At 38.2% G+C, this 230457-nt stretch overlaps 2 protein-coding genes across 3 annotated transcripts; both read right to left on the reverse strand.

Moving 5' to 3' along the window:
* Positions 1-13618: 13618 nt before the first annotated feature.
* Positions 13619-131317, reverse strand: NDUFS4 (NADH:ubiquinone oxidoreductase subunit S4). The gene is made up of 5 exons (XM_082836812.1): positions 131216-131317; positions 86670-86748; positions 54209-54381; positions 43146-43219; positions 13619-13833 (listed from the first exon to the last, which is right to left on the reverse strand). The coding sequence occupies exons 1-5, from the start codon at positions 131311-131313 to the stop codon at positions 13730-13732; spliced, it is 528 nt and encodes a 175-aa protein (XP_082692938.1). The 5' UTR covers positions 131314-131317; the 3' UTR covers positions 13619-13729.
* Positions 131318-188575: 57258 nt separating this feature from the next.
* On the reverse strand, positions 188576-195111 carry FST (follistatin). 2 transcript variants are annotated; one of them, XM_082837012.1, is made up of 6 exons: positions 194684-195111; positions 192575-192766; positions 191931-192149; positions 191387-191611; positions 190456-190686; positions 188576-189992 (listed from the first exon to the last, which is right to left on the reverse strand). In XM_082837012.1, coding segments are annotated over exons 1-6 (954 nt in total). In that variant the 5' UTR covers positions 194769-195111; the 3' UTR covers positions 188576-189990. The 2 variants fall into 2 exon arrangements, with proteins under 2 accessions (XP_082693138.1, XP_082693137.1); XM_082837011.1 differs by having other exon boundaries at positions 188584-189712.
* Between the last annotated feature and the right edge of the window lie 35346 nt (positions 195112-230457).

The raw sequence follows: 230457 nt of genomic DNA on the forward strand, positions 1-230457 counted from the left end.
AATCTTGACTATGATGGTTGCAAACTGCTGATCTTCCAACTCCAGCAGCGTTCTCTCCAAATTTACCACTCAGCACTTGGCATTCTACTATAAGCAAGAGCCCTTCCTTCTCCTCCATTATTTATCTATATTTATCATCAGTATGGATTCATGAGTTACTATTCTTTTTCCTAATGGTTTATACTTTATTACTGTACTTAGTAATTTTTCTGTTCAGTTTGTCCAGTTTTGATCAGTGGGGGGTCCCTTCAAGCTGGATTCTGTATTTTGGGCATCATTTGGTTGTAATGTTTTCTCACTTTCTGAGATAGCAAGATGTTCTAGATTCATCTTGTACTTACCCTGTCCCAGTGCTGGACTCAGTCATTTTTCTGAGAAGCCCTAGTATATTTCATTAAGAAATGTTATTACAGACCAAAATCTTGATGCTAAGTGTAAATATTCACACATATATGTATACATACATATACATGCACGAACATACATATTTTAGAAATCATGTTTGCATCGATATCTCCTATTCATCCCACAAAGTTATGTCTTCCCTTTCCTCATTCTATATTTGTATGTCCTTTCTTCAGTGAAAACAACATAAGTATATTTGTTCATGTGCTCACTATTCTAATACATCCAAATTTGTTTCAAAATTTCATTGCCCATACCACTATGTAAAACAACCATAGCAAAAAAAGATCTGTTTGTTTGCAATTTGTTCCCACCATTCCACCCCATCCAAGAATGTGGGTATATATCATCAAATACTATGTTCAAAGTAACTTAGATAAGTTCTTTCTTTTTTTCCCTTTTAGTATAGTTATGGTATCCATTTACCCCTTGTAGGTAAAGTACTTCATTGTTTTCCAGTTTTCTCTCCTTTTTGTACAAAAGGATGTGTGTGTATGTGTATACATGTATATGGAAATATATATATACACATACATATATGTTATTAATCACAGCCTTAATTATAAAAGATATTATTTTGTACTTATTGTTTCAGTAAACAATATCTCCTAGAAATCACTCCATATCAGTTCATACAAATCTTCTTCACTCTCCTTAAAAGCTGTATTATACCCAATTGTGTGAATGTTCCATATGTCATTCATTCAATTTCCTATACCTAGATATTTATATAGTTTCTAATAATTATGTAGTTTCTAATATTTTAAAATTACAAATAAGGCTGGGATTAATAACCTTGGGCATATATATTTTTATATTTGTTGCAGCATATCTTCAAGGTAAATTTTCAGAAATGTGATTACTGGGTCCATGAATACTTATATAGTTTGTTAGAATTGCTGAATTCCTCCCCATAGGGGTTGTTCCATTTAACATTCCCTTCAGCAGTGTAAGAGTGCCTGTTTCTCCACAGCCTCAACAAAGTAAATTAGCAAGCTTTGGCTTTTGCCTATCAGATGGGTGAAACAAACTATCACAGGGTGCTTTTTATTAGCATTTCCCCTTATTATGCTTGAAATTACATTTTTACATATGTTTCAGGGTCATTTTTGTCTCTGTGAATTGTCTGTTCATGACTTTTGCACATCTTTCCATAGGATTTTTAGTCCTTTTCCCCTTCGATTCTTAAAAGTCCTTAGTATAGTTGGGAGTAGCTGTTAACTGTGATATGTTTGCAAATATCTTCTCCCAATTTATTTGTCTTAAACACTGCTTATGGTTTCTTATCATCCCAAAGATTTGTATTTTTTATATAGTCAAATTTATCAAACATTTCTTGTATTGCATCTGGATTTTGAGTTATAATTAATAAGAATTGAATCATAGCTAAAAACCTTCTTTCTACTGAAGAGAGAAAAAAGAGAAATTCACCCATGTTTTCTTCTAGAACTATTACCTCCCTCCCTCCCTCCCTCCCTCCCTTCCTTCCAGATCTCTGATCCATTTGGAGTTCATTCTTATGTACGGCTTGAGGAATGAATAGTTTTCTTTTCTTCAGTTGTCCCAATACCATTTATTAAAAACATCATCTTTGTCCCAACTGATATGAGATATCACCTTTATCATACACTAAACTTCTATATGTAGTTGATCTATTTCTGGACTTTTTATTCTATCCCATTGTCATGTTGATTCATGTTCAGTACCAAATTGTTTTAATACAGACTTCTTCATATATTTAAATATCTAGAAGGGGTAGACCCCACTCAGAGTTTTGTTTTATTTTATTTTCAGTGTTCCCCTAGCTATTCTTTTGTGTTTGTATTTACATACAAACATTAGGATGAAATTACCTAGATCCATATACAAATTTATTGGAATTTATACTGGGATTACATTAAATGTATAAATTAAGTAAAACGGACATCTTCATGACGTTGAGATGTCCTATCATAGAACAAAGGATATCTTCTCATTTGTTTAAGTGTATTTTTCTGTCTTTCAGGAATGTTTTATAAATTGTAGAAAACAAACTTATGGTTACCAAAGGGGAATGGGGGGAGGGATAAATTGGGAGATTGAGACTGACATATACACACTATTATACGTGAAATAGATAACTAATAAGAACCTACTGTACAGCACAGGAAACTCTACTCAATACTCTGTAATGACCTATATGGGAAATAAGTCTAAAAAAGAGTGGATATATGTATATGTGTAACTGACTCGCTTTGCTGCACAGCAGAAACTAACACAACATTGTAAATCAACTATACTCCAATAAAAATTAACTTTAAAAAATTGTTCATAGTAGTCTCTTATGACCCTTTGCATTTCTGTGGCATCAGTTGTAACATCTCATTTTATTTCTAATTTTATTATTTGAGTCCCCTCTTTTTGTTGGTGAGTCTAGCTAAAGGTTTGTCAATCTTCTTTATCTTTTCAAACACCAGCTGTTAGTTTTGTTGTTCTTTTCTATTGTGCTTTTGGTCTCTATTTCATTCATTTCCATTCTGATCTTTGTTATTTCTCTTCATTCTACTAACTATGGGATTCATTTTTTTTCTTCTTCTAGTTCCTTGAGGTATAAAGTTAGGTTGGCTTTTTTGAGATTCCTTCTTGTTTGTTTGTTTGTTTGTTTGTTTTGCGGTACGCGGGCCTCTCACCGTTGCGGCCTCTCCCGTTGTGGAGCACAGGCTCAGCGGCCATGGCTCACGGGCCCAGCCGCTCTGCAGCATGTGGGATCTTCCTGGACCAGGGCATGAACCTGTGTCCCCTGCATCAGCAGGCGGACTCTCAACCACTGCACCACCAGGGAAGCCCTCCTTCTTGTTTCTTGATGTAGACATTTATCACTATGAACTTCCTTCTTAGAGCTGCTTTTGCTGCATCCCATAAGTTTTGGTATATTTCCATTTTCACTTGTCTTAAGGTATTTTTAAATTTCTCACTTGATTTCATTTTGACCCATTTGTTTTTAGTAGAATGTTGTTTAATCTCTACGTATTTGTGAATTTTCTAGTTTTCTTGTAATTAATTTCTATTTTCATACCATTGTGTTCAGAAAAGGTATCTGATATCTTCTTAAATTTATTAAAACTTGTTTTATGGCCTAACATATGACCTATCCCAAAGAGCATTCCATGTGCACTTGAGATGAATATATATTCTGTTGCCTTTTCATGAAATGTTAAATCCATCTGGTCTAACGTGTTGTTTAAGGCCAACATGTTTTTTCATGGATTTTTCTCTCTGGATGATCTATCCATTGATGTCAGTGGGGTATTAAAGTCCCCTACTATTATTGTGTTGCTGTCTGTTTTTTCCTTTACATCTGTTAATACTTGCTTTATGTATTTAGGTGCTCCTATGTTGGGTGTGCAAATATTTACAAATGTTATATCCTGTTGTTGAATTGACCCCTTTATCATTATGAAATGCCCTTGTCTCTTATTACAGTGTTCATTTTAAAGTCTATTTTGTCTAATATAAGTATAGCAATTTCAGCTTTCTTTTGGTTTCCATTTGCATGGAGTATCTTTTTCTATCCCTTCATATTCAGTCTGTGTGTGTCCTTATCTCTGAAGTGAGTCTCCAGTAGGAAACCTATATACGGGTCTTGTTCTTTTTCTTTTTTCAAATACAAGCCCATTTATTTAAAGCTAGGTTAACTCTTGTTTGTTTTGGGTTTTTTTTTTTTTTTTACATTCAGCCACTGTGTATTTATTTATTTATTTATTTATTTATTTATTTTTGGCTGTGTTGGGTCTTTGTTGCTGCAGGCGGGCTTTCTCTAGTTGAGGTGAGCGGGGGCTACTCTTCATTGTGGTGACTTCGCTTGTTGCGGAGCATGGGCTCCAGAGTGCAGGCTCAGTAGTTGTGGTGCATGGGCTTAGTTGCTCCGCGGCATGTGGGACCTTCCCGGACCAGGGCTCGAACCTGTGTCCCCTGTGCTGGCAGGTGGATTCTTAACTGCTGCACCAGCAGGGAAGCCCCAGCCACTGTCTTTTGATTGGAGAGTTTATTCCATTCACATTGAAAGTAATTATTGACAGGTATGAACTTAATTGCCATTTTATTTATTTTCTCGCTGTTTTGTATTTACTTTGTTCTTTTCTGTTGCCTCTTCCTTTATGGTTTAATCACTTTCTTAAGTGGCATGCTTAGATTACTTTCTCTTTTTGTGCATCTCCTATGGGTTTTTGCTTTGTGGTTACCATAGGATCTATATATAATAACTTGTAACAGTCTATTTTAAGTTGATAACAACTTAAGTTTGATTACATTCTAAATCTGTACATTTTTACTATTCCTCTCTCATTTTATATATTTGTGATGTCACATTTTACATCTTTTTATCTTTTGTAGTCCTTAATTATTGTAGTTATAGTTATTTTTACTACTTTTGTCTTTTAACTTTCATACTAGCTTCATAAGTGATTAATCCACCTCCTTTACTATACATTTACCTTTACCAGTGGGATTTAAACTTATATATCTTTTCCTGTTACTAATTAGCACCCTTTATTTCAGCTTAAAGAAGTCCTTTTATCATTTCTTTTAAGGCCGATTTAGTAGTGATAAACTCCCTTAGCTTTTTCTTGTCTAGAAAACTCTTTAACCCTCTTTCAATTCTGAATGACAACTTTGTTGAGTAGAGTATTCTTGGTTGGAAATTTTTGTTTGTTTTCCTCTCAGCACTATGAATATATCATGCCACTCCCTTCTCGCTTGCAAAGTTTCTGCTGAAAAACCTGCTTCTAATCTTATGGGGGTTCCCTTGTATGTAATGCATTGTTATTCTCTTGCTGCTTTCTCTTTGTCTTTAACTTTTGACATTTTAATTTTAATGTCTCTCTGGGTTCATCTTATTTGTAACTCTCCAGGCTTCCTGGATCTGGATGTCTGTTTTCTTCCCCACGTTAGGGCGATTTTTAGCCATTATTTTTTCAAATAAGCTTTCTGCCTTTTTCTCTCAATTTTCTCCTTCTAGGACCCGTATAATGTAAATACTATTTTGCTTGATGTTGTCCTATAAGTCCCTTAAGCTGTCTTTACTTTTTAAAATTCTTTTTCTCTTTTTGCTGCATTGATTGGGTGAATTCCTCTACCCTGGCTTGGAGGTCATTGATCCTTTCTTTTTGTTTCATGTAGTCTGCTGTTGAACCCCTCTACTGTAATTTTCAGTTCAGTTATTGTATTTTCATATTGGTGACTTCTATTGGCACTTGTTAATATTATCTATTTCTTTGTAGAAGTTCTCACTGTGTTCATCTGTTCTCCCAAGTTTGCTCTTTATCTTTATGGCCGTTATTTTGAACTCTTTATCTGGTAAATCACTTATCTCTGTTTCATTAAGGACTTTTTCAAAGGTTTAATTTTGTTCTTTTGCTTGCAACATATCCTCCGTTGCTTCATTTTCTATGTTGGTTTCTTTGCATTAAATAAAATAGCCACCTCTCCTAGTCTTGAAGGAAGTGGCCTTGTGTAGGAGATTAATCTCATTGTTTAACCTTGCCTTAGCTCTTTGTTGTCTGTCAAACCTTTGTGGTTGTCCAAGTAGCCTATTTTATTTTGAATGGCTCCCAGTAGTTGACATGTGCCAAGACTTATTTTTTTATACGATTTACATTTTGGCATTTGGATATTGTTGTTTTCTTCTTTGGAATTCTCTCCATATATTTCTTTGAGTGGTATAACCTAAAGCAAAATGCAATGTGTATTTGATCCTTTGGAAATTTAACTGAAGCAATTCTTCACTTACCTCAATTTATCCTTTGTTTAATACACAGTGAAATTGCATTAGGTACTCCCCAGGGTTCTTCCACACTGTTACATACTTAATTCCTATTCATCTTATGGTTCTCTATGATCCTTCATCTCCTTCTCATTGTTAGCAATTTTCTTCTTTCTAATGTAAAGATCAATCATCCCGTCTTGCAAATTTATAATTTATATTTCCCAAGTGCACTGCACTGTGTCCTCTTAGGTGAATTGCCACCTTTAAAAGACTAAAGCATGCTTTAATTGTGGTATATATTACTTTAGACTCACATGGAAATCCCTTTGTAAAAATCATATGATTGTTACATGTGCAAAATATTTCCTCCATTTTAAGAACTGTAAATCTATATTGATCCCCAAAACTTGGCCTCTGTACACCGATGCCAAATTGAATCTCGGAGACAGAGTTTTGGGTGAAGTAGAAAAGAATAGCTTTATTGCTTTGCAAGGCAAAGGTGAACACCATGGGCTTGTGCCTCAAAAACTGTGTGTCCCAACCTGAGAGGATTTGGTGAGGAGTTTTACAGCAGTGGTTCAAGGGCAGGGCTGCTGATAAGGATCAAGCCGTGTATGTTCATAATGAAAAATGTCAGCAGATATTACATTGTAATCTACTGTTGGTGATTTTCTCTAGATATGGATATTCATTAAAGAGTAAATTTGAGTTAGATATTAACAACAAAATTAACTATGCTTTATCACTCTGTACTCACAAGCATTGTTTCTATTTCTTACCCATAAAACCATTCATTAGTTCAAGTATTCACAAGTCTGCTAAGTTCTGTTTATTCTCCATTTTAAGTACAACTTTAAAAGAAACTGTTCATTATATTTTTAAAATTTATTAATTTATTTATTTTTGGCTGCATTGTGTCTTTGTTGCTGTGCACGGGCTTTCTCTAGCTGTGGCGAGTGGGGGCTACTCTTCGTTGCAGCGTGAGCGCTTCTCATTGCGGTGGCTTCTCTTGTTGCAGAGCACAGGCTCTAGGCATGCGGGCTTCAGTAGTTGTGGCACGCAGACTCAGTAGTTGTGGCTCATGGGCACCAGAGTGCAGGCTCAGTAGTTGTGGCACACAGGCTTAGTTGCTCTGTGGCCTGTGGGGTCTTCCCGGACCAGGGATTGAACCCATGTCCCCTGCAATGGCAGGCAGATTCTTAACCACTGCGCCACCAGGGAAGTCTGTCTGTTCATTATTTTATCTAAGTTCTATTTATATCTGTAGGCATCCTGCTTTATCTTTCTCACATTATGATTAAAGTTTAAAAAAATTACTTAGAGATCCTAGCAGGCACACATAAATTTAGCCATATGCCTGGCCACAAATAATATTTAATGAATGATGTGAATTTTCATGAAGCAGAGTGCCCAACATTTATTAAGTATATACTAGGTGTTTATTTATTCAGTCACACTTGATAAGGACACTAAGGTATTAGAGAGGTCAAGTACAAGTGGCACATCTGACACTTGATCTAAGGGTTGTCGTACTAAAGAATACTGTGCTTTAGTTTCTCTTCCAAAGGGGATATTAAATCCAATAAGTTTAATTATTTACTTACTTATTTTAAACTTTTCTTGGCTCAAGCAGGCCTAACTTCATCATAGGTCATAATGGGCATGTGATTGTTCTAGGGAACCATTCAAAAGGAGAGACAGTTATGAAACCTCATTGTAATTAAAAGACTGATTTTTGTCAACTTGTATAAGTGACTCCCTCTTCCACAACTTTAAATTATATCTACTATTATCTCTGAAGGCCCTTCTAAACTAATCTTTCTTGTAAATACCAATAACTGTGTACTGCTAAACAAACTTGACAGATTGACAGTTTAAAGAGGGAGGTGGCTCTGGGATATTTTTCATGGCTTTATTATCCCATGTTTTGGATTATCTGGGTGAGTCCTAAATGTAATCACTAGTGTCCTTATAAGAGAAAGGCAGAGGGAAATTTGACCTGAGGGGAAGAAGGTAATACGTAATGCAAGATGTTACTGGCCGGACTTCCCTGGTGGTCCAGTGGTTAAGACGACGCACTTCCAATGCTGGGGGTGTGGGTTTGATTCCTGGTCGGGGAACCAAGATCTCACATGCTGCACGGCGCGACCAAAAAGAAAAAAAAATGTTACTGGTTTTGAAAATGAAGAAGGGGCTGCAAGTCAAGCAAGGCAAGGAATGTAGCTCTGGAATCTGGAAAAGGCAAGGAAATGGATTCTCTCCTAGATCCTCTGGAAGGAGTGCCCTGACCACACCTTAATTATGGCCCAGGGAAACTGATTTTGATCTTCTGATCTCAAAAATTGTAGAATTAATGTGTGTTGTTTTAAGTCAACAAATTTGTGATAATTTGTCACAGAAACCATAAGAAACTAATACAAAGACTAAACAACCTTTTATTTACTACTAGAACCACAGTTTCTTAATGAAATTGCATCTAATTTTATTCAATTTCCATTTCTGATATTCTAGTAATTTTGGTGCTAAGCACATAGCAACGTCTAAGGAGGTATGTAGCTGTTGAGCTTAGAGACAGTTCTTTTCATTTAAAAAATCCTTTGTTGGCCTCCTCAATTCCTTATTTATCACCTCTTCCTTTTTGTTTACTGAAAATACCTTCCCTAAGGAATTGTCTGTGACCCTCCTCTCTGTTCTTCATAATTTTATACTCACTACTCTATTCGTTGCCAGAGCTATCATTGTTACAGTCCAGCCAATGCTCTTGGCCCATCTGCTAAGCTCCAGACCCACATTTCCAATGGTGGGCTGTGAATCTTTGATAGCTGTCTTTTATAGCTCATTGGCATCCTGCATTCACTGTAACTAGAACTGAATTCATCTTCCCACACATAGATTTATAAACAGAAAACCAAATAATACCAGAAATGAATGTTTCATCAAATAAGGCATGTTAAGAATTTTGTTTTGCTTTGTTTTACACAATAATGGAAAACTAGAGAAGTATCTAATTTTTTGGTTTTTGCAGATGTCAATTTTGAGTAGTATTTCTTCCAATATGTCTTCACTTTGCCTTGTTCCACATGGACCATCCTAGTCATGGTGCAAATGCTGCAGGAATGGAAAATCTGACTTTTAGATTATATTATATATATTATATTATATTATGAATTTTAACACATTGATCTTCTCAGTCATCAAAAACTTTATATATAGTTGTTTTTCTGTTTAACCATTATAAGCCATATCAAATGCTCATGGACCATGCATGTTGTAAGTGCTGCTCTGACATCACACTGAGGTTTGTCTTTATGTTTAAATCAACTTTTATTGAGGTATAATTTACATTCACTAAGATCTACCAAATTTAAGTATAGAACTGATATGGAGTATGTCCTAAGGTATACTAAGAAAGAAACACAGCAGGGTACAAAAGAGTACATACAGTATGCTTCCTTTTGTGTAAGAAAGGAGAAATATGAATATGTACATTTGCTTAATTTCCAAAATGAAACACAGCTAAGATAAATCAGAAAGTAATAAAATTGGCTACCACAGAGGGTAGGTAAGAATGGGACTCCTTCAACTTTTTAGTACAATTTTGATTTTTGAACCAGGTTAAAATTTTACATGTTTAAAAAATAAATCAATAAGAAAGAAAAAATGCTATACATGAATACAAAGGAACAAATGAACCTAACTGTATATGAAAATAGATAATGTAAAGAGTTAATTCAAGGAACTTGGGAAACAGTGCCCTGACTCTATCTCTTCTTTTTTCTGAATAAGAATTGTGAAGAAATCTTGAACTTTACCTTGTAGTTTGTTACTGGTGGTATTAGTGATTTCAAAACCATTTTGTGTGTATTGTAGGATAGAGTAAGAGTAATACACTGATGTTAGGAACCAGGATTCTCACTGTGAGAGAAGGGTGATAAAATATTCAATGGGGGTGAGGGAGAGTAGAGGAGGAGGGAGATGCAGAGAAAGAACTCTGAGCTACTGGACTGGAATTGGAGGTTATCAAGATATAAAATATGAGCATGTGTGTAAACTCTGCCCACTTTCATGGGTCTATATAGTACCCTAAATTTTTTTTTATTGAAGTATAATTTATAAATTTGTGTTAATTTTTGCTGTACAGCAAAGTGACTCAGTTACAGGATACTGAATATAGTTCCCTGTGCCATTCAGTAGGACCTTGTTGTTTATCCATTCTATATATACTAGTTTGCATCTACTAATCCCAAACTCCCAATCCTTCCCTCCCCCACCCCCCCTCCCCCTTGGCAACCAAAAGTCTGTTCTCTAGTTCTGTGAATCTCTTTCTGTTTCATAGATATGTTCATTTGTGTCATATTTTAGATTCCACATGTAAGTGATATATGGTATTTGTCTTTCTTTCTGACTTAATTTGCATAGTATGATAATCTCTAGGTCCATCCATGTTGCTACAAATGGCATTACTTCATTCTTCTTTTTATGGCTGAGTAATATTCCATTGTATTTATATACCATATCTTCTTTATCCATTCATCTGTTGATGGACATTTAGGTTGTTTCATGTCTTGTCTATTGTAAATAGTGCTGCTATGAACATAGGGGTGAGAGCCTAACCTTGATTTCTAAATATTACTTTCCGCTAAAAGGAAACAGGGCTCCTTGGAGAAATGACTGATTCCAGGTCTGAGGGGGGAATGTACAAAGTAAACCTAAAATATATTGTTCCAGAAATCAAGGAAGTGTTAAAAAAGGGGGTAAAGATATGCCAAAAGGGACAGAGGAGCCAGCCTGAGGGAGCTCCCAAAGGTGAAATCTGGGACATTAAATATAATGAGAATAATGAATACTAAATAAAAAAGAATCCATAAATCAACAACAGTAATTAATAACAACAGCAAACCAGTGGGGCTAGCTAGTAGATGGAGAATTGACAGAACTAGAAAATTACCATTTGCAGTCTCTGGTGTAATACCTGATTCAGGTAAGGACAGTCCAAAAATGCTTACACAGTTTGGTAAAGTTTTCTTGGGAAACAGGATTTATGCAACCTCAAAGTATCAAACCATAGATTATGTACTAATTAAGAGATAAAAGTACTTTGTGATGGAGACTCTGGCGTGTACCACCTTAACCAAGTGATTACACTAACATCACCAATAATTGGACAGTGATTTTATGTGCCTCCAGGACTGATTCTTTGAGAAAAACAAAAAATTACTAATTATTGGTGATATTAAGTTTGATCACTTGGTTGAGGTGATACGTGCCAGATTTCTCCATCATAAAGTACTTTTATCTCTTTTAGTTAGTACATAATGTATGGGTTGACACTTTGAGATTGCATAAATCTGCTTCCCAACAAAATTTCACCATTGTTTTAGCATTCCTTGGATTATTACCAGGAATGTTTAACTTTAATCTCATCATGACGAAACAATGAGAGAAAGCTAAATTATGGAACATTTTCTGAGGACTAGCCTGAATTCTTTGAAAACACCCCATGTCATGGAAGAAACAAAAAAGCAGGTGAACTGTTCAAGATCAAGGAGACTAAATTTAATATATAATTATTGATTGGATCCTGGACTGAAATAAATCAGTGTAAAGAACAATATTGGGGCAACCTGGCAGAGCCTGAATATGGACAATTGTTAAACTATCAACGGTCAAATTTTTAAAAATTGTGACAATATTGTGGTAATATAGAATAATGTCTTTTTTCTAAAGAGATATTTCCCTAAGTATTTAGAGATGATATTATGCCTGCACCTTACTTTTAAATGAAGATTGTGGGGAGGAAGGGAGGGAGAATACATGTGACAAAATATTAACTAGTAAATTTAAGTGAAGGGTATATGAGTGTTAATTTTTAACCTTTTTTTTTATAATAAAAATTTGTGGAAAATCCCACTGAAAAGGAAAAAAATTTTTAAATATAATCAGTGATCTTTAGATTAGGAGAAAATCTATTACAGTATAATATATTATTATGATCACATACCATTGTTGGCAGGCTTTGGTCACAAAATCATCATCATGAGCTTCCTACAATAAATAATGACATCTCCTGGACTTATTCTTGTTAAATTGACAACTGGAGAGACACTGGAGCTTCTCATTAGGTTCCCAGAGTTGCCATATATTCCAGCATTCAGTTTCCTCAACCTAGATCTACCCCTAACCAGGATCCAAAGCACAGGCGTAATCATGTCTACATCTATGGGTAATCAATCAATTAAATCACAATTTGAAAATCTATTTTTTTCTAATTTTGTGATTTAATCTTCATTACCCATGTAGGTTTAATATTTATCTTCCAAAAAACCCACTTTAATTAACTGTTCCTCAGTTTTCGAGAATATATGGGAGATTATTTTAACAATATTTAAGATAAAACAAGATTGTTTTATAAAATTAAAAAAAATCTGAGTTCTAAAATTTAAAAAATCCATTTAAAATTAACTCTTGAGTGGTCAGTATAATTCTTAGATGAGTGTAAATAACATCAACTTTTGAACAGCTATTGAATAGAGTCCCAGTAAATATCCACTAACAGTTTCAAAGACGTATCAACTGAAAACTAGAAGAGAATGAGACAGACCAGGTTTGGTTTGTATTCAGAATCACTGAAACAATCAAACTAATCATTGTTTATTGTGCTTTCCCACGAGTGAGGCTTTGCTGAAGACATTGAGAAAGAAATTTCAATACTTACAGTTTTAGTCATTTGCAGTCTGGCTAGGGAGGTAAGAGTTATATGTTTTTAAATATAAAAAGCAAAAAACTGGGAAAATCAAAACGTTGAAAACCAGAGGTTTAAATTGTGTATTACATGCCACAATATAAAAAATGTCTTGAGAAAACACGATATGGTCAGTGTGTGTTTGGTAACTCATACTGTATGACCTAAATGATTAGCACATAACAAAAGCATATATTTATATTTTCTAAAAATAACAGTGAATACTAATCATCTCTAACAAACAAAGAACTGGTTTTTATTTTCTGAGTCTTTTAATTCACAAGAATATAAAATCTTTACCTGGACCTCACAATCATGAAGTGTTGATTTGTGGGCAGCATTTAGTATGGAACACAATTCATTCAGGCTCAAAGAAACTTAGAGAATATTTCTAATTAAAGAAGAGGATTTCAACAATAAGGAGATTTGGGTTTAGGTTTATCAGATTGCAAGGTAATCATGAATTTCTTTACCTATGATAAAAGGAAAATTTCTAAGACAGCATTTTGATAATGATGGCTGGTAGTTTATAAATATTATTAACTTGAAGAATGGTCATAAAAAGCAAGTATAAAACTTCAATATTGCAGATTTCAAGTACTCCTTTTAATAGATTAAGTGCCGAAATTTCCTAGAGGTATGATCACCTGAAAATGTCTCTCTATAAAGGAAATTATAACAAGTGTAATTTTAGACATCAAAAAACATTTAAAATGACACCACAAAAATGTAGTTTAAAGGTCAAATTTATTAGGAGATTGAGGTGTAATATACACGGACTATAAATACTGAACAGCTGACTTTATTCACAGACAAGCAGAGATATAATCCGTGCCAACCTATTTTGTGGATACTCTTGTTCTTTTGTTCCAAGAAAAGTTTGCGCCGTAAGACTTGGACTTGGGTTTCGGAACCCTTCTCTCTTCAACATCATAGCTCCATCCTAGAAAACAAAAACAAAAATAAACACACAAGAACAGAATTAAAGAGGACACCTGAAGAACACAGCGAGCAGAGGCTAACTTTCATAAATTTAATGTTCATTTATCACGAGTATGTGTCAACACATTTGAAATATAAATATTTAGTAATGCGTCCCCTTGTAATCCTGTGTGACGAGAGGGTCTAACGTATTGCCTGAAGATGATTTACCATATCTTAAAGGTGTAAGCCATGATTTAATTTCTCCTTGCTGAATATTACTTGTTCAAATATCCATTAGTTATGTATTATGTAAAAATTTCCATTCCTCTTTGTGGTTTAATATGTGATTTCTTTAGCTGTAATGAGCAATACTGAACAATATAACCCATCTCACTGCTTTCGAAGAGCTGGTGCCTTTATAACAGTTTGGAGCTCACTTGAAGTGATACAGAGAAACATGTACAGAACTAACTATATAAATCAGAGTTAGAGGAGACCATAAGAGATTACTTGGTTGAGCTCCCTGGAGTTTGACAGGCAGATTAAACTCAAAAAGTTTTTCAACGTTTGTTTCAAGGGCTGTCTACATTAGACTCCCATTGAAGTATCTGATAACAGTGCAAATTCTTAGGCCTGACCAGAGATCCACTGGATCAGAATCTCTTGTGGGGACCTGGGAATCTGTACTTAATTGATCCCAGGAGATTTTTATGCATAGAAATTTGAGTACCACTGGTCTAAACTGCCTATTCCCTTCTGAGAGTTTATACCTTCTCTCCAAAGCCCTTCTCAGTGTTTTACAATTTTGAAAACTGGATTTATATATGTCTATACCTTCTGCTTTAAGTATAGTTCAGTTCTTCTAAGACATGGAGAAAAACCAAATAAACACACTCCTCCTTGAAAATATAATTGTCATACTTTTATTCCCTAGTCCAAGCAACCTATCTATATAACTCACTTTTCTTCATTAGATCCATTTTCCGTCTCTGTAATTTGTCATTCTTCTCTTCTAGAACTTTCTTCAAATAACTCATCTTGAAACATTTGATTCATGGCTGAATCATGCAGTCATATATAAAATTTCCAAACTGAATACTGTAGCCTAATTAAGTAAGCTTCTTGATCTTGTGAGTTGTTATGAATTCTAGTGCCTCTAGGTGAGTATAGTATTTGCTACCACAAAGCTTACGTTGCAACAAGCCTTTTAGAATTCGATTTTGCCGTAAAAGTGAAGCCTATGAAACTCAAATCATCAAAGTATACTGCTAGTATGCCTATTTCAGTGCCCAAAAAGGGGAAATAATTAATAACTCCACTGCTAGAACACTATCTTCAAAGAAAGCCCATTTGCTATAAGGAAATGGAGGAGGAATGCAAATGAAACAAATGGTTTAAAATACATCTTACTTTCACAGAACCCCAAATACTGGTATATTAACAAGTGGTTGTTTGAATTTCAAAAAATTTACTAAAGAGCATAAGAACAGTACCTACTTTATAGGTTGTCATGAGGTTTAAACAAGCTAATTCATGTAAAGTCCTGGCATTTATTAACTTCTATGAGAAAGGTATTTTTCTAAAACCTTTATATGAATTAATATTCTTTTATATAACTGAGGAAACTGAGGCACAGAATGGTTAGGTAACTAGCACAAGGTCACTCAGCTAGGAAAGGGCAGAAGCAGTATTTGAACACAGTCTGATTCTGGAGCCTGTGCCTTAACCATACTCTATTGGTTCTTGTGGTTTATAGTAAGAACTTGATAAACGTAAAGGTATTATTTCTCCCTCAAGTTTGATTTGCAACTTCCTAGCAACTTATCTTCTATATGAAGTATTAATGTGAATAAAATCTGTCATATTGGAACCCATTAATTTTGAACTTATGATGCTTTGAATCTAGTTAGGCATAATTTGGCCTAGTTATTAACTATAGGAAGGGGTTTTGGTAAGCAAATTAATACTGTGAACTAAGTATAATTTTAACATTATAAACTTCTCAAGCATTTCCTACATTAATCAGCAAGTGGTGCTGATAATTATAAAATACTCAATTCAGTAAAGCAGGTATAACAATAATATTTACTGAGCATTTGTTATACATTTAACAAAGATTATCAATTGCCTTCTCTGTGTCAGGAACTGTTTAGACACCAGAGGTAAAGCAGTAAACAAAAAATTTCCAAACTTCTTCAAGTCAGTAGGGGAGGAGAAGTTAATAAGTAAATGCATAGTATATTACGTGCTAATATAGTAAAACGTACAATTAAAAATATATATTATATACTAATGAGTACTAAAGAGAAAACATTTTAGAGAGGGCAGATAGGGGCACCTTCCGTCCCTGAGAAGATCACATTTGAGCAAAGACATAAAGGACATCAGAGAGTTAGTCATGTGGATGTCTGGAAAGAGAGCTTGAAGGCAAAAAGAACGCAAGTACAAAGGCCTCCATTCAGGAATGCGCCTGGTATTCTGTGTTCTAGGTCCTGCACTGAGTTTTAAAATTGAGTTCATAGGTTGCCTGGCTTATGAGGTAGGCATTATAAATACCCTGATTTTATATCTAATTATGAGGAAAAATAGAGAACATAAACAAGCAGCCTAAAGCCACATGGCTAATAAGTGGCAAAGCCTGGATTTTAATTCAGGTTAAGTCTGTGCACCTAACCACCTCATAATAAAATGGCATTTCCCTGTAACTGCAATTTTTATCTATTTCACCCATCTCCTTTCAACCTGTGTGATTTCCTAACTTTTTTTTCTGTTTATTTTTGTGAATGAGTTGAAAAGACGGTTTTAAGAATCCCTGGAAAGTAAGGCTATGTCCTCCATATGTCCCCCCATAGTTGCGAAGAAAGGAAATCGTTTCTAGTGTGGATTCTATGTCTGGTTATTGTAATGATTACTGGTAAGTTACCCAAGACTCTGTGATCTTTTTCTTGCCAAATGATGGGTGAGACGACTTACGTTCCCTCCCCCTCTGCCTTCCTACACACATTCTCCAGCCCAATAAAGACACTAAGAGGAACTGAAGAAGAAATGAGAAAGCACTCAGAAATATTTAGTAATTGGTACTATACACACACACACATACTTGATAATCACTCTCAATTACAGTTAATCCTTCAACCACGAGGGAGGAAAAGGATTTTTTTTTACTGCCTCAGAATGCAGACATGGCTCTATTATCTGTTCTGTCCATGGAGTCTGAAAACGCTGTCAGGGTCACTGCAATGTGAGAAGACTGGGGTTTTGTACACATAAAAGAACAACTGGTTTGGGTTTTCTCCTGGTAACTAAGGAGTGAGCTGACTCTTGGGAATTGTGAGCCAGATTATAGTTGCTGTTGATAGTGATAACAACAATAAATAGAAGTATCATTATAGGGATTGGAATGTGGATGGGCAAAGCACCCTGTGAAACAAACAGAAACACCCATGGAAGAAACCTGCGTTTGCTAACGGCATCCGTCTCTATGCTATTACTTTCCACTTTATCACAGCCACCAGTGATTTTTCTACGGAAAACTCTGTTCCCAAAGCGACACAAGCAACTGTGTTTCTCTGATTAAGTAAAAGCAAAGAAGGGTATGAGGAAGTCTAATGACAATTCACAATAGACTGAAACTCAAGTCAGAGTCTACGTAAAATCTCCCTTTGGATTTTTCAGCAGTTTTCTACTATGTAGGACTGATGTTACAATGAAAATTTGCCCTTTTCTGGAACCCTGTTAAGAATCTGACCACATTTCCAAGCATCCCTCTACAAAGTGTTTATATCCAGTGCCTGGATGAACAAATTTACTGGTCCCACTAAAAACTTCATACCACAATCTTTTAAAATTATTTTTGTAATATTGTAGCAGTATAAAGGCTACTGGGGCAAGCTGTAGCTTAAACTAAAAAGACAAGATAACTACAAGAGTAAAAGCACTTGAAAGGACATTGAACATTTGTACTTAATGAGTATGTTACATGAATTGTACTCATCTTTTCTACTTCCTATTTGAAACTTGTTCTTAGAAGGATAGAAGATAATATAACCTGTGGGAAATAAAACATAGACCTTTAAGAATGGAATCTTATTTGTGAAATGTTTAAATTTCCACAGGAATTGCTTTTTCAACCTGAAAATTTTTTTTAAAGAAATAACTCAAACGAGTTTTTGAATGAGATTATGAAAGTGAAAACGCTTGCACTCTCTGAAGAATGCTTGTATAAAATCAAGGTGTAGTCTATGACAATGGTTTCATGTGTTGTTCTGTTGTTCTGGTTGTTCTGAAAACCAGCCCTTGCTCCTCCCAGCTGTGCAACAGAAGAAGATCAAAGCAACTGAGTCTAAGGCAGCTGCCCAGGGATGGGGTAAAGCTCCTAGGGCTGCCGTCACTTCCCACTGAGGAGAGCAGCCATATGGCATGGATTAACCACAAATCCAACCAACAGCACCCAAATGATGAGAAGCTGACTCCCTTTGCTGTTTCACACACTGGAATGCTTTCACAAAGATATTTGAACTTTAAGCCCTAGTATCAGAGAAATACCTCTGGCAAATGCTCCAGTAAACTTAAAATGTGATCTGTGATATCCCATGCTCAATTTCTTCTTCAGAAATATGCCCATTTATTTTGTTGACCTCCAGATTGTGGCTGGTATATTCTACGTCCTATGATATGAATGTCTGGTGGAACCTTTTCAAATACTACCAAAAAACAAAAACAGAAAAGCCTCTGAACAAAAGGAGACCCCAATAATTTATGAATTCCATGTATGAGACAAAAGAAAATCCCATTCATTTAAATTTACAGAACCGTTTTATTTATGGTTCAGTAATGCAGAAATACAGAGAAACATTCATCAGTGATTTTACTGCTTGTGAAATATGTTACCTCTAGTAACCTTGGTTCAAGTCCTGTTAAAGGTCTTTCTCCTCCAATAACCTAATCGCAAACTCTGATATTTGGAAGCGAACGGTTTAATGATTTTTCCTACTGTCCATTTGTGTACAAAGTAAGAACGATCACATAATTTGGCACAAACTGACATATCTGGCAGTCACTGCTAACAGAGGCATGGGATCAGAATAGCAAAGACTTTGAGAGGTATGTTGATACTTAGGAAGTTTCAAGATTCCCCACCAGGCCATGGACCCATACTATGCGCCTAGGTAAAAGCAAAGCATAAACTTAAAATATAATTTCAGGAAGGAAGGGGAGAAGGAAGAAAAGTAGCTTTACAGGCACTCAAAAGTACCTTGGGACTTCGCTGGTGGTCCAGTGGTTAAGCCTCTGCGCTTCCACTGCAGGGAGCGCCGGTTTGATCCCTAGTCGGGGAAATAAATAAGATCCTGCATGCCGCGTGATGTGGCCAAAAAAAGTACCCCTATTTGAAATTCTCACGTATCTAATATTTTGGGGGAGAGGAAGAGGTTCAGAATAATTTAAAAATATCTTAGATCTTCTTTTAGAAAATATTATAGAGGAGAAATGTATTTTGGATACACTGGCAAAGCAGTTCTTTCCATGAAAATTATGTAAGATGGATTAGCAACACCCTACACCTGCCACAGCTGCAAAGACCAAAAAAAAACCTTTGATACGATAGTTAATGCTCCCTTAAATTTTATCTGTTCAAATAATATATTTGCTATACAGTATTATTATTTTGGAGCCACATTATTCAGAAGTTGCCACAAAACAAACTGGTTTGTGTTCCAAAAGTACATTTGAAAATCAGTCATTAGAAATTTACAAGACATTTTTCTAGAGAACGAAACTATACAACAAAGATAGATTTTCAAAAATCACTTAGGGGCTTCCCTGGTGGCACAGTGGTTGAGAGTCCGCCTGCCGATGCAGGGGACGGGTTCGTGCCCCGGTCCAGGAAGATCCCACATGCCGCGGAGCGGCTGGGCCCGTGAGCCATGGCCGCTGAGCCTGCGCGTCCGGAGCCTGCACTCCGCAACGGGAGAGGCCACAGCAGTAAGAGTCCCGCGTACGGCAAAAAAAAAAAAAAGAAAAGAAAATCACTCAGATTTTGACATAATTGGTCTGGGTGTGGTCTGTGTGTAGGGATCTCCAGAATCCTGTAGATTTCCAGAATCCTATATAACCCAAAATATACTAGAACCTCACTAAGCCCCCATGTATAACACTATCTCTATGAGAAAAATTATTTCAGACTTCCAACAGGGAATCTAAGGAATTCACGTCTGTCTGTCTGTCTTTCTCCTTAGCAGCCAAACGGAACATTTCCCTAGCCACAAGACAGTCAGTAGTACTGGGACTGGGGATTGGGAAGAAAGAATTATGTAGAAAAAAAAATTGGTGCTTCAGTAGAGACGACGCAGTGCTTATAGAACAACAGATCATAGCTGTTAATCTTCTTTGAGTTACTTTGCAATTCCAAACGTTGTATGTACAAATAATCTTCATTATTCGCAGATTCTGTATTTTCAAATTCGCCTACTCACTAAAATTCATTTGTAAACCCAAAATGCATACTTGTGATGCTTCCATGGTCATTCATGACATGCACAGAGCAATGAAAATTTTGAGTCATCCAACACACATGCTCCAGCTGAGATCAAACGAGGTAATGCTCTGCCTTCTTGTTTCAGCTCTCACACTGTAAACAAGTATCCTTTTTGTAGTCTATTCACAGCCACGTTTTTTGCATTTTTGCACTTCTTGTTGGTAATTTCACTGTTTAAAATGACCCCCAAGGGTAGTGGTTTAGTGCTGTTTAGTGTTTCTAAGTGCAAGAAGGCTGTGATGTGCCAAGTTGTGTTAGATAAGCGTCATTCAGGCATAATGCTGTTGGCCATGAGTTCAATGTTCATGAATCAACAAAATACATTAAATAAGGTACTTTTAAACAGAAACACACATAAAAACAAGATGGTGTATTGACTGGCTGACAAAATTTTGTGATCAGAGTCTCACAGGAAATCATTTGCCCTAGGAGCAATATTTCAGTATTCACTAATTTAGCGTTTGTGGTGACTTTATAAAACAATACTACCGGGCTTCCCTGGTGGCACAGTGGTTGAGAGTCCGCCTGCCGATGCAGGGGACACGGGTTCGTGCCCCGGTCCAGGAAGATCCCACATGCCGCGGAGCGGCTGGGCCCGTGAGCCATGGCCGCTGAGCCTGCGCGTCCGGAGCCTGTGCTCCTCAACGGGAGAGGCCACAACAGTGAGAGGCCCGCACACCGCAAAAAACAAACAAACGAAAAAAACATAAGTACCATGAATAATGAGAATCAACTGTACTTGATAGATATATAAATTCTGTCCTGCCTGGTGACTCCCTAGGCCTTGGAAAAACCAGTTTTGTTTCTATTTGCAATTCATCTCATTCTTCCACTCTATATAAATTTGTGCTGTACTGACTTTTCCTTTGAACTGGTTATAACGCCTGCCTGGCTCCCTTATTTCATGAGTAAAATAAATTCTTCAACAAATGTTTACTTATATCGATATTAAATCATAATCTCATCTTTTTCAGGATATTCTTTTAACAATTTTGGAGGTACTACTGAGATGCCCAATAGGTTCACCAACCAAAACCAAGTAAATTTCTTCACCAGAAGTTGTGTACCTTATTTTAAGCTCAGGCATATCTTTTTTTGGCTTCTGAAAGTAAGAGAACTTTGCTGATTCTCGTTTTTCAAATTTCAATGTTGTTCTCTACTAATCTGGGGAACTGATTTAAAGGTCTGATCATTTAATGATTCCCTTAAAATGGATTAATGGGGACTTCCCTGGTGGCTCTGTGGTTAAGAATCTGCCTGCCAATGCAGGGGACACGGGTTTGATCCCTGGTCTAGGAAGATCCCACATGCCGTGGAGCAACTAAGCCTGTGCACCGCAACTACTGAGCCTTTGTGCTGCAACTACTGAAGCCCACGTGCCTAGAGCCCATGCTCTGCAACAAGAGAAGCCACCACAATGAGAAGCCCACGCACCACAACGAAGAGTAGCCCCCACTCACTGCAACTAGAGAAAGCCCACACACAGCAACAAAGACCCAACGCAGCCAACAATAAATTTTAAAAAATTATAATAACATTTTTAAAAATTAATTTAAAACAACCAAAATGGATTAATGCCTTTAGAAATCCATTCTCAGATGAGAAAAGACAGAAAATCTGGTTTGTTAGTCCTTCCTATTTGAGATCAAATAAATGAAGAAGTTGTAATCACTGAGTAGAGAACAGCTCTTTAGTGTCGACCAGTGAATATTAAAATTCTATGTTTACTATTAACCCATGGCTGAAATTTCAGAATTGAAATTATAAGTTCTTTGTGTGACTATGTGTCTGTCTATATAACCTATTAATTCAGAAATGCCTTTACTTCTCATTATGTGTGTGGCTAGTGTTTTTCTACCTCCAGATGGAATTAATGAATTAGATTATAAAATATCATTAAGGGGCTCTGTTCTGACTGGGTATAGAGAAAATACATGCTTGTATAAGTGGAATATTCCTAAAATGAGGGAACTGAATTTCTAATACCTTGAATGTGCTAGGTTTAAAAAGTATTCTTATAGGACCTAACAAACATTTAAGAATTTAAATTCAGGTAATATAGGTAAATTTTGGCAAATGGCAAATTGAATTGTTTAATAAACAGCTATGTTTTCTCTAATATATCAGTGTTAAATATAACACAAGCATAGATTTTTATTCTACCTGAATACAGTCTTTCTAAACTTATACAAGTTTTCTGATCAAATAAGCTAACATTACTTCTTTTCAATGTTTTACAATCCTGCAAAATGTAAATTTGTGTTTATCTACAATGATTAGTTATTCTAACAATTTTATTTCAACACTAATTACGTTTTGCAATATGTCATCTTTAAAATTAATTTCCAGGATCTTTAGGTAACCTAAAACCTTAAATGATATTAATGAATATTTATTAGATACCTAGATAATTTCTACAATAAAATACTGAACAATTGATTACTAAGCAAAAATTTAATTTTATGTACTTCTGCTTCTTTTATATGCTACAGGGAGGCTGTATCTTTGGTTTGTTAATGGACACGTTCATTTTTGCCACCTGGATAAGTTGGACTGCAAGGAATGCACACGAAGATGGCTTACTAGGAGGATGTGGAATTTGCGTCTCCTCACAACTAGGGCACCTGCCAGGCACCGGTGGGTGAACACGGTCACCTAAGGGGACGGGAGGAACCCCCAACGACTGGGTAGGACGTGGGGAGTGAAGGGTTGGGAGAAGTGGAGGGGGGATGGGACTGGCACCCCTGAGGGGTGGCTTTGGGAGGGGAAGGGATCCCAGCCTGAAGGGGGAAACTGGTGAACCGTTAGGAGGGCAGAGGATCAAAAGGGAGCGTGGCCAGATTTCCCCTGCCCACCTGGATCCCCAGGAACCTGTTGAGATCCTGGGCCAAATTCTCTGCCCACCTAGGCCCCCTCCAGCTGCCTGGGTCCTGAGGGAATGGGAGGGAGGTAAGGGGGTACAAAAGTAAAGGCCGGACCTCTGGGACCGGCACCCCTGAGTGATGGCTGGGGGAGAGAAGGAGTTCCTACACCCAGTGAGACCCACCCACAGTTAGAGGTCCAGTGGCAACGGGGGAGACCCTGGGGGAGATGGTGGGGGAGGGGTGCGAAGTAATGGAAGGGAACACAGCCAGGGCTTTCCCTGGCGGGGTGCGAAGTAATGGAAGGGAACACAGCCAGGGCTTTCCCTGGCCACGTAGGCATCAGGAAGCCTGTTGGGCTCCTGGGCCTAATCCTCTGCCCTCAGAGCCTCCCTCCTGCTGCACAGAGCCCAAGCACACCCCTACACCCCCACCCAGGGCCCTACCTCTACACTCGGACAACCCTTCCAATGCGCTGGGCGTAAACCCCAGCCACACACCCTCACCCAGGGCCTTACCTCCTAACTCCAGAACTCCACAATCCAGAGGCCCTTCCTTCCCACTTACTGCCTCTCCCCTTCCTAGCAGGTCCTAAGCAGAGGCCCTGCCCCATGCTTAAAAATCGCCCCACCTAGGCCATGCCCCCAGGGCCCTTCCCAGCTATGTGGGTACTGAGCCTAGGCCCTGTCCCACCCTAAACCCTGCCCCTGCCTAAGTTCCACCCCCGCCTAAGCTCCGCCCTCATAGCCAAGGATTTTTTCTTTTCTTTTCTTTTTTCTCTATTAGATTGGAGGTCTGTTATACCTTGTTGATTCATTGTTGTTCATTCTTCTATATCTTTATTTTTCCTAATCTTTTATTTTTCTAATTTTATTTTATTCTTTATACTTTATTAATGATCTCTCCTTTTGGCTTGTTCCCCACACCCCCCACCCCCCCCCCGCTTTTTTGTGGTTTTCTTTTTTTCTGCTCTGGATTTATTTTACCTTGTGGCAGTTGTTTCAATTATAGTTTTATTTTTCCTAATATATTTTTTATCTTTCTAATTTTATTTTCTTTTTTATTCTTTGATATTGTACTGCTCCTTGTTTCCCTCCCTCCCTCCCTCCTTCCTTCCTGTTTCTTTTATTTTGCCACGAAGCTTGCGGGATCTTGGCTCCCAGGCCGGACGTAGGGCTTGAGCGCCTTTGGTGGGAGCTCCGAGTCGAAACCACTGGACTAACAGAGAACCTCAGACCCCAGGGAATATCAGTCAGAGTGAGGCCTCCTGGAGGTCCTCATCTCAGCACTAAGAACCAGCTCTATCTAACTAACTACCTGCAAACTCCAGTGCTGGATGTCTCAGGCCAAACAACCAGTAAGAGAAGAATACAGCACCACCAATCAAAACGAACAAAAAAATTGAAATGACAAAAAAATATGTTACAGACGAATGAGCAAGGTAAAAACCTCCAAGACCAAATAATAAATGAAGACGAAATAGGCAACCTACTTGAAAAAGAATTCAGATTAATGACAGTAAAGATGATCCAAAATCTCAGAAACAGAATGGAGAAAATACAAGAAATATTTAACAAGGATCTGAAAGAACTAAAGAGCAAACAAACAGTTGATGAACAACACAATTACAGAAATTAAGAATACTCTAGAAGGAATCAATAACAGAATAAGTGAGTCAGAAGAACGGATAAGTGAGCTGATAGATAAAATGTTGGAAATAACTGCCAGGGAGCAGAATAAAGGAAAAAGAAAGAATGAAAATAATTGAACACAATCTCAGAGACCTCTGAGACAGCAGTAAACAGCACCAACATTTGAATTGCAGGGTTCCCAGAAGAAGAAGAAGAGAAAAAGAAAGGGACTGACAAAATATTTGAAGAGATTATAGTTGAAAACTTCCCTAATATGGGAAAGGAAATAGCCAATCAAGTCCAGGAAGTGCAGACAGTCCCATACAGTATAAAACCAAGGAGAAACACACCAAGACACATATTAATCAAACTATCAAAAATTAAATAAAGAAAAATATTAAAAGCAGTAAGGGAAAAACAACAAATGACATACAAGAGACTCCCCATAAGGTTAACAACTGATTTTTCAGCAGAAACTCTGCAAGCCAGAAGGGAGTCGCAGGACATATTTAAACTGATGAAAGGGAAAAACCTACAACCAAGAATACTCTACGCAGCAAAGGTCTCATTCAGATTCGATGGAGAAATTAAAACCTTTACAGATAAGTAAAAGTTAAGAGAATTCAGCACCACCAAACCAGCTTTACAACAAATGCTAAAGGAACTTCTCTAGGCAGGAAACACAAAAGAAAGAAAAGACCTACAATAAAAAACGCAAAACGATTAAGAAAATGGTAATAGGAACATACATATGGATAATTACCTTAAATGTAAATGGATTAAATGCTCCAACCAAAAGACATAGACTGGCTGAATGGATACAAAACAAGACCGTATATATGCTGTCTACAAGAGACCCACTTCAGACCTAGGAACACATACAGACTGAAAGTGAGGGGATGGAAAAAGATATTGCATGCACATGGAAATCAAAAGAAAGCTAGAGTAGCAATTCTCATATCAGACAAAATAGACTTTAAAGACTATTACAAGAGGCTAAGAAGGACACTACATAATGATCAAGGGATCAATCCCAAAAGAAGATATAACAAATGTAAATATTTATGCACCTAACATAGGAGCACCTCAATACATAAGGCAAATGCTAACAGCCGTAAAAGGGGAAATAGACAGTAACACAATATTACGGGACTGCAACACCCTGCTTTCACCAATGGACAGATAATCCAAAATGAAAATAAATAAGGAAACACAAGCTTTAAATGACACATTAAACAAGATGGACTTAACTGATATTTATACGACATTCCATACAAAAACAACAGAATACACTTTCTTCTCAAGTGCTCATGGAACATTCTCCAGGATAGATCATAGCTTCGGTCACAAATCAAGCCTTGGTAAATTTAAGAAACTTGAAATCAAGTATCTTTTCTGACTACAACACTATGAGACTTGATATCGAATACAAGATAAACACTGTAAAAAATACAAACACATGGAGGCTAAACAACACACTACTAAATAACCAAGTGATCACTGAGGAAATCAAAGAGGAAATCAAAATATACCTAGAAACAAATGACAATGAAAATACGATAACCCAAAACTTATCGGATGCAGCAATGGCAGTTATAACAGGGAAGTTTATAGCAATATAATCCTACATCAAGAAACAAGAAACATCTCAAATAAACAACCTAACCTTACCTAAATAAATTAGAGAAAGAAGAACAGAAAACCCCCAAAGTTAGCAGAAGGAAAAGAAATCATAAAGATCAGATCAGAAATAAATGAAAAAGAAATGAAGGAAATGATAGCAAAGATCAATAAAACTAAAAGTTGGTCCTTTGAGAAGATAAAAAAAATTGATAAACCATTAGCCAGACTCATCAAGAAAAAAAGGGAAAGACTCAAATCAACAGAATTAGAAATGAAAAAGGAGAAGTAACAACTGACACTGCAGAAGTACAAAAGATCATGAGAGATTACTACAAGCAACTCTATGCCAATAAAATGGACAACCTGGAAGAAATGGACAAATTCTTAGAAATGTACAACCTACGAAGACTGAATCAGAAAGAAATAGAAAATATAAACAGACCAATCACAAGCACTGAAATGGAAACTGTGATTAAAAATCTTCCAACAAACAAAAGCCCAGGACCAGATGGCTTCACAGGCGAATTCTATCAAACATTTAGAGAAGAGCTAACACCTATCCTTCTCAAACTCTTCCAAAATATAGCAGAGGGAGGAACACTCCCAAACTCATCCTACGAGGCCACCATCACCCTCATACCAAAACCAGACAAGGATGTCACAAAGAAAGAAAACTACAGGCCAATATCACTGATCAACATAGATGCAAAAATGCTCAACAAAATACTAGCAAACAGAATCCAACAGCACATTGAAAGGATCATACACCATGATCAAGTGGGGTTTATTCCAGGAATGCAAGGATTCTTGAATACATGCAAATCAATCAACGTGATACACCATATTAACAAATTGAAGGAGAAAAACCATATGATCATCTCAATAGATGCAGAGAAAGCTTTCGACAAAATTCAACACCAATTTACGATTAAAACCCTGCAGAAAGTAGGCACAGTGGGAACTTTCCTCAACATAATAAAGGCCATATATGACAAACCCACAGCCAACATCGTCCTCAATGGTGAAAAACTGAAACCATTTCCACTAAGATCAGGAACAAGACAAGGTTGCCACTCTCACCACTCTTATTCAACATAGTTTTGGAAGTTTTAGCCACAGCAATCAGAGAAGAAAAGGAAATAAAAGGAATCCAAATCGGAAAAGAAGAAGTAAAGCTGTCACTGTTTGCAGATGACATGATACTATACATAGAGAATCCTAAAGATGCTCCCAGAAAACTACTAGAGATAATCAATGAATTTGGTAAAGTAGCAGGATACAAAATTAATGCACAGAAATCTCTGGCATTCCTATACACTAATGATGAAAAATCTGAAAGTGAAATCAAGAAAACACTCCCATTTACCATTGCAACAAACAGAATAAAATATCTAGGAATAAACCTACCTAAGGAGACAAAAGGCCTGTATGCAGAAAATTATAAGACACTGATGAAAGAAATTAAAGATGATACAAATAGATGGAGAGATATACCATGTTCGTGGATTGGAAAAGTGAACACTGTGAAAATGACTCTACTACCCAAGGCAATCTACAGATTCAGTGAAATCCCTATCAAAATACCACTGGCATTTTTTACAGAACTAGAACAAAAAATTTCACAATTTGTATGGAAACACAAAAGACCCCGAAGAGCCAAAGCAATCTTGAGAACGAAAAACGGAGCTGGAGGAAACAGGCTCCCTGACTTCGGACTATACTACAAAGCTACAGCAAACAAGACAGTATGGTACTGGCACAAAAACAGAAAGATAGATCAATGGAACACAATAGTAAGCCCAGAGATAAACCCACGCACATATGGTCACCTTGTCTTTGATAAAGGAGGCAGGAATGTAGAGTGGAGAAAGGACAGCCTCTTCAATAAGTGGTGCTGGGAAAACTGGACAGCTACATGAAAAAGTATGAGATTACATCACTACCTAACACCATACACAAAAATAAGCTCAAAATGGATTAAAGACCTAAATGTAAGGCCAGAAACTATCAAACTCTTAGAGGAAAACATAGGCAGAACACTCTATGACATAAATCACAGCAAGTTTCTATTTGACCCACCTCCTAGAGAAATGGAACTAAAAACAAAAATAAACAAATGGGACCTAATGAAACTTCAAAGCTTTTGCACAGCAAAGGAAACCGTAAACAAGACCAAAGGACAACCTGCACAATGGGAGAAGATATTTGCAAATGAAGCAACTGACAAAGCATTAATCTCCAAAATTTACAAGCAGCTCATGCCGCTCAATAACAAAAAAACAAACAACCCAATCCAAAAATGGGCCGAAGAAGACCTAAATAGACGTTTCTCCAAAGAAGATATACAGACTGCCAACAAACACATGAAAGAATGCTCAACATCATTAATCATTAGAGAAATGCAAATCAAAACTACAATGAGGTATCACCTCACACCAATCAGAATGGCCATCGTCAAAAAATCTACAAACAAGAAATGCTGGAGAGGGTGTGGAGAAAAGGGAACACTCTTGCACTGCTGGTGGGAATGTGAATTGGTACAGCCACTATGGAGAACAGTATGGAGGTTCCTTAAAAAACTACAAATAGAACTACCATATGACCCAGCAGTCCCACTACTGGGCATATACCCTGAGAAAACCGTAATTCAAAAAGAGTCATGTACCAAAATGTGCATTGCAGCTCTACTTACAATAGCCTGGAGATGGAAACAACCTAAGTGTCCATCATAGGATGAATGGATAAATAAGATGTGGCACATATATACAATGGAATATTAGCCATAAAAAGAAATGAAATTGAGCTATTTGTAATGAGGTGGATGGACCTAGAGTCTGTCATACAGAGTGAAGTAAGTCAGAAAGAGAAAGACAAATACCATATGCTAAAACATATATATGGAATTCAAGAAAGAAAAAAAAGAATGTCATGAGGAACCTAGGGGTAAGACCGGAATGGGGATGCAGACCTACTAGAGAATGGACTTGGGGATGTGGGGAGGGGGAGGGGGAGGGGTAAGCTGTGACGGGGCAAGAGAGTGGCATGACATGTATACACTACCAAAGGTAAAATGGATAGCTGGTGGGAGGCAGACGCATAGCACAGGGAGATAAGCTCGGTGCTTTGTGAACACCTAGAGGGGTGGGATTGGGGAGGGTGGGATGGGGAGGGTGGGAGGGAGGGAGACCCAGGAGGGAGCAGATATGGGAACATGTGTATATGTATGACTGATTCACTTTGTTATAAAGCAGAAGCTAACACATCATTGTAAAGCAATTATACTCCAATAAAGATGTAAAAAAAAAAACCAGAATTGATAAACTATTGGCCAGATTCATCAAGGAAAAAAGGGAGAAGACTCAAATCAACAGAATTACAAATGAAAAAGGAGAAGTAACAACTGACACTGCAGAAATACAAAGGATCATTAGAGATTACTATAAGCAACTATATGCCAAGAAAATGGACAATGTGGAAGAAATGGACAAATTCTTAGAAGAGCGCAACCTTCTGAGACTATATGCCAAGAAAATGGACAATCTGGAAGAAATGGACAAATTCTTAGAAAAGCACAAACTTCCGAGACAGAACCAGGAAGAAATAGAAAATATAAACAGACCAATCATAAGCACTGAAATTGAAACTGTGATTAAAAATCTTCCAACAAACAAAAGCCCAGGACCAGATGGCTTCACAGGCGAATTCTATCAAACATTTAGAGAAGAGCTAACACCTACCCTTCTCAAACTCTTCCAAAATATAGCAGAGGGAGGAACACTCCCCAACTCATCCTACGAAGCCACCATCATCCTGATACCAAAACCAGACAAGGATGTCACAAAGAGAGAAAACTACAGGCCAATATCACTGATGAACATAGATGCAAAAAATGCTCAACAAAATACTTAGCAAACAGAATCCAACAGCACATTAAAAGGATCATACACCATGATCAAGTGGGGTTTATTCCAGGAATGCAAGGATTCTTCAATATATGCAAATCAATGTGATACACCATATTAACAAATTGAGTATAAAAACCATATGATCATCTCCATGGATGGAGAAAAAGCTTTTGACAAAATTCAACACCCATTTATGATAAAACTCTTCTGAAAGTAGGCATACAGGGAACCTATATTGACATAATAAAGGTCATATATGATAAACCTACAGCCAACATCATTCTCAATGGTGAAAAACTGAAACCATTCCCACTAAGATCAGGAACAAGACAAGGTTGCCCACTCTCACCGCTATTATTCAACATAGTTTTGGAAGTATTAGCCACAGCAATCAGAGAAGAAAAAGAAACAAAAAGAATCTAAGTCGGAAAAGAAAAAGTAAAACTGTCACTGTTTGCAGATGATATGATACTATAGATAGAGAATCCTAAAGATGCTACCAGAAAACTACTAGAGCTAATCAGTGAATTTCGTAAAGTAGCAGGATACAAAATTAATCCACAGAAATCTCTTGCATTCCTATACACTAATGATGAGAAATTAAGGAAACACTACCATTTACCATTACAACAAAAAGAATAAAATACCTAGGAATAAACCTACCTAAGGAGACAAAACACCTGTATGCAGAAAACTATATGGTATTGATGAAAAAAATTAAAGATGATACAGATAGAGAGATATACTATATCTTGTATTGGAGGAATTAATATTGTGAAAATATACTACCTAAAGCAATCTACAGATTCAGTGCAATCCCTATCAAACTACCAATGGCATCTTTCACAGAACTAGAACTAAAAATTTCACAATTTGTATGGAAACACAGCCGACCCCGAATAGCCAAAACAATCTTAAGAAAGAAAAATTGAGCTGGAGGAATCAGGCTTCCGGACTTCAGACTATACTATAAAGCTACAGTAATCAAGACAGTATGGTACTGGCACAAAAACAGAAATACAGATCAATGGAACAGGATAGAAAGCCCAGAGACAAACCCACGCGCATATGGGCACCTTATCTCTGATAAAGGAGGCAAGAATATACAATGGAGAAAAGACAGCCTCTTCAATAAGTGGTGCTGGGAAAACTGGACAGCTACATGTAAAAGAATGAAGTTAGAATACTTGTAACACCATACACAAAAATAAACTCAAAAGGGATTAAAGACCTAAATGTAAGGCCAGACACTCTTAGAGAAAAAACACAGGCAGAACACTCATGACATAAATCACAGCAATATCCTTTTTCACCCACCTCCTAGAGAAATGGAAATAAAAACAAAAATAAACAACTGGGACCTAATGAAACTTAAAAGCTTTTGCACAGCAAAGGAAACCATAAACAAGATGAAAAGACAACCCTCAGAATGGGAGAAAATATTTCAAATGAAGCAACTGACAAAGGATTGATCTCCAAAATATACAAGCAGCTCATGTAGCTCAATATCAACAAAACAAACAACCCAATCCAAAAATGGGCAGAAGACCTAAATAGACATTTTCCCAAAGATATACAGCTTGTTACAAACACATGAAAAGATGCTCAACATCACTAATCATTAGAGAAATGCAAATCAAAACTACAATGAGGTATCACCCCACACCAGTCAGAATGGCCATCAAAAAATTTACAAACAATAAATGCTGGAGAGGGTGTGGAGAAAAGGGAACCCTCTTGCACTGTTGGAGGGAATTTAACTTGATACAGCCACTATGGAGAACAGTATGGAAGTTCCTTAAAAAACTAAAAACAGAACTACCATATGACCCAGCAATCCCACTACTGGGCATATACCTTGAGAATACCATAATTGCAAAAGAGTCATGTACCACAATGTTCACTGCAGCACTATTTACAATAGCCAGGATATGGAAGCAACCTAAGTGTCCATCGACAGATGCATAGATAAAGAAGATGTGGCACATATATAAATGGAATATTACTCAGCCATAAAAAGAAATGAAATTGAGTTATTTGTGGTGAGGTGGATGGACCTAGAGTCTGTCATACAGAGTGAAGTAAGTCAGAAAGAGAAAAACAAATACCGTATGCTAACACATATATATGGAGTCTTAAAAAAAAAATGGTTCTGATTAACCTAGGGGCAGGACAGGAATAAAGATACAGACATAGAGAATGGACTTGAGGACACGGGGAGGGGGAAGGGTAAGCTGGGACAAAGTGAGAGAGTGGCATGGACATATATACACTACCAAACGTAAAACAGATAGCTAGTGGGAAGCAGCCGCATAGCACAGGGAGATCAGCTCGGTGCTTTGTGACCACCTAGAGGGGTGGGATCGGGAGGGTGGGAGAGAGATGCAAGAAGGAGGGGATATGGGGATATATGTATGCATATAGCTGATTCACTTTGTTATACAGCAGAAATTAACACAACACTGTAAAGCAATTATACTCCAAAAAAGATGTTAATAAAAAATGCACACAGTTGTAGAAAGTTGTGTTACGTGTATTAATGACCTTTGCTTGTCTACTAAAATGCTGGTGTTTAAGAGTTTTCAACTTATGTCTATTTTCTCTATGAAATCAAAGTAACTTTCATAGAATTAATATACAGAAATGAAACTCCACTGGGAGTGACGGTGGCAAAGGGTATAACTTTGTATGCAAGGTTATGAGATGTGTTTTTGTTTACCAAGGGGAAAAGAGAATAGTTAGGTCCTAAAGTAAAATGGCTGTTCCAGAATGAGAAAGAGAATTATGAAGGACAAAACCTGAATGGGTACAGAAAGTTACGTAAGATTTGGAAAAAGTAAATTTTATTTGCCTTAGATTACAGTATGTCTGGAAAATAAGTCTGAAAAGCTATGATATGTGTTAAAATCCTTGCAAAGTCTGCTCCATTTTGATGGGCTTGTTTCATTAGTTTACTGTTTATTGCTTTCACCTACAAAATGAAGGGTTATTCTTTTTGTCTAATCTGCCTAGATTGCAAAGATTCTGTGGCTTAACAGAATAACTTTATATGCTTTATGTTGACTTTAAGTACTTGATGACTTATGTAAGAGCTCAGGTTCTTCACAGTTATGCTAACCTCTATGTTTATAAGTTTAATTGTCACTTTGACATGAGCAGTCAAATACTGTTTCTCAGGCACATGTGATTCTATTTCCTAAATGTTCAAATCTATTGAAAATGTTTTATTTTTGCCTCCCAGAAATCAAATCCTAAATGTAAAATATTCAGCGTATCTTTGCATCTAAAACTATCTTTGTGATCTTCCACAGGCCCTCCGGGGAATCTCAAAGATGTGTGCTTCCAACTTTGTAAAACGAGAAGTGCTAGAAACAATTAGATTTATTTGATATGTTACTATTGATGAGCTACATTGGAAGAGCTGTCAAGTCAGAAGAGATGCTTAAGCATCCTGAGGTTAAATCTGTATGGCTAAAATGTTATTAATGTAAGTATTTCACAAATTGTATGCTATATGCTAAGTATAGAGATTTGTCAATACCCTCACTGTCTATGATAGGTTTTATCTATCTGATCTCTGGTGCTGCTTTGCCTGATATCAGAAAATGGTATAGGTTATCAGTCACAATTTCAGTTAATTTTAAAAACATTAACTTGGTTGCATCTTTACTTCTTTAGTTTAGATCTTTTATCTTCTAGGCCACTATATGTCAATAGGAATCCATACCGCATATCTATGGAGTTTTATTAATATACAGATGTTTAGGACCTACCCTAGACTTATTGGATATTTTTACTTGATATATTTTTTGACATATTCTTACTATATGTTTGGTATAGTCATGGTATATTATGTCTCAGGATTACTTTGTCTTAAGATTTTTTTCTCTGCAAAGAGTATGTTCATCTATTTTCATAAATTAGATGAACAGTCACTGTCTTCTTTGAAAACAGGCTTACCTAATTGTGTACAGATATTTTGCCTGTAACACTTTTTGGAATGCCTTTAAATTGCATTATTCTTGTTATTAACTCCTATCATTTATTTCACTTTTGAAATTTATCTGTAATGTTAACTACATCCATTTTAAGTCTTTAATCATTTATGAAAAGATTGTTAAATTTTACTCTACTGCTTCCCTGACAGTTCTTGCAAATAGCTACAGGCAGAGAGCTTTATCTTCAACAATGAAAGGCTGTCTCAAAGCCCTGTGAAGAATATGTATAGGCTTCCGATGGCATCACTTAAATAATTATAAGACCGTATCAGTGGACTCAGTCAAAATTTCCAGAACTCTAGTTAAGAAGCAAATACATTTATGATCCAGTGAAACAAGAATTAGTTATACAGGACTGAAAAAATTGATGAGAGATAATTCTATGGTTTGGGGGAGAATATTTTTGATATTGTTTTAACGTTCTATTTTCTGGACGTATAGGAAGTTCTTTCCCTCTCCTCTTGAGGTATCTATAACTCATTACAATTTAACAGAAACAATGGTTATGCAACCAAGGCCTTACCTGGAATGACATATTTGAGAATGATGCTCATTTACTCAGGTATGACCAGACATTTGTAAGGAACTGAAGTTGACTTTATGGAGGCAATGCTTCCAAAGTCCTTCCATGGCACTGTTAGACCTGCGCGGTCTCCTAGGAGTTTCGACTCGCCCAGGAAACAACAAGAGTCGGAAGTCGATGCAAAACGCAAGAGGTTTATTGAAGGCCGGTGCACCGGGATTCCTTGGTCCTCACGCAGGAGGTCGAAGAAGGAACCCTTTTGGGCGCGAATATGTCAGTTTTATAGGTTCCCACTTCCCCGTATGTAAATTATAGATTTGGTTGTGTTCTCCTGCTGATTGGTCCCGGCTTAGGCTCGGACCAGAGAGGGAACTTGTCCCCAGCTGCCTGATTGGTCTTTGACAGACACCTTTCTTACATTTTGTTATCTCCCTCCTTCTCCCCAGCTGCCTGATTGGTCTTTGACAGACACCTTTTTTACATTTTGTTATCTCCCTCCTTCTCGGAAGGGGGCCGGACATCCTGGAAATTCACCCATTGTCTAAGAAGCCCCTATTGTCTGGAGAGTTCTTAATCATTAGCTGGAACAATGTCCCTCGAGTCCCACAGCACTAGGGCTTACAAAGTTCCCTAAGGTATTAAGGAACCTTAGGATATTTGGGGGACCCTGAGAAGGGAGGAATTCACCCAATTTAACAGGTACTGCAGGAGAAATCTGGTGGCAAGTTATTGGCTTGGCTTCTTAGTCTTAAAACGGTTTGAAAAACCCAATTTGAGATTCCTTATGAAATTTTCAGCAGAGCAAACTAAGAAAGCTTATGTGGTAAAGAGGAGTAGAATATGCCATTCCAAAATATGCCTCTTTGGCAATAAGGATTATCTTGAGCTGGTTATTTTTAAGAAACAGTAAACACAGGAAATCTCTGAAAACAGAGAAATTGCCCTTTTCTGAGGGACATTTACATTTATAAGGGAAATTTCCATTTGTAAGGTGTCTCCTTCTCTGTAGCAGGAGGAGAAAGGATGACTAAAACTCTAGAAACTTACCAATGGAGGAGGCTTGAACTTAAATCTGCATAACAACCATACCCTTGTTTATGATACTTTGCCTGATAACCTCCCATAACTCACTCCCCACCCAAAATATCTCCGGTCTTTAACTGAAGACCGTATTTAAGGACTAAGAATTAAATTGACATGAGATAGATGAACAGGAGAAAATCAAACAAAAGTTTCATAACATATATACATGGGAGAGACCCAGCAGAAGTAAGTAATTAAAAACTGCCAAAGCCCTCACCTTAAATACCATCCTCAGCTAAAGACAAAAGAGAACACTGAGGATAGGGAAAGTCAATTCTGTGAGATCACCAGGAAGAAAACAGTAAACAGGGGTGAGATTGTTATGCAGATTTAAGTCATTGCCTTCTCCACTTATAAGAGTTTCCGGAGATAAGGTCATCCCCCTCTTTCAGGTACATCAGGGAGATACCCTTACAAATCGATATTTCCCTTATAAATGTAAATGCTTATTACAAAAGGGTAACTCCTACTTTCCTCCAAGTATGCAGTTTCTTTGAAAATAATCAGCTTAAAATAATATGCCAAAGAAACGTATTTTGGGGTGGCAAATTCTGCTCCCCTACAGAGTAAAATAAATCCTTTAACAAGCATTTTATATCTATATGAGAGTCATAATTCTTACTTTTGTTTTGAAAGTCTTTTCTTGTTCGTTTTATTTTTTTGAAAGTTGTTTTTTTAATAACAGATATATGGATGTGAGGTTGAGACCCTCATTACAAGGTTTAAATTAGGCGGAAATCCAGACCTCGCTGATGGTGTCCACTTCTGGGGTAATTCTACGTTCTGGGCTGCAACTCCAATTATCTCTTTATTTTCCTGAATCCAGGGCCTAACCTGTCTGCTTCCTTAGTTGCTTCCACCTTCTATTACTTCAGAGGTGGGTTTTCCTTCCCAAGAGACCACTACAGCAGTTTCAATGCTTATTCTCTGTCTTCCTATTTCTGAAGGAAACCCTCCTCTATTTTGAGAATTTCAAAGAGTTTTTACAGCTAACAGCAATGAGAAAAACACAGGGGGTAAAATGACATACCAGAGGAAACTCACAAAGTTTCACATCAGCTCAAATGGGGGTGGGGGGAGCCATTCTGGCCCATTAGCATGTAAATGGTAGTAGATGCTAGCTTGCTATGGAAATTTTCCACAGCTTCTACCTCCTCTCCCAAGGATGCTTCCTTCTCCTCCCCCACCCTTTGACTCCAACATGAAACAAGAAAAGACAAAAGCCACATGGGTGAGAAAGGTGGGTATTTTCTGTACACAAAGAACTAAAATAAGGCTTCATCTACATTTCAGAGGAAACCTCAGATAACCTTTCTTTGTAAAAAGAAAAGAGTTTGAAGAGTTCCTCTGGAATATATGCTGCTTTCAAAGTGGGACCTTTAGGATGAGGAGGATGAGGCTCTGGAGTTAAAACCCAAAGACATAGGGGCATTTGTAATTTACTTTGTGTATGTTGGGGGAGGGAGAAGTAAGAGGTGGGAAGCAGGGGGGAAAAGAAGCCATGGGAAAGCATTCAGTCTTTTCTTCTATCCCAATCCCCAGTTCACAGAACCAGCCTTCCACAGGAGTGAGGAATGGTGAGAAGGGAGACCTAGGCAAACAAGAGGAGCAGAGAGGTAGTTGCTGGAATTATCAATAGCAGGAAGAAGAAAACTTTTAGTCTTAGAGCTGAGGGCATTCTTAGGTAAAAAGATGGACTTACACAATGCCTTATTTGATTAAGAAATTGAAAATAGGTGATTAACATGGGTTTTATGATGTAATATAGGTCTCTTTTAGCTATTTTATTTCACTATTATTATATGTAATGTAAGAGTTTACACTTATCCTTGATTGATATTGGGTAAGAGTGTCTGAAGAACAGAACGGCATTTCTTTTTAAAAAATTTTTATTTTTTGGTCAAGCAGCGCAACTTGTGGGATCTTAGTTCCTCAACCAGGGACTGAACCCAGGCCCTTGGCAGTGAAAGTGCTGAGTTCTAACCACTGGACTACCAGGGAATTCCCCACATTTCTTAAGTAATAAAATGTGAACTTTTAAAAATTGGGTAAGTTTTCCTGTTTTTTTTAATATTCACCTAGAATATGTGTATAATGAATGTCTTGTATAGCTTGAAGTATTCTAGATTAGTGCTGTCCAATAGAAAGAGAATGTGAACCATACGTATGATTTTAAATTATCTAGGAGCAACATTTAAAAAAATGACTAAAAAGAAACAGGTAAGCCTTTAATCATTTTTTTTCCTAGCCCAATACATATGTGAAATATTATCATTTTAATATGTAATCAATATAAAAATTAGATATTTAATGCTTTTTTATACTAAGTCGCTGAAATCCAATGTATATTTTACACTTAACAGCACACCTCAATTCCAACTAAACACATTTCAAGTGCTACACAGCCACGTGTGCCTACCATACTGGACAGTGCACATCTAGATGACTGATTTTTTAAGATCTACCAGCAGCATAGTATCAGAAGAAACACTGGACTTGGAACCTAGAAACTTGGGCCCTATCAACTGGGAGCTATGTGATGGATACTGGTCTTGTTTTATTAACTTCTCTAGGTCTCAGTATCCTTTAAAAAGAAAAGTTTAGAACAAATAGCATACAGCTTGGAAATAACTCTAAAGTTATGAAATAATCATCTTAAGTACACTGGAATATACTTTAGGGTACTAACTCTTAAACTAAGAATAAGCTGCAAATTAACTTCACAGAAAAACGTTTACTGGTTGCATTTTACAAACACACTAAAATATAAGAAATTGCTAATCATTCTACTATAATTTTGTTTCTTCAGGTTTCTACTTAGAGGGAATTAACAGTTCTTCTAAAAGATACAACAAGTAGCCAAATTAATTTAAAGTGATTTAAGGAAAAGTTTAAAACATGATCTGGAGAATAATTTATAACATCACTAAATATAATGTTGAATTTACCAATTTTTATTGAGCATATTAAAAGATGAAGACGAATGAGACTGGGTGTTTTCCCTGGTAGGTGCTTATAATTCAGTAAGCAGGGTAAAGTATTACAGTTTGAGTAAGAGGACTATGCCTTATTAACTAATGATCCCCAGAACCTAGCCACCACTGCTGGCATATGACAGGGTACTCAACATATGTATGACTGAATGCAATACAAAAGAAGTAAAATACAATACCATACTGTAAGAGCTGTAAGAAAGGAACAAATCATTGTGGAAGTTAAAAGGAAGAGAGGGCACATCTATTTGGAGGTGGGAGATGGAGGTGGGAAAGGGAAATAAGAAAAGGGATCAAGAAGGAGATAACATTTAAAATGTATTTTGAAGACTAGGTTGGAGCTCACAGGCAGGAAAAAAGAAGAGAAAGGGAACAGAATGAGGAAGAGGTTATAGAAGGAAGAAACTAAAGCAGGCTTGGGGATAAGGGCAGGAAGAAGAGCTGAGGCATAGTAATATAAAGTTAGGTTAGTACTTGAGTGATAATTCAAGTTCTTCACAATATAAGCACTAACTTATCAATTGAGAAAAGTGTATCTATTAAGCACAGGCCTTTTGAAGTGTCTGAATAAAGAATATTTTGGATTTATAAAAATGTCAGGGAAGAAAGGGTCTCAGTATTGAGGGAATACATATAATTGTTTACATGAGGGGTCAGGCAATATTTTCTGTAAGTGGCCAAGTAGAAAATATTTTTAGACTTTGGGAGCCATAAGGTCTCTATTACAACTATTTAATTCTACTATTATAGCTGAAAAGAGGTCATAGACACTACATGAATGAACATACCTGTGTTCAAATAAAACTTACCCCCTTATAAGTATGTGGCCTTGTTAATGTTGTAATATCTCTAAACCCTCAACTTCCTTGAACTGTAAAATGAGAATAACTGTTCTTGCTTCATAGAGTTGTAGTGAGAATTTAAATTAGAATGAAAAGCACTTAGCATAGTGACTAGCTCATGACTTGGTGTTTATGAATGTTAGCTTTATGTTATGATGATACCCATTAACTGAGTCTGATATATAGGCATTAAAAATGTTTTCTAGAAAGCAACGGAATCTGTAAATCTTGTTCTTCATTGTACTGATTCTCTACAGTACAATCTTTTGTGTCAAGGGAAATGATGGTCATGACTTTTTTAGAAAACCATTTAAAAGTAAGGGAAATGAGAAAACGAAGGAGGAGATGAAAGGTAGATTGTTTATTTTCAGGACCGTTCCCTTCGTGTACAAATTATCTTTTTTTGTGTGGTAGTTTTACCCTAACCTCCTATTTCTAGACACTACTGAAAGGCAAACTAATGCTCATAACTGGATTGCCAGATTTTACTATCAACACAGAATCATCTATATCAACAAAAACAAATGTTTCCTTCTAGAGCATATGATGAATAAGGCACTGGGTTAGACAGTAAAGAAATAAAGATATATATGAGCTGGTTCATGGGCTTGACATCCTTAAGTCTATAGTTTTTTATCATTACTCAATCCAACTTATTTTAAAGACGAAGAAACATGTTTATCAATGGCTATAGTGAAACATGACTGGCTCAAGCTCTCCTGTGGGGCAATTACAGAATGAGAATCCTAGTTTCTAGCCTCTTAATCCAATAGTCTTTCATGTTAGTGCTTCTGAACCATTTCTTTTTATAGCCTTAACCTACCAGAACACTGGTTCACGTAACCTTCAATAGCACTAGCTTACAACAAAATGATGTTTGGTGTGGAGGGGAAGCGGGCATCCGTTTGTATGCCCCCCACCACTATGCACCTACCCAAGAGAGCAAAATCAGAATAGATGGCATGCTGGGCAATTTGGAAAAGATCCTCCACCCCATGATTCTGTACCATTTCAATGGTGTTTGTTTAGACTTGCTGCCACGACAGCTGCAGAAACAGGACTTATCTATTTAAAGACATAATGCTAAATGTTAAATAAATGAGGAATGAGGAATAATCATTGAGGACTTCCCCAGGAGATGAAAGTGGCTTCAAATTCTTGAGTAGAGGAAAACATTTTAGAAAGTCAATAATTTCACCACATAGCAAGTGTCCATTATATAGGTTTTGTGTTATGTTGCTTTGTTTCCAGTATGTACCTAACTCTTGCTACATTGTAGGTTAGAATTCCTGATCCACTGTTTTTCTGTTTTTGTTTTTTTAATTTTATCTTGGCCGTGCCACATGGCTTGTGGGATCTCAGTTCCCCAACCAGAGACTGAACCCGAGCCACAGCAGTGAAAGTGCCAAATCCTACCACTCAACCACCAGGGAACTCGCCTGGTCCACTGGTAGCTTACAGTTTTATAAGGTAATATCCTCTAAACTTTTTCAAGTTTTACTGTCTATTGACTTTGATAATGGTCCTCAATTTTCATTCTGGTGTTGGGGGTAGAAATCAGAATGGAAAGGCACTTGATTTTAACAGCAGCAGTGGTTAGTTCACACCTGCAAATCACATGGCAACTATAGTCAGGCAGTCCTTGTGCCCACTCAGAGACTAGTCAGCAATAAGAGTTTAATTAGATTTCCTGTCATTAAACTCACAGTACGGACATTTTTGAAGTGTCAGACATGAAATACGGTAGGCTGCAAAGATGAAAAACATTAATAGAACTGTTGCTGATAAGCTATATTACAGTTTAACTTAAAAAAGAGCAATGTAAATGTTAAATCATAATAATATTTTAAAGACTATAACCACTTTGAGAACAAATATGTAATTCAGAAATTTGGAAATTGCCAAGAAAGTATTAATAAGGAATTATACTTAAATCTTTTTTTTTTAATTTCAAAAGTCTACTACTAAGTAAATAAACTGATATACTATTACATACTTACTTAACTATGTTCTAAGCACTTTAATTAACCCATTCAATCCTCACAACAATTTCCATTGTACTTCCATTTCCTCCTGTACAGAGTCAAACAGCGATCCGACATGGATTCAAACCCAGGCAGTTTGGCTTTAGACTCTTAATCATAAGGTATATAATATGAACTTAGGATGAAAAGAAAATATTTCAGATAATAATAACCTTTACAGTGCTTTCACGTTTATATCAAATGTTAGATAATGCTAATAATCTTTTACACTTATATATTGCCTTATAGTAATAACATACTTAAATGGACAGTATGTCATTCAAATAGATAGCTAAATTAGATACAAATTCGATTTGACCAACTAGGACAACAGAATGCATTAGATACAAATGCACAGTACTGCATTAAAATCCGAGAGAAACAGCAGAAATAACAGATGGAGAGGGAGGTAAGGAACAGGACTAATAGTTACCAAACGTGTATTATGTATCAAGTACTGGATAAGTACACCTTAAGATAAGTACCATTATTTCAACAATGAAGAAACATTAAGTCCATGATGAAATTAATCCAAAATCATGTAGCTTCAAGTGGCATAATAAGGATTAGAATTCAGAATGGTCTGCCTCCAAAGCCTCTTTTCACTACTGTGTTGCATGGCTTAACAGCAGGAAATGAGAAAAAAAGACATTCTGTATTTTTGTTGAAAGCAAGACCAACATAGGCCAATAGTTTTAGGTGGCTACAGTAGTTTTGAGGTATAATATACTCTGAGGCTGTATTAATATAATTGTAGACATGAGATTATGCTTGGTACTAGGCCCAACATATCAATAAAAGTGGCAAATGTAGACATTTAGGCTTACATGAAATTTTAGAGGAAGTATGATAATGATAACTATTTTCAAATAATTGAAAAGCTATTAGGTAAAGTAACAGACATGAGATTTTGGCTCAAAGTAAGAAAATAATAACCAGATGTCAAAACTGGAATAGGTTGCCTTATGAGATGTTTAACTGGAGTTTAAAAACCTAATGTCAATGATTTTGCAGAGGAATTCATAAGCAAGATAGGAATTAGACAAGTAGTTTTATTCCCTGTCTCTACTTCAAATTTAGAGCAGTTTGACTTATATGTTACATGTGCATTTTACTTTTAGATCTTTTTTTTGGAGGGGTATGTTCTCATGTTGTAAAAAACAAAAAAATCTAAAAACCACTGGATTAGATACACTGAGAGATTTCATTCAACTTAATGCCAGTTAGGGATATAGTATCTGATTAAGGTTAAGAACATAAAATCATATCTTGATTTTATTTGTCAAAGCAAAACAAAAACAAACCAAACTTACCATTTTTTTCTGCAAAGGCAATTGCGTCGTCTTTAGTACTGAAAGCTAGAACCATGTTGGACAGTGGATCAGCCCTGTAAGAAACAATTTTTTTCCAGGATTTAACATTAACCTCTGGCTGAAAATTACTTATTTTAAATCATTTCTTTAAAACTGTTAAATGTTTGAATATGTTTTTCTGTGTTAAATTTGATTTTTCTAACATGTATTGTCAAATTAAAAAATTTAAAATTGTAGAGATATTCAGCAATCTTTAATCTCAAATAAAATCATTTATTAAACTTAAAAAAAAACTAGAGGAGAATGAGAATCCTCTTAGGTTTTTCTTTAAACCTTACAAATTCATCAAAATGAGAAGGAACATGGCCAAAATGGTGGACTAGGAAGACCCTGAGCTCACCTCTCTCACAGACACACCAAAATTACAACTGTTTACACAGCAACTATTGAGAAAAACTGGAATCTAGTGGAAAAGATCTTCTATAACTAAAGATATAAAGAAGGAACCACAATGAGACAGGTGGGAGAGGGAGATCCCTACCCACGGTGGGCTACCCACAAAGAGAAGGATAATTACAATTGTAGAGGTTCTGCCCAAGAAGCAATGGGTCTAAGCCCCACATTGGGCTCCCAAGCCCAGGGATCCTGCACTGGGAAGACGAGCCCCCAGAACGTTTGGCTTTAGCCAATGGGCCTTACTTTCAGGAGACCCAGAGGGCTGGGGGAAGTAGAGACTAACTCTTAAAAGGTACACACAAAATCTCACATACTTTGGGACCCAGGGCAGAAGAGTAATTTGAAGGCAGCCTGGGTCAGACTCACCTGCTTATCTTTGAGAGTCTCCAGAAGAGGCAGGAGGCAACTGTAGCCTGGGGACGTAGAAAACTGGCAACAGCCATTTTGGGGAGCTCATTCTACCACAAGGACAGTGGCAAGTGCCATTCTGGAACACTCCCAATAGCTTATTACCACTGGAACCACAAGGCTGTAGGCACCAATCGTGAGGTGCCTCAGGCCAAGCAATTAACAGGGTGGGAACACAGCTCTACCCACCAGCAGGCAGGCTGCCTTAAGAACTTCTGAGCCCACAGTGGCCCCGGGACACAGCCCTCTCCACCAGAGGGCCCTGCAGCCAGAGACCCCAGGACCACAGCAGACCCTCAGCCTGCCATAGAGGACCCAGCCTACCCACCAACAGGCAGTACCAGCCCTGGGACCCCACAGGCCCTGGCTCTGTGGACCATCAGGACAACACCAGCTCTGAGACACCGTGGATCGTGGATCCCTCACAATCCCTCACCTCCCTCAGCTGTCCTGGTACCACCCAGCAGTGGACAACAGCAGTTCAGCAGGAACCCCCAGGATTCTGTAGCCAGAGATCCCAGGACCCAGCTCTGCCTACCAGTGAGCTGGGACTAGCCCCAGAACCCCTTGGCCTTGGCCCCACTCACCATTCGTTTGACACCAGCTCTAGGACCCCTGGACCCTGCAGCAAGAGACCACAGGACTTAGCTTCATGCAACAGTGGGAGGAAATTAGCCCCGGAACCAGGCCCTGTCCACCAGCAGGTGGTCCCAATCCCAGGACCACTGCAGCCCCACAGCCTGCTTTATCCAGGATCCAGCCAACACACCAGGAGGTTGACACCAGAACTGAGACATCTTGGAGTACTAAACCAGCTGACCTGGAGTCCAGCGCTACACACCATGAGGCCAGCACTAGTGTTAGGACACCACAGAACCCACAGCCAGCCATGTCAGGAAATGACCCCACCGACCAGTAGGCTGACACTAGATCCAGGAACCCAGCTCTGCCAACTAGGGAGCCAGCACTAGCCCTGTGACACCCTGGGTTTCTGCAGCCAGCCTCCTCCACACGAGGTAAGGCCTAGCAAACAACTGGACCAGGGGCCAGCCACATCTATCTGACTGCCCACAGTAGTCAACCTGCCACAACAGAAGGACCCATTCAGCCCACACAAGCGGCACCCTTAGCGCATATAGCTTTGGTGACAAGAGGGGAGTGTGCTGCTAGGACACATAGGACATCTACAAAAGGCCACTTCTTGAATGTTGGGAAACAAAACTAACCTGCCAGATACATAGAAACAAAAAGGGCAAATCAGGCAAAATGAGACAAGAAAATCAGTTCCAAACGAGGGAACCAGATAAAACACCAGAAGAACTAAGTGAAGTGGAGATACCTAATAAAGTGTTAAAAGTAATGATTGTAAAGATCAAAAAAATCAGGATAAAAATGGATGACACACTGAGAAGTTTAACAAAAAGAAGATATAAAGAAGAACAAAACAGAGTTGAAGAAAAAGTATACTAGAAGGAATCAACAGATTATGCAGAGGAATGAGTAAGTGAGCTGGAAGTCAGGAGTAGTGGAAGTCACTGAAGCTAAAAAAAAAAAAAGCTAAAAAAAAAAAGAAAAAAAAAAGAAAAGAATAAAAAGAAATGAGGACAGATTAAGAGACCTCCGGGACAACATCAAGCATACGAACATTTGCATTATAGGGGTCCCAGAAGAAGAAAGGAGAAAAAAAGGGGTAGAGAACATATTTGAAAACATAATAGTTGAAATCTCTAACCTGGGAAAAAGAAACAGACATCCAGGTCCAGGAAGCACAGCAAGTCCCAAATAAGATCACCCCAAAGAGGACCAGAGCAAGACACATTGTAATTAAAATGGCAAAAATTAAAGATAGAGAATATTAAAAATTAAGAGGGAAAAGCAACAAGTTACTTACAAGGCTACCAGCTGACTTCTCAGTGGTAACTCTGCAGGCCAGAAGGGAATGGCATAATATATTTTAAATAATACAAGTAAAAAAACCTACAAACAAAAATACTCTACCCAGCAAGGCTTTCATTCAGATTTGGTGGAGAAATCAAAAGTTTTACAGACCAGCAAAAGCTAAGAGATTAGCACCACCAAATCAGCTTTACAGGAAATGTTAAAGGTAGTAAATCAACCATGTAGAAAGCTACTTGGAAGATTAAAAGTCAAAAGTAGTAAAATCATATATGTCCTCATAAGCAGTTAAAAGATACATATAACAAAGATGTAAAATATGATGTCAAAAACTGTATTCTTAGGGGGAAGGGAGTAAAAATACAGGGTTGTTATAATGAGTTTGAAATTAAGAAAGCAACTTAAAATAATCACACACAAACATATAAATTGTTATATATAAACCTAATGGTAACCACAAACCAAAAATCTATAATAATACACAAAAAAGAGAAAGTAATCCAAATATAACACTAAAGATAGTCATCAAATCCCAAGGGAAGAGAACAAACTAAAAAGGAACAAAAACTATGAAACAACCCAAAACAATTAACAAAATGGCAAAAAGTATATACCTATCAATAATTACTTTACATGTAAATGCTCCCTCCAATCAAAAGACACAGAGTAGCTGAATGGATATAAAAACAAGCCTCATATATATGCTGCCTACAGGAGACTCACTTTGGACCTAAAGACACAGTGAAAGTAAGGTGATGGAAAAAGGTACTCTTTGAAAATGGAAATGAAAAGAAAGCTGGGGTAGCAATACTTATATTAAAGCAACAACGACAAAACAGAGTTTAAAACAAAGACTGCAACAAGAGACAGAGAAGGACATTACATAATGATCAAGGCATCAATCCAAGAAGGAAATATAACAATTGTAAATATATATGCACCCAACATAGGAGCACCTAAATACATAAGCAAAATTAACAGACATAAAGGAAGAAATTGACAGTAACACAATAATAGAAGGGGACTTTAACACTCCTTCTATCAATGAACAGATCATCCAGACAGAAAATCAATACGGAAACACTGGCCTTAAATGACAAGACAAACGGCCTTAAAAGTTATACATTTGTATAAATATAAATATATATATACACACACACACACACACACAACAACATTCCAAACACAAGCAACAGAATACAAATTCTTCTCAAGTGCACATGGAACATTCTCCAGAATAGATCACATGCTAGGCCACAAAACAAGTCTCAGTAAACTTCAGAAAACTGAAATCATATCAGTCATCTTTTCCAACCAAAACACTATAAGACTAGAAATTAACTACAAGAAAAAAGCTGCAGGGCTTCCCTAGTGGCGCAGTGGTTGAGAGTCCCCCTGCCGATGCAGGGGACACGGGTTTGTGCCCCGGTCTGGGAAGATCCCACATGCCGCGGAGCGGCTAGGCCTGTGAGCCATGGCCGCTGAGCCTGCGCATCCGGAGCCTGTGCTCCGCAACGGGAGAGGCCACAACAGTGAGAGGCCCGTGTAACACACACACACAAAAAAGCTGCAAAAAACCAAACACATGGAGGTTAAACAATATGCTACTAAACAACAATGATCCAAAATCTACAGGATGCAGCAAAAGCCACTCCAAGAGGTAAGTTTAAGGTGATACAAGCCAAACTCAGGAAACAAGAAAAATCTCAACAACCTCACCTTATACCTAAAGTAACTAGAAAAAGAACAAATAAAACCCAATGTTAGTAGAGGAAAGAAATCATAAAGATGATAGCAGAAATAAATGACAGAAACTAAAAAAAAATACAGAAGATCAACAAAACTAAGAGCTGATTCTTTGAAAAGATAAACAGAACTGATAAACCTTTAGCCAGACTCAGCAAGAAACAAAGAGGGCCCAAATCAACAAAATTAGAAATGAAAAAGGAGAAGTTACAGGCTGCACCAGAGAAACACAAGGAATCATAAGAGATTACTATGAACAACTATATGCCAATAAAATGGACAATCTAGAAGAAACAAATTCCTAGAAATGTACACTCTCCTAAGACTGAACCAGAAAGATATAGAAAATATAAACAGACCAATTACCAGTGATGAAATTGAATCAGTAATTTTAAAACTCCCAACAAAAGGAAGCCCAGGACCAGATGGCTTCATAGTTTAATTCTACCAAACATTTAAAGAAGTTAACACTTACCCTTGTCAAACTATTTCAAAAAATTGCAGAGGGAAGAGCACTTCTGAACTCATTCTACAAGGTCAGCATCTTCCTGATACCAAAACTAGACAAAGATATCACACACAAAAAAGGAAACTACAGGCCAATATCACTGATGAACAGATGTAAAAATCTTCAACAAAATACTGGCAAACCAAATTCAACAACACATTAAAAGGTTCATCTACCATGATCAAATGGGATTTTTCCCAGTGATGCAAGGATGATTTAATATCTGCAAATCAATCAATGTGATACACCACATTAACAAACTGAAGAATAAGAACCATATGATCATCTCAATAGATGCAGAAAAAGCTTCTGATAAAATCCAACATCCATTTATGTTAAAAACTCTCCACAAAGTGGGTTCAGAGGGAACACACCTCAACATAGTAAAGGCCACATATGATAAGCCCAGAGCTAACATTACAGTCAATGGTGAAAAGCTGAAAGTATTCCCTCTAAGATCAGCAACAAGTCAAGGATGCCCCCTCTCACCACCTGTATTCAATATAGTACTGAAACTCCTAGCTATAGCAATCAGACAAGAAGGAATAAAAGGAATTCAAAGTGAAAAAAGAAGTAAAACTTTCACTGTTTTGCAGATGACATGATACCATATACAGAAAATCCTAAAGACATCACCAAAAAACTACAAGAGCTCATTAATGAATTTGGTAAACTTGCAGGATACAAAATTAATATACAGAAATCTGTTGCATTTCTATACACTAATTATCAGAAAGGGAAATTAAGAAAAAAACCCATTTACCATTGCATCAAAAAGAATAAAATACCTAGGTATAAATCTAACAAAAGAGGTTAAAAAACCTGGACTTGAAAAACTGTAAGACTCTGATGAAAGAAACTGAAGACGATACAAACAGATGGAAAGATATACCATGTTTATGGACTGGAAGAATTAATATTGTTAAAATGATCATACTACTCAAGGCAATGTACAGACTCAATGTAATCACTATTAAAATACCAATGGCATTTTCACAAAACTAGAACAGATAATTCTAAAATCTGTATGGAAACACAAAAGATCCTAAATAGCCAAAGCAATCTTGAGAAAGAACAGAGCTGGAGGTATCATGCTCTCTGACTTCAGATTTTTCTACAAAGCTACAGTAATCAAAACAGTATGGTACTGACATAAAAACAGACACATAGATCAATGGAACAGACTACAGAACCCTGAAATAAACCCCATGCACTAATGGCCAATCAATCTATGACAAATGAGGTAAGAGTATACAATGGAGAAAAAACAGTCTTTTCAACAAATGGTGCCAGGAAAACTGGACAGCTACATGTAAAAGAATGGGATTAGAACATTTCCTCACACCATATATAAAAATAAACTCAAAATAGATTAAAGACCTGAATGTAAGACAAGGAGCCATAAAACTAGCAGAAAACATAGGCAGAACACTCTTTGACATAATTCATAGCAATACTCTTTTAGATCTGTCTCCTAGGGCAAAGGAAACAAAAGCAAAAGTAAACCAATGGTACCTAATCAGATTAAAAGCTTTTGCACAGGGCTTCCCTGGTGGCGCAGTGGTTGAGAGTCCGCCTGCCGATGCAGGGGACACGGGTTCGTGCTCCGGTCCGGGAGGATCCCACATGCCGCGGAGCGGCTGGGCCCGTGAGCCATGGCTGCTGAGCCTGCGCGTCCAGAGCCTGTGCTCTGCAACGGGAGAGGCCATGACAGTGAGAGGCCCGCATACCACAAAAAAAAAAAAAAAAAAGCTTTTGCACAGCAAAGAAGTAAAAAAAAAACACTGACAAAATGAAAAGATAACCTACTGAATAGAAGAAAATATTTGCAAATGATATGCCTGATATATCTAAAATAAACAGCTCATACAACTCAATATCAAAAAAACAAACAACCTATCAAAAATATACAGAAGACCTGAATAGATATTTTTCCAAAGACATACATATAGATGGCCAATAGCCACATGAAAAGATGTTAAATATTCCTAATTATTACAGAAATGTAAATCAACACCACAGTGTGATATCACCTCATACCTGTCAGAATGGCTGTCATCAAAAGGCCACAATAACAAACATTAGCAGGGATGTGGAGAAAAGGGAACCCTTGTGCACTGATGGTGGGATTGTAAATTGGTGCAGTCACTATTGAAAACAGTATGGAGGTTCTTTAAAAAAACTAAAAACACAACTACCATATGACCCAGCAATTCCACTTCTGGGCATATATCCAGAAAAAAACAAAAACACTAATATGAAAAGATACATGCACCCCAAAGTCCACAGCAGCATTATTTACAGTTGCCAAGATATGGAAGCAACCTAAATGTCCATCAACAGACGAATGGATAAAGATGATGTGGTATTCATATGCAATGGAATACTACTCAGCCACAAAAAAAGAATGAAATTTTGCTGTTTACAACAACATGGATAGACCCAGAGGGTATTATGCTTAGTGAAATAAATCAGAGAAAGACAAATACATATTTATGTTATCCCTTATATGTGGAATCTAAAAAAATAAAACAAATGAATAAATATAACAAAACAGAAACAGACTCATAGACAACAAACTAGTGGTTCCCAGTGCGGAGAGGGAAGAGGGAGTAAGATAGAGGTAGAGGAGTAAGAGGTACAAGCTACTATGTACTAAATATATAAGCTGCAAGGATATATTGTAGGGACTTCCCTGGTGGTCCAGTGGTTAAGAATCCACCTGCCAATACAGGGGACATGGGTTGGATCCCTGGTCCAGGAAGATCCCACAGGCCGCAGAGCAACTAAGCCTGTGCACCACAACTACTGAGCCTGTGCTCTAGAGCCCACGAGCTGCAACTACTGAGCCCATGCACCACAACTACTGAAGCCCACAAGCTCTAGAGCCCACACGCTGCAACTACTGAGCCTGCATGCTGCAACTACTGAAGCCCACGTGCCTAGAGTCTGTGCTCTGCAGCAAGAGAAGCCACAGCAATGAGAAGCCTGCACACTGCAAGGAAGAATAGCCCCCACTCACCACAACTAGAGAAAGCACCCTCACAGGTACGAAGACCTAGCACCACCATAAATAAATAAATACATACCTACATACACACATACATAATTTTAAAAAAGGATATATTGTAGAGCACTGGAATAGCCAATATTTTATAATAACTTTAAAGGGAGTATAAGCTGTAAAATTTTGAATCACTATGCTGTACACCTGAAACTAACAGAATATTGTACATCAACTATACCTCAATTCAAAAAATTTAGTATCAAGAAAATTGCTGAGTACAACAGTTTCTACTAATATCATTACTGCCTCCCTGCCCCAAATAGATGGCAACAACACCTACTCTTCTTGATGAACCTTCATCATTATGGAGAATACTCTTTAGAATACATCATACTGACAATACTGTTTTCAGCTTTCGGCCACTTTAAAAAAATAATGCTCTAAGATCTGACATCTAATTGAGTTCTTCAAACTAGGATAGTGGTAATGTTTACAAATCTACATAGACTCTTTACAAAATAACCATATAATTTCAGAAATGTCACTTCTATTAGCATGTTTATTAAAAGACTGTTTTGCTACAAATATTTATTTTGAATCTCTAAGCCAAGTATAGCATTCATTCTGTGAAACATCGTTTAGATACATGGAATAAAAAATATAGAAAAGAAGGTTCAGGAAGTAATTTGGAGAGTGTAAAGATATGAGATATACACAGAAGAGAATACATGGGAAATAGCACTCACTGAAGTGAAGATTCACAACTTGTACAAAATGGTTACTATTCTGGGACTCCCGTAAGATCCCTATATGCCAGATCAATCTTCCTAAGTTCAATTCCCAAATTCACTGTCCAACTCAAAAACTTTGAAAAACTGGAACCACAGTGGACTTGATCCAAGTTTATACAATTTTTCCCCTAAAGGTGCTCTCTAGTTCAGACAGCTAGGAGCATCAAGCACTCAAGCAGAAAGCCAGTCTTGTAAGCACAAGAAGTCTGGAGATGGAATTTAGTATATTCCCAGAGAAGCTGGAAATTTAGGAGCAAAAACAGTAAAAAGGAGGAATCTCCAGAACAGAGAACTTTTGAATTGCACATGAATGGACAAGGCTTTAAAACAATAGCTGAGAAGGCTGAGAGAACCCAACAGAGATTTCAGCAGCTGTCCACTTGCTACAGTGGAGACTGAGTTTGGAGTTCCACAGAGTTAGAAGGAGTTAGTAAACACCTTGTGCTTTCCATCAAAACCTCAGAAAGGCCATGCCTTTTTATTTTTCCAGATTATGTTCCAGGATTAAGAAGAGGGGTAAAACTGCAACAGACCTACCCTAATAAAGCATAAAATATATCTTCCACAAGTTCAAGGTTTTCTATCAGTAATTTAACTGTCTGTCATTAACTATATAAGCATAAGGGATGGAGAATTAATAGATTGTTGATATTTCTTAATATAAATTGGTTTATTAACTGATAATTAATGTTTCAGGGATTAATTAGCATATTATTAGTATGAAGTCATACATTCACCAAAAGATATGTACAATAATTTTCATTTTAGTATTATGTATAATAACCCCAAATGAAAACTACCCGATGCCATCAATAGACAGTGCAATGGATGAACCTTGTGTATAGATGAACACATTAAACGATCACGTGACTTATTTAAAAATGAGTAATCTTAACATTTCAACCATTGGGCATAGACGAAGTTATTCCTTATAAATTTCTTTAGTCTCTATGAGTGTGTGATTTACAACAACACTCCATATATTACATGAAACATAAAATCTAAAGATACCAAAACACCTGAAAAACCGTGCCTATGTATCATTCTGCCAAATAAAATATAATTCTATTTAAACTGCAACATGGCAGATATTTTAAACAAAAATTCTCCCAGGTACATCATCAGGAAAAGATGTTAAGTGTCATACTTTTCTAAAATGAGACATAATTTAAACTGATAACTACCTTCAACTGGAGACTGAACAAATATAATGTTCCAGTAGTCTCAGTAAGAAAGATAATATTCTTGAATATCTAGCTATTTTCTCTAGTAGCAGCTTCTTTCATTCAACTAGAGGCAGTCCTGCTCTTTAACATTTGGGCCTTATCCACCATAGAGATTCAGGTCACTGATTTCATTAGTGCCACAGAATTTATGACTACTTTATTCCAATGCCTGTAAACTTATTAATCACAAGTTCTCACTCAGGAACTTACAAGTTTCCCTCAAAATAGTCAATTTCTAAACTTATCTAATCTCTTCTTATAAATAACAAAAAAATACTTTATAAGTTTTATTTTATAAACAAGTAAAAGTGTCACTAAATTATTAACACTATTCATACAGTGTATCTTAAACTAATATATATAGCTTGGGGACCATGCTAAGAGTGCTCACAATGTCAGCCATTTTTATCCAATAAATAGTACTCTGAAAAAGACTGTTTTTATGGTTTATTTTGCTGGGCCACACTTATATGAACATTATATATATGTTATATATATGTAATATATACATCTATATCATTGACCATAGTGATATCTACACAAATTATCTCAAAAGGTATTGTCATAAAGCATCCTGGGGACTTTCCTGGTGGCACAGTGGTTAAGAATCTGCCTGCCAATGCAGCGGACACGGGTTCAAGCCCTAGTCCGGGAAGATCCCACATGCCACGGAGCAACTAAGCCCATGCGCCACAACTACTGAGCCTGTGCTCTAGAGCCCATGAGCCACAACTACTGAGCCCACGTGCTGCAACTACTGAAGCCCATGCACCTAGAGCCCGTGCTCCACAGCAAGAGAAGCCACCCCAATAAGCAGCATGCGCACCACAATGAAGAGTAGACCCCGCTCGCCGCAACTAGAGAAAACCTGCGTGCAGCAACGAGGACCCAACACAGCCAAAAATAATTAAAAAAAAAAAAAAAAGCATTCTGTACACAGAAGAGTCTGAAAATCAGTGTATTTAAAAGGAAAATCTACACAGAAAAACAGAGCTGAGAATATTCAAATAAACCAAAGTACTCACGTTGATGCCCAACCCATCAAAGGATTTTCCCATCTCTCTCTGGTATCAAACTCCATCTTCCATTTCTTCGTGTTGTTTACTCCAGACTGCATGTTATTGCGAGCAGGAACAAAGATCCTGACTTTTCTAGTTTTGATATGCTCTTCTGGAATACCAGTTAAAGCAGTAATATCCTACAGAAAAACAAGCAAACGTGTTTCTAACAGCCCACATACACTCTAATGTGTTTTTGTTGCTTTTTGTATCTTGCAATTCTATTCGTACTTATTTATAAATTTTTTTAAGCTTTCTGACTTAATTCACTACTTTGTTATTTTACCATGTAAACTGCTATTTTGATATTTGGAAAAGATATACTGGGGGAGTGTTAGGGTACAGTGGGGAAGGGTTCATAAAAAAAAAATTAGGTCCCTTCTGTACAACAAAGCACTGGTAATTTCTGAAGATTTTGCTGGTAGAAAAGCCTGTATACAATAGACTGTTACTTCATAAGCAAGTAATTACCTGCTAATTAGTTAGCAGAGAAAGAATGTAAAGGGATATTAAAAATAATGAAATATAAAAAGTGACTAAATTTTAAATAGAAAAATCTATTACCAATGGTTTCTATGTCAAATTGCTTACAACAAGGCATTCCCTTCAGAGGAAGGCCTGACCCTGTTTGTAAACAATTAAAATCAATTAACAACTTTAACTAGCATTTTGATTTATCTCCCTTTGGTGAAACCTATTGAAGAGAAAATGATATCAGATAGATGTCAAATCTATTCTGCAAAGCAGAGCCAAAAAATTTGCACAATTTTTGCAGAAACATGAGATGAAAACAATGGTAACTTTCTTGACTCTTTTTCTTTATTTCTATCCAGTAACAAATGCTCAACTGATGAATGTATACAATTTTGATGCCCTAGATTAGATATATTTATCAACTTATAATAGCAATCAGGACGCAAAATAACAAAGTAATTCAGAATTTAAGTTTCCATTTAGTAATGGTAAAATACTTTATCAACATAAGAACATAGTAGGGTCAACTATATTATTCTTATAAATGAAGCATTTTAAAATCATGGTTCACTTACTAAGGTAAATTTTAACTGGTTAAAAACAACAGGTTTAACCTGGAAATGAGTATACCAAACTTGTGAAAACTAGAAAATATAGCCCATTTTGTCAATTTTAATTTCACTGTAATATGTCCTCTAATGAAGGCTAATGTTTATTTGTGGTTCCACTCTAATCAATGCTTTGGACCAAAGAATTAGTATAAGTAAGTACTTAGTTGCAGTATGTACTGTGAAAAAACTAAATGTATTTCTGACTGGACTAGGCTTTCTACCCACAGATTAAAGAACAAATTCTTTAGTTATTTTAGCTGGCAACTATACCTTTCCACCTGTACCAATAATTAGGTGTGGTTACTTTGTCACAGCCTGTCTGTTTGGAGAAACTATTGAAATGATCCATACAAATATTTACACAAAAAAGTACATCTAGTATATGCCTACATTTTTTAAAAGTTTCTTTGCTTATAGGATAAAATAAAAACAAAACAAGTACAACTGGTACATAATTTTTAAAGACATGAATATAACTTTTAATTAGTAACTTCTAATTGTCAAGTTAAACCTCAAAGAAAAGTAATTTCAGGTATTATTATATTTAATGACTCTCTAAAGCATATTCTTCTACTCAAGAGCTTGAAAGAGACTCAGCTCCTGAAAAGTCCTTAATGTTTATTTCCCCCTTTGAATTCACTACAGTATTTGTAATCTTTCATATTAACTTATTATTTAATACTATATATCTTCATATTAATATGTCCTATTTCTTCAGTTATAGTCGAAGCAAAGTATAAACAAACAATATAAGTGTATTACAAAATTATGGGGTGAGGCATCCTTGTCAAACTCCATAGCAACCCCTCCATTCTGAGCTGAGATCATAAAAACTGGAGCTGTAAGTTAGCTATTCTTTTAATTAAGACTTATAGAAAAGGAAATATATTAATCTCTTAATACCAGTTACCTCAGAAAGATAAGATCATGGGAAACAGACTTACTTTTTCTTAATAAATGTCTATATTATGTGCATATGCCAAAGTAATTTGAAAACCAATAAAGCTTTAATAAAATGGAAAGAGTATCTCTTGATTTGTACTATCAAAGCAAAAAGGGATAGAATGATTTTTTAACGATGGAAAACCTCTTTAAAATCAGTGGCTACAAAATATTGCTGAGCTCCTAGCTGCCAGTGCTTCCATGCCCCCTCAAATTACGGCAATTATTTACTGATATCTTCCCCCAATAAAGCTGGCATTTGAACAAATGAGTTTCCAAATTTTGAAGCCCAAGTTGTTCTGACATAGAATCCCTGTCTTTGCCTGCAGAAGACATGTAAGGTACTGCAGCCGAGTTGAACTGCTGCCAAAGACAGAATAAAAAGGCTTGGCATCTCTCACATACTTGACACCTAAAGGGCACAGAAGCTCTAAAATTCCTAGTCCCTCTAGGCACACTCTCAGTCTAGACAAACTGATTTCTCACACTTTTTAAATGCATCACAACACTCTATTGTTATCATTTCATCCACACAGCTTCAGCTAGTGACAGAAGAACATGTCCTTTAAGCGACATTTCAATGGGCTAAAGCTCCCATTCCAAGATTCCATTAAAACAATGTAATACTTGAAAAGAACTATGAGGCACTATGTTGAACTTTTTACTTGTGTCTTCAATGCTTTGCTTTCCTCAAAGTTGTCACTCACCTACCTGTGACTCAACTTTTGAAAATAAATAAATAAATAATCTGCAAACTACTTAAACTATATTGAACTAATGATATTCTCTAGATTTCTACTTCTCTATTGCAATATGGATCATCTGTGATTATTTAAAAAACCCATTTACAAAAGATAGAAGTGCTCTGAAGATGCCCATGTTGCCTTTTACAGATTTCTCATTTAATTGGTAAAATAGGCAATTTATAAATAATAATTCATAAATTTTCTATGATTACAAAAAAGTTAAATCACATAAGATACAAGAAGCCTTCAAGTTGGCACCTGAAGAACCTCAAGACTCACCAGTTATTATCTATAAATTCTAAAAAAACAAGTAACCCTATAGATAATATATACAGACTTACTGAATTTTAAAACTTAATTTTAAACAGTTGGGTCAAGCCTGAAACCTATATTTATATTATTAAAGAATGTCACTATCTCAATCAAGTTTTGGAAACACAATCTTATGTACAATAAGCTATTTTAAGAAATAGTAACTAATTAGCTCATCATGATTCACAGATTAAAGGGCATTCAAATTTAAAAATTTGCCACTGAGAAGAAGCATATCATAAGTTCCAAAGTTCTACTCTTTCAGTACCATCTCTTCCACAATTTAAATTCTAGAAGAGCTGATAGCTGACCTTCCATTTCACAAGTCTAGTTTAGTTAAATGGAAGAGGAATTTAAAAAATCATTAAGAAAGTATATGCCAGTATATGTAAATGAACTTTATTTTTTCAAACACCAATTTCCATTATAAAATATTAGTTTTCCATACAAAAACTGTATGACTCGGTTATCAACTGTCCCCATTTATCTTGTGTGAATTCAACTTTTTTTTTTTTTTTAAACAAAGGAAGCAGGGAACAAGCAATGGGAAGTTGGTGTCAAAATGCAGAAAAACCTCCCAGCAAGCTTCTTGCAACCACCCAGGATTTAGAGTCTTGCTGGCCGCTCTCTTTTCAATACCAGAATTTCACACATTTCAATGACTATTATGACTTCAAAGAATCAAATTTTCATCATTGTCCGTCATCTGCCAGTTGATTTGTATAAAGGAGTTCTTCTGCATGCATTCCAAACAAAAGCCTCCTTACTTTTGTGGCTATATATCAAGTTTAAAAGTTTTGTTTGTGACAGTTGTGTCTTTGGTAAATTAGGGTAACACTGAAGGAGTGCAGCTGCTCTGCAGGAACCTCCTTTTTGGCACCATTGCACTTAAATAAAAACTGAATAATTAGCTTCTGCCTTTATTAAACCACAAAAATGCCACTGGCCTTAGTAATTACTTCCGGTTGCCCCACCCACTTAACCTTAATACTTTACACTTGTCATAAAGAGAAATTAATGAAAAAGGTTTTCACCACTTTGGATGAATTTTTGATAGATCTCTCAGTACACCCAGAACAGCCAAAATTTTTACCAGGCTTTTTGGTAATAAGTTGACTAAATTGCATGTTATTATGGATCAATGTTGAAAAGTTTTAATAGAGTACATATTGGAACATTAAGTACAAATATTGCTCATAGAAACTTGTTCTATTGCAGGCTATTAGTTACCAATTATGTGTTTAAATTTATTTTAGGGCTAAAACTGATCTAAATTTGATGATTGTGTTTATATTCTACTTCAACCATGAAAGATGTTAAAAGGAAAACAATCCTGGATCTGTAATAAAAACTTCCTTTCAAGTGCCCTACAGAAACTTAACACAAGAAACTCATTAAGTGGTCTCATAAGTAATGAAGGACATTTTACAAAATAAATTTTACAGTTTGAAAATTAACAAAGAGTTGGCAGATAGCATAACCATATGTATTTACTTACCATGGAAGAACTTTAAACATTTCTAAAAAGTTAGTGGCCACATCGATTCAAGATACAATCAAAACTGTAAAAATACATTAGAAGTGTGCCAGCCGAACCAATTTTTGTTTGTTTGTTAAAGCAACATATTGATGTAGGAGTCTAACCAGGTAATGAAACAAGTGTTGAAATATGATATCCATTATATCTTGCATAGCGGGCAAAGTTACCATGAAACCAAAAGTTCAGTTTTAAATGGAATGTTGTTAAGATATTAACAATGGATCAAGCAAATGATGCAGCTAATCATATAAAGAGCAAAAACCTAAGAATTAGAGACATGTGTCTCAATCTCAAACCATTTTCATTACTCCTAGATCCTTCTGAGCAGGATAGGGTAGAGCAACGGCTAAAAGCAAAGGGCTGGGTCAAAACTGGGTTAGAATCGCAACTTACGTTGGGTAAATTAATAGACTTCTCCTAAATCATCATCTATAAGGATCAATTAAACAAAGTAAAATGAGGACTAAATAATGTATGTAAAGTGCTTGGGCAATAAAGAGATGTCCCATGTATATTTAATGTCTACTATGTATTAGACAATGGACACAATGCTCAATAGTATAGACATGATCTCCATTCTCATGAAAAGTACTATTTGACTTTTCAAAAAGGACAGAGTGAACAAGTAACAGGAGGCTGTTGTTAAGATGAAAAAAACTCCCATCTTCTTTGAAGAATATGAGTTAGTAAATAAAATACAACAAAAGGAACAAGGTATAATTTATCTTTGTTCATTTCAATTCAAATGGACAGATTGTACTATGCCAAGTTATCTATGCCAGGGACTGAAGAGAATATAAAAATAAGACTTTAGTCCTGAATTTTAAAAGTTTATAATCTGTGTACCCATAAGGAGGGGGGGATAACTAAGTAATCATTACTGTAAAATACAGTATTAGTTAAGATTCAGATAAATCTCGAAGAACCCAAGCTCCACCGTTTGCAACCTATGTGGTATTGATAAGTTGCTTAAACTCTGTCAGTTTCCTCCTTTAAAAAAATGCACTACAAGGAATTCCCTGGCAGTCCAGTGTTTAGGACTCCACGCTTTCACTGCTGAGGGTGCGGGTTCAATCCCTGGTGGAAAAACTAAGACCTGCAAGCCCTGCAGCTCGGCCAAAAAAAAAAAAAAAAAGCACTACAAAACCTACCTCATAGCAATGTTTGGAAGGATTAAGTCAGGATATGAAGTAAAATGTGATAAATGCCATGGGGGTCAAATAAAAGAAAGACTGCATTTGGTTTTAAAGGTGCAAAAGTATCAGAAAATACTTTTTCTGACTAAAGAGGGAGACAAGATGATTCTTTCAGGATACTTATGATTTTAAGAAGATACAGTTAAAACATTATAAAAAAATTAAATAAAAATTTAAAAAATATGTCCATATGTTTAAAACCTTAGCAACTGCTTTTCTTATGCATATTACCTACCAATAATTATCTATATACATATCCACTGTGTATAGTTATAATAATAATAAAATAATTTTGCATTATTGTTAAGTATCACATCACTTACTCTTTTCTCCATGTAGTTACCCAGTTTTCATATTTCTTGTTTTAATGGCCTCATTGACAATCTATGAAGTTGATATGCCACAATTTCTTAGTCAATTCATTATTAAAAAATCAAATTGTTTTGTTATTATTTCTTTTAAAGTACAGATTACTGCAATGAAAATCTCAGTAGCCTAATTCTTTAAGGTTAGTCACTGAGGGTAATACTAACTGGATCAAAGGTTATAATAATTTCCATGGTTCCTGATGTTATCAAATTGCTTTCCAAAGGGGTAGTAAATTTTTATATTGCCAACCACATGTGGGCCAATTTCCATTTATGCTCTAAAGGCACAGAGAAACAGGTATATATTAATTGGATTGAATTTATTTATTGTGTATTCTTCCATACAAAACTATAAAGGAGATGAGTTTGATCTTTGACTTGTAAAAACATTATCCTCAAAATTGATCCTAATGATATTACTTTATAGGAGCTAATACCAGTAGAAACAGGTGGGAAAAGGTAACACCTAAAATCTAATTAACTGTTCAAAATATAACTCTGGAACATCAGAGAGATGTATAATCTTTTTGTAATGGTGTAAGGATGGTGAATATTTTCATATTCTGAAATACTGTACATAGTTATAGTACATGATTTGACATATGGCATAGCCAAATCAAGTCTACTAAACAACTATTTTAAGACAGAATGCTATAATTTTTTTTTTTTTTTTTTGGCTGTGCCACGTGGCTTGCAGGATCTCAGTTCCCAACTAGGGATTGAACCCGGCCCACGGCAGTGAAAGCCTGGAATCCTAACCACTAAGCAACCAGGGAATGCCCCTGGAATTCTATAATTTAAAAAAGATTATACAGAAATAAACTTTTTCCCCCAAATCAGGAAAAGTCTTCCATTGGAAGCCTTCCTTCATTTTTATAAGGAAACACTTGAAAGAATCTTCATTTTCTACTAACTTTGAAACAACTGAAAGTTACTTAAAAAAAAAAAAGCTTAATAAATAAATGAACAGTCAATACTGCCTCATTGAAAACCAGTATGCTTCACTGAAGCATTCTGAAAGTTATTAAGTTAATAATTTTTTAAACTTAAGAGAAAGATATAACATTAATAATGATCAACTTTTTAATACATAAACCCCTCTCCCCTTTTGCTTTTTAATCCAATGTTCCAGAATTTTTTTGATTTTTAAATCACTAACTCATGTAGCTATATTAGGTCACATAATAGCTTTTTCAGAAGCTGAAATAAAGGAAAAAAAATTTTGGACACAAAACACTTGGAACTTATATAGCATATTATATTTTTAAAAGATCCAATCTGTTATTTCTTAATCAAATAGTCTTCCTTATACCATGGTAATAAATTAAAAAGTTGACCTACACACAACATAAATTAAGAATTATGAGAACAAAAGCCACAACAGCAGAGAACTAAATACGAAATAACTGTTGAATAAACATCAGGGCAAAGGAAAAGAAGGTAAATAAACATCTGGAAATCAAGTTATGGTTTAAGCAATAAATGAAATTAGTTAAATCTGGAAAGGAAGCTGAAAATAATGAATCTAAAGCTGAATGTTTCTAGCTTAATAAAGCAATACTCAAGAGGCAATGCTGTGAAAGTCAAACTAGATTTCAAGGAGACACAAAATGTATAAGACAATCCCTCATTAATTTAGCATAAGAAGAGAAGTTAAGCTATGCAATAGAAGTCTCCTTTCTGACTTAGGAACTGATAGTTGTTCAGTTAACTGAAAATATTAGTGAAAACAGAGGATCATTAAGTAAATACACACATGCACGCATACACAGCCACACTTTAAACACTGTATTATAACTTAAAAAGCATACATGTACATTCTTTCAATACTCTTCTGATATAGGGCCAGTACCTTTCCTTTGAGTGTAAGTCCAGTGCTAAGAATTCCAAGTGTTGTTTCTTCCATAGACTACCAAGAAACTGCATATCTACAATTTATAGTTTTGGTTTTTTAAATGCGAAGTGAGAATAGAAAGACACTTGTGAAACATGAGTCCAAAATCTGTCTAGATTTGCTTTTACATCACAACCTTTAATATAATTGTTTCACCTCCACCTAATTTGACAAAGATCGTGTTAGAAATTCACCTTTATTGTCTTTTCAAAGTATTAAAAAGACTGTCATATAAAGAACTCTTTGTCCCCCATATAGCAACATTCAGACTGTACTATCCAATTAAATTATGTAATTACAATGGCAAGTAAAACTGGCATAGAAAGGTGTGGAAACAAGCACAGCTGAGTCTTGGTAAACATGACTCATTACTGAGAGCTGAAGTCTGGTAGTATACTAAAATGAAACCTAAATTAAGCCATAGTATGTAGTGTGTTAGTAAGGATGTTTTACAGAAAGAACTGAGAGCATCAATAACAGAGCAAATTGTTAAAGGCTGGTTTAAAAAATTAAAGATTCATTAAAGCCATTATTGTAAACGATTGTCACAATGTAGTATATGGATTTCCATTGGGATCCATGATGGAGCAACACATACCAGACTACCACTGTTGCCATGTAAAACTATAAAACTGGGAGAGTTAAGCAACTTTTTTCAGATATTAGACAACTGGATAATACACAGCATCATACTGTCATCCCTGAAAGAAGGAAAATTCATGTTGTAGTCCTACAAATGTCCCAGCTTTATGCCTGGAGGCACATTCTAGACCACGATGGAGCCCAAGCAGAACACCGGAGTCTCACTGATCAGAGAAGGTAGGGATTAGAGTTCAGGGCTACTAACATTTGTGAGGCAGAGTTCTGAAGAGGAACAATTAGGCAAGAAAAATAAATTTAAGGCATCCAAATTGGAAAGGAAGAAGGAAAATTATCTTTGTTCACAGATTTGTAGGATTATACACACAATCACAAAACCTGCTAGAGCTAATGAACAAGTCAGCAAAGTGGCAGATTAAAAAAAAAATCAACACACAACAAATATCAGTTGTGTTTCTACACACTAACAATGAACAATATGAAAATGAAATAAAGAAAATAATTCCAATTTAAAAGATATATGCACCCCTATGTTCATTGCAGCATTATTTACAATAGCCAAGATATAAAAACAACCTAAGCATCTACTGATAGATGAAAGGATAAAGAAGATGTATGTATAAATACAATGGGATATTACTCGGCCCTAAAAAAGAATGAAATCTTGCCATTTGCAACAACATGGATGGACCTAGAGGGTATTATGCTAAGTGAAATAAGACAGAGACAAATATTATATGATTTATGTGTAGAATCTAAAAAACAAAACAGAAACAGACTCATAGATACAGGAAATAAACTGGTGGTTACCAGAGGGAGCAGTGGTTGGAAGGTGGACAAAATAGGTGAAGGGGATTAAGAGTTACAAACTTCCAAATATAAAATAAATAAGTCAGGGGGATGTATTGTACACCATATAGTCAATAATACTACTATAACTGTATGGTAACAGATAGTAACTGGATTTATCGTAGTAAAAAAAAAAAGGGTGGGGGGGAATGTGCCAAGACCATTTCAATGGGGAAAGCGCCAACAAATGGTGCTGGAAAAACTGCATCCCCAAATGCCAAAGAATAAAATTGGATCCTTTACTTTATACCATATACAAAAGTTAGCTCAAAATGGACCAAAGACCTAATGTAAAAGCTTAAAACTATAAAACTCCTAAGTTTTGTTCACCAAAGGACATATATCTGATAAAGGATTAATATCCAAACAATATAAAGAACTCCTACAACTCAACAAGAAAATGTGCAAAGTACTTGAATAGACATTTCTCCAAAGAAGATATGGAAATGGCCAATGAATGCATGAAAAAATGCTCAATATCACTAGTCATTAAGAAAATGCAAATCAAAACCACAATGAGATACCATTTCATACCCATTAGGATGGCTATTATCTAAAACATGGAAAGTAAGTGCCAGTGGGGATGTAGAGAAATTGGAACCCTTGTGTATTGCTGGTGGGAATGTGAAAATGGAACAGCCACTGTGGAAAACAGTATGGTAGTTCTTCAAAATGTTAAACATAGAATTACCATATAATCCAAACAATTCCACTTCCACGTATATACCCCAAAGAACTGAAAGCAGGGACTACAACAGATATTTGTACATCCAGGTATATAGCAGCATTATTCACAACACGCAAAGATGGAAACAACCCAAATGTCCATCAATGGATGAATGGATAAACAAAATATGGCACATATATACAACATAACCTTAATAAGGAATGAAATTCTGACACATGCTACAACATGGATGAACCTTGCAAACATTATGCTAAATAAGCCAGTCACAAAAGGACAAATATTGTACGATTCTGCTTATATCATACATTATTTGGCAAATTCATAGAGACGGAAGGTATAATAAAGGTTACCAGGGACTAGGAGGAGGAGGTAATGGGGAGTTATTATTTAATGGGTTCGGAGTTTCTGTTTGGGGTCATGAAAACGTTCTGGAAATGGATAATGGTGATGGTTGCACAATACTGTGAATGTGCTTAATGCCACTGAATTGTACACTTAAAAGTGGTTAAAATGGTGAATTTTGTGTTAGGTATATTCACTACAATTTTTTTTTTAAGAAAATGGAATGACATCTTTAAAGTGCTAAAATAAAAATCATCAATCTAGAATTCTATATCCAATGAAAAAGTTGTTAGGGACTGTATGTCCATAACATTCAACGTCCCCCTGCCCTTCAATTCATACACCGAACCCTTAACCACAAATATCATGGTATTTGGAGACAAGGCCTTCGGAAGGTAATTACAGTTAGATGGGTCATGATGTGGGGTCCTTATGATGGGATTAGTGCCTTTATAAGAAGAGACACCAGGGCTTCCCTGGTGGCGCAGTGGTGGAGAGTCCGCCTGCCGATGCAGGGGACACGGGTTCGTGCCCCGGTCTGGGAAGATCCCACATGCCGTGGAGCGGCTGGGCCTGTGAGCCATGGCCACTGAGCCTGCGTGTCCGGAGTCTGTGCTCTGCAACAGGAGAGGCCACAACAGTGAGAGGCCCGCGTACCGAAAAAAAAAAAAAAAAAAAAAAAGAAGAGACACCAGGGTGAATCCTCTTTCTCTCTCTTTCCTGCCATGTAAAGATTCAGTGAGAAGGCAGCCATCTCTACAAGCCAGGGAGACATTCCTAACCAGAAACCAACCACGCAGGCACCTGGATGTTGGACATCTAGCCTCCAGAACTATGAGAAAATTAATTTCTGCTGTTTAATCCATTCAGTCTATGGTATTTTGTTATGGTAGCCTGAGCTAAGACGAAGTATTTCAAAAGCAGAGGCAAAATAAAGGCATTTCCAGATAAACAAAAGCTAAGAGTTTTTGTCCCAATAGATCTGCACTACAAACAATGTTAAATGAAGTTCTTCAGGCTGAAGGAAGGAGACACAAGATGGAAATCTGTATCTATAAAGAGGAATGAAGAATACCAGAAATGGTAAATTTTTAAGTAAATATAAAATATTTTTCTTCTTGTTTCTTTAATTTCTTTAAAAGATAACTGATTATCTAAAGCAATATTAATAATTTACTATGAGGTTTATAAAATATGTGGAAGTGAAATCTGTCAACATTAACACAAAGGACTAGAGAGACAGATGGAAGCACTGATTCAAGATTCTTACGTTACATGTAAAGTGATATATTATTAGTTCATGGGAGACTGTACAAAGTTAAGAATGCATGTTGTATTCCCTAAAGCAACCACTTAAAAAAAAAAGAGATACAGCTAAAACATCAACAGAGAATATAAAATGGGTTTCCAAAAATGTACTCAATCCAAAATGAAGATGAGAAAGGTAGGCAAGAGGAGAAAAGAAATCAAATGGGAATTAAAAGGCAGAGACTGTCAAACTAGATGAAATAAAAGCAAGAGCTTTTGTTTTTTACACTGGCAAAAAAGAATAACCATTTATTAAAGTAGATACAGAACACCCGTTTCCTCAGATTTTAATACTGCTTTACATATTGTGTTTGTGAAACAGTCCCTATTATAACATGTTTATAAACCCAAATTTCAACTGATTACAGATTTATTTTTCACTTGTCAAACACATAGTTAATAATCTTCAGAGGAAAATACATCAAAGGAATTTATACGATTATAGAAGTTCTTTTTATACATGTCTCATGGAAGATACATTTATTACTTTTTAGATTCAAACTGGTTGATAAACTTCTTGTGGTTGAGGTCCTTCATTTTATTTTTTGTGATAAGAAAATCCAAAATTATTAATGTTGAATTTCTCATTGTACATTCATCTAAAAACACAGTAAAAAAAAAACTTGTAAAGATTGTAGATTGGTTAATTTAGGTGTTTTATAGTGGCTTATTATCTAATTAACTGACTGCTGGGGATATCTGCTGGAGAAGGAAGAAAAACAATCTGGAGAAAATTCTCGCATTTATTTATATCTGATAAACAAATAAAATGAAAAGAACAAAGAGCTGCAAAGCCACATGATGCTATTTCTGGCCTAGTCCATTAGGTCCTGATGAACATTTAAAGTGTTTTCTTTTTCATAAAGGTAAAAATCTGAAAAGAAAGACACATTGTAGGGACTTCCCTGGTGGCACAGTGGTTACGAATCTGCCTACCAATGCAGGAGACACAGGGTTGAGCCCTGGTCTGGGAAGATCCCACATGCCGCGGAGCAACTAAGCCCATGTGCCACAACTACTGAGCCTGCGCTCTACAGCCCGCGAGGCACAACTACTGAGCCTGCATGCCACAACTACTGAAGCCCGCGTGCCTAGAGACTGTGCTCCACAACAAAGAGAAGCCACCACAATGAGAATCCCACAGACCACAACAAAGAGTAGCCCCCACTCACCGCAACTAGAGATAGCCTGTGCACAGCAACGAAGACCCAATGCAGCCAAAACATAAATTAATTTAAAAAAAAAGAGAAAAAAAAAAAAAAGAGAAACACACATTGTATGTTTTTTCCCAAAATAGATTTTACAAAAATATATACACATAATATATAGAAGCTGAAATTATTCAAAACCAATAAACAAAACACCACAGAAGAGTAAGTGGGCGCAGCATAGAGGTTATAAAAGGTCCCCATAGCAGTTTGGGGGCTTCCCCCTCCTTTACCCATTTCATGATTTTACAATCAGACCTATGCATCATCAAGCCTGAAATAAAGGCACTAGTGACATCAGCTAGTGCAAAGAGTTCAGATATTTAAGTATAAAATACTTCAAATGAGTAGATGAAAATGCAAAATGGCACATTTTTTCAACTCATAAATGTGTGCAAGGTACAAACTTCACTTTATCTTGGATTAAAGACCTAAATGTAACGCCAGAAACTATAAAACTCTTAGAGGAAAACATAGGCAGAACACTCTTTGACATAAATCACAGCAAGATCCTTTTTGACCCACCTCCTAGAGAAATGGAAATAAAAACAAAAATAAACAAATGGGACCTAATGAAACAAAAGCTTTTGCACAGCAAAGGAAAACATAAACAAGAGGAAAAGACAACCCTCACAGTAGGAGAAAATATTTGCAAATGAAACAACTGACAAAGGATTAATCTCCAAAATTTACAAGCAACTCAAGCAGCTCAATATCAAAAAACAAACAACCCAATCCATAAATGGGCAGAAGACCTAAATAGACATTTCTCCAGAGAAGATATACAGATTGCCAACAAACACATGAAAGGATGCTCAACATCACTAATCATCAGAGAAATGCAAATCAAAATTACAATGACGTATCACCTCACACCAGTCAGAATGGCCATCATCAAAAAATCTACAAACAAGAAATGCTGGAGAGGGTGTGGAAAAAAGGGAACCCTCTTGCACTGTTGGTGGTAATGTAAATTGATACAACCACTAGGGAAAACAGTATGGAGGTTCCTTAAGAAACTAAAAATAGAACTACCATATGACCCAGCAATCCCACTACTGGGCATATACCCTGAGAAAACCCTGAGAAAAAACAATAAGAGTCATGTACCACAATGTTCATTGCAGCTCTATTTACAATAGCCAGGACATGGAAGCAACCTAAGTGTCCATTGACAGATGAATGGATAAAGAAGATGTGGCACATATATACAATGGAATATTACTCAGCCATAAAAAGAAATGAAATTGAGTTATATGTAGTGAAGTGGATGGACCTAGAGTCTGTCATACAGAGTGAAGTAAGTCAGAAAGAGAAAAACAAATACCGTATGCTAACACATATATATGGAATCTGAAAAAAAAAAAAAAAGGTTCTGAAGAACCTAGGGGCAGAACAGGAATAAAGACACAGATGTAGAGAACAGACTTGAGGACACGGGGCATGGGAAGGGTAAGCTGGGACGAAGTGAGAGTACCATGGACATATATACACTACCAAGTGTAAAATAGATAGCTAGTGGGAAGCAGCCACATGGCACAGGGAGATCAGCTCAGTGCTTTGTGACCACCTAGAGGGGTGGGATAGGGAGGATGGGAGGGAGATGCAGGAGGGAGGAGATACGGGGATATATATATATATATTTTTTAATTTAGAAAAGAAAAAATAAATTAAAAAAACAAACTTTAAATATAAGCTCACAAATAGGTTAAAAGTAAAAAGGTGGAATAAGATGCACCATGCAAAACTAAGAATAAGAAAATGGAAGCAGCTATATTAATGTCATCAGAGTAGACTTCAGAACAAGGATTAGCACCAGGATAAAGAGGGATGTTACATAAGGATAAAAACATCATTTCAGGGCTTCCCTGGTGGCACAGTGGTTGAGAGTCCGCCTGCCGATGCAGGGGACACGGGTTCGTGCCCCGGTCTGGGAAGATCCCACATGCCGTGGGGCGGCTGGGCCCGTAAGCCATGGCCGCTGAGCCTGCGCATCCGGAGCCTGTGCTCCGCAACGGGAGAGGCCACAACAGTGAGAGGCCCGCATACCGCAAAAACAAACAAACAAACAAAAAACATCATTTCATCAAGAACACATAACAATCTTCAATGTTTATGTACATAATAGGAGAGCTTCAAAATCACTGAAGCAAAAAAGTGATCCAACTAACAGAAGAAACAAATTATATTTTGAGATGTTAACACTTCTCTCTCAGTAACTGACAGAAGACAAAGACAAAAATATCAGTAAGGATAAAGAAAACTTGAACAATGCTATTAACCAACCTAAACTTAACTGAAATTTATAGATCACCAAACCGTAAAACTAAAAAGCTACGCATTCTTTCCAAATGTACATGAAACATTAATCAAAAAAGACCATATTCTGAGCCGTAAAAATAAAAGGTCTAAAAAATTTTCAAAATTGAAATCGTAAAGAGTGAGTTGTTCACTACAAGAAAATTAAATTAGAAATCAAAAATAATGTAGTTCACCAAATAAATGATGAAGATAATACTGTAGATATATTAGTGGATGATCACCTTGCATTGTTCTGGAAGGCTTTGTAACAAGAAAGAATATAGACTGACACATAAGATCTGGAGAATATTTCTCAGATACATTCTTTATATAACAAACCCTGTTACAATGCATTATAAAAAATGGTAATAGCAGTAGTACTAATTGCTATGCAGTGGCCTAATATTTTACATTTATTTATGATATAAATTTATCAACCTGCATGCCCACAAATTGATAGTACGGTGATAGCTAAGTTCATAATGCTGATCCTCAGGATTTATTAAGCTTTGAAGTACTTTCTAATTCAATGGTACATCATTTAAGTACTATGCATTTTTATTGTTTTCTAATTCTTAGATGTATAGTATTTATCTATTGTACAGAACTTGTTAAACCCCATGTGTCAAAGTTTGAAAGGCATCTATAGAACTGGATAATGTATACTAGAAAAAAAAACAGCCCATGAAAACCCATATCTCTAAAATTATATATAGCTCATTAGTAAAAACCTCTCAAGAAGGTTATTAATTATCTTTAGGTATCAAAAATATTTAAACTATTAATACTAAATAAGCCCTTTGATTTAGTAATCCCACTTCAAAGAATCAATCCTAAAATAAAGATGTTATCAAAGATTAGACTTAGGAATAGAGATATTCATTCTAACATTGTGTATAATTGCAAAAAATTGTAAACAAACTGCAGGATAACGAGAAGTTATTAGGTATAGCCATATAATGGGAGAGTATATATCCATTTACAATCATTCTTTTGAATAATTTTAAAGACAAAGATATTCACAACATAATGCAAATAAAGTGAAAAAAACAGGACATCAAACTATAAAGCATAATCTGTGTTTTATATAAGTATGTTGGCTGTTGGCTGTGTTTAAATATTCATATAAAAAAGAAGTAAATTCACCAAGACTATGACATTAAAGGTGATTTTAATTTTTTTATGTTAATATTTCCAAGTTAATGTTTCTACAATGTACATGTTTATTAAAATCAAAAAAAATTTTAATTACATACAGTTTAATGACCAAATATGAAGTTTAATACCATGAATAATGCCTTCAAAAACTTCTTTGGAGTAATACAGTTTAAAATTCGCACCGTTAAAAATAGGTTATAAATGACTAAAGAAGTTTCTCATGGGAATGATAATCATACAGCAATACATCTACACAACTGATCGGCAGAAACTATGTAAAGAAAAATAGTAATATCACAGATTATTTAGTAAAATGCCATAGGCTGTAAGAAAAGGCAAGTTACATGACAAAAATCATTAAATACCAACTCGACATACACTGACATACACAAATGAACACACTTCACTAATATAAGACCACTGTAATTGAGACCAATATTTTGCTCCAAGATCCCCAAAAACTCAATACCTGAATAGCAAATTGACTTAGAACAGTAGTCTTCTCAACTAATTCAGATTCAATTAAGGATAAGGGTTATAATTTCAGTTTGCTTTTCTTTTCAGACTAATAACTCCAAACAGGAAAAAAAAAAGTGTGGGGAGGTACTTTTACTGAATGATGAAATAAACAAGATGTTGTGTTCTCCTATTGTTTAATGTAGGTATTCTCAATTAACTTTCGAAACAACTCTAAGGAGTTCCCTGGTGGTGTGGTGGTTAAGAATCTGCCTGCCAATGCAGGAAACACGGGTTCGAGCCCTGGTCCGGGAAGACACCACATGCCACGCAGCAGCTAAGCCCATGTGCCACAACTACTGAGCCTGTGCTCTAGAGCCTGTGAGCCACAACTACTGAAGCCCGCGTGCCTAGAGCCCATGCTCCACAACAAGAGAAGTCACTGCAATGAGAAGCCTGTGCACCACAACGAAGAGAAACGCCCTCTCATCACAACTAAAGAAAGCCCATGAGCAGCAACGAAGACCCAATGCAGCCAAAAATAAAGAAATTAATTAATTAATTAAAACAAAAAAAATAACTCTAAAAGTGTTTTCACTTTATGAGGACATTCACAGAGGTTAAACAACATGCTCAAGGTCACACGGCTAAAAGAAGGGATTTAAAGATCTAATGCTATATCTGTAAATAAGTCCATGGTCTTTCTAGTAACCCAGGTTTCTCACTAGATTGAAAATTTCAAGTAATATAATGTACAAGTCATGGTATTTCTTCTTACAGTTAGTAAACGTCTTCAAAAGTCCTGTATATTCCCAAAGGGAGAAATAAGACAATGAAAGAAAAATACAGTTAGAGGGTAGAGTCATCTTTGTCTCTCCTCTCTATATCTGATGTAGCTCTTCCATCATTTTGGAAGAAGGAGAGGGAAAAAGAAACAAAGAAAGAAGAAAAAGGGCAAAAGGCACATAAGTGTGGAGAAAGAAGAGCAAGAGAGGAAGAACAACAAGGGGAACAGAAGAGACACATAAGAGTGAAAAAAAGAAAAGAATAATGATAGCCAAAGAACTGGCCAAAGAGTCAAAGCCAGACAGAGACAGAGGTGGAAAGTGCAGAGGAGGAGAAAGAAATAGCCATTGAAAGGCGGGGACAGTACGGGGGTAGGAGGAAACATAAGCAGCCAGAAAGAGAAAGAGAGACAGATGACTATCAGCTACATAGTCAGCAAAAGAGGAACAGAGAGTCACAGAGACAGAGGGAAAAAGCCATACAAACAGTGGGTAATACAAACATATCTGGGGCTTTGTCAGCACCTAATCTGGTGGACAGCAGCTCAGACAATTTCTTATCTTTCTTCACCCTGATGACAAATCTCCACTATTTCCCCGCCCCTTTTGGGGGTGTGGGTGGAGGGGAGTCAGTGTAGGAGGGCCATGGAGAGTGGAAAATTAGAGGAAGAAGATGAATTTATTACTCCAGGTCACAATACGACCTTTATAAAAAAGCAATTTCAAATTCAGAAGATTCTTTAATAGACAAATCAGTGAATTGTTATACCATATGTAAAATCTAAAATGCACAAAAACTGTGGTCCTTTTTAAAAAGTAGTTGTTAAAAATTCAATTGCTTGTAGAAAACTTTGTGAAAACTATCAACATTTCATGAATGTCCAAAAAAGGCATATGAGTAAATAAAAATAGCAACAAACAAATCACTTCCTTTAAGCTTCTTTGAAGTAACCTTTAACTGTAATAGCTAAGTAATTCTCAAGCTTTTTTGAGCAGTAAATCAGATCAAATCACTTTCCTACTTAAAACCCTATAATGGCTTCCCATTAAAATTAGGATAATATTCACACTTGTTACCATGGACCTAAAATCTTACCTAATCCAGATCCTTCCTACCTCTCTGACCTCACTTCCTATCACTCTCCCCATTTCTCACTATGTCACATAGCTTTCCTTCTCTTCTTTGACTACTATCACCAGCTAGTTAACACTTGAAGGCCTTACCCTTTTCCTCTACCTGGTATGCTCTTACGCTGGCTTCTCACACAGCTGGCTCCTCCTCATTCAAATCTTAGTTCATATTTCATATCATCTCAAAGTGTCTTTCCTTGATTGCCCTATAAATAACACTTATTCTACCCAAACCCCCAGGTATTCTCTATCCTGTCACCTTGCTTTTTTTTTCTATAACATTCATCAATCTATGCAAGTATTTTAATCATTCAGAAATAAAGTTGGCATATGCTTACACATGAAAATATTGATATTAGCTCTAAGGGGAATGATGCTGTTCCTTATTTACTGTTATATCCCCAGGGCCTAGGATATGGTACATAGCAGGTGCTCAAATAATTGAATGAACAAATGAAAAAGTACAATATGATTTTATATTATAAATAAAGGATGAGTAAGAAAAAAAAAATCCCTTGAAGGATCTTCACAAACAGCTACAGGTTGTCATAGTTGAAAACTCCCAGCCCTAGAGGAATTTTAGTCTCCAAACACTCTAGGCACATGCCATACCGGCCATGGTATGAATGTTTTATACATTATAAAGCTTACTAAAACAGGAACCTTATTTTAAATTTTTGGATGTCAAATTTCTAACTACTGAATTAGGCTTAAAAATCTTTTTAATTGATAGATTTTAATTATAACAATACATATTCAGTAGTCATTGTAATAGATGCAAATCAGTACACTAATCAGATCCTCAATTCTTGAATTTAAATTAGCATTCTCAGCCCAATGTTTTGGTAATTTGTGTCCTATATGTTGCTTAGAGAAAGCCAAGATCATTTTTTATACCTATTTTATTGGAAGCATTAAAATTTAAAAAGACCCTCATTAACTAACATGCAATAAACTCAAAGCTGAAACAAATAAAATATTAAACATGAAACAGGAACTGAACAAAATGCCTATTCACACATATCTTGAAAAGTATGCCTAATAAAGAGAGAGTTTTGTGGACACATAGTACACTGCAAGCAGTAAAGCTTCCATATCACTACCCTACATTTTAAGCCTCCTCATCTTGTAAAACATGAATGATATTTACAAGCTTTCAAGTGGCCTCCTAAAGAGTAAAATCAGAGCACAGATTAAGTCATATAAGATTAGAAAAGTCTGAAGACAGAAACAGATTCGATGTTTGCTAGTCTCAAATTCCAAGGTCTGCATTTTCCTTTCCTTTGCTCGAATTCTATTCCCAGAGATACATGATATAAAGAGAAAAAATAATTGTCACTACAAGATGTTACTCCTATTTTCTTCATTTCTTCTCACTCCTGCCTTCATTAAGGACTTACTATAAGATGATGGACATGAGGGTTTTAACAAATTTAATGTGGGTATTTGGAATTAATTTTTGAAATTATCTGGCAAGCTGGCCAATGAAAAAAAGCTATAACTCTAAAAACAAAATATTCTTTCTACTACCAAAGAAACAAACAACAAAGTCCCACCTACACTCACAGTATAAAATAAAGCATCATATATCTACATACTCTGATATAAACCTTGATGATTAGTTTATATTCAGTTAAATAAATAAAATTAGACAACCAATTTTTAAGAGCATAATATACAGCTTATGACTTTGAATTCATTTTTTAAAAAAGGTAATGTATTTTCACATATAAATTGTATAATCTCTAAAATATAGCCAAAAAAATCTTAATGTAAAATCCAAACAAGTAAAATATTATCAATTCTACTTTATTGAGGGCCAAAGCTCCTACATAATAACATGCAAGTATTTTAAATTCTTGAAAGCAAGTGTCAAGTACTATACACAATTTCCATACACAGCAGGTAGCAAAGCAAGAAAAGAACTGACACAGTTACTCTCCTTAAAAGAGACATACAATAGAGAACTGTTATACAGCGCTAGCATACTACAGATCTATGCATTAAAGATGTTGTGGCTATTAACAGTTTAAACCTTTACTGTATTTTACTAATTGGTACATAGAACTTTAAAGCTTTTGAAAGATAAAACATTCCAGTCAGTTCAATTCTCCAGCATTGTTCAAGTATTCCAAGTAGGAACAAAGAGGAAAATAAATCTGCTTTAATTGCTGAAGAATCACAGATAATAGAGATGGTTGAATACTGCAGAGGAAAGATCTTTTGTTCCTTAAACAATTTTAATAAAGAAAGATCATTCTCTATTTAAGTTTAAATGGTTCCTGTCTGCATATTAAAACTATTATAACATTCATTTCATCTGTATTTAGTTAGTACAAGTTTTATATAGCTTGACAGTATGCGAAAATAACTTATTTTAATTGGGAGTATATTTTAGAACACAAAGTTCTGTATTTACCAATATAATTTTATTTAAAATAACTGTATATAATAATTGATCTGACTTGTTTTAATCAGTGTTAAATGTAAGAGTTAACTGAAGTTGTTTTAAAACTAATGACATGTCATTAATAAGAGTGCAAATATTTCTATTTAAATGATCGATTAATTCTATTAATTTAATAGAATTCAGTAATTGAAGAGCATGTTTTACCCATAAACATAAAACAAGCTATTTTAATATAAGTTCAAATGCTGAGGTATATTATGTCATGTAACAGGAATATTATATACAATTTAATAATCTTCTAAACATGTAAGCAATCACTTACTATGGGGATTAATGCTACTGGTACATAATACATTTACTGATTAACCTATACCAAAAGTGCAGAAGGAAACACATTTATTTCTAGCTATACTAAGTCTTAACGTTTTTCATTACTTGAATTTTTTATATTTTCCAAAATCAATGCCCTCCCACCCTCCACACACACACACACACACACACACACACACACACCAGTACTTGAAAAAAGGCCAATTAAAGAATGGCCATTTCACTATAAAATTTACACTACCAAAATCATTAGTCATTACTTCTTCCTTAGAATTTTAAGCAATAGTATTGCTACAATCTTAAAAGCTATTCACCAATTTTCTTCAGTAGTTCGTGGGTAACGTAAAACCAACAGAGAGCAGTACACTGTAAAAAACTATTGCTGTTTTTAAAACCTAAAACTATATTGCAAACTAAGATTTATATTTAGTCAACACTTTTCTTTTTAATAGTCTCATCTAAATACAAGAATATAAATAAGCATCTGCAAAGTAAAAAACATGAAAAGACATTATTCCATATTTAGTGCAAGTCTTAAAGAAAAAAAACTTTCATGCTAAACTGCCACCATGGAAGGTTCTCAAAGGCTACTATTCTTTGATGTAAAATGAAATACTACTTAGTGAATAAAACATAAAAAACTCCTGTCTACCCTTCAAAGAGACATATCCTTTGACCCGGTACTCCAGACTAAAGCCTTGAAATTTTTGCACAAGAATGCTGCGTGCGGAAAGTCCAGACAAAACAGACACTTGAGATGCTAGAAGGCTGTATAACCCCAATCGCAGACACTACTCCTTCCAATAATCTAGCAGAGATAGCGCTGCCATACACCAAAAGAAAGTAATCTCACCAAAAGAAAACTGACCCCTTAAAAAAAAAAAAAAAAAGCAAGCAGTCAAAGCAAATATAAGCCTTTAACTTAGGTTTATCTTTTTGTGCAGGTCACCTCTTAATGACCAATTTTTTAATTCAAGTTTCCAGACTTATAAAAAGTTTTCATCTATAAACTTTTAGTATTGTAGGAGGCAAAAATAACATAAAACAAATACTGGTGCTGCAAATATGGATTTATTTTGAAAGACTTGCAAAAATCATTCATTTTTAAAATTTCTTACAGTAATACAAGCAATGAAAAAATTCAAAACTTATTAAAGTGACAATAAATTTATATTAAATAACTTGCTGCTTGCAGACATTCTAAAACAGGAATATTTGTTGGCTGAATGTGTTAATAACATGTGCTTAATCAAGTAGCAATTAATTATTGCACGTATCAACAAGTAACAAACCTTTAACTGCTGTGTTATTGCTATTTGGAAGTAACTGTCAAACAGCCAAACAAAAAATTGGCAATATTCAAAACACTGACTCTATTTATTTTATATGCACACCTAATTTTTAAATAAAGATATTAATACAGACTACTTAAAACATCTAAAATATTAGGATTTTACATTAATAGTGTGTACTATCATGTAATTTTTCAAAAGAAAAAAAAAAGTTTAGAAATCGTAGCCATCATTCACACCCCACGCCACAGATTTGAGATTTACAGATAGCTAAAAAAAATTTTCCTTTCTTACATGCTTGTATGTTGAGATTGCATGTATAACTAAGTGTAACACCTTTATAAGATTCAAAACAGGTGGTGCTTAATAGTTTTTAGATAAAATAACCAAGTACCTAAATGAAAACAAACCACTGAACGTATCAATATAAACACTGAAGGATAGTGCCTGGCACACTTAAGTGCTCAGTAAGTATTTACTGAATAAATAAATGAAGAATGAAGGAAAGATAGCATATAACATAATTTTATGGAAGTAATATACTAATGTCAAACTATTAAGGCTTTTTTCACATTATTTTTATTAATAAACTGAAATCAATTCTTATTTTATCGGGGTAGTTTTTTATTTTTGTATGTTAAAAGATTAACTATAGCAGTTCATAGCTAATATAAGGTAATTGTGAAAAACAGGAATTAGTATTTTTAAAACACTTAATACAAATGATTAAAAAGCAAATCAAAAATGTACCTATGCAGGTCTAAGTTATCCTTTAGTTGCTTTGTGGGGGAGCCTTTACTCACTCTTCAAAGAGTACTGAAAATTTAACTTCTCTCTTTTGTATAATACAAGTGAATATAAAAAGACAATGTGTTCATTGGACTTGTGTATTCATCAAATGTACTGAAAGGAGATTGGGGTGGGGTGGCATAAAGAAAAAAAAGTTACTCTCTTAATAAGCACAAAGGCAAAGACATTCTTCACCCAACCTCCACAGCACAGCAGCTCCTGCCACAAAAAACAAGGGCCTAGCAAACAACCATTCGTTAGCTTTCCTTGTTATCTGTAGAAGTATCACATATTTGAAAATAATAATGGTGCAACCCATGAAAGTTGCATCACGCAAAATTTTTTTTAAACACTGTGCTTCTACATAAATCAACAAGATTATTCTAAGACACTGTCATCACCTCTTTTGATATTTAACATTTTATTAGTTGCAAGAATAAATGAAAAGGATAGTTAGCAATTTATACACGAGAGAAGATATTAAGAATGACTGATTAAAAATTTGCCATGTGCTCTGACATAAAATTCATTATTAGCAGTAATCCAGGTATTACTACAATTTTATTCTCTGAAGATTTGTTTTCTAACAATGTGAACATTAGGTATAGTTCTAAAATGACAGAATAGAATTCTTTACACTAGAAAACGCTAAGCAGACTTTACCCCTCTACATTCTATTCCTAAAAGAAAGGATAGGATGCAAGTTGTCAATATACAACTGATGCGCAGAATAAAACGTTTTTTCTTTGTATGGTATCGACATCCACAAAACATTATAAAAATTCCTTTAATTTGTTATGTTATATATATTAAATTCTGCCTGTCAGATATAACAGTAAAAAAAGAAAGAAAGAAAATTAAAGTTTACTTGGTGACATGCCCCTAGAGCTAATCTAATAACAGTTTAAAATAATAAGCATTATAGGGAGTTCCCTGGTGGTCCAGTGGTTGAGAATCCACCTTTCAACGCAGGGGACACGGATTTGATCCTTGGCTGGGGAACTAAGATCCCACACGCCGCAGGGCAACTAAGCCCACGTGCCGCAACTACTGAGCCGTGAGCCACAACGAAAGATCCTGTGTGCCACAACTAAGACCTGACGCAGCCAGAAATAAATATTTTTTTAAATAATAATAATAAGCAGTATATACTTAAGATTTAAGAAATGAAACATGACGGGACAAATAAAAAAGGGTCTGAGGTTCTAGCTCTCCATGAAATCCACGTAAGAAGAAGTATGAGGACCTAAGTTTTAAGTTGCCTTACTAGACTGCTAAGATTAAAAAAAACAGAGGTGGGGCTTCCCTGCTGGCGCAGTGGTTGAGAGTCCGCCTGCCAATGCAGGGGATGCGGGTTCGTGCCCCAGTCTGGGAAGATCCCACATGCCGCGGAGCGGCTGGGCCCGTGAGCCATGGCCACTGAGCCTGCGTGTCCGGAGCCTGTGCTCCGCAACGGGAGAGGCCACAACAGTGAGAGGCCCGCATACAGCAAAAAAAATAAATAAATAAAAAATAAGAGAACAGAGGTAATAATCCCCACCATATCCTGCACGATACATCTGAAGTATCATGAGAAATCCTGGCAACACTTTAAAAGGGATTCAGTCAAACTGGAAGGTAATCAAGATGATGAATTAACTGAAACTCATGTAAAATGAACCAAAGCCCTGGGGATGTTTAAGCCAGAAAAGAGAAGACTTAGGAAAATGATTCTCAAACATTTTGGTCTCAAGACTCCTTTACACTCTTAAATATTATGGAACCCCAATGAGATTTTGCTTATATGAGATATACCTATAGATATTTATCATACAAGAAATTAAAATGAAGAGAAATTTAAACATAAACTTAGTCTAAAATAATAATAAATCGATTATATACTAATATAAATAACATTATAAAAGTATATTTCAAAAACTAAAAATTTGAGAAGAGTAGCACTTTTGAAATCTCTAATGTCTAGCTTAATAGAAGACAGCTGAATTCTGACTTCTGTTCTTATATTCAAACTGTTGGCTAAGTTGTCTTGCTTACTATATATGAAGAGAACTCATCCCCGCACAGACATGTAATTAGAGGAGGGAGCAATATTTTAATAACCTTAATATTTTCATTCTCTCATTAAATCCATGGTTGGTTCTTGCACTTTAATTGAAAATTTTACCAGGACTTCCCTGGTGGCGCAGTGGTTAAGAATCCGTCTGCCAATGCAGGGGACATGGGTTCGATCCTGGCTCAGGAAGATCCCACATGCCACAGAGTGACTAAGCCTGTGCGCCACAACTACTGAGCTTGCGTTCTAGAGCCTGCAAGCCACAGCTACTGAAGCCCGTGTGCCACAACTGCTAAATTCCGCGAGCCTAGAGCCCGTGCTCCACAACGAGAAGCCACCACAATGAGAAGCCCACACACCGCCACGAAGAGTAGCCCCTGCCTGCCATAACTAGAGAAAGCCCGTGCACAGCAACGAAGACCCTACGCAGCCAAAATAAATAAATAAATTTATTTAACAAAAAAAAAAGAAAAAGAAAGTTTTACCCATTCATGATTTTATAACCATCATATGTTAGTTATGGAAAATACTGGTTCACAGAAGTATGCAGATCTTCCAAATGTTAACATATTTCATTACACAGTATTTTAAAAGTCACATTCATTAATATCACTACCAGTCCCATTAGAACAGTCCTTAAGTACTGGGAAGTTGTCGAGCTCATTCAGATCAGTGGCAGAATCAAGTTCTACAAAAATTCTAATTTTCACTCCAAAGCTTGAAGTTTATCATGGGCAACACTTCCTGTAAGTGACAGGTTTATTTCTGAAAAGATGTCTGCCACGTACTGCATACTGAATAACCATAATGTGTCTGTCATCTGTTATTGTTTTTTCACCTAAAAGGTGTTCCATGAAGAAAAGGACTAGGTTCAGTTTGCAACGGCAACTCAACCATACGAGATTTTCCTTGATACAACTGTACTTCGGTATGCCGAAGAGTTTTACGCATACTTCTGTTTTGCTACATGGAACATAAAAAAGGTGTACATGCAGAATTGAGATTTTTAAAAATTAATAATTTTCACTGCTTCATCAAAGACATTAAGTGAAACTAGATTCTTTTTTAAGAAACCTCAAATGCAGGGAAGTGAAGGATACAATGACAGGTCGCACAGTTAGGGCCACTGCCTTTATTTACACTAAGGTGCTAACAGTTTTGCCACAGTTGCTTTTGTAACATATGTGTCAAAGTCAACACACTGAAAAGGGCAAATAAAGTCTTTGAATAATTATGAAAATAGTTTGACTCTGTGGACCTTCTATAAGGATTTTGCTCCCTCGGCCCCCCACCACTCTTTGAAAACCACTGATTTAGGACCAAAGAGCTGTTTTCAAATATACAGAAAGCTATCATGTAGAAAATGGCATGCCCCATGTATTATTAGGGCAGATCTTTTTTTTTTAATAAATTTATTTATTTATTTTTATTTTATTTTTGGCTGCATCGGGTCTTTGTTGCTGCGTGCAGGCTTTTCTCTGGTTGTGGTAAGCAGGGGCTACTCTTCATTGTGGTGCACAGGCCTCTCACTGCAGTGGCTTCTCGTTGCGGAGCACAGGCTCTAGGCGCGTGGGCTCAGTAGTTGTGGCATGCAGGCTCAGTAGTTGTGGCTCTTGGGCTCTAGAGCGCAGGCTCAGTAGTTGTGGAGCACGGACTTAGTTGCTTGGCGGCATGTGGGATCTTCCCAGGCCAGGGATCGAATCCGTGTACCCCGCATTGGCAGGCAGATTCTTAACCACTGTGCCACCAGAGAAGCCCAAGGGCAGATCTTGAACCAATGGACATTATTTATAAAGAAACAGCTTAGCACCAAATTAAGAAACAACCTTTTCCCTTTAAAAAAACTGATGAACAGTAAAACCCACCCTTTATAGTGTACAGTTCTGTTTTTTCTAACAAATGCATCACAAAAAATACCGGTTTTGACCAAAAAATCAACACAACAATCAAGATATAGAACAGTCCTCCATCACCCCCTAAAATTTTCTAATGCCCATTATAGTTAATTCCTCCTCCCACATCCAATCCTGAAAACCACTCATCAGTTTTTTGTTCCTAGAGTTTTGCCTGTTCTAAAATGTCAAATGAATGAAATCACACAGTATGTACGTAGCCTTGGAGTCTGGCTTCTTATTAGCATAAAGCATGCTAATAAGCATGCTAATAAGAAGCATGTTTGTTCCTAATCAGTGTGCAGAAATCCACTGACAGAGTGTTTCCAGTTACTGGAATTATTAATAAAGCTATTAAAAACATTTACATGCGGGATTTTGTGTAAACATAGATTTCATTTCACTTCGGTAAATATTCAGAAGTGAGACTACCGAATTATATGGTAAGCATATGTTTATAAAAAACTGCCACACTATTTTCCAAAATAGTTGTACCATTTTGCATTCCTATGAGAGTTCTAGTAGCTCTGCATCCTTGCTAGCATTTGGTATGGTCAGTTTTTTTAAGCCATTCAAATAAGTGTGTTGTGGGAGCTCATTGTAGTTTTAATATGCAATTTCATAATCACTAATGATGTTAAGCATCTTTTCATGCGTTTATTTCCCATCTGAGTATCTTCTGGGTAAAGTGTATGCTCATTTTTATTTAAGTTAATATCTTATTATTTAGTTATAAGTGATTTATTTTCAGATACAATTCCTTTATCAGATAACATGTTTGTCAAATATTTTCTCCCAACCTATGGCTTGTCTTTTCATTCTTTTAACAATGTCTTTCAAAGCAATTTGAAAGAAAATTTTATTTGTGAAGAAGTCCAACTTCATAATTTTTTTAAAAATAAATTATGCTGTGGTGTTATAGCTAAAAACTATTTATCCAAACCAAAGTTACAAAGATTTTCTCCTACATTTTCTTCTTCAAGTTTTACAATTTTCAGTTTTATATTTCAGACTATGAGTTTACATCTAGGGCTTTGAGTTAATTCTTAAGTATAGTGCAAGGTATGAATGAAGTTTTTTGTTATTTTTTGGTTTTTTGCATTTGGATATACAATTATTCCATCTTCATTTGTTTTTTTTTTTGATATATTTTTAAAATTTTTATTTATTTATTTTTGGCTGTGTTGGGTCTTCGTTTCTGTGCGAGGGCTTTCTCTAGTTGCGGCGAGCAGGGGCCACTCTTCATCGCGATCCACGGGCCTCTCACTATCGCGTCCTCTCTTGTTGCGGAGCACAGGCTCCAGATGCGCAGACTCAGTAGTTGTGGCTCATAGGCCCAGTTGCTCCACGGCATGTGGGATCTTCCCAGACCAAGGCTCGAACCCGTGTCCCCTGCATTGGCAGGCAGATTCTCAACCACTGCGCCACCAGGGAAGCCCCTTCATTTGTTTTAAAGACTATTTTTTTCTACATAAGAAACACCATTCTAATAATTATGACTGATCAGTAACATAAAGAGCAGCCTCAAAAGAAATGAGAATCAGCTGGAAATTTTTAAAACAGAAGTTTAAGAACCAGTTGTTCAGGCCAATAAAAAAAGGGCAGAACATTAAATTATCCTTCCAACTCTCACTCTATGAAGTCCCGAGAGGAGCATGTCTTAGGGAAGACTTACAGGTCTTCTTCCCTCATGTTCTCAACCCTCACCCTCCAGCAGTTCAGCTTTTATCTAGTTTATTACTAACTGAATTCCCTGAATTATTCTCCTGAATAAAATGTTAAACAATTTTTTAGATGAAAAACAACCTGATGAAGTAATATAACTAGGTAACATCTAAAGTTATCCTTTGGTTTTAAATTCCTAAGATCCATTTTCTAAAACTAGAATAACCACTGAAATTGGTCCCCAACTAAGTTTAGTCCATATGCTTAATCACTGGGCTTTAATAGGCATACCTGTATTAATTTTAAAAATATATTATATAACAGTGTTCAATAGAAATCATAATAGCTAGTTCCCTTACCTTCCAATTAAGATTCAAGCTTCTATCCAATTTCAGATACAAATATAACAGTAGTCTATAACAGTAGTGTTGAGTAATTAATAAAAATGGTATACTAAGTTAACAAATAGGTTTACCTTATATAATAGTGACATTAAAATGCTGTTTCCACATCTCCTTTTAAAACACTCATGAGGATTTACTTCACATTTTGAAATATTTTTATCATTAATGTTGATATATACATTTTTAGAATCATTTTTTGTTCAAAATGCAAGCATAATTAACTCCAATTGCTCAATATTTCTGGAAGTACCCTTCAGCCCCTGGTCTTGTCGTTATGCTACTTATTAAACTCTCCATCCAACAGTGTGTAGGAACAAGAAGACATGAAACCCCTACTGGCTATAACCCCTATGTTACCTATCTGATTACTTAATACTTTCATTTTAATATAAAACTAATTGAATGGCAAAAACTTAGGTTTGAAAATTACCTATGGGTTTCAGTTATCCATATTAAGTATCACTTCAAGAACTATGAATAGGGCTTCCCTGGTGGCGCAGTGGTTGAGGGTCCGCCTGCCGATGCAGGGAACGCGGGTTCGTGCCCCGGTCCAGGGGGATCCCGCGTGCCGCGGAGCAGCTGGGCCCGTGGGACATGGCCGCTGGGCCTGCGCGTCCAGAGCCTGTGCTCCGCAATGGGAGAAGCCACAGCAGTGAGAGGCCCGTGTACCGCAAAAAAAAAAAAAAAAAAAAAGAAGAACTATGAATAATTATACATAAGACTTCAACTGATTTCAACTGGACTATCACACTGACATTTTGACTACTATACTTCAAGGAAGACATAACAAAGCTAGGGAAAATCTAAAAAGGGCAACAAAATTCATTAAAACTATACAACTGATTTTAGGGGATATCATTAAAAACACAAAATTCAAAGCAGTCTGTATACCTCTCTGGTATGCTTCATAGTACCTTTTTAGAGCAATAGATTGCTGGCTGACTTATTCATTTTGCAAACTGAATAGTAAGAAAAGAACTTACAAGTGCTACTAACAAACTCTCTAAAATGTGAAACTTTATTATAGACAGTAAACCTCATAATACTGGAACAAGAAAGTAATCTCTTGGGGCTTAAAAGAGATGGTCATTGGAAAAGGTAAAATAATAGTACCCTCATTAATTACTGAACATGTGGCATGTGTAAATCCTCCTCCTCTCACACACACACACCTGTCTCATTTCTCTTATACTTGACTAAGCAAGTGACATTTGGGTTTTTTGTTTGGTTTTTTGGGGGGGTTTTAGGCTGAGCCACGTGGCATGCAAGATCTTAGTTCCCCAACCAGGGACCGAACCTGGGCCCTCTGCAGTGGAAGCATGGAGTCCTAACCACTGGACCATCAAGGAACTCCCAGCAAGTGACATTTGATTAACACTTGATGAACAGGTAGATGGTACCTGGATGAAGAGCTAGGGAATTGGTAAAAGGCAGCTGGGCATAATTAACTGAAATCTGAATGCCCTGAAGCAGGAAAGAAGAACAGCAAGTTCCAGGCTTGCTGTGGCTGAAGCACAGAGTGTAAAAGGCAGAAGCACAAGATAAACTTAGAAAGATAGGAGTTAAATCACACAAGACCTCAAAGGCCATGATAGGATTTTAATGTTTACTCTCAGGTCAGTAAAAAACACCAAAGGATTTTACACAAAAGGATGACACAACCAGCATTTTAAAAAGACTATTCTGGTTATCTGTGGAAAGTGAATTGGAGGAAGATTAAAGTATCTACTGAGATCAATTAAGAAACAGGGCAGCAATCTAGGTGAAAAATGATGGTAGCCTTGACTAGGATGATGGCAAGGTCAGGAGGCAGATCTAAGAGATAATTTAAAGACAAAACCAAGCAGTCTGAGGCATAACCAGCCTTCCAAATTGTCTGTACTTATCTGTTTATTTATCTATTTATATCTTTAATGGTGCAAACAGAAACTTAAGTGTGACCCATTATTTAAATTATGTTTACAGGTTGAAAATTAAGTGACAAAAGAATGTACAATTAGAAAGAGAGTAGTCAAGAAACATACCCGTATATCTGATCATTGTAAACCAGCTATAAAATGAAAAGCATGTTTATATGATTACACATTTTTACTAGAAGTCTTAGAAACTTTACAAAATTTATGCCATTGTACAATATAGGTATAAATAACAAGTTGCATCTAAAGTAACACCACACACTGAAAAATTCTATAAGTGACGATGACCAAAATTCTATCTGCTGCTGATTAACAGAAGAACCTTACTCATGTATTGTTAGTTGTAATCTCTCATGCATAATGCAGAAATAGGATGTGTGTGTGTACACACACATATATACACACAGTAACAATTACAATAATTGGCTCCAGAAAACCCAATATACTTAATTTTAGATAGTACTGGTAAGTTCTTACAACTTAAACAGGAGTGTAACTGAGAAAATTAAAAATAATATATTCATTACAAAAATAAAAATATTGATTTCTACTTATAAATGCCACAAAAATGGAAGCCTTTTGTAATTTTAATGTTTGTATATATTTGTGTAAAATGCTTAACACAAATTATCTTTTTGTAATGATTATTTCTTCTTAAAATTTATATACACTTTTCCTAGAAGAACCCAGAACACCATCTGAAAAATCTGTTATACAAAAATAACCCTGAAGGCAGAATCCTAGCAGTGTATAGTAGAGAATTCTTACCAATTTTTCATCAACCGTTATGAGTTGCATGTCTCGAGTTTGGTCCTGTGCCAACCTCCATGTGGAAGTGCTCAGCGACCTGCAGTGAAAGACTTTAAGTTAAAAAGTGATCCATGCAATGAGAAAAGAGAGGCAGACAAATCTTACAGAAACCAGCTACTTTAACAGTATCTGTCTTATAAAACAAAAAGAATAGAAAGAAATAGAAGAGGGCACAAAAATCCTTTTTCTCCCCAATTAGTTCTGTCTGCTGAGTTTCTGGCAGACTCTCACTTGACAGTTCACAACAGGCTGTACTTTATGGCAGTCTATAGGCTCTCTGTCATAGAAGGGCCGCCAGTGACAAGAACTGTTCTGCTCTCTATGAATGCACACTGGCTAGTTTGTCATTACAAGGAAGAAAAATGCAAAGCTATATCAACACTTCTGGAATGCTGATTCCTAAATGATGGCATCAGAAAGAAAAAGAAAAATCTCCATCATATTCTTAATGGACTAAAGTAAAAGTTGTAGAATTTAATTACATAATGGTAACAAAAAGTTCCTTCACTCTAATTTCAAAACAAAAGTTTAAATAGGAATGATTTGCATGATCATTTAAACCAATGTTATTAGTTTAATCCTGTGACCCATTCACAGAATTGAATAAAGTCTGAATAGCTGAAATAGAAATATTAAGTCAGAAATAAAATCAGCACAGAATCTAACTCCTTTGTATTAGCATGGTCCCACTCTCACCCCAAGGAAATTATGAAAAGCTAACAGATTTTTTTTATTTCATGTACACACTGTAGTTTATACTAATGAATGCAATAGCCATCGATGATTGTGACAATTTAGCATTTTAGAATTTTCCAAAATATTAAACCATCCTATGTAGATTTCTCTTTAGAAAGTAAGTTAGTATACACAATTGACTTGAGTTTCCAAACCAACTGAATAGAGTATTCAATTCTTTTATTTAATGCAATATAATCAGCAATAATCATGCAAAACTTCATGCCAAATGTTCAACTTTCAACAGCTACATTGTACACAGTTTTATAGAAAATCTACCTACTAATAACATAAAGATAACTCATAATACAAAAGGCTTTGTTTCATGAACATATATTTTTTAAAAATATCAATTATTTCCCCTAATTAATACAATCCATTATCACTATAAATACCTTGCTCAGAAATCTATCCACACAAAATACACCTACATGGATATTATTTTAAATTATTTATACAAACAGTTAAAATATATGTTCTAGTTGTTATAATACTAAAGAAGTATAATTAAGTACCTTTTAAAATCTATTTACTCTGGAAATCACTAAGAGCAATAATATGACAATAAGAACATTTTGAGTATTTATAAATAAATCCATATATTGCAAGAAAAAAGTGAGGCAATGATAAGGGAACTCAGGAAAACTTGAAATATTAGAAGTATTAGTAAATGTAGGGACTTCCCTTGTGGTCCAGTGGGTAAGAATCTGCCTTCCAATGCAGGGGACGCGGCTTCGATCCCTGGTCGGGGAACTAAGATCCCACATACCGCAGGGCAACTAAGCCCACACACCACAACTATAAGCCCACGTGCTCTAGAGCCAGTGGGCCACAACTACTGAGTTCACACACCACAACTAGAGAGCCCACGCACCACAACTACTGAGCCTGCGTGCTCTAGAGCCCCCATGCCACACACAGAGACCACACACCACAACGAAAGATCCCTCATGCCACAACTAAGACCCGACACAGCCGAATAAATAAATATTTTAAAAGGAAAAGAAAATATAGCTATATTTCAAGAAAATGGAAGTACCTAATTCCTCTAATGAATAGAAGTGTTAGATCAAAATAGTGGAAATTAGATTAAAACTCTGTAATCCACGAACTGTGTAATTTAAAATTATACAGTAGGTTTGACTGATTTAAACAATTTTCTTTTAAATTGTATGTTAAAATCTTATTGTACATTAGTTGTAACCCAAAGTAAATTTTTTAAAATGTTAAAGTATATATACTTTAATGGTAGATATATTTTAATAATTTTAGATTGATCTCCAACTAATCACAAGAATGAAGCTGTATGTCATTTTCTGTAAACAGATAACTATTATAAACAAATACACAGATGAAAAATTATGCTTATATTTTTATCAGCCTGTATGTAAAAGGCAACACAATAAAAGACAAAAGATGTTAAGTAAAATAATATTACCAGAAGAGTTAAAAATAAAAATAGGGCTTCCCTGGTGGCGCAGTGGTTGGGAATCTGCCTGCCAATGCAGGGGACACGGGTTCGAGCCCTGGTCTGGGAAGATCCCACATGCTGCGGAGCAGCTGGGCCTGTGAGCCATGGCCACTGAGCCTGCGCGTCCAGAGCCTATGCTCCGCAATGGGAGAGGCCACAACAGTGAGAGGCTCGCGCACCGCCCGTGCGCCGCAACTGGAGAAAGCCCACGCACAGAAACGAAGACCTAACACAGCCAAAAATAAATAAATAAATAAATAATTTTTAAAAATAAAATAAAATAAAAATTTTTTGTAAGAAAAAGATAGGCTAGAATGCAAAGAAATTATAAGTAGAAATTCTTATTTATTATTTGAAACAATATATTCACATATAATTTATTTCAGAAAAATTTGCCTAAGTAAAAAACACATAATGTATATATGTATACGTATATATATGTGCATATGGGTTATATATATTAAGTCATGTGCTAAGTAGCTACTCCTGAAACACAGAGACAGCAATTCTTAAAAAACAAACCTCAGATGTGGAGAAAAATTTTCCTCCAATTCTAGATAGTTAAGGTAGCAACAGAGATCTAGAGTCAATTACAAACACAGCATTTAATTAATTATACCTACAAAATATAATCTACAGTTAATTTTAGATTAAATATGAACTATATAGCAAATATCTTTTTGTTTATTAGCCTGTAAAGAACACCACAACAGTGAAGTGGAAGAAGTAAAGAAAATATTTTTAGTCATATTAGAGTACAAAAACGTTACTAAACAAAATATAAAACCTAGAAAGCATAAAGTAAAAAATGACAGAAGCTACTACAAAAAAACTTCTAAACCAAAATACTATAAATTAAGAATAAGACAGGTAGGGCTTCCCTGGTGGCGCAGTGGTTGAGAGTCCGCCTGCCGATGCAGGGGACACGTGTTCGTGCCCCGGTCCGGGAAGATCCCACATGCCACAGAGCGGCTGGGCCTGTGAGCCATGGCCGCTGAGCCTGCGCATCCGGAGCCTATGCTCCGCAACGGGAGAGGCCACGATAGTGAGAGGCCCACGTACCACACAAAAAAATAATAATAATAATAAGGTAACAAACAAGAAATCTTTACAACACAAAACAGTAAAGGATCAATATCCAAAATAGGTAGGGAATTCTCTGGCGGTCCAGTGGTTAGGATTCAGTGCTTTCACGGCTGGGGTCCCAGGTTTTATCCCACAAGCTGCGCAACAGGGCTAAAAAAAAAAAAGTAAAAGAGCTCCTACAAATCGGTACACAGGAATAATGAGTTTCAAAGGAGGAAGTCAAACAAGAAAAAAACAAACAACCCAATTACAAATGGAAAAAGAATTTGAAGCCACATTTATCTAAAGATCTACAAATAACCAATAAGCACATGAAAAGATGCTCAACATTACTAATCACTAGGGAAATGCAAGTCAAACCTACAATGAGATATCACTTCATACCCATTAGGATGGTTAGGAAAAAATAAGCATTGGTGGAATATGGAGAAATTGGAACCCTTCTGCATTGCTGGTGGGAATGTAAAATGCAGTTGCTGTGGAAAACAGTATGGCAATTCCTAAAAAAACTAAACAGAATTAACATGTGATCCAGCAATTCCACTTATGGGTATATACCCAAAATAACTGAAAGGAGGGACTCAAACAGATAATGTGTAATATTCATAGCAGCATTATTAGCAACAGCCAACAAATATTAATAATCATATTTTATTGGGCCATGTATCATAATACTAGGAAGTTAAGTGTACATACAGAAATGACTAATATGTAATGATTAGTAAATAAATGGTAATTTTATCTTGCTATTTAGTTCCCCTTTTTTTTTTTGGCTGCATTGGGTCTTAGTTGGAGCACACAGGATCTTCATTGAGAGTGCGGGATCTTTTGTCTCCACACACAGGCTCTTCGTTATGGCACACAGGCTTCTCTCTAGTTGTGGTGTGCAGGTTTTCTCTTCTCTAGTTGCAGTGTGCAGGCTCCAGGGCACATGGGCTCTGTAGTTTGCAGCACGTGGGCTCTCTCATTGAGGCGCACGAGCTCAGTAGTTGTGGCGCACGAGCTTAGTTGCCCTGTGGCATGTGGGATCTTAATTCCCAGACCAGGGATCAAACCCATGTCCCCTGCATTGGAAGGTGGATTCTTTACCACTGGACCACCAGGGAAGTCCCTAGTACCCATTTTTCAGAAACTTAAAAATTTTGTTTGCTTCATGAACTTGCCTTGCTATCTACCCATTTGTTTTAACTGGTCTGTTCACATTTCCAAGTTTCTTAAGTGTCAATCTTAATTCTGAGCCCAAAGGGCTGTGACTGTTATTAATCAATTATTATTAGAGTATACAAACAATTTATTCTATTTAGTTTTTTTGTATAAGTTTCCTGTAAGACAATGAGGTATCCTGGAAATGGATATTAAGAGATCTTATTTCTAACTCTGAATTTTACTACTTACTGTTGTATCTATGAGCAAATCACTTAACGTCTCTGCATCTCGATTTCACTTTTGTAAATGTGTAAAATGAGGACTTGTTCCTCTCTTCTTTTTCTACTGAAGAGTCTATGTGATTCTAATAAGTGGAACTGATTATAGTTCTAGTTTGTTTTAATAATTCCCTATGAAAATGCTATGGAATAACTACTCAACTCATAATCTGATTTTCTTTAAAAATCTAAGGAGTTACAACTTTCAAAAGCATATACACATTTGTTTATCCATTAATTTCATGATGAACATTTGGGTTGTTTCTGCTAAAGATATTCACGTGCAGTTTTTGTGAGGACATAAGTTTGCAACTCTTTGGGTAAATACCTAGGAACTCAACTCATGGCTTATATGTTAAGACTATGCTTAGCTTTGTAAAAAACTGCCACACTGTCTCCCAAAGTGGGTGTTCCATTTTGCATTCCCACCAGCAATAAATGAGTCTTCCTGTTCTCTTCATTCTCACAAGTGTTTGGTGTTGTCAGTTTCTTGGATTTTACCTATTTTAATAGGTGTGTAGTGGCATCTCATTGTTGTTTTAATTTTCAATTCCCTAATGACATATGATGTTGAGGCACCTTTTCATATGCTTATTTTCCATTTACATATCTTCTTTGGTGAGGTATCTGTTCAGATCTTTTGCCTATTTTTAAATTGAATTTTTTTCCCTTATTGTTGAATTTTGAATTCTTTGTATATTGTAGATAAAAATTATTTATCAGATGTGTTTTGCAAATATTGTCTCCAACTCTGTGCTTTTCTTTCTCTTAAAGTGTCTTTCAAAGAGCAGAAGCTTTTAATTTTAATGAAGTCCAACTCATCTATATTTTTCTTTCATGGATGGTGTTTTTGATGTTGTATCTAAAAACTCAGCCCCAAACCAAGGTACCTAGATTTTCTCTTATGTTACGTTCTAGAAGTTTGATAGTTTTGCTTCTTACATTTAGATCCATGATCCATTTTGAGTTAATTTTCGTGAAAGGTGTAAGGTCAATGTGTAGATTCTTTTTTTTTTTTGGCATGTGGTTATGTTCCAGTTCCACTTATTAAAAAGATTATCTTTTCTCCACTGGATTGCCTTTGCTCCTTCCTCCAAGATCAGTTACCTATCTTTGACTAGTCTATTTCTGGACTATCAATTCTACCCATTGATTTATTTGCTGATCACTGTGTTGATTATTGCAGCTGTATACTAAATCTTGAAGTCAGTTAGTGTCAGTCCTCTTTGTTATTCTTCTTCACTATTATATTGAATATTTTGAGTCTTTTGCCTTCCAGTATATAATCAGTTTCTTGACATCCACAAAGTAGCTTGCTGGGGTTTTGATTGGAACTGTGCTGAATCTATACATCAAGTCGGGAGGAAATGACATTTTAACAATATTGAATCTTCCTATCCATGTATATTTATTAGGATCTTCTTTGTTTTTTTTCATCAAAGTTTTGTGGTTTTCTACATAGACGTCTTACAAATACTTTTTTAATACTTCAAAATATACTCTTCAAAAAGTCTTAATGGTGAAAAGATAAAAAGAAATCATTTGCAGTAAAAATAGTATCTGAATAAGAATCATATTGCTGACTCCAAGTACTAACACTATTCTCCTCCTGAAGCAAATTAACTTTATCAACTAAGAATAGTAAAACTCCCATATTATTGTAGCAGTTTGAAAACATGGCTCCAAATTCCTTTGACACTCCTCCTTCCCATGAGGGGCTGGAGGTCTATGTTCCCTATTCCTAGAATCTAGTCCTGTGACACCTTGATCAATATAATATGGAAGTGAGGCTATGCATATTTCCAGGCTCAGACCTTAAAAAGCTAACAGTTTCCACTTCTTGTCTCTTAGAACATTGTTTCTTGGGATATTCTCTCTTGGAACCCAGCCACCATGTTGTGAGGAAGTCCAGCCTGCCCCACAAAAACCCATGTGAAGAGGAATCAACAGCCAATACCACTTTGCTAGCCAAGTGGGCGAGCTATTAGACATGATCCTCTAGCCCAAGTTGAGCCATCCCAGCAGACACCACCTGCAGCAGAGATAAGCTTCCCTGCCAAGCCCTGCCCAAATTTCAGATTTCTGGGTAAAACAAATGACTGTTGCTGTTTCAAGCAAATGAATATTGGGGTACTTTGTGTTCAACTATAGATAAACAAAAACATCCTTACAAATAACTGAATATGGTTTTAAAAACATTAAAATTAAACCAGTAACTTCTACGGACCAGAAATGATCTGCTGGACTTATAGACAAAGTAAAATTCCTAATCCTATAAAAATTATTAATGAATCAATGAATCCTCAGCCTTTTGACTAAAACCAATTATGCCTGTTGTCAATTTACCGCAAACTGAATTAACCCAAATTCACATTAAATCAGAAAGTGTTCAGTTCCATACTAAAACATAAGGAAATATTACTAAAAGTTCTAGCAGAAATAATAAGGTAATAATATATCCATATACTTTGTGCCACAATAACTATCTCAGGCTGAAAATATGTTGATATTTGGGTCAGTCACCTTCAAGTTGATGATCTTAAAGCTCTTCAAAATCTTGAATCTATAGAGAAAATTTAAACTGTCTTCATCATACTGTACTCACTAGATGGAAGCAAGAAAGAATGAATTGTTAACAGAAAAAATAAAAATGGGAGGTCAAGGGCTTCCCTGGTGGCACAGCAGTTAAGAATCCACCTGCCAATGCAGGGGACACGAGTTCGAGCCCTAGTCCAGGAAGATCCCACATGCCATTGAGCAGCTAAGGCCATGCGCCACAACTACTGAGCCCACGTTCCACAACTACTGAAGCCCATGCACCTAGAGCCCGTGCTCCACGAGAGAAGCTACTGTAATGAGAAGCCCTCGCACCGCAACGAAGAGTAGCCCCCACCTGCCGCAACTAGAGAAAGCCTGTGTGCAGCAATGAAGACCCAATGCAGCCTAAATAAATAAATAAATAATTTTTTAAAAAGGAAAAAGATGGGAGGTCAGGAGACCATCTTAATATTCTGGGAAAATATGTAGAGTAAAAGGAAAGGCAAAGATCCTATAAATTTGGTTAATGCAGTGGAAATAACAGTGATGACAGTTTATAATCTATTCACAAATTAGTTATTTAATTCTAAATCAGATTTATTGCAATAATTTTTAATCTTTACATAAGTACTTAATATTATCTTAAAATGTTCAACTGGTCAAGTCAGTAAAAATTATAATATCCTGCTTATAGATATTTTCCCTTTCTTCTGAGCCAGGTAGAACTTGTAGCAGGATCTTATAGCTGTTGTGCCTCTGGACACAGCTCAAGCCAAAACCTTAAAGTAATCCTTTGAGAGTCATCCAACAGACTAAGGAGATTTGTGCAAGAGGGATAAGAGTAATTATGCTCACATACCAGACTTTGGAATGGAACTGAAGAGTAATAAGGAGGAGAATGTGGGCAAGGTTTCACAGGGTGGTAACAAAGAAACTGGAGGGCATGATGGAAAATGTAAAGGAGAAAGAAATATACCCAAGTTTATACCAACAGGATATCAAAATAAATATACATGAGCTTAAAACAAAGAGAATAAGAGATATAGGTGTCATGGTGATGATAATTATATTACAAAACACAACAAATATATGTGAAAAGTTCATATTTAGGAAGGTCAAATCATTGAGCTACACTGGCCATTAAAGAATAACTTTACTGGTTTGGAACGCCTTAAAGGAAGGAATTGAGTTGCTGTACTTTGTCATGTCTTATAAATAATTGGAAGCTAATTTACCATAAAGATGTCAGTTTTTAATCTACAAATTAAATATAATAATAATAAACAACCTAGCAGAATTTTTATAAAATTAGATGATCCTTATCAGGAAGAAAAAATTCACAAAAATAACCAAGAAAATTTTGAAAAACAACTACAGGCATATCTCGGAGATATTACAGGTTCAGTTCCAGACTACTGCAATAAAGCAAATATAGCAATAAAGCAAGTCACAAATGTTTTGGTTTCCCAGAGCATATAACAGTTATATTTATACTACACTGTGATCTATTAAGTGTGCAATAGCATTGTATCTTTTTTTAAAAAAGTACATACCTTTATTTTAAAATAACTTTATTGCTAAAAAATGCAACCATCATCTGAGCCTTCAGCAAATCATAATCTTTTTGCAATAGTAAATCAAAGATCACTGATCAGGCTTCCCTGGTGGCACAGTGGTTGAGAGTCCGCCTGCCGATGCAGGGCACAGGGGTTTGTGCCCCAGTCCGGGAATATCCCACATGCCGCGGAGCGGCTGGGCCCGTGAGCCAGGGCTGCTGAGCCTGCGCATCCGGAGCGCAGAGTCATCTCCTGTGCTCCGCAACAGGAGAGGCCACAAAAGTGAGAGATCCGTGTACCGTAAAAAAATAAAATAAAATAAAATAAAATAATAAATTTACTTATTTATTTATTTTTGGCTGCATTAAGTCTTCGTTGCTACATGTGGGATTTCTCTAGTTGCAGTAAGTGGGGGCCACTCTTTGTTGCGGTGCGCGGGCTTCTCATTGCGGTGGCTTCTCTTGTTGCAGAGCACGGGCTCTAGGCAGGCGGGCTTCAGTAGTTGCAGCAGGTGGGCTCAGTAGTTGTGGCTCACTGGCTCTAGAGCACAGGCTCAGTAGTTGTGGCGCACCGGCTTAGTTGCTCCACGGCATGTGGGATCTTCCCGAACCAGGGCTTGAACCCGTATCCCCTGCATTGGCAGGCAGATTCTTAACCACTGCACCACCAGGGAAGCCGTGAAAAACACCTTAAGGAAAGAAAAGACAAGCACAGAGTGGGAGAAAACATTTGCAAAACACATATCTGATAAATAACTTTTATTTACAATATATAAAGAACTCTTAAAATTCCAACAATAAGAAAACCCAATCAAAAGGGAGCAAAAGACCTGAATAGACACCTCACCAAAGAAGATATATAGATAGCAAAAAAGCATATGAAAGTGCCTCAACATTATATGTCATCAGGGAATTGAAAATGAAGACAAAAATGAGATGCCACTACATAGTAATTAGAATAACTAAAATCCAAAAAACTGACACCAAATACTGATAAGCATGTGGAGCAAGAAGACATCTCATTCACGCTGGTAGGAATGCAAAATGGTATGTAGAGCCACTTTAGAAGACAGTTTGGCAGCTTCGTACCAAGCTAAACAGTCTCAACATACAATCCAGCAACTGTGTTACTAGGGTTTACCCAACTGAACTGAAATCATATGTCCACACAAAATCTGCACAGGAATGTTTATCACAGCTTTATTCATAATTGCCCAAAACTGGGAACCACCAAGATGTCATCTTCAATAAGTAAACTGGTGAACTGTGGTAGAACCATACAATGGAATGTAATTTAGTAAGGAAAAGAAATGGTCTGGAGAAAATATTTGCAAACCACTTATGTGACGAGGTATATGCAAAATATATAGAGAACTAGTTAAACTCAACAACAAAACAACAACCAACTCAATTCAAAAATGAACAAAGGACTTAAATAGACATCTCTCCAAAGGAGGTATACAAATGACCAATAAGCACATGAAAAGATCTTCAATATCGCTAATTATGAAGGAAATGTAAATTAAAACCAAGAGATACTACATCTTACTCATTAGGATGGCAAAAGGAGCAAGGGAGGGAGAGAGGAAGAAAGGAGCAAGTATTGGCAAGGATATGGAGAAATTGAAACCAGTTAGAATGTAAAATGGTGGAGGTGTTATGGAAAACAGTATGACAATTCCTCAAAAAATTAAAAATAGAATTACCATATCATCAGGCAATTCTACTTTGGCTATTTAACCAAAATAATTGAAAGCAGGGACTCAACGAGGTTTTTGTTCACCAAATGTTAATAGCAGCATTATTGACGGTAGCCAAAAAGTGAAAAAAATCAACTGTCCACTGGTGGATAAATGGATTAAAAACAATGTGGTATATATGTACAATGAAATTTTATTCAGCCTTGAAAAGCAAGAAAACTCTGACATATGCTACAACAGGGATGAAACTTGAAGAAATGTTAAGTGAAATAAGCCAGTCAGAGAAGGACAAACAGTGCATGATTTCTATTCATACGAAGTACCGAAAGTAGTCAAATTCTTAGACAGAAAGTAGAATGGTGGGTGCCAGGGGCTAGTGACACAGGATAATGGCGAGTTATTGTTTAACCAGTACAGAGTTTCAGTTTTGGAAGATGACAAAAAGTTCCAGGGCTATATGGTGGTGACGGTTTCACAATAGTATGAATGTACTTAATGTCACTAAACTACACTTTAAAATGGTGCAAATGGTAAATTTTGTGTTATGTATATTTTACAATTAATAAAAAAAAGACTATGCCTTGTGAAGAAACTGCTGAACCCTGGTTTACACTACCAATAAAGAGAAACATACAAACAAAAGTTTGTCAAAGCCAAAGATTTATAGTTTTGCCTAGAGAAAGTCTCTCCATGTATGTATGTAGAAGTACTCTCTATGTATCAATCATTCATATCTCTACAAATTTTTAGAAGACTAAATTGAAGCTGTTAAACCCACATGCCACGGAGCGGCTAGGCCCGTGAGCCATGGCCACTGAGCCTGTGCATCAGGAGCCTGTGCTCCGCAACGGGAGAGGCCACAACAGTAAGAGGCCTGCATACCACAAAAAAAAAAAAAAAAAAGGACCAAAAATGTAGTTTTTTGTTTTTTGCGGTACGCGGGCCTCTCACTGTTGTGGCCTCTCCCGTTGCGGAGCACAGGCTCCGGACGCGCAGGCTCAGCGGCCATAGCTCACGGGCCCAGCCGCTCCGCGGCATGTGGGATCTTCCCGGACCGGGGCACGAACCCGTGTCCCCTGCGTCAGCAGGCGGACTCTCAACCACTTCGCCACCAGGGAAGCCCCACAAAGGAATTTTTTGATTGGCATAAATCAAGACTGAAATTTTTTTCCTTGATGAAATGGTGGTACTTGAAATTTATGACTGTCTACAAAAACTGCGTGTGCACCACTGAACAAGGTTTAAAATCTAGCAAGGTCAGTAGCCTAGACTTTTAGAACAACACTCAAGGTCTAAAGCTCTATTTGCACCTAGGATCTCCCACTGTTGCCTGACTTGACCAGTCTTGCCATCAGACTACTGCTATTGTTTATCTTTAGTGAACCAAGATTCTCATCATAAGGCCTGTGAACTATCTCTTCATAGTGAACCCTACTACCTAACCTGACTGGACAGCAGATCATTCCTATCCTAAGAATTTGTAATCGTCTACCTTTAGTCAACCGAGGTATAACCTCATAGAAATACTGAGAAGATTAAATGAGATATATTAGCCCAAAGGTCCTGCACCAGGAAGAGGAGAACAGCTGGCTGTGAAGGCCAAGAGGGCTTGAGTACAAGAGAGCCAGAGGGCTCTAGGAAACAGAGATTTTGCTCTTAAGTGGCGCATATAAAATCTCGCACCATCCAAGTCCCACTGCTGAGGCAGTAGTTTGAATGGAGCCTGGGTCAGACCTACTTATTGATTTTGGAAAGCCTCCCAGAGAGGCTAGGCAACTGAGACTCCCCCTGGGGACACAGAGGCTGGCAGCAGCCATTTTGGGGAGCTCATCCTACCATGAGGACACTGGTGTTGTCAAGTAACACTTTGGAGTCCTCCCACTAGCTGACTAGTGCTGGGGGCTTACTGGCCCACAAGTGGGCCAGTACCAGCTTGAAGTCGCCTTGGGCCTCACAGCCAGCCACCCTAGTCCCTGGCCCTGTCCACCAGCAGGCTGGCACCAACCATGGAAGCCCCCAGTTAGTGGTACAGCCAGCTGTACCAGGACCCGACCCGGCCCACAAGCAGGCCAGCAGCCACCACAAAAGGCAGGGCCTCACAGCCAACCAGGTTGAGAGCTAGCCCTGCTTACCAGTGCACCCCCAGTAGTTGGTCCCACAACAGAAGGGCCCATGCAGTCCACACAGGGGGCAGCGTTAGAGCTTATAGGTCTGGTGACCAGAGTGGAGTGTGCTGCTGGGCCCCATAGGATGTAACCTATACGCATAGTTCTCCAAGCTCAGGAAATGTAATCAACCTATCTAACACATAGAAATAGACACAGAAATTTAGGCAAAATGAGGAGAAAGAGGAATATGTTCCAAACGAAGGAACAAGAACAAAACCCCAGAAGAACAACTAAGTGAGGTAGAGATCAGCAATCTACCTGATAAAGAGTTCAAGGTAATGATCATGAAGATCTCAACAAACTTCTGAGAAGAATGAATGAAGTGAGAAATTTAACAAAAACATAGAAAATATAAAGGAAAACCAAACAGAGCCAAAGAATACAATAACTGAAATTAAAAATAAACTAGAAGGAATCAACAATGATACAGAAGAACAGAGCATGGACCTGGAAGAGAAGTAGAATTAACCCAAGCTGACCAGAAAAAAGAATTTTTAAAAAACGAGGTAGGGGCTTCCCTGGTGGCGCAGTGGTTGGGAGTCCGCCTGCCAATGCAGGGGACACGGGTTCGTGCCCCGGTCCGGGAAGATCCCACATGCCGTGGAGTGGCTGGGCCCGTGAGCCATGGCCGCTGAGCCTGCGCATCCGGAGACTGTGTTCCGCAACGGGAGAGGCCACAGCAGTGAGAGGCCCGCGTACCGCCAAAAAAAAAACAAAAAAAACCAAGATAGTTTAAGAGACCTCAATATCAAGCATACTAACACTCACAGTATAGAGGTCCCAGAACAGGAAGAGAGAAAGGGGCTGAGAATTTATTTGAAAAAATAAAAGCTAAAAATTTCTCTAAACTGGGGAAGGGAAGAGACATACAGGTCCAGGAAGCACAAAAAGTTCTAAACAAGATGAACCCAAAAAGATCCACACCAAGACACATTATAATTAAATGGCAAAAACTAAAAACAGAGAATTTTAAAAGCAGCAAGACAAAAGCAACTAGGTAAGTATAACAGAATTCCCATAAGACTATGAGCTGACTTTTCAGCACAAACTTTGCAGGCTAGAAGGGAGTAGCATGACACATTCAAAATGATGAAAGGAAAAAACCTACAACCAAGAATACTCTACCCAGCAAAGCTGCCATTCAGATATGAAAGAGAGACAAAGACAGACAAGGAAAGCTAAAGGCTTCAGCACCGCCAAACAGGCTTTATAATAAGTGTTAAAGGACGTAAAAGGAGATGGAAAAGGTATTCTATGTAAACAAAAATGAAAAGAAAGCTGGGGTATCAGTACTTGCATCAGACAAAATAGACTTTAAAACAAAGACTGTAACAGACAAAGAAGGACATTGTATTAACAATCAAGGAATCAATGCAACAAGGAAAAAAACAATTGCAAATATATATGCCCCTGAGACAGGTACACATAAATACATAAAGCAAATATTAACATAAAGAAACTGACAGTAATGCAAAAATAGTAGGGGCCTTTAACATGCCACTTACATCAGTGGACATATCATCCAGATAGAAAATCAATAAAGGAACACTGGCCTTAAACAACTTGTGAGACCATATTGACTTAATACAGATATACATATAGAACACTCCATCCAAAAGCAGCAGAATACACATTCTTGTCAAGTGCACATGGAACATTCACCAGGATGGATCACATACTAGGCCACAAAACAAGTCTCAATAAATTTAAGAAGACTTAACTCATATCAAGTATCATTTCTGACCACAATGCTATGAGATTGTGGTCAGAAAACTATAAGAAAAAAACTGCAAAAAAAACAAAAACACATGGATACCAAACAACCAAAGGGTCATGGAAAAACCAAAGATGAAATCAAGGAAGATATGAAAAAGGAAACACAATGATCCAAAATCTATGGGATGCAGTAAAAGCAATTCTAAGAGGGAAATTTATAGCAATACAAGCCTACCTCAGGAAAGAAGAAAAATCTCAAATAAACAATCTAACTTTACACCTAAATGAACTAGAAAAAACAGAAAAAACAAAACTCAAAGTTAGTAGAAGGAAAGATACAATAAAAATCAGGGAAGAAATAAATGAAATAAGACAAAAAAAAAGAAAGCCCAGTAGAAAAGATCAATGAAACTAAGAGCTGGTTCTTTGGAAAGATAAGCAAAATTGATAAGGCTGTAGCCAGACTCATCAAAAAAAAAAAAAAGAGGTGGCACAAATAAAGAAAACCAGAAATTAAAGTTACAACTGACACCAAAGAAATTAAAAAGGATCATAAGAGATTACTATGAACAATTATGCTCCAATAAAATGAATAAACTGGAAGAAATGAATAAATTCCAAGAAACGTACAATCTTACAAGACTGAATGAGAAAAACAGAAAATATGAACAGACCAAATAATAGTGATGGAATTGAATAAGTAAAAGAAAACTCCCAACGAATGAAAGTCCATGACCAGACAGCTTCACAAGTGAATCCTACTAGATATTTAAAGCAAAGTTAACACCCGTCCTTCTCAAACTGTTCCAGTAATTGAAAAGGGAAGAATACACCCAAACTCATTCTATGAGGCAAGCATCACCCCAATATCAAAACCAACAAAGACATCACAAAAAAGGAAACTACAGGCCCAAATCACTGATGAAATAAAAGAAAAAATCCTCAGCAAAATATCAGCAACCACAATTCAATGATACATTAAAAGTATCATACACCATGACCAAGTGGGCTTTATCCCAGGAATGCAAGAATAGTTCAGTATTTGCCAATCAATCAGCGTGATACACCATATTAACAAACTGAAGAAGAAAAATTGCAGAAAAGAGCATTTGACAAAATCAATATTCATTTATGATAAAAATTCTCGGGGCTTCCCTGGTGGCGCAGTGGTTGAGAGTCCACCTGCCGATGCAGGGGACGCGGGTTCATGCCCTAGTCCGGGAAGATCCCACATGCTGCGGAGTGGCTGGGCCCGTGAGCCATGGCCGCTGAGCCTGTGCATCCGAAGCCTGTACTCTGCAACGGGAGAGGTCACAACAGTGAGAGGCCTGCGTACAGGGGGGAAAGAAAATTCTCAACAAAGTGGGTGTAGAGGGAAAATACCTCAACATAATAAAAGCCATATATAACAAACCTACAGCCCACCTCATACTCAACGGTGAAAAGTTGAAAGCATTTCCTCTAAGATCAGGAACAAGAAAAGGATGCCAACTCTCACCACTTTTATTCAACATAGTACTGTAAGTCCTAGCCATATCAATCAGGCAAGAAAAAGAAATAAAAGGAATCCAAATTGGAAAGGAAATGTAAAACTGCCACTGCTTAACGATGACATGATACTATAAATTGAAAATCCTAAAGATGCCACCAAAAAGCTATTAGAACTAATAAATGACTTAGTAAAGATGCAGGACAAAATGTTAATATATAGTAATCTCTTGTGTTTCTATACACTAAAAACAACCAGAAAGAGATATTAAAAATAAAAATTCCATTCACAATTATGGCAAAAAGAATAAAATACCTAGGAATAAATCTAACCAAGTAGGTAAAAGACCAATACTTGAAAAACTATAAGACCGTGATGAAAGAAACTGAAGATGACACAAATAAATGAAAAGATATACTGTGTTCATGGATTGGAAGAATTAATATTGTTACAATGACCATACTACTCATGGCAATCTAATACAGATTCAATGAGACCTCTATCAAAATACCAATGGCATTTTTCACAAAACTAGAACAAATAATTCTAAAATTCATAGGGAAACACAAAAGACCCCAACTGGCCAAAACAATCTTGAGAAAGAACAAAGTTGGAGGCATCATGTTCCCTGATTTCAAACTATATTACAAAGTTACAGTAATCAAACAGTATGGTACTGGCATAAAAACAGATCAGTGGAACAGACTAGAGAGCCCAGAAAGAAACCAACACTTCGGTAAATTATTCTACAAAAAAGGAGGCAAGAATATACAATGGAGGAAAGACAGCCTCTTAAATAAATGATGTTGGGAAAACTGGACAGCCACATGCAAAAGAATCAAACTAGACTACATTCTCACACTGTACACAAAAATAAACTCAAAATGGATTAAAGAGTTAAATGTAATAAGACCAGACAGCATAAAAATCCTAGAAGAAAACATAGGCAGTACGCTGTTTAACACTGGTGTTAGTAATTTTTTTTTTTTTGGATATGTCTCCATAGGCAAGGGAAACAAAAGCAAAACAAAAATAAACAAATGAGATTACATCAAACTAAAAAGCTTTTGCACAGCAAACGATGCTGTCAACAAAATGAGAAGGCAACCTACTGAATGGGAGAAGATATTTGCTTACAAAATATCTGATAAGAGGTTAATATCCAAATATGTACAAAGAACTCATACAACTCAACATCAAACAAACAACCCAATTAAAAGATGGACAGAGGGCCTGAACAGACATTTTTCCAAAGATACACAGATGGTCAAAAGACACATGAATAGATGCTCAGTATCACTAATCATCAGGGAAATGCAAATCAAACCACAATGAGATATCACCTCACAAATTTCAGAATAGCTATTATCAAAAAGATAACAACAAACATTAGGGAGGATGTTGAGAAAAGGCAACACTTGTGCACTATCAGCGGGAATGTAAATTGGTACACTCACCATGGAAAACAGTATGGAAGTTCCCCTTGACAAATTTAAAAACAGAACTATCATATGGTCCAGCAATTCTGCATCTGGGTATTTTTCTGAAGAAAACAAAAACTAATTCAGAAAGATATTTGCACCCCTATGTTCACCATAGCACTATTTACAATAGCCAAGGAAGCAAACTAAGTATCCATCCATAGATGAATGAATAAAGAAGATATAGTGTATATAAACAATGGACTATTACTCAACCATAAACAAGAATGAAATCTTGCCATTTGAGACAATACAGATGAATCTAGCGGATAGTATACTTAGTGAAATAAGTCAGGCAGAGAAGGACAAATACTGTATGATTTCACTTATATGTGGAATCTGAAAAAACAAAACGAACAAACATAACAAAACAGAAACAGATCCACAGATGCAGAGAACAAACCAGTAGTTCTTAGCGGGGAGGGGATGAGGAGGATGAGACAAATAGCTAAGAAATATTTAAGAGGTACAAATGACCAGTTATAAAATAAGTAAGTCATACGGATATAATGTACAGTGTAGGAGGTATAGTCAGTAATACTGTAATAACTTTGTATGGTGACAGATGATAACTAGACTTACTGTACTAATCATTTTGTAATGTATAAAAATACTGAATTACTATGTTGCACAGCTGAAACTAATATAACAAATCAATTATACTTCAACAAAAAAAGAAAATTTTTTCTTAATTTATCCAAATCCAATGAAATAATAGACTACTAGACCCGAACAGAGTACTTAGAACTCTCAATGATTTCCCTAAATAAATTACTTAACTAAATGCTTAAGTCTATGACTTTTACACTAGAAGCATTTTCAGGTCTGTATATGCAATTTCATTTCAATCACAAAACTGATATAGTCAATAAGAAAATGAGATATGGGGGTGGAGTCAAGACGGTGGTGTGGGAAGACACCAAGTTAGCATCTCCCCACAACTAGGGCATCTGCCAGCTGCTGGTGGGGGACCCTGATGCCCAAGGAGATGGAAGGAACCCCCAAGTGAACTGGTAGAACATGCGGGGACAGGGCAGGTAGGAGAAGTGGAAGCCAGACAGGATTGGGGCTCCCGAGGCCAGGGAGATCAGGATGGGTAGCTGGGAGGGGCCCTCCGGGAGGAGCAGGAGAGGAGTGCAAGCATTTGCCCTGCCCATGCAGCCTGGGGAGGCTGCTGAGTTCGCAGGCCGGTCCCCTGCCCTCCAAGGCCCCCCTCACCCCAGCCACATTGGTCCTGGGGGCACAGGAGGGAGGCCGGGCAGCTCAGGAGAGGCAGGTGGGAGGAGCCATCCGGGAGGAGTGGCAGAGGAGTGGAGGGCGTTTGCCCTGCCCACTTGGGCCGGGGAGCCTGCTGACTCCCAGGCTGGTCCCCTGCCCTCCAAGGGTACGCGGCCACATTGGTCCTGGGGACACAGGAAGGAGGTCCCCTCTCCCACTGGCCGCATTGGTCCTGGGGGCATAGAAAAGAGGCTGAGGGGAGTTCAGGAGAGGCAGGTGGGAGGGGCCCTCCAGGACGGAGGAGCAGGAGAGGAGAGGAGGGCATTTGCCCCGACCACTCAAGCACAGGAAACCTGCTGGGCTACAAGATGAGGTCCCTCACCCTCTGAGACCAAGGGTGGGGGGCGTACCTGGGCCCCTTCCGTTCTTTGAGCCTAAGCCCCACCCCTCACAGCCCCCAGGGCCTTTTCCAGCCCTGTGGGTCCTAAGCATAGGCCTCACCGACTGCCCAAACCTTGCCCTTGCTTAGGCCCCGCCCTCCACAGCCAAGGCTTCCCCCCACCTTTTTTTTTTTCGCTTCTACCTCCTCTTTTTTACTACTGTGGTACTGTTGTACCTTCCAGTTGTTGATTCACGTATATTTTTATTTTTATATTCTTTCTAACATATCTGTTAGTTGCCTAGTCTAATTTTATTTTTTACTTTGTTTTTGCGCTCTATTTTTTTTTCCCCACCCCACACACCTTGCGGGATCTTAGTTCACGAGCCAGGGGTTGGCCCGAGGCTCCTGTGGTGGAAGCTCCGTGTCAGAACCACTGGACTAACAGAGAATCTCAGACCCCAGGGAATATTCATCAGAGTGAGGTCTCACAGAGGTCCTCATATCAGCAACGAGACCCAGCTCTACCCAACAGCCTACAAACTCCACTAATGAAATTGAAACCATAATTTAAAATCTTCCAACAAACAGAAGTCCAGGACCAGATGGCTTCACAGGCAAATTCTATGAAACATTTAGAGAAGAGCTAACACCGATCCTGGTCAAAATCTTCCAAAAAATTGCAGAGGGAGAAACACTCCCAAATTCATTCTATTAAGCCACCATCACACTGACATCAAAACATATCACAAAAAAAAGAAAATTATACACCAATATCACTAATGAACATAGATGCAAAAACCCTCAACAAAATACTAGCAAACAGAATCCAACAACATATCAAAAGGATCACACACCATGATCAAGTGGAATTTATCCCAGGTATGCAAGGATTTTTCAATGTACGCAAATCAATCATTGTGATACACCACATTAACAAATTAAGTAATAAAAACCATATGAGCGGGCTTCTCTAGCGGCACAGTGGTTGAGAGTCCGCCTGCCCATTAAGGAGATGCAGGTTCGTGCCCCAGTCTGGGAAGATCCCACATGCCGCAGAGCGGCTAGGCCCTTGAGCCATGGCCGCTGAGCCTGCGTGTCCAGAGCCTGTGCTCCGCAACGGGAGAGGCCACAACAGTGAGAGGCCCGCATACCGCAAAAAAAAAAAAACAAAAAAAAACCAATATGAGCATCTAAACAGATGCATAAAAGGCTTCTGACAAAATTCAACACCCATTTATGATAAAAAACTCTCCAGAAAATGGGCATAGAGGGGACCTACATCAACATAATAAAGGCCATATACAACAAACCCACAGCAAACATCATACTCAATGGAGAAAAACTGAAAGCATTTCCACTAAGATCAGGAAAAAGACAAAGATGTCCACTCTCCCCACTGTTATTCAACATAGCTTTGGAAGTCCTAAGCATGACAAACAGAGGAGAAAAAGAAATAAAAGGAATACAAATTGGAAAAGAAGATGTAAAACTGTCACTGTTTGCAAATGACATGGTACTATACATAGAAAATCCTAAAGATGCCACCAGAAAACTACTAGAACTAACCAATGAATTTGGTAACACTGCAGGATACGAAATTAATGCACAGAAATCTCTGGCGTTCTTACACACCAACAACCAAAAATGAGAAAGAGAAATTAAGGAAACAATCCCATTTACCATCACAACAAAAAGAATAAAATACCTTGGAATAAACCTGCATAAGGAGGTGAAAGACTTATACTCAGAAAACTATAAAACACTGATGAAAGAAATCAAAGATGGGCTTCCCTGGTGGCGTGTGGTTGAGAGTCCACCTGCCGGTGCAGGGGACACGGGTTCGTGCCCCGGTCAGGGAAGATCCCACATGCCACGGAGCGCCTGGGCCCGTGAGCCATAGCCACTGAGCTTGCGCATCCGGAGCCTGTGCTCCACAATGGGAGAGGCCACAACAGTGAGAGGCCTGCATACTGCAAAAAAGAAAAAAAAAAATCAAAGATGACATAGACAGATGGAGATATATACCATGTTATTGGATTGGAAGAATCAATATTGTGAAAATGACTATACTACCCAAAGCAATCTAGAGATTCAGTGTAATCCCTATCAAACTACCAATGGCGTTCTTCACAGAATTAGAAAAATTTTACAATTCATATGGAAACACAAAAGGCCCCAAATACTAAAAAACAATCTTGAGAAAGAAAAATGGAGTTGGAGGAATCAGGCTCCCCGACTTCAAACTATACCACAAAGCTACAGTAATCAAGACAGTATGGTACTGGCACAAAAACAGAAATATAGATCACTGGAACAGGATAGAAAGCCCAGAGATAAACCCACACACATATGATCACCTTATCTTTGAGAAAGGAGGCAAGAATATACAATGGAGAAAAGACACCCTCTTCAATAAGTGGTGCTGGGAAAACTGGACAGCTACATGTAAAAGAATGAAATTAGAACATTCCCTAACACCATACACAGAAATAAACTCAAAATGGATTAAAGACCTAAATGCAAGGCCAGACACTATAAAACTCTTAGAGGAAATCATAGGCAGAACACTCTTTTACATAAGTCACAGCAAGATCCTTTTTTACCCACCTCCTAGAGAAATGGAAATAAAAACAAAAGTAAACAAATGGGACCTAATGAAACTTGAAAGCTTTTGCACAGCAAAGGAAACCATATGTAAGACGAAAAGACAATCCTCAGAATGGGAGAAAATATTTGAAAATGAAGCAACTGACAAAGGATTAATCTCCAAAATTTACAAGCAGCTCATGCAGCTCAATATCAAAAAAACAAACAAGCCAATCCAAAAATGGGCAGAAGACCTGAATAGATATTTCTCCAAAGAAGATAAACAGATTGCCAACAAACACATGAAAAGATGCTCAACATCACTAATCATTAGAGAAATGCAAATCAAAACTACAATGAGGTACCACCTCACACCGGTCAGAATGGCCATCATCAGAAAATCTAGAAACAATAAATGCTGGAAAGGGTGTAGTGAAAAAGGAACCCTCCCTCACTGTTCGTGGGGATGTAAATTGATACAGTCAGTATGGAAAACACTATGGAGGTTCCTTAGAAAGCTAAAAATAGAACTGCCATATTACCCAGCAATCCCACTACTGGGCATTTACCCTAAGAAAACCATAATTCCAAAAGTCATGTACCACAGTGTTCACTGCAGCACTATTTACAATAGCCAGGACATGGAACCAACCTAAATGTCCATCAACAGATAAATGGATAAAGAAGCTGTGGCACATATATACAGTGGAATATTACTCAGCCATAAAAAGAAACGAAATTGGGTTATTTGTAGTGAGGTGGATGGACCTAGAGACTGTCACGCAGAGTGAAGAAAGTCAGAAAGAGAAAAACAAATACTGTATTCTAACGCATATATATGGAATCTAAAAAAAAAAAAGGTACTGATGAACCTAGTTCCAGGGCAGGAATAAAGATGTAGACATACAGAACAGACTTGATGACACAGGGTGGGAAAGGAAAGCTGGGGTGAAGTGAGAGTAGCATCGACATATATACACTACTAAATGTAAAACAGTTAGCTAGTGGGAAGCAGCAGCGTAGCACAGGGAGATCAGCTCAGTGCTTTGCGATGACCTAGAGAGGTGGGATAGGGAGGATGGGAGGGAGGCTCAAGAGGGAGAGGATATGGGGACATATATATGCATATGGCTGATTCACTTTAATATACAACAGAAACTAACACAGTATTGTGAAGCAATTACACTCCAATAAAGACCTATTTAAAAAACAAAACAAATGAGACATGAACGAAATTTCCATAGACTTTTCATAATAACATTCTATCTTTTAAAAATATTCACCTAAAGATTTTTTAAATTGAACAGTGTATTAGTTCCAGATGTACAACATAATGATTTGATATTTACATATACTGTGAAATGATCAGCAGAAATAAGTCGAGTTAACACCGCCACCATAGTTACAAATCCTTTTTCTTACGATAAGAACTTTTAAGTTTTACTCTCTTAGCAACTTTCAAACATGCAATATAGTGTTAACAAAGTCACAATGCCATACCTGGCCCAAGGCTTGCAGGATCTTAGTTCGCCGACCAGGGATCAAACCTGGGCGGGCCCCCAGTAGTGAAAGCACTGAGTCCTAACCATGGGACAGCCAGGGAATTCCCAAAGAGGTTTTAACTTTAAAATATTTTGGGGCTTCCCTGGTGGCGCAGTGCTTGAGAGTCCGCCTGCCGATGCAGGGGACACGGGTTCGTGCCCTGGTCTGGGAAGATCCCACATGCCACGGAGCGGCTAGGCCCGTGAGCCATGGCCACTGAGCCTGCGCGTCTGGAGCCTGTGCTCCGAAACGGGAGAGGCCACAACAGTGAGAGGCCCGCGTACCGCAAAAAAAAAAAAAAAAAAAAAAGGGCAGAAGACCTAAATAGACATTTCTCCAAAGAAGACATACAGATGGCCAACAGGCACAGGAAATGATGCTCAAAATCACTAGTTATTAGAGAAATGCAAAATCAAAACTACAATGTGGTATCATCTCACACCAGTCAGAATGGCCATCATTAAAAAGTCTATAAAATAATAAATGCTGGAGAGGGTGTGAAGAAAAAGGAACCCTCCTACTCCTACACTGTTCGTGGGAATGTAAATTGGTACAGCCATTATGGAAAACAATATGGAGGTTGCTTAAAAAACTGAAAATAGCGTTACCATACGATCCAGCAAGCCCACTCCTGGGCATATATCTGAAGAAAACGCTAATTCCAAAAGATAATGCACCCCAATGTTCGTAACAGTATTATTTACCATAGCCAAGACACGAATCAACCTAAAAGTCCACTGATGAATGGATAAAGAAGATGTGGCGTGCGTGCGCGCACGCGCACACACACACACACACACACACACACACATATACACAATGGAATATTACTCAGCCATAAAAAAGAATGAAATAATGTCATTTGCAGCAACATGGATGGACCCAGAGATTATCATACTGAGTAACTCAGACAGAGAAAGACAAATACCATATGACATCACTTATACGTGGAATCTAAGAAAATGATACAAATGAGCTTATTTAGAAAACAGAAATAAACTCACAGACATAGAAACCAAACTTACGGTTACCAAAGGGGAAAGGGAGGGAGGGATAAATTAGGAATTTGGGATCAACAGATACATACTACTATATATAAAACAGATAAACAACAAGGACCTACTGTATAGCACAGACAACTATATTCATTACCTTGTAATAACATATAATGAAAAAGAATCGATATATATGTATAACTGAATCACTGCTGTACATCTGAAACACTGTAAATAACTATATTTCAATTTTTAAAAAAGGATTAAAAAAAGATAAAGTCTGTAATATGTAATACTATTGTTCAATATAAGGAAGAAGGACACATCATAAAATGAAAAAAAGTCATCATTTTTCCAGTAATCTATAAAATCATTGCCCATGATGCTTACATTTAAAACCCAAATAGTTATTTCATAACGAAAACAAAAATCTAAAATGCTATCCTGCTTAAGGAGATGCTGCTATGAAATATTTTAAATTTTCTATACTATTGCATAATCGAATGAGCCCACAGATGTTTAGTGAGAATCTAAGTTCTGTGTTATACTGTGAAAGCAAAAAGGTGAAGAAAATAGTTCCTTCTCTCAAAGAACTTAAGACTATTGGGAAACACAGACAAGGAAATAGGCAATCATAATGAAGCACAACTATTACTAGAAAGAGGTAAGACATAAGAACAAGGCACTCTAAGACCACACAGAATTGGTATTTAACCTAAGCTTGTGAATTCAAATAGTGCTCCTTAGAGAAAGTGATGGTTAAAGTGCCACCTGAAGGATAAATAGACCTTAAATGGGCAAAGGGTGTTGAGGTGGAGTAAGGGAAGGAAAGGACAGAGGGGAAAGCAGAAGAAACAGTCTAAGCAGACAGAACCGTAATCACATAGGAGAGAGTAAGAGAGCATACAAATGCCAGGAGACAGGGATAGCAAGTAGTTCAGAAACACCAAAATATAATTTGTATATGGCTGGAGATTGGGCCAGAAGGGAACTGAGGAGAGGATGAATGCCAAAAAATGAACAGAAGATGTGAGCAGGGAATATGAAGGCCTCTGTGGCATGTTGAGAAGTTTGGACTTTATCCTCCAGGCAACATGGAGAACAAATTAATACCAATGGCAAGCAGACCAGTTAGGAGGCTGGACGATAGTAACTGCAGTTGCAGTAAGGATGGAATTGAATGAGAGTTAGGAAAATGAATACTAGGATTGAACGACATTGATAGAAGGCCTAAGAGAGGGAGGAGACAAGAATGATACATAGGTTTCTGGCTCAGATAACTGGCTGGGTGTTGGTGACAGTAACTAAGAGGGAGAATGAATGAAGTGGTGGAAGAGATGATCATTATCAAATTGTTTCAGATATGCTGTGATTAAGATGCCTGTGGAAAATCCAAGTGGTTAGTTCTAAAGGTCTAGAATTCAAGAAAAAGATGCAGAGTCATATCTTAGATGGAAAGTAGGTCCTAAAGTCAGTGTGTTAGGCAAAAACTGCAAACAGTAAAAATTATCTTTGGAAATTTGTTAGGAAGCCCTTTCACCTCACAGTGGAGACCCACATACCATCTCTTAATAAGCCAGTCCTCTAGCACTGGGACAAACTGCTGTTTCTTTGGTTGAGTACTAAATGATCACTAAGTAGAACATGAAAGATCCAACTTGAATTTTTAAATGCTTTTAAAACATTTTCTACTCTTATCTTCCATGTATATGGGTTGACTTTCTTCTGTGAACAGTGTATATGATGCCAATGAACTATATACATTTAAGCTTTCATATAAATAGATGGTAACTGAAGTCACATTAGATAATGACATACAGGAAGAGTGTACTAGTTTCCTATTGCTGCTGTAACAAATTACCACAAAGTTGGTGGATTAAAACAACACAAATTTACTCTCTTACAGTTTTGGAGGTCAGAAGTCCAAAATGAGTCTCACAGGGCTAATATCAATGTGTCAGCAAGGCTGGTTCCTTCCGAAGGTGCCAGGGGAGAATCTGTTCCTTGTCTTTTCCAGCTCTTACAGGCTGCCTTACCATGTGGTCAAATCACTCTGGTCTCTGCCTCCATGTGACATTTCCTTCTCCTCTGACTCCTCCTGTGTCTTTCTTATGTGAACCATTTTGATTACATCAGGCCCAATAGGATAAATTCCCATCTCAAGAGCCTCAATTTAATCATACCTAGAAAGTCACTTTTGCATCCAAGGTAATAGTAATATTCACATGTTCTGGGGATTAAGACGTGGACATTTTGGGGACTTCCCTGGTGGCACAATGGTTAAGACTCCACGCTCCCAATGCAGGGGGCCTGGGTTCGATCACTTGTCAGGGAACTAGATCCCACATGCATGCCGCAACTAAGAGTTCGCATGCCACAACTAAGGAGCCCACCTGCCACAACTAAGGAGCCCATGTGCCGCAACTAAGGAGCCAGCAAGCTGCAACTAAGAAGGCCACATGCCGCAACTAAGGACCAAGCAAGCTGCAACTAAGACCCAGTGCAACCTAAATAAATATTAAAAAAAAAAAGACATGGAGATTTTAGGCCAAATGGGTATCATTCAGCCTATCACAGAGAGTATGCAAAGAATAAAGGTATTGGTAGTTCTTCAACTGAATGGTGAGTCCACGTCAATTCATTTTGCCATTATGCTTCCTAACATAAATATATGTTACATACATTCATGTGTATATAAAATATATAATGTAAAACACTTTTATAAAAGTAAAGAACTATAAATCAAACTCTGAGAAACACTAGCAGTTCAAGGAATGGACAAAAGGTGATGGGCATTCAAAGGGAACTGAGGAGGAAAGCCAAAATAGAAGTGAAAGGAAGAATCTTTCAAGAATGAGAAAGTCATCCTTTTGGATTGCAACGGTCATGTAAGATAAGTACTGAGAAGAGTCTATTCATTTAGCAACAGGTTCACTGTCGACCTTGATGAAAGCTATTTCAGTGGAATGGTGGATACAAAAATAGATTACACTGAGCTGAGGAGTGCATGGGAGGTCACGATCTGGAAAAAGCCAGGTGCAGATAAATCTTTTACATACTAGTGAATAAAACACTGTAAATAAACAGACAAAATCTAAGATGCTCTAATAATCCAGGAAGAGGAACTAGAATATAGGTAAGACTTATGAAAGGAGCGGGGAAAAGAGGTAGGGAAGAAAGAAAGGAATAAAAACTAAAAGAAAGAAGCCACAAAAGAAAGAATAATAATGATGATGTTAATGATGATGATAATTTTGTTGTTACAATTTATTAGGCCTTAGCATATGCTGCACACTGCCCCAAGCACTTTATATACTTTATGAAACAGATTATTATGTCCAATTTACAGAACATAAAACAGGCACAAAGTAGACACAGAGCAAGAAATGTCAGAGGTGGCACTCAAATGTCGGTAGTTGACTCTCAAACATGTGCTCCTAACTACTGTATTAACTGATGTGATGGCGCCAATACAGTATTTCAAGTATGAAAAAGCTAAGAATGGCAGAAATAGCCAGAAGCTAATTAGCTAAGAAACTAAGAATTAGCCTGGCAGCATGGCTAATATCGGGAGTTAAAAGAAAATCTCTGGAAAGCAGTTCTTCCCAAAGCTAGAGTCAAGGACACTAAGTAAAGAGATTTTAAGGGAGTTGGCCACATCAACAGTTTGAACTCAAAACCAAAAGATTAAATTGGGGACCAAAATAAAAACTTGAGCCCTAAAGAGGGGCCATTTACAAGCAGTAACTAAGATGTACTTAAACCATGAACTTCAGCAGCAGCAGAATACCAATGTTTTAAGTCTCAACTAAAGGAAAAGAAAACTGAAATTTGTGAAATAACCCCAGATGCACATTGTATCCATACCACTACTAACTATGCACTAACATGGTATGCTGAAACACATTAATAAGATGGACAACAAGGCTACCACCAAGGTAATCAGAGAAGACAGTGGGACCGGAGCAAGAGCCTAAAAGATAGCAGTAAAGGGGTTTCCCTGGTGGCGCAGTGGTTGAGTCCGCCTGCCGATGCAGGGGACGCGGGTTCGTGCCCCGGTCCGGGAGGATCCCGCATGCCGCGGAGCAGCTGGGCCCGTGAGCCATGGCCACTAAGCCTACGGGTCTGGAGCCTGTGCTCCGTGGCGGGAGAGGCCACAGCGCTGAGAGGCCCACGTACCGCAAAAAAAAGAAAAAAGATAGCAGTAGAAAAAAGTTCTCATAACTACCATTAAATCATTTAGACAGTGTCAGTGAAAGGAAAATATATGCTCACCCAGAGAATGAGATCAACTAGGTTACTGGCCACTAGTACCTGTTACATTCTCAAATTCAAAGAAAACTCTGTAGGTTGACCTTTGTCTGCTGGGATGTTACAGTCACTGGTCAACTGGTACACAATACGGGAGTATTATGCCATCATGAATTCTTTAAACATGGAATTGTTCTCTTCCCTAGAGAACTTCTATTATTATTTACAGTTGAATGAGTTGTAAGACCTCAGTGTCCTGATCCTTTGTCATGTCCTTCAGAATATTGGTGAATAAAGCAAATTCTAATAAATATGAGTTATTTACAACCCTAGGAATAGATTAAACTATAATTATCAATAGACCATCTAAAATGAGATCATTCACTTTCATGAAACGAAATAACATACATAAAGCAATTACCACAGTGCCTAAGTGTTCAATAAATTATAGATATTAGAATTCTTAGGACAATCCTTGGTGGTCCAGTGGTTACGACTCTGCACTCCCAATGCAGGGGGCCCAGGTTCGATCCCTGGTCGGGGAACTAAAATCCCACATACTGAAACTAAGTCTGCACACCACAACTACTGAGCCCACAAGCCGCAACCAGAGAAGCCCATGCACCGCAATGAAGACCCAGTATAGCCAAAAATAAATAAATTAATTAAAATGTTAAAAAATAAAAACTTTAAAAAATAAATTAAAAGAATTCTTATTAGCAACTCCCCTCTCCCCAAAAAAGGTTGCAGAGACTCCTGAGTTATAAGGAAGCCTATAACCGATACCTTTGGTGCTCACATTACATTCCTTTGACCCATTTTTCTTTTCAGCCACAGCTACAGAAGCTCAGACTCGGGTCATCATCCAGTATCCCACCTGAAGTGAACTCATTATGCCTGAGGGTCTTCAGGAGCACTAGTATAGCTCAGAGTACAGAAGAGCTAACACCTCCAACCAAAGGGAAATGAGAACCAGTAGAAAAATGTTCAAGCCTTCCAGCTTTCAAATGGATAATACTGAAAGGCATTCTGTATGCTTAGGAGATTCCAGTGGAACTGAGCCTCCTACTGCTTGCTCACTGCAGCAATCTCAATTATCACCCTTTTTCCTTCCTTCCCAGTCTCACTCCAGAGCTCCTCACTTCTAGTTCCTATGTCAACTCTCAAATAAACCACCCATGTCTTGGTCTCATACTCTTCTTTGGGAAATGCCAATCTAAGACAAAGCCCACGCACAAGATCCTAAGAAATGATCACCTATCCTTGGATTGAACACTTTTACCCTAACACATTCATCCTCAAAGCAGATGTTCCAAAGGCATACATCCTATTAAAGTGTAGAATTGCAGTCTTGGAGACTAGAAAAGAACTACAAGCATTTATTGAATGAGTGAGCAAACTTAGCAAGCAAAATCCCAGAGTTAAGAAACAGGTAAGAGATCAGTCTATACAATATATACAAACATTATTTGTTCCCTAAAGATATTGCAATATAAAATATTCCTGGTTCTTGGGACTTCCCTGGTAGCACAGTGGTTAAGAATTCGCCTGCCAATGCAGGGGACACGGGTTCGATCCCTGGTCCGGGAAGATCCCACATGCCACAGAGCAACTAAGCCCACGCGCCACAACTACTGAGCCTGTGCTCTATCTAGAGCCCACACGCCTAGAGCTTGTGCTCTGCAACGAGAAGCCATCTCAATGGGAAGCCCTCGCACAGCAACGAAGAGTAGCCCCCTCTCGCAGCAACTACAGAAAGCCTGCGCACAGCAACGAAGACCCAACGCAGCCAAAAAATAAAAAATAAATGAATAAATAAAATATTCTTGGTTCTTAATTTTTGTTCAAGGGGCCCAGCTTTCATTACAACCAACTTCCAGAGTTTCTATAACCTATATGCATATGATACAACAGCATAACTACAATTACAAACAATGACTATATCACAGTAAACCCTTAGTCTGTTTAATCTTACTCAACTGAGTATTCCCCCAAGATTTTTTTTTTTATAAATTATTTTATTTATTTATTTTTGGCTGCATTGGGTCTTCGTTGCTGCGTGCAGACTTTCTCTAGTTGCGGCAAGCGGGAGGCTACTCTTCGTTGTGGTGCGCGGGCTTCTCATTGTGGTGGCTTCTCTTGTTGCGGAGCACACGGGCTCTAGGCGTGTGGGCTTCAGTGGTTGTGGCATGCGGGGTCAGTAGTTGTGGCTCACGGGCTCTAGAGCGCAGGCTTAGTAGCTGTGGCATACGGGCTTAGCTGCTCCACAGCATATGGGATCCTCCCGGACCAGGGCTTGAACCCGTGTCCCCTGCATTGGAAGGCGGGCTCTTAACCACTGCGCCACCAGGGAAGCCCTCCCCCAAGATTTTTAAAGCTTGGTACCAAAGAAAGGGTTTTTCAGTCCCTCCCTCATGATAAAGCTATGAGATATAAGCCTGAAAAAAACTTCAGTTTTTCAGTGTTAAATAGCTGAACACTATTGTGTTCCAACAGCTATGATATCTGCCACATCAAAAAAAACAAGCTGAAGTAGTAGCTGACAAATGGCAGAGACAAATTAGAGAGAGAACCTAGTAGCTTTCTAGCTCTGATCCCTGGGACCAGTTAGCAGTACCCTTGCCCTTTTCATTGCTTGATAATACCAATATAAACCAATTCCATCTTCTTGTCTATGTTAGTCATTTGAGTTTCTAGGTTTCTGTCACTTGCAACTGAGAACGGTCTAACACAAGAGCTAGTATAAACAAAACGTCGTATAAGATCTAATGCTCTCTATGCAAGGGCTACAAAAGCCTGGGATCCATGAATCCCCTGGAAATGTAACTCTTGATTTTATATATTTGAGTGTATACACCTCTAGAAGGAAGTCACCAAAACTTCCATCAGTTACTCAAAATAAATGTCTGACTCCTACATCCTCTCAAAGAAATTAAGATTTATTTGTTGGTGGTCTAAAACAGAGACTCAATATATTTTTCTTCCCATTTACATGGGCAACAAATTTCCATCTTTTATTAAATGTCATAATTTTCAACCAAATGCACATGTATTTTCTTTTAAACCCTTTCTCTGGCCCATTTCTAAGTTTCTTCCTCCTACCACAGTTGAGAATCAATGGTTTAGAATCTGATTCTATGAAGAACTTTTTGGGGGGTCACCTTTCAGATTTTTTAAACCTATTCAGATGTACTAAAATGCAAGAAATATTAGAATTTAGCTTTTAAATAATTCATCCTAGGCTGGCTGGCCCTGGTAAGATGTAGTAAGCACACTCTATCCTGTCTCTCCCACTGAATACAACCATAAATTCTGGACACGATGCTTGGAAAAGCTATTTGAACACTGAAAAGTAAATAGCAAGCAGATCAGGGAAGATTACCAGAATTCAAAGTATCAGTCAACCAGAGACGAGTTTACCATATTTTTTCCCTCCAGTAGCCCTTGCCTGAACTTAATACAACTGGAAACCTAGAAATGAGCACTTCTGAAGGAGAAGCATTCTGTCCCAAGAAGCTAGAAGGGGAACTAACAGAAATGTCTGAGTGGGAAATCACCCATTTTTTTCTCTTTTCTTTGTTTTCTCGTGCACCAAATGGTAGGCAATCCTATGGCTTCCATACATGGAAACCTGCAAGAGCCAAAAACTAGAGGGAAGGAAACCTTCTTCTCCATTCATTGAAGTTGTGATTTTAAGAAGGTAGGACCAACACCTACTGCTTTTTTGGTTTTTTTCTCTCTCTGTCCTCCCATCCCTTAGCCCCTGATGCAAACGTAACTGTAGGACTGCACTACAAAACAAGGTAGCAAGAGCCACAAGTTCCTAGACGGAAACTAAAAAGGGAAACCCCATGGAATCGGGTCTTCAGAACATAATGGAATTAAACTAGAAATCAGAAACAGAAAGATGAGAGGAAAAATCTCCAAATTCTTGGAAATTAAAACACTTCTAAATAATCCATGTATCAAAAAGGAAGTCTGGAGGGAAATAAGATATTTTGAACCCAAAGATAATAAAATACAACATATCAAAATTTGTGGGATGGAACTAAAGCAATTCAAAAGAAAACAGAAGATGAAGAAGTCCTTCCTAGCTCATTTTGAGTCCAGTATTATACCGATATCAAAACAAAAATAGAACAAAAAAAGAAAACTACAACCAATATCCTTCATAAATATAGATGTAAAAATCCTCAACAAAGTATTAGCAAATCAGACACAGAAGTATATAAAAAGAATTAAATAACACAACCAAGTGGGATTTATCCTGAGAATGCAAGGCTGCTTCAGTTATTTGAAAAATCAACATAATTCAACATACTGACAGGCTAAAAAAGAAAAACCATAATAATGTATCAACTGATACAGAAAGGCATTAGATAAAATATAACATCCATTCATGATTAAAACCTATGAGCAATCTAGGAGTAGAAACTTCCTCAATCTGATAAAAGGCATTTCTACCAAAAAAATCTTTAGCTAACATTATATTTAACGGTGAAAAACTGAAAGCTTTCCCTTAAGATCAGTAAATGGCAAGAATGTCTACTGTCACCACCCTTGTTTAACACTTCTGGAAACCAAAAAGAAACAAAGGTATAGAGACTGGACAGAATAAATAAACTGTCCCTATTCACATACTACATGATTACCTACTTAAAAAATCCCCAAGAATCTACAAAATACATAAAGAACTAACAAATGAATATAGCAAGGTTGCCTGCAAAGTCAAACACACAAAAATCAGTCCTATTTCTATATATGGCAATGTACAATTACAAACTGAAATTTTAAAAACAAGGCTATTTACCACAGCTCCCCCAAATTGAGATACGTAGGCATAAATCTAACAGAACATACAGGATCTGCAGATTCAAAACTACAAAACACTGATGAAAGAAATCAATAAATAAATGAAGAGACGTCCATATATATGGACTGGAAGGTTCAGCATAGTAAAAATGACAACTCTCCTCAAATTAATCTATAGATCTAAAACAACACCAATCAAAACCTCAGGTGGATTTTTCAAAGATATGGATAAAAATAATTCTAAAATTTAGACAAAAAGGCAAGGAACTAGAATAGCTAAAAAAATTTTTAAAAACAAGTATGAAATTGGAAAAATCACAACTCCTCAATTACATTAACTATAAAGCTATAGTAATCAAGGCTATGTGGTATTGGCAAATGGATTTAGATAAATGGAACAGACCCAGACAAATACAATCAACTGATTGGGCTTCCCTGGTGGCACAGTGGTTGGGAGTCTGCCTGCCGATGCAGGGGACACGGGTTCGTGCCCCGGTCCGGGAAGATCCCACATGCCGCGAAGTGGCTGGGCCCGTGAGCCATGGCCGCTGAGCCTGTGCGTCCGGAGCCTGTGCTCCGCAACGGGAGAGGCCACAACAGTGAGAGGCCCACGTACCGCAAAAGGAAAAAAAAAAAATATATATATATATATATATAGTCAACTGATTACTGACAAAGGTCCAAAAGCAATTCAGTGGTAAAAGAATAGTCTTTACAATAAATGGGGTTGGAACAAATATACGTCCATTTGCAAAAAAAAATTAAGCTCAACTTAAATCTCACACTTTATATAAAAATTCACTCAATATGGATCACAGATCTGAATAAAAAGATTTCAAAACTTCAAGAAGAAAATAGAGGAAAAAAATCTTCATGTCCTGGGGTTAGGCAAAGAGTTCTCTGATATGACAACAAAAGTACAATCCATAAGAGAAAAAAACTGGTGAACTTTATCAATATTAAAAACTTACTCTCTGAAAGATACTGTTAAAAGAATGAAAAGAAAAGCTACAGATGGGGAGAAAATATTTGCAAACTACATATCTAACAAAGGTCTTATATCCAGAATATTTTAAGAACTCTCAAAGCTCAACAATAAGAAAATAAACAACCCAACTTAAAAACTGGCAAAAGACATAACAAACACTTCACCTCAATATTATTAGCCATTAGAGAAATACATATTAAAACCACATGAGTTATCCATGATGGAAATGCAAATCAAAACCACCAGATACCACTTCATACTCACTAGGATGGTTATAATAAAGATGGTAATAACGAGTGTTGGCAAGATTGTGAAGCCAATGGAACCCTCATTCACTGCTGGTGGGAATGTAAAATGGTGCAGACACTTTGAAAAGAGTCTGGCAGTTACTCAGAGGGCTAAACACAGAGTTATCATATTGTCCAGCAATTCAACTCCTCCGTATATACCCAAAAGAGTGAAAACCTGTGTCACACAAAAACTTGTACACAAATGTTCACAGAATGTTATTCATACTAGCCGAAAGGTGAAAACAGACCCACTGTCCATCAACTTGTGGATGAAGTGTGATATGTCCATTCAACAGAACATTATTCATCAATAAAAAGGAATCAAGTATTGATACATGCTACAACTTGGTTAAACCTTGAAAACATTAAGAGAAGCCAGTCACAAAAGATCACATATGATTCTCTTTGTATGAAATGTCCAGAGTAGGCAAACCTAAAAGACAGAAAGCAGATTGGTGGTTGCCTAGGGCTAGGGGAAGGGAGAAACAGGGAGTGACAGCTAATGAGCACAGGATTTTTTCTTGGAGTGATGGAAATGTTCTAAAATTGACTTTGAATGGTTGCACAACTCTGTGAATATACTAAAAACCATCAAATCATACATTTTATATGAATGAATTATATGGTAATTATATCTCAATAAAGTTGTTATAAAAAACACAATGAATTATTATTAGACACCAATTAAAATGGCTAAATTTAAAAATACTGACAATACCAATGTTAATAAGGATGCAGAGCAACTAAATTTCCAAACATTGCTGCTGGAAAAGCAAAATGGTATGACTACTCTGAAAAATAGTTTTGCAGTACCTTATAAAGTTGAAGTATATTACCTACGGCCCAGAAATCTTCCTCCTGGGTATCTACTCTAGAGAAATGAAATCATGTTTACATAAAATCCTGTACACAGATGTTTAAAGTGGCTCTATGTACCACGGTCAAAAACTGGAAAAAGGGCTTCCCTGGTGGCACAGTGGTTAAGAACCCGCCTGCCAATGCAGGGGACACAAGTTCGAGCCCTGGTCCAGGAAGATCCCACATGCCACAGAGCAACTAAGCCCATGAGCCACAACTACTGAGTATGCATTCTAGAGCCCGCGCACCTAGAGCCCGTGCTCCAAAACGGGAGAAGCCACCACAATGAGGGGCCCATGCACCGCAAAGAAGAGTAGCCCCTGCTCACCGCAACTAGAGAAAGCCCGCACACAGCAACCAACCCAACGCAATCAAAAATAATTAATTAATTTAAAAAAAAAACTGGAAAAAATTGAAATGTTCTTCAAGGGGTAAACAGATAAATAAACTGTGGTATATCCAAACAATGGAATATGATTTAGCAATAAAGAGAATGAACTACTGATACACACAACTTAGAAGAATCTCAAAGGCATTATGCTAAGTGAAAGAAACCAATCTTCACAAGGTTGTATACCATATGGCTCCATTTATATTACAGTCTCAAAATTACAAAACTATGGAGATGAAGAAAAGATTATTTGTTGCCAGAGATTACAGGGGTAAGGAGGGACTCTTTGGGGTGAAGTCCTTTGGTATTCTGTACACTGATTATTGAGATGGTTACACAAATCCATATGTTTGTTAAAATTCTAAAAACTGTTCACCAAAAGGAAAATAGTGGATTTTTCTTTATAATTTTAAAAATTAAAAAATGTTAAATCCAATTGAGAGTCAATAGTCAATATTGAGAGTCAACAGTCAATATTGAGAGTCAATAGCTTTTCTTTAATTTGGTTTAAATTCACTAGACTACCACTTCTGATCATCTCAGTTAGTTTAAAATACAGTATATAGTTCAAAGAAAGATACTAAAAAAATGAAATTCATCCTAAGGCGTACCAAGAGGTAATAAATCTGGTCATTAATTAGGGGTAAATAAACTAGACATGCTAAGCCTGGAGCACAGACTCAGAAGGAGAATGACCGATGACAAATGTCTTCAATTATCTGAAGAGCTGACATGTGCACGAGAGTTAGAATTTTTCCATATAATATTAACGAGAAACTTCATTTACCAGTGAGCCTAAAAATATAGAGGATTTTCTAGGGCCACCAGTAATTCACCATATATTCCTCAACTGCTAGATGATCAAGAAGCAGGAAGTTCTGAAGATTCTTGCATTAAACAAAGGGTCAGACAGGATGATCCAAGAGTTTTCTTCTACCTCAAACATTATATGAACTATAACTTCTACAGTTAACCTACCAAAGTAGAAGACACCAAACATCTAAAAAGGTATCCCTTCCTGCCAAAATATCACCTTTCATTTCATAAAAATATTAAATAGCACTCTAAGTTCCAAATTTTTAAAAAGACCAAATAAATTCAAAATCTTAACAAAAGCCTCGTTAAGACCCAGTTTATTTCTCCAAATCTCATTTGTACTAAGGATATTACAATTAAATTCAAATTACTCATGTCTAATTAAATCTAATTTCATTAGACTTAAAAGACAAAAGTTATAAATATAAATTTCATGCAAACTTCTATAAGTATATTGAAGAAATTTCTTGAAAAATAAGTACTCTTTCCACACAAAGGGTGGTAGTCCTCAAAAGAGCCAAAACATCTGTATTCACTTTAAAGCTCATCAAGACAGACTGACATTTTTAGGAGAAGCATATGGCTTGCTGAACAGTCATCTAGAACAGGATCTTTCGTCTAGTAAACCCTATTCAAGGACCATTTACTTATGTATGGAGTGGCTGAATAAAGAAAAGAACATATTTTTAAGTCCTAGAAAACACAAAGAAATAAACTCTTCATCTAGCTTTGTTAAGGATACAGCAAAACACATTAGAAAAGCAGCCAGATCTTTACTCTCAGAGACAGTGCTCTCAACATCTGAAACAATTCTAAGAAATCACTGAAACAAAAGAACTCTAGAAAAGCTTTCTTAGAGAACTATATCCAGCCAAAGACCACCTCCCTAAAAAAGGCATTTCCATTTTAAAGGATAAAACACTTTCTTCTTAAAACTCTGAAGGGCAGAGTTCAACAGCTGCGCTATATTAAACCTGAGCCCTTCCAAAAGGAAGAACAAGAGTCTCTGGAGAGCGAGTAACATGGCCTGCTTTCTCCAAAATTATCAAAATGCCTGCTTTGCCTCAAAGGAAAGTTTCTCCAAGAAAAAGCCTCTATACAATACATGGGTGAAAAACAAAACTTAGATTAGGAAAACATGCAAAAATAGAAGCATTTGTTTCTGGAAATCTCCTACGCCTAAGGCAAAATGCATTTTGAAGTCCTTCAAGACATAGCATGGAAACTATTAAACAAAAAAAACCAAAAACAGTAGTTTTCAGCCCTAGCCTCCCTTCAGAATCACTATAGAGCTAGATCTCAACCTAAATTTACTGAACCAATATATACTGGGACCAAGGCATCTGAATTATTTATGCACACAGCAAGTGATTTTGATGCACAGCAAGGTTTTAAAAACAACTGAACTGGAGCATGATCCCATAGAGGAAAAATTAAAGTCTAGTGAGTAAAGACAAGAAGGAAAGGTCACATTTGAGCAACTAACTAGTTCTAAAGGTTCTAACTAGCAACTAACTAGTTCTAACTAGCAACTAACTAGTTCTAAGGTTGTATACACCTACTAAAATACTCAGTAACAAACAGAAAGAAAATTTGAAACAGAAATTCTGAATTGTTCTCATGCCATTACTTAAAGGACAAAAGTCTTAGAATAGTTTGCTAAAATATCCAAATATTTAGATGAAAGTTGTTATGAAGAATCTGATCACTGCAAAGGTTCCATCAGGGTCTCTGGATACTGCAAACTGAAAAAAAGAAAAGTTATAATAAGAGCTCATGTATTATATGTATTATCTGTCAACCTTTAAAAAGTTCAAGGCTTTGGGCTTCCCTGGTGGCGCAGTGGTTGAGAGTCCACCTGCTGATGCAGAGGACACGGGTTCGTGCCCCGGTCCGGGAGGATCCCACATGCCGCGGAGCGGCTGGGCCCGTGAGCCATGGCCGCTGAGCCTGCGCGTCCGGAGCCTGTGCTCCGCAGCTGGACAGGCCAGAACAGTGAGAGGCCCGTGTACAGCAAAAATAAGTTCAAGGCTTTAATCACAACAAAGTAAATTTCAGCCATTATCAAAGCTTTATTAAGCCTACTTCATTTTACACAAAATTCTACCAGGTTTTACTTGCTTGGTATTCAAATCCATGATAAACGAAAAGTGGCAGTGGAACTGCTAAAGGGCCGCAGACCAGTCAAGGAAGGATACAAAAACACTATTAAAAAGTAGACATGGGCCTCCCTGGTGGCGCAGTGGTTGGGAGTCCGCCTGCCGATGTGGGGGGCGCGGGTTCGTGCCCCGGTCCGGGAGGATTCCGCGTGTCGCGGAGCAGCTGGGCCCGTGGGCCGTGGCCGCTGGAGCCTGTGCTCCGCAACGGGAGGGGCCACGGCAGTGAGAGGCCCGCATACCGCAAAAAAAAAAAAAAAAAAAAAGTAGACACAAGAACTCAGAAAGCACAGCAGACACTTGATAGTTTTTAAAAGCAGCAGAATAGGGTAACTCTATTTCCTAATGATCACTAGAGTAAAGAAAAAGAAAAATATGTTCAGTATACCTTGTTTAATTCATACCTTACATGTATTTTGTTTAAAAGGGTAAGAAAGTATAATAATCAAGTTACCTATACAAAGTCTCTCATCAAAAATAATTACAAAATTTAGGGGAAAAAATCCTTACCACAAAAATAACCACAAAATCTCCTAATTCCTCAACTGGAGACTCTAGCTGTATAAAAGGAACAATGGAATGAAAGTAAAGAGCATCAGATAGTCTTTTAAATACAGGATACACCTTGAGGGGAGGGACAGACTGGGATTTTGGGACTGACATGTACACACTGCTATATTTAAAATAGATAACCAACAAGGACCTACTGTATAGCACAGGGAACTCTGCCCAATATTCTGTAATAACCTAAATGGGAAAAGAATTTGAAAAAGAATAGATATATGTATATGTATAACTGAATCACTTTGCTATACACCTGAAACTAATAGAACATTGTTAAACAACTATACTCCAACACAAAATAAAATATATATATATATATATATACCTTGCTATAAAGAAAACAGGGAAGACACTGAGGTTTTAATTTACTATTACCAGACATAATATTTCTCTCTGCAAAAGTCAACCTATTCCTTTAAATTGCTAAGTCAGACCATTTCCTAGTAATGTAAACTTAAAATCTGTTTCTTTGTCTGAAAAATGATAATAAAAACATGTGAGTTGTAGGATTACTGTAAGAAATGGGATAACAAAGGTAACGTCCTTGGCACAGTGGCTAATACACAGTGAGAAATAAATGTTAGCTGCCATTATTAATTTGTACTCAGAATAAACATCATAAAAATGATTCTCAATGTTCACCAAAGGGTATATTTTAGAAGCTTTTCCATTTGAAATGGTCTTATTCTGCATTCACCCCATACCCAGAGACCTCTCTAAAATGTATTATACAGGAATCAATTTGCCCCATCTTTCTTCATTAAGTCCCATGTATTATCAACTTTTAAAAACTTCATGTAAAGTAGCTTGCACACAGCAAGTCTAATAATCACATTTAGTTACTATTATTCCTAAAGAGCTCTCATGTTCTGTGAGTACCCTTTCTCAAATTAAATTCATTTCCACCTCTGTTTTAAATTTGAAAACAAAAGAGGAATCAGGACACTTGTCAAAGAAGTGCTTGAGTACAAAAAAAAATCTATTTAGGGACTTCCCTGGTGGCACAGTGGTTAAGAATCCACCTGCCAATGCAGGGGACACAGGTTCAACCCCTGGTCCAGGAAGATCCCACATGCCGCAGAGCAACTAAGCCCATGCGTCACAACTACTGAGCCTGAGCTCTAGAGCCCATGAGCCACAACCACTGAGCCCACATGCCACAACTACTGAAGCCCGTGCACCTAGAGCCTGTGCTCCACAACAAGAGAAGGCACCACAATGAGAAGCTCGTGCACCACAACGAAGAGTAGCCTCCACTCACCACAACCAGAGAAAAGCCCGCACGCAGCAACGAAAACTCAACACAGCCAGAAATAAATAAATAAATAAACTTATTAAAAAATAACCTGCTCATTTTCAAGTGTGTGTGTGCACGCTCACTTGTGTGTAGAAGAGTCAGAATAGGTTGTTATGCTGAGGCAGCCAACAATCCAAACAACTTTGTGGCTTATAACAAAGTTTGTTTCTGTTACTTTACATTTTATATAACCTATAAGAATCAGCTTCTGCTTTCCTCCATGTTATCTTTATTCCAGGATCTAGGCTGAAAGAAAAGACCCCACCAGGGAAGCAGAGGAAAAAATGACATGGCAAAACATGGGATAGCTCCTGGAGCTTCTGCTTGACATGGTACAACATTCTTGGTTAACATTTCATTGGTCAAGGGACTTTCCTGGTGATCCAGTGGTTAAGAATCTGCCTTCCAATGCAGATTACACGGGTTCGATCCCTGGTCCGGAACTAAGATCCCACATGCCACGGGGCAACTAATCCCACGTGCAGCAACTACTGAGCCCGCGTGCCACAACTAGAGAGCCCATGCGCTACAACTACAGAGCCCATGCCCTCTGGAGCCTGTGCGTCACAACCAGAGAGAAGCCCATGCACCACAACTCGAGAGAAGCCCATGCATCACAACTAGAGAGGAGCGAGCCCACGCGCCGCAATGAAAGATCCCCCGTGCCACAACTAAGACCCGATGCAGCCATAAATAAATAAATAAATATTTTTTTAAAAAAAATATGGCGGGTAGAGGAGATGGTCCCCTTGAAAAAAAAAATTCATTGGTCAAAACAAGTCACTTGGCCAATGGGGTGGTGATGTATAATCCTGTCACAGGGAATGGAAATTAATATTATAAATAATAATACCATCTACCACGATATCCACCATTGAGACTAAAGAAAAGAAAAATATTCAGGCTATTCAAACCAATAATAAAATCAGCATTTATTTAGGTAAGGTTTACTATGTGCCAAGACATTATTCTAATATTTACTAGTGTTAAAATATTTAAATAAACAAAGATGTCTGCTACTGATGAAAACAGACCAACTAATTATGGGTATTTTTTAATGAGGAAAATAAGCAAAACAATGAAACCTATTAGAAAACACATTAGAAACACTGAAAGCTCACAAAACTTGGCTTTGATATGTTCCAGACAGCAAAAAGTAGCTGCCCTTCAGAGGAATTTGTTTATCCAGCTTATCTGAAGCAGAAGCTAACCTACTGATTTTAAATGTCCTAAATGTTTTTCAAATTAGGGCTGAGACAGTTTCTTAGCAAGGTGTAATACACACAGAACTCTTATCAAACTTAGTGCCTCTTACTCATTTAAGGTTCCTACAGACTCATATTCATACTGGCTTATCTAACGCTGAAAAAGGAAACATAGCAACAAAATACAGCCAGAGACTGGAGCACAAAATAGGCCTCACAAAAAGGTCCCAAACACTCAGTCCCCACCAGTATTAATTAACACCCTCTGAAGACCCTAAGGAGCTATATTTGAGGTAAACACAAGACTCAGTCCAATTGAGAAGTGATAGAACAGGGCTAGGTGAGATAAGTATGCATGAATAGGTTAAAGAAAACAAAAACAAAAACACTGTATCAAATGTCCTGAGTCCCAAGTATTGCTATTTTGAAATAGAGTGCCATTTTAGCTGATTTTAGATTAATATCCTAAATAGTTAAACTTAGCCTGGACAATCCCTTAGGAAAGTCAGGGAAAGTAAGAATAAATGTAGGCCATATATCCGGGGTTGTCCCCCCTCTCTTCAGCCCAGGCAAGTAAGAAACATGTGGAAACAGACTCACTCTAAAGCAGGATCTCAGCAACTAGATCAGCTGAATCAACTACACTGTTTAAACAATTTTTCCTCTTCCTTATGTGTACACATTGTTGGGTTTTTCTGGTTTGCTCTTTGGGTTTTTACAGATATACTAAAGTTAAATTCATAAAAGTTAATGTAGCAGTTAACTGCTTCTTTCCTTCTGCTGATAGTTCCTTTTCTTCAGTATTTATATTTGTTCACTACTCCCTTTATCGAGGACCTTACTGATTCTATCCCCCCTCATTTCACTGAAGTGATCTGAAATGTCACATCATTTGCAAATATTTTCTAAGCAATAAAATGAATTTTAGATGCAGATGTCCCCATTAATTGGTTCTCTTTCCACGCTCTACCTTTTCAGATCCTCATTCGTCTCAAAACATAATGTGAAGAGAGTGCTTAAGGCCGAAAAGCAAATAATATCTAAGAGAGAAGTGCCATAAATTTCTCTCAAGGTGAAGTGAACAACATAAGCTCTTCGGGTAAAAAAGGTGGTAAAGAACGCAAATAAATGTATCATTTCACTCGAGCTTAAAATTTGTTTTCCTTGGCTTTTAAGTTTTTTAAAGTCTGAAACAAAGGTCATCTTACATGATTTAAAATTTTATTTTCAAATCTCTTTTAACACATTTGCAAGCAGAAACTCTTTAAATGTGGATAAGTAGTACTAATTAGCAAAGTTTCCAAAATCTAGTATCTTAACTTCGACAACTATAAATTGCTAACAAAATGGCTGTGACTTAGACATACATCCATGTTTTGATTAGCCAGGGACACTTCAAATTTGTTCTCAGTTCTAGGAATACCATGAACTTCTAGGGAATGCAAAATTAATGCCCATAATATCTAGAAGAATAAGAACTAACCTTGGTCACCTCTATTCTAGACCTAAGTCAACCAGTGGAGCATCTTACCTTAGAGAAATACTCATGTGTAGAACAGTTAACTGTTGTACAAACTTACCTTTCCCCAATCTTACAATTCTTATTTTTCAATGACACTATATTATGTATACATCGCTCTATTATTGCCTTCAAGACTTTTCATAAGCCACTGACATCATCTTTCCCATCCATCATCCACTATTTAAAACCTTAATAAAACTTACCTCCAAAAATCCTTTCTAATTAACTCTAGTTCTAACTCTCTGTATTCCCTTTATGTTTAATATAACACTAAACTAATTAGCGTTTCACTAGACCCTCTTTTCAATTTTTAACCACTCCCATTCCTCCCACCCCTTCATATCTGTCCATCCAGTCTTTCCATCGCTGTTCTAAGCACTCATGTAGAAGATACTGAACATAAGCCCTGGTTAGTATTTATACTAACAAGCTGTGAAAATAGCAATGAAACAAAATAACTCTTCGCAGACAAAAATGCTAGAATGTGTGTGTGCGCGCGCGGGCGCGCGCATGCTGTTGTGTTAGTACTATAATAAAGTCAGGAAAATTCAGAAAAATAGGGAAATGGAGGGTTAAGTAACGAAGTCGAAAAAGAAATCACCATCACAAAAATGCTTCAAGGCAAAACAATGAACGACAACAATCTCTGAATTACTGTATCACTGTGAGGCTTTAATAAAATTCTGGATGGGAAAACTCCCGGCATTACCACCAGTCCTTTAAAAATTACTTTCCAGTACTACTAGCAGTGATATTTTTACTAACGTTGAATTCCAACCAAGTTTTCCTCCCAAGCAGCCTGATAAATAAAACAATCTTTCAGTGCAGAAACCCAATCAATATCACCTAAAGCCGTGGAAGGGGAGGGAGTGATTTAACCCTCCAGTAAAGACTGGAGTGATGGGCAAACAGGTAAAAAAATGGAGGGGTGCGGAAAGTGGGGAGAAAAATGAGTGAGACTCCGCCCCCTCTCTCTCTGGGGGTTCGGCTCTTAGCTCGGGAGACAGCCCCACTCCGCAGACCCCTCACAGCAGCAGTCCAAGTTTCCAAGAAACCAGAGGTCCTCCTCCCCCCTCCCCGCATTCACGCCCCCGCTGGCTTGGCCAAGCTTCCCCAGGTCGCAGCTAGTCCCAAATCCGCCCGCCCTCTCCCGTGGAAAGGGTCAGCAGAGGACGTTTTCCCGAGGCCTTCTCCGGGACCCAGCAGCAGAGACCTCCCCAAAAGTGGAGAGACCCGAGACGCTTGAAGAAGCCTCACAATGGTGTTACCTGGTAGGAACCTTGGAAACGGAAACGGCAGCTACAGCCGCTGCCCTTCTCCCCCGCAACGCTTGCCTCAGCGCCACTGACATTGAGACCGCCGCCATCTTGCTGCAGGCAAACACTAGGACGGATCACCGCAAGGGACAAACTTCCTTCGTTTTCAAGCCAATGGAACCGCAATGCAATGGAGTGGGTTTTTTGGGTTAATTTTATCCTTGTTTGGTGTTTTGTTAAATAATGGAGTTTAGAAAAGAGGTGAAACGTTTGGTTGAAAGAGATAAGAAGGAAAGTGGACGGAAGAAAAATGCAGAAGTGCATTAAGTGTAAAGATCGTCCTCATAGAGTAAAATCCTTTTTTGTTGTTAAGGACTGGTTACTTAGCAGTTAATGAAGAGACCAAAAGAAAACACTTGAAAGTTTAAACACCTGCAACTCATAATTTTTTCAAAGGACTCAATATTTAGGGCTGAGCCCACTGGAAGAGCCAGAGGGCTCGTTGGGTTCTTGAGAACCTTAAGTAGTACTTTTCCAAAGTGTTGCCAGATTAAGTTTGCAAGACCTCAGGAAAGGGCTGTATTCAGTTTGGTGTTCTGTAGTTGATAGTTATAATGATCATAGTTTCCAAATGAAAAATCTAGACACATGGCCTGGCAAAGGATTATTTTTTGACGTGTGTATTTATATGACAAACTAACGGAACATAATATTTTATATCACTCTTTTCCCAGTAAATCCTGAATGTGTGATCATAATCCATAGATACCAGACATATAAAACAAAAATTATCTTCTGAGGCAATTGTTGGAAACATGTTTGTATTGTGGGCTACTGACCTTAAGAACAATGATTAACTGTGGACTATAAAATGAAAAGCAGACTACTTTGTGGGGTTTGTTATTTAAAAGATTTTTTTTTAAGAGTTAGAACGTTGCTGCTTTTAAAATTAAGCAAGTTAAAACATAACCTTTATTAAAAGAATAGGATTATCAGGAGGATGGGGAATGCCTTGGTTTTGCATTAAGGCCAATTAAAAGAAAACTCAATACATAGGGAAAAGGGGAAAAGAAAGAGATTGAGCACCATAGCACCTAGCACCAAAGAGAGAGAAAGCCATGTCCAGGAAAAGAGGAAATGCACAGAAAGATGAAAGAAGAGATGTCTCAGAGGGAATTTTCTTTTAAACTTTTAATTTTGAAATAGATTTCACAGGAAGTTGCAAAAACAGTACAGAGAGATCTTGTGTACCTTTCACCCAGTTTCCCCCATTGATTACATCTTATATAATTGCTGTACAGTATCTAAGCTAGGAAACCGACACTGATATATAAAGTGTTTATATGGTCCTATGTCATTCTATCACATGTGTCAATTCGTGAAACCACGAACACAATCGAGATACAGACCTATTCCATCACCACAAAAATTTTCCCTGGTGCTACTCTTTCACAGTAGTACCTACCTCCCAATCCCTGGCCACCACTACTGTTTCCATTCTTATAATTTTGTATTTCAAGAATGTTATATAATGGAATCTTGCAGTATACGACTTTTTGAAATTGGCTTCTTTCACTCAGCATAATGCCATTGAGATCCATCCAAGTTATTGCATTTAACAATAGTTCATCCCTTTTTATTGCTGAGTAGTGTTCCATGGTGTATTAGTCCAGATGCTGCCAAAAAACAAAACTAATAGTATATATATCTGGACTACCACAATTTGTTTAACCATCCACCTGTTGCAGAATATTTTGGTTGTTTCCCATTTGGGGCTATTACAAATAAAACTGCTATGAGCAATCATGTACAGGTTTTTGTGTGGACATAAATTTTCATTTCTCTGGGATAAATGCTCAAAAGTGCAATGTATATTTAGTTTTTTAAGAAAACTGTTAAACTGTTTTCCAGAAAAGCTATACCAGTTTTCATCCCCACCGGCAATGTATGAGATCCAGTTTCTCCGTATCCCTGCCGGCATTTGGTATTGTCACTATTTTTAATTTCAGTTCACCTAACATAAATAATAGGTGTGTAGTGATATGTCATCATGGTCTTAATTTGTATTCCTCTAATGGCTAATGATGTTGAATATCTTTTCATGTGCTTATTTACCTTTATGAATATTCTATTCAGTTAAATATATCATTTTGCCCATTTTCTAGTTGCATTATTTGTTTTTTACTGTTACATTTTGTCTCCAGATATGAGTCTTTCATCAGATATGTGGTCCACAAATATTTTTTCCTATCTGTAGCTTGTCTTTTCATCCTCTTTACAGGGTGTGTTGCTAAGTAAATGTTTTTAATGTTGATGAAGTCCAGTTTAGTCATTTTTAAACTTACGGATTATGCTTTCTTTTGCTTCCATGTTTTACTTATTTTTGTTGCATTATAATTAACATATAATATTATGTTAGTTTCAAGTGTGTAACAGTAATTCGATACTTTTGTACGTTATGAAATGATTATAGCAAGAAGACCTCTTAACATCTGTCGCTGTACAAAGTTGTTAGAATATTATTGACCAAATTCCCTATGTGTACATTATATCCTGACTTAGTTATTTTATAGCTGGAAGTTTGTACCTCTTGATCCCCTTCACCTATTTTGTCTGTTCCCCCTCCCCACTCCCTTTTGGCAAGCACCAGTTTGTTCTCTGTATCTATGAGTCTGTTTTTGTTTTGTTTTGTTTGTGCATTTGTTTTGTATTTTAGATTACACATGTAAATGAAATCACATAGTATTTGTTTTTCTCTGTCTGACTTATTTCACTTAGCATAATACCCTCCAGGTCCATCCATGTTATTGCAAATGGCAAGATTTCATTATTGTTTATGGCTGAGTAATATTCCACGGTGTATATATAGACCACATCTTCTTTATCCATTCATCTATGGATGGCCACATAGGTTGCTTTCATGTCTTGCTTATTGTAAATCTTGCTGCAGTAAACATGGGGTGCATGTATCTTTTCAAATTAGCATTTTCTTTGGATAAATACCCAGAAGTTGAATTGCTGGATCATATGGTAGTTCTATTTTTAGTTTCTTGAGGAACCTCCATGCTGTTTTCCGTGGCTTTCTAATTTACACTCCCACCAGCAGTGCACAAAGATTCCCTTTTCTTCGTACCCATGCCAACACGTTGTTTCTTGTTCTTTTGTATGGATTGTGTCTTTTGGTGTCTTGTCTAGGTACTGTTCACCAACCCTAGGTCCTGAAGATTTTCTCCTATGTTTTTTTCTAAAGGTTTTTTAGCTTCACCTTTCACATTTAAGTCTATGATCCTCTCTGAGTTCGTTTTTGAGTTAAGTTTTTAGTTAATAAGGTGTGAATTGTAGGTCAAAGTTCAGTTTTTTACCTGTGGATATCGAATTGTTTCAGCAATATATGTTGAAAAGTCTGTTCTTCTCTCATCGAATTGCTTTTGTACCTTTGTCAAAAAATCAGTTGGCCAAGCTTATGTGTGGCTATTTCTGGGTTCTCTATTTGGGGGGATTTTAAGGCCAAGGTGGCTTTGATTTTAGATTAAATTTTTATAAATATGTTTTCTTCTTTAAGGAGAAACTTGCGATCCGTCCGAATGTTCATAAGGACAACTTACTATAGTCCTGCTTCTAGTCCTATTGATAGAAAGCCAACCTCTCCACCTACCACCTACTCCAGTCCTTTCCTTCTATGAGCTTGCAGTCCTCAGCAAAACCCCACTGTCTGCTTTTTTTGCCTTTTTACTCAGCCCATGATCCAAAACCAGCATTGCCAATAATACACTCCTATAGAATCTCTGGTTTTACTGACCTGCTGCTGGATTCCCTCATCCGCCCATACATGAGTTCTTTCTGACCTCACATACAGGATATAAGTCTGAGAATGGAATAGAAATAACTGGCTGTGTGCATTTCTTTAAAACAATTTCACCTAAACTATAGACTACCACTAAGCTTAATAGAATGTCTAGGTCCAAATGCCATCTTATTATTGCAATAGGAGTATTAAAATATGAATTGATGGTAACTTTTGCTGGCACCTCATGCATGATGACCAGAATTCTCCTGAGCTGCTCATCATTGCTACACAAAATAGCAACCTAAAACACTTGTTTTACTACCAGCGAGTACTCACTATCTAACCTTATCTGACTCCTCAATAGTTTGACATAGCTTTTAACTCAATGTCTTTTACTTCATTTACCAAATGATATTCTGGGGAGAGTACTAATTGTGGAAGACTTTAACAGATGCTTCTAAAAATTGATCCCATGCTATTAATATTCCAGACTTGGATATTCATAATATCTTTGGAGTCACTTTTATCCTCCGGCTTTATTGAGACATGACTGGCGTACAACATTGTATAAGTTCAAGGTATACGTTGTGACGATTCAATATACACATATATTGCAAAACAGTTACCACAATAGTGAATACGTGTATCACTTCACACGGTTACCTTTGTGTATGTGTGTGTGCTGAGAACTTTTAAGATGGTCTCTCTTAGCAACTTTCAAATATATAATACAATATCATTCATTATGGTCACAAGGCTGTACATTACATCCCCAGAACTTAATCATTTTATAACTGGAAGTTTACTTTGTACCCTTTGAATACCTTCATCCATTCCCACCCTCACCCGCATTCTCACCAGCCCCACCTTGCCCCTGGAAACCACCTATCTACTCTGTTTCTGAGTTCGGTTTTTTTGTTTTGTTTTTTTTATTATTTTTATCTTTTTTTTTTTTTTTCCTGTGCTGTGTGGGATCTTAGTTCCTGACCAGGGATCTGCCCCCTGCCCCCTGCGTTGGGAACGTGGAGTCTTAACCACTGAACCACCAGGAAAGTCCCTTGTTTTTTTTAGATTTCACATATAAGTGATTTCATACAGTATTTATCTTACTCCGTCTGACTTATTTCACATAGCATAATGCCCTCAAGTTTCATCCATGTTGTCACAAATGGCAATAAATTTAAAATTTTCTATCTTTTTATGGCTGAATAATATCCCATTGTGTATGTGTGTGTGTGTATCACATTTTCTTTATCCTTTCATTCATTGGTGAACACTTAGGTTGCTTCCATGTCATGGCTATTATAAATAATTCTGCAATAGATATGAGGGTGCAGATATCTCTCCAATATAGTGATTTCATTTGCTTCAGATATAGCCCAGAAGTGGAATTGCTGGATCATGTGGTAACATTGGAGGCATTCTTAATTCCTCTCTTTCTTTTACCTTTCAGCTCAATCTTTTTTTATTAATTAATTAATTAATTTATTTATTTATTTATTTATTTTTGGCTGCATTGGGTCTTCGCTGCTGCACCTGGGCTTTCTCTAGCTGCGGCGAGCAGGGGCTACTCTTGTTGTGGAGCACAGGCTTCTCATCGCAGTGGCTTCTCTTGTTGCAGAGTACGGGCTCTAGGGCATGCAGGCTCAGTACTTGTTGTGCATGGGCTTAGCTGCTTCGTGGCAACTAAGGGCTCAAACCCGTGTCCCCTATATTGGCAGGCAGATTCTTAACCACTGTGCCACCAGGGAAGTCTCTCAATCTTTAAAATGTATCCATAATTGGACTATTTTTCCTTCCTCTACTATTAATACTCTGATCGAAGCCACCATCACCTCTTTCATGGATTCTTGCACAAGGCTTCTAATTGCTTCCACATAGCAATCAAAGCTATTGAAACAAAAGTCAGATCATGCCATTCTTCTGTTCAGAACCCTTCAGGGACTTCTTATCTCAATTAGAGTAAAAGCCAAGGCCTTATTATAACATATAAAGCCCTGTATACTAGGAACCCTGAAGTCTCTCTGACCTCACTTCTTACTGCTGTCCCTTCACTCACTGCATTCTAGACCCATTGGTCTCCTTGATATTCTCAGAATACACCAGGCCCACTTCTATCTCAAGGCCTTTGTGCTTGCTGTTCTCTGTGGCTAGAATGCTGTTCCCTGTATCTGGAATAATCTTATCTCTCTCTTTCTATCTCTCTCTCTCCCCTTCTTCACGTTTTTGCTCACATGTCACCTTCTCAGTGAGGTCCTTCCTGAGCACCCTGTCTAAACTTTTCACCCCACCCCAACGCTTTCTATATGTCTTCCCCACTTTATTTTTCCTCCTTAGCATTTTTGTAAGTTTCAGCACTTTATGAACTTCTTATGATAAATATGAATTATAAAATATGGGAGAAAATCCTCCAGTAAATAAGGTCAATCTCCTTCCACTTATGGTCACAAACTTTTTCTTACCTTCACAGTACTGTTTCTGGGAACAATTATTCTATTTCTGCAATTAATCAAATGAAGATATTTTTACTTAGCTTACAATAATTAGTGAACTATATAATTTTACTCTCCCTTGCACCTGGAGATCTGCAATGGCCCCTACTGGGTTACCACATTCATTCTGGCCTCCAATTTATATCCACTCTGGAAGTGAACACATGTCATGTCACCTGTATAAATCCAGTGGCTTACCATTGTCCTCAGGATAAAGACAAAATCCCTTCACCTGATCTGACAGGCTCCACATGGTCTGTCTCCCACCTTCCTTCTTCTCTAGCCCACTGACTGACTTTCTGTAATGTCCCAGAGCCTTTCACAAATGGTCTCTTCCTTGCCTCTTCTCTAGTCATCCTGCTTGCCCTTCAGATCACAGCCTAAGAGTCACTCCCTGTGGTAGAAAATGTAGGTATCTTATAAGCATTTCCCACCTCCCCCTTCCTTGATGATAGAGCCTGATTCCTACTATAGAGACTAAAAAATGTTGTATACTTGCTTTCCCATCAACTTGAAGCTAGCACATGGACATGTCCAAGGCCAAGGGATCTGAAATTCCTTCTGGGAAAAAAAGGCTTCTGAAAAAAAGAGACACGCAATGGAAAAGGTCTCTTATCCTGCATTTGGATGCAGTTGAATGAGGACATAATGCCTAGAGCTGTGGAATCTCAGCAAAAGGAGACAGATAAGAGCCTAGTCAACAAGAGAGGATGGAAGAACAGAGAAAGGGAACAAGCCTAGGGCTTTAATGGCATTGTTGAGCTTCTGAATCAACACTGATCAAAACACCTCCAGTCTTCTTGTTATATGAAATAAAGTGGCTTAATTGTTTAAGCCTACATCTGTTAGATATCCTACAACCAAAAATATTGTTACTGATTCCCTTACACAAGAATTACTTCTCTGACTTCCGTCACCATGTCAATTCCTCTTTTTATAGACCCACCTAGCACCATATCTTTCTCCTTCAGAGCACCTCCCATGCTTTTCTATCTAATGCATTTTTAAAACATCTTTACTGGAATATAATTGCTTTACAATGGTGTGTTAGTTTCTGCTTTATAACAAAGTGAATCAGCTATACATATACATATATCCCCATTTCTCCTCCCTCTTGCGTCTCCTTCCCACTCTCCCTATCCCACCCCTCTAGGTGGACACAAAGCACTGAGCTGATCTCCCTGTGCTATGTGGCTGCTTCCCACTAGCTATCTATTTTACATTTGGTAGTGTATATATGTCCATGCCACTCTCTCACTTCGTCCCAGCTTACCTTTCCCCCTCCCTGTGTCCTCAAGTCCATTGTCTACATCTGCGTCTTTATTCCTGTCCTGTCGCTAGGTTCTTCAGAACCTTTTCTTTTTTTACGTATATCTGTGTTAGCATACAGTATTTGTTTTTCTCTTTCTGACTTACTTCACTCTGTATGACAGTCTCTATGTCCATCCACTTCACTACAAATAACTCAATTTCGTCCCTTTTTATGGCTGACTAATATTCCATTGTATATATGTGCCACATCTTCTTTATCCATTCATCTGTCAATGGACACTTAGGTTGCTTCCATGTCCTGGCTATTGTAAATAGACCTGCAATGAACATTGTGGTACATGACTCTTATTGAATTGTGGTTTTCTCAGGGTATATGCCCAGTAGTGGGATTGCTGTGTCATATGGTAGTTCTATTTTTAGATTTTTAAGGAACTTCCATACTGTTCTCCATAGTGGTTGTATCAATTTACATTCCCACCAACAGTGCAAGAGGGTTCCCTTTTCTCCACACCCACTCCAACATTTATTGTTTGTAGACTTTTTGATGATGGCCATTCTGACTGGTGTGAAGTGATACCTCATTGTAGTTTTGATTTGCATTTCTCTAATGGTTAGTGATGTTGAGCATCCTTTCATGTGTTTGTTGGCAATCTGTATATCTTCTTTGGAGAAATGTCTGTTCAGGTCTTCTGCCCATTTTTGGATTGGATTGCATGCTGTGATTTTAATGCAATGTAATCATCTCTTTCTCTAGAATGTAAAGTAAGTTCTCTGAGGACAAGGGTCATATCTGTTTTTGCTAATCATTTTGCCCGTACCTAGCCTAGTTCCTGACACACAGTAGGACCCAAAGAAAGCATAGAATACATGAGTGAATGAGTGAGTGAATGAATGAAAATAATTGGAACTTTAAAAATATCAAAAATCTAATAAATAAATAATAAATTAAAAAAATATATCAAAAAAAAAGAAATATATATATATATCAAAAATCAGGGGAGAGAGCCTTTTCTTTTTGCTATTTTTGTCCATAAAAAGCTTGTACAAATTGCTTTTAAGGGATTTTTCACTCAGGTCTACAGATCTTATTGGTTTCTAATATTTCACCTTTGATCAAGTGCCATTTCCTGAAGACCTTCGTGGGATGTTAGGGGTTGGGGCCCAGTGTTGCTGGCAAAAGAACTGAAACCATAAATCTACGATTTATTAGGCTTGCATTTAAAAAAAGAATTTTAATAACCCCTTTCATTTCCTTATTTCTCACATTTCAAATACAGGATATAGGTCTGAGCTTGGAACACAAATAATTTGCTGTGTGCATTTATTTTTTTAACAATTTCACCCAAACCATAGGTTCTACCACTAGGCTTAATAAATATCTAGGTCCAAATACTGTTTTATTACTTCAAATAGGAGTATTAAAATATGAATTGATTTTACTTTATGCTTGCATTTCAAGCATGGTGGCCAAAAGAAACATTTAGTTTAGTCTTTCTGAGGCCATGTGAAATTTACAGTGGATCTGAAGTTGTCTGGTTTTAATTTTTTCCCTTTACACATGGGTCTTCAATAAAGCATCCAGAAGAAACTAAATTAAAACCAGACATTTCTATCAGAAGTTTCACATGCAATCACTATAGACATGAAAAAATTCCACCATCATTTATTGGCTACAAACTAATATTTTAAATCACATTTTATTTCTCACTGCTAATTTAATTGAAAATCTTGAATTAATACCTTATCATCTTATAAAATTATTATGACATCTGGCAGGGTTGCTGAGGCTTTGGCAACAAATGAAATAATATCTACCTATAGTGAAGAAATACCACTTGAAATTATTTTTGGAAATCAAAGTGTACAAACAATCAAAATTCAAAAAAATTGGAGGAATTTTTCCACATAAATTTGATCACATGTCCCTTCACAATCTGGAGTTCCAATCCTAAATTTTCAACTGTTTATGGGTCATTCTCAAACTTAACATGAAGAAAACCAAACAAATTATATTTCTTCCCTTTCTTTCACCTAGAGCAAATCTGTCTGTCCCATCCAGTATTCTCTGTCTTGGCAAAATACTCCTATCTTTCCTCCAATATAGGATGTCATCAACTGTAAAATGTATTGTTATTTTCTGTACTATTAAGTACAAAAAAATGCAACAATTAAACCATGACACAATACCAACTATATTATATATCCTGATGTCAGAGAGGTAAAATGTGGGGAAATGCAAATTTTAGAAGCAAAGAAATATAGTAATCGCCTAACCTATTTCCTCCTCTTTTTCATTAGTAATAGAAGCCATTATTTATTGGTCTCTGGAATAACGATTTTATTTTATTGCTAGGAATAACCATGTAACAAGTTCTGACCAAAGAAACGTAAGAAAAAAGTATCATGTGACAATTTCTGGGTAACCTCCTTTAAACATAGATAGTAGTTGTACCTCTTTGCCCCGCCCTCCCCCTTTTTCTTTATTTCTTCTATCGTCCTGCTATGTAGATGCAAATGTGAAGACTCAGACCATGGAAACAAGAGCCCTATGGTGAGCAAATAATGAGGTGGAAGGAACCTGGATACTCCAACCATCCTTTGATTCCATAAGAACTGCCGATCCATTGATCCTATCACCACTCCCTTGATCGTGGCTCTCCCCCCTTATCCAGATTAAGTTCCACGGCCAATTATTATGACCATTTTCTTGCTTACACTCACAACTGCCTTGCCCCTCTCTATTTCTTATACTCAGCAAAACTGCCACCTAAGTTAAATTCACCTGTCTTTCTATCCTGCCCCTGCACACAACTGAACACAACTGGGGGAAAGCACCAACTTATACTGATTTGTCTCACTTTATCACAAACCTCAAGTTGGCTCTTAATATTACTTGCCAATCATATTAAACTTTCCTATGTTCTATATTCATGTATTCTTAACCCATTTACTCTTTTACACCTTATTCTTTCTCCTCAAACCTCTGTTACCTCTTCTCCTATCCTCACTTCTTGCTGGTGACTTTCCTGCTTCACTGAGAAATTTCATTAGTCAGAAGAGCCATTCTCCAGATATCCATCAACATATCACTTATCAGCAGCTGCACCTACATACTCTGCCTTCCCTTGGTTATCATAGATGAACTATCCCTGCCCCTATCTAAAGGTGATCCTCGACTTGTGCACTAGATCCATCCTGAATCATCTACCTGAGGACATTGCCCCAGTAATTCTGTCTCTTCTCTTCTACACCATAAATATTTCACTATATCCTGGAACATCCTTCTCAGTTCACAAGCATGTTGTTATTTCTCCCATTTTCAAAAACAACACTTATCTTGACTCAATTTATCCCACCAACTATTGCCACATCTCTGAAACAATTTTCTAAATAGTTGTCTCTATACACTGTCTGCAATTCTCCTATTCTCCCAATGCTTTGATTCCACTAAAACTGTTCTTTCAAAATCACCAATATCCTCCATGCTGCTAAGGCCAATTATCAATTCTCAGACTTCATGTCATTTGACATAATTGATTTCTCATTTCTCAATACACTTGCTTCACTTGCTTTCCAGGACACCATACTGTCCTGGTTTTCCTTCCACTTCATTTATATGCTCTTTCTCAGACTCCAGTTCCTGATTCCTCCTTCTCTCCCAAACTTGTTAATGTTTGGGGTGTTCTAGGACTCAATCCTCGGTCTTCTCTTCTTCTCCCTTGACAACCTCATTCAGTCCCATAGCTTTTAAATGTCATCTATTTACCAATAGCTCCCAAACCTTTAGCTCCAGCTTAGTCTTTTATCATGAATTAAAGATTTGTATTTCCACTTATTTACTTGATTTTCTCACTTAGGTGTTTAATAGATATCACCAGCTAAAAATGTCCAAAACTGAATTCTTGATCTCCCCCGCAAATCTGATAGCCTTCCCCATCCTAACTAATGGCAACCTTATCCTTTTAGTTGTTCAAGCTAAAAACTATGGAGTTATCCTTAACTCCCTTCTCTCTCTTTGGAACACTAGTTCTGAAACATCTTGGAATCTTTCTGAAAGATGATTCCATACTACAGAGTGGCCACAAAGTCCCTCTACATGAGATTCAACAACAGCTGAACAACTGTTCAATGTCCATTGACATTGGAAGAGGTCCAGAAGAACCTAAGGAAAATAAATTTGTGTAGCTATTAGAGAAACACAGGCAGATAACTTCTCACTGCCATGCCAGAAGACTTCTGGTCGCTTTGTATATCCCTAGCTAGACATTGCAACATCATTACAGTCCTTCTTCGCTCCTCTCTTTCTCTCTCATCCTAATAAATTCCTTTGGCTCTGCCTTCAAAGTATAACTATACTAACTATACTCACTACCTCTATTGCTAGCTCACAGGTCCAAGCTACCATCAGCTCTTGCCTAGAATGCTGCTAGAGTCTTTGAGCATGACTTCCTTTTGTCTCTGTCCCCTATAGTATATTCTCAACACAGTTGCCACAATGGTCCTTTTAAAATATCAGGCAATTCATGATACGCCCTTGATCGAAATCCTCCATCAGAGATGATCGGGCTCCATTACCTCTCCTACCTCACCTACTAGTATTCTCTTTCACTCTGCTCTTTTCTTCAACATACCAGGCATTTTCTCACCATAGGACCTTTGCGTTGATTGTTCCTTCTGCCTGGAATTCACTACCCGCCCCCCCCCCCCCCGCCACATATCAACATGGCTAACTCCCTCCTCTCATAAGTCTTTGATCAAATGTCACCTTTCAAGGAGGCTTTCCTTGACATACATATCAGTCAATGTCCTGCCAGGAAAACAGAAACCACTGTTTCAAACAGAGGAAATTTAATTCAGGGAATTGTTTACACAGGTGATGGAATTGCTGAGGAGCCAAACAAGGGAGATTATGAGACAACTCAGATATCAGAATCAGCAGGAGCTGCTGTCACCCCTAGGGCTAAGGACCACAGGGAGTAAGTGGTGTGACCAGAGCTCCAAAGCTGGGGTGATCCATGGGCTTTGAAACCATAGCAAGGGAGGCTGAGTAGGAGCTGGGACCAGGGAGGGATAGATAATCCAATGGGAACTGGAACAGAATGATGGAAAAAGTGCCAGACATCACCCCCCAAGCTGGAGAGGGGAGGCAGATAAATATCCAACTTGCCCTCCAGTCTGCCAGTACCTCCCATTAACTGAACCCACCTGGAAGCTCGAAGTCAAGAGAACCCGGGAGAGGTTGTTCCTTATGAAATGGCAGAGCAGGGAAGTCAAGGAAGAAATCTAAGAGAAGCTGGAAATAGTTCAGCATACCACACTTCTAAAATTTCAAGATCCCAAACCCCGCATCTACCACACACTCCCCCTTACCCTGCTCTATGGTCTTGTCTACCAGGATTCCTAGTTGGAAGCAACAGAAACCTATTGTGACTTTGGAAGAGGAAATTGTTGAAAACATATAGGGTAGCAGATAGAATCACAGGAGGCCTGGAGAACTGAACTCAATTAAAAGGGGGCAGTAGCACAGGATACTAGGCAGAAAGCAGGACCAAAGAAAAACATGCCGCAGAAACTAGCTCGCTGAGGACCCTACCATGGCCATGATAGATACAGATGCACAGCTGTTTTGTATATCACTGGAGACTAGATCCCACTGCTGGAACCATGGCCACTGCTGTTCATGAAAACTGGGTATCACTGCCATTAGTACTGCCACCTGTCTCCGTAATGGATTCTCCACTGCCCTGGGCTCTTGGTATCCATGACTTCCTCTCCAAAATCCAGGGCAAATGTGTCTGAATACCTGAATCTGAGTCACATGCTTATATCCTAGCTGCACAGAGGGCTGGGAAAGGTTATGTGTTATTTTCAGATTTCTTGGTGAAAGGCAGTCTCCACCTTTCATCAATATTCAGAAGGTAGTAATTTCCCAAACATACAAAGGAGATTTACAGCCTGGGCAGCCAAAAATATTATAAGCATTCATTGTATCTTTGTATGTATCCAAAACTACTGTGAATTTTCTCTCTTGGATACCCTTTATACTATCTTATCCTTTTAGAAATGTCTAGTGCAAACTTCAAGATCCAACTTAGTTTCTTTTTTCATTTGAAGTCACCCCTCCCCCCACCATGCAAAGCGTAGATACCAGTCTTTCTTTATGCCACCACTCTACCTTGTACAAATTTCTGCTATGGCACTATTAAAACTTAAAAAGTAAAATCTTACAAACCTACTATGTACTGGATAATGTGCTAAGTGCTTTACATGTTTCATTTAATCTTAATCAGCCCTATGAAGTACTACATTTTCTTTCTGTTGCATGTGAGAATATTGCACTTTACAGAGGAAAAAGTAATTTGCACAACCTAGATACTACTAGAAAGTGACAAAAACAACATATGAAGCCTAGTCCATCACATCCCAGAATGTAAATTCCTTTTTTTTAACATCTTTACCTTTTTTTTTTTTTTTTTTTTTTTTTTTTGCCGTACGCAGGCCTCTCACTGCTGTGGCCTCTCCCGTTGCGGAGCACAGGCTCCGGACGCGCAGGCTCAGCGACCATGGTTCACGGGCCCAGCCGCTCCGCGGCACGTGGGATCCTCTCGGACCGGGGCACGAACCCGTGTCCCCTGCATCGGCAGGCGGACTCCCAACCACTGCGCCACCAGGGAAGCCCCTAACATCTTTATTGGAGTATAATTGCTTTACAATGTTGTGTTAGTTGCTGCTATATAACCAAGTGAATCAGCTATACGCATACATATATCCCCATATCTCCTCCCTCTTGCATCTTCCTCACACCCTCCCTATCCCACCCCTCCAGGTGGATACAAAGGACCAAGCTGATCTCCCTGTGCTATGTGGCTGCTTCCCACTAGCTAGCTATTTTACATTTGGTAGTGTATATATGTCCATGCCACTCTCTCACTTCATCCTAGCTTACCCCTCCCCCTCCCTGTGTCCTGAAGTCCATTCTCTACATCTGCGTCTTTATTCCTGTCCTGTCACCAGGTTCTTCAGAACCAAGTTTTTTTTTTTAGATTCCATATATATGTGTTAGCATACGGTATTTGTCTTTCTCTTTCTGGCTTACTTCACTCAATATGACAAACTCTAGGTCCATCCACCTCACTACAAATAACTCGGTTTCATTTCTTTTTATGGCTGAGTAATGTTCCATTGTATATATGTGCCACATCTTCTTTATCCATGCATCTGTTGATGGACACTTAGGTTGCTTCCATGTCCTGGCTATTGTAAATAGTGCTGCAGTGAACACTGTGGTACATGACTCTTATTGAATTATGGTTTTCTCAGGGTATATGCCCAGTAGTGGGATTGCTGGGTCATATGGTAGTTCTATATTTAGTTTTTTAAGGAAATGTTAAGGTGTGTTTCTCCTTGGATTTATCCTGTATGGGATTCTCTGCACTTCCTGGACTTGATTGACTATTTCCTTTCCTGTATTAGGGAGGTTTTCAACTATAATCTCTTCAAATATTTTCTCAGTCCCTTTCTTTTCTCTTCTTCTTCTGGGACCCCTATAATTCAAATGTTGGTGCATTTAATGTTGTCCCAGAGGTCTCTGAGACTGTCCTCAATTCTTCTCATTCTTTTTTCTTTATTCTGCTCTGTGGTAGTTATTTCCACTATTTTGTCTTCCAGGTCACTTATCCATTCTTCTGCCTCAGTTATTCTGCTATTGATTCCTTCTAGAGAATTTTTAATTTCATTTTTTGTGTAGTTCATCATTGTTTGTTTGCTCTTTAGTTCTTCAAGGTCCTTGTTAAATTTCTTGTATTTTCTCCATTCTATTTCCAAGATTTTGGATCATCTTTACTATTGTTATTCTGAATTCTTTTTGAGGTAGCCTGCCTATTTCCTCTTCATGTGTTTTTTCTGGTGCGTTTTTACTTTGCTCCTTCATGTGCTATTTTTCTCTGTCTTCTCATTTTGCTTAACTTACTGGGGTCTCCTTTTCTAAGGTTGCAGGTTTGTAGTTGTTTTTGGTGTCTGCCCCCAGTGGGTAAGGTTGGTTCAGTGGGTTGGGTAGGCTTCCTGGTAGAGGGGACTGGTGCTTGTGTTCTGGTGGATGAGGCTGGATCTTGTCTTTCTGGTGGGCAGGACCACGTCCACTGATGTGTTTTGGGGTGTCTGTGAACTTATTATGATTTTAGGCAGCCTCTCTGCTAATGGGTAGGGTTGTGTTCCTGTCTTGCTAGTTGTTTGGCATAGGGTGTCCAGCACTGTAGCTTGCTGGTCATTGAGTGGAGCTAGGTCTATGCGTTGAGATGGAGATCTCTGGGAGAGCTTTCACCGTCTAATATTACATGTGGCCGGGAGGTGTCTGGTGGACCAGTGTCCTGAACTTGGCTCTCCCACCTCAGAGGCTCAGGCCTGACACCCGGCTGTCAGGACTCTGTCCTGACCCAAGACCCTGTCAGCCACACGGCTAGGTATGTGGGGAGTTTCTTGACTTTTGGGAAGTCTGAAATCTTCTGTCAGCGTTCAGTAGGTGTTCTGTAGGAGTTGTTCCACATGTAGATGTATTTTTGATGTATTTGTGGAGAGGAAGGTGATCTCCATATCTTACTCCTCCGCCATCTTGAAGATCTCTTTCAGAATCTAAATTTTTAACCATACAAGAGATATACTGCTTTTAAAAAGTGTGCACATAGAACCAAGAGTGGCAAGATGTTGATAATTGTAGAAACTGGCTAATGATTACATGGGAATTTATTATACTACCCTGATATTTTAAAAACATTAAAACCCATGAACACACGTCCTACTCAATTTTTTTTTCTGGAGTATTTTAAAACAAATCTTGGACATCCCATCATATATTTTATTTATTAATCAACAGAAGTTTATAGAGTTCACACTACAATCCCACCATTAAAATGATTCAGTTATGCTCAATTCTTACTTAGTGTTTTCCTACTACCAAATTCCTATGAAAGAAGAATCAGATTGGTCCATCTTGGGTCAGATCTCCACCCCTGCCAATCAGCTGGACTGGGTGGCCATGTTACATGGACTAGAGATGGCTGCCTATGCCCATCCCTTCAGAAGAGCCAAATTCTAAAGGAAAGTGTGTGAGCCAGGTAGATATCCCAACTTTTCCCTAAGAAATATAGGCTTTATTTTCCTCCTGAACCCATAAAATAAAATAAAAACTTAAAAATATATTTTTACAATAAATACAATTCATTTTCTTGATCATAAATAAGGCTGACTGTATAGTAATTTGTGAATCAAATAGCATTTATCTCTGGTACATTTAATTTCCTTGTGTTAGTTAAAATAATGCTGACTGCTTTAACAAATAAACCCTAAGTTCTCAGAAGCTCATCAAAATAAAAGTTTATTTCTCACATATCAGTAAAATAAGGTGTTCCCAGTCAGACCAGGGACCCAGGCTCCACTCTTCTCAAGATCCGTAGGGAAATTTGCCTTCAATAGGTGGATGAGAAAAGATACCCTGCAGATAATGTGGAAAGTTTTTAATGGATCAGACTTGGAAGTGGCATACAGCACTTTTCCCACATTCCATTGACCATAATTCAGTCATACAGTTACACTTAACTGCAAGGGGAATTCTGGGAATAGTATCATATCTATGTACTCTGAAGGAAAAGGAAATGGACTTTGGTTAACACATAAATGTCTCTAACCCAGCCTGCTTTTCTTTTTCTTTTTTTTTTTTTAAATTTGCCAGAGTTCCCTGTATGTTTTTCCTTTTTATTTATTTATTTATTTGCTGCGTTGGGTTCTTCATTGCTGCGCATGGGCTTTCTCTAGTTGTGCGAGCAGGGGCTACTGTTCGTTGAGGTGTGCGGGCTTCTCACTGCGGTGGCTCCTCTTGTGTGGAGCACGGGCTCTAGGCGTGCCGGCTTCACTAGTTACAACACTGCAGGCTCAGTAGTTGTGGCACACGGGCTGTGTTGCTCCGCAGCATGTGGGATCTACCCGGACCAGGGATCAAACCCGTGTCCCCTGCATTGGCAGGCGATTCTCAACCACTGTACCACCAGGGAAGCCCCCCAGTCTGCTTTTCTGATCACCAAAATCTATTCTCCATAGATACATCTGAAGTATGCCCTTCTTGGGAACTGCCCAGTTTTACTGCTTGCTCTCAACTTGCAAGTTTGGGCTTTTAATTGTGTTTGATAGTTCAATTCCTTCAAAATCATAGTAGATTTCTGATTGATGTATTTTTAGTTCCATATGTCAGTAACCACACCTAAGGGTCCTTCCTAGACATAACTGTCAAGCCTCATTTATTTTTTGCCTCCTTGCCTCTTATGATAAATACTGTTTCAGTTAAATGCAGCTACTGAGTGACCCAACCTGGTTCCTTGTGGAGCAGAGATAATACATCCATCCCTCTGAGCTATTTCACAATTGCACAATCATGCGTAGGTAAATGGTTGTGTTTTAATCAACTAATTTTGGGATTGTTACACAGCAGTAGATAACTACATAATGCAATGCCTTTTTTTTCTCTTATCTAGCCAGCTACCTTCAGGGCACCTGAACTTTGGTTAGGAAGGCTACATCTGTAATCTGATTTTTGCCAAAATGAGTCATAATAATACTATTAATATTTAGGCAGAAACAAGAGGCATAAAACATGACTATCCTGGGAAAACTGGAACATACAGTTGCTGTGTAGCCCTTTTTTGCTGAAAACTTTTTTTTCAGTCTTTTTTCCTATTCCATAGGATTTGGAAGCAGTTGACTTTTCCAATCCTTCGAGGAACTAAGTTTCTGGACTGTCTTTATTCCCTTTCATCTCTGTTTGGAAACTGTGATTTTTTTCCCCCGAGTACATCAGTTTCTTGTGATAGCTTGCTGAAAGCTGTTATCCCTGCTTTTTCCAGTCACTTCCACTAGTGCTACAGGTTCAGAGGTTATATGGTCTTCCTCTTGTAATAGGGAAGAACTTTTTGTATTCTATTACAAGTTAATCACTAAATGGATGTTGCCTATAAGCTTGAATGGCCCATCTCTGGGAACCCTGCCTCCCAGGTAATGAACATTAAGCTAAAATACCTTTGTTTATTTCACAGGAAACATCTTGACCAAACCCACCTGTGAATGACTACAGGGAGGAAGAAATTAACATATACCCTCCAGAGGCAGACCAGAACCAGGAAATGTTTGACTTTACACCTTCCCTTTTAGTATAAAAGAAGCCTGAATTCTAACTCAGGCAAGATGTTTCTTTGTGGCACGAGTCCATCCTCTTTTTGGTTTGCTGTCTTTCCAAATAAAGTTGTTATTCCTTGCCCTAACAACTCATCTCTCGATGTACTGGCCTGACATGTGGGGAGCGGTAACACTTTAAACTATCATTGAAGACAGTTTTATCATATGTTTTGCCTCTAGGCATTATGATTCTCTATCTTTCCAGCCTCCGATATCAGTTTCCTTACTGCTTGATGCTCAACCACTAAACCAATGTCACAAATGTGGAGTTGTCATTTTCAGCCGTACTCCACTTCCAGTATGAAAAGTGCAATGGCTTAAAAAACAATACTTGTTTCTTTATTGAAAACAATAAATATTTCTTCATATATTTATTTCTAACTCATGTAAAGTTCAATAAAAGTATTCTTGATTGGTGTGGAGTTTTCCTGTAAGCAGTGTTTCTAGAATGGAGGCTAGTTCTATCTTGTGGGTCTGCCCTCTTCATCGTAAGTTTTCAACGTCACCATGCTCTGAGTCAGGCCTGCAGGTGGAGAAAGGGTATAAAAGATCATTTGTGGGAGATATTCATGGGTCAGGCCTGGCAGTGAAGCACATCCTATTAGCTAAATACATCCTACAGCTGAAACACAGTCAAATAATTACACCTAACTGCAAGGGAGGCAGGGATGTATGGCCTAGCTTTGTGCCCTAGGGGAAAAAAAAAGTTTTTTGAAAAGCCAGGCTGTCTCTGCTATACCAGTTCAGAGTGACAAGATATTCATAGTTTTCAGTTTTTCACCCTTTAGAAGTAAAGGCAAATTTGTGGATAATGTATAGGTCAATAATCTAAAACACGTTGTGCATTGGACTTCGGCAGTTTATTTTCTCTCTGCATTTGAATATGTATGTGGCTGATATTCTTGGAATGCCCCTCTAATCAAATACCATGCACTACATAGATTTCATTCTTGCAAGGCCAAGAAACTGATCAGTTTTGTTATCTAGTCTCCCCCGTTCAGCTCTTCCTCTGGAACTATTGAAAGACAAATCTACAGCGTACCATCTTTCAAATCTTCTTTGGAGCTAAATGTGGTATTTCAATAAACTTCCTTATTGGTTTGCAGGCTAACTGTTGAGTAAGCATAAGACATAATAAAATAAGTAGCTAGTCAGTATAGAATCAGAAATCATCTGGTCCACTCTGTTTAATTTTCAGATGATTATTTTGTGTTTATTCTACCATCCTCTCTGTGGGTGTTGGCAGTTAATAAGCATGAAAAGAATATTTTCAAGAAATTTCAGTGCTGGGCAATAGAGAGTTGACTAAACAAAATAAAATAAGATCTATAAACATTTTTATAGTTAATTCAGTTTTGAAAAATCGCTTTCAAATTCTGTCACCAGTATTTGTAGAATTTTTTAAATGGAGATGATAAAAGCTGTCAACAGTTTTCCAAACAGATTAGACTTGTCTTTTTAAACTCTTAAAATCTAATCATGAGCGAATCTAGAGATTTTATTTGCTGAGTCTTCTTTTTTTCTCATTGCTCGGGAGTTTCACTAGGACTGTACCTCCATTCAGGCATTAAAGAATTGGGCAAGAGGAGTCAATAGATTATATTACCAGAAGGAATATTAATTTCTGGAAGACAGCAAGATTCCAAAGCTTGCCTTGAAATCATCAGTTAGTCACGTGGCCCAATTGCAACAATTGAGGAAAGCAGGATGGAGCTATCCCATGCCACTAAAAGGCTTAGCATACTAATGGCCCTTTGACACTACCAGCCATTCAGAAATCAGACTTTGTCATGCTGAAGAATAGACCACTCACCCCCAACAGGAAGCATTGGGGAGGCAAACGTGACAGTAATTCCCTGTCAGATAAAACTGAGGTATTGTTTTGGATCCCATCATATGTGAAAGGAATTACCCAGTCATAAATTTAAATTTTTCTTTCTTTACCTGTTAGTCACTCTGTATTAGAGTTAAGTATCTGTGACAGGTTAAGGTTAACAATTTTGAGAATCTAGGTGTTTTTGAACAGGTTGTGGAAATTGGGATATGGCCACTGCTGTATTTTGATAATCTAAGTATTGCTAAAGATTACACATGCAGCTATCAAAGAGAAAAACTAAGCAAGGCTCAAATATTTTCTATCTTTTCTTAGCTAGAAGACATAAGGTAGTGAGAGAAAATAAAGCAAAGTAGAGAATAATCTGCTTTAGAGTTATTTTTCTCTGTATTTACATAGCTTTAAATGACCTCGTATTAACATGCAACAAAACACTAGAAACAATTCAAAGGAAAGCCAGCATAAAACCCCAGTAATGGTCCATGGAATCTTGGGGAGGTGGGGAACTCACACATTAACACATCAAAACTAATTTGAAGAGGATTTAATTGATCCGTGGGCTGTCAAAGGAAGACTTCAGCTTGTAAATTACAAGCGGTTGTCTGCTCATTACATTTTTTCTTTAGAAAATACGGTAGAGAGATGTAATCTTAGTGTTTTATCTGTTTATATTTATTTATTATTTCCCACCTTAACTATGTGTTCGGCACCTTATTTTGCCCAGTTATCTTTTGTTTGAATCATTTTTCAAAGGGGGAAATATTTATTTCAGGGAGATTGTCTCTTGTTCCATGAAAGAGGAAAAAACAGGTTCAAATCAGGGAGGCTTCATCAAAGAGAGTTGTAATCCCTATTGTGTCTGTGTATTCTTCCCATCAGTTTAGAGAATGTGATAAATATCTCTTTGAATCAAGCGTTGGCATTTACTTTTCCTGGCTCCAATGATTTAAATGTGGTGCAAAAATAAGATATTCAGATACAGTAATTTACTACATTGAGTTTCTTTTTAATGTAAAAAACTACTTGTAGCTCTTTTTAAAATGCCCCTTTTTGTTAGAAGTAGATTTTTTTTTCTGTAACTTTTATTTTATAACACTATGTTTTGGAGGTAAAAGGAAAATAAAATAAGATCATTCTTTGTGACCCAACACGTTTCACTGAACCCAAGAAATGAATAATTGCAAAAGAAAAAGAAGCCTTTTAAGTTTCATTTAACATTGAAAACCGTCCCAGACCTTGTCAGCTCCAGCAACATTCTCTTGCAAAAAGACATTATTTTAAAGTTTTGAACAGGAACTGGTTTATAACAACATAGAATTTATTTTTCTTGATTACTCAATTACCAAAAATTCCGAAAAGATTAATTTTTAAATTGTAATTTGGTTGTCCTGATCTTCTTGCCAAGCTTCCACATGGTTTTAATTTCATCAGTTGGTATCTTTATTACTCCATGCCTCCCTCTTATTGAGATACACTGGGTAATTATATTTTTCCTTTATAAACAAGAAGAGTGATAAATAAATTTGGAAATATTAATGCTTATCAACAGTTTTTCTTAAGTTCAAGGATTGTCAGAACAGTTTTCTTAAGAGAGAAAAATACCACATTTTAAACGATAACATTATTATCCAGAGGATAGATACGTACTATAAATTTTCTTTTGTTGTCCTGGAAGAGGAGAAAAAAACAGTTTATTTTAAAATTAAATTTGACATTGTGAGTGGCTTCTGAACATCTGGGGCTTATTCATTTTCTAATAAGCATCTGTAAACATTTTAAATTTTACAAAACGTATGTAGTAAAGGTATACTATTGTCAGAATATTAATAAGATTATTACACACATAAAACCTTTTGAAATAAAATCTTTATTTCAGCTTTATCCGATTTTTTGATGTGCTGATATGAGTACTTAGTAAATATGTCTTACTTTATTACCAGTCCATAGTTTACTTTTTTAAATACTATTTTAGTTTTTAGGACTTGAAATTTAAAGAGAACTGGTAAAATGAACGTTTTTTAAAGTAACAGTACGATCCAATGCGTCCTATGACATTTGCGTCACGTGTTTTCTTCAACGTTCTGTGATTTCCATCAAGTGCTGAGACACCCTGCGCGAAGTTGGAGGCTTATTTCGCAAGAGCAGCTGGTCTGTCAATGATACTGATTTTAGGAACTGAGCGCTTTCTAGACTGAATTCCTCTCTGCTGGGATGTTACTCCTCCCCCGCACACTCAGCCCACCAGGCACTAAAACCGCAAGAAAAAATGTGACCAGCTTTTTCATGCAGTATCATTTTTACTCTAGGATAAATAAATTTAAACCTCATTTTGCACTAAAATTACAGATATATTATGGATACAATGCAAAATTCTCATGATTGTTTGGATCAAATGTAAGACTTTAAAGAAATTTCAAGATTATGAAGGCCTTCCAGATTCTTTTCTCCACAGTTAGGGTGCCCAAGTAGAGAAGTGTGAAAAACACTGAATTAACACACAAAAATGGGCAATCTTTTTTTTCTTTTCCTAACTTTATGGTAGTGCATATATACACCATTATTTTCAATGAGTTTTCCTCATCCAAAGTCTTCAATCTCTGAAAACCCCCGGGCTCTGAAGTCAGGACTTTTTTTTTTTTTTTTGCGGTACGCGGGCCTCTCACTGTTGTGGCCTCTCCCGTTGCGGAGCACAGGCTCTGGACGCGCAGGCTCAGCGGCCATGGCTCACGGGCCCAGCCGCTCCGCAGCATGTGGGATCTTCCCGGGCCGGGGCACGAACCCGCATCCCCTGCATCGGCAGGCAGACTGACTCTCAACCACTGCGCCACCAGGGAAGCCCCCTGAAGTCAGGACTTTTGAACTAGAGAAGACCTGGAACAGCAGCATGAATTCTATTGAAATCCAAATTGAGTGATGAATGGGATTTCAAGGATAGTTGCCTTACCGAGTCACATGTAGGGAAGTAATTATGGGTTTTCTTCTCTGTTTATTTCCTTTTTTAAATGTGAGAATATTGTTCTACTTCCAACTATATTTGTTTCAATATATATATAGAAAAAGAAAAAGAAGGAACTAAAATTCACCTCAGGTCTTATCGCCCTGAGATTAACCCTGTTCATTTAACAAAATATGTATTCAATGGTCACTGTATGACAGAGACATCTTCCTACACACACACACACACACACACACACACACACACACACACACAATTTTACATAAATAGGGACATACCATACATGCTATTCTATTACTTGTTTCTTTATAATAAAAAGTTCATCACAGACAACAAATATCTATATCACCATTTTTAATAGTTGTATAGTATTTCTCTATGCAGTGCTAGTTACTTGACCATTATTATGGCCTTTTTCAGTTCTCATCCCTACACCAATTCTTGATACTGAAATTTTCTCAAGTTTACTCCAAAAATGAATATTTCTGTCATTTAATGATTTTTCGACTGAAGAATGCAAAAGGCAGTCCTTGTACATGTTTATGAGTTTATATATTCTCATATGTATGTCTGTTTGAAATACGTATGTATGCTTGACATGTATTTATTTTTGCCTTATTTATTTTTGTCTCTGCATTTAAAATTATTTCCTTCACAGGTTATAAGAAAATGCACATATCTACCAATTTCATCAAATAATAGGTTATTTGCAAATCAAGCCTACGTAAGTTTCCTGCTGATAACATAGTCATTTCCTTTGAAAGATGTTTTTCAGAACTGTAACCGCTATCCTGAGAATGAATACACCTAACTGGATCTTAATTCCCAGTATAGTTGCACAACTTCGGCAAGTATTTCTTGGTTTTTCTTGTCCTTTTCTATGTGCTTCATCTTCTCATGGAGTTAGTCACCCAAACTAAATTTCCTCTGGGGAAACTGTATGCACATTTTCTGCATAATCTCTTGAGGTTAAAAGCTTTGAGGATCTTTGCACATAATGGAAGAGGACAGTCCTTTTACTACAATTGTCTTAATCCTTAAGATGTTTTGTGTGTCCTGAATGGGAAGCCATCGTTTCTTCTAAGGCTTCCTGAGACAGGATCTGCAAGATATTTGCCTCTCGGTGATTTTATTGAGTAATGCATTGAATAGACAAAGTTAATTATTACTAAATAACCGTATGCTAAATAAGTTCTATATTTTAAGGTTATTTGGTGCCCTCAGGTTATATCTAATGGTATGTGATAACATTTCATAATGAAAAAGGCATTTGTCTTGTTGAAGTAAGTGATTTCTTCAGTTGATGAGGTGGGTTGACTACATTACTTCTAGCTGGATTTGGCACATTAAAAATTTTTTTATTATAGGGGGAATTTCTTTCATGATATTTTACATATACATAACCTTTTGCTTAATAATTATTTTGTTATCAATATCTGGAACTTAAATTGTAATTCATACAGGAAACTGTTATTTAAAAAAATCATAAAATAACTTTGTGTTGTATGTAGCTAGATTTAGCATAGAATCAAAGGAACAGTCTCTCCTTTGTTTCTTTAATTGTTCCCAAAAGAAAATTCTTAGACTCACATCTCTCCTCCATTTACTTAACCTGCAGAACTTTGTCAAATAGAATTGATATATTTAAGAACATAGAAGCCCAATGGAGATACAGGATTTCTCTTTCTAGAATACTTTTTTTTTCCCACATGAAGCCTTGTTTTATTTTAAATTTTTTTAAAATAGATCTTTATCACAGTATAATTGCTTCACAATACTGTGTTAGTTTCTGTCATATGCATACATATATCCCCATATCCCCTCCCTCTTGAGCCTCCCTCCCACCGTCCCTATCCCACGTCTCTAGTTCATCACAAAACACGGAGCTGATCTCCCTGTGCTATGCTGCTGCTTCCCCCTAGCTAACTATTTTACATTCGGTAGTGTACATATGTCGATGCTACTCTCACTTCACCTTAGCTTGCCCTCCCCCCAGCACCCCGGTCCTCAAGTCCATTCTCTATGTCTATGCCTTTTTTCCTGCCCTGCCACTAGGTTCATCAGTACCATTTTCTTTTTTTAGATTCCATATGTATGTGTTAGCATACAGTATTTGTTTTTCTCTTTCTGACTTACTTCGCCTGTATGACAGACTCTAGGTCCATCCACATCACTTAAAATAACTCAATTTCATTTCTTTTTATGGATGAGTAATATTCCATTGTATATATGTGCCACGTCTTCTTTATCCATCCATCTTTCGAACTGGACAGCTACACGTAAAAGAATGAAATTAGAACACTCCCTAACACCATACATAAAAATAAACTCAAAATGGATTAAAGACCTAAATACCACCAGACACTATAAAACTCTTAGAGGAAAACATAGGAAAAACACTCTTTGACATAAACCACAGCAAGATCTTTTTTGACCCACCTCCTAGAGTAACAGAAATAAAAAGAAAAATAAACAAATGGGACCTAATGAAACTTAAAAGCTTTTGCACAGCAAAGGAAACCATAAACACGACAAAAAGACAATGCTTAGAATGGGAGAAAATATTTGCAAATGAAACAATGGACAAAGGATTAATCTCCAAAATATACAAACAGCTCATGGAGCTCAATATCAAAAAAACAAACAATTCAATTAAAAAATGGAAGGAGGACATTTCACCAAGGAAGACATACAGATGGCCAAGAGGCACATGAAAAGATGCTCAACATCACTAATTATTAGAGAAATGCAAATCAAAGCTATAATGAGTTGTCACCTCATACCAGTCAGAATGACCATTATCAAAAAATCTACAAACAATAAATGCTGGAAAGGGTGTGGTGAAGAAGGAACCCTCCTGCATTGTTGGTGGGAAAGTAAATTGATACAACCACTAGGGAGAATGGAGGTTCCTTAAAAAACTAAAAATTTGGTTTTAAATTTTTAAAAGAACCAGCAATCCCACTACTGGGCATATACCCTGCAAAAACCATAATCCAAAAAGAGACATGTACCACAATGTTCATTGCAGCACTATTTACAATAGCCAGGACATAGAATATATATATATATATTTTTTTTAGAATATGTTTTTTAAAAACAGAGACCTTTACATTTCCCTAGAGCGGCTGCTTGCCTTCAGGTGGTAAAATAAACAAGGTGACTTCTTGCGTCCCCTTTAGCCTCATAATAGAGCCATCCCAGCTTCACTTATCTCTCTCTCATTTTAAAATTTCTCCAGAGATAAATGAACCCTGGAATATTTGGGTGTATAATCACAAATCTCAAAAGTTTGACTTCCAGAATCCATTTTTTATTGCCTTGCTTTGGCTCCTGAGGTATAGCCAAATAGGCTTTTAAATATTTTGGAAAGTAATTCGCAAGTCTTCTGTGGCTGGTCATATATTCTTTCATTGTGAATCAAACTCCAATCCACAATTTCATATGATTAAACTTGAAAATAGACTTAAGTGATTATTAAAGTAATGCATGCTCATCCTAAAATATTTAAAAATCCTAGGCAGATTTAAATAAGAATATCCATAATGTTACTCTCCAGAGATAACTATGACAGGCATTTGATGCATTTTTTCTAGTCTTTTCTCCATATGTATATAAATGTATATATATATATATATAAATTTGAATCTTCTGTTTGTCCATATTTAAATATATTTGTCTAAGACAAATTCCTAGATGTGAGATTACTAGGTAAGAGTATGAATATTTTTTTTAATATTTATTTATTTATTTGGCTGTGCAGGGTCTTAGCTGCAGCAGGTGGGATCTTTGTTGCCGTGTGCCGGATCTTTAGTTGCAGCATGCAAACTCTTTACTTGCGGCACATGGGTCTAGTTCCCTGACCAGGGATGGAACCTGGGCCCCCTGCATTGGGAGCGTGGAATCTTAGTCACTGGACCACCAGGGAAGTCCAAGAGTATGAATATTTTTAATGGCCTTAATTCATACTACTACATTGTTTTGAACAGATTTATACCAATTTATAGGCTCACCAGCTGTGGATGTGTATGCACACCGTTTTTTGTCTCTTTTGCTTGCACTGAATGTTCATTCTATTTAAAGCTTTGCTAATTTGATAGGTGTAGTGAGACTGAATGGTAGACTCCCCAAAAGATAAATCTACATCCTAATATTCACAGTCTGAGTACTACCTTACATGGCAAAAGATGTGATTAAGTTAAAGATTTTGAGAGGAGGTTTTATCCTGGATTATGCAGGGGGCCCTAAATGCAATTACATGTTTTGTTTTTTTTGGCTGTGTTGGGTCTTCGTTGCTGTGTGCGGAATTTCTCTAGTTGTGGTGAGTGGGGTCTACTCTTCGTTGTGGTGCGAGGGCTTCTCATTGCAGTGGCTTCTCTTGTTGTGGAGCACAGGCTCTAGGCGCACGGGCTCAGTAGTTGTGGCTCACCAGCTCTAGAGCACAGGCTCAGTAGTTGTGGTGCACGGGCTTAGTTGCTCCACGGCATGTGGGATCTTCCTGGACCAGGGATCAAACCTGTGTCCCCTGCATTGGCAGGCAGATTCTTAACCACTGTGCCACCAGGGAAGTCCAAATCACATGTATTTTTGAAAGAGAGAGGCAGAGGAAGTTTTGAGGCAGACACTCAGAGAAGAAGACAATGTGAAGACAGAGGTAGAGATGGGAGGGTGGGGACACAAGCCAGGGATGCCATGCTGGCAGTCCCCAGAAGAGGGAAGAGGTAAAGAACAGATTTTCCCTGGAGTCTGCAGAGGGAATGTGGTCCTGCCAATACCTTGATTTCAGATTTGGGCTCTAGAACTGCGAGAGAATAAATTGCTGTTGCTTTAAGCCACCAAGTTGTGGTGATTTCTTAGAGAAAAAAGTACAGGAAGTGAATACAACTGGTCAAAATTATATTTCAGTGTTGCTTTAACCTGCATTTCCCTCACCAGACACATGATTATTTAAAATTTTATTTATTTAATGAATAATAAGGTTGGATGAAGCTAGGACAGAAAGCAGAAAGGTAAAAAAACCAGTTCGGGGGCTTCCCTGGTGGCGTAGTGGTTGACAGTCCGCCTACCCATGCAGGGGACACGGGTTTGTGCCCTGGTCCAGGAGGATCCCACATGCCGCGGAGCGGCTGGGCCCGTGAGCCATGGCCGCTGAGCCTGCGGCCAGAGCCTGTGCTCTGCAACGGGAGAGGCCACAACAGTGAGAGGCCCGTGTACCGCAAAAAAAAAAAAAAAAAAAAAACAGTTTGGAGGCTGCTGCAATATTTTACAAGAGAAAAATACCCTGGCTTGAGATAAGATAGTGGAGTGAGAATGAAGAGCACAGATTGGAGAGGTAGTTAAAGTTTTAAAAAGACAAGACTTAGCGATTGCATAAGATTGTGGAGAGGGAGGAGATGAGGATAACGGACAACCAGGTAGGTGACTGAGATAGAAAATGCTGGAGGGGAAGAAGCAGGTTTGGAGGAAAAGTAAAGAATTCAGTTAGGAAGACTTAAGGTGCCTGTGAGACATGCGGGTGAAAATGTCTCCTGGGCTGTTGGCTACACAGGCCTAGAGCTTAGGACAGAGATCGTGGCTAGAGCCATGCATTTATAAGCCATCAGCATTTTGAAGTTATTGACATGTGTGAGTCTTTTCTATATAGAGTATTCAGGGTACAAAACAAACAAGACCTGGGACCAAACCCTGAGGAACAGCATAAGTGGGTGGTCAGAGAAAGAGTATTTCAAATGTGATTGAGAAGAAGCTGAGAGAGTAACAGGGAAGAATCAGAGGATGTTTTTTAAGGACAGAATGATCAATGTCATTGAGCCGACAGATTCCAGATTTTAGTACCTCCCAAATCTGCCTCAGCTTTCAGACTGAGGCCAAGCTCTTCCTGGACAGCCCACAGCAAACGATGGAGCTTAACAAGAACATTGAGTAAGTAAGGACACTTCTGTCCAGCCCAGGGCTCCTTTAAGGAGCAATTTTTGCCCCAGGACTTCTTGTTGGATTGACCAAGAATTTTTCAGATTTGCATCACCATCTGAAGGCCTTCTATGCTCAAATCCTGCTTCCTCCCCTTTCATATTTCACAGGTGCTATTCCCAAAGAAACCTCTTGCACTGTTCACTCTGTCCACTTCTGACACAGTGATCTTGCAGGAGAAGTTTCCATGGAATTAGAGGAAGTTGAGGAATAAATGCCCAGTAAAGTTTGAGACTCAGTGGTGAAGAGGAAGAGCGAGGGAAGAAACGAGTGGGACTCGAGTCATTGGGGACTTCACTTTAATAATAGACAGGCATGGGGACTTCCCTGGTGGTCCAGTGGTTAGAACTCTGAGCTTCCACTGCACGGGGCCCAGGTTTGAACCCTGGTTGGGGAACTAAGAGCCTGCATGCTGTGTGGTGTGACCAAAAAAAAAAAAAGAATTGACAGTCATGAAATATTTCGATCTGGTAACTTGAGTGAGTGGAAGGGGTGATATCCCAAGATCCCTGAGAAAAATGAAAGGATGGAATCCTGAGCTTAATAGCCAGAGGAATTCAGCTGAGACAAAAGGAGAAATCACTCTCACACTGTGAGAGGAGGGAAGGAAAAAAGGACTGCATGTAAGTTTGCAGATATAGTAGCAAGTGAGACCATGTGCTGAGAGGGAAGGAAGAGGTGATAGAGTGTGTTCAAGGACAGTAGAGATGGTTTGATGTTAACTGTAGTGAAGGATGGTTAATGGTGAAACACTGGAAGCATTCCAGTTTAAGCCAGGATAAGATAGAGATATTCACTATTACCACTTGTATCAGTAAGGTTCCCAGCCAGAGACAGATGACACAATCAAGTCGGGGTACCGAGAGGAGAGGGGATATTGATGAAGTTTTGGCAGCATATAAGGGAAATTGGAAGATCTAGTGCAACACCCCAGGATGAGTAACCCAGGACACTGTTACCACTCCCAGGACCGAAGCAGGAAAAAGAGAAAAGTTACTGGAACTCAGTAACTTAGAAACTTAGAAAGCTGAGTGGAGAGGCTGGCTTTTAGGAACAGGGACTTTTGATAGGATGAGAGACACCTCCATTCATAGGGACCCACAAGTGGGGAGCTGGGAGAATAAATACTTAGACTTCACAATCCCTAATCCTTCCCTTTTTGTTGGCCAAACCCAACCAAAAGCCAGAGGAACAGAGTAGGGTGGGGAAGAATGAATTTGGAGGATTATAATATGCCTTACCACATGTAAAAATGTACCATAAAGCTACCAAAAAAGAAAAACAGTGCATTATTGGCTCAGAAATAGGTTATAGAAAAAGCTGGTGAGTCTAAAAATAGGACCAAGTCAATATATGGCATTCATTATATGGTAAAGGTGTATTCAAACTAGTGGCACAAAAGATGAATTATTCATCAAATAATATTTTTGAACAGTTGACTAGTGATTTAGAAAAGATAAGTTAAACCCCTACTTTTAGATACCTGTAAACTTTAAGATAAATCAACGATTTAAATGTAAAAGAACTTGAAGGGAATCTAAGTGTATATATTTATATTTTGTTGTTTGGAAATTATCACAGGAACTGGAAACTACATTATAATTTAAAACATCTTTAGGGCAAAGAATACCATAAACGAGCTAAAAGATTCATTAAAAAATTAGGAAAAATCCGGGGCTTCCCCGGTGGCGCAGTGGTTGAGAGCCTGCCTGCCGATGCAGGGAACACGGGTTCGTGCCCCGGTCTGGGAAGATCCCACATGCCGCGGAGCGGCTAGGCCCGTGAGCCACGGCCGCTGAGCCTGCGCGTCCGGAGCCTGTGCTTCGCAACGGGAGGGGCCACAGCAGTGAGAGGCCCGCGTACCGCAAAAAAAAAAAAAAATTTAGGAAAAATTCATAACACATGTCAAAAAATTAATAGCCATAATGTACAAATGAATAAATCTATAAAAAATTAACAACTCAATAGGAAAAAAAATCTGATAGGTTTTAACAGGCCAATGATATATGAAGAAACACATTGGTAAATAAATATAAAAATACTTCTGGGGCTTCCCTGGTGGCGCAGTGGTTGAAAGTCCGCCTGCCGATGCAGGGGACACCGGTTCGTGCCCCGGTCTGGGAAGATCCCACATGCCACGGAGCGGCTGGGCCCGTGAGCCACGGCCGCTGAGCCTGCGCATCCAGAGCCTGTGCTCCGCAATGGGAGAGGCCTGCGTACTGCAAAAAAAACAAAACAAAACAAAAAACTTCTGGCTTTATTAATAATCAAAGACATGAACTAAAAGCAACTGTGAAAGGGACTTCCCTGGCGGTCCAGTGGTTAAGACTCCGCGCTTCCACTGCAGGTAGCACAAGCTCTATCCCTGGTTGGGGAACTAGGATCCCTCATGCTGTGTGGCCAAAAAATTTAAAAAAAAAAAAAAATTCTACTAAAAAATACCAAACACAACTGTGAAATATAATTTCCACATCTATAAAGCTGTGAAAGATTGAAATGACCCATTATTGTAGGAAGTGAAGGAAAACAGACCCTCTAATTTACTGTGGGTATATAAATCAATACAACTTTTCTACAAGGCAATTTGACACACTGTATCAAAATATAAAATGTATACAGCTTTTGACCCACCAATCTCAATTCTAGAATTTATTGTAAGGAGTAATTGCACAAATGCAAAATGTTGTATCTGTTAGGATGTCCATGTCTTGTTTTCTTTATTTTAGTCCCCTCCCAATCCATTAATATGGGACTAGACAGAAAAATTAAGATACAATCCTATGGTGGAATACTCTGTGGCCATTAAAATTAATATATGTTTCTATATTAATTCATGTGAAAATATACGCACACGATCTCTCAGTGAAAAAGATAGCATGTATAGAATAATCCTATTGATTTAAAATTGATTACTAAGCATAGTAATCTGGAATCACAGTATCTGGAAAGATAGTCACAAAATTGTTAGCAGCAGTTATCATTTTTTGGGTATTTTGGGTACTTTTATTCTTATTTGGCTTTTTCTGTGCTGTATGAATTTTTAATTTTTATTTTAATTTATTTTATTTTTGAATTTTTAAAGTGAACATGTGTAATTTTACAATATATATATACTTTGTAGATACTTGTAAGTATAGTAATTACTTAAAGTACAGCTTTTTTGAAACATATTATAAAGGAAGAAATGAAATAGTTTATGTGAAGGTTAGAAGCAATTGTTATATAGAGAATTACAGGATTTCAGCAAATCCTTGACAGTGCAGGTAAAACTGGAACTCATACATTTATGTCCCCGACATTAGTGATGATCTCCAATAGAGCTCTGTGGCTCTATAGTCTGTCTTCTAAATGCTGTCCTTTGAATATCAAGAGCCAATCTCATGAACTCAGATTATAGAGTTTTACCGTCACGCATAGTGTAAGGAGCATGCAGAACATGATGGATAGGAAAGACCTTTCAGACAGGAAGAGGAAAGAGAAAGTTTTACGTGATAAGAGAAAATGAGACAGATTAGCAGGGCTGCAACCTGAGAGAAGATAAGCATAATTGAATCCTGGAATAGGAATTTGATGAGCCATCATTCTCGGCCTTGGGCAAAGGAGGGTGTAGCAAGACGATAGTAAACCCAGATAGCCTGAGGGAGAATTTGAGAACATCCAGGCTTGTAAACAGCCTCATGGCTTTATCTATCATAGCTCTGGAATGATAAATTAACAAGGGCCCTGGGAGGATTCTAGAGCAATGGGCCTGAGATACAGTATTATTCAAAGCCTATGACCTTCATATGCTACTTTTTTTGTTTGTTTGTTTGCACCATGTGGCATACAGGATCTTAGTTCCCCAACCAGGGATGGAACCCGCAAATGGAGTCAACCACTGGACCACCAGGGAAGTCCTATATGCTACTAAATGGTAGAAAGCAGAGACGCTGCAAGGACTGTAAACATTCTACACCCAAATTCGAATGTGGGCATGTGTTGGGGGGAGTTTACCACACCAACAAGCAAACAATCCTTGGACCACAGCTGCGTGTCCTACAATTCAGCTCCATTCTGACACTATCTACCTGGAGACAGTGTCAGATTCCACAGGTTAAGGGTTCATTTCTACAAGAGTGTCCCTCACACCAACTCTCTGCCCAGCTTAAGATGCCAGTCGCAAGTCCAGACTGTCATCTGTACTTCTGACTATAAATCAGAGGTTCCCATGCCCCCCAACTTGTGTTCAATTAATTTGCTAGAGCAGCACATGAAACTCGGAGAAGCATTTTACTTACTAGATTACTGGTTTATTATAAAATGATGCAATTTAAGAATAACCAGATGGAAGGAATGCATAGGGAAAGTTATGGGGAAATGGCTCGGAGAGTCCATGCCCTCTCTGAGCCCACTACACTTCTCAAATCACCTGTTCACCAACTCAGAAGGTTTTTAAACCCTGTCCTTCGGGGCTTTAGTGGATGCTTCATTACACAGGCATGATTGATTCAATCATTAGTCATTGGTGATTGATTCAACTTCCAGCCTCTAGGGAAAGGCGTGGGTGGGGTGGGGGGGGACTGAGAATTCCAACCCTCTACTCACAAGGTTGGTTCCCTGGCAACCAGCCCCACCCTTCGGTGCTTTCCCAAAGTCACCTCATTAACATAACAAGACACACCTGTATCTGCTCTCGTCAGAGGAAATGCCAAGGGTTTTAGGAGCTCTGTGCCAGAAACAGGACAAAGAACAAATACATATTTCTTATTATAAATCACAATATCACAGACTGAAAGATCAAAGTGGCTTGGGCTGGGAAAAGAAAGCTGTAGTTGGTGAAGAACTTACACCTGGAGGATTGTCCCCGCGATGGGCACAGTAGCCATCATTAGTAGTTACCATGCAGGACCAGACAGTCCTCAGCAGATGCCAGGGCTGACGACTGAGGACACACTACACTGGAGGTAGGAGCAGACCCAGAGCAGCCAGTCCAATGGAACTATAATGCAAGCTACACGTACAATTTACAGTTTTCGAGCAGCCACACTAAAAAAGTTAAAAATAGGTGAAATTAAGTTGAATAGTTAACATTTATTTAACCCAATATAAGCCAAAATATTTTCATTTTAACTTGAAATCAATATAAAATATTAAAGAGATAGTTTATGTATATACTTTTGGGTACCACACCTTGGAAAGCCAGTATGTATTTTACATTTACTGCACAGCTCCATGTGGCCCATCCACATTTCCAGTGATCGGCAGCCACCCATGGCTAGTGACTATTGTGTTGGATGGCACAGATCAAGAGAATAGGAGGTAGACTAAAGGCCCTTCTTCCCGCCATCATTAATACATAGAAGCTTCCTTCTCTACTCAGCAACAATCTTCACAAGGAAGAGCGGGGAGAGGAGACCCCTCTGGCTGTAAGAAATGTCTTTGATAGGAAGTTAAAATTATGGATTGATTAAGAGACTTTTAACTGGAGGTAACCGTTAATTTTTTTTTTTTTATATAAACAAGAGAATTTTATTTCTCACAGTTCTAGAGGATGAGAAGTCCAAGATTAAGGCCCTGTCTGGTGTGAGCCCACTGCCTGGTTCATAAATGGCCAACTCTTTGCTGTGTCCTCACATGGTGAAAGGAGCAGGGAGCTCTCTGGGGTCTCTTTTTTATTTATTTTTTTAATTGGGGTATAGCTGTTTTACAATGTTGTGTTAGTTTCTACTGTACAGTGAAGTGTACAGCAGGCTCTTATTAGTTATCTATTTTATACATATTAGTATATATATGTCAATCCCAATCTCCCAATTCATCCCAACACCCCCTCCCCCCACCCCCTGTTTCCCCCCTTCGTGTCCATACATTTGTTCTCTCCATCTGTGTCTCTATTTCTGCCCTGCAAACCAGTTCATCTGTACCATTTTTCTAGATTCCACATATATGTGTTAATATATGATTTGTTTTTCTCTTTCTGACTTACTTCACTCTGTATGACCCTCTCGAGGTCCATCCACATCTCTACAAATGACCCAATTCCGTTCCTTTTTATGGCCGAGTAATATTCCATTGTCCTTTGACAGACATGGTAACAGAAACCTGCATGGATGAAGGCCAGATTGCAGCTGTGGGCCGTGAGTGCCTGCAGGCATTGGAGCTTCTGCATTCGAACCAAGTTATTCACAGAGACATCAAGAGCGACAACATCCTGTTGGGAATGGATGGCTCTGTCAAGCTAACTGATTTTGGATTCTGTGCCCAGATCACCCCAGAGCAGAGCAAATGGAGCACCATGGTGGGAACACCGTACTGGATGGCACCAGAGGTTGTGACACGGAAGGCCTACGGGCCTAAGGTTGACATTGGTCCCTGGGCATCATGGCCATCGAAATGATTGAAGGGGAGCCCCCATACCTCAGTGAAAGTCCTCTGAGAGCCTTGCACCACATCGCCACCAATGGGACCCTGGAGCTTCAGAACCCAGAGAAGCTGTCAGCTATCTTCCGAGACTTTCTGAACCGCTGTCTTGAAATGGATGTGGAGAAGAGAGGTTCAGCTAAAGAGATGCTGCAGCATCAGTTCCTGAAGATTGCCAAGCCCCTCTCCAGCCTCACTCCACTGATTGCTGCAGTAAAGGAGGCAACCAAGAACAATCACTAAAACCACATTCACTCCAACCTCTTTGTGCCAAGGCTTCTGTGAAATAAATGCTCATTTTGAAAAAAAAAGATGTGGTATATGTACCACATCTTCTTTACCCATTCTTCTGTTGATGGACATTTAGGTTGCTTCCATAACCTGGCTGTTGTAAATAGTGCTGCAGTGAACATTGGAGTGCATGTGCCTTTTTGAATTATGGTTTTCTAACTTTATCTAGAGACTAAGTTTTTCTTCAATTATCAGTGGCAGTGGGGACTCAAAGACAAGATGAGATTATTTGAAATAAAGAAATGTATAATCTGCTGTACATCTAAGTAGTATTGGGTACATTTCAACCCATATTACAAAAGTTTGGAGAATTGTTTTTACTGTCTGGGAACCTAGACCTTATTAAACATATTGAAAAAGTAAGTCACTATTCATCTCACTGGATTTAGGCATGGTTCTACAGCAAGTAAGGAAGTATTGCTTGAACCCTCCAGATGCTTGTAACCTAAAGCCAAGACTACATAACACTGGTCATTACAAGCAAGTCATGATCTTTGGGAATGGGGTTCCTTGCGGGACAGAAGTTTCATAACTAATATGATTTCAAACAGCACTAATGCAATGCTTTAGAAAAGCTCTTCTCTAAGCCTTTTTTACTATGGTGTTGTACCCACCAGGCTGGCTCTCTGTTCTCTGCCTTTACTTTCCATGTTCCCTGTCTCAAATACCTCTACCCTCCGCTCTGATACCTGATTCTATACACACTTCACAAACCAATGTATGTTCTCTCCTTGCTATGAATCATGCTGGGACTTGTTCAATTTAAATAAAATTTATTGTGTGGTTCACATTAAGTGGCTTAGCTCTTAATTATATACTCTTTTGTATTATTTTCTAGTTGTTTTCTTTGTGAATTTCTCATCACACCATTAAGTTCTTGATCTACTATGGGAAGAAACTTACCTTTCTTTTATATATCTGATGCATTCAAAAAGTGCTGGACTTGAGATTAATCCTCAAAATATACTTGTTGCTTGAATTGAATCAACTAAATAGTCTATGATGATTCAATTTGAAAATTAAAGTAGCCAAATATAGTCATACCCTCTTAGCATAGAGATGCATTTACAGAATGGGGAGTGCTAACTGCAAACAGATAATTATATGGAATTAATATTCTGGGCATTGCAGAGACAATTTTGATTCTATCTTCTTTGAATATCCCGAGTTGAGAAAAGCTCCTGACTTATATTCTTCCAACCATTGTTCATAAAACTGTTGATCATTTCTTCTTAGCTGCAGTGAGAAAAAAAATGATCACTATCCGTAAATGATTCTGCTCTTTGTCATTTATTTCTTCCACTAGTTCCTAAAATGTGCCCTTCCTCCTCAAGTATTTTGATATCCAAACGAGTACAGCTCTGGTAGGTATATTTCTCCTGATGAGTCAATGGGATCACTTCCAGTACTACAATGTGCACATCTTTTATCAATGACAATGGGCTGAAACTATTCACCAGAATATGAAATAAAGGCTCACTCCCAATTTTTGGCTTCACTTTTCTTTTGGCCACACCACAGCGCTTGCAAGATCTTAATTCCCCAACCAGGGATTGAACCCGGGCCAAGGCAGTGAAAGCACCAAGTCCTAACCACTGGACCGCCAGGGAATTCCTGTCTTCACTTTTACCATGCTCAAGAAAAGAAAGAGTTTGTCATGCCCACGCAAATGGAGGCAAAGTAAGTAGGGCATATGATGATGTATTACAACTGACTCATCAGGAGAAATATGCCTACCAAAGCAATATTCCATGTGTTTTACACACACACACACACACACGCACACATACACACACATGTTTTAATATGAAATACTTCAGAGACAACAGTGCTATAATACATCAGTGCTACTCAAAGCAGTGCTCAAGGAAGTATGCGTCTAATACTCTGGGGAGTCGTTTAAGTCCTTCTGGCACATTGTAAGATAATAAAGATATCTAAATAAGTTTATAGCCTCAGTTCTGATTTTGGATGACTTCACAAAACCTTGAGTTTATCATTTGTTTTTAATCATAGCCCTTTAACATTTGTCAGGCACATGGCTTTTTCTCGTTTCATCTTGAGAATTTTGATGTTGATATTCTGTCATTTAAAATCATCTTTATGCTGTTTATTTTTGTGTGTGTGCTGAAATAATAATTCTTTGACTAGAAAGGCTTGTACACTTTAGATGGGGAACTCAGTTCAAAGGGAACTGTGCTTGGTCAAAGAAATAGATACTTTAGTAATTGTGATATCTATAGATCCACAGAGTTAGAACTTCTCAGAGGCTTCAAGGAATTATTTCAAAGCTGAGTAATTCTTTTAAATGTGTTTAGTTTTTTTTTTAAAAGGAATTTTGCCTTTTTAAAAAAACTTTATTTATTTATTTATGGTTGTGTTGGGTCTTCGTTTCTGTGCAAGGGCTTTCTCTAGTTGCAGCAAGTGGGGGCCACTCCTCATTGTGGTGCGCGGGCCTCTCACTACCGCGGCCTCTGTTGTTGCGGAGCACAGGCTCCAGACGCGCAGGCTCCAGACGCGCAGGCTCAGTAATTGTGGCTCACGGAGCTAGCTGCTCCGCGGCATGTGGGATCTTCCCAGACCAGGGCTCGAACCCGTGTCCCCTGCATTGGCAGGCAGATTCTCAACCACTTCGCCACCAGGGAAGCCCTTAAATGTGTTTTTTAAAACATGTGTTTCTTTATTTTGACTGTGCTGGGTCTTAGTTGTGGCATTCGGACTTCTTAGTTGCGGCATGCATGCAGGATCTAGTTCCCTGACCAGGGATCAAACCCGGGCCCCCTGCATTGGGAGCGTGGAGTCTTACTCACTGGACCACTAGAGAAGTCCCTAAAAGCTGAATAATTTCTTTATGTGGGTTCAACAATGGGGAATAATATGGGCTAGTAGATTAGGCAGGTAGATGGCAATGTTTTGGAGTGAAGAACTATATACAAAAGTAGGGCTTCCCTGGTGGCATGTGAGCCATGGCCACTGAGCCTGCACGTCCGGAGCCTGTGCTCCGCAACGGGAGAGGCCACGACAGTGAGAGGCCTGCATGCCGGGAAAAAAAAAAAATATATATATATATATATACATAAAATAGAGTATGTTAAAACTATTAACATAATAGTTAATTATGTTATGCAGCTATTCATTTCACAAATACCTCTTGAGGGTTTCCTATGTGCCAGCAGTTTCTTAAATGGTAGGTAAGCTGTGACAAACAAGACAGACATCGTTCCTAGGGAATTACCTGGTGGTCCAGTGGTTAGGACTCTACGTTTCCACTGCAGGGGGCAGGGGTTGGATCCCTGGTCAGGGAACTAAGATCCCCACATGCTACGTGGCAAGGCCAAAAAAAGACAGACATTGTTCCTAAACTTGGGAGTTGAGAATTTAGCAGATACTAATATATTGATAATTGAATGGAGAAATAAAGTTCTTACTCTTATCTTAGGTGACCGGCGGTTTGCTGGTACATGCAATGTTCCTTAGAGTGCGGCAAATAAAACATCAATTTAGTTTCCTTTTTCAAATTCCATGTAAATGGAAATGAAGGTTTGAGTCAGGTACATTACATCCTATAATATTACATCCCATAATATTTAGCTTCACAACAAAGGAAGCATAAAATCTCAAGTCCTTGACTAGTTTAGGGGTTTAAAGTGCAGACTGATGGCTTGAAGGTTTGTTTAGATTCCTTTTCAGTCTAAATAATGTTTCATAAGAGACGCTTCTTTTTTTAAGCTGTCAAAATTAGGCTTGGGGAAAGTGCATACTCCTTTTCATATCTCATCCTTCACACATTTCTAGAAACTTAGATAAACTTTTAAGTATTGAGAAAACATGAGATTTTTTTTTTAAGTCTTGATTCTTTGATATCCTCGGACAACTAAGATATTGACTAGGATCAAATATGAGGTTGAGGGAGCATGTTATGTCCATACAGCAAATAGATAACAAGTATCTCTTTAAGAGTGTTGCTAGTTTTATAATCTTCTTTATAGTCCAGATAAACTGTGGATATGACCTTCATTTGAATCTGAAGCATGTTGCAAGTTAGCACAGAGAACAAATGTAAACGTTTAGAATTTTTTTAAAGAAAAATTGCCACGTTTGCAAAAGTTATTGCTTTGAAGTTTTTTGTTTTTAGATAATGCTCTATGTAGAATCAAATCTTTTTTTTCTTTTTTTAAAATATTTATTTATTTATTTTTGACTTCATTGGGTCTTCCTTTCTGCACTCGGGCATTCCTCAGTTGCATCAAGTGGGGGCTACTCTTCGTCGCGGTGAGCAGGCTTCTAACTGCGGTGGCTTCTCTTGCTGTGGAGCACGGGCTCTAGGCACACGGGCTTCAGTAGTTGTGGCACGCGGGCTCAGTAGTTGTGGCTCACAGGGTCTAGAGCGCAGGCTCAGTAGTTGTGTCGCACGGGCTTAGTTGCTCCACGGCATGTGGGATCTTCCTGGACCGGGGCTCGAACACGTGTCCCCTGCATTGGCAGGTGGATTCTTAACCACTGCGCCACCAGAGAAGCCCCTAGAATCAAATCTTGAAAAAAATAAAGAAGGCAAATGGAAGGAACATCAGTAAGGGTATAAGGGTATAATAAAAAATAAATGAACATCAACTATTTGTCCTTACCAAAGGCAACTAGATCTGAGTCTAATAAGCAATGTTCTCCAGTCAATGAAAATGAAATGGCATAAATCACGACCTAGGTGTGGAAAGAAAACACAAAGGAGAATAAGGAGACTTTACAAGAAAGATCTCACTCTTTAATATATTTTCCTTGTTTTTACTTTCTCCAAAGAGAACAAGCAAGGAGTTTCTTCAGCATCTTAGAGTATGGCTGGCATGGGAAGCAGCAATCCCTATGTAGGCAGAACACAAGGAGGCTGTGGGGTTTCCTCAAATAACCTAAAGCAGAAGCCAACAGTGGTCATGTCCCTCCTCTCCCCTCTTTCTCTTCCCTCTTCCTCTATTCCTCTTCCCCAATTCTGTGGACAATAGAATTTTTAAAATTGAAATTTGATGGTATCCTTGACCTGCTTGAATTCCTTAATGGTTTGCAATTGCTCTTCAGATAAAATTTAAAATCCTACAAATTTCTGCATGATCTGGCACTCACCTCTCCAGCTTCATTTTCTACCTTTCTCTGCCTTCCCCACTGAGTTTCACACTCAATGACCTGCTTGCTGTTTGTCAAATAAACCAAGCTCTGTGATCCTTCAGAGTATCACTGTTTCCGTCTGTGTGGGAAAATCGTCATTACCACCTCCAGCCCTCCCCAGGCTACCACTGCCAGCTAGTTCCTCCTCAACCTTCAAGTCTCAGCTTTAGCGGCTCGCCAGCCTAGGTTAGACAACATATTATTATCATTATTATTTTAATTAATTAATTTATTTTTGGCTGCGTGGGGTCTTAGTTGCGGCACGCAGGATCTTTCATTGCGGGGCACAGGCTCTTCATTGTGGTGCACAGGCTTCTCTCTAGTTGTGGTGCACGGGCTCCAGAGCACGTGGGCTCTGTAGTTGTGGTGTGTGGGCTTACTTGCCCCACAGCATGTGGGATCTTAGTTCCAAGACCAGGGATCGAACTGTCATCCCCTGCATTGCAAGACGGATTCTTAACCAATGGACCACAAGGGAAGTCCCTAGGCTACATATTATTACAGTATCCTATACTTTGCCTTTACACATACTACTTGTATAAGTGAAACTACTCAAACCAATAGTAATTTTAATAGAAACATGATGAATTATTTATTGTCTATCTTTTTTTTTTTTTTAATGTTTTGGCCGCACAGTACAGCAAGTAAGATCTTAGTTCCCCAAACAGGGATTGAACCTGTGCCCCCTGCATTGGAAGCACAGAGTCTTAACCACTGGACCGCCAGGGAAATCTCTATTGTCTCTTTCTCACTAGATTTTAAGCTCCATGAGGACAGGGGTTGTGCCTCTCTTGTTTATTACTGAATTCTAAATACCTGCACTGTGTCTGACAGAGTTGGTGCTTAATCAATATCTCTGAAATGAATGAGGCTCTGTTGTAGTTATGAGACGGCTCAGTGGGAAACCTTGTCATTGACTGTTCACCTTGAACCAGGTGAACATGGTTTTTGCTTCATCTAAAAGTTCAAATCTAAATCACCTAAGAACGTGAATAATGTAGATTTTACTGAATGCTTTCGGGGGAGCTGAAGAAGAGAATGACATCACACACCACACAGCAAAGTTTTACTGAACATTCCTATTAGACTTTTCTATTCTTCCCCTCAAAGTTCCTTTTTAGTGTGTTGTCTCCCCCTTTACCTTTCAAGAAACCTGTCCAGCTTTACAGACTCAGCCTTCACCACTCTGATTTCACCAAGCCAACAGAGATGTTTCGCTATTCCTTTTCTAATGTGGAACATTATAGCCTTCATCCTTCTATAAGCTTGTAAGAACTGACATAAATACCACAAACTTGGTGGTTTAAAGAATAGAAATTTAGGGCTTCCCTGGTGGTGCAGTGGTTGAGAGTCCGTCTGCCAATGCAGGGGACACGGGTTCGTGTCCCGGTCCGGGAAGATCCCACATGCCGCGGAGCGGCTGTGCCCGTGAGCCATGGTCACTGAGCCTGCGCGTCCGGAGCCTGTGCTCCGCAACGGGAGAGGCCCCAACAGTGAGAGGCCCGCGTACCGCAAAAAAAAAAAAAAAAGAACAGAAATGTATTGTCTCACAGTTCTAGAGGCTAGAACTCCAAGATCAAGGTATGGGTAGGACTGGTTCCTTCTGAGGGCTGTGGTGGGGAATCTGTTCCATGGATTTAGCTTCTGGTGGTTTGCTGGCGATCTTTGACATTCCTTGTCTTGTAGAAGCATTACCCTAATCTCAGCTTTCACCTTCACATGGCGTTCTCCCGGTGTGCATCTCCATCCAAATTTCCCTTTTTAAGAGGACACAAGTCATATTGAATTAGGGTCCACCCTAAATGGACTCATCTTAACTAATTACATTTGCAGTGACCCTATTTCCAAACAAGGTCACATTCTGAGGTGCTAAAAGTAGAACTTCTGCATATTAGTTTTCAGAGGACACAATTCAACTCATAACAAGCTTCCTGCTCCTCATTCCTCTCTATAAGAAAAAACTCTTCTTTGACTCTATCTTCCCTAGAAAAGGGGTTGGAGGGAATTACAGATGAGGGGAATTGTTTATAGTGAATATATTTTATCTGTCCAAAATAATCTCCCTTACAAGTGACTGAAAAACTAAGAAATTAGTCAATCTTTTCTGTGGATTTATCTTCCAAAAATATAGGTCAGGTGACATCATTCTCTTGCTCAAAGGCTGAGGGTAGACAATATCTTATCTCTCTTGGTGGCCACTGCATCTCTAGGTACCTGGCTCATTGCTAGTTACATATTAGGTACTTATAGATATTTGTTGAATGCAATTGAAAAACTTTAATGGCTGCTTTTCACTTGCAGAACAAAGACCAGATTCATCAGCCTAGCCCACAGCAATCTGATTACAACTTATCTTTCTAGCTTATCCTACCATTCCATGCCTTACAACTATATACCTTTAGCCATAAAAACCATTCTACAGGGCTTCTCTGAGTACACTCTTCACTTTCATGCCCATTCTTTAACTCAACCTTTTCCCTTTGCCTGGAATGTGTTTCTACTTTCTAGCTAGCCAGCGTATAAGGCCCAGCTCAGACTGTCTCCACCTCTTTTGATGATAAGCCTTTTTCCTCTAGGTAGAATTGATCTCTTTTTCAGATAGCCTCATAGTACTTTGTATTCTTTTCACAGTAGAACTCACGGTAGAATTATTTTGAATTGTGTCTATCTCCCAAGTAGATTAAAATTCTTATAGGACCAAGAATATGTCCTATTCATGTTGTTATCATTCACAAAGTCAGGCACACCTCTTTGTACTATAAGTATCACCCAGCACAATTTTAATTAGTGAGTTTTAAAATTAAATGCAATTGATTTTGGACTTCTTCCCCTAGGTTAGCTTTTTCTTTTTCTTTTTTTTTTTTTTCCAGTACAAGGACTCCTTTGTAATCATAATTTTGGGATTTTTCTGAAAAACTGTATAATGACAAAAAAGCTACGATAAATTAAATAGTATTTTAAAATAGATTTCTGTTCTACTTACCACCAAAGCATCTACAGACATAGGGAAAAAATGGATGTTCGTCTGTTAGCAGACATATTATAATGTTCGGTGCGTATGTGGATTTGTGAAGTCAGTGGCTTACAAATTGCAGTTTTCTAGAAAATAAGGGCCCATTGCAGATTTTTGATTGGGTAATGACAAAGGAAAGTTAAACCACATAAAAATGAGATTACTTTTTTTCAAAATATTCTGCCTTGCATTCATACGTTTATTCATTCAATGAATATTTGTTCAGTTCTAGTTATGTGCTAGACAACATCCTAGGTGTTGGCATACAAGAGGGACCAAGGTGGTGTCAGTGGAGGTGATGAGAAGTGGTTGGATACTGGACATTATTGTGAAAGTAGAGCCAACAGGATTTACAGACAGATTAGGTGTAGTGTGTATGAAAGAAAAGAGTAAAGGATGATTCCAAGGTTTCTGACTGGAGCAATTGGAAGAAAGGGGTTTGAGCATAGGGGGTAATCAGGATTTTGCTTTTGGACATATTAAATTTGAGATGATTATGAGTCAAGAGAAGATATCTTTAGACATATGCTAATGTAGGTACCTGCTCAATGAGGATAAACACAATTAGAGGCATGCTAGAGCTGGTGCATACCAGCTCACGAGAGCTGATTGTAATATTTTCAGGAATTTTGTAAGCCAATTGTTAGAAGTTAACAAGCTGGTATTCAAAATTAAGCTATGTAAGTATACGTGTATTAGTTAAATTATACCAAAACAAAAGTAATACATATTTTAAAACCCATCACTTCCTAATCATTTTACTATTATCTATAATGATGAGGTTAATTCTCTTGTATCTGTTCAGAAAAAATACTATAGAATGGTACATATCTCTTTCCAACTCTGGGTTCAGTGGCATCACATTGGTAGCTTGAAACTGACTATGATACAATGATCAGCAAATGCCACCAAGCAGGGCTTTTTCTCCCTGGAAAACTTATTGTTAAATCACACTTCCCAGTACACCACTGAAAAATCCTCATGAAAGTAAATTGTCTCTTCCCCCTCCTATATCCTTATGTCATCATCATCATCACATTTGTTCTTACCTTTTCTGCTATATAAGTGAAAACGAACAAATAAATCAAGAAGGTGACTAGGAAATAAAAGGCGAAGGAAAAATAAAGTGTTGATGAGTAGCTAGCACAGGATACCCAAAACAAGAAAGGTCTTAAAAAATAGCCTAAGTTATGGTACATCTATGTCTTTTTTTTTTGCCACCAGGGAAGCCCACATCTATGTCTTTTAACACTTTATCTTCTTTTTTTAAAAAATGAGCCAGCTCTATACCGATATGGAACAATCTATATCCTATAAGATATAAGAAGTGGACAAAGCAAACTGCACAAAAATACAGTACATGCTTGCTTATGCACTGAGTATTTCTGAAAAATATACAGGAAACTGGTACCATTCATTGTTTCAGAGGAGGGGAACTTGGTGACCAGGATGGGTGGGAGAGAAACATTCAATTCCCTAGATATCCTTTTGTTCCCTTTGAATTTACTAACACGTGTATGCATTTCTTATTCGAATCAAACACACATGACTTTTTTTAAAAAAAGTGCTTAAGTGGTTTGAAGAACATGAGGTACAAATAACCTTCAACCTAGGGTGGGTGGGAGGAGACGCAAAGCTCTTCCACTTTAAATTTGTACCAATTTTGTCTCTTTTAAGCACAATTATATTTCTTTATAAATGTCATTAACATTTATAAGGAAATCTTCTGTGATATGCAGCTTCTAAATATGAAAGATTTTTGGTTAACAATTGTAACCTATAAACTTCAGGTTATGTTAATCTCCAGGCATGTTTAAGAAACTGTATGTGTTAGAATATTTGTTATACAAAATTACATTTATTCACTTAAAGAAATAAATACGTTTGTCTTAGTAATTTGAATTTATTTAACCTACTTGTGGTAATTAATACATTGACTATGACCTCACTGGTTTTATTATAATGATTCTTTCCATTATTTAAATAAGATAAGCTCCTTTGTTAATCCAAAAATGTAGCAGATTCTGAGTCTAGGCTTTTCTCCTCAGTTGAGCAAGGAAATAAAGCAGTGCTTATAGCAGACTCATTATCAAAAACACAACTGAAAAACTTGTGCTTTCAAACAGATTGGTGCCATGGTCCTGGACACAAGTCTGGACAGAGAGGGTGGTGGAATAGATTGCTTTAGCCCTGAAACTGGAGTGTGCTGATATAACAAGTGAAGAGGACTCAGGAAACCTCTTTTGGTTTTCAGTGGAAGTTGCCTGTCTTTGCTGCTATTCCAATTTGAGAGTGTCAAACTGCTGTATTCACTGAATTATGTACCCTAAAAATGCACACGTTCACGTGTATTGGCTAAGGATCCGAAGTTTAGAAGCAGTGTTAGCAAAAGCAGTGTTTTTCAATGAAATGAGGCAGATCAAACTGAGAAGCAGTCATATCAGGCTGTGGTAGAGAAACTCTTCTCTTCCTGAATGTTTTCTTCCCCCCTTTTCCTATATGAATTCAGGATTGATCAACCAAAAATCAGGTCTGAACAGGAAGTCTTAGAAGACTCCTGTGTCTGTCAGGTTGAAGCAGGAAGAGAGAATCCATGCCCGGTCCCTGGCCCGAGAGTTTGATCAGAACCTTCACACAGGATAGGACTCATCACAGTGCTGTTGCAGGGGTAAGGGAATAAGCAAGCAATAGCACCTAGACAAGTAAAAATAGGAAGAACTTACTTTCCTTAGAGAAGAATGAGGGCAAGAAATAGAGTTTCTGGACTGAAAGGGAACTGGAAATGTATAGATTGGGCCGCCCTCCTTCTCCTGGATGGTCATGGAGGGAAGCAGCGACTACCAGAGAGTTGGTGCTGAAACAGGGAGCGAGCAGGGAACCAGTACCCCACATCTCTTTCCTCCCATCCTCTGCTTTCTTCTCATTGACCTGGCCAGACCTTGAGGTAAACCAGCCCCCACAGGGGCATTCTGTAGGGCTCAGCCTTCCAGGACACAGAGCAGGAGAGAAAAGGATGGAGAATGGGTGGGAGTGGAAGTGCAAAAAGAATAATCAGCATACTTAGTGTTTCCTGCTTTAAAACCCTCCGGGCAAATTCCAAGATAGAGCAAAAAGTGTAAGTGTTTCTCTTGACAGGTAAGCTATTAGTAACCTTTGTCTGTCCAAACCCCAACTAGCTTTGGGTGATTATGGGAACCCTATGTGAACTGAAGTAGAGTTTTAAGGGAAGATTCTCTCATTATATATGCATATACATCATTGCCATAGTATGTTGTATATCATACTTTGAGATATATAATTAATATTCTAGATAAACAAGAAAGTGTTTGCATAAAGTCTCAAGTCCCTCTCCCCAAAGGAATCGAATGATCAAATTAAAATCTTTAAAAAAAAAGCACACACCAACTTTAACTAAAGAATAAGAATCTGAGTTAAGATTGGAGGATTTTATGAAAGATCAAGATCGTATAAAGGAGAAAAGACATAGTTAACTCTTTCCTTCTTTCACATTCTGAAAGGGAAAGCTGCAATTTTAAAACCGTAATTAGTGAAAAACAATTTAATTTAATTTAATTAAAGAAAACTAGCATTCAGATGGTAGAGTCTAATTTTCCACTGAATTTCTAAGTGGAAAATAAAGCATATTTATTTGCAGAGTGAAAATTTTTCTTAAGGAACAATTTGCTCTAATCGGAAAGAATGAGTGTGCATAAATATATTTGCCAAAAAAGTTGCAAGCTTTTCATTTCCAAGATGAAGTATAATAAGCAACACTAAAATATGACTACAGATTAAACTCTTGTATACTAGTAATTCTCTTTTCTAGCATCACCTTACACCCAAAAGGGGAAAAAATTAACTTCTGTGCTTATAGAAATTGGCAGCACATCAATAAAAACATGTGATAACATAATTATTTGCCTTAAGACTGTTTGACTGTGTTAGTAGCCAGGTGGAACCAAAATTATTCTCTCTTTGGGTAAAGTTTTTATATAAATTTATTAATTATTGTTCTTCTAATTTTATCTTAAATGTTTTCAGTGAAAAGTAGGATATAATAAGACTGGGATTTTTATCATTTACCAAGTCTAGAATTTTCTTAGTAATGTTAAAAGAAACTTGCATTGGTAAATTAAGTCTTTTTTTCCTATAGAATTCTGACTCCATTTCTCACCATCTCTATGGCAATAAAACTGGGATGAAAGTATGGAGTATTATTAATTCATGAAAAGATTTCTACTGAAGCTAAAATGACTAAATTTTCTAGAGTTATAATTTCAATACTTGGTTTATATTTACCACCATCAAAACTGATATTTAAGGGCATAGAAATCTAGAGTAAATATGAGTACACAACTAGAATGTGTTAAGATGTAATAATGTGTATCTTTTAAAATCGATTCTTTTAAAACTAAAACAATTTTATTTTATTTACTTTTAAATTTTATTTATTTATTTTTGGTTGTGCCGGGTCTTAGTTGTGGCTCGTGGGCTCCTTAGTTGTGGCTCGCAGGCTCCTTAGTTGTGGCATGCATGTGGGATCTAGTTCCCTGACCAGGGATCGAACCCGAGTCCCCTGCATTGGGAGGCAGATTCTTAACCACTGCACCACCAGGGAATTCCCTAAAACAATTTTAAAAGTAAGCCAAACTATGAAATTCTTCCATTTAAATTATCTTGGAAGTTGTTAAAAAAAAAAAACCCAGCTTCATTGAGATAAAATTCATATACCATACAATTCATTTATTTAAAGTGTACAATTCAGTGATGTTTATATATTCACAGAGTTTTGCAATCATCACCACAATCAATTTTAGCACATGTTCATCCCTTCGAAAAAATCCTGTACCCACTAGCAGTCACCCCCTGCCCCCCCCAATTTATGTCCCATTCCCCCAGTCCTGGACAACCACTAATCCTTCTGTCTCTACATATTTATCTATTCTGGACATCTTGGCTAATTTCTATATATTTATCTATTCTGGACATCTTGGTGCAATATTTCTCTGACAAATTCTGAATTTTATATTGATTTATTACATATAGATATAAATCTGTTTCTGTTTTCTTTCTAATTAATTATTGGAACTTTGTGTTAATTTAATACTGAGGTCATATATAAGATTTTTGAAAAAATTATAGTTGATTCCCAACTATAAATAAATGATACCTGTGGGTTTTTGTTGAGGTGTAATTTTGGCCCATAAAATGGAAAGCACTTCAGGAGAATTTTAACAGATTAAAAAATCAGTAAATCAAATAAAACAACTTTCAAAATGTTGATTTAGTTTATATTCATTCCCTCTGCCCCTAGATATTGGTGAAGGGAAATGTGTATCTTGATCTGGTCCTTTTTCTTTTGTCACCTAGATCTCTGTCCCACGTCATCAGTGCTGGAGATCGGACATTCCCATATAAGGATCTTTGCTAATGTCAGAGAATTCTTAGTTTTCTACCAGTCTTTGCTTGAGGTTGAGTTCAGACTCCTCAGTCACATATTTCTAAGTATGAGCTTCTGCTCTGGTCCACTAGAGGCTGGAGGACAGAAAGCTTTCCCTTGCAAAACATTCTGCTAAATGCTGACTGCTGTTCATTATTTGGGAAATCGCTTCTCTGTCTGATGTTGTTGTTCTCTGTTCTATTTCTCTGCCCTCCCATGTTCCTCTGAATTGTGTTGGTATAACGCAGAGTGTTTGGCAGCAGCCATTTTATTGGGTGGAGTATTTGACTGGTAGTAGATTGGGAACAGCTTCCTGGTTGTTGAGTGCTTCTGAGAAAATACTCTTGAACCTTGCTGATGTTGATGAATTCTATACTCTCTCTCTGGCTTCAGCCACTTGCAGTTCTACTTTTAACAACTTTATAACTATCTTTGTTTAGATTATCTCGTGGTATTTACCTGTCATTGTGGCTGCCAAGATCTCTGGGACACTCCCTCTACTTTATGCTGAATTATACTTTCCCAATTTAAAATTTAACCCTGCATTTCCCAGCTTCCCTTGTTGGGGACTTAGTTTCACCAATCAGATTTATTCCTATAAGATTCTGATTTGGAAGGAATCTGTGTGAGGAAACAAGCAGAGTGAGGGGCATCCCTTTGTTAGGGGCAGTAGGTAAAGGGGCAATTTCCTGACTAGAAGAAAAGGAATGATCTGAAGCTCAATCAAACGTCAGGGCTGGTCATAGCAATCTTCAGTCACCAGCATTTGGATTGCAGTGAAAACCATGACAATCTGATGACATTGGAATACTGTGGAATACATAGAAGACTGTGCAGACTGAAAAGCGAGGGGGTGGAGGATGGAACTCTTGGCCAACAAAGGGCAGTCAGATCAGGTAGATGAGTGAAACAAACCAGGTGAAGGACAACAGGCGACATGGGAGGTGTAGTGAACTAGGGGGCATGTACCCATCTAAAGAAAGTGTTGCTAAAAAAAAAAAAAGAAAGAAAGTTGCTGATGTCTGCTCTGCTCCTGGTGATTGTGTGGGATCACAGGCCCAGTGATATCTGGTTCTCAGATTTTTCAAGAGAAAGTAGAAATCCAGATTTTGGGGTGGGATTTCCTAATTTTAAAATATTGTTAACTAATTCAAAATTATTTTACAGGTGTGGGTGATCAAATAAAATATAAATTGGATACAGTCCATAGGTTGCCAGCTTTTGATCCTACTTTACTGGTGAGAAGAACACGGCGTGTAAGGAAGTCCCATAAGAATGGTGTGATAACGGGTGGGGGAAATTAAAAAACCAGGGGAATTGAGAAGAGCAGAGTCCGGTTGACAATGTACAAATCAAAGAGTGATTCATTAGGTAAGGACGGAGTCATCCATTGTGTCCATTGTACTGGGAGCTTGGAAGTCATTGATAACGTTTGCCAAACATATTTAGATGAAGAATAGGAGGAAAGACCACATTGCAGAAGGTTGAGGAATGAGGGAGAGGTGAGCTAGTGGAGATAGAATGGAGATTATGCCACAGGTTGTGTCTAGAGGAAGACACAAGAAGGCTTTTTTTTTTTAAAGGGCTAGCCAAGGCTGAAGCATTTATGTGTGTGTGTGTGTGTGTGTGTGTGTGTGTGTGTGTGTATGTGTGTGTGTGTGGCTTGAATTAGGCAAACTTTACTAATTATTTCAATTTTCCTATCCTTATTTAGAAACATTTTTATGAAACATATTTATAGGCTCAGGTTAATAAAACCACCATAGAGGGAAAAATTTTAAATGATGGAGGGAAAGTTCTGTTCATAGAATGAATTTCTGGAAGAGATGGGGGAGTGGTGGAAAACACAGAAATGAAATGAGATTCTTTGAGGTTGGAGGGAAGGTTGGTACAAATTGTATGGAATAGGGCAAACTTATGACAGTGGAGGAAGCTGACGTAATTCTTTCCTGATGGCAGCAATCATCTAGTTGAGTAGATGAGATAAAGTTCACTGTAAGTGAGGAGAGTGGGAGTGGTTTGGAAGTGCCAGGGAGGGAAATGGGAAAAGACAGATGTATAAAATATTGCTCTTAAAGAACCCAACTGAGATTAGATTCCATACTTGTGTAAGGGCACCCAGTGGTACTTTTTGAGGATTTCATCTTTGCTCAGCAGCATAGGTATAGTTGTAGAGAAGGTGGATTTCACTGATCCATAGTTAGGATTTTGGCCAAAGAGTGTGGGGAAATGGACAGGAATTCATAGAACCGAGGTTCTAGTGAGAGAATCATTGAGGTGATTGAGGTAGGAAAAGATATGAGGCCAGGAAGAATAGAATGTCAAAACATTGTGAGAGAGGCCCTTTCAATCTTGGTTCAGCCTATGGACCTTGGGATGTTGTTGTCTCTGGATGCATTCCTAGGAGGATATCACTTACTATAGTTTTGAGCCTGCACGTCTATTTCATCTGGTTGCTTAGAGCTCCCTGTTCTTAGAAGAGGTGGATGAGATTAGTAGCAGTTTTGGCTTCCTGACCAGTGGATGAAGTTGGAAGTTCTACTCTCTAAGAAGATGATGTAGAACTGCTGGAAGAAGTTGTAGGCAAGTGCTAGGGAAGGGAAGTGGAACAAATGTCAATTTAAGGGAGGACCAGGGCTGGAATGTCACTATCTTCATTTAAAATTCATGTCTCTTCTTGATAACTTACCACTCAATACATATGCCTGGAAAGGATGGTAAAGGCAAGTCCACAACTCCTAGCCAGTCCAGCTTAAGTCTCATTGGGAAGATCTCCCATAAGATAGTGAAGGCTGAGAATATTCTTAGGAAAAATGTGCTTTGTGATGTCTATGGCCAAGTACCTTTACCACCAGCAGGTACACTCCTGAAAATAAGGCCAATTATGCGTGGGGATTCTGGCCAGGTGAGGCTGGCAGAACAGAGTTGAACACGGTTTCTGTGTAGCCCTACCAGAGACCCACGTATGGGTATTCTGGCTGCCTTTGGAACATCAGGGAGCCAGGGCTCACTCAGAGCTTGAATTGATTCTAGGGCGGTAGTTCTCAAACTTTAGCATGCACAAGAATCACCTGGAAAGCTTGTTAAACCATAGATTCTTGGACCCCAGGTGAATTTTGTTCAGTGGTTCTGGGGTAGTGCTCGAAAAGTTGTATTTCTAACAAGCTCCCAGGTCATTCTGATGCTGCTGGTCTAGGCACTACACCCTGAGTAGCACTGTTTATATTTGGGAATTTTATTGACTGGGTCCCGATTCCGCATAGCTAATAAATAAAGTGCTCTCAATCTATTTTGATAACTTTTCCTCGGTCACTGGGTCTACAAAAGACTCTAGGAGTTTCAAGTATTGGTAGCCTTTTGAGTAATCCAATTCTTCCCTTGTCATTGGCCCATAAGTCCACAGCAATCTCAAGAAACTATAGAGATTGGCCAGTGCCTTGGTCTTTCACTGCCACCACTGTTTATGGGATGCATCATGACCAGGAAATCATCCCATCAATTTTTTTTTTTTTCGTGTCAGAAAAGATAGAGATATATGAAGATCTCTTAGAACTCGAATAGATGTACAGCTACTCTGATTCACCAGGATTGTGACTTTGCTTCTGATTTCTTGCTTGCCCAAAATCACTGAGAAAAGCTTATACTTGTTCTTTAGCCAGAGACCTGAGTCCTTAGGGAATTAATACAAGAGACTTTTGGTGGCAGTATATCTGGCTCCTGACTGTACCAGCTGGTTCCCGGGCCATATTCTTAAAATAGAAAAATAAATGATAGCTCTGCCAGGACTACATTTGGTATAATCCAGAGAATATGTGTTTAAGTGTCTGAAGGAATCAGCCACAGGAATCTTGATGGTACCAGCCAAGATATCTGAGGTCCAAGGGTGGCAAAACCCAGGGACCATCCAGTACTCATGGGGGGATTCCAGCTAAACAGAAGCTGGGATTTGGACATGTCCGGGCAGGTCTGCTGAATACTCAGGGCAGGCATGCCTGGAGTCTATTTACATGACAACTTTTGGCTGAAGAATGATTGTTTGTTGATCTGAATGGAAAGTGGAATGGGAAGAAGAGAAATGTGTCTGTCTTAGGATGCAGGTTTTGAAAAATGTTTTTGAATAAATGAGTTTATAAATTAAATAATATATCACCTTTTTGTATCTGGTAATTGTACAATTTACATTAGGATTTTTGCTAGTTTGGAAATAATTTGTTACTATCTTTAGAAACCTATAGCCCTCATGTAGGAAATCCTATCAAAATTAAAGACAGATTTAATCTAGTTTACTACCAGGGATTGTGTTGGGTGTGTGAATGAAAAGACAAAATGCATGTCTTATGGCTTTGGAAATGTTGGGTGACTGATTTTTTTCTAAATTTCCATGAAAAATAATGTATCTCAATTTGTTATTTGAACTGTGAACTTTTGCTATAGCACCTAGATCTTCCTGAAGCTCTGTTAAATATTAACGTGGCTAAAATAGTTTAAAATAAATTGTTTACACTTGTGCTTCTGGTCTTGATTGGTGCCACTCCTTATTCATTGCATTTTCAAGGTAGAGGCTGGTTGATGAGCTACAATTTCACTCTTTCTTTTTCTTTCTTTCTTTTTTTTTTTTTTTTTGTTCAGGCCATGCAGCCTGCAGTGGAGGAGCAGAGTCTTAACCACTTGACCACCAGGGAAGTCCCTCTTTTTTCTTTAATTAATAACAATTATTACAGTCCTAGAGGACACTTATTCACTGGCTGTTTTTCATGTGCAAGGCACAGATCTAAGCACTTTACACATTTTATTTCTTTTAATCTTCAGAACACTGTTATGAAGGAGACACTTTTATTATCCTGGTTACATACATGGGAAAACTGAGGCCTAGAGAGGTTAAATTCCTTGTCTAATTAATATATAGCAAGCAGTGGGGAGAACTGGGGTTTTGGTGTTTGAAGTGTTTTATCAAAACTACTAATTACTCTAAATTTTAAGATGGTTATGGAAAAGAAAAGGCTGTTTCTCAGTTCAGGTATGGTTTAGGTGTCAGAAATTCTCTCATTGCCAATTTTGATTCTTTAGCCCTTGCAAAGTCACCGGAATTATTTTCCAGTCTTTTGGTCATACAAAATGATTTTTTAAATGACTATTTCAGTTGCTTTCCTAGAGATTGGGAAAAGCAGTCTACTGTGCACCTCTCCTTGAGAATGACTTTTTAAATCTTTAAACTTTTTATTTGGATATTATTTCAAACTTACAGAAAAGTTGCAAAAATAAAGATAGTATTAAAGATACCCATACACCTTTTACTCAAATTCACTTATTGTTAATTAACATTTTACTTCTTTTATCATTTGTGTGCTCTCTCTGATTACATATGGGGGAAAAAAACCTATATAAAGCTATATTTTTTCTTTCTAAATCACTTAAGGGTAAATTACATACATTTTGGTCTTTCCCCCTAAATACTTCAGTGTATCTTTCCTAAGTATAGGAATATTCTCTTACTTGTATATTTCAGTAGTCAATTTCAGTAAATTTGGTTTGATACAATGCTTTGATCTATGGACAGTGTTCTAATTTTGTCAGTTGGACAATAATGTTATATACAGGGCTTTCCCCCTTGGGTAGAGGATCCAGTCTAAGGCCAGGTACTACACTGAGCTGCATCGTTTGAGAATGATTCTAATTACGCCAGGTTTTATTTTTGCTGTACCCATACAGCATGTAAAAATCTTAATTGAAGTGGACCTCTGATGAAAATTAGACCCCTGATAGATTTTTCATTATTACTTGATATTTTGCAATTCCTAATGATGATTAGGATGAACTCATACTAATTAAAGCTAGTTACTAGCAACTGTTTCTATTAATTACTTTATATACCTAAACGAATCAGATTCTTTTGAGTCATAGCTGAAATTCTAACAGTAGCCTAATGGTATTAATTTAATTTTAATTTTAAAAGAGACTTCTATTTTTTGGTACTAATTAGCCTAACGCAGGATTACTGGAAAAGTCGGAAACCCCAAGAAGGAAAATGAGATACTGTCTGGTGTTTGAGAGGAATGATTGATGCTGACAAGTATGAAATAAAAATTATAAATAAATAATCGGGATGTTGTTTAAAAGGCAAGCTGTTGATTTTATCACTCCCCCTTGCCAAGACACACATTGGTGCCTGTTAAATTTGACATTTTTACTCTGATGTCAATGGCAGCTTTAAAGCATCAGTAGCATCCCAGGATGAGGTAATAAATCTGTCCCAGGAAGAGATGTGAAACCATGTCTGCCTGCTGTTTCCTTACCCAAGAGCCCAACCCTAGTGGTAAGCCAGCAGCTCCTGGGCACTACAGAATTTACCATCCTTGTCTTTCCTCGGTTAATGGTGGCCTGTTTGTCTTCACCTCTTTTCCCCTTTTCTCTGGGAACCGGGAGTAGAGGGCTAATGAACCCAACAGGCTCCTAATCATTATACAAACTCTGCCCACGCAAGAGGCCCCTCTGCCTTCACCAAATTTCTCATTTGGTGACAACAGTTGAGAGCCAACAGTCTCCTACAGTCATTTTTAATAATTATTTATATTAAAGAGGGTTTTCACAAAAGGGATAAACTTTTGAAAAGAACTTGGGTCACAGTCTTTGAAAGAAAGAACATATTTGCTTAGCAATGTTTGCAATATTGACTGTTGTTTGCACTTGCCCTCCTGCAGTCCCAATCCTCACTTCTTTGTATCTTGTACTTGATATTTTCTAATATACTTAGGCAATGAATTAGCACACGAGTTGGAAACTTGTGATTATATAGTTAAGTATCACTATGTAGTACAATGTATTACAGGGACAAACAATTGATGCCCCAGATGCCAATCTGAGACTCTGATAGTGTGACTTGGCTAATGTAAACTGCAAAATATTAATGCATGTCCCCTTACCTTGAAAGTGTCATTATTTACTCTCCATGAACCATGGACATCATTGTGGAAATCCACCCCTGCCCCACCCTTACTTCACCAAGTCTCTAGAATTCCAACACTATACTGCCTTTATTTCTGTAGTTGATATTCTGACTTCTAGGATGTGCTGTCATATATTAGTCCATTTTCACTTTTCCTTGTGATGTGCTTTGTTTTTTAAAGATCTAAGATCCACTGTATTTAGATGAGGAAAGATAAAGGGCACCTCTTGGCTATGGAGATGAGTTTGGAACAAGGATAGCTAAGATGGTGTTTTTAAAGAGGAAACTTTAGGCTTGGTACATTGCAGGGAAGAACATCTACAGTGTCCTCCAGGGCTGAGTGGTAGGGATGCCATCACTCCTACAAAGAGGTGTCTGGACCTCAGATTCCTTTATCTTTTGAGCTCCACTGAGGTGATCTGTAATTTACCTTGGAGTTCCTACTGCCCTGGCCACTTAATTTCAGTGATAACTCTATTTCTCAGCAAATGTATCATACACATTTTTACTCAAAAGCCCACATAACTTCTTTTACATCATCAGCAATTGAGACCATTGGCTTTTTAAAATTTTTTTATTTTTTCACTCATCATTTATTTACAAATACACATTATAACTTTTATATACATTGCACATTTACATGGTAGAAAAGTACAAAACTATATATTTAAATGAATTTATATTTAACTTGCCATGTTTGAAAATATAAAATTGCATCAGAAAAAAGTATTATGAAAAGCAAGAAACTTGAACTGATAAAGCTTTGATATAACTTTTCATGACACATTGGGTGAAAAGGACTAATTTAAAAGGTACAGCAGACTAGCTTAAAGGAAACACCTAACAAAAGGTTGAATGTGTAGCATTCCCCTTCCTTCAGGCTCCTGACACCCACATCACTCAATTTCTTTGGATCTGTAACATCTTAAAAGTACATTATTAGAAACCCAACATTGCTATCAGCCCCTCTCACAAATGTCTTCATCACAACAAGAGAACGGAAGTAGGAATTTCCTCAAAGATGTATCCTCTGTACCTTCTATCTGAGTCAGAGTTATAATGCCTTTTGGTCAGTCAAGATTCCTTGTAAACAAAACCCGAGGGATCACGTATGTACAGAACAGGCAGCAGAGAATCCAATAAATAAACATGACAGAAACTGACATGCAAGTTTGTTATAATGGAAAAGAGTCTAACAACAGTGAAATGAAGGGAGACAGATGAGTGAGTGAATAGTAAGGAATGGACTTAAATGGTTTACAAGGAAAAAAAAAAGCTTTTACTTTACAAGCAAGAGACCTCACAATAAATAACAACTGCTCTTCCTTTCACGAATAAATTTCTTCAAAAACAAGGTGTACAGTCAACCAGACATTTTATGTATAAATTATAAAACATGACACAGTATAAATAAATGTCTACAAGTCTCAACTATGGGCCTCATCCAGTAGACCTCACAATGACTGCCTCTCCGGGTCCAATGAGTAACAAGGTGGCCTGGGAGAGAGCTTTAGGACAAAGGTCCTTTATGTATAGTTTTCCCCCCAAATAAATAAGCATACACTTATTTACAGTATGGACAATATATTTTTTCTTTTTCTTTTTCTTTCTTTTTTTTTTTTGCCCAAAGGCTATGTCAACACTGAACATTGGTGGAGGGTTTACCACTCTAGAATGGAAGATATAGGAAAGCTGTAGTCCTGGTCTTCATCTTCCTCCTCTTCCTCGGTGTCTTCCGAAATGGCTAGATGGGGGAATACAGGGGAGCTGCTGTTTAAATATGGACAACAACAGCGCAGAAGCAGCTCAGTGTACGTTTTCAAAGCCCTCTGAAACAGCCATATTACAGCGTTGCATTTTTATGTGACTTGCAGTAAGATGCTTTTTTTTGTTTTGTTTTTGGCATCTGCTGTTATGCAATAAGTTTAAAAAAAAAACTTAAAAAAAAAACCACCATTATCTATGAAGTCAAAAACTGCAGAAAGTTCTGAAGAATCAATGGCTCAGGTTTTACGGGCAGATTCCTGAAATTAGATAAAAAGCGCTCTTGTGTTCTAGGTATAACTGCTTTGGGTCCTTAATTCAGTTAGTAGAGGCAGCTGCACAAAGCAGCAGCCCCTGTGTGATAATAGAAAGCTGTCTTTGAAAAAGAAAAAAAAACAACCTTTGAAGCAGTTAGTTTAGATTCAAGTGTTAATAAAGCAAACAGCAAAGCACACTACTAAAGCAAAAGAAATTAGGGGCAAATGACTGGAAATAGGTTTTTAGAGGCAACCCCCTTGATGATCATCAGACAAATCCTAAAAGCCCAGAAACATTCCAGGCAGTTGTTCTGTGGATCGCCGAACTGCTGGTAAAATTTAGCAGCTACCTAACTTAAACAGAAGTGGGCTTATATGGGGAGGTTTTCGTGCTTTTTACGTCTCCATTCCCTAGGGCTTGCCTGGGAAAGCCTTAAATTGCAGCCAGGTTAGAAATTGCACTTACAGTTGCAAGATCCGGAGTGCTTCACTTCCAGCAGCACGCCTGAAGAGCAGGCCGCTTCCTTCATGGCACACTCGCTGGCGTAGGTGGCATTGTCACTGGCACAGACAGGCTCCTCAGACTTACTCTCAGGGCACAGCTCATCGCAGAGGGAACACCGGCCTCTGCCAACCTTGAAATCCCATAAACACTTTTTTCCACCAGTGCACTGGATATCCTCACAGGACTTTGCTTCTAGGATATAATACACCTGTGATGAGTAAATCCATTTCCCCCTTGCCCCCTTTCTCTAGTCTCCTATCAATAAATGTAAACATATAACATATCTTATTACTCACTCATGGGGGTAATGGAGATATTGTGCAAAAATGCTCTATAAATAAAACCCAAACACACACACACACACACACACACACACCAGTTTCCTACATACTATATTAGTACATGAAAATACTGTAGCATTTTTTTGGAACAGAATTTCACAGTATCCTTGAGTTAAATATGTATTTGATTATTTCCCACAAGTGGGATCTTTTAAAAAAAGAAAGAATTCTATCAGTTATCAGAATCTGATAACAGATTTTAGGAACTGTTAAGTAATTATTTCTTGCTTCCAGCAAGTCTAGCACTTAAAAAAAAAATGTGTAAAATTGAGTGAGTTCTTTGGTTTCTAAGGAGGAAAATTGTTTCCTGTGTCTTGCTGGCATTTCAATATATATGCCAATGTTTCCGGAAGACAATGGTTTTCTTAAGGAATGCTGTGGTCATGACAGTTTACCCAAACTGGAGAGTATTTCTCTCTTTGGTGAAGCTATGTGTTTGGGGAGGCTTTGGCCTTATTTATTGGTTAACCTCATAGTTTTAACACCAGTTCTATCTAGCCTCTTTCTCTTTTTGTATTTTTTCTTTTCCTTCCTCAATCCAGAATACCTACTGATACACTTTCCCTCATAGGCCAATCCAATAGACCTGCCCAGTAGGCAGGTAGCCTTTCTCAGGTGACAGGCGCTGGAGTAGGTTACTCCATCATTCCCACAGAGATACTGTTCAGAGGAGGTGGGCTCTGGGCAAATGCGGTTACATGTCACACAGTAGGCATTATTAGTCTGGTCCACCACGCATGTGGAGCTGCCTGGACAGAAAACATCCCGACAGGTCTCTGAAACAAAGAGGGAAACACACATTAATAGGCATCTTCTGGTCCTTAGGGACTGAGCATTTGATAGTATCAAGGAAATCATGAAGCATCCAGCTTTCAGAAACGTACTCTGGGAGCCCTGTGGTTTTCAAAAGAAAACTATGATTCTAGGTTGGTCCTTCAGTGTTTTAAGGAGTCTTCAGAAGTTAGAAAGGGTTCCTTTATTTGGTATCATCCTTATTATTACTAGGCTATCACTGCAGACTACACCATCCCCCGGGGGTCTTGCAGTGGGTCTATCTCAGGTAGAAAGCTGGGGGAGGGGCCGGGTAAGACCTACTTTTACATTTGCCCTGGTACTGGACTTCCAGTTCCGGCTGCTCTTTACATCTGGCCTTGAGGAGTGCACATTCATTGCGGTAGGTTTTTCCGTCCAGCCCACAGACTGGGCCTTTCCAGGTGATGTTAGAACAATCTGGGGCGCAGACGCAGCGGGGTTTGTTCTTCTTGTTCATTCGGCATTTTTTCCCGGGCCCACAGTCCACGTTCTCGCACGTTTCTAGCAGTTGGAAAGATGCAGGGATTAAAACCGGGGCCAGGCACCATGCAGGTCAGCCAGGAGGGCTGCGGGTGCCTCGCGCAATCGTGCTGCCAGCAGTCCGAGCCCAGGGGCTCTCACCCAGAAGTTGAGGAGGGGCAGGTGTGGGGGACAGTGGGCTGCATCCCATACCCAGATCTCTCTCAAAGTGCATGGGTTGGCTGGCTTCACCACCACATTTGGCTAAGAAGTCCGAGAACCTCTGTCGACCTTGTTTTGCCTGTAGTATGTGACACCCAAGATTAAACCCGGATGGCTTACCAGGGCTGGGGGTGGTTAGGTGGATCCCACGAACAAAGGTCTCCCAGTCCCAAACCCCAGCTGGGCACTGGGAGGGTAAGACGCCCTCTACTGAGGGCCTACAAATTGGGGAGGAAGAGCCCTACCTTTACAGGGGATGCAGTTGGGGGCGCCCCCATTGAAAATCATCCACTTGAAGAGCGTGTTGTCATTTACGTCCTCTTCGGTCCATGAGGTGCTCAGGCGGCCGGTGCTGCAGCACTCCTCCTTGGTCAGTTCTGTCTTGTACAGGACCTGGCAGCGGCCGTTCTTTGCTTGGCGGAGCCAGCAGTTCCCAGCTGCGGGGAGACAGGGGCGGGGAGGTGGGCGAGTGAGCAGTGGCGGGGTAGGGGGAGAGAGGCGACGAGCCGGCAAGGGAAGGAGACCCGGCGGGGATGGGGAGGGAGTGAGCGTGGAGGAGGAGAGACGGGAGAGAAAAGCAGAAAAGCAGGAAACAAATCGGAGGGAGTGAAGGGGTGGAGAAAGAGGGGGAAAAAGCCAGATTGAAGAGGTGGGAGGTGGGCGAGGGGGAGGGAAGGCGAGAGCGAGAAGCCAGAGCGCCCCAGCCATATCAATGTCAGTTACCAGTGACCCAGACACAACACGTGCAGCTTGCATTGACTTTTACTAGACTGTTTACTTTTATTCGTCCCATTTCATAACCTGCAGCGACTCGAAGAGCAGATTAAAGAACCTGACAAAAACAGGATGCGACGGGTGTTTTTACATGTTGCATTCATGTAGGCGGTACGAGTATTATTTGTGACAGGGGTTAAGAAAGTAGGAGAACTTGAGAGAGAGAGAAAGAAAAAGAAAGGGGGAGACAGAGACCGAGACAGACAGACAGACACACACACACACACACACACACACACACACACACACACACACACACACACACACACGAACAGATCAAGCAAAAGGCACTTGTGAAAAATGAAAGCAAAAAAGCAACCGGGCCCTGCCCGGCGCTGCCCCGCGCGGCCTCGAGGCGCAGCCCGCCCGACGGGCCGTTTTGCAATCCGCCAGACCCAGAGGACGCCCGCGGCCACCGCGATCTTTCGAAATCTCCCAGGGCTGCTTTCCCCGGCACCCCGGCAGCGCCTCGTCCCGAAAGGCGGGCAACTCGGAGTAGCGCGTCGCAGACGGCTAGGGACAGTGCCCGGGGGACAGTTTACAACACACACAAAATGTTAACGCTAAAGCCAGGAAAGTTACAAGTCTGCCTCAAGAAAAGAGTGGGGGGGAAACAAAAGGGGGGGAACTTCCTACTGTTTCATGGTTTTATATACATGTATGTGTGTATACACACACCCCTATCTCATACCTACCAAGAAATCTTTGCAAGTAATTTCTCCCCCTTCCTCTTTTTTAATGTTCGGATTTTGGTCAGGAAGATTTCTCATGAATCATCCATATAACTTTAACAATAATTGGATCGCAAGCTGCTATTATTATTTTTAAAAATTCTGCCCAAAGACTAATTGAAAGAAACAAATCTAATTTTTAAAAGCTTTAGAAATTTGCATCTCAGAATTTAAATCAATTGTGGCTCCTCGCTGTTCTACAGAAAGTTAACAGAGGAATGAGGCAAAGGGGAAAAAACTGTAAACTACTCAAGAGTCCGGGGCAATAATTTTTTTTTTTTTTTGCAGGGTTGGGGGGAGGGGGTTGGAAGAAGCATCCACTAGGCAGAAAGCTACTTCCCTCTAAAATTTTCGGCACCCACATTTCCAAGTTTGGGCAAAGTTTCTGAAACCACGTCCCCCAGCCACCGAAGAAATTTCAGTATCTCCCCCTCCCCACCCAGTCATTTTTTTAAGGTATCCACAAGACGTAGGAGGGAGGGAGGTTAGACTGCAAATGGGTCGACTGAAATCTCCAGGCTACTGATGCTTGTCCCCTTCCTCAGAGCCAAACGGGGGAGATAACATCTGAACTCATTATGTCCAGAACTTGGAGCATCTAACCCTACATACTGAGAGAGACTCCAGCTCACCCCCTTTCCTTTTAAAGGATAACCGCGCTCCAAACTCGGCTTCAGGTCCTAAAGTGTCACTGCCTTTAGTTTTCCCACTCCTCTCCATCCCGGACTCGCTAAGTTGGTCCAACATCTTCCGAGAGCAGCGTTGCTCAGAACAGACCCAGTGGAGACGACCGAAAAGTACAAACCCCTGCCCTGTGCCGAACCTCCCAGCGCATCCCCCCTTGCTTACCCTGGGCACTGCGGTCCTCCATGAACTGGCAGAGCAGCAGCAGCAGGAGGCAGAGCCCGCCGGGCTGGTGCCTGGGACGGACCATCCTGGGGGCAGGCGCGGGGCGAGGAGCGCGGCGGCGCGGGGAGCGGGCGCGGCGGCGGGTGGCTCGGGCAAGCGGCGCGCGTCACAGAGGCGAGCGGCGGAGGGCGCAGCGATCCCGGCGCAGCCCCGCGCTCGCCGCCGGCCGCCCGCGCGATTCAATGGACGTCAGAAGCCGGGCGCAGCCGCGCTTTAAATCTAGACGGGGGTCTCCGCGGTTTGCGGTGGGCGGTCTCCCAGTGTGTGGGGCAGTGGGAGGGCGGCCGCGAGCGAGGGTGTGCGCGGCTCCTTGGGGGTGGGGAGCTTCTAAAAGTTCAGTGTGAATCAGGTGACATTTCCCACCTTCTGGAAACCCTTCCCAATTATCTGGTGGAGGTGCCCGAAATCAAAGCTGCAGGAGGGGAATCGCCGAGTTCTTATTTGCGTAGGAGCGAGAGGGAGGGGGCAGGCGACCGGGGCGGGGGAGTGGGGAAGAACACCCACTTCAAGTCCTGCACGCCGCCGCTCGCTGGTAGCGCCGGCGCGCCGGGGGTGGCGTGTGTGTGTGTATGTGTGCGTGTGCGTGTGTGTGTGTGTGTGTGAGAGAGAGAGAGAGAGAGAGTGAGTGAGTGTGTGTGTGTGTGTGTGTGTGTGTCTGGTGGGGCGCGCTGGGGTCTCTGGAGGCGGCGGCGGGCGGAGCGGAGCTGGGCGGCTGGGCGGGAGTTGGTCTCCGCACCGGCGCTCCTTCGCTTCAGGAAGACTTTGCAAAACGCCCGAAGAGCCCTGAGCTGCTGAAATATCCCGCTTGAGGTCGGGTCGCTGCCGTTTTAGGCCCCCGCAGTCTGGGCGCGGGACCCCGAGACGTTTTGTCTCTGGGTCTGCGCGTGCCGAGCGCTGCGGCCACCCGGAGCCCAGAGGTGTGGCTGGGAACCCTGGCCCCGGCACCTTCCACCCCGGCTGAGCCGGGCCGAAACGCGGCCCTGGGTCTCGACGAGTCAGAAGCGAACAAAAATGTTGAACACCTCAGCCCCGGCCTCTCCCCCCCCGTCACAGTCTCGACCCTCTCGTTTTCTTTTCTCCCCTTTCACTTCGCCGCTTCTGGAGTCGGAACCCGGAGCGGGGGCGCCGACGCAGGCGGTCTACCCCCCTTCCCCGGCTCGGAGGCTCCCCAGTTTCCGTCCTGTGTGTCTCCGTCTCTCCCAGTCTCCTTCTCAGCATCCCCCCCCCCCTTTCCCTCTTTCCCTCTTTCCCTCTTTCCCTCTCTCTCCGTTCGCGGAATAAAAAAGATTGCAACATCGATAATGAACTTCTGTAGCCTCAGTTTATTAAGCACAGTGCCTGGCATTCTTCGCTGAAAGTTGGCGGGTCTCTCATTTATAACATTTTTGGCACCGCTGAATGAAACTGAGGAGGCGATATTTCCTTTTATATAAAACGATTACTTCACGGAAAATGCTATATTGTTTATTCCAAAGCTGCCTTTTAAATTTCTATTCTTTTCGCTTCTGGAGCCCGAAGGACAACAGACAGCGAAGTATGCAGACAAAATTCTTGGACATTCGCAGGTCACTGGGATTTGTTCTACGGATTTCAAATCCGCCCCTCTTCACGCCCCCAACCTCCCCCCGCCAGATCGCCGCCCCCCACGCCTTCTCTCGTCCTCCCACCCCCCATCTTCCACCACCCCCTCCCACCCCCTCCACAACTGCAAATAACTCAGTGATAACAGATTTTTTTCCACCAACTGCAGGAGATAGTGCTAATCTTTTAATAAAAGATCCCATTACAATGGGATCTGTCTGGACAGACTATAATAGATCCCGAAATACAGCCGTGCTAATATTAGAAGACAGTTGTTTGGGTGCCTCTCAGACGGGCCCAAGCCCCCCTTTGAAAGTGGGCATGAATCACAAAGCCCCGCGGCCGCCGCACCTGCACCGCGCGCATTCGGTGCAGCAGGCTGGTAAAAACGGGTGACCTCGCCGCTGCTTTTCGCTTTATAATTACCGTCCTGAGGACGGGAGGGGAGGGGCGCGGGCGGTCGGGGCGGGGTGGCGCTGGCTTTTTGCTCATTTCAGACGGCTCTGGGGGCTCCACATCCTTCTTAATCTTTCGGATTTATTCTTCCTCTCTCTCTCTGTGTCTTCCCTCTTCTCTCTTTCCCTCCCGTCCGCCCAACCCTTCTCCTCTCTTCTCTTTGCCTCCCTCTTCCCCGACTCTGCTCGTACTCTCCCCCCTTCTCCCTCCCCTCTTGCTTTTCCACTCTTCCCTCCAATGCAGCATTAATGTAGAGTTGTTTAGTGCCCTCTAATGGCCGACGACATTAACAATTAATAGCAAACTGTCCCCTTTGCAGGAGCCGACACTCCATGGCAGAGTTCCAAAGTTGAATTTATTTCTTCTTTATTCAGGCAGATGGATATAGTGCTTATATAGTAATGTGCTGAGGGAAAGTTTGTTTTCTCCCTTTCAAATCCTCTTTCCCAGGGAAAACTTAGTTGAAGGAAAGGGGAAAGCTAACAATTATTGTTACTCGACCATTTTTTGGGGGGGGGGGCGGTATAGATTTGTCTTTTAATAGCAGCAAGAGACACAGCTTCTGTTTTACCAAAGTTTATCAAACGTGTATCTAGGGTTGGAAAATAAATTCAATATTCTAAATACACAAATTATCTTAGATGGTAGGTGGTTGGATTTCGTGGCAGTGTTACCAATAGCCATTAAACATTTTAAGACCCAAATGTGATTATATGATTTTATATTGTCCCCAGTTTAAATACATTTATTGGTCCTGAGTCTTCTGTAGCCTCTGGAAGCTGAAATTTCTCACTTTAGGACCATACAAAACATTTAAATTTTGCTCCTGCCTGGTTGTACATGAAGTCATCTTGCCTAGAGGAACGTGGGGTCATATATTAATGCATAGTTTATTTTCTCAATACTTTTGGGAAGATTGTTTTAAAGACCATAAAATCCTCATATTTTATAACCATATAGCAATGAAAATAGTGATGTAACCTGCATGTTCTCATTATGGTTTAACTTATTCATTTGCATGTGCACTTAGAATATATTGATATAAGAAGAGCATACCCGATATGACTTTGAGGGGCGTGGGGGGAGAGCGGTCCATGTGGCTAAGTGAAAATTAGAATAAAGGCAATTTTGAGGGTTTAATCAAAAGAATATTTTATCTGGACTTTTGAGTTTTTGGTTTATTCAGATAGTTATTTTAGTTTGTGTATATAGAAACAACTCATGTCACAGAACTTTCTGAATTAACTTAATCCAAGGTATGACCACACAATTCCAGGATGATGGGTAAAAAGTAAAAATTCTGTTGCTATTTTATTATCTGTCTACATAATGCCAAGTGCTCAGACCAGTCATTTGACTAAATTGACTGCATTGACTAGTTGCTTTGGCATCATGTGATTTTCTAGGCTAGGCCAAAGCAGACACAGTAGCTCTCATTGTAAAAATGCCACCACTCACAGGAGTGACCCAGAGTACCAGAGGAGTACCAGAGGCAGACCCAATACAGGATTACTTTTCTCTGCAGAGAGGGTGGCTCTAAGGGGTCAGGGTTGAGGTCACAGGCAAACACAATGTGGAAAACATAAGTGCTGTGTTGCTTTTGCCTTTGTGAATAAGCAGTTTGGTGTTTGTTTAGCGATACAAGCTCATCCTGTTTTTCAGCTGCACCTTGGATAGTATTGATCTGTTTGGGAAAATGTCTGCCCTGAATCGGCACAGATCAGTCATCAGGATTCTTGTTGGCCTGGCTTGTTTTCTGACCAATTGGAGGAAATGAGACACAGGTCAATATTGGTCTCATATGGGCCTCCTGTGAGCATCAGCAAGAGATCCATCCCATTTCTGGGGTATGAAATGGTATCACACCTGTTCAGTGACATCACAGAAAAACAGCTGCTATTTCTTTTACTGTTTTATCTCCTGTAAATGTTAAATATTGGGTTTGTAGATGTATAAATGTCAAGGGGACATTTTAAAATAAAAATGCCTTCTTTCATTTTTGTTGTATGCTTCCAAGTTGGACTTCTTATTTTTTTTCTTTCTGCTCTGCCAAAAAAGTAAATGTAAATTATGAGAAACACAATAGGACCACTTTGTAACTGAATTTCTGGGCAGCACACAAAAGGACTGCTGTTCTCTGATTGTTTTTTTTGTCAGCTTCAAAAGCTATCTTCCTTCTAAAGTTTATAAATTTAAAATATTAGAGTTTAGCAAATGATTCAATCTAGCTCCCAAGATACCTATTTGAAATCATATGAAATTGTTGTTTGAACCAGAACTGACCTGGTTAAATTTTAGTCCCTAAAAAAAGAATATGGAAAGGGTGGGTGAGGTTACATATGGACAATTTGGAAATCAGGAAGTGAGTAGCTTTTACTTTTTTGCCTTAAAATTAAATGTCAAACTTTTTTGAAGTTAGGTATTTTCCAAAATGATACTAAGATTTCAAATGCAAACAATCAATCTTGATTAAACGACAGAATTTAAGCACTGGAGAAATACGCTGAAGTGTTTTTAAAATCAGATTTTGTTCTTCTAGGTACAAAACCGGTTACTTAATGCGTCATAGTCTTTGGTGTTGTGTAACTTCATGGGCTAGATGAGGATTGTGTGGGGGGTAATAGTTCTGTATTGGCTGAATTGTTGCAGAACTAAAAAGTTAAGAAATGTGAGTACATAAAAGCAATGTTTATCCAAGAGGTCCAAACCATCAGGTAATTACGTTTTTAAAAATGTCATTAGAATATATGTCTTTTTTAAATATAATACTAAGAAAACAATCAATTGATTACCTGAACTTTTCTCGTTTCGATGGTGCTTTTATGTTATATAGAGTCAGTCAATCATGGACAGCCCCTTTCTTTTTCTTTTTAAAAAATTTATTTATTTGTTTTTGGCTGTATTGGGTCTCTGTTGCTGCGCGTGGGCTTTCTCTAGTTGCAGTGAGCGGGGGCTACTCTTATTTGAGGTGCACAGGCTTCTCGTTGTGGTGTCTTCTCTTGTTGAGGAGCACGGGCTCTAGGCACATGGGCTTCAGTAGTTGTGGCACATGGGCTTAGTTGCTCCACGGCATGTGGGATCCTCCTGGACCAGGGATCGAACCCATGTCCCCTGCATTGGCAGGTGATTCTTAACTACTGTGCCACCAGGGAAGTTCCTATAGATTTTTAATTAATCATCTTTCCTGAAAGGGGAATTCATTCCAAATCTAATTTGTACTTTGCCTTTGCACTTTATAAGTGTGGATCTATTTCTGGGTTCTCTGCTTTGTTCCACTGATCTATTTGTTGACCCTATGTCAGTCTCACATTGTCTTGACTACTGGGACTTTATAGTAAGTAAGGAAGTCAGGTAGTGTAATTCCTCCAACTTTATTCTTTTTCAAGATTGCTTTGGATATTCTAGTTGCATTTCCATGTAAATTTTAGAATCCACTTGTTGAATTCTATAAATACACACAAAAAGCTTGATGGGATTATGATTGGGATAGATCAATTTGGGGATAATTGAACTTTTAAGGATACTGAGTCTTCAAAACCATGAACATGGTATATCTTTCCATTTACTTAGGTTTTCTTTAATTTCTCTCAACTGTGGTGTGTAGATCCATTTTGTATTTTAACTGTCATTGAAAAACTTGCTGAAGTAGGATAATAAATGCAGTTTCCAGCTCTTTATCTCAGAGGAACTCGATGAGTTATAAAGATTTCCTGGTGCAGGATTATGTTTGCATACTTCCTAAGGCTGATTATCTATGGTCAGTCAAAAAGAATGTATTGAGCACACTTTTCAGGAGTGGTGTGCTAACTCATCAAAATCTCTTGCATGCATTCTTTTGTTGTTTCTTTCAGACCACAGATAGTCCTTTGAATGAATAATTTCTGTCACCGTGAAATTTATACCCAGTGAGAGTTTAAAAGTATCCTTTATTGGTTAGTGTTTTGTTGGGTAGTATTTCATAATTTTCATGTGACTAGGTTCCTACTCAAAACAATCCATCATCATGCTTAAGTTTTGAGAGGTAGAAATATGCAGTTCCCATTGTGCCAACATTTAGGTGGCAGTTACTTTCTGCTTGTGTTCTTTACTGGAGAGTTATGTCATCTTTTCGTTTGTCATTGCTCTCCCTGATTCATTCATCCTCCCTGTGGTTTCCTTTCCTCTTATAACTCATTTTCCATCCACCAGAAGGATTAGCACTATAACCCAAAACTGTACCTTTTGCAGCATATATTGGCTTATTTTTTTCATGTAAATGCTACATTCAAAAGTAAACTATACTTTGTATTGTTTATCCAACAGTACTATTAAATATTTAACAATGGGTTGAGGTCAAATGATGATGACACAACATGTGGAAATACAGAACAGATGATGCATTAAGTGTTGAAATAAATTATTTCAACACATGGCGAGCCTTGCTCTTTTTTTGGACTAGAATAGGAATATGTATATTATGAAGACTAGTAGATGAATGACTTAGAGGTAGTTTTGGTCAGTGTGTGCTTAATCTCCAATAAATAGTCATTCTTTTAGCAATATAAAATTGTTAGTATGTATAGGAGGCTCATTTATTTGGTTTTCCAATACATTAGTTAAATGATTCTTCTGAACTGGCCTCAGTGTGATTTCCTCGCAAATAAGTATATGAAAATCATCAAGAGGAACCATGTGTTAATGGCTCACATGCTGGGCAGATGGAAACATACTGGAGAAGAACTATTTAGTTGAGATCATTTTGGCCCCAAGACTTCTAATCTTTGCTTTAATAGAAAACATTGCTTTGGCCAGCCAAATGACACAACCATCACACTGTCAACATTTTCATCTTTGCCAGAGCACCAGATTTCCTGAAGAAACCTTTAGGCAATGATTCCTAACTTTTTCTTATTTGCAGTCCATCTGAGAAGCTGTTGAAAGATATGAACCATCTCCCCAGAATAGTGCACAGACACAAATACATATACACCTGCACAAAGTTTTACATCCATTTTTAGGAAGGTCTTAAGCATTTTGAAATCCATGCATGGATCCCTGATCAAGACCCCTGATTCTGAAAGATACAATTGCTAGGTGTTCCGATTATTCTGCCAATACACTCCAATCTGTCTACTTGCTTTGTAAGAACCATTCAGATCTCAGTTAGAGTGTCCTCCCTGGAATAATTCCATATATTAGTGTGTTTTACAAAATTAACCAGCGTCACCAATAGAGCAGTTGTCTTGAGAGAGTTCAAAACACACACCCACACCCACACACACATACACACACACATACACTGGTATGCATCTAGCTATTATTTTGTCCTTTAATAATAGCTACCATGTATTGAGTACGTATTCCATGCCAGGAGCATGAAATATATCATCTCTATTTTCTTAGCTTCTTTTCCAGATAGATATTATTATCACCATTTCCTAGATCTCTCCACAAAACTGGACAATGCTGAGCCAGGAAAACTTTATAGCCTAGCATTTAGGAAGGGATTGTACTTTAGGCATTCCAGGGGGTAATGAGCAAAAGAAACAGCTCTGTAATTACTACTATATTCTAAACAACATAACATACTTTTACAGATAATGTTTTTCTACTGTTATGCATAAAATCTGCAGTTTTGAGGCACACAAAATATGCTAGCACAAATAGCCCGTAGTCTTTCTGTGGCTTAATTTTCAACGTAATTTCAATAAATATTTATTAAATATCTATGCTATTCTCCAGACTCTGTGATAGAGATAGAGAAGGAAACAAGGCAAATCTAATTGCAGCTTTCTTAGAACTTTTGAGATAACAGAGAAGGCAGATATTAAATAAGTCCATATTATAAACTGTGATGAGGATGGCCAGGTAAGGTCTTCCTAATGAAGTGACATTTAGCTGAGACCTTACGTTTGAGAGTTAGCCAGAAGAAGGTGGTGCTTGGAGAGATGGTGGAAGAGTATTTGTGAAGCCCAGGAGGCAAAAGAGAAATCATTTGAGGAACCAAAAGATGTTTAGTAATGACCAAATCACTTACTTTGAGAGGAAAAGTGGAAACTGAGTAATGGGAGAAGTTGATGGTGCAGATTATATAAGCTCTTATAAAAACCATGGGTTCATTGGTTTTCCAGAGGAAATCCATGGGAATATTATAATTAGGGGGGGCATGAGCCATTTTTCACTTAGAAATGCTCTCTTTGCCTGAACTGTGGAGATAGATTTGCAAGGCGCTAGCATTGGTGAAAGGCTATCTTTTAGGATGCCATCCCAGTAGCAGAACTCTAGCGGGGGTGACACTTGGGTTGAAGAGGAGGATAGATTCAAGAGACAAGAGGTAGAATTGATAGGTTCTGTTGATTGATTGAATGAGGGGGATGAGGGAAAAGGAGGAGACGAGGATGGCTCTTGGGTTTCTGGTATGAATAAGTGAGTGGGTGGTGGTATCATTTCCTGAGGTAAACAATAACAGAGGAAGAGCAGGTTTCTGTTTGGGACTTGTCTTTAAGGAGCCTGTGGGAATTCAAGAAATTCTGAATGCCTTGAATTGCCAGGGTCATCTTTATGAATAAATCTATTACAGTTAACACAAGACAGTCTTCTTTTCTGACCCTGGAAACAGGCACATCTACCTAGATATGACCAGTTACAACCAAGACTACAAAACACTTTGGGATGAACTAGCCAAACAAAGGAATGAGAATGGGTGGTTGTTTCATAAACCAGTTCCAAGAAAATATTCCCCTATGTACTTTCTAAGCACTAACTTTAAAGTATAGCAGCAACTCAATATATAAAACTTACATGAGGATAGGATGAAAGGGGCCCAAGCACTCTCTTAAGATATACAACCATGTGGGAATCTTCGTCTTGTGTAAACCGATTCCAGTCTCTAGAAGGCATTGCCATTCAGGATCTAGTTCCTGGAGAGGGGAAAGAATGAGTAGAAGATGAGCAATCCATCTTCAGCTACCTTGGACGTTTATTCATACATTAAACAATATTTATTTCATAAACAGAATTAATTGAGTACAACTGAGTAACAATTGATAGCAAAACCATTAGATGAATGACTGATGGGGAATTGACATTTATGTCGATATGTGTATATCCTCACCAATATTTGGGTTGTTTCCAGTCTAGCTATTATAATACTGCTGTGAACATACTCATACAAGTTTTTGTGTGTCATATGTTTTCATTTACCTTGAGTACCTAGGAATATCACATATAAATATACTTAGAAGTGGGACTTTCCTGGAGGTCCAGTGTTTAAGAATCCACGCTTCCACTGCAGGGGACACTGGTGTGGCCAAAATAAAACAAAACAAACAAAATGTATACATAGAAGTGAAATTACTGGATCATAAGATAACTGCATGTTAAACTTTTTGAGATACTACCAAATTGTTTTCCAAACAGTACTTTGTCATATCATTTTATATTTCACCAGCAAAGTATGAGTGTTCTAATTTCTCCACATTTTTGCCAATACTTGTTATTAACTGTCTTTTTGATTATAGCCATCTTAATAGATGTGAAGTGGTAGCTCATGTTTTTTTTTTCAAAAGTAATAAATTCTACTTAAAGCTAAATCATATAAAGAGGTTTTGTAATAAGGAAACAAATGACAGAAGCCTGTACATTTCAAGTAAAGAAATTCAAACGCACCACAGAGAACTTTTGTACTCATGCATGCAACTGAGGAAAGTAGCTTATAGAACCTGCAGCACAACATAAATGATCAATTAAGGAAGAGAACACATTTCCCAGGTAGGGTGAAAAACTGTGAGATTACAAGAAGGCAGCTCCCCATCAACACAGAAAGATCTAAGTCTTGCTACTAAAGCACTGGGTGGAATGGGGGGAGAGAGGGGAAGAGTAAATTTCCAAAGCTGAAGGTCATTTGATTTTGTGTCTAAGGCATAATTCCTCATGTCCTGCTTCCCTCTCTTTGTGGCTTTGAGTCACGCTTTCCAATTCAGTTTTAACATTATGTTAATTTAATTTTTTATTTTGTGATTTTTAACTTAAATTTTTATTTTATAATTTTCATGGTGCCATGAAAATCTTGATTTCTTATATCATTAGTAAATCACTTAATCTCCTTTTTCTGTGTTTTAAAGGATATGGTTTCAAAACCTTGCTTTTTAATGTTATAAAAGATTTTAAAACCTTTTTAAAAAATGTTTTCTCTCAGAATTTGTTCTTTAGATTTTGGCCTTCTTTGTGGAGAGAAAGTTCTTTTTCATCAGGCTGCATTTGGAAAAAAGAAGAGAGAATTTACTGAAGCAGAAACACAAGGGAAGGGTAATGGTATGTCTTGGTAACTTAGCAAAACACAAAACTTTTTTTTTTCCCTGAGTACAAAAGTAATAAAGAACATTTGGAAAATACAGTAAAGGAGAAAATTGAAATCATGTGTTTCCTTACCATCCAGATAATGATTATTAATGCTTTGGTGTATATTCATCCAGATTTTTTTCTATGTATAAAAGCAACGATTCAGAGGAGCACCAATACCAGTCCATTTGGGCAAGCAGAAGCGCGCCAACAAAGATGTAGGTATTCTGGAATATTTCTTACTTTTCAGGATTCCTGCCAACATGCAGAGTCTATCTCTGGGAAGGAAGACTGGTAGGATGTAGACAGGGTTCAGGGTTCTCAGCTTGCAGATTGAGTTTCAAGCAAGGTTCCAGATCTCTTTGCCAAGGAAGAAGATACAGGGGACTGGATGCAAGGCTCCTGGGTCCAGGGAAACTGACCTGTTGCCAAGCTTTTTAAGAATGGTAGGGTTATGGCTACTCTGTACCTCTTTTTCCTGTTAGGACTATCTCAGGAAAGGGGATAGACTTGGCTTCTATTGAAGGAGCTCATCAGAGGCTCTGACACCTTGGGTTCTGAGGAAGACAAAGGCTGGCAACGAAGGCAAAGACTAACATTGTGCAGGTTGAAAATGAGTCTTATTTCTCATTATAATACACATTTTCTGAAAGAAGAAGTCTTTAAAAATATGTTTGAATATGGTATCTTTTTTCTTGGCTCAAGCCACTAGTGGGCTTAGTTGAATATTTAAAAGTATCATAGAGCTTGCGCATAGAGTATATTATGTTAATGAAAAATTTAATGGAAGAAGCAGAAAATTGTATTGCGTTATGGAAAGCAATTAGGGATATTCGAGAAATGTGTATTCTTGTTGCCTTTACAATAGCTAGACAGCTTTTAGCTTTCAGCCAAAGTTTTTTTTTCCTAGAAAGTTTTAATAAGATACAAGCTATACATCAGTAGAGTGCTTGGTCCAATCGTGCGTTTTCAATAAATATTAAACACTAACAACAACTGTGAAGTTTCCTGTGTTATGTCCATCCCAGAAAGGACTTCTTCAGCAGAGCTACAGTTTAAGGATAGTCTGGGGCTGCAAGAAAGAGAGACGTAGAAACTTTGCCCACAGCCCAATCCCATACACCAATGTGTCAGAACAAAAAGATCAGTATATGGTGGTAACTTCTGCGGTCCTCCCAGCACACTGCGATGCCTTTTCTTGCTATTGGCCCTTTATGAATAAGGAGTTGAATCAGCCTGTGATAAGGCAACTGAGAAGCGCTGGCATTTTGAAAAGGATAACCTGTGAGTATGGTCTTGGGTTTTACTTACATATTTACATCTCCCCAGGTCTAGCTGCAACTTGAGAAGAAGCTGGAAATAAGGAGATAAGTATTCTTTGGCCCAAATGAAGGGCAGAAGTCAGTTTCCCCTCTGATCTGTAGTCTGGATCTCGTATCTGTGAGCTGAATCTCTATTGCATGAGGGACAAGTGCAGATTGTGCAACAGAGGGTCCCTGTGTGCATCTGACAGGAGAAGTTTGTTCTGAGTGTCATAGTGTTGTTTTCATCTTGATAGACTAGTACAGTCTGGGTGAAATGGTAGGGGAGGGTGCTGGGGAAAGGAGAAATGCCCAGGTAGCTGAACAATGAAAGCTTATATGCTACACGGACAGAAAGGAAAGGGAGAACACAGATTGCTCAGTGAAACCACTGGTTAGCAGAGGCAATGAGAATGCAGAGTGCGGATTTCAGGAAGGATAACATTTGTGAAGACTGAATATAATCAAGGGGATCAGAGCCATACACTGGAAAAGTGATGGGAAATACAGTAATACGTCCATTAACCGCAGCACCATCACCATCAATCATCTTTAGTCTATGATGAGAATTCAAAACTCAAGAGAGGCTTGTCTTGGCCTGTGCCTATACTTCACATTAAGTATTTATTTTTGTCCTTGGTATTAGGAGATACTGCCACTGACAGCATTACTATTAATGTGTGTGAGTGGGGCTCAAAACGGACCAATTAATGATGCACAGTTCAATCCTGTCTAAGTACACATGTAGACAGGGTGTCTGTCACCATTGGTGGCTTTCCCTCTTCACCTCTGGGGCTGCATGAAGTCTCAGTTAACAAAGAGCTTCTCCAGGTTTGAAGAATGCAGCACCGATCTGCTGACTGCTATGGTTTCCCAGAGTCAGAGGATATGCTGCATGGCTAACTGTTGAGCTTCTACACATTCTTCCCACTTTTCTTCTGTTGACCCTGCTTCTAATCAAGCCCTTTTGGCTTGTGGTGGGTGCAGCTGCTGTGGTTTAGTGCACATGTCCAGAGGCAGAGATTCAGTGAGCAGAGCTAAGATGCTGATGGAGTGACTATACTTTGGATCTTTGTTTTCGGCACTCTTGAGTTTCCACTGATGTTAATTATGGCCCATGGGTGATGCTGTGGAGACTGCTGGAGGAAGCAGGTGGGAATCCAAGTTACTGTCGTTCTTCCTCTGGAGAGATATATACAGTGCAGAGGTTTACTTTGGCTGATTGCCTGACGCCATGTCTTGGTCTTTTGGGGGGATGGCCACCAGAAGAGAGCTTTTTTGAACAAGCACCCTGAATTTTTTTTTTAAATAAATTTATTTATTTTGGCTGCATTGGGTCTTTGTTGCTGCATCCAGGCTTTCTCTAGTTGTGGCGAGGGGGGGCTAGTCTTCATTGCAGTGCACGGGCTTCTCATTGTGGTGGCTTCTCTTGTTGCGGAGCTCGGGCTCTAGGTGCACAGGCTTCAGTAGTTGTGGCTCACGGGCTCTAGAGCACAGGCTCAGTAGTTGTGCTGCATGGGCTCAGTTGCTCCGTGGCATGTGGGATCTTCCCGGACCAGGGCTCTAACCCGTGTCCCCTGCATTGGCAGGTTGATTCTTAACCACTGCGCCACCAGGGAAGCCCCTGATTTTTTTTTAAGGCTGCCCTTGCATCTCTGAACAACAAGTTGCCTAGGAGATGGCATTTGCATTTAGCTCTCCCCACTGGATTTCTAGAAGTTTCCTCTGTGAGGATGGCAACACCACCTCAGGCTTTGGATTACATTTTTGCATTGATATTATTTTTGCATCATCTAGGACATAATTCCATGGAATCACATGTATTTTTTTGTGCTTTGGGCTTAGAAGTACAGTCAATGAATATAGAGAAGCTCCTGAATGATTGCACCAATGTTGCATGATCCTGCCTTCTGTGCTGGCTTGATTTTTAAGAGGATGCTGGGCATAGTCTGATTCTGGCTTTTAGAATCACAGTTTTGTCTAGCACACTGCACAAATAGATGTACCCAAATTCAACTGGTGGTGAAGAGCAGATTTCATAGCTTTAGTAAAGTCTGCCACCAAATCTAACATGCTGGCTTCATCATTATTTTAGGAGTTCATGGAAATCTTCTTGTCAAGATACCTACTTGTTAAGACTCTGGTGTATGTATCCAAGTTAGGCTCACAAATACATTGAACCAATAGTATCAAAGATGCAGAAATGAAGTGGGCCAGGATTAAGTTCAAATTCAGGAATTAAGTTCTGTGCTTTTTGAGGATCATCTCTGATATCACAGAACTTGACTCTTTTGCTTCACTGACAAAAAAAGCCTCTCTGTATACAGGTGTGACATTTGGAAACTTGTTTTCATTTCCATATTCTATATTTTGATTCTTAACGAAACTACTCTTTTTAAAATAGGTTTATATGGCTTGGTCAAAATAAAAATAAAAGAGATGAAGTATAGATATATACTTCCTATATAGATATAGGAAGATTTCTATTATTTATTAAGTAGAGTGGTTGATATAAAATGATTTATGGGTGTAAAAATTAGAGAAAGTATATATTTAACATACAAAGCATTTAGTGGAGACAGAAATGAGTGTTTTATACATTATGAAATAAATTGAAATATTGGGGGATTAAGGAAGGATTTGCCTTTTTACTTTTAGGTATTTAAATTTTTGTAATCAATATATTAATTTTGCAAAGAAAAAAATACATATGCTTATTGGTCAACTCTGGTTACTTTGAGGAGAACCCCAGCCTTCTCTAAAGTGAAGCAGCGTTGTTATGGACACTTAGGTGCCTTATGATAAAAGATATATGCAGGCAGACTCTTGGTCAGATGTGAGAACTCTGAGTATTGGGGTTTAGCAATCCTCAGAGATAAAATTGAAGAGAATAAACACTGAGTTAAATTATTTGGATAACGAATGAAGGTTGCCCGTGCCCATAAATATGGGGTTATTCACTTTATTATACACAGCTACTGTGACTGATGCTTTTGACAAACAAGGGAACAAAAGAAAAGATAGATGTGATCTCGTTTCTTAAAGATTGTCTAATTAAGATAGAGAGTGAAGACCTGATCAGCAATGGACTAATCCCAAAGCAACCTAAAAGCAAGTTAATGACCATGCGGTACACATGGTATACATAATTTCTAAAGGAATTCAAGATAGGAAAATATTTTGTGTGGATCTGTTTAGCCGATAACAATCATTATGTTTCCAGGAAAGGATCATTTGAAATAAACAAATCCAATTCAAAAAATAAATATAAAGATTAATAAATCATACTTAGTGTTCCCCAGAAGATAATAATTTTTATAAACTTTATAGATAAAATGCTACTGAAGGATGGAGGAATCAGTAATTAAATTTTCTGAAGACGTCAGAGAAGTGATCATAATATATGGAAAATACCTCAAAAGAGAATTTTATTACGAGAAGAATGGAGACATGGATATTCCAGGTAAAAGCAGAAGAAATAGCACAAATTTATGAGACGTCTAGGATTGTGAGGCAGGTACTGTAGCTGATGAGTCTGGAAAGATTAAATTGTGCGGGTCCTAGAATGACATATTAAGGCATTTAAACTTGATCCTGTAAACAATGTAGAGCCATTAAAGGCCGTATGTCAGGACTAGATCTGTAATTGTTACTATGACATACATAAAAAAACGTAATTCAGGGCTTCCCTGATGGCGCGGTGGTTGAGAGTCCGCCTGCCAATGCAGGGGACGCGGGTTCGTGCCGGGAAGATCCCACATGCCGCGGAGTGGCTGGGCCCGTGAGCCAGGGCCGCTGAGCCTGCGCGTCCGGAGCCTGTGCTCCGCAACCGGAGAGGCCACAACCATGAGAGGCCCGCGTACCGCAAAAAAAAAAAAAAAAAAAAAAAAAAATATACACACACACACACACACACACACACACACACACACACACACACACACAATTCAGAAATTAAAACAAGCTGCGCCTGCGCAGGTGCACTCTTGCCTCAAGGCAGAGCAGGCGCGCGCAGTGACTCCCCACTTCCGCCCTCAGCGGAAGTTTCTGCGGGGCAGCTGGGGAGGACGCTAAGGTGGAGTTTCCAGCCCGGTGGATCTGAGGGCCGGTGTGTGGCCCGGTAAAGCATGATACCCTCTGTCCAGACCATGGCAGAAATATCGAAGCGTTCACATTCTGACCCGACTGTGGAGAACCTTTGCCTACAGAGGAGCGTGAGGCGTGTCAGACCGCTCGGAGCATGCTTCTGAGGCTCAAGGAGAGAGCCGAATGCCAGTTCTGAAAACCTCTTGCAAGAAAGTGAAATGGCCAGCTCTGTTACCTCTCCCCCATTAACCACCTTCTCAGACCGTGACAGTCTCGGTCTGAAAACACCTGCAGTCCCAATGAGAGACTCAAACCTGCGTACGACCAGGTGAAGTGGAGCCCGGTAGCCGCCACGCTGTTAGGCCTTGCTCACGGGGACGGTGCTGACACACAAAAGTGGGCAGCACTGGAAGCTGGGGTCCCTCCGGACCAGGGATGACCAGGGCATTCTCTGAAGGTACACTGTTCACAAGCGGCAGGGGCTGGGCTGGGCGGGGCCGTCTTCGAGCCAGGGCAAGGGGAGGGGGACCCCTTTCTGAGAATGGGAATGAAAACCGTATCCCAGTTGCACACCCGCCTCTAGGCAACCTCTTAGACTCGGGACTGCAAACCTACCCACCTACAGGGGCCAGGAAGGTAGAGTAAATGAGGGCTGGAGTCTGAGAGTGGGCCATTGCGAGTGGTGGGGACTGTGGCCAAATGGAGAGCATGTGCCCTGTGTAAGGAGGGCACGTTTCTTCAGTTCCACCTACTGTTGTCGTGTTGGAGTGCACGCCCCAGTGTGGCTGGTTGATAACGGATGATGATGATCGTTGTAGCCACCCTGCAGAGATAGGATGGACCCGCATCCCACCCCAAATTTGGTTTGGATGTAAAGACCGATGATTTCAAACACAGAACAAGAGGGTGTGAAATATTTATTGCTCGCAAAATTGAGGTCTCTGGGGAGAGCAGTCCTGAAATTCCTTGAGAGAACAGGGAAGGAACCCGGTCTGGTTTTTATTGTGGTTAAGGGCTGGGGCTGAGGTGAGGGTTCCAGCACATGGGCCAGGGCCTCACATAGTTTGAATCTTCCACAGGCACCAAAGAAGGGAACACCCAGGCTTTCTTACCAGCTTGCCCAGATGTGGGTGGGTGGGGAAGAGGGAGGGCCAGGCTTAAAAGCTGTCAGTAGTCAGACATTAAAAAAAAAGGAGTCATTTTATTACAACGAAGAAAATAATAACTGTGCTGGAAGTTTTAGTATTAATCATACCTAACATTTATTGAGTGCTTACTCAAGGCCAGGCCCTGTTCTAAGCGTTTTACGTGTGCTTTTTTTCTTTTAAGCAATTTTTAAATTGAGATAAAATTCATATAACATGAAATGCACCATTTTAAAGTGCCTAATTCAGTGGGTTTTCAAGTATTCACAGTGTTGTGCAACTATCACCACTATCTAATTCCGGAACATTTCCATCATCTTAAAAGGAAGCCCTGTGACTTTTAGCAGGTACTTCCTATTCCCCCTTCTCCTTAGCCCTGGGCAACCACTAATCTACTTTCTGTCTCCATTTGCCTGTTCTAGACATTTCATGTAAATGGAATCAGACAATAAAAACAAACAAACAAAAAACCCCAACAGTTCAGATGGCAAGCCTATGAAATAAGTTCATAGCTTCTCAAGCAGGTGCTGTTGACATTTCAGGCCTGTCTGTTTAGTCACACAACATATGATTATGACCAAAAGACATTATAATGTATACAGTCTTTGGCACACTAAACCCTTTCCTATACAGTGCTAAAACAATAAAATAGAAAAATTAAATAATAATTTTCTTTACAGTTATAGCTTTTTTGTAAATGTTGTATGAAAAAGAAAACCCCCAAAGCAGTAACAAAAAACAAAACAAAAAGCATAAGGAATAAGAAATTCACAGTTTTACTTAAAAGCTTTTGTGGGCTTCCCACTACTATTATTACTGCTGCTACACACAATTGCTACTTACCTTTTTTTTTTTTTTTTTTTTGCGGTATGCGGGCCTCTCACTGTTGTGGCCTCCCCCGTTGCGGAGCATAGGCTCTGGACACGCAGGCTCAGTGGCCATGGCTCATGGGTCCAGCCGCTCCGCGGCATGTGGGATCTTTCCAGACCGGGGCACGAACCCGTGTCCCCTGCATCAGCAGGCGAACTCTCAACCACTGCGCTACCAGGGAAGCCCTCCGCTACTTACCTTTTATTGAGTGCCTGCTATGGGCCAGATGGTTTTGTTCTGTTTCAGGGGTTTTTAAGAAATTTTTTATTCTGGAAAGAACACTTAACATGAGATTTACCCTTTTAACGAATTTTAAAGTGTGTAGTATATTATTGCTGACTATAGGTACAGTGTTGTACGGTAGATCTCTAGGGCTTATTCATCCTGCCTGACTGAAACTTTATGCCCATTGATTAGTTAACTCCCTGTTTCCCCCTCACCCTTACCCCTGGCAACCACTGTTCTGCTCTTTGATTTTATGAATTTGACTATTTTAGATACCTCATATAAGTGGGATCACATAGTATTTGTCCTTTCGTGGCTGGTTTATTATACTTAGTATAATGTCCTTAAGTTTCATTCATGTTGTTGTATACTGTAGAATTTCCTTCTTTTATTAAGGCTGAATAGTATTCCATACCACAGTTTCTTTATCCATTCATCTGCCTTGAGGACATTTAGGTTGTTTTCACATCTTGACTATTGTGAATAGTGCTGCGGTGAACATAAGAGTGCTAATATCTCTTTGAGATCCTGATTTCAGTTCTTTTGGAAAAATACCCAGAAGTGGGATTGTTGGATCCTATGGTAGTTTTATTTTTAATTTTTTGAGGAACTTCTATACTGTTTTCCATAGCGGCTGCGCTATTTTACATTACCACCGATAGTGTGCAAGGGCTCCAATTTCTCCACATCCTCCAACGCTTCTATTTATTTATGTGTATATGTAATAGTCATCCTGAGAGGTATGAGGTTTTATCTCCTTATGGTTTTGATTTGCAATTCCCAGATGATTAGTGATGTTGAACATTATTTCATATACCTGTTGACTATCTGTATGTCTTTGGAGAAATATCTATGCAAGATCTTAGGCCTTTTTTTTTTTTTTTTTGGGCCACGCTGCATGGCATGTGAGATCTTAGTTCCCCAAGTAGGGAACGAACCCGCACCGCCTGCTGTGGAAGCTCGGAGTCTTAACCGCTGGACTGCCGGGGAAGTCCCTCTTAGCCCTTTTTTTTTTTTTTTAATTGCATTATTATTTTTTTAAATTATTGAGCTGTAGAAGCTCCTTGTATAATTTGGATATTAACCCCTTATCAGATAGATGGTTTGCAAATATTTTTTCCTATCCTGTAGGTTACCTTTTCACTCTGTTGATTATTTACTGTGTAGAATCTTTTTAGTTTGATGTAGTCCCACTTGTTCATTTATTTATTTATTTATTTTTGTTGCCTGTGCTTTTGCTGTCAAATCATTGCCAAGACCAATGTCATGAAGCTTTTCTCCTATGTTTTCTTTTAGGAATTTTACAGTTTTGGGTCTTATGTTGAAGTCTTTAATCTGTTTTGAGTTGATTTTTTGTGTATGGTGTAAGATAAGCATCCAATTTCAGTCTTTTACATGTAGATATTCAGTTTTCCCAACACCATTTGTTGAAGAGACTGTTCTTTCGCCATTGTGTATTCTTGACTTCCTTATTGAATATCAGTTGACCATACGTGTGTGGATTTATTTCTGGGCTCTCTCTATTTTGTGCTATTTGTTTACATGTCTGTCTTTATGCCACTACCATTACTGTACTTTATAATACATTCTGAAATCAGGAAATGTGGTACTTCCAGTTTTGTTGTTCTTTCTCAAGATTGATTTGGCTATTTGTAGTCTTTTGTGGTTCCATATGAATTGTAGAACATTTTTCTATTTCTTTAAAACATGCCATTGGGATTTTGATAGGGACTGCATTGAATCTGTAGATCGCTTTGAATAGTATGGACATTTTGACCATATTAAGTCTATATATTATTCTTAATGCTTTACGTATAGTAACATTTGAAACTTTTTCTAATTCTAGTTTTTACTTTTTAAAAACTTTATTTTAGAGTAGATTTAGATTAATAGAAAAGTTGCAAAGGCAGTATAGAAAGTTCCATATACCCCACACTCAATTTCTTCTATTATTAACATCTTACATTAGTATTACATTTGCATAATTAAGGAATCTATATTAAACCTTATTATTAACAAAAGTCTATACTTTGTTTGAATTTCCTTAGTTTCTACCTAATTTTTTTTGTTTGTTCTAGATTCCATCCAGTATACCATATTACCACTAGGCTCCTACTTGCTGTGACAGTTCATAGTAGTGTTCTTACTCATCACAATAATTCCATGTGGTAGGACTATTATTATTTATTTATTTATTTTAAAAATAAATAAATATTTATTTATTTATTTAGCTGCGTTGGGTCTTAGTTGCGGCACGCAGGATCTAGTTCCCTGACTAGGGATCAAACCTGGGCCCCCTGCATTGGGAGCATGGAATCTCAGCCACTGGACCACCAGGGAAGTCCCTATCATTTATTTTATTATTATTTTATTTATATATTTTTTTCTATCATTTATTTTTAAAGATGAGAAAACTAAGACTAGGGTCACACAGAAAAGGGAGTCAGCTCTGGAAATCTGGGTCAGAGTCCTCACTCTCAACCACTGCACTGCATTGCTTCAAACATATTAGGTACTCAGTAAAAGGTAAACAAATGCACAACTGCACACCTGGATCATGATCTAAGGGAGCATGTGGTAAATGCTTTAGAGCTCCCAAGGGTAAAGGTTATTTGTAAGAGTTTAGTGAAATTTGTGTAAGATTTCAACAATGAGATGAAGTTTGAGCTCGGCCCTGAGAATTGGGAGAAATAATTGTATAATACGTTATAGTTCCTTTCAAATATATTAGAATCCCTGTCACAGTTCATTTTTATAACATCTCCAAGGATAGATGAATGGTTTTGCCTTGGAGTAAAAAGCTTGGGTATAAAAAGTGTGGGGTCGTGGTTTAAACTTTCAGTGTCTAACCAAAGTCATGTTATAGAATTTCATTTTACTTCCAAGAGGACAAAACATTTTAAAAGTACAATGTTTTTTAACCTATGAACGTTTAGTTTCAGAATTAGTTTGATCACAGTCCCAAACTCTTTCTCAACCAGTTTAAGATGAGGATGGAGTCAATTTTGTTTGATTAATGCATTGTGGATTCTTTTACATCATTCTGGCACATAGGAAGTAATGAATAATATTTGTTGAATGAGTGAATGAACCCTGATTCAATTCAAAGAGATATTAAAGATTTCTTGATTTTCTGTTGACACAGTGTTTCCTTTCTCAAATGAATACACTATTAGAGAATCTTAGCATCTTTTAAGACTTGCACTCATTCAAACTCCCTGGAGTCTGTAAAAAGGGGGAACAGAAATGTCCCAGAGTCTTTGCTCTTCCTACCAGCTCCCCTAAGCAGAACCGTAAGTCCCTGAATTTGTAAAGAATAATGTTCTAGGAGTATGTTTTATTAATGTTTACAGCTTTTCTAAAAAGTAAAGAGTAGGTCTTAGAATATCAAGTTTATTTATTTGAAATGAACTCTATTGAGAAATTATTTTAAAATGATAACCGTCAGCTTTCCTTTGTATTAATTAACTGTGTTCAATTAAATGATTCATGATTGGCTTTATAAAGTATTGACTTTTTAAAAAAAGGGCATTCTGCTTCAGAGGAGAATGTGATACATATGTCACATATTTGATCTTTAGAGATTTTTGGATAATAACCAGAATTTTCAAATTTGGAACATGGTACTTATATCAATGACTGGTAGGCCTGAAAATGCTTCCTTTGGAATTATGACCCCTTCCCTGCTATGGTCTCTTTACTCCCAACTCTGGGAAATGTTTATAAAGGGGTAACTAGTCAATTAGAAATAGTTCTGGCAGATTAAATCTAACCCTGCAGGAACCTGTAAAACTGCCCTCTAATGGAGCTTATTGAAATTTAGGACTGGAGGGTTCCAATAGAGAAGTGTCTTAGGGTTAAGGGTTGTATGAAATTCCATATTGTTTCTCACATTTCTCGAAAGCATTGATGGAAATGGCAGTTTAGAATGGAAAGAGTAAAGGTCAAATGTGACCTATAGAATATGCATTTATTATTTTTCTTTCTTTTTGATTATCAGCTCATGTTAGTAAGGCCTGTGTTTTCAAGGTAGTTATAAATGCATAAAAAAGATGTTATAACCCAAAATAAAATTGAAAAAATCAAAATTAAAAGGTGTGGGCAGAATAATTAACCCTATGAAGAATAGAGGTGTGGTCATTTACTTTGTGGTGACTGGTTTTCACGTTTGATTTTGACTGTGACTCTGAGGAAAAAGGCAACATCTTTAAATTTAAACTTACTATATTCCATTTTCTGTATAATTATGTTTCTCTGTGGGTAGCTTGGAAATGTTCAGATGTTCTGTGAATTTATCCTGGCGATCAAGGCAAGTATGTATTGGTCATGGGAGGGAAGCTCCAAGGATCCCTACCTTATTGTAGGGGAATAGTTATCTCTTACAGGGTTTGACTTGAGCCCTGTTTATAAGATGAATGATGTTGAATGAGAGAGCACCAAAGATGATCTTCTGCATTTCAAATATCCGTTGTCTTGCCAGCATTCCACCATTGGAGATACATATCTTTAGCTCTAAATACTTCTAGTCGGGAGTTCTTTGTTAAAACCTAAGCCATTATCAATGAATACTTTAATTACCAATAAACACCATAATGCAGTATTTCTCCATTGGTGGACCATCTGCTTCAGAATCACCTGGAGGGTCTGTTAAAAACACTGATTTAGGGGTCCCACTCCAGACCAGTTTGGTCAGAATTACTGGGTGGGAAGATGGATGAGCCTGGTGAATCTTATACCTAGTGAAGTTCTAGAATCAATGAAATAAGTTGAAAGCCCTCTGAGAGCAAAACTCTTTAGAGTACAGGGTAGGCATCTGAGGAGAAGGAAAGAATATGCCAAGATGAAGGAGAGAGCAGAGATGGGGCAAATGGGAGACACCAAAGCTGAGCTTTGGCCTCTTCATGATTCTGTCCAAGGCCAGTCCCCAGAAGAGTTAGTATTGCAACTGTCATTGGCTCTGTGACTAATCTCCCTCATCAGGAAAATGGGAGACATGAAAACCTTCTTTTGGCAAAGGTAGGACTAGCCCACAAGAAAGCCTGAAATACAAAGAATTCTCAGAGATAAACTTCCTCAACTTAACTGAGCCCCTCGGGGTAGAGGCTTTTCATTTGTGCTGGCCCCAGTGACATGTGGTGCAGATCCAGATACGTCCTGGGTCTTGTGATCACAGTCTTTCTTTTGAAAACAGTTGCTGACAATCTGTCACTCCTTTGTGTTAGAGCTCAGCCTGTTTGAAAATGCAGGGTATCAGCTGCTGTTGCTGTAGGTCCATTTCTATTTTCCAGCAGGTGGGTGTGCCTGTTTCTTTCCTTTCATCTCCATCCAGGCTTTCTTCTTTCAGGCACTTTCCGGTTTGTCAAGCCAAGTATGCCTGTCATGTTGGAACCCAGCCCTGGGACACTCACCAACTTCTCTTTGTGTTAGTATCTCCCTTGACTATGTTTCTACTCTTTCTTATCTTCCTAAAGCCCATCAGTCCATTCACATGTTCACCTATACATCCTATTCTCTTTATTGTGGGTACTCAAAAACTGCCAGTTAACCTTGTAGTCTCACCTTTTCTGTGTTTTTGCTTCCTCTAGACTTGCCTTGTGCTTTTCCCCAGGGTCATTTTGGTCTATCCTTATCTCTTCTTCCCGTTATTTTCTATATCAAGTCATACTAAGTACTTAAGTAGCTTTCCTGAACAGAAATATTAGGGTTCAGTAGGAAGAGAATGGGTTTCAGACTCAAGGCTAGTATTGGAATCCTCTCTTAGCTACTTATTGGTAGCTCTGAAAACAATAATTTTCTTGTAGAGTTCTGAAAATTTAATTAGAAATATGCCAAGCACAGCACCTATAACAATAAGCGTTCAATTCATGGTAGCTATTATTATTTATACATTACTATTTTTTTATTGAAGTATAGTTGATTTATCATATTTCAGGTATATAGCAAAATGATTCAGTTATATATATATATATTTATATATATATATGTATTCGTTTTCAGATTTTTTCCATTATAGGTTATTATAAGATATTGAATATAGTTCCCTGTGTGATATAAGTAGGTCCTTGTTGTCTATGCATATTATTTTTGTATGAAAACTTTCCATTCTAGTGTAGTACAGTGCTTTTTCTTCCTTTGTGTTTGTGTAGATTTTCTTGGGTTTGGGGTTCCAAGAGAAGCAGGAGATTAGGATATATAGCCTTTAACCACGTGAAGCAAGAATAAAGGGACTCATGAGCAGGAGGAAGCTATCATTTGCCCACTCACAGGCAGAGGTTTCTCTTAGGACCAGGCCCCTGGTTGTCTTTGCCTGAGTGTTCAAGATGTTCTTTCTTTAATTAAGCACAAGCGATCCCCAGAGGTCCTTGACTGGAGGGCACATGATTTCCTCCTGTTGAGTTAAAGCCTTGGAGTCCCAACAGGACCTGTCCAGTGGGGCCATGGAGCCCCCACCATATTCTGGGTTTTTGTTGTGTCCTGGCTCTGGTGCCAACACAATTCTCCAGCCTCCTAGTATGCTTTCCCATTGCTGTTAATTTCTGTTTTTCTCCCCTTCTGTAGGCTGTCTTTTCATTTTATTGATTGTTTCTTTTGCTAAGCAGAAGCTGTTTAGTTTTTTTAAATTGAAATATAGTTGATTTATAGTATTAGTTTCAGGTGTACAACATAGTGATTCAATATTTTTGTAGATTATACTCCATTTAAAGTTATTACAAAACAATGGCTATCTTTCCCTGTGCTGTACAATATATCCTTGATGCTTATTTGTTTTATACATAGTAGTTTGTATCTGTTAATCCTCTAGCCTTATCTTGCTCTTCCCCCTTTCCCTCACCCCACTGATAACAAGTAGCTTGTTTTCTGTATCTGTGAGACTATTTCTGTTTTGTTATATACATTCGTTTTATTTTTTAGGTTCCACATATAAATGATAACAGAGTATTTGTCTTTCTCTGTCTGACTTATTTCACTAAGCCTAATACTCTCTAGGTCCATCCAGAAGCTGTTTAGTTTGATGTAGTCCCATTTGTTGAAATAAACCAATACATATACAGTCAATTAATATCTGACAAGAGAGCCAAGAATACTCAGTGGGGTAAGGATAGTCTCTTTAATACATGGTATTGAAAAACCAGATAATCACATGCAGAAGAATGAAATTTCACTTCTGTCTCACACCCCTTGCAAATATTAACTCAAAATGTATCAAAAACTTAAACATAAGACCTGAAATTGTAGAACTCCTAAAAGAAATCATAGTATAAAAGCTCCTTAACTTTGGTTTTAGCAATGATGTTTTGGATATGACACCAAAAGCACAAGCAACAAAAGCAAAAATAAATAAGAAAAATATTTCTTAAAATGCTTAAGTTTTCTACCAGAGTAGACAGTACAGGCCTTTCCTTTCTACTTCTTACTTCTCCCCCAAACATCCCAGTAAAGCTGAAATAAGTATATCTGAAAGCCAATCAACCAACCAACCAACCAAAGAAACAAAATATCCAACCTCCTCTTCAAATTCCTAAAACTGTCCAAAAGCCAGAAAGCACCCCCCGCCATCCCACTTTTTGCTCTGCTAGACTCTATTCATCCATTCTTGGACTGTCCTTGAATTTCCCTTTTACATCATCTTGCCCAGCACTGACAGTTCTGTCCCTGTGTTTCTAGCCACTGTCCCAAACACTACTTCTCCTCAGGACACTCAAAGACTTATTGTTTGTGCTTCATTTGATGCAGATCACATACTGCTTAGTAGCTGGGTTTTTTTTGTTGTTGTTGTTAGCAAGATTGTATGCTTCTTGAAGGCGCAGCCCCATGTACCCTCTATAGAAGGCACAATGATTTCCAAAAAGCAGCTGCTCAATAAAAATGTATTGACTGGTTATTGATTTTTGCTTTAGTTATATTTCACAGTTTTCTTGCTTGCCAAGTCCTGCTTCTAGCCAACATGGGATTATGTGTGGCACCTGAGGACAAAGGTGGCACGGAGAATTAAAAATCTAGAGATAATCATACAAGCTCACTTAGAACAAAGGGTTTAATTATTCCCCTATCAACTGAGCCTTTTATCTGAGCTGAGTTGCCATAAGCAACAAATTGGTGAGTTTCATTCACTCTGCTTGCTTTGGCTACCGTGAATAGCATAAGGAACACAAGTCAGAGTGAAGGAGAAGCAGAGGATCCGCACAGGATAGGTAGCTTTCATCTGGTTATGTTGGCCAGAGAGCAACATGTGTTAAGTGCATCACTGAACAAGTGTTTGACCTTTCTGTGCGGGGAAATAAGCGTCTGACAATTTGTTTCATGATAAACTAGAACTAGTCTGGGAACGATACTTTCTAATGCCCACTTTTCCTTATTTATGAACCAAAAGGCTAAGTGGTGCTGTCCCTGGAGATGGAGATGGCCAAGGGAATAGAGATAAAAAAGGGGATGGGGACTTCCCAGTGTGGTTTTTTATTGCTGCCAAATAGGGGCTCTTTCTCCTTCCTGTACTCTCAATACCTCCTACCTCTGGAGGGTCAACAGCCAGAGGAAGCTGGTGACCAGCGGTAAAATAAAGCCTGTTGGCATGCTGAAAGGGTATCATTTCCACCTCGCGGAAACTTCTTGAATCCATCGATCTCTTTCCATCTCCACCATCACCTCCATAGCAGGGTTTATATTCAAAATATTTAATAACTAATATGGCACAAGGCACTGACCTATCAGGATGGAGCCTGACTGCTTATAAATAACCAAAAATAGTCATACTGGTCACCCTTCCTCTTGCGAATCTAAGGTCCAATTGCCTCTGGCCTGGGCCCTGTAAAGGCCTCCTAAGTGGACCCTCTGGTGTACCCTAATCTACTGCACAATAGCCAGAGTGATGTTTTTCAAGTGCAAATTGTACTCCTTCCTCCCCTCACTTCTTAAAACCCTTCCGTGGCCCTCCATAGCTCTTAAGATAAAGAGAACTTCTTTAACTTGGCTTTTTAAGCCTCACATAATTTGTCCCCTGTCTCTCTGTAATGTGATTGATAGCCTATTTCCTACACAAAACTGTAAGCTCAATGAGATTAGGGACTATGATTGTTTTTTCCCTGCAGTTATTTCCCCAGTGACTAACTGGTATAGTTAGTCACTAACACAGAGCAGGAGCTCATTAAATATTCTTTGAATGAATAAGTAGATCATGAAACAATCCCAACTTTTCCAATGTGTATCTTCATATCTAGTCCATGATTTTTATTGTATATATATGTGAATACGTTTTTAATAAACAGTTTCATAGAAGATACTTGTTCATATTTCTTGTATTGTTGAACAGCAACAGCATTCTCCTAATGGTAGATGTGAGGCATCTGGGAGCTCTCTGAGGCGAGGCTGCCCTCTTTGCCCTCCCTCCTCCTCCCCACTGTCTAAATAGTCATGTGGCACTATAGTTCTGTTTCCCAAATGATTCTCCCAAGTGATCTCTCCTCTCCAACTCCTGGCTATGCCGTGGTCCAGCTCACCATTTCTTGCAGTTACTTCTAACCTGGTTTCTCTACTTTCTTTCTTACTCTCCTTCAGTCCATCTTCTGCAGAGCTGTTAGGGGAAACTTTCTAAAACTCAAACCTAATCATATCCTTCTCTTGCTGTAAAATTCTTTAGGGTATCCCACAGAGGATCAGGTCTTAGCACAACATATAAAACCCTTAGTAATTTGGAACCTGTCTACTCTTTGAGACCTATTCATTTAACAAATAGTTACTGAACACCTACTGTATGCCAGAGGATCTGTTGGAAATATTATGGTAAATGAGGAGTACTTCCTTTGTCCTTGTCTAATGGTGGATTCATCCCTTGGAACAATCATACATAGCTACTATTTGTGGATCCCAGAATCTACCACACCTTCATATTTCTTTGTCATGGCTGGGGTTCCCTTCTATTCCTCACCTCTACCCACATCCACCAGACATACTCCTATTTATTTTTCAGGACTTAATTTAAGGATCTTTTTTTTTGGGGGGGACACTTTGATCACCTTCCATCCCCCAAGAATTACAGTTCATTCATTGTCCGCCTTCTATCAGAGTACTGGTTACATTGTTTATGTTTCCTTATCTTTCTCCCACTAGTCTATAAATTCCACATTGCATGACATTTTGTCTTAGTCATTATTGTCTCTCCAGAGAATAGAAGGGTACATGTTAAGAGGTAAGCAGGCATTCAGTAATGTTTGTTGACTAAGAAAATGTTTTCTTGGAATGTGAGATCCAAGAAGATATGGTAATATATATTTAATCTGTATCATAAAATTTTGAGATCTTAAGAAATCATAATTTATTATAGTAATTTGTTGATATATTTAAAAATTTATTTAAATTTTATTCAATATCCTTTGTTTAAGTGGAATCCAATTGTAAACTGACCCCTTATAAAGCTTATTATCATCTATGATAATTAAAATGTATACCTTGAATGATACACACACAGCTATTGCAAATCTCAGCAGTAAAAATTTTCATTTGACTCTTTCCTGCTTTGACTTATGATGGACTTTGGCATAGTCTGGTAACACAAACATTGATATATTCCCTTCTGGAATTTGCCAGATTTTCTTCCTATTGATGGGGATAGACATTTTAGCAATTCGTTTTCAAGCTAGATTTCCCAGCCATTTCTTTTTCCCCAGGACCTATTTTTATTTCCATCTCTTGGTTATTCTATTTTTTTTTTAATTTTTGTTGGAGTATAGTTGATTTACAATGTTGTATTAGTTTCAGGTGTAGTTTCAGGTGTACAGCAAAGTGAATCAGTTATACATATATCCACTCTTTTTAAGATTCTTTTCCCATATAGGTCAATATAGAGTATTGAGTAGAGTTCCCTGTGCTATACAGTAGGTCCTAATTAGTTATCTGTTGTATATATAGTAGTGTGTATATGTCAATCCCAATCTGCCAATTTATCCCCCCCCCTTTTCCCCCTGGTAACCATAAGTTTGTTTTCTACATCTGTGACTCTGTTTCTGTTTTGTAAACACTTTCATTTGTACCATTTAAAAAAAATTTATTTATTTGGCTGTGTCGGGTCTTAGTTGCGGCACGTGGGATCTTCGTTGTGGCATGTGGGACCTTTCGTTGCAGCACGTGGGCTTTTTGTTGTGGCACGCGGGCGGGCTTCTCTCCAGTTGTGGTGTGCGGGCTTAGTAGTGGCGGTGCACGGGCTTAGTTGCCCCACAGCATGTGGGATCTTAGTTCCCTGACCAGGGATCGAACCCGTGTCCCCTACATTGGAAGGCAGATTCTTAACCACTGGACTACCAGGGAAGTCCCTCATTTGTACCATTTATTTTAGATTCCCCATATAAGCGATATCATATGATATGTGTGTTTCTTTGTCTGACTTACTTGGTATGACAGTCTCTTTTGGTTATTCTTAAGCATAAAGTTAATATTAACTACTTCCTGTGACAGCAGACCCTGGTTAGAGCTCTCTGGGGTATGACAGTTCCAGTGGAGGGTTGTCTGAGATGAGACTACTAGGCATTGGTCTTGTCAGTGCACAAATATTTATTAAGCACCTGCTCTGTGCTCAACTCTCCAATAAGGTATAATTACTTCTGTCCTATTCACCACTGTATTTCCAATGCCTAATAAATGTTTGATGAATATTTTTTAAACGAATAAATTTTTGGAAAATATGGAGCCTGTTCTTAGTGGAGTTGAAAAGAAGAATAGGGAGAGAACTATCAGTTATGTTCCTACTCTGTACCAGGCCCTATGTTCACACTTTTCACACCTTGTAAGTTTTACAAAAGCCCTTTGAGGTAGCTGGGCTTATTTCATTTTCCATGCATTCCTTGTTTTCCCAATTAGAAGCTAAGGAGTATAATAGTAATCACATAAATAGTATCATCGTATTCCTAACTCTGTACTTAAGCTGCCTCTATTGACAGACCTTAGTTCTTCCAAAGCCCACTTGATTATTACAGAAAATGTCTGGGGGTGTCCTCTATGTACTCATGAGAATAACTTTTGCATTTACCGCTGCCCTTCCATTTGCCACATTGTGTCTACCATTTTCTGCCTCCCCTGGTCTGCTGCTATCTATTTTTCTGCCTGCTGATGTCTCCAGGGATTGAGCTGTGCAAGCCCTTGTGGCACTGCTGCTGCTTCACTGTTACATCATGACCTATTTTGTGTAGCAGTGTCATGGATCTGTGAGAAAAGCAACCTGGTGACCAGACGATCTTTCTCCAGCAGAGGACAAAGAATCTGGAGGGAAGGGCTGACGTGGGCAGGGCACTCTTCTGATGTGCTCTTACATGTGGTGTGGCAGTCAGAAGCATGGAAATTGCTGGAGGCATTGTAGCTGGACTTCAGGCTAGAGAGTCCACTGTCTGGCTCAGTCCACCCATAATAGTGTTTTCTGTTAAGACAAATCTTCTAACCCTATGAGAGAAGGCGAGAGGTAGGAGAGGTTTGGGATCTGATGAGAAATGCCTCTGGGGAACAAGTAGCATTCCCCGCTTTGTAGAGACCCACCAAGATTTAACTAAGGGGAGGCAAAAAAGAACAAAAAAATTAACCTGGTAAATACTATTAGCCTTTTCTTCTTTCTCTACCTTTGAAGGAGGAAGAGTCCTCTTTGCTTCAATAGTCCCAGGGACTGGGATTTTGTTCTGGTTAATGTCTGGGGTATAATGTTGGAAGGAGCCCCAAAAGTCTAAATTGATATCCAAGAGACAGGGTAGAGAGCTATTCAGGAAGAATAATAGATTGAGAAGGAAGGGAATATGAGAGAAATAAAACAGAAGTATGGGCTAGAGTTTTAAGGGTAGAGAATCTAAGTGAGAGGGAGAGAGAAGAGTGATTACTAAGCAGCTGTTATAAAAGACCTCAGAGATGATGATGGAAAAAGAGGATCTTCATGATATTTCCTGTCTGTGAAAAATCTTGGCAAGTTCCCTGGTGGTCCAGTGTTTAGGACGTGCACTTTGCACTGCCGTGGCCCGGGTTCAGTCCCTGGTCAGGGAACTAAGGTCCCCCACAAGCCATGCGGTGTGGCCAACTACAAAAAACAAAAATGAAAACAGAAGCACTTCAGTAAAAATTTAAGACATTTTAAAGTGTATGTTGGGTTTTGGACTTATGCTTCTGTTGGATACAGCACTGATATAAGACTGGCCATAAGAGTGGTTCAGCTCTGTGTTACTATCTTATTGGAGAGCCAAAATGAAGCCGTGAAACCACTGGCAAACAGAGTGATGGATTGTGAGGTGCAGACAATATGTGTTTCCAGAGATCAGACAAAGCAGGAATCAATGTGGGCTGTGGTTTTTGGTGAAGGTCTCAAAGAGCTTAATGGAACATAGCTGGCACTCAGATCTCAAAAAACATATAGCACTTGAATAGATGGAGAGAAGGAAGGACATTTTAGCCAGTGGGAATATATTTAAGTAAAGGCATGAGGTAGGAATGAACATTGTATTATCTAAGGGGGGTTAGTCAGGAATTCAGCCTAAGGGAAAGAAAAAGAAGAGTGATGAGTAGCAATTGGGAATTAGAATGTATCAGTAAAGTGGGGTCAGTTTATGGAGGATTTTAGAGGCTACACGAAGAGATTGTTCTTAATTTATAAAGGACAAGAGATATGTTCTGTAGAGTGATGAAAACTAGAGTTTTAAAAAGCCTCATCTGAAGGAAGTGATTGAAATGGAGAAAGCCTGGAGACTTTTTGTTTTAAATCCATGTGTGAAGCATTTAGGTTTGGACTTGGTGGAGAGGAAATGTTGAAAGGACAAATCATAGGGCTCGTAACTGATATTCAGGACAGATGTGAGATCAGAACTGAATATAATTCTAATTTTTCTAGTCTAGAGGTTTTGGAGAATTATGGCTTCATTCATTTCTCCATTTATCTTTTCACTTATTTGAGAAATATTTATTGAGTACCTACTATGTTCTCCATACTGGGATACAGTGAAAAGAGACATTGAAAACTCCCTGACCTCATGGAGCTTACATTCAAGAGAGGGAGAAACCGATAATTAAAAATATGAACAAGTAAAATATACAGCATATTAGCTGCTGATAAGTTCTTTGAAGAAAAATAAAGCAGAGAAGGGGAATAATGAATTAGGGGTAGGTAAAGAGGTTACACCGATAAATAACTGAAGTGGCGGTGTTGGAAAAGGAGCTAGTTGTCAGGGAAAGGTGGGATTTGGACACTTTTGTGGCATTATTTTCTGAGAAACGTAGGTCAATAATTCTTACGGGAGGTATGATTGCGAATGTAGATTTGGAAGGCACTAGCATAGCTGCAGTAATTGAGGCTTTTATATTAGGAGAACTCTTGAAAAAGCAGGATTTGATGAAAGCCTGAGGTCTCAATCCTGGAGGCTGACCATTTTTTAGGAGAATTCCTTGGGAAGAGGAATAAGACCCAGGGAGGGAGGAACAGTACTCACATGTTACCGGGATTAGAAAGAGAGGCAGGAAAGGAAGGGAACTTACTTTTTTTTGTTGTTTTTTTTGCGCTACGCGGGCCTCTCACTGTTGTGGCCTCTCCCATTGCGGAGCACAGGCTCCAGACGCGCAGGCTCTGCGGCCATGGCTCACGGGCCCAGCCGCTCCGCGGCATGTGGGATCTTCCTGGACTGGGGCACGAACCCATGTCCCCTGCATCGGCAGGTGGACTCTCAACCACTGCGCCACCAGGGAAGCCCTGGAACTTGCTTTTTAAGGTTTTTTTTTAAATTTAAATTATTAATTAATTAATTTTTGGCTGTGTTGGGTCTTCGTTTCTGTGCGAGGGCTTTCTCTAGTTGTGGCAAGAGGGGGCCACTCTTCATCGCGGTGCGCGGGCCTCTCACTATCGCGGCCTCTCTTGTTGCGGAGCACGGGCTCCAGACGCGCAGGCTCAGTAGTTGTGGCTCACGGGCCTAGTTGCTCCGCGGCATGTGGGATCTTCCCAGACCAGGGCTCGAACCCATGTCCCCTGCATTGGCAGGCAGATTCTCAACCACTGCGCCACCAGGGAAGACCCTTTAAGGTTGTTTTTATTGTTCTTATGTGGGTGATAACTGAAAGGTACAAGCTTATCAAAAGTGTGTTCCAATATACACAGTATTCATCACCCTCTGGTAATGTCTTAAGGAAGTTATGCAAGTATCTGGAAGACTGTTGACTGAAAGGGCAATGAACCAGTTTGTTGCCCAGAAATGGATAAATAAGTAAAATTCATTTTTATCTTAACACCAAAATGCACCATTAAAATGACAGTGCCTTGATTAGTGAGTACCTTATGAGTACTAAAGACTTTGTAGATGTGTTTGTTTCACAACTAACCCATCCTCTCATCCTCTGTAAAACTGTTATAATGTGCGTCTTGATGTCATAGCCCCGATCTTGAGATTTGACAATCTAGCGTGAACAGCACCAGTGTGGCAGGACATGAAAGCCTTTTTAGACAGGGAAAACCAGTAAGCAAGTATAATGCATGAAACAGAAAGTAAATAAATAGGTGACTAATACTGAGGTCTGAAGGGAATGGCCTACCAATTAGGCAACAGCTTCTCACCATTTTACGAGGTGATATTACTGATCCCTTCCTATAAAGTCAAGGCTGCTAATGTACCTGTTATTTTTTTCCTCCACGTTAGAATCTTTTTCTTTTTAATTTAAAAGGCTACTAAGAAAGGCAAATGAAGCAAAGAATGCTCTAACTCTGAGGGATTGAGTTATGAGTCTTTATCTGTGAACTGTAAAGGCATCTTCTGCTGACACTCCCGTGTGAACTTGCAGGCTGGTATGATAAACAGCAGTGATGCAAGAACAGCGTAACTCAGGAGACTTTAAATGATTGTGATCTACATCTCACTTTATAAAAAATTTAAATATTAATGATCTCTTTTTAAAATCAGTATGTTTTCAACTGCATGGACATTTAATAAGAAAAAATAAATAACATTTAATCTTGATCAAAAGCCCCTAAGCCACGAATTTAAAAAATTAATTTACTACCTCTTTGTTCTAGTCATTAACTTGTAGGGGAATTAAAATAATCACAAATGATGGCAGTGATTGCAAGAAAAGTTCCTTATCTTATAATAATGCCACATGAAATTCTTAGAGGCTGAATATATTTGTTTCTATCCTTACGTTACACAGACCATCTTTCAGAAATGGAAAGAAGTAAGGGATCAACTTTAGTTCTGATGCTCACGAATGATGACTCATCTCCAGTTTGGGAACGTGGAATGGTCGAATAGTATTATCTTTGATTTGCAAGCTCAGGTTTTGCTATTGGAAGCAAATGCTTCCATTCCCCCCTTCTCCTCTGCTCTTTTTTCCTATAAAGTTCAAGACTGAAAGAAAGTAAATATTTTTCCACTTGAACATTTTTTAATTTTTATTTTTCTATAGATAGTAAGCATACTTTCATCATTCTTGAACTAAAAATGACAGATGTTTGAAGACAGTATGATGTCATTGATTTTAGTTGCCTGATTTAGTTTTGTCAGACTAGATATTTCTGTTACTAAAGTTGATTTGGTTGTTTTTTTTTTTTTGAAAGAAAACGTTTTTAATCTTACAGTACAGTACCTTGAAAAGTACAGTAGTACAGTACAACAGCTGGCATACAGGGGTTGGCATCGAGTGAACAGGCAAGAAGGTTACTGACTGGAGGAGGGAGAGGAGGTGGGAGCTGGCAGAGCTGAAGGATCATCAGCAGTAGGAGACGGAGGGCAAGCTGCAATTTCACTCATGCCTTACATGATTGGACATGCAGATGCACGTTCGCATCTTTGAAAGTTTGCAACTTGGAGGTTCGTATGTAGGGGACTTACTGTATAGTTCCTTGTGCTATATAGTAGGTCCTTGTTGTTTATCTATTTCATACCTAGTAGTGTGTATTTGTTAATCCCAAGCTCCTAATTTATCTCCTCCCATCCTCCGCTATCCACTTTGGCAACCATAAGTTTGTTTTCTAGGTCTGTGAGTCTATCTCTGTTGTGTAAATAAGTTCATTTGTATCATTCTTTTAGATTTTACATATAAGTGATGACATAACATTTGTCTTTCTCTATCTGACACTTCACTTAATATGGTAATCTCTAGGTCCATCCATGTTGCTGCAAATGGCATTATTTCATTTTTTTCTTATAGCTGAATAATATTCCATTCTGTGTGTATACGTATGCAAATATATATTACACACACACACACACACACACACACACACACACACACAAACACACCATATCTTCTTTATCCATTCATCTGTTGTTGAACATTTGGGTTGCTTCCATTTCTTGGCTATTGTAAATAGTGCTGCTATGAATATTGGGGTGCATGTGTCTTTTCAAATTAGAATTTTCTCCAGATATATGCCTGGGGGTAGGATTGCTGGATGATATGGTAACTTAGTTTCTTAAGGAACCCCCATACTGTTTTCCACAGTGACTGCACCAATTTACATTCCCACCAACAGTGTAGGAGGCTTCCATTTTCTCCATACCCTCTCCTGCATTTATTATTTGTAGACTTTTTAATGATGGCCATTCTGACTGGTGTGAGTTGATACCTTGTTGTAGTTTTGATTTGCATTTTTCCCAATATTTAGTGATGCTGAGCATCTTTCTTTTCTTTTCTTTTTTGCTTAATAAATATTTTAAATGATTTAATGCATGAATATGGAGGAATGAATATACAAGAAAGTAAACATGACATTTTAATAAAGAAAAACATGAAGAGA

The sequence above is a fragment of the Leucopleurus acutus genome (assembly GCF_964270905.1).
Source record: "Leucopleurus acutus genome assembly, chromosome: 3".
NCBI lineage: Eukaryota > Metazoa > Chordata > Mammalia > Artiodactyla > Delphinidae > Leucopleurus > Leucopleurus acutus.

What these genes read in the sequence shown, in the direction of transcription:
- NDUFS4 (XM_082836812.1), bottom strand. Translation starts at nt 131,313, where the DNA reads ATGGCGGCGGTCTCAATGTCAGTGGCGCTGAGGCAAGCGTTGCGGGGG. An exon ending in TAACGGTTGATGAAAAATTG is followed by an intron (nt 54,382 to 86,669) that starts GTAAGAATTCTC and finishes GTTTTTCTGTAG; the next exon opens with GATATTACTGCTTTAACTGG. An exon ending in TTGATGGGTTGGGCATCAAC is followed by an intron (nt 43,220 to 54,208) that starts GTGAGTACTTTG and finishes TGTTTCTTACAG; the next exon opens with GGCTGATCCACTGTCCAACA.
- FST (XM_082837011.1), bottom strand. Translation starts at nt 194,768, where the DNA reads ATGGTCCGTCCCAGGCACCAGCCCGGCGGGCTCTGCCTCCTGCTGCTG. An exon ending in CAACTGCATCCCCTGTAAAG is followed by an intron (nt 192,150 to 192,574) that starts GTAGGGCTCTTC and finishes TCCAACTGCTAG; the next exon opens with AAACGTGCGAGAACGTGGAC. An exon ending in CTATGAGGGAAAGTGTATCA is followed by an intron (nt 190,687 to 191,386) that starts GTAGGTATTCTG and finishes ATTATATCCTAG; the next exon opens with AAGCAAAGTCCTGTGAGGAT.